Source organism: Myotis daubentonii, chromosome 2 (genome assembly GCF_963259705.1).
Source record: "Myotis daubentonii chromosome 2, mMyoDau2.1, whole genome shotgun sequence".
In the NCBI taxonomy this organism is placed as follows: domain Eukaryota; kingdom Metazoa; phylum Chordata; class Mammalia; order Chiroptera; family Vespertilionidae; genus Myotis; species Myotis daubentonii.
Genome location: NC_081841.1, coordinates 7536100 through 7789621, shown reverse-complemented (window position 1 = coordinate 7789621; position 253522 = coordinate 7536100). Strand labels below are relative to the sequence as shown.

The following is a 253522-nucleotide window of genomic DNA, read 5'->3' as shown; positions in this document are numbered from 1 at the left end:
ACCTACCTCGGTCGCCCTGGTTAGGTGCGCGCAGGAGGCAACCAATTGATGTGTCTCTCTCATTTCGATGTTTCTCTCCGTGTCTCTCGCCCTCCTTCCCACTCTCTCCAAAAAAATCAATGGGAAATATCCCCAGGTGAGGGTTTTTTTAAATCTCATTAGAGAACATAGGACCAGGGACCCCACATTTCCCAAAGAATGTTCCTCCAGATGCTGGACCCAGAAATGCTTGGGAGTGGGGTGTGTCAAAGTAAGTTGTTGTGTTTTTTTAAAAATATATATATTTTTATTGACCTCAGAGAGGAAGGGAGAGAGAGAAACATCAATGATGATAGAGAATCATGGATCGGCTGCCTCCTGCACGCCCCCCACTGGGGATCGAGCTCACAACCCGGGCATGTGCCCTTGACCAGAATTGAACCCGGGACCCTTCAGTCCGCACGCCAACGCTCTATCCACCGAGCCAAACCGGCTTTTTTTTTTTTTAATATATTTTATTGATTTTTTACAGAGAGGAAGGGAGAGAGATAGTTAGAAACATCGATGAGAGAGAAACATCGATCAGCTGCCTCCTGCACATCTCCTACTGGGGATGTGCCCGCAACCCAGGTACATGCCCTTGACCAGAATCGAACCTGGGACCTTTCAGTCCGCAGGCCGATGCTCTATCCACTGAGCCAAACCGGTTTCAGCCAAACCGGCTTTTTAAAATGCTGCATCCACCCTAGCTGGTTGGGCTGGATGGATATAGAGTGTCGGCCTGTGGACTGAAGGGTCCTGGGTTTGATTCTGGTCAAGGACACATGCCTGGGTTGCGGGCTCAATCCCCAGTGGGGGGCATGCAGGAGGCAGCCGATCCATGATTCTCTCTCATCACTGATATTTCTACCTCTCTTTCCCTCTCCCTTCCTCTCTGAAATCAATTTTAAAAAATATGTTTTGTTAAATGCTGCATCGAGACTCCTCCCTCCTTCTTGGGAAACTCGTGGTCACTTCATGAGAAAGTCTATACCCATATCGGCTGGTACGGCAGATACCATCTCTCTCAGCACTGGAAACTGCCGTGGCGCCTGCTGACAGCGAGGTCAGAGGGGGCAGAGCTGGTTCAGGAAAGCGCTGTGAGCTCCCCAACTCCTTCCACACCATCAGAACTAAATGACGTGTGCAAGCGTATTCATTATCCATAAAAATAAAGTTTTCAACCAATAAAGGTCCTGAAAAGCTCTGCGGTAAAGATTGTGGTTTGACTTTATAGATCCTGGTGTGGGCTCCCAAATTTAATTACCCACAGCAGTTTGTGGGTACATTTTGTTTGTTTTTGTTTGGGGGAATCACCTGTTTACAACCAGGGGCAATGCTTTGCAAGCACTTAAGTCTAATGCAAATTCCTCAGCTCTCAGAGGAGGAAGCAGAGGCCCCACAGGGCAAGATTCACACTGTGAGGCCACCGTGGGAGGCTGGGAGGCGGCCTAAGCCTCGCCCCAGCCCCTCTTTCTCCTCTCCCAAGCTCTGTGCTCAGACACACACCAGGCCTCCCTCCCAACACACCCCTGCCTCCCTGTGGCCCGTGTCCTCAGCCTCTTGTACTCCTCCCACCCCAGCCCTACTCATTGTGAATATTTTTAACTTGGCGGGGGAACCGGGTGGGAGCCTTGGAGAATGAGACTGTGGTTAATTATTTTCTCATCAAGAAGCCGAAGCAGGGCCCGGAGAGAAGGCACGGAAACCACGGGGCCTGAGGATAAGTGGACGGAGCAGTGAGGGGACTTGGAGACCTAGCAGGGGGTGGCTAGGTGCCCCTGGGTGCCCAACACTACTGAAGAAGCTGCAGCTCCTGCAGGCACCACACTGACATGTTCACATGCACAGTTACACACACACACACACACACACACACACACAGACACTCCCCCACAGTGGGCATCGAGCCACGCGGGAGGCAGCTGGGAATGTACCCGCTTCCCCACAAAGCAGAGCCTCCTCATCCGCATCCGGTCCCTGGGCACCTGCAGCACCGAGGGTGGAAATGCGCAATTAAGCATCACCTCCATTATTGTCCTCTTGTGGATTCTGCTCCAGCCACGCCAGGAAGCAGGGACTGTGGCAGGGAGACAAGGGGTCTAGACTCCTACCAGAGGCCCTGGGTCCTATCCCAGACTCACTACCAGGAGTGCTGTTCTTGGGAGCCTCAATTTCCTTCTGCAACGTCAAGCGCTGGCTAATCCCAGCCACACCTGGAGAGAGAAATGGCCAGCGGTTCTCAACCTGTGGGTCGTGACCCCATTGGCGGTCAAACGACCCTTTCACAGGGGTCGCCTAAGACCATCCTGCATATCAGATATTTACATGACGATTCATAACAGTGGCAACATGACAGTGATGAAGTAGCAACGAAAATAATTTTATGGTTGGGTCACAACATGAGGAACTGTATTTAAAGGGCCAGAAGGTTGAGAACCACTGGCTGGAAGCAGAGAAAGTGCCCTAGGGACGTACATTTGACCTTCGTTATATCGCTTTGGACAAATGCCTTCCCCTCAATTTCTACATCTGTAAAATGGGCATAATAGTCCCCCTATGCAGGGACTGCCTCTGAGCTGCAGCTCCTCCATCTGTGAAATGGGTACAGGGACCTCAGTCTTCTTCCTACTTCATAGCAAAGCATGTCCCCAGGTCTCAAACCAGTCCACGTCCCACCACCTCTCACCCAGCTGGTTCGAGCCACTGACCACCCACCCACCCACGCACAGGGCTCTGGTTTCAGTCCACTCTGCAGCCAGAGGGATCCCTTTAAAAACAGAACAGTTTTGCCTGGCTGGTGTAGCTCAGTGGTTGAGCGCTGAGCTATGAACCAGGAGGTCATGGTTCCATTCCAGTTCAGGGCACATACCCAGGTTGCTGGCTCCGTCCCCAATGTGGGGTGTGCAGGAGGCAGCCAATTGGTGAATCTCTCATCATTGAGGTTTCTATCTCTCTCCCTCTCTGAAATCAATAAAAATATATCTAAAATTAAAAAAGAACAGTTTTCTCTCCTGCTTAAAACCCTCCAAAAGCTCCCCACCAAATTGGAACAAAATGCAAATGCCAGCTGCCCCAGCCCTCTCCTCCTACTGCCCCCCTCACTCACCGGCCTCATTCTGATCTGAGAACTGATCAGCTTTTCCACCTCAGGGCCTTTGTCCCTCCATTCCTGACGGGCAGGGCTCCTTCTAGCTCTTCAGGTCTCACGTGAAATGTCACCTCCCTTGGTCAGGGGCACCCACACAGGCAGAGCACCCCTGCACGCTCCCAACCCCTCGGTGCCATTTCCTCCGCAGCGCTTGTCTCCAGCAGACACCTCACTTTCTTTACCTCCCCCTCGCTGCTTCCACTCCAAGCACAGAAACGTCCTTGGTCCGCAGGTGTGGGCGGGAATGTTCCGAGAAGAGTGAGGATGAGAAATGGAGGAGGACAAAAGAGGAAGCCAGAGAAGGGACAGAGCAGAAGGCCATGCAGGTCATTGTCAAGGCTCCGGTTTCCCTTTATCAGTCATGATGCTGCGTTATCACGGTCTCCCCCACACCAGCCACACAGCCCACAGAGGCGGGAGCTACTTCTCACTCACTCCTTCAAGGGTGCCCCTTCTCCCTTCCTCCTCGGCAGCCTCTGATCACATTCCAGGAACTGGAGCCTTGATTTTTCTCTCCTGCTGGACTGTAAATGTGGGTGTGTGTGGTAAACCTGGGCTCCCCAACCCAGCCCGCAGACTGATCACACCTCTTCTGGCCATCTCTTCCCCAAGAGCAGGGCCTGGGTCCCACCTATCGAGACGTGGCAGGGCCAGCACAGGACCTGGCACATAGTAGGTGCTCAACAGAAGGCTGGTGAATACACCCAGAACTGGGGAGAATTCCTTCGGATGGGCTGCACGACACTAAAGCCGGACCGCCCAGGGTTCCAAGCCCAGGACAACGTGTGTTTTGTGATCCTGGGCAAATGCCTAAACTTTCCTCACACAGCCTGAGTGCAGGCTAGAGCAGTGATGGCGAACCTTTTGAGCTCGGCGTGTCAGCATTTGGAAAAACCCTATCTTAGCTCTGGTGCCGTGTCACATATAGAAATTTTTTGATGTTTGCAACCATAGTAAAACAAAGACTTCTATTTTTGATATTTATTTTATATATTAAATGCCATTTAACAAAGAAAAATCAACCAAAAAAATGAGTTCACGCGTCACCTCTGACACGCGTGTCATAGGTTCGCCATCACTGGGCTAGAGACTAAATGAGCACATCCATGCCCTGGCTGGTTTGGCTCAATGGATAGAGCATCAGCCCATGGACTGAAGGGTCCCAGGTTCAATTCCAGCCAAGGGCACGTACCTCAGTTGCAGGCTCAATTCCTGGCCTTGGTCAGGGCACATACAGGAGGCAACCAATCAATGTTTCTCCCTGTCTCTCCTCCTCCCTTCCACTCTCTCTAAAAATCAACGGGGAAAATATCCTCCTCAGGTGAGGATTAAACATAAACAAATAAATGAGCACACTCAGCTGAATTCATGTGATGTCTCTCGCCTCCCCACTGCTCAGTGTCCCCCGAGGGCACCTCAGTGCAGGAGGTCCAGTCCCTGGGACCTACTCCATGGGGTTGGGATGGGAGGGGGTGAGCTGGGGAGTCTGTTGCAACCAGTCACAGGAGTCTAGGCTAGAAGGGCCTTTAAAGTTACCATCTTAGCCCTAACCGGTTTGGCTCAGTGGATAGAGCGCCGGCCTGCAGACTGAAAGGTCCCAGGTTCAATTCTGGTCAAGGGCATGTACCTGGTTGCAGGCATATTCCCAGTAGAGGGTGTGCAGGAGGCAGCTGATCGATGTTTCTAACTCTCTATCCCTCTCCCTTTCTCTCTGTAAAAAAAATCAATAAAATATATATTTTTTAAAAATTACCATCTTACATCAGCCACAGAAAGAAGGAAAGTTTGCCATTTGTGACAACATAGGTGGACCTCGAGGGCATTATGTTAAATGAAATAAGTCCCACAGAGAAAGACAAATACTGTGCAACCGCACTTATGTGTGGACTCTTAAGAAAAAGGAAAAAAACAGAACGCAGAAACAGAACAGAGCGGTGGTTGCCAGGGGGGGAGGGGGGGGAAATGGGCAAAAGGGGTCAAAAGGCACCAACTTCTAGTTACAGGATGAATAAGTCTGGGGAATGGAATGGGCAGCAGGGTGACTGTAGTTAACAATACTGTGCTGTATGGATATTTGAAAGTTACTCCGAGAGTAAATCCTGAAAGTTCTCATCACAAGAAAAAAACAGGTGGTGACAGTGTGAGGGGATAGATGTTAACTACACGTATTGCTTCTCATTTCGCCATAGATACCTACATCCATCATTATGCTGTACAACGGAAACAAATACAATGCTATGTTCAATGCAGCTCAATAACACTGTGGGGAAATAAATACGATCATTTATAGAAATCGGAGAAACTGAGGCTCGAGGCTGCAGGGGCCTGAGCGAGCCCCGAGCTCTCCAAGGCAGACACAGGAAGGAATGGCGGGCAGAGGCTGTCCTCCAGGCTGGGGACTCTGCAGGGGCAGGAGAAAGGCAGGGGGAGTGGGGGATGGGGGTGGGGGGTGGAGGGGGGCTGTTTCCACCCTCCCTTTCCCCCATGGCTACCCCAGCAGCCTTGGTATGGGGGAGGGGCTGCGAGTATAAATGGTGACTCACCCTCATCACTTTTGGGATCAGAGAGACCTGTGTGCCTGCCTCTCCTTGGGCCCCCATGGGGCTGGGAGCTGAGCTGAGCCTGGAGGGTCCCTGGCTGGGGGTTCGGGCTGGGCTGGGGGCCGCAGAGAGCTGGGAGAGGACAGAGAAAGGGGCCAGAGTGGAAGCCGGGCTTCTCTGCCCGGCCACCTGGTCACATCACTGGTCCTCTCTGCGCCTCTATTTCCCCCTCTGCACCATGCAGCCATCCGAGGGAGACGCCCATCTCGAGGGAGACGCCCATCTCCTCCTGAGATGAAAGACACCCCGAGGGCCTCCATGGGAGCTCCAGCTGCCACCAGCTCTCCGGGGAGGACACCCCAGCAGAGGAATTCCAGAGAAAGGCCCGAGGAATCAGCCGGCTGAGTCAGGGGGAAGGGCAGGCTGGGGACCTGCCTGCTCTGAGTCACTGGGGCGCCATGGGCTTGTGTGCCTTCCTCTGCTGCCTGCCGAGACCAACTGCGGAACTGTGCAGACCACGGTTCCAGTCCCAGCCCGCCCCTTCAGGGGGACCGTGACCCTGGGCGGGACTGAGAAGTGGACACAATAGGGGTTGTGTGTGGTTAAATGAATGGCTTTATGTAAAGTGCTTGGCACGAAGGTGGTGTTCAGTGACTGCGGACGACAAACTGTTTTGAGGACTCCTCATATATAGGACATGTCATGTACAAATGTTTTCTAGAATTAGCTCCTTCCGTCTTCTTAACAAAAGTTGCTTAAAATGGTAAGAAGAGGGAAGCCTCACCTCTGCCCAGAGACGTCAAAAGCTGGAGCGGAGCCCTAGCTGGTTTGGCTCAGTGGTGAGAGCGTCGCCCTGCGGACTGAAGGGTCTTGGGTTCGATTCTGGTCAAGGGCACGTCCCTCGGTTGCAGTCTCGATCCCTGGCCCCTTCGGGAAGCACCCGGGAGGCAACCCATCAATGTCTCTCTCTCTCACATAACTATTTCTCTCTCTGTCTCTCCCCCTCCCTTCCACTCTCTCTCTCAAAAAAATTAGTGAAAAAATATCCTCGGGGGAAGATTAACAATAAAAACAAACTGAAGCAGAAGAGGAGGCAAGAGAGGGCAGGGCGGGTCCGGGCGGCAGGAACAGCCAGTGCAAAGGCCCAGGGCTGGAAAATCTCATGTCATGTTGCCAAAGGGCCCCTCATTCCTCTCACTTGCTGGAACTTGCACCATTCCCAGCCACCTGCCCTGCTCCCCTGTCCCATGACTCAGACCCGCCCCCACAGCAGAGGGAATGAGGTGAGTGGGCGGGTCCTGCCCTAAGGCAGGTGAATAATCGACCCACTGGCTACCGGAGGGAAGTGCAACCCCATGCTGGGTGCTGGACTCATTCCATCTCACGCACAGCATCCCCAGCGGGCAGGCCTGTTCCCATCCCAGGGGCGAGGGAGACCGCCAGGCCCTGGGCAGAGCTACCCTGTCCCAACCGGGCGCCTGGTGACTTCAACTCGCTCCTGAGAGAATGAGCAGCCTCCAGCAGGCAAGGAGACCCGTGGACTTCTCTGGTTTGTTCCTGGGCTTGGGGAGCTGAAACCTCCGTCCTGGGCCTCCTTTCCCCACATGCAGGGGGCGTGGCCTACATAGCATGAAGCTGCAGCCTGGCACAGGCTCTGGAGCCAGACTGCCTGCATTTAAACCTCTCTCTCTCTCTCTCTCTCTCTCTCTCTCTCTCTCTCTCTCTCTCTTCCCCTTCCACCCCCCCACCCCCGTCTCGGAGCCTCAGTCTTCTTAAAATGGGGAAGATACTTGTACCTATCTTATAGGACTACATATTTTGAGAATGAAATGAGGTCATACACATAAATTGCCCTGCACCTGGTAGGTGTCTTGCACATGGTAGGTGCCCTGCACATGGTAGGTGCCCTGTACCTGGTAGGTGCCCTATACCTGGTAGGTGCCCAGTAGAGTGCTGGCTGTTACAATCCATGAGGGCTCTACTGGGGAGACCTATGACTCTAGAAGAGTCTATCCCTCTCCAGCTTCCCCATCTCCTCTGCCTCCCGCCTAAGTCTCAGCACACATGGACCCCACAGGCACCTTAGCACTAGTCCTGCCCCCTCTCCCGCATGCTTTTCCCTCCCCTTTCCTCGAGACTGGCTTCTCCATCACCGTCAAGTCTTAGAAATACACCCTCCCTAGAGAGGTTGCCCTGTCCTCCAACTATCTTTCTGTCTCCACTTCCTATGTTTGCCCTTTGAAGCTCTCAGGGAAATCTGTCGACTCTGATGTGTTTGTCTACTTCCCTCCCCAGTAGAATGCAAGGCCCCCAAGGGTGAAGGTGGTGCCCACCTCCAGCACTGCTGCACCCCTAGAGCCTAGTCCAGTGCCTGGCACACAGCTGGCACTCCAGAGATCTGGGTAGAACAAATGAATGAGTAATACATATCAGGCTTCCGATGCATCTCACACACTGAGTAAGCTTCCAGAATGCAGAGAGGGCAGGACCCCAGGGTCTGGCCAACGCAGCCGAGTGCTGTGCGTGCACGGCTCATTCTGAGTGCTTTCCACATAGTAATCCCTTTAACCTCACCGCAGATCTGGGAAGGAGCCACTGTTATGTCCCCATTTTATGGATGAGGAAACTGAGGCTCCAAGTTAAGTAACTCGTCCAAGGAATCAGCTGGGAAGTGGGAGGTAGGGGATTTGAACCCAGATTCAGTCTGGTTTGGGAGTCAGCTTGCTTTTTTCTTCTTAACAGATTTTTTATTTTAGAGCAGTTTCAGGTTCAAAGCCAAATTGAGCAGAAGGCACGGAGATTTCCCATATACCTCCTGCCCCCATACATGCACGGCCTTCCCCATAATCACCATTCCCCCACCAATGACTTGCTCTTAAACACTGACCAACATGCAGGCAGGAAGCCTTCCTGGAGGAGGCGGGGCAGAAACTGGGCCTGATAGAGGGGGACAGATTCCTGCCCTACAGACAGGGAGCCTTTTACCGCCTTGGCGAGAGGAGTGGGCCCGGGTGCCGCGGGCATGACCGGAGTGGAGGGGCCGGAGGAAGCCTGGGGAACAGTTGCCAGTGTCCCGTTACCTGCTGGTGCATGCAACCCGCCCCCGGACACGGCATAAGACCACCACCATTTACTCCGCAGCGGGAGAGCTGGTCTCCGCTCCAAAGGCATCAGTCGGCACAGCTCAAAGGGCAACCAGTGGCTGGACAGCAGGGCTCCTCGGGCAGCCGTCTCTGTCTTCCTGGGGTCTCGCTGCGGGGTCTCCACACCGTGGTGGCATCAGGACAGCCAGCTGCCCACGTGGTGGTTTCAAAGACGCGTGTCACAGGAGAGCCCGCGGAGCCAGCGCCCTTTCCGACCTGGCCTTGGAAGTCGGCCGTGTCACCTCTGCCGCACGCTGCTGGTCAAAGCAGTCACAAGCTCACCCAGGTTGGGAGGGAGGGGACGACAGGGCGTATACTGTACCTGTCCTGGAAGCGTGTGTGGAGTGGAAAACACTGTGCCGGGCGTTCCTGGAAAGTGCATGTGGTCACAGTGGGCGACTGGGCCATCGGGGCGTCAGCCAGGGAGCCCGCTCTGCCCGGGCAGGGCGCATTCAGTCTCCAGGCCCTGGGTGGAGGCAACCTATGCCTCAAGCCCTTTCCTCGCCTGGCTGGCTTGGCTCAGGGCTTGAGCAGCAACCTATGAACCAGGAGGTCGCAGTGTGATTCCCCGTCAGGGCATGTACCCAGGTTATGGGTTCCATCCCCAGTGTGGGGTGTGCAGGAGGCAGCCGATCAATTGATGTTTCTGTCTCTCTCTCTCCCTCACTCTTCCTCTCTGAAATCAATAAAAACATATAGTTTTTAAAAACTCTTTCCTAACGCTTTTAAAACATTTTACTCAGGTAAGACACGGGAGGAGGCACGGGTCTTGGGTGGGAGCTCAGTGGATTTTCACTGCGCTCACACCCAGGTGGCCACCACGCGGGTCCAGACGCTGGGCGTCTCCAGGCCCAGCCAGGACCTCCTCCAGGGGCAGCCGCTCTTCTGGCCGCCCCGGCCGTGCGTTGGTCTCACCTGTTTCTGTTCTTCACAAACGGACTCACTCCTCTGTCTCTGGCGTCTTCCGTTCACCACGTAACAGAGCGATTCCTCCCGTGTCTTCGTCGATTGTCCATTCTCATTACTGAACGCGTTCTGCCGTGTGGCTACCTTGTCTGATGGGCGTTTGGGTGGTTCCTGTTTGGGGGCTACGAACAGTCAGGTACACGCCTTCTGATAAACACACAGACACGCCTTCCTGTTGGCGTCACACCCAGGAGTGAGCTCGCCTGGTCACAGGGTCGGCATCCACTCAGCTCCGGGGGGCTGCGTGCTTGTGTCATCGTCCTACACGCCCGCCAGTGTCGGGGGGCACGAGTTCCACGTCCTGGCCACCCCCTTAGGCCAGTGGTCGGCAAACTCATTAGTCAATGGAGCCAAATATCAACAGTACGACGATTGAAATTTCTTTTGAGAGCCAAATGTTTTAAACTTAAACTATATAGGTAGGTACATTGTTATTAACTTAATTAGGGTACTCCTAAGGCTTAGGAAGAGCCACACTCAAGGGGCCAAAGAGCCGCGTGTGGCTCGCGAGCCGCAGTTTGCCGACCATGGCCTTAGGCGGTCAGCTTCATTTTCGCCCACCTATTGGAGGAGAAGTGGAAACCACTGTTTAAAGGAAACCCCACGGGGAGCCACGTTTCTGAGACAGAGCGAGGAGAGATGACACGAAAGCAAACACGTACCCAGCGGGGAGCCCACAGGCGCCTCGCTGTTGGTTTACTCGGTTGTGCTTTATGTTACACGTGTACATCTTTATTGAGTGATTTTTGTATCGATAAGTTAAAAGCGACAACATAAAACAACTTGATAATGACAACCAGCCAACTAAGAGACGACTCGGAATAAATGAACTCAGAAATGGAGAAGCTGTGGGGAAGGATTGAGGTGAGCCTCGAACCCACTTCCACAGAGATTTAAAACCCAGCAAGCGAGCCCTGGCCCGTGTGGCTCACTGGTTATAGCACCGGCCTGCGCACCAAAAGGGGTCATGGGTTTGATGACCAGTCAAGGGCACGTACACCTGGTTGCAGGTTTGATCCTCCGCCCCAACCTGGGCATATGCAGGAGGCAATGAATCGATGTGTCTCTCTCACATCGATGTTTCTCTCTCTCTCTCTCTCTCTCTCTCTCTCTCTCTCTCTCTCTCTCTCTTTCTCTCTCCCACCCCTCCCCGTCCCTCCCTCCCTTTCATTCTCTCTAAAAAAAAATCAGTGGAGCTCTGGCCAGTTTTTCTCAGTGGATAGAGCATCAACCTTCAGACCAAAGGGTCCTGGGTTCGACTCTGGTCAAAGGCACGTACCTCAGTTGCAGTCTCGATCCCTGGCCCTGGTTAGGGCGCATGAAGGAGGCAACTTCTCTCACACTGATGGTTCTCTCTTCCTCTGTCTCTCCCCCTCCCTTCCACTCTCTAAAAATCCATGGGAAAATATCCTCAGTGAGGATTAGCAACAAAAACTAAACAAGCGAAGTCTTTCCAGCGGCGACGCCCTCCCAGACAATGTGCCTCTCGCCAGGATCCCCTGCCTCCCCCCCAGCAGAGAAGATGAGGAAGCGCCTGGTGCGGAGCCAGTCCCTGCGTCACGGGTGTGAAGTGCCCGGGATGCTGTAAAATGATCCGTGTTTGGCCCGGCACCAAGGGGGTGCCTGGTTCCGTGCGGCTGCTCCGCTGTGCCCTGGGCGCCGCAGGAGGCGGGCCAGGCTTGCAGAGGTGCTCCTGCTGGAGCAAACAGCCCAGAAAGCACCGAATCAAGTGAGTGGGGAACAGCCCAATAAACTCATTTTGGATTTTAAAAAAGCGAAACAGCCCGACCGGGGTGGCTCCATGGTTGAGCTTCGACCTATGAACTAGGAGGTCACGGTTTGATTCCCAGTGGGGGGCGTGCAGGAGGCAGCCAATCAATGATTCTCTCCCATCATGGATGTTTCTATCTCCCTCTCCCCTCCTCTGTGAAATCAATAAAAATATTTTTTTAAAAAACTAAACAAGAAGTTAGGGTGAAAACACAGAATTTAAATGTTATAAACTTCAACAAAGTAAAAATCATATAAACAAGAGTAGCTGGAAAGTGGGTCAGGAGGAAGTGGGGGGAGTGGAAAACAGCTGGTTCATCTTCTATATCCAAGAGTCAATTCATGCTGATAAATTGAAACATTTCGTTTTTTAAAAATTACTCCAAATATTTCAAGGAAAAGATAAGATCATCAGACAAGATAAAACCAGCAAGCCCAACTAGATGCTACTTACGAGAGCCATGACTTGATAGAAGACAGAAAGGTTTACAACAAAAGGCGATACCGCACAAACAATAACCAACGAATTCTGCTGTCGCTGCCCCAGTGTCACCGAGGAGACTTTAAGATAAGAAGCCTCCCAGAAATAAAGGGACATTTCAAGCCAGAAGACATCAGCATCTTGTATGTACCCCGCAGCAGGGCCTCAAAATATAAGCAAAACTTAATGGAACTAACAGGACGGACAGACAGACCTGGGTCAGAGACTTTCACACACGTCTCTCAACAAATTTATGTGAAATCAGCAAAGTCTCTAGCGATGGGGTTGATGTACAAAACCAACTGTATCCTATCCACTGGCCACAGATATAAAACAGCATTTTATAGCTGAAACCATTAAGCTCCTAGAAGACGGCATAGGAGAAATATCTAGATGACCTTCGTTTGGTGATGACATTTTAGATGCAACACCAAAGGCACACTCCGTGAAAGAAAGACTTGATGAGCTGGAATTCATTAACATTTAAAATGTCTGCTCTGTAAAAGACACAGTCAAGAGAATGAGAAGACAAGCCACAGTCTGGGAGAAAATGTTCCAACAGACATATCTGATAAAGGACTGGCATCTACAATATACAGAACTTTAGCCCTAGCTGATGCACCAGTGTACAGGGTTCAATCCCTGGTCAGGACACATACAAGACTCAACCAATGAGTGCATGAATGGAACAGCAGGTTGGTGCTTCTCTCTCTCTCTCTCTCTCTCTTTCTCTCTCTCTCTCTCTCTCCCTTCCTCTCTAAAATCAATATTTTTAAATTTAATAAATAAAATATATACAGCTTTAAAACAACAATAAGAAAAATAAAACAACAATAAGAAAATGAACAACCCACCTGAAAAAAGGAGCAAAGATCTGAACACCTCCAAATAAGATGTACAGGTGACAAATAAACATATAAAAGATGCTCAACATCATATATCACTAGAGAATTGCAAATTAAAACAACAGTAAGAGCCCTGGCCGGTGTGGCTCAGTTGGTTGAATGTTGTCCCATGCTCCAAAAAGGCTGCCAATTCGATTCCGGGGCAGGGCACATGCCTGGGTTGCAGGCTCAGGGGCGTGTAGGAGGCAGCCCATCAATGTTTCTCTCTCTCCCTTTCCCTTCCTCTCTCTCTAATATCAATAAAAACAGATGTAAAAAAAAAAAAAAACCAACAATGAGATATTCCTTCTACCTGTTAGAATGGTCACAATCCAAAACACTGACAACACCAAGTGTTGGCAAGGATGCGGAACAACAGATTAGTAGAAATGCAAAATAGTCCAGCCACACTGGGAGACAGTTGGGCAGTTTCTTAAGAAATTAAACATAATCTTACCATCTGATCCAGCAATCACACTACTTGGCATTTACCCAAACGTGCTGAAAACCTCTTCCACACCAAAACCTGCACAGGGATGTTTCCGGCAGCTTTATTTATAACTGCCAAAACATGGGACAACCAAGATGCCCTTGAGCAGATGAGCAGATAAATAAACTGTGGTGCATCCAGACAACAAAATACTAGTCAGCACCAAAAACCAATGAGTTATCGAGCCATGAAAAGACATGGAAGAACCTCAAATATATATGACTAAGTGAAAGGAGCCAATATGAAAAGGCTATTACTGCATGATTCCATCTCCGTGACATTCTGGAAAAGGCAAAACCATGGAGACAGTGGAAAGATCAGCGGTTGCCAGGGCTTGGGGGAGGATGAAGAGGAGCACGGAGGATTTTTAGGGCCGTGAAACTGTTCTGTGTGGTATCACAATGATGGATGCGTGCATTGACACATTTGTCAAAACCCGCAGAATATACCCTCCAAGGGTGGGCCCTAATGTAAACCATGGGCTTTGGGTGATCATGTGTCATCGTAGATTCACTGATTGAAACAATGGGATGTTGATAGTGGGGGAAGCTATGCGTGTTTGGCAGCAGGGATATATGGAAATTCTCTCTATTTTCCACTCAATTTTGCTGTAAACCTAAAACTACACACAAAAATCTTAAATCTATTTTTAGAAATCTATTTATAGGAGCATCAAAAACAGAAACTCCCTACAAATTAATTGAATAAAAGGTGGGCAAGTCCCCCACACTGAAAACTACAAAATATTATTGTGTAGTAGTCACCAGGAAAATAAAAAAAAAAACCTTTATGAGCCTGGCCAGTGTGGCTCAGTGGTTGAACATCGACCTATGAACCAAAAGGTCACGGTTCGATTCCAGGTCAGGGCACATGTCTGGGTTGTGGGTTCAATCCTCAGTGAGGGGCGTGCAGGAGGCAGCCGATCAATGGTTCTCTCTCATCCTTGATGTTTCTCTCTCTCCCTCTCCCTTCCTCTCTGAAATCAATCTATACTAATAAAAGGGTAATATGCTAATTAGACCAGACATCTTCCAGACACTCTTCCAGACAAAGCTACGGTGGCGGGCGCCAAGGCAGAGGTGGTTAGGGGCAATCAGGCCTGCAGGGGAGAGCAGTTAGGGGCGATTAGGCTGGCGGGGGGGCAGTTAGGGGTGATCAGGCCGGCAAGGGGGGGGGCAGTTAGGGGCAATCAGGCCAGCAGGTGGTGGCACTTAGGGGCGATCAGGCTGGCAGACGGGGGCAGTTAGGGGTGATCAGGCTGATGGGGGGCAATTAGGGGGCGATCAGGCTGGTGGGGGAGCAGTTAGGGAGCAATCAGGCCATCAGGCAGAGACGGTTAGGGGCAATCAGGCTGGCAAGGAAGCAGTTAGGGGCATCAGGCCGGCAGGCAGAGGCAGTTAGGGGTGATCAGGCAGGCAAGTGAGTGTTTGGGAGGCAGTGGTCCCAGATTGCAAGAGGGATGTCCCACTAAACTGGCAGTTGGACATCCCCTGAGGGGTTCCGGATTGGAGAGGGTGCAGGCCGGGCTGGGGGACTCCCCCACCCCTATGCATGAATTTCGTGCACCAGGCCTCTAGTACAAATATATTTATTTTAAAATAAAAAAGGATACAGGCTCAATTACCCATCAGGGCACATAACTAGGTTGTGGGTTTGATCCCCAGTCGGTATGCATGTGAGAGGCAACCAATAGATGTTTCTCTCTCACATCGAAGTTTTTCTCTTTCTCCCTCCCTTCCTCTCTCTCTCTCAAATCAATAAAAATAGCTTTGGGTGAGGATTAAGAAAAAAGTTTACCTATAGTGTTACCATATGATCCAGCAATCTCGCCCTCAGATGTAAAATACCCAAGGTAATTAAAAATATATGTCCACACAAAAACCCACATGTAATGTTCATAGCAATAGCTTTATATATAAAAGCCTAAGCCACCATTTGACCATTGGACTGGTAGCTATGATGCGCAATGACCACCAGGGAGCAGACGCTCAACACACTGACATGGAAACATAGAACAGACTGATGAATCTCAGAGAGAGGAGGGGAGGAGAGCCCTAACCAGTTTGGCTCAGTGGATAGAGCATCAGCCTGTGGACTGGAAGGTCCCAGGTTCGATTCCGGTCAAGGGCATGTACCTTGGTTGTGGGCACATCCCCAGTAGGAGGTGTGCAGGAGGCAGCTGATGGATGTTTCTCATCGATGTTTCTAACTCTCTATCCCTCTCCTCTGTAAAAAAAAATCAATAAAATATATTTTAAAAAAGGGGGGAGGGGAAGGGCGGGAAGAGATTAAAAAAAGATCTTATATGCATACTAGAGGCCCAGTGCCCAGGTTCATGCACCAGTGAGGTCCCTTAGCCTGGCCTGTGGGGATTGAGCTGAAACCGGCAGTCTGACATCTCCCAAGGGATCCTAGATTGCGAGAGGGCACAGGCCAGGCCAAGGGACCCCACTAGTTACTCATAGAAGCCCAAAAGTAGAAACAACCCAAATGACCATCAACTGATGCATGAATGAAAAAAGTGTGTGTCATGGAATATTAGTCAGCCATAAAAATGAATGGAGTTCTGATGCATGTTACAACATGGGTGAACCTTGAAAACATTATGCCGAGTGGAAGAAGCCAAACACAAAAAGGCCATATGTTGTATGATTCCACTGATATGAACTATCTAGACTAGGTAAATTCACAGAAACATAAAGGGGACTGGAGAATGCCAGGGGCTGGGGGAAGGGGATAGGGAATGTCTTCTAATGACTATGAGTTTTTGGGGGAGCAACATATATTCTGGAATTAGATACTGGCCATGATTATACAGCTTTATAAAAAACCACTAAATTGTATACCTTAAACAAGTGAATTGTAAATATGTGAGTTATATCTCAATTTAAAAATTTTAATAACATTATTGTGTGAAATTAAATAAGATCTAAATTAACTGAGGGATGTATCATTTTCATGGACTAGAAGACAATATTATAAGCATATCAATTCTCCTCAAATACCTCTACAGATTCAATGCAGTCCCAATCAAAATCCCAGCAGTGTTTTTCCCCTGAAATTAACAAGCTGATTCTAAAATTTATATGGCGACGCAAAGGAAAGGCCATTTATGTAAAAGACAACAATAAAGAACAAAATTGGAGAACTTACTGTACCAGAAACAAGGCGATGGTAAGTACAGGCGTTTAGACAGTGCGGTGTTGGTATAGGAACAAACGGACTAACGGAACAGAACCGAGTCCAGAAACAAGCCCACACCCGACTGTGACCAAGCGACAGAGCCGAGCAGTGTGAGAGGGATGATCTTTTCAGTGAACAGTTTTGGGTCAACCGGATAGGATGTATATTGGTCAACCGGATAGCATATTGTATCTTGACCCCTGTCATAGCTTCCTGTGCTGCTGTACAAAAAAAAAGTCACCACAAACTTGTGGCTTAAAGCAATAGAACTTTGTGCCTTTACAGTTCTGGAGGCCACAAGTCCCAAATCAGGATCACAGGTCAAATCAAGGTGCTGGCAAGGCCAGGCTCCCTCTGTCGGCCGTAGGGGAGAACCGTTGTTTGCCTCTTCCAGCTCCTGGAGCTGCCGGCATCCCTGGATTAATGGCTGTGTCAGTCCAATGGAAAGGCCAGCAACTTCAAATCACTCCACCTCTCTCTGCTCCATCTTCACGTGGGCGAGGGCGTGGGCGCGTGTGTGCGCATAAAATCTCCCTCTGCTTCTCGTCTTATAAGGATACATGTGATTGTATTTAGGGGCCAACAAGGAAATCCAGGCTAACTGCTCCATCTCAATATCCTTAACTTAATCACATCTGCAAACACTTCCCCGCATTAGGTGACAACATTCACAGGCTCCAGGGATTAGGATGTGCCCATCTTTTGGGAGCCTGTTTTCAGTCTACCACAACCCCTACCTCACACCATAAAAAAAATTTTTTCAGACCTAAATGTGAAAGACTAAAACAACAAAGCCTTAGAAGAAAACACAGGAAAACTTCTTTATGATCTTGGAACAGGCAAAGGTTTCTTAAACCGAAAACAAAAGCACTAACCATTTAAAAAAAAGAGAGAGAGAGAGACACTGGCCTATATTAAGTAAACGATGTTAAACAAACAAAACAAAACAAAAAGACAACCCACAAAGTGAGAGAGGATATCTGCAACACATACATACAGCAAAATACTTCTACTGAGAATATAAAAGAACTACAAATCAACCTGAAAAAGGCATCACCTCATTAGACAAATGGGCAAAATACTTGAAGAGAAAACCCCAAATGGCCAATAAACACCTGCAAAATGCCCTGGCTGAGTGCTCAGTTGGTTAGAGCGTCATCCTGATATACTAAGGTTTTGGGTTTGATCTCCAGCCAGAGCTCATACAAGAACCAACCAATGAACGCATAAATAGGTGGAACAACAAATCAATGTTTCTCTCTCTCTCTCTCTTTTCTCTCTAAAATCAATACATTTTTTAAGAAATTAAACATGAAGAAGTGCTCAGCTTCGCTAGTAACCAGGCTAATGAGAACCACACTGCAACATCAGCACTATACACCTGCCAGAATGGCTAACGTGAAGGAGGCAGAGAACACCACCTGTGGCTGAGATGTGGAGGAACCAGAACTTCCTGGCGGGAATGCCAAGCGTTACCATCACTTTGGAAGACCTCCTGGCAGCTTCTGCTGAAACAGAACGTAGGCAGACCTCGGACCCAGCGAGTCTATGTCCAGGTACACACCCCACAGAAATGGGCGTGCGTGCTCGGCAAAAGACACACACCGCACTGGGATGTTTGTAGCCACACGATTTGTGATAAGCAAGATCTGGAAACTTCCCAAATAGCCATTCCGAGTGGGACGGGTAAAATAAAATCTGGTTCCGTCACAGACCGCAGTACCACACAGCCATGCGAATAAATACTGTGCAACTACAGGCAACCGCGCGGATGGATCCCACAGGCGTGACGTTGAATGAAAGGAGAAGAGGCCTGGTTCCACAGAGACAGCAAACCCAGATCAAGTCAGAGAGGTCGGACAGTGGTTCCCTGGCAGGGAGATAGGAGGCCCCAAGCGGGGCTGGTTGTGTTCTGTGTCTTCACCTGCGTGCTGGTTCCATGTGGGGTTCGCTTTGTATACTCTTACATATTTTGTGTGTAAATGTGTTGTATTTCAATAGAACATTGTAACCCCCAAAGTAAATTATATGTAATCGCATGGAGTCAATGCAAGAATGTCATTACGTGACCAAAGCAAGTGCAGAAACGTATAATGCATGCCACCTTCTGTTCTTAAAAAAAATGAGGAGGGGGCAGTAATTATTCCTGTGCGGGTGCGAATACCCGTGTATGTGCTTATGCGCACATCATCTCTAGAAGAGTGTGGGTGAAACTGCCATCAGCTTACTGCCTTTCGGAGGGGACTGGAGGTCTGGGTACACTTCTCACCCAGGGAGTCTATTTTTTATTTTTTAATATCTTTTTTAGTGATTTCAGAGAGGAAGGAAGGGGGAGAGATCGATAGAAACATCAGTGATGAGAGGGTCATTGATCGGCTGCCTCGTGCACGGCCCCCACTGGGGATGGAGCCTGCAACCCGCACATGTGCCCTTGGCTGGAATCCAACCGTGACCTCCTGGCTCACAGGTCTATCGATGCTCAACCCCTGAGCCAGGCCAGCCGGGCAGTATGTTGTTGTTTTTTTAATGATCAAATAGTTCACACATATGAAACCGTTTAGAGAAAAGAAAACCTAAAAAATTAGGGGATGGGGGGAAGGCCAACGTTCGAAGCAAGTAGGTCCACAGCGCACCTCAGCAAAAGGCTGGGTTCTTGGCGTTTCTCTTGGGGTCTGAGGACGGTAAGGCGCCTGGAGGCAGGGGTCTCACGTGCACCCGCCCCCTTACAGCTGGGGAAACGGAGGCCAGAGAAGCCGGGCAGCACGCAGGCGTCTGCAGGTCCCGCCCAACGCCGCGCACGTGTTTGGGTGTTTGGTTTCTGCTGGTGGATAGCGAGGTGCGGCTTTGGAGTCAAATGGGAGTGGAAGGCTGTGTGACTCTTGCATGTCACAGTCTCTCTGAGCGGGGCCTCCTCGTTTGAAAAAATGGGGTGGTGATAACCCCACTTCATGCTGAGGCCGTGGAGTGGCGGGCGGACAGCGGGCAGCGGACGGAGAGCTCTGCGCGTGGCCCGCACCTGCCGTCCGCGGGGCTGCGACCCGGCGGGAACCTCCGTCCGCACTGCGCCAAGACTGACGCACGGTGGCGCTCGTTCTCCGCACGTCCGGCGAGGTCCGGTCTCAGAGGGTTACCCGAGGGAAGCTGGGGAGGGGGCGAGGGAGGGAGCTACTTGTGCACACAAGGACACACACGGGATGGGAGCAGGGTGAGCTCGGGGTGCTGCTCAGGGAGGCCCAGAGGAGGGGAAAGGGCAAATGCTCTCCATCTGGGATCGGCGTTTGGGATGAAGATTTCGGATCTTGCGCTGTGCTGAATGGTGGCCCAGAAGAGAGGTCCACCGGGAACCTGTAAATGGGGCCTTATTTGGAAAAAGAGCCTTTGCACATGTCACTAAGGCAAGGCTCTCAAGGTAAGCCATTCCTGGATTATCCCTGGCGGGCCCTAAACCCAGTGACAAGTGTCCTTATCGCTGACACTGGGAAGGCCAGGGGGAAACAGAGGCAGAGATCGGAGTGATGTAGCCACAGCCAAGGAGCACCTGGGCCGCCAGAAGCCGGCACAGCTTCATGTCCCGCTCTGGCCTCCAGAGCCGTGAGTATGCGTTTCTGTTGTTTCAAACCACGCAGGTGGTGGCGATTTGTTTCAGCCGCCACAGGAAGCGAATACAGGTGTTCGCATTCTCTTCCTGCTGCTTAGCTTGCTGCCCCCACCCACCCCAATGGGCCCCCAACTCCTGACCCCACCACACCGCTGCTTTCCAAACACAGACTCTAAACTTTTGCCTTTGGTGGCCCTTTGCCTGGGCTGCTGTCCCTTCACGGGTTCCCTGGGGAACTCCTATACACTCTTCAAGGCCCTCCTTGAACATCCTCTTCTAAGTATATGAGCAGATCTTGAATCGGTGGGAGCCAGCACCCTTGGATTCCGCCTCAGCACTGTGTCTGCTCGGTCACGGCACCATCACTGTCTGTTCAGCTATGTATCCTCCCACCAGTCCTTGTCTCCTGCTGCCTCAGCTCAGGCCTCCCCACCTCTGACCAGGAACCTCGAGCCACTTCCTCCCTGGTCTCCTTGCCCCGGTCTTGCCCGTCCCCTCCATGGCCATCCCCGCTCTGTATCCTGGTGCTCTGACCTCCACATCACTTCTCTGCTCACAAGCCTTGCAAAGCTCCCAGCTGCCCTGAGGCTGTCCCAGAGGAGTGACAGCGCCGCAGATGCCCCTCCCACCGCTGCCCCCACCCCACCGAGGAGCTGCAACTCTGGGCCTTTGCGTCACAGGCTGACCACCCAGCAGGTGCTGTTCTAAGTGCTTCAGAGGTGTTTACCCTTTAAATTCTGTGAGGAACCCCAGGAGAAAGGCACCGTGACTGTATCCAGTTCACAGGTGGGGAAACTCAGGGTCAGATGGGAGCAGAACGGAAGACTCGAACCCATTCCTCCTGGTGGGGCCTCAGAACTGTGGAACCGCCCCTTGTCCAGGCCGCCACCCACCCCCACATTGGTCACTCTCCCCGTGGATTCTGAATGTTGTAAACACGATTACATGGTGGTCTCCCCACCAGGAAGCTCCTGGAAAACCTCACTTGGCTTCGCTGGGCCCATGGAAACGGGCACAATGTAAGGGGTTCAATAAACTAGGATGAAGGAGGGAACGGTTTCCAGGGCCCTCGGGTCCCCAGGATCTCTCATCCCCGGCAAAGAAAAGAATAAATTATGCAAATTTTCTGAAGCCTTCTCTCTTCTTCCTCGGAGCCCCTCCTCCCAGGTTTCTGGAGTGGCACTGGGCTCCCCAGAAAATGCCCCAGGCTCTCTAGTGGCCCACTTCCTGATTACAGATGAAACTAGGGCTTAAAGCTGGTGAATCACTAGCCGCCCAGCCAGGGCGTGTTCAGGTGTCAGGCGGGAGGGGAGAAGCCAGCTCCCTGCTTCTGCCACCCCCAGCGTCGCCATCCCTGCGAGACCTCCCAGCCTCCGGAGCCTCCCTGACACCAGGAAAGGGCCTGACCGGAGTGCAGGTGAGTTTGAGCAACTGTCCCCTCTCCCTGCCCAGGTCTCCAAGACCCACAGCCTGAACCGTTCCCAAACCCTGGTCTGGGCAACTCACTGATGACACCCAGGGAGGTGCTGCACCCCATTTTAGATTCCGGGAAGCCCGCTCAGGGAGTAGGAAGTACCTGAGGCCACCCGCAGGAAGTAAGTAGGACACAGGAAGTCGAATCCCTCTTTCTGCCTCTCCGGGGGTGGGGGAGGGGGGAGGGGGTGTTACAGGAGGACCAGTCTATATATATATATATATATATATATATATATATATATATATACACACACACACATACACACAGTGGGGCCTTGACTTACGAGTTTAATTAGTTCCAAGACCAAGCTTGTTAAGGAGCTTGTTAACTCAAATTATTCTATCACCTCAATGCAAAAAATCGGCCAAGAGACAGCTGGTATCTCAAAAAACTCGTTAGTCGGGACACTCGTAAGTCAGTGTATGTATGTGTGTGTGTGTGTGTGTGTATGTATATATATATATGTATGTATGTATATATATATAGAGAGAGAGAGATTTCAGAGAGGAAGAGAGAAATAGAAACATCAATAATGAGAGAGAATCATTGATTGGCTGCCTCCTGAACACTCCACACTGGGGATCGAGCCTGCAACCCGGGCATGTGCCCTGACTGGGAATCAAACTGTGACCTCCTGGTTCATAGGCCGGTGCTCAGCCACTGAGCCACACTGGCCAGGCTGGACCAGCCATTTTTTTTATTCAAGGGCCACAGCCTTAGAGGACAAAGGGGTGGTAAGTATGGATTCCCAGCTCCTACCCCAAGCCACCTGGAGGGGCGCGTGGCAGGTGGGGAAATTACAACCCAATGGTCAAGGGTCCAAGTCCAGGTTCAAATGCCAGGTTGATTCCCTTGGCAGGGTTCTTGCGACCTTGGGCAGGTTTCTTAACTTCCACAGGCCTCAGTTTCCCCATCAGTAAGATGGGAGCCACTCTAAGTACCTGCACAGCGTAAGATTGTAAGGATCCTAGGAGTTAACATAGAAAGGGCTTAGAGTAGGCAGTGATTGCTCAATAAAGAGCAGCCTTTTATTTATTTATTTTATATATTTTTATAGATTTCAAAGAGAAAGGGAGAGAGAGAGAAACATCCATGATGTGAAAGAATCATTGATAGCTGCCTCCAGCATGCCCATCCCCCCCCCCCGCCCCCACTGGCATTAAGCCCGAATCCTGGGCATGTGCTCTGACCTGGAATCGAACCATGACCTCCTGGTTCATAGGTCGATGCTCACCCAGTGAGCCACACCGGCTGGGCAAGAACAGCTTTTTAAAGGGTATTTTGAAGGAATGGGTTCCCAAGGAGGAAGCATTTGGAGTGAATCCTCATTGTCATCAGAGAGGAATGTTCCCCACACCTGTCTCTAGAAGGCTGGGGTTTCCTTATAAGCCCCTGAGGGTTGTCCCACCCACACCTGCCAGGACAGAGAGTGGGGTGGGAAGCTGATATTTTTAACGAGAGCCCAAGGGGTCCCTTGGATCAGGCAAGTCTGGGAATCCCCGGGGCTGAGGATCAAGCCTTTTTTTTTTTTTTTTTTAAGACGCTTCTTGTAACACACCTTCCACCCACCTGTCTGCATGTCCTTGGAGGAAAACCAACTTTCCCTTTTCCCCATTAATAACAATCCTTGTTAACTGGAATAAGCACGCATCAGCGCCAGGTGCTTTGCTAAATTCATTTCATCCCCAACAGCCCTCTGAGGCAGATCCTGTCTTTGGCCCCATTTTACTGGTAGAGGCCGGCCAGGGGAGTTAATAACTTGCCCAGGTCACATAGCAGAGCCAGGATGCTTCACCACCACAGCGTGGCCCGTGCAAGCAGCCCAGCGCCCTGGGGACGTCCGTGGGTGCTCCGTCCCGGGCGGGGGGCCTCTGGGGAGCTGGAAAGCCTGCGTTTTGGGAGGCTTCACAGAGCTAGAGGCCAGGGTCCCAGTCCCAGCCTCCAGGCCCTTCCCCTCACCGTGTCCACACACCCACACTAAGTCACTGGTTCCCCTACCCTATTTCCCTCTGTCTCTGGCCCAGGACAAAAGGGGGCACTCCAGAGCCACAGAAAGCCCAGGCTCTGAGGACAAATGACCTCATTCCCCCTCCCCCAACCCCACCCCATCCCTGCACTCCCACAAATCTCCTCTTACTCCTTCACCTGCCCCTTTCTCCAGCCCCTTTCTGTGGAAATGCAGTGCGTTTAAATCAGGCTGTTTCCTGGGACAGACACATCTTTTCACGATTTTAGGCTTCCATGTTGAGAGGGTGTCCTCCTCCAGGAAGCCCTCCTTGACTACCTCCTGTGTTAGCTGATTCCTCACCAGCATTGCCCTCTAGGGGGTGACTGCCTCAAGCACCAGGTACTCTGGGAGCATGGGATATGGAGGGGAGACAGAAGACAGGTGTTGCTCACCTCCTTCTGGGTTAGGTAGGGGAAGAGAGACAGGTCTCTCTCCCTGGCCTCTTCCAGCTGGCCTTGACCCTCAGGCCCTTGGTCAATACCTGTTAGGCAACCACAGGAATGGCCAGCGCTGCCTGGAGGGGGAGGAGGACAGGGCTGTTTGCTTGCACCTTTGGCCAGCCCCACCCCTCCACCTGCCCCTGCCCCTGCTTGGATCTGAGGCTTTGAACAGGAGGGATTCTTTACGGTTTGAGTTAACATCTTGGTCAGAGTGAGGCGTGGAGGCGGAGGAGAAAGGCAGAGCCAAGGCTGCCTGCCGGAGTGAGCTGCAGACCTACCGCCTCTCTCCACCGATGAGAGACCCGGCTGCCAGCGCTGCTCCTGCCAGAGAAGCCTGTGGGCCCAGCTGGGCAGGATGGGGTCTGGCCTCCTCCTTCCCTCCCTAAGCCTCAGCCCCTCCCCCACCAAAGCAGGGCAGGGCGCCCAGACAAGGGGGGGCTGGGCTCTGGAGCCTGGATGCTTCCTGCGGACATTCTGGACATTCGACTCCCACATTCCTGGCCATTCCGAAGACTCCTCAGTCCTCCTCCCTCCCACCCTCCCCGGCAGGGAGAGGGCAGCAGCCTGGGGCTGAGCTGGCTGCTTGGGGCCTGTAGGGATATGGGGGGGCCTCTGTGGGAGGGACTGAGGCCTAGACTGCAGGGGCTGCCAGGAGGCCTGTCCGAGGCACCGCCCCAGGGGTCCTTGTGCTTCTCATAAACAGGAAGTCCCCCCCACCCTGCAGACAGGCCCATGTGTGTGCAGATGCTGGGCTCTGGAGGCCCAGCGGCCCTTGACCTCTCCGGCTGCTTCCTGTTAGCTGGGCCAGAGGAGAGAGAGGGAGACGGGAATAGCCCGAGATGGGAGAGGCCAGAGGGACTGTGAGTGCAGAGGAGAAAAGCGCAAGCGCACAGAGGCCAGGCTTGCCTGGCACACAGTAGGCACTTAATAACGCATCTGCCCTGCGTCTGGGTAAAGAGAGGGGTCCACAGCGGGGAGAGCAGCACAGTTGGGGGAAAGAGAGGCTAGAGGCCAGGGTCCCACCCTGCGGTCCTGAGGCCTGGCACATAGTAGGTGGTCGGTAAATATGCCAGACCTTTGTTTATATAGGTGGGGAGGGAGTGTTCTTGGGAGAGCCGTGCTGTTAGCTGGCCTGGCTGCTCCCTGCGGGTAGACAGCCTCCAAGCCTCAGCATCCCATTGTCCCTGTCTGGCCCCCACCCTGCCCCAGAGCTGGCTGAGCCAGGCCACTGTCTCAAGGCCCTTTATTTTTAAAATCCCTGCGGTGTTCCCACCCCAACCCAAAGGAGCAGTGCCAGCCACAGATCCGCCTTGGGCCTGGGCTCAGGGCCCAGAGGCAAGGGGGGTGGGGCATCCGGCCACCCGGCAGCTGCCGATGCAATTCTGGGAGAGCTACTGGGCCGGCCAGCCTGCCTGCGCAGGGTAAGGCGGCTCTGGGATGCCCCCCACACTGGCCGGAGGCGTTAACCCAGAGGCCCGCTAGGGTCGCAGCCACACTTTGTATGTTGAATCCAGGATCTTATTTTCCTGTAAAGAGAATCGGACAGATGTCGGTGCATAGCACCTCGAGTGTGTAAGGAAGGGCACTGGCTCAACCTGGTGGCGATGACAGAAGGGCCCTGCGGAGGATGCAGGCAGTGCGGGTGCAGGGCGGTTCTGAAAAGAGCCCCCACCTGGCTCCATGCCTTCCTGGCTTTGTGGCCTTGGACCAGTCATGCACCCTCTCTGGGCCTCAGGCTCCTCCCTATAAGAGGGGACAATAATACTGTGGAAGGCGATGGCCCATCTGCAGACACAGCAGTGAACAAGGCAGTCATGGTCCCTCCTGGAGCTTAAAGCCCTTGGCGGACATGGTTCTACCTAAACAAGATCATGGCAGTCGGCGTAGAAGAGAGTGGAGTGGGGCAAAGGGTGGGGAAGGAGAAGTTAATTTAGGTAGGTGGTCCAGGAGGCTTCTAAGAAGGTGACGCTTGAGATGAGGAGGAGGTAGCCTTTCACTCATTGTGGGGAAAGTGTGCTGGGCAGAAGAAGAGCAGTGCAAAGGCCCTGGGGTAGGGGATCGTGGGGTGGCCTGAGCTAATGGGTGTGGAAGGATTTTGTAAACGCTCAAGGACTTTGTGCACCTGGGAGGTGGTACTCTTTTTTTTTTTTAATTATCTTTATTGTTGAAAGTATTACAAATGTCCCCTTGTGGGTTTTTTATTTTCCCCCTCGCCCCCCCATTGACCCCCTCTTCCCCACACCAGCCCCTCCCAAGTCTTCGCCACACTAGTGTCTGTGTCCGTGGGCTGTGCACATGTGCACGTAAGTTCCCCAGTCGAGCTCCCCACCCCTGCCGTCTCCATCAGGCTCTTACTGTCGTTGTCACTGTGTAAGCCTAGGGAGGAGGCAGGGATGTCACGGCCAAGAGCTGCCCCTGCATCCCTTCCCCTTCCCTTACTCCACCTGGAGGAGGCCAGGCCGGCTGGCCGGCCCCTGTGTGTGCGTCCTTGACCTACAAAGGGTGTTCACTCCTGCCCAACTCGTTCTTCTCCTTTGATCCTCCCAAAAGCTATGGGGCAGGGTGGGCCAGGCTTATTATCATCGTATCCGCTTGATGGTCAGGGAAACTGAGGCAGGGAGGCGGATGGACACAAGATGTGCTGGTGTCTTACTGAGATCACCAAGCTCATTAACGGGAAGCTGAGCCGATGCTGAAGTAGCCTAGTTCCCAGGCTAATCCTTCTTCCCTGTGGTGCCCCCCACCTTGACCCCCCAAAAAAGCTTCCCAGCCTCACCCCAGCATCTGTCCCCCACACTGCGCCAGAAGGTGCCAGCCACCCCCAGCTCCAGCCAGAGAAGAATGCGCTGACCCTCCCGTGGGAGCTCTGGCCAGGCGGGCCTTGGCCGAGGAGAGGCGGCTGAGTCAACACCAGGCTGGCAGGGGCTCAAGCGGCCCGCCGGCCCAGGCCCACCGGCCAGGCTCACCGAGCTGGGGTCAGACCCAGAGGGGGCGGCCCGCTCCCCACCCCTCACCATGAGACCCTCCCTCCTGCTTGTCTGGGCACCAGGCAGCCCGGTTAACCCCTGCAGGTCTGACAGGGGAATGAATGGCCTGGTGGAAGTGGTTGGTCAATCACCCTGCGGAAAGATGCTGCCTGGGCCACTCCGCCCCTCTGCGAGGTTTCCTGGCCTGTGAGGTCCACTTACCCACGGAGCGTGGCCGGAGTCACGTCTCCACACATGAAATGGGACAAGCCATTGCGTCCGCCTCTGCGAGCTGGGGCTCAGATTCCCGAGTCCAAAGGCAAGAGCTGTGCCCTGTGGCCAGGGGCCGAGGAGCGCTTGCTGTGAGGTGCCAGTTCGTGAAACAGCTTAGAAGAGTACGAGGAGGAGCCTGAACACCTGACGCCCCCGCTGGGTTTGTGGCGCTCCTTCCCAGGCTGCCCTCGGTCGCAGGCGCGATCTTTCCCGTTTTACAGATGAGGTCCAGGGAGGCTTTGAAACCTGCTTAAGACCCACAGCAGGGACTAGCGGGGACCGGGCCTTCTGACCCCGGGACAGGCAGTTGGAAAGGGGGGACAGCTGGGGCCATCTGTGCAGCCCCGGCAGGTGGAAGGTGGAGCAGTGAGCAGAGCCGATGAGTTGATTTCCGCTCCATTTCAGAGAGATATTCTTGGCTGGCAGGGCTGTCCTCTGGGGTGAGTGTCCCATCACTAAAGAGGTGTAAGAAGCCCTAGCCCATTTGGCTCAGTGGATAGAGCGTCAACCTGTGGACTGAAGGGTCCTGGGTTGGATTCCGATCAAGGGCACATGCCCCGGTTGCGGGCTCAATCCCCAGTGTGGGCATGCAGAAAGCAGCCAATCGATGATTCTCTCTCATCATTGATGTTTCTATCTCTCTCTCTCCCTCTCCCTTCCTCTCTGAGATCAATAAAAATACTTTTAAAAAAAAGAGGTATAAGAAAATAAACTAAAGAGGTGTAAGTAGAGGCAACACCCCTCAGTCAGGGATGCTTCTGAGCCATTCTGGCCCCAGGGGGATGTGAGTGCAAGGTGTGGGGTCCCACCCACATCCTGAGACGGGGATCATGGCCCCTTCATGACCTCCAAGCATTTGCCCTCCAGGCAGCGGCCACTGTGGGCACCACAGGCCTGGGCTGCAGTCCAGGAGGACCACTCCAGCTGTGAGAGGCTGAGGAAGTCACGTTACCTCTCTGGCCTCAGTTTCCTCATCTGCACAATGGTGCGGTGAGGGTTAGACCAACGCAAGTACAGAAGGAGCCCTGAGCCCAAGCTCTGGTCTGGCACTTAGGGAGTGCTGAGTGTTATTTAAGCATCAGCTCCCCTCACTTCTATAACCTTCCTCTTCTCATCAATCCAGGAAGGGGGGGTGGGGGGAGGGCTAGGAGTTGGGTTTAGTGGGGTGGACCCAGGACTCAGCCAGGCGACTGGGAATGGGCCCGGGACTTGGGCAGGAGCTCCGGGGATGGGCCCCGCTCTGTGAGCAGCCGGCAGGAGCTGCAGGCAGGCTATTTCTGTGTTCACCACACGAAGGAGATCATGTTTGTGAAAACCTTCAACCAAAGTGGTCTGGCTTTTGTGAGAAGAAAACAAAGAGATGGCCCCGCGTGCCGGGAATGGGCCCATGGTCAGGGGGGAGAGGAAGGAGCCCCCACCCCACCCAGAGACGACCAAGTGGAGCCCCAGGGGCTGGGTTGCTGGAGGAGGCCACACTGGAGATGGTCAGGGCAAGGCAGGGCTGGCCTCCAGCCCACAGGCCTATCTCTGGAGCCAGGCTGGACGGCAGAGAATAGGCCATTGTTTCTGCTCCTCACACACTTTTCCTGTCCCCCCCTCGCCCCTCCTCTCTCCACCCCGCTCCCCTCACGTTGAGAACAAAGATCTGGAGGACCCTCCCCACCACCCTTCCATCCAGGCTCCTGGACGCCAGGCCCAGCTCCGGAGCACCCGGCCCCATCACCCCTGCGGTGACAGGGTCCCCTGGCCCCGCCCCTTGCGCTATCCCTTCCCACCCCTGTAGCCTCAGGCCTCAGACCCTCAACTCCCCTCCATCTATCCATCTGACTGTCCTGGAGGGTCACCCCGCATCCTTCCTCGGCCCCCGCCCAACTTCTTGTCCTGTTCTCCAGGAGAAAGAGCCTGACGGGTTTGGGGGGCCCTCCCCCACCCCCATTTCCCTGCGGAGCAATGAGGGAACCAGAGCCCAGGCTGCTGGAAGGCCCGCTGAGAAAACTTCCAGGCGGCCAGCCCTCTTCCCAGAGCCTGGAATTCCAGAGGCGATTCAGGCATCAGGCCCGACAGCTGCCTGCCTCGGGGAGCCAGGCTCTCCCTGCGGGCCGGTGGCCACACCCTCCAAAATACCCTTGGGATTAACTCCCATCTTGACCCCACGCCTCCCAAGAACCCGTTCACACCCAGGCAGCACCTCGAGAAACAGCCGGACTGGACAGCCAGGGACTAATCTGCCATCACCTGGCCTCCAGGCCCCAGCCGCCCCGGGCAGGGCCCAGACTCCCAGTGTCTGTCACCACTCTGGCCGACTCGCCAGGGCACACACACCCTTATGCCAGGCACACACACTGGTTGTGCCGGCCTGGCTTTCACAGCTTCTGGTTTGCGAAGCCTCCTTCAGGCAGCCCTCCCGGAAGCCCTGCCATGCTCTGTCCATGCTCTGTCTGAGCCTCAACTGCGAGACTGCTTTGTCCTGTTAGGCTGGGAGCTGGCACACAGTAGGCACTCAACAGATGTGCACCCACACTGAAGGCCACCCTGGGGTGTGGCGGCAGCTGAGGGCTCCCAGCTCCACTGCAGACTCGCTGTGCTACCCTCGCAAGTGCTACCCTCTCTGGGCCTCCATGTCCCCCGAAGCCCTCTGAGGCCCTGAAACTGCCCACCAAGCATTGACTGTAGGGGCTCCGGGGCAGGAGGCAGGAACTAGAAGGGGGAGGGTCCTTCCAGGGGGGTCTCCATCCTGGCTCCCTCAGAGCAAGGTCCTATTCTCAAAGTCAGGGTGCTGGCTGGCCTCTGCTAATGAGGAAACCCCTACCAAGGACCCCAAGGCACCCCAGGGTCTGTGGCCGCTAAGGGCAGCCATCACTGGGGGTAGGACGGTGACCCAGCCTAGCCCATGTCACAAAGGGCGCCCCCACACCCCACCTCCCAGAGCACCATGTTCAAGGCCTCTCTCCCCTCCTCCACAGAAGACACTTCCCAGATCATCTTTTTTTTTTCAAATATATATCTTTATTGATTTCAGAGAGGGAGGGAGAGGGAGAGAGAGAAACATCAATGATGAGAGAGAATCATTGATCGGCCGGCTGCCTTCTGCACACCCAATACTGGAGAATGAACCTGCAACCCCAGCATGTGCCCTGACTGGGAATCGAACCGTGACCTCCTGGTCCATAGGTCGATGCTCAACTGCTAAGCCACACCAGGCGGCCCAGATCATCTTCCTGAAGCCTGCTCTACCTGTGCGCAATCTCACCTCAAGACACAAGGCCCAACTCAAATGCCACCTCCTCCAGGAAGCCTCCCTGGACCTCCTCAGTGTCCCTTGCCTCCCGGCCCCTTCTACCACTGTTTTGGCCCTTCATCTCCACCAATATCCTGGCCTCGTCTTGCAAGTGGGGACTGCATTTCTTACCGCTGCCTCCTCACAAGGTACCCAGCCCAGCCCTGGCCCACAGCACCTACTTAATGTGTGTGAAGTGAACTCAGCTCCTGGGGGAAGGAAAATGATAACAATAGTAATAATAATAGCTACCCTTCCCTGACCGCTAACCACAGGTCAGGCAGTGAACTTCATGGCTCATCACAGACGATGCAAACGAGGCCCAGGCGAGGAAGTGGCTTGTCCAGGGGTCACGTTGCTAATGAGAGGCAAAGCCAGGGTTTGAACTTGGGGTTGTCTGACTGCAAATGCATGTTGGGTCATAGAGGTGGGAGCATGAGGGGTAGCCCCCCTAACCCACTGCCTGTCTCCCCTAGCTGGGGACCTCGACCGCAGCGAAACCCTCGTGGAGAAACCGGCACTGCCCCCTCCCGCTGCAATGCCCAGGCCTGGCTGAGCCTCTGCCAGGAGTCCAGCCCATGCAGCGTGTCCATGGAGGGGTCCCAGGAGGAACGCACCTGCCCTCGTGGTGGGTGCAGTCAGTTTAGGGGACAAGGACCCCCCTTCCTCTGCTGGCCGTGACCATTCATTCCCCAGATGTGCCCGGAGCACAGGCATCACTGTCTCGTTGACGCCTGCACAGGCAACAGGTGCCAATAGAGAATGGACCGGTGCTGGAGAGAGGCTCACTCTGAAGGAGGGCCTCCAGCAGGAGGTGACCTTTCAAAACAGCCTTCACGGATGTTCTGCCCAAGGGTGAGCCACCGATGCAGGTGAGCGAGGTGTCCGCCCGTGAGAAAAGTGAGGGCACGGAGCATGGGTCAGCAGAGGCCAGGTGAGTCCACGGAAGAGCATTACGGGATGGACAGGGAAGTGAGTGGGTGAATGGCGGGGGTCAGGAAGGGGGTTAGGTGGGCAGGTGTGGGCAGTAGCTCGAGGAATGCCGAATGGGGAGAGTGGGTGGGTGGGTGGATCTATAGGTAGGTAAAATGGATGAGGGTGGAAGGATACATGGGTGTGTAGGTGATGGATGGGTGGGAGTGAATGGATGGATGGACAGGGGTGTCAACAGTGGGTCAGCTGAGGGGCGGGTAAGTGAGTAGATGATTGAATGGGTGGGTCATAGGTCAATAGATGGATGGGTAAGGAGGTGGCTAAAGGGATGGGTAGAGGGGTAGGCAGATGAATACGTAGGCATGTGGGCAGGGTAGACGGATGGATTAGCAATTGCATCTGGGGGTGGATGGACACTTATGAAATAGAGGACTGGGCAGAGAAATCAATGGGAAGATGCAGAAACTGACCAAAAGCCCAGCCAGGCTTTGGGGTGGAAAGGGTACATGCTCCCTAGGGCTGGGCTGGGGGCTGGTGGATGTGGCCAAGACAACTCGCTCAGCTCAAGGCCCCCACTCCAAACCTCACTGCAGCCTGGTGGGCAGCCACTGGCATTCCTGGGTCCCCAAGGGGGAAGTTCCTCTCTCTAGCTGTGCCCTGCCCCCTTCATCTCAGCGCCACAGAGGACTCCTTCCCATAAGCCCCAGGCCTCGGCCCACCCAGCCTCAGGGGAGAGTTGAGGGGGCATCTGAGTTCTGTGACTATGGCCCGAGGGGCCTCATTCCTCCTGGACAGGGGAGGGGATGGGGCTCCTGGCTCCAGGCAGCCAGTCCCACCTCAGCTCCCAGTCCCCAGCCGGCAGGCATTTGTTCTGCATTCTGCTCGGTGATTACAGCTCTGCCAGGGTTAACCCCTACGTTCCTGTGCACAGCCCCAGAGGAAGGAGGGCGACCACAGGAAATTGGGGGAGGAGGAAACCATGGAAAATGGGGATTGCCCATCCTACATCCTTCATAGGGATGCCCAGACCCTCCCGTTCTCCCATTTTCCAGAGGGAAAAACTGAGTTGGACCCTTAAATCAAGAGTGTAGCCAGGCCCTCGCCGGTTTGGCTCACTGGATAGAGCATCGGCCTGGGGACTGAAGAGTCCTGGGTTCGATTCCGGTCAAGGGCATGTACCGTGGTTGCGGGCACATCCCCAGTAGGGGGTGTGCAGGAGGCAGCTGATCGATGCTTCTCTCTCATCGATGTTTCTAACTATCCCTCTCCCTTCCTCTCTGTAAAAAATCAATAAAATATATATTTTTTTAAAAAGAGTGTAGCCAGGAACAGGAACACAGCCTGCATGGAGAGATACTCCTATCCGGAAACCAGGGACGAGAGCTCCTCTCAGCCTCAGTTTACCCATCTGTAAAGTGGGGCAAAGGATTCCTGACTCACAGCTTGCCTCACGGTGAGCTAACAGACAAGCATCTGACACATAGTAGAAGGTCCCCTGCCCCGGACCAGAGCTGAAGATGACGGAGTGAGTGTGTGGCAGGTTGTAACCATTTTTGTTAAGACCGCTTTCTCAGCTGTCTCTCTGGGGCTCGCAAGAAGTAGCAAATACCCACAAGTAGCCAATATCTGCACTGGAATTATACCCATTTTACAGACCAGAAACCTGAGGCTCAGAGAGGCTAAGTGCCTTGCCCAGGGTCACACAACGGCTGGGGAGCCAATGGCCAGGATTTGGGTGCTGAGCCTCTGGCATCACAGCACACGCTTCCTTTGCCAGCTGCTCTGAGGACCCTCTGACTAGAGTGACATTAATTTATTGTCTGACCAGATCACCTTTTGAGAGGGAAAGGAAGTGCTATTAATAATCTCGCTGGGACAGTAGGCATCATCTGGAACTGTACTGAGCACACCAGGAAGTATGGACATCCTGCCGAAGCGAGCGGCTTTGGGCAAGTCACTTAATTTCTCTGCAAAAGGGACATGATGGCAGGCGGTACCGTCCCGACGGGCTCCATGAGGATTCACTGTGGTGACGCACAGGAGAGGCTGTTGGGCCAGGTACGCATTGGTGCTCAACAAACGCTGGCATTACTCCTGCTATTACTAGTCCCTGCTTCTGTTGGGGTCCCCAAAGGTGTGGACGGAGTTGGCGAAGAATGAAGGACACGGAGACAGCGTTCAGGTGATCATCATGGCGAGGTTCTCTCTTTATTGTCCTGTTACATCTGTATTTATACCATTTGATCCCATAAGCATGCCTCTATAATCACATCATGGTATGTTTTGGGTAACCTTGTACAGTTCCTTATTTCATTTCCATAGTTTCTTATCTGACCTTTGCCAAAAATCCTGTCTCTATCTAGTTCTGTTGATTTTAATCCTGTCTAGGTTAATGTCTGTGTTCCATTACAATGGCTATTCCAAGGTCGCTGCTCTACTGATAAGCTACAAGGAAGTGACTGAAGGAGATTCTCCTACCCAGTAAAGGTTATGTCCACCCAGCCTCACTGCTTGCCTTCCCTGGGACTGCCCTGTGTCGGTGGGTCTCCAGGGGTATAGGCTTTGGTGCTTTCCCTGGTGGGCAGACCCCGGGGGATGTGGCCCAACAAGTACCAAATTTATTGCCAACAGTCTTAGTCCAAGTTCTTCATAAGCAGTACATGGTATTTCTGTAACACTAGGGGGATTTACTGATTTATTCTCTTCCTTAGTCCTGTTAACCCCTAACCTGGGGAAACAACCTTTCTCGGGGAGGTGGTCCTGGTTAAAACACATAGCGCTACGAGGGGGAGCAAACATACATCATATACGCCAGGTCCCTTGAAACATAAGCTGTGCAGATGTTTCTTCCCTGCAGCGACTGCGTCAAGCAGCAAGGGTGGACCGGCTCCCGGCATGCTTCCGTCACCGTCCGTCCAGTCCATTCTGTGCTCACACAAGAGCTTTCAAACGCACACCTGCCCTAGCCGGTTTGGCTCAGTGGATAGAGCATCAGCCTGCGAACCGAAAGGTCCCGGGTTCGAGTATGGTCAAGGGCACGTACCTCGGTTGCAGGCTTCTCCCCAGCCTGGGCCCTGGTCAGGGTGAGTGCAGGAGGCAAACCCATCGATGTGTTTCTCTCACATCCATATTTCTCTCTGTCTTCCCTTCTCTCTTCCACTCGCTCTAAAAAGCAATGGAAATATATCGGAGGGTGAGGATTTAAAAAAACAAACAAAACAAAAAACCCCGCACACCTGATCACGCTGCCTGCTGGTCCCATCCCTGCCTCGGTGAGTGAGGCTGCACACCTGGCCCAATGTTAACCCCTCAGACCTGGCCCAGTTTCTCTCCCAGCCCTTGACCAGGGGTCCTCAAACTACGGCCCACAGGCCACATGCGGCCCGCCAAAAACATTTATCCGGCCCGCCGGGTGCTTTTGCCGCCGCTGTGTGCATAGGAATTGGTTCATAATGTGTTTTAAACTATAGTCTGGCCCTCCAACGGTCTGAGGGACAGTGAACTGGCCCCCTGTTTAAAAAGTTTGAGGACCCCTGCCCTTGACTGTGCCCACCACCACTGGTCCTCAGTGCAATCCCCCTCCTCCCTCACCCTCCTCTTCGGCACCTCTGAGGCTATCCCGATCCTCCCTGAGACAAAGCCTGACCCCAGGAAAAGAGCACACGGACTGGTGTGTGCAAGTGCTGGCAATCTCTGTGCCTCGGTTTCCCCATTTTCCAGTTGTGCAAATAACCCCCCCCTCCCGGCGGCCAGCGGGGGGGTTCAGGAAGACAATGACAAAGCCCAGCACTCTGCACGCACCCCCTCTCCTCCACCCTCCACCTGTGGGTAAACAGGGCTCCTCGGCCCCAGCCAGGTCGGTGCTCAGACCGCTTCCTCCAGCCACGCCTGCCTCCTTCCTGGGGATCCTTGGCTCCAACCCTTGGCTGCTGCTCTCTCCTGCCAGGTGTGTGGGCACTTCACTGCCCTTCCCTCTGCCCATGTATCCCTTACAGCTCAACTGGGGTATTACCTCCTCTGGTGACCTCAGTGAGCCCTCCCCTCTCCTGAGAGCCTGGTGGGGTCTCTGTGCAAGGACAGTGCCCAGGACTTCCTGCCTGTCCTTGGAGCTCACTGTCCCAGGGGGCAGCAGCGGGGAACAAAAAAACACGAAGCGGGAGCCGGAGCTCTATCTCCCTCCTTGAGGAAGACATGGGGCCCGGTGTGCAGCAGATTCCCTGACCTCAGGGGCGGGGGAGGGTGCGCAGCCCAGCTTTCTGACCCATCCATCTGAGGTGTGATCTCATTTACCTGTTCCGCAAGCCTCCCAGGTGCTGACAGGGCAGAGCCCTTAGTAACATAACAGCTGATGCCTGCTTTAATCAGCCCATTTTACAGGTAGGGAAACAGAGGCTCTGAAAAGGTCAGCCAGGGCCAGGGCAGAATAGGCAGGCACCCCGCTGGGTTTCAGGGCCCATGTCATTGAGACCACCACCCCAGACCACACCACTCTCAGCGGCCTGCCATGGCCTGTCCCCCAGTCGGGCTCAAGTCCGTGCCCTGGCACCTGCGGGGCCTCTATAGGATTGAAAGGAATGGGAGAAAGGGAGTGGCCACCCCAGCTGGCAGAACTCAAGGCGTAAGCTGGTCTCTGGCATTCAAGGCCTCCGAGGTCAGGCATCCCGGTTCCCCCAACGCCCGCAGGAAGTGGCTGCAGAGCCCAGGAGGGAGTCGCCGAGGGCAGAGCGCCCCTGGGTCACGCGCAGAGCGGCAGGGAGGGCTTGGCTGCAGACGCCCCGAGTCGCCCAGCCCGGACAACCCGCACATTCCCCGGCTCCTCCTGCCCGGACGGCCGGCCTGGCGCCCCCGCCACTCCCCCTCCAGCTCTGGCCGCCGCCGGGGCGGCGTGCTGGGTGCCCGGGAGGGGCCCCGAGGGGGCCGGCCCCGCCCGCGGGCGGGAGGAGGGAGCGGGAGGAGGGCGCGCGCCCACACCCCGCCCCCGCCCCGGAGCCAGCCCGAGGAGCCCGCAGCCAGGGCGGCGCAGACCGGCCCAGCGACTCGCCCCAGCTGCGCGCCGGGACGCGCTGCCGCCACCGCCACCGCCTTCGCTGCCACCGCGTCCGCTCCCACCCGCAGCCCCGGGGCGCGGAGAGAAGGTAACCGCGAGCCGGCCCGCAGGTCCCGGGGTGGGCGGGGACGCGGCGGGGGGACCCGGCGCCCCGGAGCCTCTGCACCCTCCTAGGCTCTCCGGGCCGGGGCGGTGAGGGCGCCCGGGTGCCAACAGGAAGGCCCGGAGCGCTGGGCATGGAGCAGCGCGGGGACACTTCAAATTTGGGGTCGTTTTGCCAGGTTCCCGCCTGGAGGAGAGGGGGGCAGAAATTTGGGGGGAACGGCACACGGGGTGGCAGGAGGAGGGGGCGAGCAGAGCGCCGTCTAAGCTCCTTCCTGCCTGGGAAGGGGAGGGCCGGGGAGGGGGCCGTGTGTCGGAATGCCGGGCTCCTGGAGGCCGGCGCGGAGAGCGGGAAATGGGGGGGAGCGCTGGGGAGATGGACGGAGCACCCTGCCCCCTCCCCAGCCGCTGCATTCCAGGCCGAGCAGCGGATGAGGTCATCCCGTCCGGTTCCCCTCCGGCCAAGCAGCCGGCTGTCCCCTGCCCACCCCCGGGAGCGACCCTCCGCGTTCTAACCGCTGCCCCGGGGCATATTTTATGTCTGAAGTCTCTCCCGGACTTCCAATCCCGCGGCCCTCGACATAGTCTATTCCCGTCCCAACCGCGCAAGACGCGCGAATTCCGAAGCCCGCGGTCTAGACGGGGAAACTGTGGCTCAGGGAGGCCCAGGGGCTGACCCGGGGCCACCGCGGCCCGGAGCGCACGGGGTGCACCCGGCCTGTGGGGCTCGGCCCGCAGCCTCCCCTCGCCCAGGGAGGACTGACTTGGCTCTAACTTGGGGTGGGGGGGCTGGAAGCGACTCCCCTACACACACACACACCCCGCTCCCAGCCCGGGTCCCCGCTGAGACTTCAGACAGCTTGCTACTCTTTTCTGGCCTCAGTTTCCACGTCTGTCCACCTTGAAGCGGCTGGCCTTTGAGAAGCCAACTCCCCCCCCCCCCACCCCCACCCACCTACGGAGTTGGCCCCCTATTCCAGGGGCCCTAACCAAGATAGGGTCCCGCTGCCCATCGGTTGGGGTGGTGTCACCCAGCAGGGAGGGGGCTGGTGCACGCGACTGGCCTCCAGGATGCGAGGTAGACGGCGCAGCCTGGGTGACTCCTAGGCGAGCGGAGAGCGGCCGCCCCCGAGCGCGCCTCGGCCACCCCCGCATCCAGACGCGCGCCCGGCCTCCCTTCAACCACATGTGTCTCCGCAGCGGCCCCTATTGGCCGCTCCTAGTACACGGTCCCCGCCTGGGGCCTCAGACCTGGTCTTTGCGGTCTTTACCACCATTGAGTAAACGCCTGCCATGTGCTAGGGCCTGACTCTCCTCTGTGGGTAAATGTAAGGATTCCTGGGCCCCGGAGGCTGCTGGTGACCAGTCTTGCCTGAATGTATAGAGCTGCACCGCCTGCGTCCCTGGCATGCCCTTCCCAGGCTGGGCAGCTGGCCAGGGTCCCCTCCAACTCCCCCTCACACCCCTCCCCTGGCACTTACTGCGGATGTTGGGTGAATCCTGGGACGCTCCCAGCCACTCCTCTTTTCTGCCTGTGGCCCTGGGCAAGCTAATTCCCTTCTGTGTCTTGTTTCTTCATCTGAAATGGATGTTGTGACCATTAGCAGGTAGTATTCCTAGGCTCAGGAAAGCAGGTAGCACTTGTACCAGGACACCCAGAGCCGTGCTTACTCCCGGGCCAGGCGGGGCGCCCCGAGCGCCAGCAATGCCCTGTGGTCAGCGTCGAGTGCTGAACAGCTGCCACCACGAGTCCCTGAAATGAGAGAAGTTGGTATAGGATGTTGGATCTGAACCTAGAGCTACCCTGGCCCAGCGTCTGGGGTTTGATTACTACACCTTCCCCTCTTACAGGCTCCCGCGAGGGGCCGGCCTCAGTGCTGGTCTTGTTTTTCCACGTGGGAAAAGCAGGTCCCCGGTCTCGGTGTCCTGCCCTTGGCCCCACAGCATGGCAGGGGCTCTCTACTGCAGTGGCAGGAGGTGCCCAGAGGCACTTGGGAGGTGGGATCATCACCAGATCGGGGCACAAGCTGGCCTCCCAAGTAAGTCCCAGTGGCCATGGGGGTTTGGCAGGAGCCCCTCTGGCTGAGAGGAGCAGCTCCTTCAAGAAGCCAGGAAGGCCCTAGCCGGATTGGCTCAGTGGATAGAGCGTCGGCCCCCCCGGACTGAAGGGTCCCAGGTTCGATTCTGGCCAAGGGCACATGCCTGGGTTGCAGGCTCAATCCCCAGTAGGGGGCGTGCAGGAGGCAGCTGATCAATGATTCTCTCTCATCATTGATGTTTCTCTCTCTCTCCCTCCCTCTTCCTTCCTCTCTGAAATCAATAAAAATATATTTAAATAGGAAAAAAAGAAGCCAGGAAGCTGGGGGGCTAGGCGAGAAGTGTGTGTGGCCACATAGCAGACACAGTAAGCCCTCCACATGACATTTCAGAATGATCCCCCCACCCCAGTGTCTTCTTCCAGACATTCATCCCTCGTCTGCAGAGCAGGCAAACCTGGCCCATGCCATGTACCTGCCCTGTGACCTGGGCCAAGCCCCTTCCCTCGAACCTCGGCTCTCCCTGTGAGGTGGGCTGACCCTCCAGCCCTCGGGGAATCAGATGACATCACGTAATGGTTGGCCAACGGCAGCGCGCCTCACAACCACAGCAAACATTCCACGCGGACGTCTTGGTGCCAGTGGTGCCAGGGAAAGGGATGATTCAGAACAACCCGCCCCCCCAGGGGAGGAGTTAGGGTTGGGGGAGGATCAGATGGTGGGAAGGAAAGAGAATGCAGTCAGAAAACAAAGCAAGCTTTGTTTTATTGCCGCCTTTGTTTTTATCTTGTTATTTAACCTATTTTGAATTTCAAATAACATTCAAAGGGCAGTATTGAGATTTTTATGCTTGGAGGTGGCAGCAAAGTTATTAAAAAAAAAAAAAAAGTTGAGACTGGGATCTAGGTGTTCTTGTTAAAGACTATTATCAGTGTTTGCCAGCTGGAGTCCCAGGCACCTGGAGGTAAGTGACTTGCCCAAGGTCGCATGGTGAGGCCACGGAAACCCCCACCCACCCTCACTCGGAAGGGAGCAAGGGGTGATCTTTCAGCACGAAGGTTATCCTGTGGCACAAAGATCTCCTGATGAAACCGGTATTGGTTTAGCGCTTGCCACGTGCAGAGACCAAGCTGGGTGCTGGGAAGGAGGAAGGCAGGAAAATCCAGACAGGTGCCCCACCCTCCGCGTGCGCTGCCAATCTGGGGAGAGACAAGACTGGGCTCCGGGAGCCCGTCAAAGGCTCTGTGAGTCAGAGGCTCCGAGTTCAAGTCTCGACTGGCTCTCTCCATGTGACCTTGAGCAAGCTTGGCCTTCTCTGGGCCCCCGGAAGACGGAGGTCGGACCAGACAGAGGCCCGTAGGTGTCCTTCAGCCGCCACTTTCTAAGATACTAGAAGGGATAGGGTCAGACCAAGAGGAGTTCAGAGAAGATTGGGGCTGTGGTGCCATCAGGAGGGGAGGCAGTGGGCAAGGGATAATAGCTTTTGGTGCCAGCTGAGCCTTTTCTAAACTCGTTCCCTGATGACAAGACTCCTTCATCACTGAGACAAACTATGACCAAGTCCTTTCCTGCCGGCCTTCCCAGAGCCTCAGAGGCAGGAGACATCTGGAAAAAGCCACTTCGGACCACAGGATCCTTTTCTCAGGAAGCACCTTGAAGGCGGAGGGTCCTTCGGAACCTCTGCGTGGGCTGTTTACACAGCCATTCACAAAGGCTTTGACGGGCACCCCCTCCCTCCTGGCCACTCGGACTGGCAGACAATTTAACCTACAGAGAAGGGGGGGACTTGCTCAACCTGCCCGCCGGAGGCAGTGTAGCTTGGGGTTCAAGGGATCTGGGTGGAGGGGGTCCTGCTTCACCATTTCCTCCTGTGTAGTCTCAGGCAAGTCATTTCACTTCTTTGCCTTCATTTCTCCCCTCTAATATCGTGCTCCCTGGGGGCTGTTGTGTGACTTAAATTGAGTGATGAACATGTCATGGGCACTTAGTAGGCGCTTCATCAATGGGCCCTGTGTAATGACCACACACAGTGGAGGTGTACAGCCCTGTGAGTTTTTGTGCTCCCAGTCAATACCTGCTCAAAGGCAACCCCAACTCTGATGTCTGCCTCCGTGGCCCAGTTTTGCCTGCTCTTCCGTTTCTGTCCATGGGCTCACACCGTGTGTCCTCCTCTGTGAGGGTCAGCACTTCGTCGGTGCTCCCCGCCCCTGTTGTCGGCGGTCAGCGTGTTCTCTTTGGCGGTTCTTATTTGGCCCCAGAGTCCCCAGGCCTCCCATCACCTCTCTGTCTTTCCCTCAGGTCTCCAGCTGGACGGGAGAGGGGCTGTCCACTAGGCGTGCCTACCCGGTCCTTGGACAGAACATCGACGGCTGATTCCACGGGGCCAGGAGCCAGGCCGCAGGGAGAGACCGGCCATGGGCCCCCCGCAGCCTCAGCATTTGGGAGCAGCACCTTAGGAAAACAGGAGCAGCCTCCGTCCACCCTTGACACCGAGAAGAAGGGACCTGCCACGGACCCACCGCCTATCCCGGGCCCCAGCTGGGCATGGACCAGCACCTGTGACCTGCCAGAGCTGATGCCGGGCCCCCAGGGGGCCAGAGGAGCCCCCACCATGAGCCTGGGCAAGCTCTCACCCGTCGGCTGGGTGTCCAGCTCGCACGGGAAGAGGCGGCTGACTGCAGACATGATCAGCCCCCCGCTCGGGGACTTCCGGCACACCATGCACGTAGGCCGAGGCGGGGACGTCTTTGGCGACACCTCCTTCCTCAGCAACCACGGGGGCAGCTCCGGGGGCACCCACCGTTCGCCCCGCAGCTTCCTGGCCAAGAAGCTGCAGCAGGTGCGCAGGGTGGGGGCCCTGCCCCGGCGGATAGCGTCCCCGCCGTCGGCCTCGCCTGCTCCGCCCGCCGTCTCCCCCATCATCAAGAACGCCATCTCCCTGCCCCAGCTCAACCAGGCCGCCTACGACAGCCTCGACAGCCTCGTGGTGAGCAAGCTCAGCTTCAACAGCAGCCCCGCCGGCGCCGCGGACGGCCACTCCAGTTATGGTGAGCACCTGGGTGATCTGCCCGTTTTTCCGACGCTGAGACCCGGAGGGTTGAACGGTTCAACCAAGCCTCCAAGTGAGCTCTTTTCCCCACAGTCGTGTGGCCTCACCACGGAGGTCAGGCCCAAACCCCAGACCGTGGAGGGGGAGGGGTCAGAGGGTGGGAACCAGCCGTCTCCCCAAAATACACAGACAAATCTGGACAACCACTCACGTGGACAGACGCCAGAGGCCCTTCCTGCTTGGTGGGGCGGGAGAGGCAGATGCTGTCTTGGTGCCACTGGGCAGCTGGCCTGGGAACCAGGGTTCTGGTTCCTGCTGCCACCTCGTGGCCATTCCCTGCCCCGCAGCCTTGCCCCACCGCCAGCGGTTGCCTCCAGTGCTCCCCCTGTGGGTCTCTGCTCAGAACCCCACTGAGGGCTGGAGCCAGGGGCTGGACTTCCCCAGGCCTCCGTGGAGTCTGTGACGTCTAGGCAGTCAGACCCTGGCTGCTGGTTTCATCACTGTGACCAGCCCACCTTCAGCATCAGCCACACGCCAGGAGAGCAGGGGCACGGCCGAGGTCACAGTGGGGGAGATCTGAGCTTCAGGCTGGGTTCTGCCACCTCAGACTGTGGCCCCGGGCAAGCCCTTCCCCTCTGAGCCTCACTTTCTTCATCTGCAAAATGGGAATGAGGATCGTGTCCGTTGTCAGCTTCCAGGGTCACATGAGCGACTCCTGGGTTCCCTGTATTGGAAAGATGGGAGGAACTGAGTCCAGAGCGGGGAGAGACTTGCTAGACAGAGGGCGCATCGCAAGCGGGGTGGCTCCTGGCTCTCCCCTCCCCGGGTGCTGGTCAGGGACCCCAGCCCTGACCCCGCTTCCCATTTCCCTTCTAGGTCTGGACTCTGGGTTCTGCACTATCTCCCGCGTGGCTCGCCCGGAAAAGCCTCGTGACCGAGACCATGACAGTGCCTTCCCCTCCGAACCTGAGCTTCGCCGCTCTGACTCCCTCCAGTCCTTCCGCCTGGACCTCGACCTGGGGCCGTCTCTCCTCAGTGAGCTGCTGGGGGTCATGAGCCTCTCAGAAGGCTCTGCAGCTGAGACTCCAGCCCCAGCCCCTGCCGCAAGCCCCCCAGCCCCTGCCTCAAGCCCCCCAGCCCCTGCCTCAAGCCTCCCAGCCCCTGCCGCAAGCCCTCCACCCCGTGGACGCTGCCCCAATGGGGTAACTGCTGGGTTTGGCCCAGTGGCTGAGGCGCGGGCCAGCCCCGTGGGTGAGTGTCCCCGGGCACCTGCTGACATGGCCCCTGGCAGGCACTGGGGAGCCGGCTGGAGTGGCAGCCGGGGCAGCCGCCACTACACTGAGATGGATGCTCGGCGGGAGCTGGTGAAGGTGCTGCCCCAGGGGCGGGCCTCTTGGGAGAGCCTGGATGAAGAGTGGGGGGCACCCCAGGCAGGCAGCCGGGCCCCTGTGCCCAGCACGGTGCAAGCCAACACCTTCGAGTTCGCCGACGCTGAGGAGGACGATGAGGTCAAGGTGTGAGCAGCTGAGCGTGGGCTCAGGACCCCGCCCAGCCTCCGGCCACTCACTGCCCTGAAGAGCCCAGGTGCAGAGCTCGCCCTCACCTGACACCTGGGTCCTGCTGATGAGGGATGGAGAACCCACACTGCCCCCAAACCCTCCACGCCTCTGCTGGACAGACATGGGAGCGAGGCCAGGCTGGTGCTGGGACCTGGGTGTTCCCGAGGACCCTGCCCGGCTGACCTGCTTCCCCCCACTGCCGCTCTGGACCCCGGGGCCCTGCCTCCGGCCCCGCCCCCACCGGCTGGAGGGCCGGCCTCACAGAGCCGCCTTTGTGTGGGGAAGCTGTCCTTGCTGGTGGGGGGTAGGGAGCATACCACACAGGGCCTCTGTCTCCTCCCAAAGGGGCCGCCTGCCCACTCATCCTGGAGCTTCCCCAACGTGCCCACCCCAAGCACCCCTTGTCCCAGAAGCCTCGAGGTGAAATCAGGTGTGACCCCACCTTCTTGTGCACCCCAGACCTGCCTCCGGGTTCCGATTAAAAAGGCTTTTTGAGACGCTGTTCCTGCGCGACGTTTGGGGACCTGGGAGTACGGTGTCAGCTCCACCTGCTTCCATGCCCTCAGCACTGGGTTCGGGAGCCAAGGACCCTCTAGGGCCCCCAGCGCACTCGGGCCCAGAGGGTAATGAGTAACCAGGCTGGAAGGAATGTTCCTGAGATAAGAGGCCCAGGTGGGAGCCCTTATCTGCAGTTCCGGGAACGGCCCCTGGCCCAGGTGCCTGGATCCGTCCCTGCCTCTAATCCCACGGGGCAGCTTGGCACTTGCCCTGGTGATAACAGGGCAGGCAGGCGGGAGTGGGTGCTCAGAGGTGTTCGGAAGGGTGTGCCAACTCCGGCGGGGCAGTCCTATGCCCTTGTGCCTCAGTTTCCTCCTCTGTATCATGAAAATGCATGGGGAACACTAACCAGTTTCTGCCACAGAAAGACTGGATAAAGGTGGATTCTTTTTTTTTCTTTTTTTTTAATATGGTATTCTCTTTTTTTTCGATTTTTTTTTTTTTTTAGAGAGAGGAAGGGAGAGGGAGAGAAACATCCAATCGGCTGCTTCTTGCACACCTCCTACTGGGGATCGAGCCTGCAACTGGGCATGTGCCCTGAACCAGTGACCGCCTGGTTCATACCACTGAGCCACACCAGCTGGTCAAAGGTGGATTCTTAAATTGGCCTTAGCCTTGGGGGAGGAGAGGGGTCAGAGGGGCAGGGAGTGCAGGCGGGGAGCCAGGACCCAGGGGCTGCTGAGCCCGTGTGACTGGGAAGGAGCTCAGGATGGGAAGTCGGGGCGAGGGTTCTGTCGTTCCCGTGAGCGCCCGCCCACTCAGTCAAGCTTGGAGGAGGAGATGTTGAACCCTCTCAGCACTCAGGGAGCTCAGGTGGCCGCGGCCCAGCCTGTCGGGAAAGGTCAACCGGTGCCTGTCTGGCAGCTTCACCTTGAATCTGTCACTCTCGAAGGTCACGGTGAACTGCAGGGGAGGACAGGTGTCGGGGAGGCAGGAGGCACCCTGGAGATGGGCCAAGGCAGGGCCCGGTGGCTCAAGCACCGTCTAGCCCAGGGCTCCCTACCATCTGGGCTCTCCCTTTGGCATTGTCCTCAGGCCCCTTTCCCCTGTGACCTCACCTTGACCTCTGACCCTGGGCTGAAGCACAAGTGATCTTCCCATTGCTCCTGCCCCCAGGTGTTGCCCTCCAGTGAGTTGCAGACAATGGTGGGTTGAAATGCAGGTCCAGCTTCTCTGTGCCCTGGCCCGGATTAATCACAAAGCTGCGATGGATTGGGGGGCGGGGCGGGGGGGAGACAGGGGGCTGGGGGAGGATTAGGGGCCAGTCCTGGGTAACACAGCTTGCGTTGCAGGAACTTAGTAAACCACAAGCTGGAAGAGTCACCGAAGAAAGTTGTTTATGGAGGTCTGTGCCTTAAAACAAGGGAGGTGCCAACTCGGTCCGACTTGGCAGCGGGTGTCACATTGCACTAGAAGCACAGGACTGCAGTACGGATGGGTAACTGGCAGGGCCGGTGTCAGCCGCTGAGAGTGTCCATCGTGGGGGAGAGAATTGTCCTTGCCACTGAAGACCTATCAAGTTTGACCATAAACAGTTGTCAACCAAGGCGGGGAGCTCCCTGTCCCTAGAAATATGCGATCAGGGTTGTGTGACTCCTGGGGGCAGTCACGACAGAAGCCGGGCTTAGACCTTCGGAGTTCCTGGGCGTGGGAGGTCTCAGGCCAGCGGTATCCCACTTTCCTGCAACCTGGAGGGACCCAAGTAGGGAAAAGGGGTGCGTTTTCTCTCGGCTCCTTTCCCGTGCACCTGCCTGTCCCCTCCCCAAACAAAAGGTGATGGTGGTCAGTTCCAAGAAACGCTGACGTTGTTCTACACACACAGGAGCCTGGTGCTGAGCTGTAACCCTCCAGGTGGATAAACATCTGCTTCTAATGGAGAGGATGCGAACGCAGCCACTTAGCGCCCCCTGGTGGCTGCCTCTGGTTTAACGTGGCGAAAGGCTGGCCTGCCCCTCGGCTGGGTGAAGAGGGTGGGTCCTGGGGTTTAGCTTTCAGTAGCGGCACCTGGCCCACAGGGGCTGGGCAGCGCATCCACCTTCAAGCTGGTTGGGAGATTTCGAGACCGTGTGCGTGAAGCCGCACGCATAGGCAGGGCCTGGCACAGACTCGGCAAACAAGGGCGACCTTCATTCTGGTTACTTACTGTGAGCCAGGCTCAGGGGGTGCAGCTGGGCAATAGGGGTGCTGTGGGATTGTACAGGCCCAGCATCCCTGTCTCCCCTCAACAAAGTCTGAGGCCTGGAGAGAGAATGGGAGGCAAAGCTGGGGTGGGGGGTGGGGGGTCCAGGCCTAGTGCCCGCTTTGTCCCTAACTGGCTGAGTGACCTGAGGCCAGCTGTGCCCCTTCCTGGTCCTCGGTTGCCCCATCCTATATAATGAAAAGGTAATATGCAAATTAACCCTCACGCCCTCACAAGATGGCTGCCCACGACCAGGCCGGCAGGGAGGTTAGTGAGGGACGACCAAACGACTGAACAGCAGGCTGCGTGGGGTGACCAGGCTGGTGGGGGGGGGGGGGGAGCAGTTAGGGGCGACCAGGCAGGCAGGTGAGTGATTAGGAACCAGTGGTCCAGGATTGTGTCCCCCAAGGGGTCCCGGATTGGAGAGGATGCAGGCTGGGCTGAGGGGACCCTACCCCTCTGCACGAATTTTGTGCACTGGGCCTCTAGTCTATAATATATGAGACTTGGCCTAGATGGTCTTTGGAGAGGGAGGAAAGAGAGGGGACAGGTGAGATGACCATGAGAAGAAGAAAGTCAGGAAAGCGTCTGGGCCTGGGGGTCCTCCCTGAGAGGCAGAGAGCATCCCTCCCGCCCTGGACCCTCCATTACACCACACTCTCACCCCACCTGTACTGGCTTGAATGAGTTTCCCAAAAATCAGGTCCAGCTGGACCCTGTGAATGGAGCCTATTTGGAAATTGGGCCTTTGCTGATGTAAGCAGGTTAAGATCAAGTGCGATTGGCTAGGGTGGGCCCTAAATCCAATAGGACTGATGACCTTATAAAAGGAGGGAAATTTGGAGCCAGAAACACAGGCGGAGGAGAAAGCCACGTGAAGACGGAGGCACAGACTGAGAGCTTAGCCACAAGCCAAGGACGCCCCCACCAGAAGCTGGAAGAGATCAGAAAGGGTCCCCCTCTAGAGACCTCAGGGCGAGTGCGGCCCTGCCCACACCTCCACGTCAGACCTCCGGCCTCCAAAACTGTAAAAGAAGACATTCGTTATGGCCGACACGGAAACTGACACACCACCCAGTGCTCAGAAGGGGTGGTCTGCGATCCAAGTCCCCAAACACAGGGTTCTGCAGCTCAGAGAGGGCAGTGACTCCTCCAGGCCACACCGCAAGCTAAGGCACCGCCAGGCTTGAAATCAAAGGATCAGGAACCTCACTGTTCCTCCACTCACGCCCTGCGATGGACAGATTATAACCTTGGACAATTTAATCTCCAAGCCTCCGTTTCTTCGTCTTCATAAAGCTCAATAGGTGTTAGCAGTTATTATTGTTACTGCTATTAATATGACTGATGAGCAGCCCTAGCCAGGTAGCTCAGTTGGTTAGAGCATCACCCTGATATGCCAAGGTTGCTGGTTCGGTCCCCTGTCAGGGCACAAACAAGGAGCAACCAACGAATGCATAAATGGATAAATAAGTGGAACAGCAAATCTTTCTCTCTCTCTCTCTCTCTCTCTCTCTCTCTCTCTCTCTCTCTCCCCCCCAATCAATAAATAAAATTTTAAAAAGAAAATGAAAAAATGTATTACTCGCTCTAACTGGTTTGGCTCAGTGGATAGAGTGTCGGCCTGCTGACTGAAGGGTCCCAGGTTTGATTCCGGTCAAGGGCACATGCCTGGGTTGCAGGCTTGGTCCCCCATAGGAGCAGACAATCAATGATTCTCTCTCATCATTGATGTCTCTATCTCTCTCTCCCTCTCCCTTCTGCTCTGAAATCAATAAAAATATATTTTTAAAAGAAATGTATTACTGGTGAGCAAACTAAGGCTAGAGAGGGGAAGAGACAGGCTGAGCGCGGTGGTGGAGGAAGCAGAGGGCCTGGATGCTGAAGGGCTAGGAGACCATCTGCCCAACTTCCTCACTATACGGACGGACGGACAGACGGACGGACGGACGGGGCAACTGAGGCCTGGAGAGAGACAGTGGCACTTTCCCCTCGCAACCCCCTCCCCATCCCCATTCAGGTGAAGGTGTGGATGGCGGAGAAGCCAGCATCCTCACCGACGTGGCAGCGGCTCCCAAAGGCAAAGGCCACTCGCAGTGCCTGGAGGCCTGGGCTCAGGGTCTCACCTCCCGGTCCAGCTTATCTCCTAGAATATTACACATTAACTCCCCCAGGGCCATAAATGGGGACTTTGGTCCCCTCTTCCCAGGTCCCCAGAACAAGCAGCCAGAAGGCTCCTCACCAGGCCCAGCCCCCCCAGCCCAGAGCATCCTCCAGGCTCCCCCCAGCCCAGGCTCCCCCAGCCCAGGCTCCCCCCAGCCCAGGCTCCCCCCAGCCCAGGCTCCCCCCAGCCCAGGCTCCTGCCTCATCCAGGAGCCCGAGGACGCGGGGACAGAGCGGGACTGGGTGTCAGGAGGCAATCACACACGCTGTGAGCCTGGCAGCCCCCCCAGCGTCCCTGAGCCCTGCGTCCTCGTCCTTACACAGAGCTACAGAGCTACTCTCTTTGTAAAGACGCTCTGTGCTGCTTGTTCTCTATGACGTCAAAATTCACTTTAAAGTCTTTTGTTCTGTTTCCCCCCCTTACCCCATAACTTTTCTGATTGTACATGGAAGTTTTTAAAAATGTTTTTGTTGATTTTGTTAGAGAGAGGAGGGCGGGGGGGAGAGAAACATCAATAGGCTCCCTCCTGCACCCCCCTACTGGGGATCAAGCCCACAAGCCCGGGCATGTGCCCTGACCAGAAATAGAACCTGCAGCCTCCTGGTGCACTCTACCACCAGGGCCACACCGGCCGGGGCTGCACATGTAAGTTTTACAAGCAATGCCCAGTGGCCCTGGCCAGTGTGTCTCAGTGGATAGAGCATCAGCCTGCGGACTGAAGGGTCTCGGGTTCGATTCCGGTTAAGAGCACATGCCCGGGCTGCAAGCTCAATCCCCAGTAGGAGGGCATTCAGGAAGCAGCCAATCAATGATTCTCTCTCATCATTGATGTTTCTATCTCTCTCTCCCTCTCCCTTCCTCTCTGAAATCAATAAAAATATATTTAAAAATAAATAAAATAAAAGCAATACCCAGTGGATGGGAAAAAAAACCCACATACACATCTAGAAGTATCTACAACAAAGTGTTAAAAAGTGGAGAAGGGAGTGAGAGGGCTGAGGCTGGGGTTGCTAGAGCTTTACATGCTTGGCTCTCTACTTCTATTCTTGTTTTTTTTTTTTAACTTCTATTGCTTATCGACATGCTCACCACAGGCAATAAGAGCCATCAATTAAGAGGAAAAACAGCGCTGATCACCCCACCGTCAGGAAAAACCTGCTTACGCTGCTGGCATTGGTGGTTTTCATGGATTGATATCCTGGACGCCCCTGTAGCTGAGCCTCCTTCATTCAGCAAACGTGAACGCCCACAAATCTGTATTTCAGAGCTATATGTTCACGGCACCTTCCAAGACCTAGGTTTATCCAACCCGTTTCCTTCTGCTCAATGCTTACATTAATCCTAAATGTCTGCTATTACATCGGCTGCTGCATTAAATCTATTTGCACAGAAAGGTTGGCTGCATCTGACAACTTATTCAGGGCGGGTTCCCAGAGTAGGGTTTTTCGAGAGCCCTGGTTTGGCGAGCCGGAGCCTTTTCCATTGGAGCTGGCGGGGGGCCCTGGGCGGTGCCGGGAGGCTGGCCCACTCAGGGCCCTCCTGTGCCAGGAGCTGCAGGGTGGCTCGCTGCCCGTGCTTACACAGGACACCACCTGCAGTCCCCTGCCCGCCCCCCCCCCCCGCCCCCACCCCGAGAGGAGAGCGGTTTCCTCGTTTTCTCCACAAGGAAATGAATTCCTTCTCGGCCTTTCTCCCAGGGCCACGGGGAAGCCCAAGCAAGATAAGGAGTGTTCAAATGCTTTCTACACAGAAACTGTCGGATCAACAGAAACTACACCTTGTAAAGCTGGTCTTTTTCTGATTACAAGAGTAATTCTAGCTCCCTGGAGAAGGTTTTGGAAAGCGCACAAGGTGAAAAAACTTAGAAGTTCACTTGTTTTCAAAAAAAAATGTTTAAAGACAAGGGACACATTTCTGAATTGTGTACTTTTCTGTGTGTAAGTTTTACATCAATGAATGGTATTTAGGAAGAAAGAAAGGAAGGAAGAGAGAGAGAGAGAGAGAGAGAGAGAGAGAGAGAGAGAGAGAAAGGGAGGGAGGGAGGAAGGGAGGGAGGAAGGAAATCATCTAGCCCTGGCCAGCATGGCTCAGTGGTTGAGTGTCGACCTATGAGCCAGGAGGTCACAGTTTGATGCCTGGTCAGGGCACATGCCTGGGTTGCGGGCTCGATCCCCAGTAGGGGGTGTGCAGTGGGCAGCCAATCCATGATTCTCTCTCATCATTGATGTTTCTATCTCTCTCTCCCACTCCCTTCCTCTCTGAAATCAATAAAAATACTTTTTTTAAAAAAGAAAGAAAATCGCCCTAACCGGTTTGGCTCAGTGGATAGAGCATCAGCCTGTGGACTGAAAGGTCCCAGGTTCGATTCCGGTCAAGGGCATGTACCTTGGTTGCGGGCACATCCCCAGTAGGGGGTGTGCAGGAAGCAGCTGATGGATGTTTCTTTCCCATCGATGTTTCTAACTCTCTATCCCTCTCCCTTCCTCTCTGTAAAAAATCAATAAAAATATTTTTTTTTAATGAAATCTTTATTGTTCAGATTATTACATTTGTTCCTTTTTTTTCCCCCCCATAACTCCCCTCCTCCCAGTTCGCCCCACCCTCCGCCCTCACTCCCCACCCACTGTCCTCATCCATAGGTGCACGATTTTTGTCCAGTCTCTTCCCACATCTCCCACACCCCTTTCCCCCCCAAGAATAGTCAGTCCATTCCCTTTCTATGTCCCTGATTCTATTATAATCAACAGTTCATTCTGTTCATCAGATTATTTATTCACTTGATTCTTAGATTCACTTGTTGATAGATGCATATTTGTTGTTCATAATTTGTATCTTTACCTTTTTCTTCCTCTTCCTCTTCTTAAAGGATACCTTTCAGCATTTCATATAATCCTGGTTTGGTGGTGATGAACTCCTTTAGCTTTTCCTTATCTGTGAAGCTCTTTATCTGACCTTCAATTCTGAATGATAGCTTTGCTGGATAAAGTAATCTTGGTTGTAGGTTCTTGGTATTCATCACTTTGAATATTTCTTGCCACTCCCTTCTGGCCTGCAAAGTTTCTGTTGAGAAATCAGCTGACAGTTGTATGGGTATTCCCTTGTAGGTAACTGAGTTTCTTTCTCTTGCTGTTTTTAAGATTCTCTCTTTATCTTTTGCTCTTGGCATTTTAATTATGATGTGTCTTGGTGTGGTCCTCTTTGGATTCCTTTTGTTTGGGGTTCTCCGCGCTTCTTGGACCTGTAAGTCCATTTCTTTCACCAGGTGGGGGAAGTTTTCTGTCATTATTTCTTCAAATAGGTTTTCAATATCTTGCTCTCTCTCATCTTCTGGCACCCCTATAATTCTGATGTTGGTACACTTGAAGCTGTCCCAGAGGCTCCTTACACTATCCTCGCATTTTTGGATTCTTTTTTCAATTTGCTTTTCCGGTTGGATGTTTTTTGCTTCCTCGCATTTCAAATCATTGACTTGATTCTTGCGCTCCTCTGGTCTGCTGTCAGGCGTCTGTATAATATTCGTTATTTCAGTCCGTGTGTGCTTAATTTCTAGTTGGTTCCCCAATATAAGATCGAGGGTCTTATTAGTTTTCGTGTAGATCTCATTAAGTTTATCGGCAGCTTCTAAACAGTTCTTGAGAGACCTTAAAAGTGTGGTTCTGAACTCTATTTCTTCCATTGACAATTTTGTCCTGTTTCTTTGTCTCCGCATTTTGTTATGCTTCCTTGGTGCACGCCCTAGTGGTCTTTGTTCGCAGTCTTATAGATAAATCTTGATTGTTGTAGCTAATTCCAGGGAGGGTTTGACCTCCAGGCCAAGTGGCTATGAGAATCAGCTGTGTCAGCAGTGAGAGAACTTCTGTCCTCTAGGGAGGTGCTAATCTAGCCTTTGCCTGAGGCTATCCGGCAAATGCCTCTGTGCAGGGCTTGGGCGGGGCGGGTCGCACAGGATCAACAGGGTGGGCCGGAGAGAGCAGTTATGGCGGCTCTCAGTCCTGTCCCAAGGGGCTCTGCCTCTCTGAGTCCCAGCACCCGCTGCAAAGCTCGGAGAGAAAGCTGCACTCTCTCTGACCGAAGCCAGACAGTCCCGCTTCTCCCGTTTGAGTCTGGGTCCCTAAAGGCTCGCCCGGATCTGGTGCTCAGAGTCTGCGACTCCCTCCCAATTGAAAACAACAACCGCGCCCTCTGCCGCCAGCCCGCTCCGCGCACTCCGCACCTCAGAATTTGACTTCAGCACTGCGCCTCCTCTGAGTGTCCCTATGCGTTTCTCTTTCCTCCTAGTTGTAGGACTTCCACTCAGCCAGCGTTCCTGTGGTTCTGGGTGATGTCCCCTCCGTTTTTTGGTTTCACTTTTGAAGTAGTTGTTCAAAGCAGCAAACTCCTGCGTTAACCTATGCCGCCATCTTGGTTCTCCAATAAAAATATTTTTTTAAAAAAGAAAATCACCTACCCTCACATCTCCAACCCTATTCTCTTAGCAATGCCTACCTCTGAACCATGTACAGCACTTTCTCCAGCCCTCATCACAAGCTCACCACATTCTCAAGGTGGTCTTTATTATGACTCCATTTCTCAGATGGGGAACAGAGGTTCCCAGGACGTATACACTAGTAAGTAGCAGAACTTGCCTTGTCTACCACCCACTGCTCAGATGATTATGACGGCATGTAGCACTGCCCTCACTTAGTGAAAGGGCCTTAAGCCTTTTGGGCAGTGGCAGCCTCTGAGATGCCCCCTGGTGTTCACACCCTTGTATGACTGGCTCCCCCTGAGTGTGGCTGAACTCAATAACTCTATTCTAACTAACAGAATACCAGAATATGGCAAAAGTGATGGGATGACCCTTCTGAGATTAGGTGATGAAAAGACTCTCTCTCTCTCTCTCTCTCTCTCTCTCTCTCTCTCTCTCTCTTTCTCTCTCTCTGGAGGAAGCAAGCCATGTCATGAATAGTGCTATGGAGAGGTTCATGTGCCAAGGAACTGATGTTTCCAGCCAATTGCCAATGAAAACCTGAGGCCTGCCAACAGCCATGTGAGTGAACTTGGCAATGGATCGCCCACACGTAAGCCTTGGGGTGACTGGTGTAGCCAACACCATGATTGCAGTCTTATGGAGACTCTGAGCCAGAAGACACCCAGCTAAGTCCCACCTGGATTGCTAACCCACAGAAACTGTAAGAAACATGTTTCTTATTTTAAGTCCCTATGTTCTGGTTAGTTTGTTACACAGCAGCAAATAACTAATACACTTTGCCAAGCAATTGTTATCGGAAGCTTGGTGGGGGAAATAATATTCATGAAGACCTCTTGACTAGAGAATGTGCAATCTGGGCATGTCCTTAGACATGCTACTATATTGATCTTTTTAAAGAACCAACTATTGGTTTTATTTCCTTCCTTTATGCTCATTAACTTTTTCTCTTAGTGTTTCATTTATTTTATTGCTCTTTTTCTAGTTTCTCAAGCTGAATGTTTTGTTCATTCATTTTTCCTCTTCTCTATTCTCTAATAAATGTATTTAAGGCTATAAATTTTCCTCTGACTACCACCTTGGCCACTTCTGATAGGTTTGTAGATGTTCTAATCAGTATTCCAAACGTTACCCTTGAATCAAGCCAGATGATCAGAAAATTGTTCTCAGAACATAGTAAGTGCTTAATAAATCAATATTAACTAGCAAAAATAATAGTATTAATAGTCTTTGGGGGAAAGTTGGAAAATGAAACATCAATAATACAGGATTAGCTAAGCTAATGATACTACAAAAATATAAATGAACTATTATGCAGCCATCAAAAATCACATTTTGGGGGCCCTAGCCAGGTAGTTCAGTTGGTTGGAGCATCGTCCTGATACACCAAGGTTGTGGGTTCGATCTCTGGTCAGGTCCCATGCACTAGGCAACCAATGAATGGGTAGATAAGTGGAACAACAAATTCGTGTTTCTCTTTCTTTCCCTTCCTCTCTCTCTTTAAAAAAAAAATCAATAAATAATACAATTTTTAGTCACATTTTTTGCCCTCCATGGTCGTGTTGCTTGCTCATGGTACAGTGTTAAGTGAATAAAGCAGCTACAGAAGCAGGACTTCATGCTGGGCCCTCACTGACTGTCCATGAGCCGCCAGGCTGCACTAAGAGGCAATGGTGAGGAGCAGCCATAACAAAGCTGCTGGTGTGAACGCCTCTGGGTGCCAGGAAAGGCATCCCCTAGCTGGCCACACCGGGTCTCCCTCGTGTAACACAGACACGTATGACTTTATTCAAATGCATGGGTGTGAGGGCCGCCATAGCAAAAAAGTATAAAACATAGGCAGGCACGCCTTAAAGAGACCGAGTCCAGCGGGGCAGACAAGCGTGGGCACAGGAATCAACTAGAAAACAATTCCCTGCACCCAGTGGAAGGCTTCAGAAAGCGCCAGGCTCCCAGGGCGGGAGGGAGGCCTCGAGTGGAGGAAATCGGACCGGAATCTTGGCTCCTCCAGGCACCAGCTGGGTGACCTCAGGCCCAGTTAGTTAACCTCTCTGAGTCCGGTCTCCTCCTGCTTCCACTGAGAACAGTGAGTGCGGTGAGGGCTGAGGGAGATAAGGCCTGGCCTTTGGTCACTGGTTAACAGATAGTATTTGTTGTCACTATCAGGACCCCCTGTCCCCAGGTGCTGGCTGGGAGGGAGGCAGTACCCCCACCCAGCACTGCACCCGAGCCCTCAGGCCTGTGGCATGTTCTTCTCACAACCTCCCACGATGGCTCTCTTGTGCCCGAGGTACTTCTGCGTTTGGGGGCCTCCCGACATTCAAAGCTATTTATATATTCTACATACACATACATGCACACACGTATGTAATTGTATTTTACACCTGCATCGAATGAATATGTTATGGTTACATATTAAGACATTTTCTTCAACCTCGAAGTTCAGTTCATTTCCTTCTTCTGATTTTATGAGACCTTAAAACACTTCATTGGCCCCTAAAGTGTCCTGGGTCCCAGGTATTGTGCCCACCCGCTGTGCCTAGTGGGTACGTCAGGCTGTGGTTTCTGGTCTCTGTTGCCCACTGGCCTCCTGCTGTTGGGGGACTTGGTCCTGAGGTCTCTCAGATCCCTGCCTATCTCCTCTCCTGTCCTTTCCTTCCAAAGAACAAACAGATCAACACATCAGTCACATCCGCTTCCCTCTCTGCCCACCCCTCCCTGCAAACCCCGGCTCAGCCCTCCCCAACATCCTCTTTCAGAGACGACAGGGAACAGCGGGGCATGGGAAGCGCTGAGTTTTGCCTGGCCGGTGTGGCTCAGTGGTTGAGCGTCAACCTATGAACCAGGAGGTCAGGGTTCGATTCCCGGTCAGGGCACATGCCCGGGTTGTGGGCTCGATCCCCAGTAGGGGGCGTGCGGGAGGCAGCCAATCAGGGATTCTCTCTCATCATTGATGTTTCTATCTCTCTCTTCCTCTCCCTTCCTCTCTGAAATCAATAAAAATAGATTTGCCGAAGCCGGTTTGGCTCAGTGGATAGAGCGTCAGCCTGCGGACTGGAGGGTCCCGGGTTCGATTCCAGTCAAGGGCATGTACCTGGGTTGCGGGCATATCTCCAGTGGGAGATGTGCAGGAGGCAGCTGATCGATGTTTCTCTCTCATCGATGTTTCTGACTCTCTGTCTCTCTCCCTTCCTCTCTGTAAAAAATCAGTAAAATATATTTTTAAAAAATAATAATAAAATAAAAATAAAAATAGATTTATAAAAAAGAAAGAAAGCACTGAGTTTGGGGCATTAAAATGGTGACTATCAAGTCCTGGCTCTGTTGCCTACAAGCTGAGGAGCCATGGCAAGTCACTTGGAACCTGGGTTTCTTCATCTGTGAAAGGGAGCTAATAATAGTACCTTCCTTGGGAGGGGGTACTTTTTTTTATTTAAAAAGTTAACTTATGTAACCTAGGGGCGCATAATAGATTCTCAACAATAAATAAAATGTGTTATTCTTTGCTTCCTTCTTTGGGGAGAGAATTTCTAAATGGGTAACCTGAGATGTGAAGGCAGGTTCCATGCGGACACCCAGGTGAGTTTGCAATGAGCAGCAGATGGGACCAGCATCCAATGGCCTGAGCTCTGGCCGTGAGCACACTCCTGCCCCTGCCCCTGCCCCTGGAGGACAAGTCTTCTTGGGAAGCCAGCGCCCATCTTCCCAGAGCCCGGGGGGCCTGGGACCAGGTCATGGGGGAGAGAGAAGAAAGACGCTGGTGACAGCCAGATGTTCCAGCGCAAGGGGGCCGGATACTCACACCAGCCAGTTCGGGGCCCTGTCTCCTGGACAGAGCTGGGGCTCGTGATCTGTGATGTCCAGTCTCCGCGCAGGTCAAATCCCTCCTGTCCGCAAAGTCTTTCTTCAGGTGTGTTAGCCTCAGGCCCGGGGGGGGGGGGGGAGGGGGGAGAGGGGGTTCTCTAGGGCAATTCACCTAACCCAGCGTTCTCAACTTGTGGGTCGAGACACCTTTGGGGGTCGAACGACCCTTTCACAGGGGTCGCCTAAGACCATCAGAAAACACATATATAATTACATATTGTTTTTGTGATTCATCACTATGCTTTAAGTATGTTCAATTTGTAACAATGAAATTGGGGGTCACCACAACATGAGGAACTGTATTAAAGGGTCGCGGCATTAGGAAGATTGAGAACCACTGAGTCCTAACCTCTCTGGGCTTCCATTTGCCGCCTGTAAACTGGGAACTGGGACTGGAGCTGTCACACCAGATGGGGCAGATGTGAACCTTAAACGGGGGAATGTGTGGGAGGCTCTGAGCACACTGCCGACCCATGTTCAGTGCTGAATAAATGTTCGCTGTCATTAAGTATTATTGTTAAGCCTGGGTGAATGTTCAGGCCGCCAGAGCGGATGCCCAGCCCTGCTTCTGCAGCTCTGCCCAGATGACCATCTGTCCTGGACGCTTCCACAGAGCCCTTGCTTCCCGCAGCCCAGGGAGCTTCCTTGTTGAACCTGATCTCCAAGTTCAGTGGCCCCACTTTGAACCCTAGCTGCTGGCTGCACGCCCAGCTGGCGTTTCTCCAGTATCAGTAGGTCCCCTGGAGCTCTTGGGTCATCCTCACCTTACCAGGACTGGAGGCAGGCCTTGGGGGAGGAAGGAATTCGGAGGAGTGGGGGCTGGGCCACAGCCGCTTAGCTGTCCCTTCTCCACTCCTGCCCCCACAATCCTTCCACCACCTGAGATCTTTGTAAAATGGAAACGTCAACACCTGCTCTCCTGCTCTAAACCCTCCAGTAGCTTCTTCTCTCCTTAGAATAGAATCCAAGCTCCCCATTGGTCTGACAGGGCCCACCTGATCCTGCCCTGTCCGCCTTGCAGCCTCTTACCCCACCTGCCCCCTAACCAAGCTGCTCTCTGTCCCTTGAATTCACCAAGCTCATTCCAGTTTCAAATCTGTGTCCTTGTTCTCTCCACTGAGAACTCATCCCCAGTTCTTGGCTAGACCTTCTCATGTTGGTTCTAACGCAAAGGTGTGTGGGTAGATGGATGGGTGGATGGATGGATGGATAGATGGATGGGTGGATGGATGGATGGATGGATGGGTGGATGGGTGGATGGGTGGGTGGGTGGGTGGATGGATGGATGGGTGGATGGATGGATGGATGGATGGATGGATGGATGGATGGATGGGTGGGTGGGTGGATGGATGGATGGATGGATGGATGGATGGATGGATGGATGGATGGATGGGTGGATGGATGGATGGATGGGTGGATGGATGGGTGGATGGGTGGATGGATGGATGGATGGGTGGGTGGGTGGATGGATGGGTGGGTGGGTGGATGGATGGATGGATGGATGGGTGGTTGCATTGAGATCAGCAGCAGGGAGCACTCATCATAGAGCCCGGAAGGGTTGGTATTTTCAGAGGCCCTAATCTAAGGACTCAGAGCCCCATCACTTCTTCTCGCCCCCTCCCAATCTCCCCCACCCCCAGCATATTATCTGGGCCCTTTGAACCAGGAGTCTCCTTCTCAGGGTCACACCTGCCTGCACACACACTCAGGCTGGGTGATGTGCAGAAGAGACACCACTGTGCCCTGAGGCGGACATGGTCCTGCCCTTGGGTTGCAATCCAGATGTTTCCACCCCCATAGATTAGCCCAACAACTATGAGCAGGCGATGAAGGTGCGGCAGACTTTGTTGCCCACAGGAAGATTGGGTGGCCCAGGCCTGGGAGGAGGGACCAGGCTCAGGGCTGGGGTCTGCCCTCCCCGAGGAAGGGCACTCCAGGGCCATCACAAAACAGAAAGATCTTGCTTGCCCGGCTGGTGTGGCTCAGTGGTTGAGCGTCGACCTATGAACCCGGAAGAAGGTCACCGTTCAATTCCTGGTCAGGGCACATGCCTGGGTTGGGGGCTCGATCCCCAGTAGGGGGCGTGCAGGAGGCAGCTGATCAATACTTCTCTCTCATCATTGATGTTTCCTTCTTTCTCTCCCTCTCCCTTCCTCTCTGAAGTCAATAAAAATATATTTTTTTAAAAGGGCTTGCTTTATTTGTTTAATTTTTAGAGAGGTGCTTTCTATGGGAAACATTCCTCTTGCCACTTATAAAAAGCAGAACACAGAACATTAGGGTCTCTTCTGGGCTTGGCATACAGAACCTGGCACATGGCAGGTGCTCACGTATTATTATTCTGTCGTTCATGGCTAACAACTGGCATTTGCTGGACGTTTCCCAAGCATTGGGCCCTTGTGAGGCCCTTCCCCCTCTCCCTCCCCGTTCTTCAGCCCCAGTGTCCTCAGCCCAGCCCACAAGAATAAGAGGTTGTGCCATCGGCTCACCAGAGGGTGTCCAGTTCCTGGCAAGCAGCTGACACCTGCTAGGTTTCTCAACCCTCATACCTTGCTGGTGGGATGTCCAAGGATGCGGCCACTATGGAGAGTCATCTGCCAGTTCCCCAGAAAGCTAAACTTAGAATTACGATAGGACCCAGCACTTTCCCTCCTAAAGGGAGTTGAACGGAATTGAAAACAGGGACTCGAACAAATACTTGTACACCAGTGTCCATCACAACGTTACTCACAATGGCACAAGGTGGGAACAGTGTCTGCCAACAGGTGAATCCATAAACAAAACGTGGGATATACACACGATGGAATAGTGTGCAGCCCTAACCAGGCATGAAGCGCTGACGCCTGCCACATCGATGAACCTTGAAAACAGTATGCTCAGTGGAAGAAGGAAGACACAAAAAGCCACCTACTGTATGATCCCACGTTCATGAAATATCTACAACAGAAATATTCATAGAGACAGAAAATAAATTAGAGGTTACCAGGGGCTGGGGGTGAGGCAATGGGGAGCTATTGTCTTATGGGCACAGGCGTTCTGTTTGGGATGATGAAAAACTTTTGGAAATAGATGGTGATGGTTGCACAACAGTGTGAATGTAATTAATGCCACTGAATAGTGCACTTAAAATGGTTAAAACAAAATTTTAGGCCATTTAATTTTGCTACAACTGTGAAAAATTAATAGTGTGATATACATATTCCTAATGACCGTGTATGGATACCATGACAGTGAAGGAGGCTGATAGAAAAAAACTGCTCATTTGAGTATATAGTGTTTAGGAGAGCTCCACTCGTACCCTGGACTGGCAGGAAGATGGACAGGTGGTCCCAGAGCAACTTGAGCCTGAAACATCGTGGAGACAAAAACGACAGAACTGAAGCTGCCCTACTTCGGCCACATCCTGAGCAGGCGGGGTCTTTGGCGAGGGTAATAACGCCGGGGGAAAAACAGGAGGCGGCAGGAACAGAGGGAGACCAGGGATGAGGTGATTGGCTCCATGAGAGAAGCCTCAGGCAGGCGTCCTCGGCGCTGAGCAGGGCTGCTGCGGACTGGGCGTCACTCGTTCATAGGGTGGGCAGGAGTGGGAGCTGACTCAAGGCGCCTCACACACACTTACCAAGAAACAGTGAACTTTACGCTTCAAATGCGTGAATGCTCTGTTGCGTGAATTATATTTCATTAAAGCTATTTTAAAAGTCGGAGGCTCCCTGGAGCTCCTAATGCCAACTGATTTCACTTGTTTTCCAGAAGCCCCCTTCTGGGGTCAGGTGCCAGCCACAGGTGCGGTCACCGAGTTTTCAGGGGGAGAGAGAGAGAGAGAGAGAGAGAGAGAGAGAGAGAGAGAGAGAGAGAGAGAGAGAGAGAGAGAGAGGGAGAGAGAGAGAGAGAGAGAGAGAGAGAGAGAGAGAGAGCCTTTGCTGCCTCCTGCTGGCCACCAAGAGAACAGTCTAAATCAGGAAGAAAAATAGCTTGTCAATTGCTAGGCATCTACCTCAAAAAGTGAAAAATTAAGACGCATGTGACTAAGACACACTTCACAAAAGTCAGAAGGCTTTTGCAGGAACAGCTAGTCTCCCCCGCCGCCACGCCACCAGAGGCAAGCCCCGCCTCTCGCTTCATCCCAAGCATTCTCTGTGCCGCACGGTGAGAGCCTGCCGAGCACACGGCTCCTTCTGCGCCGTGTTTCAGTCTCGGAACCGTGTATCTCGGAGGCTGTTCCGTATCGGCAAAGCGCTCTTGTCTTTCTGAAGCCTGGGTCCCACTGATCTGAGATCCATCGAATGGGGAGTGGAGCTGGACAATCATTTAGTTTGAGTTTGGGGTGTAGTTACTTCTAGGAATAGGTAGGTGGTTCCTAATCTAAAGAATAGTTTCCAGCCTGGCCGGTGTGGCTCAATGGTCGAGCACTGACCTATGAACCAGAAGGTCATGGTTCGATTCCCCATCAGGGCACATGCCCTGGTTGCGGACTCGATCCCCAGTAGGGAGCGTGCAGGAGGCAGCCCATCAATGACTCTCTCCTCATTGATGTTTCTATCTCTCTCCCTCTCCCTTCCTCTCTGACATCAGTAAAAATAGATTTTTTTAAAATAATAAAGAATGAGGTGTCTCGTTAGCGCAGTAGGTAGCGCGTCAGTCTCAAAATAATAAAGAATGGTTTCCAGAAATACTCTTATCACTCGCACCCCCTCTGCTGGTTCACCTGGTGTCCTGACATAAAGGTGCAGGGACAGAGGTCACGTCACTGTGTCGGCACATCATACGCCCCATGTGGTCAGTGGAGGAGAACCAAGGTCCGCACTGCACGGAGCCGGAAGCTAGTCTCAGACACGGAAAACTACAGGTGGAGGATTCAGTTCCCGCTGGCGCCTAGTTACCACGGAACTCCTCGCCACTGGGGAGACGATCAGTAACACAGCACATGCAGTTACCAATGCACCACACAGCAGGTTCTTTTTGTTGGGAATTGTGTGCAAAACAACTGAGCGATGCCTCTGTGTAGGACAGAGACCGGCAGCAGTGCCGCAAAGAGAAAGTATACCTGTGTGTGACGTCAAACGTTTTCTAGGTCAGGACGCGGGGTTGTGTGTCAGCGTACAACACATTCTGTCTTGACAAAATCGGCAGCTCCTGGGGAAACCGCACAGAGAATGTGGCTTTCCCCAATCTGACATTAAAAATTTACGGTGCACATGACATTATCAGTAACAGATTAGGAAGCTGAGAAAAACCTTTCTAAAGTTGAAAGCATTTTAAAAATATAACATACATATATGTGTGTATGTATAATTTTTTTTATTTCAGAGAGAAAGGGACAGGGAGAGGGAAATAGAAACATCAATGATGAGAGAGAATCATTGATCGGCTGCCTCCTGCACACCCCCGACTGGGGATCGAGCTTTCAATCCGGCCTGTGCCCTTGACTGGAATTGAACCTGGGACCCTTCAGTTTACAGGCCCACACTCCATCCACTAAACCAAACTGACTAGGGCATGGAGAACATTTTTTGATTAACCAGACTAGAAGTCTGACTATTTTTTTCTCCTAGAGAAAAGATAATATAATCACTGCTCTATGAAGAGGATGCAGCCCAAATTGTAGGGGGAAATGCATTCTAGTGGCTTGTCAGCTAGATAAGTAAAATTGTCTTATTGTCCTGATGTTACGATTGTGGTACCTGTCAGCTTTTTAAAGTTTGTAATTTACAGGAATTTATTTCCCCACTGTAAATAAAGACGGGACTTCGCCTGTGTGATTAATTCAGGCCCCAGGAAACGTGAGTTTCCCTGCTCGACATGTAAAGCACTGTCTTACGTCGGAAGCCTGCGCACTGAGAAGCTCTGGACTAGATAAGTGATCGCAAAGACTCCTTCCAGCTCCGGAATTCTCAGAACTTCGGGAAACACGCCCTGTCCTCTTCCTCCCAAGGAAGTCCTTTCTTGGCGCTGGCCCGAGTCTTTCCTGCTGGACGCGGAGTCCTTCTCCCTCGGGAAGACCGGAAGACAAAGCACCAGTGTGCGGAGTTCCCGGGGCAGACGTGAGGACAGGAGCCATGCAGGCATAAGCGTCGGGGAAAGGACAGAGAAAGGAGTCGAACCAAAGCCCCAAACCTAGGGAATAGGCTTGAGGGCCCCTCCCAATATAACAATAGTAATTACCATTTGGAGCTTTCTTTAATAAGTCTATTGAGTGCTTACTGTATACCAGTAAAAGCTATAGATATCTTTCCGCACCTGTATACAAGGTGTTCTACATGTTATCCCTAATCCTCCGCCAACTAAGACTCAAGAGGTGAAGTGACTCGCCCACGGTCACCGAGTTCTGCTCTCTCCTGCCATGCACACCTTCCCCTCCAGTGTGCCATACTTCCTGGGTTCCTAAAGATCTGACTTCCCAAACACTGTCCCCTCATCTTAGGGAGCAAATTCCTCTTCCTTCCTCTTTAGTTCCCTGCTCCAGGGCGCCTCCTCTCTCTCACCCCTCCCTCTGCCCCAGCGTGACTGATCTTGCGCTCCTCTGCAGCACTTAGAATACACCTGGACGGGCCCTGGCCAGGTGGTTCAGTCGGTTAGAGTGTGGTCCGTTATGCCAAGGTTGAGGTTCGATCCTCGGTCAGTGCACATTCAAGAATCAACCAATGGCCCTAACTGGTTTGGCTCAGTGGATAGAGGTTGGCCTGCGGACTCAAGGGTCCCAGGTTCGATTCCGGTCAAGGGCATGTACCTTGGTTGTGGGCACATCCCCAGTAGGGGGTGTGCAGGAGGCAGCTGATCGATGTTTCTCTCTCATCGATGTTTCTAACTCTATCCCTCTCCCTTTCTCTCTGTAAAAATCAATAAAATATATTTAAAAAAAAGAATCAACCAATGAATGCATAAATAACTGGAACAACATCTCTCTCTCTCTCTCTCTCTCTCTTTCTCACACACACATCAATAAATAACAAAGAAAAAGAAAAAAGAAGATACATCAGTGAACCAAACAGATGAAATGCCTTATCTTCATGGAGCTTTCATTCTGGTTGGGGAGAGAGACAAAAAACACGAAGATGAAAGATGGAGACGTTCAGCAGAGAAAGTGAGTCCGGATCATGTGTTGCAGACACCCTCCCATTGAGTTCTCACAACCAGGTTTCAGATAAGAAGCTTGAGAAACAGGGAGGGTGAGTGACTTGCCCTGAGCCAGTGGTCGGCAAACTGTGGCTCACGAGCCGCAGTTTGCCGACCACTGCCCTGGACCATTTGATTGAGAAAGCAGTGAAGCCAGCATGTGAAACCAGGTGAAATGAAATCTCCACTGTCTTCAAAAAGTGACTCCTGTCTGTGTAGATGCCCCAAACCAATGCGGTAAATGCGGTTGTTTTATTTCTGTGATAATTCATTTTAGTAATAAAAGAAGAAGAAGCCCTAACTGGTTTGGCTCAGTGGATAGAGTGTCAGCCTGTGAACTGAAGGGTCCCAGGTTCGATTCCAGTCAAGGGCATGTACCTGGGTTGCAGGCACATCCCCAGTAGGGGGTGTGCAGGAGGCAGCTGATCGATGTTTCTCTCTCATCAATGTTTCTAACTCTCCATCCCTCTCCCTTCCTCTCTGTAAAAAAATCAATAAAATATATTAAAAAAATAATAAATAAATAAATAAAAGAAGAAGAAGAAAAAAACGATGCCTGGCTGGTGAGCCCAGTGGTTGAGCATGGACCTATGAACCAGGCGGTCGCCCACGGGTGGATTCCTGATCAGGGCACATGCCGGGATTGCGCAGTAGGGGGCGTGCAGGAGGCAGCCAATCAGTGATTCTCTCCCTCTTCCTTCCTCTCTGAAATTAATAAAAATATACTTTTTTTAAAAAAAGAAACAAACGAAAAGCGCTCTAAGTTCATATGATGTTACAACTTCTATTGAGAAATGCACTAAACTTACATAGCACTTTCCTGTGTAACTTCAATGGCCTGAGGAGAATTGAGAAAACCATCCTAGTCAGCTGAATGGGTGGAGTTTAGGGAAAAAACTGACCCAGCACAACCCCCCCCCCCCCCCGCCCGCACCTTTCCGCGCCACCCCCGCTTCCCGGCCCCCCGGCACCCCTCCTCCCCGCTTCCTGGTCTCCCGAGGTCTCTGCCGTTCTGCAAGGTGACTGGAGGTCGTTCTCACAGCCGCAGCCGAGCAGAACTGGATTGGCCAGATTCCCTCGTCCCCGTGCGCTCTAACCCTCCCGAGCACAGGGTGGCTGGAGAGGGCATCGCGGGCCGGGCCGCTTCCCCGCTGGGCCGCTAGGGGGCGACCAGCTGCAACAGACCCAGGAGAGCCAGGCACCGGATGCCCCCTGGGCGTGACGTCACCGCACGTCCCCGCCTCGGGTGGGAAGAGCAGGTGAGGAGGGTCCTCAGTGGAGGGAGAAAAGGATGGGAAGTCTGTCATTCTGCCGCCCTGATTTCAGACTAGCTCCCTCCAGTGTCTTCCGCTCACTGTTGCCGCAAGGACATCTGTAAAACGAAAGCCTGATTTTGTCACCACCCGTGACACCTCCACATAGCTTACCAAAAAAAAAAAAAAAAAAGCTAAACACAGGACCTGCGCGATCTCGCCCCGGCCTAATTCTAGGCCAACATCCTTTGGAGCCGTATTGCAATAGTTTCAATTCCCTGAACTATCCATACTCTTTCTCCCTGTGTGCCCTGAATATCTTTTTGCACCAGGTTTACCTGGAGAAATCTGTCTTGAAGTTAAATTTATCAGCTTCTCTGTGAACCCTCCCCAGACAAGACTCCCCTCATCCCCCACCCCCAGTTGGGATAGAGGCTCCTCCGGTGTTATCTATACCTCGTGGGCTTCCTCCATCACACTCTAATAAATACCTGGCCTGGCCTTTCCAACGTCCGTCACAGAGCAAAGGAAATGCAGAGTGCAACAAATGATTGCAGAATTAATGCAGGAAATAGTGCTGAGGTCAGGCTCTGCCACTTGTGAGATCGCAGGCAAACTATCTGGCTCATGAGTTTGTTGTGAGAAGTGAATGCATTCATGTGCAAAAAAACGCTTAGAACAATGCCTGGACCACTGCAAGCAATCAACAAACTTGGCTTTCTCCCGATTTTCACAGTAGTCAGGCAGGCAGCCAACGAACGTCATAGCCCCTTTAAGGGACACGCCCACTTTGGCAGTAAGCGGAAGTACACGCTCAGGGCTCCGGCTGTGACTTCAGAGTCCCGGAAGTGACCTCGGAGCCCCTCAGAAACATGGCCGCAGGACGTTGTTTTGGACGCGGTCACGGGCATCTCCGTGACGCAGGACGAGTTAGGGCGTACCGTGAGGTTTCCATGGTGCCGCCCTCAGCCCCCAGTTCCTCCGCTTTCTCTCCCGCCTGAGCGCCGCGCGAACAAGAAGTCAGGCGGCCGGTCCGCCCGTGACGTCACGCCTCTTGGGGGAGGGGCTAGGGAGCAGGTGACGCTCTAGCGGAGCTCGCGCGGATCTCTATGCTCCCGAGCGCTCGTGTGCGCCGCTCCTGCGCGTCGGGGCGGACGTTGCCCCTTTAATCGGCGGAGGGTGGTACCGAGGAGGTCCCGCGAGAGTCGAGGGGGGCGGGGGGCGGTGCCGAGGCTGGGGGCCCGTGGCGGATGGAGGCCGAGATGGAGCCGGAGACTCTGGAGGCGCGAATCAGTGAGTGTCCGGGAGGGGCGCGGGCCGGGCCGGAACCGGAACCGGGGGCCCGAGGCGGGTCCCTTCCCGGCGGGGGCGGGGTACGGGGCGCCCCCTCCTCACGCCCCGCCCCGGTCCCGGGAGGGGCGGTGCCCCGAGTGGGTACCTGCGACCCTGAGATGAAGGAAGACCCACCAACTGGGTGGACTGCCCATCCGATCCCGGGACAGCAACCCTCAGGGAAGAGTGAGCTGCGCCCGACTCTGCGCCCAGCAGCCCCGGGACGGAGAAAGCCGCCTCCGACCCACTCGGGCCCCGACTTCTCCACCGAGTCCTCTCCTGGGGTCCCGGGAAGGAGCAAGCGAGCGCAGGGCTGCACCTCAGGCCCCGGAGGGAAGGACCCTGCTCCCTGTGGGGCCCGAGTCCTCCACTCCCTGGTCCTGCACGTCCTGACTGCCTCCTGTCCTTTCCCTTGAGCTTGCAACTTCTCAGATTTGCTGGTTCCCCCGCCTAGGAAGGGAGGACCCCCTGATCCATCTGATCCCCCAAGCTCTGGCCACACAGTAAGAAACCCCCAAACCCTACAGGCTTGAAAGGGCCCATCTCTAACTCCAGAAGTAATTTCAAGTTTTCTATCACTACCCTCAGCCCAGCCCCTCAGCCTCTGCACCTCCACCCAAGGCTCCTTTCCCAGCCGTTGCCGAACTTCCTCCAAAGGCCCCTGCACCCCTTTCTCCGAATCTTCAGACACTGCTTCCTACTGCCCAGGCTCCTGAGCCCTCCACCGAGCTCCCTGCCCTGCATTGCTGACATCCCTGGCTCTCACAACCCCGCTCCCGGACTCTGCCCCAGAAAGCTGTGGGTTGCTTCTCCCTGGGCTAGTGTTGGACCCATGCCTGTGCCAGGGCCTCGGGGAGGCCTCTGGGTCTACGCTCAGCTCAGCACCTCGGCCTCGGGCACAGCAGGAAGCTTCGAGGGGTGAGCAGGGTTGACCCCCTGAGGTTAGCCCCAGAACCACACCGTCCTCTGCCAGGGGGAGAGGGAGGGAGTGGAAAGGAGGCACTCGGCCGCCATGGAGACTGCTCCAGCACGCCACAAGTGTCCAGGTCGCAGCAGCAACTTGGGGGGATGGGCAGGTCCCTGGCTGACAGATGTGACGCCAAGCTGAAGGACCTGAGGTCTGATGATAGCAAACAGTGTCAGGTTTAGCAACAATGGGAACTTTCTGGGAGACCAAAGAGTGTGGCCTGAGAAACAGAGGGGAATCAGGACTCCTGATTGGGCAGTAGGCTGGGCCCCAATAAATTGGGACCAACATTTTTTTCTCTCTTTCTTTCCCTCTGTGCCCTAGCAAAATTGCAAGCTCTTCCCTGGCTGGTTAGAGGTTAAAAGTAGCCTCCGATGGGTAAACGATGACATTTGTCATCACTGGAGTGACAGGGTAAAGCCACACCTCCCTGGAGGTGTTCTTCCCTGCGTCCTGCCCGGGAAGGTGCCCTCTCCTTCCTCCCAGAGGTAATAGGCCTGGGGCTTGGGGCCAGGGCCAGAGAATTTGGTCCGATCTCCTGGGACCCAGAGGCCCTCACTCTGAGAGGGATGCAGGGGAGAACGCTGATGGCTCATGATTGCGCAGCTTCCTTGCTGGGTTCTGACTCAGGAGCCGTCTCTAGAACCAGCCTCTCTGTCCACACTCAGACTCACATGTCTGACACTGGAAGGGACTTCCTGTTTCAGGATCCCCCCCCCCCCCCCGGCGGGTGTCATTGAATGGGTAATAGCCCAATTCTCTCAGGCTGGTGTTCCCCAGCCTCTGGCCATGTTGGGGGGCTAGGAGGGGGAGTAGATGACCACGCTTATGGGGGGTGTCTCTTCCTGGTACCCTGGGTGGTCAGCAGGACTTCATTTCTCTAAGGGACTGGAGGGCTCCTGGAACAGAGATTTATACCCAGAGAGAAAATGCTTCATTCAGATATCTGCTCAGCTGTACCAGAGAGTAGCCTGCCCCCCCCCCCCCCACCTTCTCTGCCTTCTCCTTGCGGTTTTTCTTTATAGCACCTCACAGCAGCGTACAGTATTCTGTGTGGGGTGTTTATCTGAGTAGTCAGTGTCTCTTGCTGGCCTGTGAACTCCAGGAGGGCAGGAATTGTGTCTTGTTCACTGCTGTGGCCCCAGCACTCAGAGTGTGTATCGAATAAATATGAATTGAATGAATGGCTGCCAGTCACTAGGCTCCCAGGGCTCCGGGCCTCCCACAGCACCCGAGCCCAAGTGGGCAGCTGCCGCGGGCTGGGTCTCCAGCCGCCTCCTGCCCACAGACCCTGCTCTGTCCCACCTCCTGGGCTGGGTTCCCTCCACGGCGCTGGCGCTGGCTCAGGCTCAGAGACAGGCTCTGGGGCAGTAGCGCGGATCTGCCTCTGCCCGCCCCACAGCTCTGTCCTGTGTGAAGCATTTCGTCATCCCAACCCCGTCTGTATTTCCAGCCAGCTTTACAAATGGGGACACGGAGGCCGGGGAGCTCTGTGACCTACTGGGTGGTGGTTTAACCGACGTGGGAGCTAAGGGAGGTGACGGGGAGGCCTTGTTTACCACCCCCTCCTTACCACTCCTGCCTGCCTGCAGCTGAGCCCTCATTCATTCGTTTGCCAGGGGAGATGGGCAGGTACACAAGCAGCTGGATGTGGTGCCGTAGCAGCTTGGGCCTATGGTGAAGGTCAGGGCTGAGGGACACAGAAGAAAGAGCCGAGGCAGCAGTACCAACTTGAGGATGGGTGGGAGCTAGCAAGGACTTCCTGGAGGAGGTGATGCCTCAGCCGTACTCCTTACCAAGGCCCGTCACACTGTGCCCGGTGCTCAGCTATCTACGTCTCTTCTCCCACAGCCTGGGGCTGTTCAGAGGCATGCATACCCAGCCTGTAACTCCCTCCACTCTCTGCTGGCGTTGCCTCTTCCAGGCAGCCTCCCCTGGCCCTGGGCTGAACTGAGTCCCCTCTCCAGTTCCTGCGGCTCCTTTGCCTCCTCTGTCTCCTTGTATTGAGAACCTAGTTCCTTTGGCCCACTTGCCAGCCAGGCGGACTCCTGAGGGAGGAACGAGACGTTTATTTTTCTCCTGCTTCTGGGTCTCCTCTGAGCATAAATTTCGTGAGAATCGTGGGGACACTATTTCCAGGAGCAGAACAGAGGAGTGGTGGGCATGGCATCGTACCGCTGTAGGGGCGGGGCAGTGGGGAGTAGGACAGTCTCTAAAAGCGGGGCCCTTCAGGGAGAAGCCGGAAGGGGAAGCCAGTGGACAGGCTGCCTTCTGTCCATGGACCGGACTGAAACATCAGCCCTCGGGTCTTGAAGTTGTGGCAACTGGCCTTTTTGTGTGCTCAGTCATACACCCTGCCCCCTACTGACCAATCCCCGCGGCTGGGGCAGGGAGTGAGAGGCAGGGATCCCTCTGCTAGCCACACTGGCCCTCTCTCCTCCAGACAGAGCCACGAACCCCCTCAACAAGGAGCTGAACTGGGCCAGCATCAACGGCTTCTGTGAGCAGCTCAACCAGGACTTCGAGGGGTAGGTGGTCTCTCTCCCTCTTTTGCTCACGCTCAGCAGAATCCGCTGTGTCCCTGCTGTGCACACCGCAGACGCGAGCCTCGGGCAGAGACTTTTCCATTCTTAATGCTCTCCCTAATATTTTTTTAATTTAGTGGTTGATTTGGGGGCGGGAGGGCGGGGGGGAGAGAATCAACGATTTGGTGTTCCGCTTATTTATGCATTCATTGGTTGATTCTTATATGTGCTCTGACCAGGAATCGAACTTGGTGTATTGGGATGATGCTCTAACCAACTGAGCTACCCGGCCAGGGCTAATGTGCTCACAAATTAATGACAGTAGTGGGCACTCGGTACTGAGTGCTGCTTAGGAGCCCATCTCTGAGGTGAGCCTTGCTGGACCCATCTTACAGCTGAAGAAACTGAGGCTATGGGGATTCAGCAGTTGCCCCAAGATCTCGCAGAGAGAAAATGGTAGTCCTGAGCTTGTGAAAATGCACATTTTGGGGCTGCCCCAGACTTGGACTAGATGCCGGGCAGGGGTCTTAGGGTAGATATGTTAGTGGCTTCCCAGGTGATGCTGAAGTTTGGGGAGCACAGCTCAATGTGCTCCTCCCCCAGTGCAGCGCTCCACTCGGGGAGGCTATGCAGACAGCATGACGACTGCTTGGGGGCGACTCCCCTCCCCTGTTAGTGGGGCAGGTAATTAAATGCTTCTGAGATTCCATTCCTTCAACTGTAAAGTGGGGCGCGGGTGCCGCCCACCTCAGAGGGCTCTGGTGAAGCTTGGGCAGGAAAGTGCTTGTGCGGCACCGCGCACACCATAAGCACTCAGTGCGTGGTCGCTGTTACTGTCACTGGTGACAGGTCTTTTAGGATCTGGTAGCCGATACCACCGCCTCCGCCATGATTTCCCCTAGACTGTCCTTGAGTTCCCAGGGAGCTATGTCTGCCCATCTCTCCTGGTACATTGTCTTGTTCTGCTCCCAGCCTGGGCCCTTGAAGGCTGTGTCATCTCTCCATACGTGTGTCTATGCTGAGCCAAGGACACGGCAGGTCATAGTTCTTGTAAAGCTGGCCAAGGGGCTGAGCTCATGCCTTTTGAAGGTCCCAGCCTGCACTCCCTGCCTGGCCCTACCCCATCACGCCACAGTCTCCAGCCCTGCCCTTGATCAGAGAGGGAGCTGGGCCTTTGCATCTGCCCTGCAGGAGCCACTGAGGGCTACGGCCTTAGGGAGTGAGGCAGCCCCCCGTCCCCCCCCCCCGGGCGCCTGAGCTGTGTGGCTCTTCTAGCTCTCTCTCTTCCTCTCACCCAGGCCTCCACTTGCCACCCGGCTATTGGCCCACAAGATCCAGTCCCCGCAGGAGTGGGAGGCGATTCAGGCCCTGACGGTGAGGAGAAGGGGAAAGAGGGTGCTGGTCAACTGCCAACCACTTGGATAGCACCAGGGGAGGCCAAGACTGGGGTTTTTGGGGTCCCATCAGACTCTTCAGGGCCCAAGGGCTTGTGCCAAGATGGCCTAGAATGGGGGTCTGGGCCATCCCCTGAGGGTCCCACAGCAACCAGTGGGCTGGCCTCCTGTCCCAGACCCTGCACAGGTAGGTCTCTTGTGGGGAGGAAGCCCCCTCGGGTCATCTGGTCCAGAGGTTCCCCCCGAGCTGTGCCTCAGCTCTCCCGGAGGCTGGTTAAACATACCACCCAGAGCTGCTGGGTCAGAACTACAGTACCTGCATCCAGGAATCTGCAAGCTCCCAGGTGCACTGCCGAGCCAGCCCAGCTCCTCAGTGATCTCCAGACACACGAGTACAAGCAGTGATGCCTGGGCTCAGGCCCGAGGTTTCTTGCCAATAGCACAAGAGTACGGGGTGCTCTGCAGCCTCCAAGCATGGGCCATATAGCAACTGACTATGTACCCACACTGATTTTAGGTGGTAGTAATAAACAGGTTTTCTTTTAATAGTTATGTCTTTATTTTTAACACATTAAGTTTTTTGTTTTGTTTCTCAAATACACACTAGTCCTATGATTTCACAGACATATAGCTTAGAATAAGGCTAAGGTAGATGGTGCCTATTTAAGTTTAAAAAAACAATCAAAGGAATATAGTAAGAAAATAATTTACAAATGGTATGGAGATGGCCAAGCCAGGAGGTGGCGATCAGTCTCAGGGCCTCTTAACCTCCGAACCCTCTTGTCCTCACAAGTCACTTTCTCCCTTACAAACCCTGGACTTCTGGGCTGCCTCCCCCCAGGTGCTGGAAACGTGCATGAAGAGCTGCGGCAAGAGGTTCCACGATGAGGTGGGCAAGTTCCGATTTCTCAACGAGCTCATCAAGGTTGTGTCTCCCAAGGTGGGTGCTCCCAGCCCAAGCTCAGCCCTGTGCCGTCTGATGGGTGACGGACTGCACCTCATCCTTGGGCCTCCTCCTGGGGCTCGCGCTCCTCCTACTGCCTCAGCCCCGCTTAGCAGTCTCACCGGCAGGAGCACAGACCCTCTCTCCTGGTCCCCTCACACCGCGGAGTCGGGGCAGCTGATTCCTAGGCAGAGTGCTTCCGCTGACATAGCGGCTGGCCTGGGAGCTGCTTGGTACTTAGGGGCAGACAGCTGCAGGGAGTGCACACCGCTGCCCTAGCACGAGCTGCTCTGGCTCTGAGATCTCCCTGCAGACCTGGCCATGGCGCCCCACCTGTCCCCACTTCACAAGAGTGGCTTCCTTGAGGCCTAGGATGCTGAGACCCCAAACCTGAGTGATGGAGCCTGCTGGCTCCAGATGGGCCACGCCCCCAGCTTGCCCGAGGAGTCCTCCCATGGGTCATGAACATGTTTGGTGCCCCTACCCCCTTCGCCCTTCCTCACTCAGACCTGCTGTCCTGAGTGGCTAAATGATCCGGCTGGCCCCCCATTCTCCTCCCAGAAGGTGACTCGTGTGAGAGCCAGTTCCCCTAGCCTAGTGTACTTCTGGGGGGCTGCGTGGGGTCCACGGCCGAGCGTGTCCACAGCTGCCCCTGCCCTAGTCAGTCCGGTGGCGGCTCCTTCCTGAGGTCACAGAGTTAAACCTTACATGGGCAGGCCCTGGGCTCTGTGCCTTAGCCATATAAGCTCTGCATCCTCATTGTGGTGCCACTGTTACCATCCACACTTAGCAGTGGGGAAACTGAGGCATGCAGCGTTAGCACAGCTAGCGAGTGACAGCTAGCAGGTGAAGTCTGTCTGTGCCAGGCTGCTTGGGTGGGATGTGAGGGCCTTAGAGCCCAGCTTTCCGAGGGAGTTCGGAGAAGACAGCCAGCCAACGTCAAGGGCTTCCCTTCCCCTTGGTCTTTGAAGTACCTGGGCTCTCGGACATCAGAGAAGGTGAAGAACAAGATCTTAGAGCTGCTCTACAGCTGGACGGTCGGCCTGCCCGAGGAAGTGAAGATTGCCGAGGCCTACCAGATGCTCAAGAAGCAGGGTGAGGCCCCGGAGCCGGGGCTTGGCCGTGCCTCCCACTCCTCCCCTCCTGGGCGCCCGCTACTTTGGAGCTCTGGCAGCGAGGTCATGGGTCTGCCCTTTAACTCCCCCAGAACATAGCCAGTGAAGCCTTTTTGTTGCCCTGCCTGAGGCTAGCTTGGGTGGCGAGAAGGTGGGTTTGGGTCAGGCTTCCCTTCAGAGAGTGGCTCCCACGGAGTGGCCTCAAATTATGGGTGCCCACTCTTCCCCGTGCAGTTCAACGACAGGTCAGGAGCAGGCCTTGGCCCACCAGCTAGAGCCAGCATGCTGGAGAAGGACTCCCTCCCCCATCCTTTCTGTGCTTACCTGGCCACGGCCCCATCACACCCCTGCCCCTGGGCCTGGCCCTTCCGACAGCCTTCCCACCACCCGTCTACTCTAGGGATAGTGAAGTCCGACCCCAAGCTTCCAGATGATGCCATCTTTCCCCATCCTCCTCCTCGGTCCAAGAATGTAATCTTCGAAGATGAGGAGAAATCCAAGGTGAGGCTCCGAGGAGGGGTGACGAGGGCTCTAGGGCCCACTCGGGGGTCAGTGAATTCCACCCCTGCCTGCCCTGCCCTTGAAGCAGAGGCTGGAGATGAGCATCCGCTGTGGTGGGTGACAGGCACCGTTTCTCAAGCACTTCCTGCATGCTGAGTACTCCCCACACGGTGCCCTGCATTTAGTAAACACAAGAGTGTCTGGTGTCCGTGGGGTTGGTTTGAGGGCATTTCATAGGTTGCCCAGGAGTTTGCATGTCTTTATGTCGTTCACCCTTTGAACGTAATTTCATTCGTTGTTTGTAAAAGAAGCATGTGTTCATGGGCAAGAAACGAAACTGCACAGGAGGTAAGATGCACAGTAAAAGCTCCTGCCTACCTCGCCCAGCCCCAGAGGGTAACCACAGCTAAGCTTCTTGTACACCATCCCAGAAAGGCTCGCTAACAGCGGTAATAGGATGCTTTGTGCCATTTGTTGAGAACTTATTTCTGCCGGGAACTGTGGGGAGCACTTATGCACAGTGTCTCAGTTGTCCTGTGGCCACCCCATCAGGTGTCAGTAGATTCTCGCCATTTCATGAGAGCTTAGGTAACATCCCACAGCCAGGAAGTGGGGAGCCAGCACGTGACCCCAGGCCCACTCCCTGCCATCGTGGCCATGCCCTTCTGTCTTCGCAGATGCTGGCCCGCCTGCTGAAGAGCTCCCACCCGGAGGACCTCCGAGCGGCCAACAAACTCATCAAGGAGATGGTGCAAGAGGTGATGGCCGAGCCAGAGCACGGGGAGGAGGGGCATGAAGCTGTTGAGCGGGGCTGCGAGGTGGGGTGCATGTGCAGAGGAGCGATTCTGTAGTGACCCAGCTGAAGGGCTCACAGCAGTGGAGGAGCTGGCTGACTGCGGGACCCAGTGGGCTGAACCAGGACCACTGTAGAGGGAAGAATTCCCAGCAGCCAAGTTCACCTTCCCTGGATCTTTTCCATAAAAATTAGGAATAAATTAAGCTTTACTACATTTAGAGAGAGAGAGAGAGAGAGAGAGAGAATAATGTATGTTTAATTTATAAATAAATACAGATGCTCCTTGACTTACAATGGGGTTACATCCCATAAATCCATTGTAAGTTGAAAATGTTTTAAATCAAAAAAGTGTTTAATACACCTAAGCTACCAAACAGTATAGCTTAGCCTAGCCTACCGTAACCCCTAGAGTGCCGGGGAGTGCGACCGCGCTCCTCCTGCAGTGTCCAGTTCTAAGTCTGCTTTTATTACTGATGATGATATTGCTAAATATGTCAATTCTTGCTGTGAAGATGACGATTTTGTGGAAGATATTGAATATGTAACTTCGTTTACTTGCAATTCATAATTTTTTTCCTAAACTGCTGTAAAATCAGCAAAAATGCCTTGGCAATTTTAGCATAGTTCCTAGGATATTGGTTGGCACTCAAAGGGTTAAATATGCTCACAGCACACATTAGCCTCCAGTTGGGCAAAATCATCTGACACAAAGCCTATTTTTGACTATCATGTAATTTATGCATATCGTTTTCACACCATCATAAAGTAAAAAAGTTGTAAGCTGAACCATTATAAGTTGGGGACCATCTGTATACATGTATCATGGGTGCATGCTGAAACATTTTTTTATTGATAAAGACAAGTTCTCAAAAAAGTTTGCAGTCTGGAGACCCAGAGGGCAGAAGTTCTGGGTTGTCTCTTAAAGTCAGGCTGCTCTGACAGCCAAGAGCAAGTGCAGGGTGGCCCCTCGCAAGGAGAGTGACGTATCCCAAGACGGCACGGCACAAGCCCTCCTTTCATGCCACAAGGAAGGAACATGCGTAGTAAGGAGAGTTGGCCTGGGTAGCAGGGGCACTTCCTGCAGCGCCTTTCAAGGATGAGTGCCCATCCATTTGCCAGGACTAACGACATTGGCAGGGGTCACTGCACTGGTTTCCAGATTGCACTTGATGGCCATTAAGGTCTTTCACTCTCAAGTACCAGAACCTCCTTTCAAGAGACAAACACGAGAAAGGCAAGGCTCATGTAGAACCACAGGTGTAGTAGGTCTGGGCCCTGGTCCTCCAGAATCACCTGGCAAGTGTGTTAGAGACCCAGATTCCTGGGCCATCGCTGGAGACTGGCTGAGGGCCCAGGAAGTTCTTAGGGGGCCATGCAGACACCTGGGTCCAGGGGGCACTGGCAGGAGGAGAGGAAACGAGGAGGGTTGGCTGAGGGCTTCTTGGACCAGAGTCCCCTACTCCGCGCATGAGGGGCTCTTAGCAGTGTCTGCCTTGACACCCAGCCAGCAGGCCCTGGGAACAGTGGTGTGGGCAGTGCTTGGCTCGGGGCTGGGCCTGACCCAGCTCTCAGGGGCGTTTGCCGATGCCTCCCTAGGACCAGAAGCGGATGGAGAAGATCTCGAAGCGGGTGAGTGCCATTGAGGAGGTGAACAACAATGTGAAACTGCTGACGGAGATGGTGATGAGCCACAGCCAGGGCGGTGCTGCAGCCCAGAGCAGTGAGGACCTTATGAAGGTGCGCCTGTCTCCACCCTGTCCCAGTCCACTCAGCCAGCCTGCAGCCCTGACCTGCCCACCCTACTGCCCCCAGGAACTCTACCAGCGCTGTGAGCGGATGCGACCCACACTCTTCCGACTGGCCAGTGACACAGAGGACAATGACGAGGCCTTAGGTGAGCCCCAGGCAGAGCTGGCTCATCCCTTTATCTACTTCCCCCACCTCTCCCAGGGCCTGCTGAGTACCTGCAGTTAGCAGGAGCTACCACCAGGGGGCCCCTTTCTCCAGCATTGACCTTGGGTTTCTCCTAGCTGAGGAAGAAGGAAGCTGGGAGCTGATCTGATATCCTGAGAGACCCTGGGCCAAGCCCCTTCACCGACACCTCATTTACTGCCCACAAGCTACACAGGAGGGAAAATTGCCGCCATCTCACAGCTAGCGCTGGGGCGGGGGTGGGCGGATGGGAGCGGGAGGAGTGACTTGCCCAGATCACACAACAGAGGCAGAACCAGGGTGGAGCAGGGTTCTTTCTCCCTGCAGACACTGGCTCCCTGGTAAGGGCTACAAACTGAGAGCGGATCCCACAGGCTGGGCAGTTCCAGAGCTGAGCCTGTGGCTTCTGCTAGGGCCACGTATCAGGTTCTCATCCCATTCTCTGCTACCACATCAGCAGGGCCTCTTGGGCGGCGGTCTGGGTACCCTCTCAGCGCCTCATTCAGCGGGAGCTCACTTAGCGCCTCCCATGGGCCGGGGACCTGGTCTCCACCAAGAGGCTCACTGTCCAGATCCCTCAAAGCCCTGGCTCCCCAGGAGGTGATGCTGACAAGGGCCTACTGTGTGCCAGACACTGCTCTAGGCCCTCGGGGATGTGGCCGTGATCAAAATGGACACATGCCACCACCTCATGGAGCTTGTAGCCTAATGAGAGGAGACAGACAGTAAGCCCACGTGAGCCGTGGCAGTTTGTCAGGTGGTGCTGAGAGACATGGAGAAAAACAAGTGGGGTTAGAGGAGGCCTCCCCAAGGTGACTGGGTGAAGACCTGAAGGCAGGAAGGGAGGAAGCACGCCGAGATCTGGGGTATCGACAGCAGAGCCGTGTGGAGGCCTGGAGCGGGGCCGTGCACCGAGTGCAGGGGCTGGCACGGGGCAGTGTGGAGGGAGCAGTGGACAAGGGTGACCGAGGGCCTGAGTCTGAGTAGATGAGATGGGATGCCCGCCGCCCCACTCCCTCATGAGGGCTGCTCATCTCCCCACAGAGGCCCCACATTCCTTCACACTGGCCTCTCCCTTTCTGCCCATTCCAGCGGAGATCCTGCAGGCCAACGACAACCTCACCCAGGTGATCAACCTCTACAAGCAGCTGGTGCGGGGCGAGGAGGTCAACGGAGATGCTGCTGCTGGCTCCATCCCTGGTGAGGGGGCGCAGGAGATTGGGAGGGGCCCCCAGGCTGGAGGGGACAGCGTCTAGGGTGGTGCACTGGTCCCAGAGCCGCTAGCAGTGACCACCAGGGTGACCCTGGCCCATTAAGATGGGGAAGGCCCCCAGGCAAAGAGTCAGTGCACGCCTGCAGCTGTGGGAGTGGAAGTCTGGATGTGGGACGAAGCGGGAGGGAGCCGGGGGGTTGGCGAGGACAGGCAGGAGGAGGAAGACCTTTTGACAACTCGGGCACCTCTGTGCAGGGCTGGATGACACCCCAAGGCTTAGTCTCATCGTCAGAAGTGGTAGGAGGGTCTGACACACAAACAGGCTGATTCAGTAAGGGTAAAACGCCAGCTCTGGGACCCACAGAAGCGGGGGGGGGGTGGGGGGGGCGGGAGGCACTATGCAGAAGCAGTAGTTTAAGCAGGGCCTTAAGGTTGGGAGGCAGTTCACCAAGTAGAAGCAAATCTGTTCCAGACAGAAGGAATAGCATGTGCTGAGGAAAAGGCTCGGTGGGCAGATTTAGGGGCAGGGGCCGTGTGGCCAAGGAGGGAAAGGCAGGGGAGTCATGAGGGGGGGGGACGACAGCTGCCACTCAACCCCCATGGACTCTGAGAACCTGAGCGTCCTCCCCAGGACTTGCCTGACTCTCCTTTCCCACCCAGGGAGCACCTCGGCCCTGTTGGACCTCTCAGGCCTGGATCTCCCTCCTTCAGGCACCACCTACCCAGCCGTGCCCACCTGCCCTGTCACCCAGGGCAGCCCCGAGCAGCCCAGCGCCTCCGTTTCCCTGCTTGATGATGAGCTCATGTCTCTGGGTGAGGATGGGCCGGGCCCGGAGGGGGCGGGCTCAGCTGCAGGCTGGGCTGGTGCCCGTGCACGAGCTGCTTGCAGAGCCTGGTCAGGTCAGCGTGTGAGTCCTCCCCTGAGTGCTGTGGAGCTCCCCAGCCAGGAAAGGGAATGGGGACTTGGGGTGAGGAGTGAGACGAGGGGGACAGTGGGCCAGGTTCAGTTCCCCTCTCTGGGCATGTCAGCGTACCCTTCCTGGGAGGGTCTGCCCACAGGGTCGCTTACACACCCACCTGCCCCTCCTCATTCAGAGCCAGAGGCCCTGCCCTGTCTCACAGAGCGGGTGGGCGGCAGTGATGAGAAAGCCAGGGCGGCAGCCACTGACGGGCCCCGCTTGTGGGTGGCCGAACCCCCAGTGAGTGGCTGTGGCAAAGCCACCTCTGGAGAAGCGAGGTGTGCTGTGCACTTCCTGTCCCCGCGTCGCTTCAGCAGAGGCCTGAGCCTCCAGCTTCCTCTGGTTTCATCTCGAAGGCAAAGGAAATGTAGGAACAGGAACCAGCAGTGCCAGGGCGGCCCCCGCCCAGCTCTGGGACCACAAAGGGGGCTTTTCCTAAACGGTTCTGCAGCAGGAAGGGTGAGGGGGGCAGGCTGGGCAGTGGGGACTTCCTGTGTGTCAGACGGCGTGCATCGCATTTATTACAACAGTCCTCCGAGGTGGGTGCTGCTGTGTGGGCACAGGGCGGTTGTCACCAGCGAGGGGTCACACAGCGAAGTGGCAGAGCTGTACTCAAACTCCAGCCAGTAGACCGTGCTCTGGCCAAGTCTAGACTCGGCCACTTTCCAGCTCTGGCCTTGGACAGATTACTTAGCCCCTCTGAGCGCCTGTTTTCTCATCCCTAAAAGAGGGATGAGAACCACATTCCTGCCTTGTACGCTGGGTTAAGCACTAAGTGAGACCCAGGGCCGAAGTGCCTGACACATCAGGGGGTGTAGGAAACGTTACCAGTTACCACCGTGGTGTCAGAGGTGTGGCCTGCGGAAGGGAGCCGATACCCACAGCTTCCTGCGCTTGCCTTTGCCTGTCACCGGCCGGCCTCACTTGTTCAGGATTTGCTAGAAACAGGATAACTTGTCTTCTGTCGGTGAAGTCTGGGTGAACCTGGCCAGAGTGGGCTCCAGGGCAGGCAGAGGTCAGACTGGTTGGGGACCTGCTGCCTTCTACCGATCAGCAGCCTTCACAGCGCCCACAGCTCTCTGGCACCAGCGACCCAGCCTTGTTGGCATGTGCCAAGGCGGATGGGGTCTTCACAGTCTGCCCCAGCCCACCTGCATTGTGCCCATGGGGCCACTACTGCCCAGCCAGCACCTTGCCCCGGCTGCTCCGACTCTGGGCTAGGCCCAGGGCCCCGGCCCTGTTCGCTGTCCCACAGCGCCCTTCGGACACTCAGAGGGCATCCCTCCAGTCGGTCGGCAGGGTGCTGCCCCCTGGCCATCTGGACCTTGAGGTCAGGAACCCCACTTGGTGTCTCCCACCTCCTGTACTGCTCCCCTCCACCAGCAGCAGCTGCCAGCTGGTGGTGCAGATGGAAGTCCTGACCTCTGTAGTTGGCTGGGCTCCTGAGCAGCAGCAGAGGAAGCATGTGTGGCCGGGAATGGGCTGTCGGGATGTTAGCTTCTTCTGCTCTGTGGCTGGCTCTCTGTGAGAGTGCTGACGTGGGCTTTTCCCCTTTGAGCTGAGCCTCTCGGAGGAAGGAGTGCAGGGGGGAGGGTAGGAGCCAGGGACCCCAACCTATCACACCGGAGCCCCATGTCTCTCGCCTCTGCTCAGGGATCCAACTCCTTTATCTCCCTCTTGCTTCCCCGCAGGCCTGAGTGACCCCACACCACCTTCAGGCGCAAGCTTGGAGGGTGCTGGATGGAACAGCTTCCAGGTAGGAGGGCCCGGAACTAGCCTGACCCATCCTGGCAGCAGAGCACCTGGGTCAGGCAGCCAGGAGAGCAATGAGAGGAGATGAGCGGGAGGGACGGCCCAGGGCCTGAGGCCTCCATCCCCGGGTGGAGAAAGGCAGGCGGTCCTCTTACCTCCGGTTCCCCTCCCTGCCAGTCTCAGCCTTGGGCCTCCCTTGGGTTGAGGTGAGGGCTCCTTATTCCTGTTCTCTTGAGGGTGATTTTGAGGTCCCTGGAATGTGAAGGTTTCTAGAGTAGAACCCAGACCAGGCCTGCCAGGCCTGACCCACTGTTGACCCTGCAGTGAGGGGTCAGGCCTGGCAGGAAGGTGTCCCCATCCCTGCTGCTTCTTCCCCAGATGTCACCTGCAGGGAGGGGAAGGGGCCTCCTTTTCAGCACCACCTCACCCACCTGCGTCCTTTGTATGCCCAACAGTCATCTAATGGCGCTGAACCCCCCGCCCCCGCTCCAGCACCCAGCACGGACAGTTGGCACCCCGTTCAGACATCCCTGCCAGCGAGCAGTGGTCTGGATGACCTGGACCTCCTGGGGAAGACCCTGCTACAGCAGTCACTGCCCCCGGAGTCCCAACAAGTGCGGTGGTGAGGGCACACCCTGGCTGGCATGGGGGGAGCCCTCTCTGTCCCACAACCAGACCATGCAGGGAGAGGCCCAGTGCCAGCGCGTTCCTGTGAGCAGTGGCTGCAGAGCACCGCCTTGTGCCAAGCACTGCACTGGGTGTAAGGGTGGTGCTGGGCCCGTCCCAGGGCATGGAGCTTATAAGAGAAAGGGGACCTGTGCCCCACTCAGGCGTCCCAGCGCCTGAGAAAGATGGAGGGTCAACAGTGAGAAGGACACAGCCCCAGGGGTTGGGGGAAGGAGAGAGAGCTGCCCATTTTAAGGTGAGGAAACTGAGGCCAGAGAGACAGGGAAGTGTCAGGGACGGTCAGGAAGCCCACCTTCCCTGGGCCCCTGGTCTCTTGGTCACCGAAGAGTCACCTCTCAATGCACCGCCCTCCAATAAGGGAGAAGCAGCAGCCCGCCCCCCGGCTCACACTCCGGGACCTGCAGAATAAAAGCAGCGGCAGCTCACCCAGCGCCAGTGCCGCCAGCCTCCACAGCACGTCCCCTGAGCCCCTGGGGCCTCTGCAGCAGCCCACACAGACTGAGCTCTCGCTGGCCAACATCACTGTGCCCCTGGAGTCCATCAAACCCAGTGAGTAGGGCGGGGCACTGCGGGTGCAGGCTGGGCCAGGTCAGCTCACGGCCCAGCAGCACCACCCACCGCGTCGCCCCTCCAGGAGCTCTTTCTGGGGTCAGGTGGGAAAGGGGGCCTTTCTTCCCAGTCCTTTCTGCCCTGCCTGGCTCAGCGAGGAGCTCTGGGCAGGACCCTGCGCAGCCGTCTCCTCATCCATCCCAGAGTGGCCCAGAATAGCCATATAAACTCCAGGCTCACCCAGGCAGCAGACTTCCGATGGCTGGCCCCCGGGACAAGGTTTGGGGTCTCCCCAAGATCACAAAACCAAACTGAGATAAAGATCCAGGTCTGGGTCTGGGCTTCTCCCGCCCGGGAGCAATAGGGGGCCCCCAGCAGCACAGGCCCTGCACAGACAGATAAAGACGCCCAGCCTCCTCAGCCTCATCCATCCGTGACCAAGGGCATCACACTTCCTGTGTCCCGGGAGGTCGGTAGTGATGCCCCATCTTACCAGTAGGGAGGCCCTGAGCAGCGGAGTGACTAGACCAGGGTCACACAGTGAGACAGGACCCCACTTCACCCCAGCATGCCAGCCAGCAGCCGTGCACGGACTGGCAGAGCCCTGCATGGGGCTCCGTTCCCGGCTGGGTGTCTTGCCTCCGCCATGCCACTGCACGTTCACCTGCCTTCCTGGGCATCAGTCTGTACCCCTGGCTGCACTGCTGCCCAGGGTCGAGGCGAGGACCTAAGTTTGTGGGTTCATTCCCAGCTGAGCAGGAAGAACTGATGTGAGCCGGGTGTGGGGAGCTGGTCGGATGTGCTTGGGCTCGGGCCCAGCACCACCCGTTGCCCTCTGCCCCTCTCCCCTGCAGGCAGCATCTTGCCGGTGACCGTGTACGACCAGCATGGCTTCCGGGTCCTCTTCCACTTCGCCCGAGACCCGCTGCCTGGGCGCTCCGACGTGCTGGTGGTGGTGGTTTCCATGCTGAGCACCGCCCCCCAGCCCATCCGCAACATCGTGTTCCAGTCAGCTGTCCCCAAGGTGACACTGTCATACCTCCCTCCTCTCAAGGCCACGTGACTCCAGGCTAGACGGGGGCCAGCTGGGAGTGGGGACTCGGGTAAAAAGGAACCAAAGGAGAGAGCCCCAGGACCCCCCGAAGAGGAGCTGGCGGGCAGGCTGGGCTTGGCTCCTCGGGATGGAGAGGAGAAGCCAGGGCTAGCTGGGCCCGTCCTGCCCTCCTGTCACAGGTCATGAAAGTGAAGCTGCAGCCACCCTCAGGCACAGAGCTGCCGGCGTTCAACCCCATCGTCCACCCCTCAGCCATCACCCAGGTCCTGCTCCTCGCCAACCCCCAGAAGGTGAGGGCCCAGCTGGGATGGGGCACTGCTGTGGGGTGGGGGCAGCCCCCTCTCCACCTCTGACCCTCTGCCTTCACCGTCTCTGCCCCAGGAGAAGGTTCGCCTCCGCTACAAGCTCCTCTTCACCATGGGCGACCAGACCTACAACGAGATGGGGGATGTGGACCAGTTCCCCCCGCCCGAGACCTGGGGGAGCCTCTAGAACAGAGAGGGGAGGGGAGAGGAGGAGGGGGCAACGGGACTGGCCACTGGCTAGCCTGGGCAGGAGGCTGTGGTGGCCGAGGACACCCTTTGTCCCCATGGCCATATCCCCTGTGCCTGGTGCTTCATCCCTCACCCCTGTGCCCCCATCCTTCCGTAACCCCTCCCCTGCTGAGCCAAACCCAGCAGGAGGCTGGGCCTGGGTTTGCACTGCTGGGGACTTCACCACAGGTGGGAGCCTGCCGCACGGGAGGGCTGTGGCCCTGGAAGGACTTGGGGTCCTTGGGTGAAGCATGGCTGCCGGGACCTCAGGCCCAGCCCGACCCCAGCCTGGGGTGGGGTCATCCCCGCCCGTCTCTTATGCCTTATGGGAAGGCCCAGCCATAACTGGGAGCCACGCTGGAGCCAGGAACCAGCTCAGGCCTCCTCCATAGGAACTGGGTAACTGTGGGAGTGAGGCCTGCACCCCCAGCTGTTTGCACTCTCTGGTGTGTGGTTTGACTCAGCTTTTATTTCTGAGTGGCCCTGTGGTCACCATCTCAGGGGGCCCAGTTGGGGGAGCCCCACCTGTCTCCTCCTCCTCCTGGGGGTCTCCCTCTACAGGCCTGGCCCCTTTGCTCTCAGGCCTCCTGAGGAGCTGTGGGGGCCGTGCAACTGCTGGCCCAAGGGTAATGCCAGAGGCAGGTGGCCCCACTGGGGGCCCCAGGACTCTGGCCCAGGGAGGGCCTGCACTGGTTCTCAGAGTCCCCTTCATTCCTGGGCCTCTGCTGGGCCTCCTGTGGGTGTCTCGCCTCTGTCCATCTGTTTATGGGCAGGAGTGGTCAGTGTGTGAGTGAGAGCAGGAGTATTTATGGAAATAAAATGTCCTTTTTCCTGGACCAGCTCTCGTAGCCCTTCTGAGGTGAAGGGAAACGGAGACAGGAGGGGTCCCAGGGCTACCCTGCAGGCCTCTCGGCCTCTGCGTTTGGCGCTCAGACCATGGTTCCTCTCCCCACCATCCCTGAGCCCTGCACAGGAAGTGGCCCTGCTTACGGGCCTGTGGCCAGTGCTGAGTCACCAGAGAGGGCTCAGGGCTGTGGCCGGCGGGCGCAGAGCCGTCCCAGCTGGAAAGGAGCAGCCCTCGCTCTGCTTGCTCCAGGCCTGCCAGGAGCCCTGGCTGCTCACAACTTCCTCCTGCTGCACTCAGCTCTCACAACACAACTGTGCTGCAGCCCCGCCCCGGAGGTCCGGCCTCGGCCTTGCTTCTCCGTTTCCCCAGATGCTGCTCCCAGGAAGCAAAGCGCCAGTTGCAGCTTGTTTCTGGAGAGGCCCAGGGACCCTGCACTGGGCCCCCTGCCACTCCCAGCTGCAGCGCACTTCCCCTGCTGTTATCAGTTTCTCTTAACTGGGAGGCTGGGGTCCAGGCCCCGGGAGTGGCTTAGAGGCTGCGGCTGAGAGAGCCAGCGGTGCTGAGCTGAGCTGAGCGGGAGGGGTTAGTACCTCCACGCTGCTCTGCAGGAGAGAGTTCCTGTTCAGTAGTCTGGGGAAGGCTGCCCGCCATTTCTGCTCCTAGCAGACGATGGGAAGCCCTGCTTTAAGCAAGCAGTTTCACTTTGTCTAACCTAGTGTTCCCCAGTCTGAACTTGGCCACGAGCCCCTTCCTTAGATACTATTGAGATGTGCTGGAGGACAGCCAGCCCGCTGGTTTTCAGAGCCCTGCACATCCGACTCCCCAGCTTCTGTGCAGCAACGGAGGGACGCTTGGGCAGGGGGGCGCTCCTGTGGCAGGGACACTGAAGGGCAGAGGGGCAGTCCTCACCTGCCATGCTGCCGAGGGGACAAAAGTGGCACTTCCACTCCTCACCTGCTGGAGCCTTCCAGCATCCCCTGGACATGCCCTCCCAGCTGCCCCCCCCCGCCCCCCTCCTCCTCCCGCCCCCCACCCGGGCAGAGCTCCTGACTTGTGATGTCTCCAAGACAGTCTAGTTGGAAGGTCCTTCCTTCTAAATGAAACAACCCCATTTCCTGCAAGGCCCCGGGGTCCCAGAGGCACCGTCTGGAGCTGAGTCTCCTGCTGGCCCAGGAAGGCTGCGGGCTGCGGGGATGTGTGTGACTGCAGCTGGCGTCGGGGGCTGCTTCCGGTGGGTTCCCTGGCTCGCTGTGTGACTTTGAGCAAGGCCCCTGCTTCTCTGGTCTTTAGGTTCCTTGCTTTAAAATAGTGGTGGGGAACGTCCGGCCTGCGGGCCATATAAGGCCCAAGAAATCGTTTGGTCTGGCCCTGCCAAGGCGTTAGGGGTGAGTTAATTAAGTGTTTGACCAAATATAGCAGGCTCATTTTTAAGTTGATAATTGTGTATGGCCGAGAAAGATGTTATAAATATCCAAATGGCCCCTGGCAGAAAAAACAGGTTCCCCACCCCTGCTTTAAAAGGAAGTGAGAGGGACCCTGTGAGCTGTAAGGACCCTGAAGAGTCTGGGCAAAGCAGACTGCATGCACAAGCAGCCCAACCAATTAGGGCTGGGCTCAGCGGACTGAAGGTTGTGGGTCCGATTCTTGTCAAGGGCATGTACCTCGGTTGCAGGCTCAATCACTGGCCCCAGTTGGGGCACCTGCAAGAGGCATCCAACTGATGTGTCTCTTACATCGCTGTTTCTGTGTCTCCCCCTCCTTCCACTCTAAAAATCAATGGAAAGATATCCTCGATTAACCAAAAAACCCGAATCCCAGACTGTCAGCTTGGGATGACCCAGATGTTATAGGGACAGGGAGATCCCTTCAGTCGTTCAGACCTCCCACCTTCCCTCGTTTGTAGTCTATTCATCCAAATGTCTGTCCGTCCTGCAAGTGCCTCTTGAGTAGCCCCTGTGCCAGGCACTGCCCTGTCCTCAGCTCACAGCCTGGCATGGAACCTGGGAGCCAGGAGCTCAGCATGCCATGCTGAGAGCCGGGAGGGGACGTGAGTTGCCCAGCAAGGCCCGAGTCTGTGAGGGGTTCTGGGGGAGGGGGGTCTGGTCGGAGGAGGGGGACCCTTGGCTTCTGCTCCCTGGAGCAGTCATTCCCCAAGTTCCGTGTGTCAATTCAGACAGAGGCGGGGAGCCCAGCGCAGGAGACCCAGAGCCTTTGGAGTCCGTGGGCTGGAATGGGGGGCACAGGAAGGGAGTGGGCTCTGCCTCTTGAAGGGTGACCCCAGCGCCACCCCAGGAGCAGTGGGGCTTCCCAGACCTGAAGCCACACTTCCACTTCTATTTGTGGGGCTGGAGGCAGCAGCTCGTGTGTTTTTTTTTAGCAACCGCAGCACACTGTGCTCATCCGCTCACGGCAGCCAAGAGAAACAGGCTGCTGCTCGCCCGGGGAACCTGCCCCCAGCCGCTGCGGGCCTCCTGGCCGGGGCACAGGCACACCAGGCAGGTGACGGGCCAGCCCGAGGCCTGGCGCCAAACTAGACCTGCTGCATGCAGCCTCTCCCTCAGTCCTCACAGCTGCCCTGTGAAATGGGAAACAGGCTCGGAATGAATAAAGGCCACACGCTGTCATGTACTTTATTTAGCACATCCTCCAGGGACACTGGTGTCCCCATTTAGGGCCCACACCATGGCCACCTGCCTTCTGAGCCTGCACACCTCTGTCGGCTGCCGTCCTCTGCGGCTGGGGTTAAGGTGCAGGCTCTAGGGCCATCAAGTTGTGCTGGAGGCCTTGTGCCCCAACCCCACCCCAGTGTTTCCTGGGAAGTCCTTTCAGCTGGAGCAGGAGGCAAGGAAGTTTCTGGAGCCCCAGCAATCATACCACATGCCTCACTGCTCTGGGTGGAAGCCTCCACTCAGAGGGCAGCACTGATCTGGCCAAACAAACAATATGTCAAAGTGTCTAAAACGAGAGATTCTTGCTCAGTCCTGCGGCCCCACAGATGACCCCTGCTACCACCACTGCACTGCCCCAGCCACTCGCCATCCTGCCCACATCCTGCTCTAGCTTCACAGCAGACACTTCCCAGGCTGTCACATTTTCTCAGCCTGTACTGAGCCTCTGGACTCAAAGCAGCCACAGGGATTCAGGTGGGGGCAGGGGCCAGCATTTCTGGGTCTCCAGGTGGTCCCTCTAACACAGCAGGAGAGCACATGGGGGCTTTGGCGATCTGGTGTCTGGTCTGCTTTCTAACTTGGTCTCTACCACTTAACCAGCTAGGAACCTTGGAACAAGAACCTCAGTCTGCTCACCTGTAAAATGGGGGCAGTACCACCCTCACTGGAGGATGGGCTAAGTACAGTGGGGCCTTGACTTACGAGTGTCCCGACTAACGAGTTTTTTGAGATACCAGCTGTCTCTCGGCCGATTTTTTGCATTGAGTTGATAGAGTAATTTGAGTTAACGAGCTCGGTCTTGCAACAAATTAAACTCGTAAGTCAAGGCCCCACTGTACATGACAATAAGTGCCATTGTCCCAAAGCAGCAGGACACGTTTAGGGGGCAACTGAGGCAGGAATGGGGGTACAGGGTCTTGGCATTCCTGGCTCTGCAGGCTGAATGAGAAACAGGGCCAGGCACCCGTCCTAAGCACTTTACATATTAACTCTTTCACTCCTCAGCAGGTAGCTGCTGTTGTAAGTCCCACTTTACCAAGGGCATTGAGGCTCAGAGAGGTAAGCCACCTCACCCAAGGTCACCCAGCTAGTGAGAGGCCGAGCCCAGCCGGCTGGCTCCATGCACACCCTTAAGTTCAGTTCTTGCTGTCTGTTGCGCTGGAAATAAGTGTCCATGGATGCAGAATCTTCATCTGTGATTCGAGTCAGCTGTGTTTTCTGAGCACATTGCGGAGGCTTCAGCGTGAGCCAGACAGGACTCGGGTTCCTGGAGAGGAGACCCAGCAAGGTCAACACACCTTTGCAGCCCTCGCTGGTTTGGCTCAGTGGATAGAGCATTGGCCCGAGGACTGCAGGGTCCAGGGTTTGATTCCGGTCAAGGGCACATGCTGTAGTTGCAAGCTGATCCCTGGCCTTGGTCAGGGCACGTGCGAGAGGCAACCAATCTGTGTCTCTCTCACATCGATGTTTCTCTGCCTCTCCCCCTCCCTTCCACTCTCTCTAAAAATCAGTGGCAAATATCCTTAGGTGAGGATTAACAGCAACAAAAACCCTTGCAGGGCAATGTGAAAGGTCCTGTGATTGGAATAGGGGTTGGCTGGCAACCTCAGGTCCCCTTCTGTACCTGCAGTTCTAAAGCTACAACTTCAACACCCACTGATGGAAACTTCTGAGTCCAAAGATCTCTGGTTACAACATCCTTTGAAGGAACAGCCTGTGATCCTTCAACTTTTGGGGCTTCCAACCTTTTGTGATGCAACATCCAAGTGTGCTTGAACTTAAATATACCCTAAAATGTACCCCTCGCCTAGCCAAAAGGCACGGCACCCCACCCAGGCTGCACAGAGAAGAGCCAAGTGCCGTTCCTGTGGAGACTGGATGGGAGGGAAGCCTGGTGCTCACGTGGCCTGATTATACACGGCTCGGGGTGTTTCCCAGCAGCTGCTGCTACAGTCCCCATGGACTGGCTCCCCAGGCTGGAGCTGGGGCTCAGGCCTGGGCAAGTCTAGGAGGGACAGCAGCAGAAGCCAGGCCTTCTCCTCAGGGACCCCAGTGTGGTCCCGGCTGCAGATGGGGCTGAAACAGGGTGGGGACACCAGGTAGCCTGCAGATCTCCCAGATGGCAGGACGGTGGTAACCTGGTGTCAAGCTGTTGGCTCGGGAGTGTTCCGTTTCCCAGTTCTGCACACAGTAGGTTGTGCCGCTGCAGAGAGAGGGAAAACAGCCACCACCAAGTTCTGGGTTCTGGCCAGTGAGGAAGGTGGAGAGGACAGGACTAGAACCCAGACATTGCAACCCAGCCCCACATTTTAAGAAGCCAGGTCTACACTGGACTCGCGTCTCCCTTCGTGAAGGCATTCTCCAAGCCCTGCTCCCTTTCCAGAATCCCCTCCAGGGGCTTCCAGTTGGGGCAAGGCAGGTGACATCTCCTCATCCTGGCCTGAGCCTTGGATCCAGGGGCCTCCAGCTTCTCCCACTCAGATGGGAGCCTCTGGTTCAAGCAGCAACAGCTGAGGGTTTCCTTCTCCGTGTCCCACCCCCCCCCCCCCAGGCTTGCCTGGCTGTCCCTCTGAGGAGTGGAGAGGCAGCCAGAGTCCAGCAAGTGCCCACTGGGAGCCAGGCCCCGTGCTGGGCACTGAGATGCCTGAGGCTGAGGTCCTGCCCTGGAGAAGTGCCCAGTCTGCCTACTCACACAAGTAGGTGCTCAAGTAATCCTCAAACTGAACTGAAACTCCAGCAGATCAAAGTGCAAGGTTCTCCCCTATGCCTATCCCCCCCCCTCCCCCCAGCTCCTGATGTCTAGGTGGGCCCACTGTTTCCCAAAGGCTCTCATCTTGTGTTAACTAGCAGGTAGCTATGGGGCACCTACTGTGTGCCCAACTGTTTCGTGTGCAGAACCAGATATACTAGTAACTGCTACTGTGTTTGGAGGGGCAGAGCAGCACCCATATCACTGCCCGTACCAGAGAGGAGGGCAGATGGAGGAAAACTGTTGGTGGCAAGCACTCTGGGAGTGTTGGCTGTGGCTGGAGGGGCACACATCCCCTTTAAAGGGGTGAGGGGAGCAGGAGCATGGATGCTGGAGGAGCGGGCTGAGGTATCTTGTGTTGTCAGACTGGGCCAGGACAGCTGGCTCATCAGGCCACCAGAGACATCAAGGCCAGAGTTCCAGGGACTTATCCAAGGGCACGCAGCAGCCGGAGGACGCCAGCCGATTGCCCAGCAGGGAAGCATCTCTGGCGGTCTGATGGGGGAAGGAGCAGTCAGGGCCACAGACCCTGGGGGAGGGGAGGGGACTGAGTCCTGGCTGGTGGGAGGTCCTGGGGGGGGGGGGGGGGGGGGAGTCCAGGGCAGCATCCTTGGGCAGGTCCAGCCACACCAGAGGTCAGAGAGGCCTCGTCTCCTAAGCATGGAACCCTTTTTCCCTTTGAGTGGGGTGCAAAGGTTATTCATACCCGGGGCGGGCGGGCCGGTGGGTGGGGCAGGAACCTGGGGCGGGCGCGGTGGCAGGAGCCGGCTTACCTGCTTCCCGCCACGGGACTGGGTGAGGCGGCCGAGGCGGAGCCGCGCACACACCTGTGGACGGGGCGCACGGCCGACCGACACTCTCCGGGACGGCCAGGGGCCGCGGGGAGCCCGGCGGACGGGGCGAGCGAGAACCCAAACTTGCAGAGAGGAGTGACCTGGGGGCCGAGGGCGGAGCCGCGAGCGGGGAGGCGGGCGCGAGCGGAGCGGGAGCGCGCTGGCCCAGGAAGCGCAGAGCGCCGCCCACCCCGCCCGGCGAGAGCGCTGCGGGCACAGGCAGCTGGGCCGGGGGCTGCCGGCCCTCGACCCCCGCGGTGACCCCGCCGCCGCCAGCCCGCCCCCAAGATGATGAAGCGGCAGCTGCATCGCATGCGGCAGCTGGCCCACACGGGCAGTCTGGGACGGTGAGTGTGCGCCCTGTCCCCTCCTGCCCCGCGCTCACCCCCGCTGGACCCGAGGGAAGGGGGAGGAGCGGGGGAGGCAGCTGGACCTGTGCTGACCAGAGCCCTGCCACCCCCTCCCCTCTGAACGTCACCCCACCTCCCAGCTAGAGCAAGAGGGAAAGGCGCTGGCTTTTGAGGGAAGGGGCACCCCCCATTAGAGAGGGGTGCAGGGAGGATCGGAGATGCTGAGTCTCTCCTCTGCCTCCATGGGCCTCAGAGTGAACGCGCCTCCCTGGTCTCACTTGTCCCCTCTGAGCAATGGGGACAGCCGTCTCTGGCTGTCTGGTGGGGGAGGGGCGGTCAGGGCCCCAGACCTTGGGGGAGGGGAGGAGACGGCCCTGGCTGGTGGGAAGAGCCTGTTCCTGTCCCGCCATGTGCCCCACTCCCCCAGCGGGAGGCCCGCTTCTCTGTCCTGCTTCTGCTTTCCCAGCCTCAGGTGGAAACGGCGCCCGGCCGCCCTGTTCCCACCCCAGCCCCCGAGCTGGTGGAGTGGTGGCCGGAAGTTTGGGGAGCTCCCCTGGCCTGTCTTCTCTCCTCTTCCCCCCCGCATTGGGTGTTTCCCATCTCTGGGCCCAGGGGAGGGGACGGGGTGCCCAGAGACCTGGTTCTAGTCTCACACAACCCGGATGCCTGTGTGGGCCTGGGCAGCCAGGCCACCTTGTGCTGGGCCTGTGTCCCCATGTGTCCCGGGCAGGGGCCCAGGGCCTGCCCACTACTACAGTCCAGAGTCCTGTGTGACTGACAGCCCAAGAGCCCGAGCCCACACACTTCCCGTTCTTGGGGCCAGCCCAGGCCTCCTCTCCTCAGGTCAGCAGAAGAGAGAGGCTGGGCTCTGGGTGGCTCCCCCAGTCTCCCCTTTGGTTTCATCCGCCCTCTCTCGGGACTCAGCCCTGGGCGGAGGAGGAAAAGCCATGTATCCTATTGCTATCCCCATGGAATGTGCTCTGACTGGGATAAGGCAGGCGGGCCACCCAGGGCGGGCCCCAACTGGGAGGGGTGCTGGAAGCACCTGGGGTTCAGGTGCTCTGTTGGGGGGGCAGGGGGGTCCTAATCTGGGCCAGCTCAGCAGAAGCTCTCCCCCCACCCCCACCCTCCATCAGCACCCCGGAGACGGAGACTGCCGAGTTCCTGGGTGAGGACCTCCAGCAGGTACATGCCTGGGCCAGCTGCGGGTGGCAAGGCAGGTCCATGCAGGCTGTCACCAGAGGGCCGGGCAGGGACGCCAGTTGGGGGCCTCGGTTGAGTCATTCCCCAGGCTGTGGGCCGTAGGGTCCCCAGGAGGAGGGAAGAGGAAAGGGGATCCTGCTCTGGGAAAGAACAGGGCAGTGGGGAGGGGGGCAATAACCGCCCAGGATCCATAACCCCGTGCCCCTCCCAGGTGGAGCAGCGGCTGGAGCCAGCCAAGCGAGCAGCCCACAATGTCCACAAGCGACTGCAGGCCTGTCTGCAGGGCCAGAGCGGGTCGGATATGGACAAGCGGGTGGTGAGTGGGGGTCCCAGGGAGGAGGGGCCTAGCTAAGACACCTCTGTCCAATGGGGGAGTGATGTCGGGCTGGGGTCTCCCTGCCGGTCTGAGCCTCTGGCCCCAAGGGGGTGAAGACTGCTCTTTCCCAAGGCCCCTGGGACCCCCACTCATGAGGCCCTCCGTCTGCCCCATCCCTTCTTGACCCCTCCCCCCTCTGCACCAATCCCCTGAGCCAGAGCCAGATTTCTGGCTGCACCTGAACTCCTTGTCCAATCAGCCCTTAGAATGGAGCAGGCCCTCTCAACTGGGGCAATCTGTGAGGGCTTCTTGAAGGAAGTGGCATTTGAGCTGGATTTTGAGCGATACTCAGTGGTATTCGTCAGCAGCAGCATTTATGGACTGGTCACTGTTAGTGTGTTGCTAAGATGTGTCAGTGCAATGCCTTGCTCAATGCTGACAATGGAAGGAGGAGGCTGCTAATTAAAGCTCTGGTGCAGATGAGGAAATGGAGACTTACAGGGGTAAAGAGGCTCACGCAAGGCCACCCAAGCCAGTAAGTGGCCAAACTAAGATTTGAACCCTGACCCTCGTGACCAAAGCTGGTGCTGCCTGTAACTCCAGGTGGGAATGGCTCAGGCATGTTTTGGAATCAGTCAACAATGAGTGTAGCCAGAGCTCTGGGGAAAGGGGAGCCATAGGAGTGTGGAGGGTTTGCGTGTCACGGTGGCCGTAGCAGCCACCTGTGCCCGGGGCGGGGGAGAGCCACTTGGAGGCCTGTTTCCAGCTCCTCCACGCTCCCTCCAACTGTGTGACCTTGGCAGGCCCGTGGCCTCTGTTCTTAGTTTTCTAGTCCGTAATGGAATTTGGTCCCTCCCTCCACCCCTTCAAGTGGCTTCTGGGAATGGGATAGGAGCTCTTTCCATGGCCCCAAGGAGAGGTCACCCCACCATGCCTTGTCATCACCCTGCTTCCACTCTCACCTGTGACTGTGGCCCTCCTGGGTTCCCTCCTCCCACCTCCAAGCCCAGTGCCTCGGTGGGGTTCTGCCCCCCAGGGACACTCTGAGAGGGTGAAGGGAGGCCCAGTGGGCGGCACAGACACTCATGCTCACAGCCGCCCTGCCCCTCCCTGCAGAAGAAGCTTCCCCTCATGGCTCTGTCCACCACGATGGCCGAGAGCTTCAAGGAGCTGGACCCTGACTCCAGCATGGGGTGAGCACGGACTGTCCTCATCTCTCACCTGGAGAGGCCAGGGAGGGGTCTGGGCTGGGAGGGGGTCCGGGGCAGGGAGGGCAGCCACAGTGGAAGGATGACTAGGTAGGGGGAGTGTCTGGGCTGAGGACAGAGTCCAGGTCAGGGAGGGCAGCCGGGCCTGGGAGGGTGTTGGGCTGAAGGATGAAGGAGAGATCGAAGGGGCAGGAGGCGATGGGGAGGAAGGAAGCCCCACGTAGTCTTTCTAGATTGGGGAGAGGGGCTGTGGGAGCCTGGACCCACTGGGCGCTGTGTCCACAGGAAGGCCTTGGAGATGAGCTGTGCCATTCAGAACCAGCTGGCTCGCATCCTGGCCGAGTTTGAGATGACCTTGGAGAGGGATGTCCTGCAGCCACTCAGCAGGCTGAGTGAGGTGACCCCTACCCCTGCCCGCAGCTTCCCCAGCCTCCAGCTCCCACCTCCCCAGCCCACTCATCCCCCCCCCCCATGCCTGCCCTAGGAGGAGCTGCCAGCCATCCTCAAGCACAAGAAAAGCCTGCAGAAGCTGGTGTCCGACTGGAATACCCTCAAGAGCAGGTGGGAGCCACGTCTGGGCGGGGCCCATGCCTAGGTCGGCCCAGAGAGGTGGCCACAGGGCTGGAGGCCCTTCCCATAATAGAGGACAACGCAGGGCCCCTGGGTGCGGAGTGTGTACTGGTGTGCACGCCTGGTCCTAGGAACACATATGTGAGGGCACATGTAAGGGTGTCTCTGTGCATGTGTGTGTGCACGTGCTTATGCCAGCTGCAGTGACCCCAAAGCCCGAGATAGTCATAAACAATCCCAGGGGATCCCCGGATGGCAGGAGGGCCCAACCTTCTACTCCGGAGTCGGATGGTTGTGACCACCAAGCCTACCACCAGGTGGCGCCCCCGAGCACTCATGGCCCAGGCCCAGTGGAGCTCTGGGATTTGCACCTATAAATCCCAAAATCCTGTGGTCACGCACATGAAAGGGACACTTGACCCTGGACATGCGATGGGGACAGTGACCACTCCACCTTGGGATCATCCCCAGGCTCAGCCAGGCAGCTAAGAACTCAGGCAGCGGTCAGGGCCTGGGTGGAGGCCCAGGCAGTTACGGCCACACCACCACGGCCAACAAGGTGGAGACGCTGAAGGAGGAGGAGGAGGAGCTGAAGAGGAAGGTGGAGCAGTGCAAGGTGAGGGGGCACTTGCGGTTCCCTGGATGGGTGGGGGTGGCGGGTGGGCACTGTCCTCATTTCATAGATGAGGAAAGAGCGGGGGCTCACCCAGGTCTTGGTGTATTTGCTGAGTGAGTGAGTGAATGGTGCCTGGCACAGGCACTGTGCTGAGGGTATGGGGACTCAGGTGAGGACTGGACGCTGCAAAACCCTCAGGAGTTCAAAGAGTTTCCCGTGGGCTGTCCCCAATGCAAACCTTGGCAGAGAGCGGAGAGCGGAGAGCTGGCTGGGACCCTCCGCGCACAGCTGGAGCAAATTACTAGCCCCCCGAGCCTCACCGCACCCCTGGGCCCCAGCCTCACTGACAGAAGCCCTCTCCCCTCTGTCTCCAAGGACGAGTACTTGGCTGACCTGTACCACTTTGCCACCAAGGAGGACTCCTATGCCAACTACTTCATAAACGTGAGTCCAGACTGGGCTCCAGCCACCCAGAGCCAGAGGCCACCGAGGCCCCCTGGGAGCCAGTGGGAGGGAAGGGGCTACTCTGGTGGAGGTAGGCTCCGCTTCCCTCACTCCCCGCTGTTCCCACAGCTCATGGAGATTCAGGCCGATTACCATCGCAAGTCTCTGAGCTCGCTGGACACAGCCCTGGCCGAGCTGAAGGAGAACCACAGCCAAGCAGGTGAGGACTAGACAGCCCCGACCCCACACCCCTGACCCCCACGGGCTCAGGCATGTTAAGAAGCTTGCACTCTATCCCTGAAAGGCAGTAGGGAGCCACAGATGGTTCTTAGCAGGGGAGGGCGCGATTAGATTTGTGGTGGAGAGATTGCTGCATGGAGGGTGGAGGGTGGGGTGGGGTGGGGTGGGGTGGGGTGGGGTGGGGTGGTGCAGGACTGGAGCCAGGAGACCTGTTAAGAGGCAGAAGGGAAGTGATGGCGCCTGGACTGGTTGGAAGCAGTGGAAGTGGGCAGATTCGAGAGATGTGTGGGATGGTTTCAGGGTGGGTGGCTGGGTGGGAGGTGGCACCGTTAGCCGAAGCAGCAGTCACTTAAGGATGTCTGGGGGTGCTCCTGGCTGCCTGTGAGTGGAAGGACCCTGGGCCGCTGATCCGTCTTGTCCCTGCAGAGCCCTCCCCTTCGATGACGGCCGCCCCCTTCTCCGGGGTGTATGGGGTGTCACTGGGAGCTCACCTGCAAGAGCTGGGCCGCGACATCGCCCTGCCCATCGAGGCCTGCGTCCTGATGCTGCTCTCTGAGGGCGTGAAGGAAGAGGTGGGACCCACTGGGGCAGGTGGGGTGGAGCAACGGGGCCACATCCTGTCCCAAACCTCCCCCCGCTGCTGCTGTGCCCGTCATCTGCCCTTAGAGCAGGTCCTGGGAGAAGGCATGGCCTCCTGTTGCTGACGTGGTACCACCCGCTTGGTGATGCCCATGTGGTCCAGGCTGTAAGCCTTTTGCACCAGGAACTAATGATCCCAGTAACCCTTGGAAGGAGGCCTCAGTGGCTCCATTTTACAAGGGGAGGCGGCGATCAAGAGGTAGACGTGCCCAGCAGCACATGAGCAGGTGGCAGTGAAGTCATGGCTGCACCTGCCCACATCCGTCCTTTGCACCTCAGTGCTGCTAGTCCATCAGCTCTTTTCCCGAGGACAGACCCGTAGGAGGTGGAACTACTCAAAGGCAGGCTTCCACACATCCTGTGGGGCCTCCTTTCTCCCTTCCTACCCTAACCAGACGCCTGTCTCCCCACGACTTGCCCCAGCCCCTCCCAGCCTCCCCCTTGCTCAGAATCCAAGGACCCTGATGTCCACTCTGCCTGCCAGACCAGTGGGGACACAGGGCCGGGGAGGGCCAGCCACCTTCCCCAAGCCATGAGTGACGCTGGGCCTTCCAGCCAGGGTGTCCTGTCCCACCCACCCCTCCGTGACCCTACGTGGTCCCTCCCATGCCCCAGGGCCTCTTCCGTCTCGCCGCTGGGGCCTCGGTGCTGAAGCGCCTCAAGCAGACGATGGCCTCGGACCCCCGCAACCTGCAGGAGTTCTGCTCTGACCCCCACGCCGTAGCAGGTACCTGCTCCAAGGGTGGGCCCCTTCCCCACATCCCTTCACCACAGCTGCCTGAAATGATCCCTTGATAGTTTGCTTTAAGGCCTGATAATCTGCCCAGAAAACATAGGGGTCCTGAAAGCGGGGTTTGTGGTGAACCCCCTGAAGTGTATGTACGCTTTTCTGAGAACTAGATCACCTGCCTTCATCATTTTCTCTAAACGGCCCAAGAAGTGATAGACCTACACATGTTAGTATGAACAAGGACCAGGGCCCCTCACAGATGGAGAGAGCTGGGTACTGGGGTGAAGGTGGAGCCCTGGCCTGCCTCTGAGCTCACACCACCACTTCAGGTGCCCTCAAGTCCTATCTGCGGGAGCTGCCCGAGCCTCTGATGACCTTTGACCTCTATGACGACTGGATGAAGGCAGCCAGGTGAGGTGGGGGGTTGTGGGGAGAGGAGGTTGTAGAGGTGCCACCCTGGGCTGTCTCACCTGGGTTGTTCCCCTCCCCAGCCTGAAGGAGCCCAGAGCCCGGCTGGAGGCCCTCCAGGAGGTGTGCAGCCGCCTGCCCCAGGAGAACTTCAGTAACCTCAGGTGAGCCCAAGCCCACCCCGGTCCTCAAAGCCAGGCCCTGCGGGACTCTGGGGCCTGGGTTTGAGTCCTACCTCCTTGTTCTAAGCCAGCGGTTCTCAACCTGTGGGTCGCGACCCCTTTGGCGGTCCAACGACCCTTTCCCAGGGGTCGCCTAAGACCATCCTGCATATCAGATATTTACATGACGATTCATCACAGTAGCAACATTACAGTGATGAAGTAGCAACGAAAACAATTTTATGGTTGGGTCACAACATGAGGAACTGTATTTAAAGGGCCAGAAGGTTGAGAACCACTGTATTTCTGAAAACACAGCTTAAATGTACTAGTCATATTTTTATTCTTCTATTATTTTTTGTCTTAAATATGGAACACTTCACGAATGTGCGTGTCATCCTTGCGCGGGGGCCATGCTAACCTCTGTGCTGTTCCAGTTTTAGCATATGTGCTGGGGAAGCAAGCGCGGTGCTAGTCAGATTTTTTAAGATTATATATATGTTTTTAATTGATTTCAGAGAGGGAGAGGGAGAGAGGGACAGAGACATCAATGACGAGAATCACTGATCAGCTGCCTCCTCCACGCCCCCTACTGGGGATTGAGCTCCCAACTTGGGCCTGTGCCCTGGCCAGGAATCAAACCGCTGGGGTCTCAAGCAGACTCTGGCCTCGGACCCCCGCAGCCCTCCTGACCCGTCGGTTGACACCCAGTCACTGAGCAGCACCAGCCGGGCTGTACTAACCATCTTTTTAATACTAGACACTGAACTAAACACATACCTTGAAGCCACACCACCTGGCTTCAAATCCACCTCTGTGGCTGTGTGGCCCTGAGCAGACAAATTGGCCTCTCGGTGCCTGGGCTAGAGAATGCATAGCAACCCCATAGATGCTCACCTTAGCTCAGCGCCTGACACGTAGGTGGCGCGCAGTAGGTCAGCTAATTTAACTATCAGAAATTTCTAACCGGCCTGTGTGCTGCCCAGGCCACACTTTGGCAGCCCCAGGCTGGGAAAGGCTCCGTCTCGGGGACGTTGATGGGTGTTGGCAGCCCCTGCCCCGCCCGGGCCCCAGCCCATCTCCTGTCCCCCCAGGTACCTGATGAAGTTCCTGGCACGTCTGGCCGAGGATCAGGAGGTGAACAAGATGACTCCCAGCAACATCGCCATCGTCCTGGGGCCCAACCTGCTGTGGCCCCCAGAGAGAGAAGGGTGAGCGGCCGTGGTAGAGGCGAGGTGGCAGCCCCCACCCCACGACCTGCTGCTGGCCTTTCTCCTGGGCCTCGGCTTCCTCCTCCTTGGAATGGGTTGAGCAGCTCCTATTCTCAAGGCTCCACGAAGAGCAGCCCACAGGGCCTTGGAGATAGCATTCTGGGTAACGGCAGCAATGGTGTGCTGGCGAGGCTGGGAGCCTGAGGTTTGGCTCTAGCCCGCCTCCACCTTCCCGAGACGGGCCTTAGTAAGACCCTCTCTCGACCTCCATTTCCTCATCTGTAAATTAGAAATTACACAAAGCCCGAGGACTCTGGCTGTGGGAATTCAGTGGGTAATGAGTGGAGGAATGCTGTATGGACTGTAAAGTGCTCTTGTATGTGAGAGGTCATGACTATCACCTGGCCAGACGCGTTGAAGTTGATGTCTGCAGACCGGAGCAGGCCTCAGCTTTCAGGGTCTCCGCCAGCCCCCGCCTCCACCTGCGCAGCCAGTGCCAGGGCCGTGGAGGGCAAAGGGTGCCGTTCATTTGCTGGATGCAGCTCCTTGGTCGAGGCTGCCTCGATCCAAGAAGTGGGGAAAGCCGCCGGGACCGACTGGCGATGCCCGTCGTGTGTGAAGGACGGGAGTTCGGTGTGTGAGCGACATGTTTGCGTCCACAGTGTCTGTGAGCTTTTGGGAACAGGGACCGGATGTGACGGATTGGTCCTGTGCTCCCAGCGGCCAGCACGGGCCAGACAGAGTGGGGGCCACTGAGACTTTGCTAAGTGGTGACTCACTTTCACCCCCTTTTGTCCCAGGGACCAGGCCCAGCTGGATGCAGCCTCAGTGTCGTCCATCCAGGTGGTGGGCGTGGTGGAAGCTCTGATACAAAACGCCGACACCCTCTTCCCTGGAGGTGAAGCCCCTGGCTGTGTGCCTGTGCCCCTCCGTGCCCTCTGTGCCCAGCTCGGTGCCCTCCAGGCCAGCTTCTGTCCTGGCAACCCCATGCACTCCCCACGAGGCCTGGGGGAAGTTGCTTCTCCACGCTGAGCCTCAGTTTCTCATCTGTAAAATGGGGGTGATCCCGCCTGCTTCCTGGTGCTATGAGGCTCCTGTGGGAGTAGGAAGGCGAATCGTGGTCCAGACAATTTCTGGGAATAGGGAAAGCGGCCCCGGCACTGGCTGCATGGGGGGGGGGCCAGCGAGCGGGGGCTGGAGGAGACCCTGAAAGCTAAGGCCTGCTCCTTCTGTCTGCAGACATCAACTTCAACGTGTCCGGCCTGTTCCCAGCCCCCACCCCCCAGGACAAGGTCAGCGATAGGCCCGCCTCTGAGGAGCTTCCAGCCATTGCCGTGCCGGCCCCGGCCCCGGCCCCGGCTCCTACCCTGGCCCCAGTGCCTCCCAAGGAAAGGTAAGGACTCACAGGTATGAACGGCCCCTGTCCCAAGGCACCAACACGACTTCCAGCAGCGTTTTAGGAAATGCCATTGTTGTATTTTTATCCCAAATACCTGGTTTCCCGGTTTGGAGTGGGTGGGGGGAGGCTCTGCGATAATATTCCTCTCGGCCTCTGACACGTTTCCTCGTTCGTTGTATGGCTATTTACTGAGCACCTACTATGTGCCAGGCACTGTTTCAGGCCACGAGGATGTAGGGACTAGAGAGCTGGTCACTGTGGAATGTGCAAGCACCTTCCCGCCTTCCCTCTGATCCCTGAAATCTGAAAGGCCCGTGTGCCACACTGCCTCCCTGCCAAGCAGGGATCGTGCGGCTGTCGGACTGCTGGGCCCAAACCGTGAGTTTCCTCCCACGCGTGAGCAAGACAGACAAAGCTGCCCTTAGAGCTTGTGCTCCAGGGGCAGAGAGAGAATCAGCAAGTGTACCCGGAAAGGTCAACAAGGTCAGGCAGGGCTGCGTGCTGCACCCAGAACAGCAGGAGAGGGGACCTGGGGGGGGGAGGGGTTGCTGCAGCCCCGGGCTCAGGAGAGGCCTCCTGAGGGGGAGCCGACTGAGCAGAGACCTGGAGGCAGGCAGGAGACCTCCCTCTGTTCTCGTCCACTCTCTGGCTTCCAGTGGCCAGAACATCCGAAAGATCAAAAAGAGGCCCAGCTGGCGTGGCTCAGCCATTGAGCCTAACGATGAACCAGGAGGTCACGATGTGATTCCCCATCAGGGCACATGCCCAGGTCGCAGGCTCAATCCCCAGTGTGGGGCGTGCAGGAGGCAGCCGGTCAATGACTCTCATCATTGATGTTTGATCTCTCCCTCTCCCTCTTCCTTCCTCTTTGAAATCAACAAAAATGTATATTTTTTAAAAAGTACCACAAGGAGGCTGAGAGCCGAAGTGGAGGGGAGGCCCTGCTTCCTCCCGCGCTCCTGGCCCCATAGGGGACCACGGACACTGCGCTGAGTCGCACAGCAGCCAGGGGCTCTGGATGCAAACCCTGCCCGACGCCAGAGGCGTCGGGGGCAGGGGCAGCCTGGGGACGGGCCCCAGACCCAGCCACGGGTGGACCCACACTCGGCCCGCGGGCTGGGAGTCTTCCTGAGATTCCAGGAGAAGCTGGGAAATGGCCAAGCCTGCGCCTGACCCTCCTCTTCCCTCACAGGACAGAGTCCGAGGTTCCCCCCAGACCGGCCTCCCCCAAGGTCAGCAGGAGCCCCCCGGAGGCAGCAGCCCCAGCGGAGGACATGGCTCGGAGGAGTGAGTTGGCCGTGGGAGGAGCAGGGTCAGAGGGTGGCCAGGGGTGGGCAGTCCAGACCGTCCCCTGTTTTCAGGCATCGAGGGGAGGCCAGGAGGCCAGGGGGCTCAGAGCCAGTCTGTTGCCTAGCACACCGGGTTCAGAATCCAGCTCGGTGACCTTGAGCAAATGACTCCAGCTCCCTGCGCCTCCGTGGACAATAACTGTCCCTACCTTGTAGGGCTGTTTGGAGAATTAAATTCTGCTGCCTGGTTCATGCAGTAAACACCCCATAAAGGTCAGCCATCGTGAGCATGGGGGCAGCGGGGTCCTGCAGAAGCCCAGAGTCACAGGGTGAAGAGGGAGAACAGTTTAGGCGCAGTGAGAGGGAGTGCGGGTGTGGGAGGAGACCTGGGCCTCCTTCTGAGCCCTCTGGGACACGCACCTGTTGAGTTGGCTGAAAGCCCGACAGGTGAGGTTCAGGTGCAGAGTCGGGTGAGGCCCTGCCCAGCCCAGGAGGTTCTAGAGTTTTCCACGGGGGTACAGTGTAGAGCCGGGAGTAGGTGGAGCAGCTGCAGAGCCTCTAGACCAGCAGGAGCGGCGGGTCACACAGGAACCTCCCTGCAGGAGGCGGGCGTCTAGCCACCTTTCCTGGAGGCGGGGCAATGAGACATTTCCTCACTGGAGCACAAGCCAAAGGACTGTCAGCATCACCTGAGCTGGCCCTCACGTCAGCCTAGGACAGTGGTCGGCAAACTGCGGCTCGCGAGCCACATGCGGCCCTTTGGCCCCTTGAGTGTGGCTCTTCCTAAGCCTTAGGAGTCCCCTAATTAAGTTAATAACAATGTACCTACGTATATAGTTTAAGTTTAAAAAATGTGGCTCTCAAAAGAAATTTCAATCGTACTGTTGATATTTGGCTCTGTTGACTAATGAGTTTGCCGACCACTGGCCTAGGGGGTTGAAGAATCATCCCATCTTCCGGATGAGACAACTGAGGCCCCAAGGGCAAGTGATTTGTGCAAACCCCTCAGTGGGTGGAGGCAGAGCTAGGACCAGAGTCCAGACCTCCTGGCTGCCGTGGGACGTCAGACCCGCGCAGTGGGGTCTGTGCGCTGGGGCGGGTCCTTCTGGTGGCTTCTGAGAGGAAGTGAGCAAGACCCAAGTGTCCGGGGACAGGCAGCATTTCCTTCTGCGACAGGATGGTGCGGAACACCTGCTCTGTGCCCGGCACTGTGCCCGGCAGCCACGCATCCGATGGCCGCACTTAGTGTACGTTCTAGTGGGAGAGGAGAGCAATAGTCAAGTAAATAAAAAACAGGCAAGATCATTTAAGAGTAAAAAGCTCTGTGAAGAAAATAGAACTGGGAAATGGGACGGGTCGGGGGCAGTTCTCTAGCTGAAGGAGTGAAGGGACTCGTAGAGAGGCTTGTGATGAGGAGCCGCATGCAGTGTTCCCGCAGAAGGAGCAGCAGACGCCAAGGCCCTGAGGTGGGATTGAGCTGGGGGGCTTTGCCACAGGCCATACGGACACCTCACTGCCCCTTTCCTTCCTCCACAGCCAAACGCCCAGCACCAGCCCGGCCCACGATGCCACCGCCCCAGGTCTCCAGCACCCGCTCCTCCCCTCCAGCCCCATCCCTGTCCCCTGCCTCTGGCAGTCCTGTGATCCCCCGGGCTCTGCCTCGCCGTCTGGTTGGCAGCAGCCTCCGGGCCCCCACAGTGCCACCCCCACTGCCCCCCATGCCCCCCCAGCCTGTCCGGCGCCAGAGCCGGCGTTCACCAGCCTCCCCTAGCCAGACCTCCCCAGGTCCAGCCTCCCCCAGCCCGGTCTCTCTGAGCATGCCTGCCCAGGTGGACCTGGGGGAGGCCACAGAGGATGCGGGGGGCCCTGAGGCTGTAGACGGCACCCCCACTCCCACAGCTGTGCCCCCTCAGCCTCGGCCCAGGAGTCTTGCCTCAGAGACCGACTGAACGGGTGGCTCCTCCCCAAGAGCCCTCAGTGTCCCCTCCCTTCCAACCTGTCCTCCCAGGACACAGCCCTCACCCCTCCCGAGAGGTGGGGGCCTCCAGCCTTTGCCTACAAGTGCCTCGGTGCCCGCTGGGTCGGCCCCCACGGCAAGGAGGGCTCAGGACAGCCCTCCACTTCCAGTCCTTTTCCTCTTGGATCCACCTTGGGCTTGGGCTCAGCCCACCCCCCACTCTCTGGCAAGGTCCCAGGGGAGCCACCAGGAGGAAGGAGAGCTTGCCTGCTCCTACTAGGACTTTGATTTTTTTCTCTTGACAACATATTTTTTTGTAAGGCAGGTAAATAAATTATTTTGGACAAAACTGGAGCAGCTGCCCAAAAGATAGCTTTATTTTCTGTACTCGAAATAAAGAAGCCACTTTCATAAAGGGGAAATTTAGCTATTCTTTGCCTCCTTTCCTTCTTCCTGTCTGAAAGGATAATGGCTGGAGCTTTTCAGCACTTACTCTGGGCTGCACACTGCTTTTCTGTGCATGGTTTCCATTTAACCCTCTCCCTGGACAGTAAATCCCATGACCTCTTACAGGTGAAGAGACAGGCTGAGAACATGACCTGCCGAGGTCACACGCTGCGTGAGGCATGGACCTGGGATTAGGACCCAGGTCTGACTGATTCCAGAGCCTGGACCTGCCCCTCCCATCCCCGGCAGTGGACTTAATTTCTCAGTGTTCTGGTTTCCTCGTCTGGGAGACCGGTGACGGCTTCCACCTCAGAAGTGTTGTCTTGGTGACTAAATGAGACACGCCTGCAAAGGCCTGAGCACCGCCCTCCCACTTGATGCCGGGGCCCCCGGATCTGCGGTGCTCCCAGGGAAGGTGGAGAGGTTCCCCCAGGAGCAGGGATGGATCTGTCTGCAAACCTTCCCAGAGGCTGCCCTGCCAGACCTGGGCGAGGTCCCTGACACAGCCCCAGCTCCTGGGAACAGACAGGCAGAACTGATGACTAGAATCAAGTGCCATGACACTGGAAGCCCACACTGGCCTAATTAGGCACAAGCCATTAACCGGACTGGTGTGTGTCTGGAGGGTGGAGGTCACGGAAAGCTTCCTAGAGGAAGTGATATATCCAAGGGGAGTCTTTCCAGGGCTGACCAGGTGGGAAAGTCAGGGAAGAACATTCCAAGCCATGGAGACACCTGTGCACCTGTGACAAAGGCCAGGACACTGGGGAACAGGAAATATCGTCTTAGGTTATAGGATGTGACTCTTCCCAGGTCTTTGGAGCACCCGTTGCTCCTGGAGGGGAAACGGGTCTTCAGAGCCTTCTCAGACATCCCTCCCCAAGGGGGGCTGGGTCACCCCATCACTGCCCTGGGCCTGGCCACTGCTGCTCTGGCTCCTTCCCCTCCATGGAGTGCTTGGTGACAGCCTGCCTCTAGCCCAGAGCCTCTTCACCCTTCACAGTAGAATCCTTGATAATTAAAACAAAAACCAAAAATGCCAGGCTACCCCCCAAACAATTAAAGCAGACTCTCTGGGCTCCTACCACGTATTGGTATTTTTAAAAAGCATTTGTCAAAAGTCATCAAACTTTACACATAAGAACTATACATCTTACTGTAGGTAAATTATATCTAAAAATAATAAGTGCTCCCGGCGACTCTACAGTATAGCCAGCCTAGAGAATCACTGGTGTAGGCCAAGGGCCCCAGCGCTCAAGAAGACACCAGGCGTCTCTCTCCCCATCCTACCCACCCGCTCAGACCTGGCGCATCCCCAGTTCAGAGGGCAAGGAGATTTGACCAAAGATATCATCTGCTTTAGCATCTGTTTTCCTCTTAGCAACCCGCTCTCCTAAGCTTCTGATTGGCTGAGGGGCGCAGGGCTTATTCGCGCCACATTTTCTACTTCTAACTCGTTATTGGCCAAGAGGAGCGTCAGTCTCCCACCCCTTGGTGCCCTTCTCTCCAAGCTCTGTCTGCTCGCGGCCTCGCTCCTTAACTTTCGCCTCTATTGGCCGCGGGCCAGGCCGTAACCCCACCCCCTGGCCCATCCTGCGCGCCTATTGGCAGGTGCGAGGGGCTAGCGGGATGCGGGCGAGCGCACCGTGCCCGCGGAGAGGAAGCGGCGCGGCGCGGGCGTGCGGGCAGCCAGCTGGCTGCATGGCGCGCTGCGAGCAGCTGTGCGGCCCGGCCCTGCGCGACGTGCTGGGCCGGGCGCAGGGGGTCCTGTTCGACTGCGACGGGGTGCTCTGGAACGGCGAGCGCGTTGTGCCGGGCGCCCCGGAGCTGGTGGAGCGGCTGGCGCGGGCCGGCAAGGCGGCGCTGTTCGTGAGCAACAACAGCCGGCGCGCGCGGCCGGAGCTGGCCCTCCGCTTCGCGCGCCTCGGCTTTGGGGGGCTGCACGCCGAGCAGCTCTTCAGCTCCGCGCTGTGCGCTGCGCGCTTGCTGTGCCAGCGCCTGGACGCGCCTGGCTCAGTGTTCGTGCTGGGTGGCGAGGGGCTGCGCTCCGAGCTGCGCGCTGCGGGGCTGCGCTTGGCCGGGGACCCCGCCGAAGACCCAGGCGCGGCCCCGCGCGTACGTGCCGTGCTCGTGGGCTACGACGAGCACTTTTCCTTCGCCAAGCTGCGCGAGGCGTGCGCGCACCTGCGCGACCCCGACTGTCTGCTCGTGGCCACCGATCGCGACCCGTGGCACCCGCTCAGCGACGGCAGCCGGACTCCTGGTGAGCGAGAGGGTGGGTGGACGACCTGGGCTTTCACCTCCCTGCCTGCAGGTGAGGGTCGGGGAGGGGACGTCTCCAGGTGACAGGCAGGGGACTGGAGGATTGCTAGCGCAGCTACAAGCCAGAAAGAGCCCAGGGTGCTTTCGTGTCAAGGTCTGGTCCTTCTTGCAGCTGCCACACGGTGAGGGGCAGCAGTGGTGTCCTCGTTTGACAGATACGGAGTCCACGTACCCCTACTCCCAGCCCTATCCTTCCTGAACCAGCCCCAAGGAATCCTATCATTTTGTCTCACCCGCGATTGGGGTGAGGTCAGAGATTTGAGGACAAAACCTGGAAGGATCGTCTTGCTGTGGGAGAGTTGGGACACCATATCCAGGGGCAGGTGTGCAGGAGCACAGGAGGTGGTTGGAGTTTGACCTGAGTCCAGCTCCAGTCCAGGGCTCTGTAATCTTTTCGGTTACATAACCGCAGGTCGTCTCTCCTGGCTGTGAAATGGGAATGCTAACCATGCCAGTTTCACCGGAGTGAAGATTGATCTGTGCGCATAGGTGCTCAGATGTTGGAAGTTGTATCCAGAGCTGTCATGCCACAGCATCTCCGTATCTGTTCTTATTTACTTTCCAAATTATTCTGGAGACGGGGGTTATTGTCCCATTTCTCAGTTAAAGGAACTGAGGCTCAGAGACCGGGAGTGAGCTGCCCAGGAGTTCAGGGAACTAGAACTTGGATCTTGTGGCCACCCAGCACCCACCCCCTCCATCCAAGGCGCTCTTCACTGCTGTCATCTGGGTGTTCAGACCGGCAGAGGAGGCCGGAGCAGGCGAGGGGTCCTGCATCTTGGAAGGTTCCAGTTAGGTAAGAGCGGATGGTAGCGGAGGCTAACTGATAGTAGTGAGTATGTGGACAAGTCAGTACCCCAGTCAGTCAGTAGGCTGAGGGCAGGGACAGCTCTCCCATCACCTCCTCCTTGCTGGTGACTGACCCTGGCAGTTGTTGGTACCAAATCCTGGCGGGGCAAGGGTGGTACTCATGGAGGGTGTGTGTAAGATGGGGTGGCAGGGAGGGCCTGGAGCTTAGGGGTCTGGGAAGGCTTCCTAGAGGAGACATCTTGCAGAACAGGGCGGCGCTAGGGGAGGAAACATGGACTAGGGCCTGGGCCGTGGCAGAACCAGTTCCAAGCTGGGGATCTGTAGTTCTAGACCTCCCTGTCTTTGTTGCACACCTACTTGCTGCATGGCCACGTCAGCCTCAGTTTTCCCATAAATCCAAGGTGAGCCGCCCCCTGCCCCGCCCCAATAGCTCCCACCAGCCCTAGGCCATGCTATGAAAAGTGAACCTCTCCCCGGAGGCCTGAAAGCTCAGGTTAAGGCTGTGGGTTAAGAGGCCCCCAGGACTCAGGAAAGGTGGCGTGGAAGAGACCAGGCCCTCCTGTGCCTGCCACTTCCGTCTCAACACCCACTTGGCCGTGCCTTGCTGGTCATTCTCACAGCCTAGAGGGGGAGGCAGAGGCTTAACAAAGACGAGAAATACAGCGCTGCGGTCACGTTTGCACACTGAGTGATGCAGCTTTGAGACAGTCGTATGTAAATATTAATGAAGGCCTCTGTTATGCATAAAATCTGAAATAATGCCCATCTCTCACCTCCATTCTTCCTCCCCCTGCAGGTCTCCTTGTAACCATGTGGCAGCCACTCCAGCTGCCAAATAGAAATGCCTGCTGTTTTAGGAATACGTCACCACCAAAACATGTGACAGTCTTGGATTATAGGATGTTGAGAGAAGAGGATCATGGTGGTCTGAGGACAGAATTACGTTCATAGACTCCCCAGCTAGGAAGCCCGCTCCCCCAGGGTAGGGCTCTTCGTTGTGTCCACGGCTCCGTCCCAGTGCCTAGCACAGTGCCTGGTGTGTAGTTGGGCTCAGTAAGTATTAGCTGAGTGGATGAAATGGGAGCTGGGGGCCAAGGGTGATCAGCTCTGTCCTGGTAGGAAAGGAAGAAGCCGGCCGCTGAGAACTTTCTTGAGCCGAGAGAAATAGTTTGGGGTGACCCAGCTGAGCCGTTCCCATCCTAGAAGGAATCTCTCACCCAGGGGGCAAATGGCTTTTCTTCCCTACCCACTTCTTATGAAAACAAGTAGGCGAGTTCTAAGTCAGATGTCAGGGAGCACCTCCCAGTGTGCCCAGTCCTGTGACACAGGGGAAGTTCCTCCTCGTCTGGGGCCACTTGATCCTTCTGAGCCTTTGGCTTCACTGTGAGAAGGGAGGTAGGAGGCCAGAGCCTTGGGGTCAGACCAACTGATAATGTGTAGTAAATTGGGGCACCCTGATTTTTTTTTTTTTTTCTTTTCAGAGAGGAAGGGAGAGGGAGGGAGAGAGAGAAACATCAAAGATGAGAGAGAATCATTGATCGGCTGCCTCCTGGGGATTGAGCCTGACCAGAATCGAACCTGGGACCCTTCAGTCCACAGGCCAATGCTCTATCCACTGAGCCAATTCGGCTAGGGCTGCAGCACCCTGATTTATACCACTTGCCAGTGTCCATGGGGTGAATACTCCCACCATGGCAGATTTTCAAGCTACCAATGTGAAGTCACTGAACATGGAATTGGGAAGATGTGTGCACACCATTACATCGTATTTCCATTGGTACAGCTATAAGTCATGTTAGGAGCACAGATAATGGTAAAATCATTAGGAGGTGATGAGTTTTGAGAATTGCCTTTGTTTCAAACATATTCATTTTATTGTAACTTTATATAAGTGGACTTTAGACAATGGCTTTGTTTAACCGCCAGCTGACAGAATTCCTGAAAATGAAACATTCGGGACTCCCAAATGTGTAGACGCTGGGCCAACACATGCGTACCCACCTGAATGCAATTTATCTGCCACTTGTTAAGCTGTGCAACCCTGGACCAGTTACCTAACATCACTGAACATCAGCTTTCTCATCTGTAAAATGGGCTTCCGTGAGCACCAGCCCAGCCCCAGCACTTTAAAATGCGCTTAGTAAATTGTAATTACTGTCGTCGTCATCCTCATTTGTTCAGGGACATCAGTGTGAAGGCAGAACATTCTGGCACAAAGATGTGCCTGTGGGACGGGCACAGTGGACGCATTGTGCGGGGCAGATGGCCAGGAGCGGGGCTGTCCTTTTCTAAACAGTCCCCCTGTTGTTAAACACTTGGGCGTGGCCCACAGTTTGGGGTATTCTAGTTACTGTGGCCACAGACATCGTCAGGCATGTAGCTTTTTGTCTCCAGCCTGAATTCTCTTCTTGTGACCGCTGTCCCGGCGGAGGCTGACTGGGTCAGAGGTGCGAGCGGTTCTGTGCCCTGCTGTGTTCCAAAAGGGCTGCGCCAGTTTCCCATGCCAGGAGCGCACATTCCTGTCGCCATAACCACAACGCTGTCTGGGAAGTGCTGTTCCATTTCCAGAGCACTTGCCCCGTGAGCCTGCGTTAGCGCCTCTTTGAAGGTAGGCCTTCCTTGGGTCTTCCTTTTCCGGCAGGTCCAAGGGAGCTCTGAGAGGCGCACGGCTTGCCCGAAGGCACACAGCTGCCAGGGTAAAACGGTGAGCCTCTGTTTACGTGCAGTGGCTCGTTCGCTCCTTAAAATACCCCCAGGAGATTAGTGCCATATTAGGGAAGGGGGAAACTGAGGCACAGGTGAGACAGCCTGCCTGAGAAAGGTGGAGATGAGTCTGAATTCTGGTTGCAGAGCCTGGCCTCTTCACCACTGCACTAAGATTGGAAGCAGGCCTTTTGACTCCAGTGCCTAATTTTTTTCAAAAATTCATTTTAGAAAGAGAGAAACGTCCATTTGTCCCACTAATGTGTGCCTTCATTGGTTGATTCTTGTACATGCCCTGACCAGAAATCGAACCTGCAACCTTAGCGGATCGGGACAACACTCTAACCAACTGAGCACCTCACCAGGGCTCCAGTGCCCAATTGTACCCCCATGCCAAGCGGCCTCCCTGCCGATTCCGGTTTCAGGGCCTGGATTCCTTCCCAGGAGCCTCCCCACACTGACCGAGTCCGTCTCCTTGCAGGCACTGGGAGCCTGGCTGCTGCAGTGGAGACCGCCTCGGGACGCCAGGCCCTGGTGGTGGGCAAGCCCAGCCCCTACATGTTCGAGTGCATCACGGAGCACTTCAGCCTGGACCCTGCCCGCATGCTCATGGTGGGCGACCGCCTGGAGACCGACATCCTCTTCGGCCACCGCTGTGGCATGACCACCGTGCTCACGCTCACGGGCGTCTCTCGCCTGGAGGACGCCCAGGCTTACCTGGCGGCCAGCAAGCATGACCTGGTGCCCCATTACTATGTGGAGAGCATCGCAGACTTAATGGATGGGCTGGAGGACTGAGCCCACCTGACCTGTAACCGCAGCCCCACCCCTGCCCCACCCTGATCCCATAGATGGAGGTGACGGGCCAGGAGCTGCATTAATTGCCACTGGCTCTCCGGCCCCAGTTTCCACACCCTGGTAGGGCTGGGACCCAGGGAAGGTTTTAGGACCCTTGTACCCCCAGGGGTGGCTGAGCACACTTGGCTGCTGCCCTTGCCGCACTGGTTTGCCCTGGCATGACCCAGCCAAGGTGGCCTTATTTCCTGTGACTTCCCCTTGTTGAAATCTGGGCCCTGATGGCCACTGAAGATTTCCCCCAACCCTGAGCTCTTAACTTCCTCACCTCTCCCTGGGGCCTCCAGAGCTCTACCTGCTCCCCATGTCCTGGCCTTGGGTTCCTGTTGACCAATCAGAGGTCTAGGGAACCACAAACCGTATTGTCCCAAGCCCTGAATGGACCAATCAGAAGGCTAAGTCATAGTGATTCGTTGATGTTGGGTTCTGAGTAGACCAGTTGGGAGCCCAGGTAACAATGACCCTTTGATGTTCTGGAGCCTGACTGGACCAATCAGAAGGCTAAATGATAACGGCCCTCTCACGTCCTAGACCCTGGGTAGACCAGTAGTGCAGGTAATAATGACCCATTGGTCTTTTAGGTCCTGGATAGAGCAGACGTCAGAGACGGTGGTCTCTTGACCATCTTGGTCTGACTGGATGAGGCAGGGGTCCAGGTTTCTGTCGATATAAGGTCCACATACTAAAGACACCCCCCCGCCATCAAGACTGCTAACCAGGGGCCACTCAGTGGCTCTGCGGGCTTCTGTAGCCCAGAGCCCGCCCTCCCCTGATCACGGTCCAGTGTTAATGGTGGCCACAACTCGAGTGGGGACGCCTGTGTCCCTCCCTGTGCCGTCAGTGTTTGCTGTGCCACTTCTCCCCTGTGCCCGCCTGTTATTTATTTATTATCATGTGCTGGTGGGGGTGGGGGCTGGGCCTTCCCTGCCATCTCCACCCCTGATGTGACTAGTCCTCCCGGACTTAATAAAGTGCGAGTGGGAGTGTCTCTGTGTGTTCATGTCTGTCCGAGGTGGGCCGGGAGGCAGAGCCCCTGGCTGAGCCCCATCTCCCCAAAACGCCCCCACGGCCTTCCCCGGGCGAAGGGGGCCGTCCCAGCTCCAGCGTGTTCTCTGCCTAGTGCCTAAGCTGTGGGGCTCAGCCCTCGCTGTGTCCTTACGTAGGAATTTGTTTCAGTCCCTCAGAAACCCAGCAAGCTTGTATCACGCGTCCCCTCTTAGGAAGGTCTTGGGGGTGAAGGTTGGAAATGCGATGCTAACTTTCACAAGAGCGCACATCTAGAAAGGAGATCAGCTGAGGCAGCGTTTGAATTTGTGGCTGACTCCAGAAGGCTGCAGCCCCCTCTTGGTAGAGACTGAGGGTCCCCACCCTCTGGGTGCTAGGGTGAGATACTGGGGCACCCCCCTTCGGGCATCGGGGTGCTGCTGTGCCTGTGCCCTGCTACCCTGAGCCCCTCCAGGCCTCCCAGCGCCTCCTGCAGAGTGGCTGCCCAGCTCTGAGCTGGCCACAGAGCAGCCCGAAATGGCCTACAGATGCCCAGCTGGGAGGTGCCGTGTCTGTTCAAGGCCAGGCCATCACCGACAAAGTCAGCAGATGGCACTTGCGGAGACTTGAGGCTGTGACAGAAACTCGGCTCACCCGGCTAAGGCGTGAGGGGGTCTATGGCCGCCCCCATGAGACGATCCAGCACGCTCCCGTGTCTGCCTCGGCTGTGCTGCCTCCCAGACAGTGGTACCTCTCCCCACCAACATCCCAGGGCAGACTTGGGTCCCTTGCCCGGCTCAGCCTGTGCCCAAGGGGATGGCGCACAGATGCTGACCAGCCTGAGTCATGTGGCCCCCGGAGGAGGGCAGTACTGGCCTCCCTCCGGACCTAGAGCCACCCCCCACCTTCCTTGCTGACGGAATCCTGGTTTCCCTCGGAGCACTTGGCATGTGAGTCAGATGGGGGGGGCATCCCCGTCCCAGGTAGTGCATCTCTGTTGTTGAAAGCCTAAGTCTAAGCCAGTCATGGTTACTTGGTTTCCCCTAGCCAGGGAGTGGGTAGCCATGGACCTGGGATGCACTTCTTGTTTGTTCTGTTTGTCGTTTTTTTGGGTTTTTTTATTTTGTTTTGTTTTTTGTGGTGTACTTCTGACCAATAAAACATGAGGGGAGATTCTAGAAATGTTTGCCTCACTTTTGAAGAAGGACACGGAGCAGGGACCCACTCTTCTGGCTTTGGGTATAGAAGCTGCTGCAGCCATCCTGTGATCATGAGGTGTGACCCAACACATTTCTCTACTGTGTGACTGTGGAGCAAAAAGATGGAAAGAACGTGCTAGGGTTGTTCAACCTTCAATTTTTAAAAAGTTTCAAATCAACAGAAAAAAAGCGCAAGAATGGCACAAAGCCATTCCCCCCCACGTGACTACTTTCTTGGTGACCAGATGCCTTAGAGCAGGGGTGGGGAACGTCCAGTCCACGGGCTGAATAAGGCCCTGCCAAGGCATTGGGGGCGAGTTAATGAAATGTTTAACCAAATACAGCAGGCTGATTTTTAAGTTGATAACTTTGTATGGCCCACAAATACTGTTATAAATATCCCAATGGCCCCTAGCAGAAAAAAGGTTCCCCACCCCTGTCCTAGAGGTCCTTTCTGTTGTCCCTGAGTAATTTTTCCCTTTGGGGGTGACTTTGAGGCTAGTGGCCCAAACTCAGATTCTGAAATCAAGATTCCACCCACCACTCAATTTCATTTTAGCTGTTACCAATAACCATAACCAAGGGACTATATATTTTGTGTGTTCCTATTTCCTTTTTTAAAAAAAATATATTTTATTACACCAATCAGAAAGAATATATGCACCCCTATGTTCATAGCAGCACAATTCACCATAGCTAAGATCTGGAAACAGCCTAAGTTTCCATCAGTAGATGAATGGATTAGAAAACTGTGGTACATCTACACGATGGAATACTATGCTGCTCTAAAAAGGAAGGAACTCTTACCATTTGCAACAGCATGGATGGAACTAGAGAGCATTATGCTAAGTGAAATAAGCCAGTCAATGAAGGAAAAATACCACATGATCTCACCCATTCGTGGATAATAGAGACTGCGGTGACCTGCACCTTGGAGAGGGTCCGACGGGTAGAGGTGGCGTGGGATGAAATACAAGAGACCATGAGACAGGGTTGGGAGGACTGGCACAAGGCACCAGCAAGCTGTTCATAGGGAAGTAACAGATTGTTACAGGCTGGGCAAGACTGGGCAAGCTTTGTCTAGATTCATCTATACTTGACAGTTACTATGACAATCAGGTTACAGTTACTATGACAATCAGGTTATGCTAGCTTAACTACACTTTTAGCCACAGAGGTCATGCCTCGGTCAAGCCTTGTCTAGTTCCACTTTGCTGCAAACTCTAATAAAGCCTTAAACCTTTCCTGAGCTTTGACCTTAAAACCTTCCAGGATCGACGTAGGGTAGAGTCCAGGGCTTTGCCATGTCCTCTGGTCCCCAACAAGAGACCATTATAAACTTTTGAACAATAATAGATACAGAGGCAGAGCTGCCTCAAACAGATTGTCAAACTGCAGCGGGAAGGCCGGGGAGGGTTGGGGGGCAGGAGGTAGGGGGTAAGAGATCAACCAAAGGACTTGTATGCATGCATATAAGCATAACCAATGGACATAGGACACTGGGGGATAGGGGAGGCTAGGGGACTGTATAGGGCGGGGGATGGGGGGGGATGGACACATATGTAATACCCTTTGTAATACTTTAAGCAATAAAAAATAAATAAAAGAAAAAATAAATAAATATATTTTATTGAATTTTTTACAGAGAGGAAGGGAGGGGGAGAGAGAGAGAGAGAAACATCAATGATTAGAGAGAATCATTGATCAGCTGCCTCCTGCACACCTCCTACTGGGGATGTGCCCACTACCAAGGTACATGCCCTTGACCGGAATCGAACCTAGGACCTTTCAGTCCGCAGGCCTACCTACGCTCTATCTACTGAGCCAAACCAGTTAGGGCTCTGTTTCCTTATGCATCCAGTAAACCGGCTCCCCAAGAGTTCGAGTCATCTCTAAATTCCACTGATAATGTTCACAGTAGCTGGCACACAGCTACTGGCCCACACCGTGGTGACTGAGGACGTGGCACCCAGGAGTCAAGGGTTCCTCATGCCCGCCCGCCCTTCCGTTCCCTTCCCAAACCATGTTTCCATGAGCCAGGGCCGTTCTAGCAAATCCCACTTCTCTGGCGCCAACTGAAAGGGAAAACGGTGCCCTCTATCCACAGAATGCTTCTGACACCACATGTGTGGGTTTTCGACATCAAGCAATTCTCCAGTTTTCTTTGGACACCAACGGGGTGTCCTACAGCTTAATTCTGACACAGCCCAGAGTGTGTGCAGAACCCACGGGCTAAGGGGTCCGTCCCACCAGACTTGCCCACTTCCGATGCCAGTCCCAGGTCCCAGGTTGTCACCTGTCCTTCTGACCAACCGGCTATACATCGGGCGTTCCCCTGATCCCTTTCTCAGGCTGGATATGTTGCCATAATGGTTTGGAGAACTCAGGGCAACCCTCGTGTGTGCCGGTTTATTATGGGATGAAGGGTGTGATGAAGGTCACAGATGAACAGCTAGGTGAAGAGAGACGCAGGGCGAGGCCCAGCAGCTGCCACCCTCGAGCATGTGGTGTGCCCACCAATCCAGAAGCTCGCCACACCCTGCACTTGGGGGAGTTTCATCGAGTAGTCGAGATTGATTGCTAATTCAAGCTCCAGCCCATCTCCCCTCCCTGGAGGGTAGGGATGAGGGCGGAGCGGGGGCGGGGGTGGCTGAGAGGCCCAAGCTTCTAATTATGGCTTGGTATTTCTGGTGACCAGCCCTGAAGCCATCCAGGAGCCCACGCAGAGTCACCTCATTAGAACAAAAGATCTTCCTGCCCTGGCAGGTGTGGCTCTGTTAAAGCCTCATGGGTTCGATTCCAGGTCAGGGCACATACCCATGGGAGGCAACCCAGGAGGTAGCTCTCTCTCCCCCTTTCCCTTCCTCCCTCTCTAAAATAAAAACAAACCAAAAAAAGATATTCCTATCGCCCAGGAAATCCCAAGGGATTTAGGGGCTCCGTGTCAGGAATTGGGGTCATAGACCACATATGAAGACAAAAGATGCTTTTAGCATCTCTATTGCTTAGGAAATTACAAGGGTTTTAGGAACTCTGCCACTAACAGGGGTCAGAGACCAATTATACATTTATTATCTCACATTCTCCAACTTTTAATTTAGGAACATTTCAAACCAACAGGAAAGGAGTAAGAACAGCAAATGAACATCCATATGCCCTTCGCCTGGATTCCCCGTTGTTGACATTTGCCCAATTTGCCGAGTCGTTCTTTACACTTACCTTTCTAACGGATTCATTTGAGAGTACACTGCAGATGTCAAAAGACAGTTCACCCCAAGTCTTTCAGCTCGTCTCTCCTAAGAGCAAGGACTGTCTACACAGCCGCAACCCACGGCCAGACAAGAACCCAGACCTTTGATGATTTCACTGAGCCCCTGAATAAATTTGCCATGGAAACCTCCTAGCTCCAAACTTCTTGTTACGTGAGCGTTTCCTTTCACTTCAAAGCAATTTCTGACGTTTTGCAGCCAAAAACTCTCCTGATACACAGGCCCAGGCACATCGCAGAAAACATTAAAAATCACCCACATCCCATATTGTATAAATATGGAATGTTGTTGTTTTTTCTATACGTTTTTCAATGTATTTTAATAGTTTTATTTCCGACATTATTTGGCTATGGGGATCTAATTTAGGAGTGGCCAACCTCTAGGAAGACTTGGGGCCCACTTTTGAAGTGAGAAAATTCAACCTACAAAATTGTTTTAAAATATAACACAATTTTTTATAACGATCCCCCTTTACGTTTGAACGCAGTAAACATTTATTAATTCCAGCTTTGCCGTTTTAGGATTTGGGAGCCAATCGTGTGTTTTTTTCTTTTCTTTCTTCAGGTCTCAAATATTTTCTAAGCTCTTAAAAAGCCCTTAGCTCCCTGTAAGTCTATAATTAGGACAAAAGAAAATGTTAAAAAAAAACACTGAACAAGACTGGTGCCTGAGCCCTGGGGGGCTGATGAATCCTGCCAGACCTCTAGGAAAAGAGGGACTGTTCACTGAAGACGAGTCAGGGCCTGTGGTCAGAGGGGGGTTGGGGGGGAGGGGGACAGACAGCAGGTGGGAAGGCACAAGTGACAGTCCTCTGCTGTGTTCGGGAGCGGCTGGGTGGGAGGGACCGCACAAGCAAAGGCAAGAAAGGCGAGGACGAGCAAGGTAAGCTGGGGGTTGGGAGGCAGGCTCCTGCACCAACCAGTAGGAAAAGTGCCTGAAGTCGGGGGGCAGGGGGGTCAGGCATTCTCCACCCCCACACTAGTCCTTTCTACCCTTCATGGAACAGGATCCAAAAAAGATCCTTGTTTGAGGTTCAGATATGCCAGGCCCACAGTGTTCTCTCCTTGGCTCAGCAGATAGAGGCTCAGTCAGCCCTAGCTTCCTGTGTGACCTGGTCAAGTGGCCACCGTGGCCGGTGGTTGCTATGTCCCTCCCTGCTCTGACTCCCAGGGCTCCTGGCTCTGACCACCACACCTTCCCCACCTGCCACCCAGGGGGGCAGCGGGTGTGGATGTGTTTCAGTGGGCCCAGCAGCCCCCTCCGCCACTGCCAGCTGGAGGAGGCACAGTCTTCGCAGGGGCAGGGCAGGCTGGGAGGGCCGCACCGCGCTGGATCCCCTGTCCGAGCAAGCCGAGCCCATCTCATGCAGCAGCCAAGGTGCAGCCTGTAGGACAGGCCCGGAGGATGGAGGACTTCAGAGAGCGCACTGCCTCCATTGCCGAATGGTGAGCGGGGAGAGAGCGTTGGGGGAGGGGCCTTGGCCTGGGGAGGAGCAGAGAACTAATGTTGAGTCCCTCACACATGATCCTGTCATCCTCCAACCAGCCGGCGCCTGGGGACAGTCCCACTTTCCAGGCCTGGAAGCGGGTTCAGAGAGGTCAAGGACTTGGCTACAGTCACAGCCAGGCAGCCCCAAGCCTTTCTTTCTTTTTTGATTTCACAGAGGAAGAGAGAGGGAGAGAGATAGAAACATCAATGATAAGAGAATCATTGATAGGCTGCCTCCTGCACGCCTCCCACTGGGGATTCGAGCCCGCAACCCCAAGCATGTGCCCTTGACCGGAATCGAACCAGGGACCCTTCAGTCCGCAGGCCGACACTCTATCCACTGAGCCAAACCGGCCAGGGCAGCACTTGCCTTTCTTCTCCTGTTTCTAACATCAGCTTCATTTCAGGGCCCAGAGCCGCTTCCCTGTGCAGTTCAGCCCGGAATGCAGACAAGAAGAGGTGAGGAGAAGATGAAATGAGATAATGTATGAAAGCGAGGCGCCAGGCACAGGGCCTGGCAGATAAGTGGGCGCCACCACACAATCCACCCTGTCCCTGTTCCTCCCCCCAGGAAAACCACAGGCCCTGTTACAGGGAACACTGGAATCTGAAGACTCTCTCCCCGGCCCTGATGGGGAGAAAGTGGGGGTGAAGGGGCCCCCCAGAGGTGTTGACCCCAGGAAGGTAAACAGCCTGGGAAAAGAAGCTAAGACCTTCTGCGACTATGAAAAACACCCTCTATTTAGACCAGAACTCCACCTTGTACTAACCTTGTACAGAGCAGGGTTTCACCTCCCCAACGTACAGATGGGGAGACTGAGGCAAGCAGGGAGAAGGGACTTACCAGGATGCCTCGGGGAGGGCATGGCAGGGCTACGCCCAACACCCAAGTCTCCAAACTCCCAAAGGGGCCTTTCCGGGGCCTATTGTCCGTGCCACACCATCTCTCCCTACCAGCCCGCGGCCGCCCAGATGCTGAAGAGGAGTAAGCAGCCCCTTGTCTGACAGCAAACAGTCCTGGTGTGGGCCGTCTTCCAGGGGGAGGAATGGAGCAGCAGCTCTGGGCCCTGAGAGCCTACTGGGCTGGACCAGCCGGCCTGGCCCACCCGGTGGCAGCTGGGCAAGGACTGGGCCTCCTCCTGAAACGCCCGGACTCTTGATCAGGCAGAGAGGGTGCCTGTGGCCCCTGGAGGAGAAGCACAGAGGAAAGGCAGTGGAGCTGGGCCCCACCCACCCCTCCCCCCCTCCCCCCTCCCCCCTCCCCCCCTCCCGAGGTTGAGGTTTGGGAGAGGCCCTGGAGGGAAAAGTGCAGCTGCTGTGGTTATTTCCGAGGCCGCAGGCTGGGTCTGGGAGGAGGGGGAAGGGGCTCAGCGGGTGTGGCCCAGCCTCCTCTCTGGGCCTGCCTGGCAATCCCACGTCCTCCCGGTCCTCCCGGTCCTCCCGGTCCTCCCTGCCAGGGTGGGCTGTAGTCACTGGAGGAAGGTGGCCCGTGGGGTGTGGGACAGTGGAGGCTGGCTGGGGAGGTAATGCAGAGCAGGGTGGATTTGCTGGCCTGACCTCCAGGTGGGAGTTGCTCCTGGTCCACATCTTTCCTTTCTGGTGCTGCCAATTTCAGAAGGACAGTGATTGGAGAAGAAAGTCCCGTTGGCAACTGCCCTAGTAGCTTCCCGCCTTGCCCAGTGCTCCCCACACCCCTCTCTCCACCTGGTTCCTGAGTGTGATGTGAGCACCCCTCCAACTCACCCCCAACTCTGTTGCGACAGTGATCCTCCCTGAAGCCCAAATCTGGCCTCAATACTCACCTTCCCTATAACCTTCTGTGGCTCCCCAGCACCCTCAGATAAAATCATGTGCAAGCCTCTCAGTGAGGCCTTTCCTCATCCAGGTACTGTTGGCCTCCCAGCCTCATGCTCCATGTTTCCTCAGCACACCCTAAACTCCAGCCGTGGCCACATGCTCACTGTTCCCCAAGTCTGTGCTTTCTCATTTCGGAGCCTCTGCCCAGGCTGGGACGCCAGCCCTCCTCCTCCATGCCTCCTTCAAGGCCACCTTCACATTCTGGACAGCCTCCATGCCACCAAGGTGCTTACTGGTGACTTGTCTTAGAGCTGACATCATGCTATTCCTTCACTGGGCTCATGGCCAGATTCTGCCCTAACAGTGGGCCGCCTGGGAGCAGGGACTGGCAGGGTTCCATTCTTTCAATCCTCTCAGACCAGCTCAGGGCCAGGCATATAGTAGGTATTCAGTAAAATATCTGCTAACCAGGTGGGAAAGATAGGGCTGTGCCTGGCCTTGGATGGAGAGATGTGAGGAGGGTGGGCGGGGTGCACAGAGCAGGGACCCTAACCTCTCATGGCTTGGATCAGCAGCCGCCTCCCCCCATCACCCCTCCCAGCTCACCCCCCCCCCTCCACCTGACCATCTCAGACAGGCCAGAGGCTGTCAAGCAGGGGCTCTTGGAGGATCCCCTGCAGGCGCCTCAGGAGGGCTGAGGCCTGAGCCCTGAACCCTGGCAGCTGCTCAGACTTGGCATCTGGCCCAGCCTTTCTTTATCATTAGTGACAAGCACGCGCAGCTGCAGCCACAATCCCTGCTTCCGGGGGAGGCCCGGGTAGGGCAGGGCCTTGTGGTTAATGGGTCCTGGGCCCTCTGCATAGGCCTACAGAAGGGGTCACAGCCTGGCCGTGCCAGGGTGCAGCCTCAGGGACCCCAGGTCTAATTCCCCGAAGGACCTTGCATCCCCCCCTCCCCCCCGCGGTCTTCCCTGGGTACCCCTAGCTCAGCCTGCTGGCCCCGGGCCCCTTCCCGCCAACTCCTGGGCCCAGCTCATCCTCAAACTATTTTCCATTGGCTTCCCCCAATCCCTGCCACCGCACAATTTTTTCGTGGGGGCTGGGGAGGGATGAGGGAGAATGAGAGGTGGAGCCTGGACCCTGGGGGCGTGGCTACGAAGGCATGGAGGGGGGGTCACCATTCTGATTGGTCAGCTCTGCTCCAGAACTGGTTGCAAAAGTCCATGGACTCCGCCTCCAGTGGCCCCTATCCCTGTCCTGACTTGCAATTGGCTGAGCTTCCAGGGGGCGGGACTCACCGGGGTCTGGTCCCGTTAAAAGGGTGGGAGCGGCTCAGGGCCCATCTCTCGGGTGGAGTCTTCAGACAGCTGGTGCTGCAGTCCCCAGGACCATCCTTCTGTCCTCAGTCATGGCTTGTGTGAGTGCGGGGACCCCGCCCCCAGGCTCGGGGTGGCGTAGGGGCAGACAGCTGGGAGGGTGCGGGCAGTCAGGGTCCTAGTCCCCACGGTGTGGCCATGAGCAAGTACCTTCTTTTCTGGGCCCTTAGTGGCCCCATCTGTAAGATGGGGGTGGGCACCAGGGTCCCCCAAGACTTTCTCGGGCTTAAGAATGTTCTGGATTCCTCTAGGGTCTGACAGCACAGTTATTTCTGCCAAGGTCCCACATTCTGCAGCTCTCTGAGAAGTAGGAGTAGGAAGGGTGTGGCCAGCTTGAGGGGGGGAGGCACTTTGATGGCACCCAGGCCACTGTCCCTTCCCCCTCCTCCACCCCAAAAAGCCACCCCGCTGCAGCTGTTCCAGTCACCCGGCCAGGCCAGTCACCCTCTGCTCTAGAGAGTCTGAAAAGGCGCCAGGACCGGAGATGGCTGCCCGGGAAAGGGGCCTCCCCGGTTAGTGGGTGGAAGGGGTTCTGTGCAGGCTGGTCAGGTGGGGGCCGGGGGAGAGAAGGAGGCCGGAATCTTCCCCAGGCCCGGAGGGAAACCGCTCAAGTTTCTGGCAGGAGGAACCACTCGCTGGCAGTTAAGCTGTGCGTTCAATCTTGTTAACCCCCAGCCAGCCAGACTGCCAACTCGGACCAAGGCTCGCTCCCTCCCAAGGGAGCCTGGCCTGCTCCGTGGGGCCTCCTCTCCACCTCCCTCCTCTGCAGAGGGGCTGGGGGGGGGGGGGGTCTGCAGCCCCAGGCCCTTCCTCTCCAGCAGAGGGGCAGACCCCTCCGTCCACCTTCCTTTGCACCAACTCCCTCACTTACACAGAGTCTGATTCTCGCCATCCGTTCCATGAGGCACCAGAGCACCCCAAATCCAAAATCTCCACGCTGAACCGCAGAACCTTCTAGACCTTGGATTCTAGAACCTCAGTCCTGTTGCAGATAGGAAACTGACCCGGTTGGGAGCAGGGAATTGCCCAGGGCCACACAGAGAAAGAAAGGCTAGAACTTCCACCTGATTTCCCAGTTGACGGGGTCAGAGGATCCAGGTGGACACGACCCCACCCCCAGGGACGCTGCATCCTCTAACGGTCTGGGTGGGGTCTTGCCTGCAGAATCTGGTCGCCAGCAACCTGAATCTCAAACCTGGGGAGTGCCTCCGAGTGCGGGGCGAGATAGCCCCCGACGCCAAGAGGTGAGGGGGCGAAGGCGGGAGTGGCCGGGTGTGGCCGGAGGCGGTGGCCGGGTCTGGGAGCCTGGGAGCCGGAGGGTCCAGCCCGAGGTCAGGTAGGGGCGTGGCCAGCCAGGCTCCACTCTGGCCTCTTCTCTGGTGGCCACAGGCCAAAGCTGGGTTTTCTGGATGAGTCACTTCTTCCGCGGGATCTGGATGCCTCCACCAGTGCCGCCCCCTCCCCTCCCCTCCCCTCCCCTCCCGACTGGAGCCTCTTAAACGAAACCAGCTGCGGCTCCATCGCCCACCTCGGCCTGCCCCCTCCTCTAGGCTCTGGGCGGGACCTGAGGCTGCAGGGCGGGGAGAGGGAAATGAGACGGTGTCCCGCCCAATGCTCTCCCTCAGCGGTCCCTCTCTCCTGCGATCTTCACTGGCAGCCGCGCGCTCAACCTTTCGTTCCTTCAGTCCTTCCTTCACTCATCATCCAGCCCGCTGGTCTGTTTTCTCAGCCGCCATGTGACCGACATGGACTAGTCAACCAACTGCATTGAGCCTCAGTTTGTTAATCAGTAACCAAAACAAGGGGTCGGTGGTTGTGTGGAGGATGTGAGATGCCGGATCTCTCTCGGTGCGGAGATGATCAGCTGACACCATCAGAGCCGCGTGCATTACTCATTTCATTCCTACCAAACCTCAGGGGCCAGGGTTGCTATTTCCTCCACTTAGCAATGGGTTGTGATTTGTTCATTCGCCCCAGAGCTATTGAGTACCTTCTGCATGTCATGCATCCTGCTGGGCACCACAGATACAAAGACACACAAGGCAGAGGGGACACTTGCACCCCCAGAGGTCATCTGGAGGGAGTCTCCGACCGCGGCCGAAGGGCTGGGTCACAAACCACAGTCTGCAAGTGTCTCGGCTGCCAGCACAGCAAGACCCCTAGAGTTCCCTCTTGTGTGGCCCCATTGTGCGGATGAGGAACCTGAGGCCCAGAGAGTGGCAGGGACCTGTCCCAGGTCACACATCAAGGAGGCGGTTTCTCACCTCCGGGCTGAATGCATTCTCCCAGCTCTCCAGGCATTGCATGCCAGAGAATGGTTGGTCTGAGGGGGCTGCCGCTGGCCTACAGTTGGCCTCGGAGGCCTCAATCCCTCCCACCTGTTACCCGCTAGCTTCGCGCTGAACCTGGGCAAAGATGACAACAATATGTGCCTGCACTTCAACCCTCGCTTCAATATACATGGAGACATCAACACCATTGTGTGTAACAGCAAGGATGGCGGGGCCTGGGGGGCTGAGCAGCGGGAGACTGCCTTCCCCTTCCAGCCCGGAAGTGTTGCAGAGGTGGGCTCGGGACTGGGGCTGGGTGGGCTCGGGGACTGGGGCCGGGGGGGGGGGGGGGGGGGGGGCTGGGTGGGCTGGGGCAGAGCTGGGTTTAGTGGCTAGAGACCTAGGCCCCACCTTGCCCTTCCTGCCTACCCCCTTCTCTCCCTCTCTCACCCGCTGTGTCATCCCCCTCCCCCAACCTCAGCGGACTCACCAGTGAGGTAGAGGACTCACCAGTGAGGTAGAGCGGTCAGGGCCACAGGAGAAAAGGGCTCTGGGAGGGCCCGTGGCCTGCGGGCCATGGCTGTGGCTGCACGGAGGCTCCCGCTGGGGACACTGCTCACTGCCCTTTTCCTCTCCCAAGGTGTGCATCTCCTTCGACCAGGCCGACCTGACCATCCAGCTGCCAGATGGATACTCGTTCAAGTTCCCCAACCGCCTCAACCTGGAGGCCATCAATTACCTGACAGCTGAAGGTGACTTCAAGATCAAGTGTGTGGCCTTTGATTGAAGCCAGCCAACCCATAGCACCCAATAAAGGCAGCTGCCTCTTCCCCCTGAACCAGCCTCATGTGTGTGTGTGTGTGTGTGTAAGTGTAAGAGGGCGTGTTCCACTAGCACCCCCAGGCTCTGCCCCTTTCTGCTATCCACTGCCTTGATGCACACCTGCTAAGTGCCAGTGACATCATCTTCCCCTGAGTCCCCGGGTGGAGAAGAGAGCTCAGTACACAGTAGGGGACTTGGTGACACACAGCTTCCAACTCTAGTAGGCCCCAGCACACAGTAGGTGCTCAAAAGATGAATAAGTGAAACCAGGGGGAAGAGGCCAGGACGGACTGACTCATGCCTTGGTATCTGGGGCAGCACGGAGAAGGGTAACTGGGGCCCTCATTTGTTCTCACGAGCTAGAAAGAGCTGGTGTGTTCAGACGGTGGTGAGGGCTGCAGCTGTGTGGCCTTGTGTGCATGAACTGACGGAGCCTTGGTTATTCACATGCGGGGGGACTAGGGGCACATAACCAGTTGTGAGGATGAAGAGAAATGTGTGAAAGAGGAAGATGAGTGCAAGGCCCATGGTAAACAGTAGTGGTTTCTCGCCCCCACTGCCCTCAAGCCTCTGAGTGGCAACGTGATGCCCTGGTCTGTGCCACACCCAGCTGAGTGGGGAATGGGAGCTTGGCGAATCTCACTTCCCACAACAGCCAGCAGCAGCTGGGGGGCCCTGGGGAGGTCTTGTCTGTCGCCAGCCTTCATTTTCTCACCCATAAAAGGGGGGTTATTACTCACACCTGGGCCCTTTCGGGCAGGAGTCCCACCTCGGCGGGTCCCCTAGGAAGCACATTTCTATAAGAGGGCCTGGAAGGAAGGAGCGCACAGGCTGCGGCTCCTAAGAGCCACACCCAATCTCCAGGCTCTCCTGAGTCACCCAAGTGGCCACCCAGAAACAGCTTTGGAAATCTGGCTGTGGGAGGGCGCCCTCTGCTGGACGTTGGAGAAAGTGTCCCCTCAACTGCCTTTCTCTGGTTCTGAGAGTTCACTCACATTGATTCTCCCTAAGCTGGCTGGACACCCACAATGCACCAGAACTGGGTCTACATGGAGCCAGAGGAAAGCCCTGGGACAGATCAGCAGAGAGACCACTACACATGGAGGAAGGAAACTGGGCTGGAATCTGACTTGTGTTCAAACCCCAGCTCCATCACCGTTTGCCCTCAGAGCAGTTACTGAACGTCTCTGAACCTGTTTCCTCATCTATCAAATTGCGTTCATACTGGTATCTACCCTATGGGGTTGTTGCAAGGATTTGCTGAGATAATGTAGAGAATGTACAGTGCGTGGCACATAGGAAGGGCTCTGTAAATGTTGGTTTCCTTCACCTCTTTTTAATTTTTTATTTTTTATTTTTAATATATTTTATTGATTTTTTACAGAGAGGAAGGGAGAGAGAGAGTTAGAAACATCGATGAGAGAGAAACATCGATCAGCTGCCTCCTGCACGTCCCCCACTGGGGATGTGCCCACAACCCAGGTACATGCCCTTGACCGGAATCGAACCTGGGACCTTTCAGTCTGCAGGCTGACGCTCTATCCACCGAGCCAAACCGGTTTCGGCCACCTCTTTTTTAAAAAAATATTTTTTTTTTATGGATTTCAGAGAGGAAGGGAGAGGGAGAGAGATAGAAACATCAGTGATGAGAGAGAATCATTGATCAGTTGCCTCCTGCATGCCCCACACTGGGGATTGAGCCGCAACGTGGGCATGTGCCCTGACTGGGGGGAATTGAACCGTGACCTCCTGGCTCATAGGTCGACGCTCAACCACTGAAGCAGGCGGGCTGGGCTCTTCCCTTCTCTGTGTGCCTGGCATTCAACCGGCACTCAGAGTGCTTACTTGCTCTCTGGGATCCGTTCACTTATCCAAGGAGCGGGATGGGTCCTAAGAGTCTTTTATGCCTCTGGTATCCCCACTCTCAGCTGTTCTGGGGTCAGCACCGCTGGGAAGCACTCCACACCAGAGGAGCCAACCCCGAACTCCTGCAGTCTGTAGGACCACCCAGCACAGATGCATTGAGAATGTAGTGCTACCCTAAGAATAAAGGGGCCTTTCAAGGTGAGAGGCAAACAAGCATTTATTTGAGACCAGCAAGGATAGTTATTAAGGAATCATTAATTCAGGCAAAAGCCCAAACAATATTCTGATTAGGAGACAGAGGCAAGTGGTATTTATGAGACTGGGAAGGGGGACAATTACATCAGTCAATAGAAGGAAGGCATTTCTATTGGTGCAGATAACAACATAGTGATGTGAATGCTAAACAATGTTTTAAGTTTTCAGTCTAGTAGTCATCACTCCATGAGTCACGGTAACTGCTTTCTTATTATCTCTGCAAACAGCTCTTAGGGAAACAAGGTTGCTGAGGCCTGTCCAGGGTTACTTCGCCCTGTTTTTTACTTTTCAAAGATTTGAGGCATAAGGCAGCTCCCTCTGGGATGGCAGCTCTGGCTCCATTTTAAAGTGGCTCCATTTATATGATTGTTTACAGGGAGGTTCAGGCATGTAATCCCAGTTACGAAAACTCCCCTTCAGGTGTTGTTTTAGTGAATGCCTTAACATCCGCGCCTGCATTTCCAGTAGAGGATTAGTTATGACACCCCTACTCCATACTTGGGAAACTGAGGCATAGAGAGGGGAGACAGTTTGTGTGGCAAACATGTGGCATGATTAGATACGTATGTTACATAACTCATTTAGTCCTCACAATCATGTTCTCAAAGTTTGGTCCGAGGATCAGCAACATCAGCTGGTGAAGTGTTAGAAATGCAAATTCTGGGGGTCACTCCTGACCTGCTGAATCAGAAACTCTGGAGTGGGGCCAAGGGATCTGGGTTTCAGCATGCCCCGCCCCCTCCCCCAGGAGATTCTGGCGCACACCACAGTTGGAAAACCACTGCCTTACAATAACACTACAAAGTTCGCTATAATTATCCCCATTTTACAAACGGCAATTCAGGCACAGCAAAGGCAAGTGGTCCAGCACCCAGTTGTAATTGGGATACCAGGTTTCTAATCCAGGTAGTTTACTTCCAGAAACGTGATCTTGGAGAGCACCCCCAAGTGAACATCAGAATCAAAAGTAGGATCAGGCCCAGCTGGTGTGGCTCAGTGGTTGAGCATTCACTCATGAACCAGGAGGTCCGCAGGTTTGATTCTCCGTCAGAGTACCTGTCTGGGTTGCAGGCTCTATCCCCAGTAGGGGGTGTGCAAGAGGCAGCCCATCAATGATTCACTCTCATCATTGATGTTTCTCTCTCCCTCTCCCGTCCTTTCTGAAATCAATAAGAAATACTTAAAAAATAAAAATAAAAACACTTAGCCCTAGCCGGTTTGGCTCAGTGGATAGAGCGTCGGCCTGCGGACTGAAGGGTCCCAGGTTCGATTCCGGTCAAGGGCATGTACCTTGGTTGCGGGCACATCCCCAGTGGGGGGTGTGTAGGAGGCAGCTGATCGATGTTTCTCTCTCATTGATGTTTCTAGCTCTCTATCCCTCTCCCTTCCTCTCTGTAAAAAATCAATAAAATATATTTTTTAAAAAATAAAATAAAAACACTTAAAAGAAAAAAAAAAGTAGGATCAGAAATCTTTGGTTGATATAACGCCATCTAATAACTCCATATTGAGCACCTGCTCTGTGTCGGGTACCGTGCTTGTCTAGAAGGAATAGGGCTGGGAGTCGCTGGGCGGATTTTTGCTCGTTACACCCAGAAGGGAGGGGTGGGGAGACTGGCTGGGGCGGTCCCTTTAAGAGACCAGCTCTAGTGGATGGAACCTCGGAGCGTCGTTGCCAGGCGCGCCCGGAAGGCTGAGGACGCTACACCGGAAGTGTCTTAGGGGAGCGGGAGCCGCACCGCCCAGGCCTCACAGTTATGGGCCGCAACAAGAAGAAGAAGCGAGACGGCGACAACCGGCGGCCGCGGCTCGTTCTCAGCTTCGACGAGGAGAAGCGGCGGTGAGTGCTAAGCTGGGCCGCATCCCCTCCGGCTGCCGAGCAAAGCCTACGCCATCCCCGCGCCGCGCACGCTCACGCTCGGGCCCTTCCGGCCCCGCCCTCGCGGCGTGCTCCGCGGCTCCCCCGGGACGCTCTCGGGCCGAATGGAAGCGGCCGCTCTCGGCCCCCGGCCTGAGCAATGGAACCGCTCGCCCCGCCCTCCCTTCGCTCTTCTCCGCGCCCCAAACCTCCCAGCTTCTTAGAGCCGGGAGTTCGGGTTTCGGAGCAATGGCTGCGACCTCCCTAGCCCAGCCGGCCGCCCCGCATGCAGTGCCCTCAGATGTTGAAGATAAACGATAAATGAATGACACGCGTGGCTTAAGCTCATTTATTCGCTCACCAGACATGTACTCACGCCTACACGTGTGTGCCACCTTAGCATAGGGTAGTGGGTCATGGAAAAACCTAGTGTGGGGGCCCGGAATGGATGGGAATGGTGCCGTCGGTACTCCAGAGCCGGGAATGGGCTGAGCTCAGATAGATGGAGGGAGGGAAGCGCTGGGGCATCCACAGGCCCTGCACGGATGGAGGGGTCCGGCGGGCAAATGCCCTGGGGAGATGCGGTGTTGGTCCCGCAGAAAGTGCAGAGGTCCGAGTCAGGGTGGCCTGAAAGTCCTGCTGGAAGTGGCTCAATTCACCGGGGAATGGAATTGGGCAGCATAGGCGGGCCCGCCTGTTTGGGTTCAAAGGCCCGCAGCCCACGCCCATCACTGCCTCTGTTTCTTGAAGCTGGAAGCCCTGGAGGGTAGTGAGTAGAAAGAGGCACCATCTCCCTCTTTTCATACCTTCCCCTCTGTGACCTTGGGAAGTAACCCAGCCTCTCTGTGCCCCAGTGACCCCGTCTGTAAGACAGGGATTGGTACCCACGGCACAGGTAGTTGTGAGGATCACAGGCATGTTTTGGGAATGGGAATGGTGCCTGGCACACTGTGGGTGCAAATTATTTTTTTTATTTTTTTAAATATATATTTTATTGATTTTGTACAGAGAGGAAGGGAGAGGGATAGAGAGTTAGAAACATCGATGAGAGAGAAACATCGATCAGCTGCGTCCTGCACACCCCCTACTGGGGATGTGCCCACAACCAAGGTACATGCCCTTGACCGGAATCAAACCCGGGACCCTTCAGTCCGAAGGCCTATGCTCTCTCCACCGAGCCAAACCAGTTAGGACTGAGGGTGCACTTTAGCTGTTTTGGAGCGAGCCTTTATTCCTTGTATGTCCTGACGCTCCCCTGCCTCTTTCCGGTAGGGAGTACCTGACAGGCTTCCACAAGCGGAAGGTGGAGCGGAAAAAGGCAGCCATAGAGGAGATCAAGCAGCGGCTCAAGAAGGAGCAGAAGAAGCTCCGGGAGGAGGTGCAGAGGGGAGGGCGGGAGAGTCTCGCCCCAGGGGACCTGCAGCCTCGGATGCCTGAACGGGGCATCTGCGGGGGTGAGGGGAGGCGTGAGCAGGCCTGGGAAGCATTTGTACAGGTAGAGACACCGTGGGCCCAGGTCTGGGGAAGGTTTAGGATGGGATCTTCTAGTCTTTCACTCACTCACTCTGGAGGTGAGCAGTGCCCCTGCCTGAGGTGGGGTTGGACAGCCATCATACTCACTGTGTTCCCCTCCCTTTTGGTTTCAGCGCCACCAAGAATACCTGAAAATGCTGGCAGAGAGAGAGGAGGCACTGGGTAAGTCCCATCCTTGGCCTGACCTGGAGAATAGCCAACAGGCCTGGGTTTGTTAATCCCTTGGTGGGTGGGAGGATAGGGGTGCCGGGGGCTGCACGGAAGCTGACTTCCTTAACTCTGAGGGTCTTGGTGATGACCCCGGGGACAGGAGTGGTCCTTGGGTACCTCTGAATGTGAGTGGCTCAGAGACACGGAGGAGACCCTACCTCTTGGTAAACCGATTCTGAGCAGTCAGCCCAGGTTCTGAGACCTGGAGGGACTGGGGGTAGAGGGAAAGGGGCAGCAGCTCCTGGTGTCACACTGGGCTTGTCCTTGGTGGGAACCATGTGGTCTGAGGCTTTCCTGGAGCACAAAAGGAGGAATTGGATAACTTTTTTTTTTTTTTTTTAAATATATTTTATTGATTTTTTACAGAGAGGAAGGGAGAGAGATAGAGAGTTAGAAACATCGATGAGAGAGAAACATCGATCAGCCGCCTCCTGCACATCTCCTACTGGGGATGTGCCCGCAACCCAGGTACATGCCCTTGACCGGAATCGAACCCGGGACCCTTCAGTCCGCAGGCCAACGCTCTATCCACTGAGCCAAACCGGTTTTGGCGGAATTGGATAACTTATAGCATTTGTTGACAGGCCAGGCGCCGGAGCCAGTGACCTCCCAGCTACTCTCCTACAGAGTAGAAGGAGCATTGCACTCCAGGACTGGGAGGGGCTGGGGCCTGGTTACTTATGCCCTAGTGTTGAGGCTCAGTTCTGTGCTCACCCTGAACAGAGGAGGCGGACGAACTGGACCGGCTGGTGACGGCAAAGACAGAGTCAGTGCAGTATGACCACCCCAACCACACAGTCACCGTGACCACCATCAGTGACCTGGACCTCTCAGGGGCCCGGCTGCTCGGACTGCCCCCGTCTGATGTGAGTGTCACTCCCAGCCCTGGTCCATGTCATGGAGATTCCAGTGCAAAGGGTTCTTTCCCTCTGGGCCCGGCAGAACCCTGGAGTCTGGGGTTCACAGGCGAACTCCACCACTGAGCGGCTTGGGGAGCTTGGCTTCTCTTTGCTTTGCCTCTTCCTTTCATCAGTACATTGAGGCTCGCTAATGGTAGCACCTGCCTTGTGGGATTTCTGTGAGGTTAAAAGTGGAGAACCCATTAGAAGCACTTAAGATAGCTGTTTACTGTGGTCACTCCATTGCATGGTAAGCAGCAATAATAACACGGCACATCTGAGTGCACTGACAGTGAGTTTTCAACCTGTGAGTTATTAGCAGGTTTCTAAGAGCACTAAAAAAAAATAAAGGGGGGGCCCGAACCGGTTTGGCTCAGTGGATAGAGCATCGGCCTGTGGACTGAAAGGTCCCAGGTTCGATTCCGGTCAAGGGCATGTACCTGGGTTGCGGGCACTTCCCCAGTAGGGGGTGTGCAGGAGGCAGCTGATCGATGTTTCTCTCTCATCGATGTTTCTAACTCTCTATTCCTCTCCTTTCCTCTCTGTACAAAATCAATAAAATATATTTTTAAAAAAAGAAAGGAAGGAAGAAGTAGCCCTGGCCAGTGTAGTTCAGTTGGTTGGAGCGTTGTCCCATACACCAGAAGGTTGCCGATTTGATTCCAGGTCAAGGCACATACCTAGGCTGCAGGTTTGTTCCCAGTCGGGCAACCAGTTGATGTTTCTCACATCGATGTCTCTCTCTTTCTCTACCATCCTCTCTCTCTAAAATCAATAAACACATCCTCGGGTAAGAATTTAAAAAAAAAAAAGAATAGAATTATCATTGAATATCGGAAAGCATCTCAGTAAGTTAGTTTCAGTTAGAGTCTGTCTGTCTGGGTTGTGTAGGAATTTGTGTACATGTGTCTAGTAGGTCCTCAGGTGACGTCGGAGATCCGTCCCTGCAACACGACAAAACGTGATTTTCGTGGTAAGTTGGAACCCACCTACATAAGCACCTACGTCACTCACATGGAGCACATACACAGCAATAATGAAGTGAAACAGTCAAAAAATTTCAAAGAAAGAAAACAATTCCTGACCTTGTGGTAAATAAATAATAAAAAACATAAAGCACATACGTCAAAATGACGGAACTTTTTTTTTTAATAAATAAATGGGAGATGGCGACGTAACTACAAAACAACGTACGTCGAGTCCGACGTAACCCGAGGACTGTCTGTACAGTCACAGGTAAACCACATTTCCTATCAGGCTACAGTGTGCTTAAGTCCTGGAGCCACTGCCTTGCCACGTCTTATTATCCACCTTCTATTTTGTGCTCCATCTCCTGAAAGGTCTGATGCAAAGACAAGTTTTGTCTCCGTTTTAGAGTTCTTCCATCTGTGAGTGTTGCGTGCCCACTGGAAACTGAGGCAGCAGAGGACTCTGAAATACAGCTCTCCCTTGTGTAATTCCTGCTCCAGGGCATACAGAACCGTCCCTGAGCCCCAGCCCAGGCCTGGGAGGTGGCGAATCGCGCCCCCACTTGATAGAGCCACGATTGCCTGGCCTCCCAGTCCACTGCTCTCTGTGACGATCTTTGTCCTGTGCTTCTTTAGCAAGGGGCCGGGCCTGGGTCTGAGGAGGAGGTGTCGTCCATGGAGAAGCCGACCAAAGCCTTACCCAGGAAGTCCAGAGAGCCCCTGCTGTCCCAGCGGTGAGCCCGGCCTGTCCTCCTCTGAGCCTGCTCTGCGTGGCTGCCCGGGTGATCTGGCCTGCAGCGCCACCGCCCGCTGGCTCGGGGAGTGCTGTGGGTGGGGCAGGGATGGGGCCTCATGTGGTCCTCAGCTTCTCATTGTCCCCCATCCCCACTCCAAGATTGGCCGGCCCTGGAAGCCCTTTGTACCTGGGGTAAAGACCTTTCTCTCTCTGAGCTAAGGAGCTGGCCGCCCTCTGGGTCAGAGCAGGCTGCTTTTGGAATGGACTTGGTACTCCCGCTATCGTGGGCTTGTCCTGACTTCCCCTTCATGAGCTGGGCTGTCAGTCAACCCCCACACCACCTTCCTCTTAGGCCCTGTTCCCCAAGGTAAACACCACCTTCCTCTTACGCCCTGTTCCCCGAGCCTCACTGCCTGCCACCTCCCGCAGGATCTCCTCTCTCACGGCGTCACTGCATGCACACAACCGCAAAAAGGCCAAGAAGAAACATCCTCGACGAGCCCAGGACTCCACCAAGAAGCCCCCGAGTGCCACCCGTACCAGCAAGACCCAGCGCCGCCGGCTGACCGGCAAAGCCCGGCACAGCGGAGAGTGAGCCCGAGAACCAGGCCAGGCCCCAGCCTGGGCTGCAAGGATCTGTCCCACCTCTGCTTGGCTGTCCCCGTAACCCAGCCTGCACTGACACCCAGAAGAAGCGGGCAGCTGAGAACTGGCCTCCCTCAGGAGGAACCTTCTGAGCCACATTTGGAGCATCTTCCTAAATGTATACCCCACTGGGCCTTCTCAGATTTTTGAAACTGAGTGCACTGTGGTTTGTCCTTGGCCCCAGTGCCATGCACCAAGGGTAGGCTGCTGGGGTGGTGGGCATGGTCAGAGATTGGGTCCACCCTCACCCTCCAGCGCTTTTCCCTGTGGGTGTGAAGAGGCAGCGTCAGGTCTAGGCCCCCTGACCAGGGGTGCAGACCAGCGTAACCACTGCTGGAATCCAGAGTCCACCTGCTGCTCTGGAAAGCGGGCAGCTGGGGGGTGAGCAGTGCCAGGCTTGCCCTTTACTAGCTGAGACTTGCAGTCTGTCCCTTCTCCTTGGTCTTCGTCTCCTCAGCTGAAATTGAAATGGTGGGAGCAGATGACTCTTGGAGCATCCCCCACCCCCAAACAGGCAGCTTCTCAGGCTCCAGGAGTGAATAACCTTTTTAAAGAAAATGCATCTTGTCTGAAAGTGTGGCCCTTTGCGAGCAGACCCCTTGGGAGTCCAGCTGGTGTTCTACAAGGCTTCACACTCCTTCCAGGCCTTCAGACTTGGCCTCCGAGCTGATGAAAGCCGCCCTTGTTCCTGCTTGTTAGCGACCCCCTCACATGCTCTGCTGTTCCCCTGACCAAGCAGGTAGAGGAAGCCAGAGCACTGTCTGGAGCATCGTTGACTCCCCCCTAACCACTTACTGGTGATTCTGAGCTGGGGCACAGGGGTTTTGTGTTGCAAACACTAGGACTGAAAGGGGAGTGAGATGTGCTCTCATCCCCAGTGAAGTTCATGACTAGTGAGAGATGGTCACGGTGACAGGAGAGCTGTGATGGGAGCACAGCTGCAGGGTCTGTGGTCTTGGGATATAGGAGACGCCTGGAGGAGAGGGAGTTGAAGTCTGTGGGGCAGGCCTTCCCGCTACTCCTCCCAGGGAAGGCATTCCAGGAGCAGCTGCACCTCACCATTGGGCAGGCTCAGGAACAGTGGCTCTGTTAGGCTGCACCTGGGGGTGGGCAGGTGCTTTCCCATGTCGCCATCAACACCTCTCTGGTGATATCTGATGCAGTTCTGAAGGCCACACCTGGGCATGGGAACGCGCAGTTCAGGGCTTCTGGCCAGGAGGCCTCGTGACCGGCTTCTCGGCTCCTTCCACCCGCTCCTCTTGTTGCCTCTGGTTGTCCCCTCCTGTGCTTGGGTCAGGTGACTCAGTCCACGTGGTTGCCTCCGTCCAGGGCAGAGCCTGCTACCAGGCTCAGGGCTGTTCTGGTGCTCAACCCAAGATAGCGGAATGTGACCCCAGCCCTCACAGGCCCCGTGAGCAGGAACAGCTAGGCCTGGGGCATCAGGGGACGGCAGAGTGTGGATTTGAATATGGGCCCTGCCACTTGACCACTGTCTGAGCTCCTCACCCTGCTAACCTCCCTGGGTCTGTTCCCATGTGTTGGATGATAGGAGACACCTACCTCCTAGTGCTGCCCTAAGGCTAAAATGAGACCTGTGTGTGGACCAGTCCTCAGCACTGTGTTCTCCGATGCGCCTTCAGTGCATGTGCAGTTGCTGCTGACTGCTGAGGCATCTGACCTGGGTCTCTTCCCATCCCCAGTGACATGGGGTCATGTATAACTTGTACCTACAACGGGTGAAGTTGGTTAGTATTATCGCTCTTATGCGTGCCCCTGGTTCCTCCAGCAGACCCAGGACATTGAGGCCGTGGCTGTGCTGGTCCTAGTGTCAGCTGTGGTGCAGTCAACCCTCTGGAGAACTGGTCTCCCAGGAGCGCCTCTCGCCATGCCTACCTTTGGTTCTTTACTCCTGCTGCCCCCCATCTCCTGGGCCCTGTGGGTTGAGGCCTCTAGCAGCTTTGTCAAGTCATGAGTCTCTAAAGCGGTCAGTAAAAGCAAGCCTGGCCGCTTTGGATCACTACTGTGCAAGGTGACCACAGGCTGGAGCCAGCCCTGATGACCCTTCTAGAGACTCATGCCTTCCTGTCCCTGCTCCATTGGGCCACACTCCCCTGCATCTATGTTGCCTGCCAAGAACATGTGATTCTCCACCAGGCCTGTGGGCAAAGAGAGCTGGGATGAGCATTTCCACTTGGCTGAGAGGAAGCTGAGGCTCAGTGGGGTATAGCGGGAACAGAACCTATCCAGCTTCCTCAGATCTCTGAGGAGGGGTGTCCCAGCCACAGGAAATGGCATGAGCAAAAGTGGAGATAAGCAGAATTCAGAGAATACAAAGGGGGATGTGAGGCTGGGACTAAATGGTGATGCTTCCTTGGCTGCCACCACTACACCCTTAGCCCTGAGCCATTCCACAGAGGGGGGCAACCAGGCAGCTCCAGAGCTGGGAAGAGAGCTCAGCACAACCCACCAACCTGCCCCTGACTCTCCTCTCTCCCTTCTTTCCACTCCAACCTCTGCATCTGTCCTCTCAGCTGAAAACTCTCTTCCCAGGTCCTGCATGCTCACTGCCCCATCTTCTCCAGGTCTTCGCTCAAATGTCACCTTTCTCAGTGCGGCCTTCCCTGACCATGCCAGCCACGTCCACCCCCTCCCTGCTTCATTTTTCTCCTTTGTGCTCATCACCGGCCAGCACACTCCACATATTGCTTATCTATCTAGTTTGTGGTCTGTTTGTCTCCACTGAAGTATAAGCATTACGAAAGCAGGAGATTTGATCTTTTGCTCACTGATATATCCTCAGTACACACAACTGACAAAGGTAGGGGCTTCATAAGTATTTAATGAATTTGTCAGGAGGGCCACTGTGAGTTGGCTTCAAGTTTTACTGATGGGTGGGAGCTAGAGGGCTGGCATCATATCCGAGCTTCAAACTCAAACTGAGTGCCTACCCCACCGTAGGCTCAGAGAGGTCAAGGAACTTTCTCACAATCACACAGCCAGGGAGTGCCAGAGCCAGACATTGAACACAAGTCTCACTATTCCCTGTTTTGCTTACGGTAATTGGGACCAAGCAGAAAGCCCATTATTCTTGTTATGAAGCTGTATCTTCGCCTGTTCCATCCTGGGCCACAATGACCTGTTCAGAGGCTGTCTCTCCCACTGGGCAGTGGGCTCCTCGTCTCAGAATGAGCCACATTTTGTTCATGGTACCATCTCCCCAGTACCCAGCTCAGCATGCTAGGCCCGTACATATGGATGTCTGGATTGTGAGGATGCTCTGTGGACCACGGTAGAGGCAGACATCCAGGGCTTTAGTCATGCCTCTGCCACTGTGTGACACTGCAAAGTTAGTTAATTTCTCTGATCTTCAGTTGCTATGAAATGAAGATCTTTGTACTTAATCCTTCACATTGTTATGTCTTCATAACTGTGGAGATTTGGACCAGTAGCTGCCACATGGTGCAGAATAAAACTTAGCCTTTTAAATGTTTTTATTAATTTTAGAGAGAGAGAGGAAGGGGGGGAGAAAGAGAGAGAGAGAGAGAGAGAGAGAGAGAGAGAAACATCGATTGGTTGCTTCCTGCAAGCACTCACACCCTACCTGGGATCAAACTCACAACCTGGACATGTATGCTGACTGGGAAGTGAACGGGCGACCTTTCAGACCAACTGAGCCACACTGGCTAGAGCAAAATGTTAGACTTTTTATTTTGTTAAATGTGTTTTATTGATTTCAGAGAGGAAGAGAGAGAGAGATAGCAACATCAATGATGAGAGGATCATTGATAGCTGGGGTGATCGAGCCCACAACCCGGGACGGGAATCAAACCCAGGACCCTTCAGTCCCCAGGCTGACGCTTTATCACTGAGCCAAACCAGGCGGGGTGAAAATGTTAGACTTTTTAAAAGGTGAGAGCTGTGCATGTGAGTGAACGTCGCAGTAGTGGAAATGTGCAAATAGAGGTTGAAAACCCTTGGGTATTTAATTTTATCCTCACAGGTAATATTGCTAGCCCCATTTTATAAATTAGAAAACTGAGGCACAGAGAAGTTAAGACTCTAGCCCAAGGTCTAGGCAGAAACCAGGTTAGCGGACTGTAAGGGCAACGAACCAAAGGGGAAGATCAGAAGGAGCCATGGAGGATGCAGACCTGGTTGCTCAGGCTTAACGTGCAGTGGGTCCCGCGCTCAGAGGCATCTGGCACCGCCCGCCTCCGCCCCGCCCCTTGTCCTCGGATTGTCCAATCGCACAGTCTTCATGTAAATAAAGAACCTAGAGAGAGCCTATGAGAGGGCGGCAGAGGCGTGGTCTTCATCCTCCTCCCGGGCAATGTTCTGATTCATTGTTAAAATAAAGAGGCTGTGACCTCCGTGCCCAACCCTGGCACCCCCTTGTGCGTGGAAACTCGAGCCGAGGTTAGTTCTGCGCATTGGAAAGGGTGGAGGGGAGGAGGGTAAGCGGGAAAAGGTAGCGGAGTGAGGATATGGGGAGGGACTGGGGGACTGGCTGCATGGAGAGGTCTAGGGGTCCATTCTCCGGGTGGGGCATCCGTGTCCTCTGCAGGTTTTTCATTGTTATATCCGCATCTAAACTGCATTTCAGAGAAGGATTCTGCCGATTGGTTGCGGGTGGGGGAGGAGGAAGCGGGAGCAGTGAGGGGGACATGGAGTAGAGTCCTCCACATCCGCTCCCAGGGATGAGCAGCGGTCTCCATCCCAGGAGATACTCCTTTATGTGGTCAAACTGGGAAAGAACTGCCAGGCTGGGCGGGACCAAGTCCCTCCTGGTCTACCACTGGGAGCTGGGAGCAGCGATGCTGGGAGGAGAGCCCAGAGAGGATCAGAGACCCCACCCTCCTCCATAGACCTGCCCTGCTGCCTCCCAGGTCTGATGATGGAGAAGCCAAGAACCTTCGCCCTGGCTGCCCCAGCAGAGGACATGAAATTCCCCAGCTCTCGGGTGAGATTGGCAAGGAAGGCCTGATTCCCTGGGACACTGGAGGAAATTCTCCAGGTGAGGAAAGTACCGGGCAGTGACTTGGGGTGCCATAGGGGCAGGTGTGTTTGGGAATATGGATTCCTCTCGCCCCACCCCCTCCTGGGGCTCTGTGTGGGTTAGGAGGGCATCTTCAAGTCACTCTTCTGTTGGGGCTCCCTCCCCCCCCCCCCAAGGGCATGACAATGGAGCTCCCAGGGGCACAGAAGGGACAGCCACAGGCACAAGTCAGAACACCAGGGTTCCTCTTTGGCCAGGCTCTGCCACAAACTTGCTGTGTGACTTTAGGTTGTTACTTTTGTTCATGACTTTGTCCTCAACTCTGAAAAGACCTGGCTGGCCTTCTGCCTCCCAGTATTCCCCCAAAGGACCTGTGTGGGTTGGCAGGGTGATCCAGTGCCCTTCACTTCCACCTCCTTGTGTGTGTGTTTGGGGGAGGGTGGGGAGGTACACAGACCTGGGTTTGAATCCAGTTCAGCCACTGGGGCCTTGCAAGTTATGGAACCTCTGTGAGCCTTCCTTGCTTCATCTGAAACTGACATGAATTTTGTCCACAATGCAGGATAATTGTAAGGCACGGGCACTCCAACTTTGGGGTGCATGAGTGCCCTAGGAGACTTGTTTAAAATGCACACCCCTAGGCCTCACCTCCAGAGAGATTCTGAGTAGGCGGATCTGGGGGAGACCTGGGAATATGCATTTTATAAACAGCTCCACTGGGTCTAGCAGGGTCCTCGGAACACACTCAGAGCAACACTGCAGTAACGACTAGGAAGCACGTGTCAGGTGCTTGGCAGAGTGCCTGGCGCTTAGTAGGTGCTTAATGGGTGTTTGTTGAGTGAATACATGAACAGATGGATACATGGATGAATAACCTTATTTCCTTGGTCTTTGTCCAGGGGCAAGCTGGGCTGGGGTCCAGGTACACTACTGGCCAGTCACCTGGTCCTCGCCTCCCTGCTCCATTCTTCCCGGGCCCCACCAGTGGATTGCAGCAGCTGCCCTGGCCTGACTCACCCAGTATGGAGGGGGAGGCTGGGAATGCCTCCTGCGCACACTGTGAGGCCAGTGTGCTTGCCCAGAGCTGCTGTCAAAACTGCTTCCACCCTGAGGAGGCCTACAGAGCAAGGCACCAGGTGGGCTGGCGCTCCTGAGTGGTCGGGTGGTTTGGGATGGGGGCGTCCGTGACGGGCTGGGGCCTGACTGGGACACTCACTTGCAGTTGAACCCAGACACTGGCTTTCCTCCTGGGCAGAGCCTCAGTTTTTCCATCTGTTCAATGAAGTAGTGGGACCGTGTGAATGTTTCCCGAATGCCAGGCATTCTCCCAATTTTATGGGTTTGTGTTTTGGTTTTTTGCCATTACCTCATGTAATCTATTACATACCTTATTCTTTAAATCAACTCCCTTTTTCGACTTCCACTAAAGCAGAACTTTACACCACCACCACAAATAGAAAACTAGGACCATATCCTTTACATAAAAGGTTAAAAAGAAGGAAAGAGAAAGATAAAAAACAGAAGTGTCTTTAAATTCTAACTAGAGAATTTGTTGGCTAAAGGTTCTGAACCTGAGTCCTGCTGTCTGTTAAAAAGGGAGGTTGGGGGGGGCGGGGAAGGGGGGAGGTTGGCAGGTGCTAGAGAGATGTTCAAGATACCCCAGCAGCCACTGCAAAGGTTCTCCTTGAAGGTGTTGAAGGAGTGAAGCATTTTCTCACTTTGGGAACCATCTGGTCTTGGGTCAAGTCCCCGCACACATAAACCCAGAGCTCCCGGTACACACGCTATGAGAAGCGTGGGACCCTGAACCTCCATGGGCCCGTCAGCCTTGGTGCATCGTGGCCCTGTCATTCCCACAGGGTCCTGAGGCTCCTCTTAAGCCTGGCAGCCAGCACCATGCAGGGGGTTAGGCTCCGAAGTGGCCAATATCAGTGAGGCATTGTTCAGCTCTGGAGCCACACGGCCAGCGTTCCAGTGCCAGGTTTCCCCGCCGTGTGACCGTGGGTCATTTACCCTCTGGCTTCACTGTCCTAAAGAGAAAAGGCAGCAAGGCTCCTCACTCAGGGCCTCTGGCGCTGCTTAGCCGCAGTCACAGGTGGCTAATTCAATACGCCTTAGTTTCCCCTCCCTCCTTCCTGATCAGGCAAACCAACCCGGGAGATTCCTTTTTGCCCGTCCTGATACCTGTGGTAACAGCTCCCCTCCCCCCAAGTTCAGGGAACAGCGGCCGGAAAGCTCAGTGAGTCCATCTCCCATGCAAATCACCTTCTCCTAATGGGTGGGGAGATGGCAAGTCAGGAACAGGAGAAGAAATTTTCATTCAGACAGGTTTGGGTTCTAGGGCTAGTCCCCCACTTCCCGGCTAAGACGGGCCAGTTCACATGTTCACACATATTGAATAGGTGCTTCACGTGTGCCAGGCATGATGCTAGATGCTGGGGAAACTGATAAGTAACACAGACACAGTCCCTGGTTCATGGGGCTTGCAAACTAGCAGGAGACATGGAAACTAACTAATGGTGCCAAGGATTACGGTTGTGGTAAAGGTAGTAAGGAATAGCAAGTGGCATGAGGATCAATGATTGGTTTCTCCAAGGAAATGACCTTTCAGCTGCTTGGTAAAGGCTATGTGGGGACATTGGCCAGTGAAGGTAGGGGAAGAGGAGAGGAAGGGAACAGTAGGTGCAAAGGCCCTGAGGCAGAAAGGAGGAGGCACATTGGAGGATGGGGAGAGGCCACCAAGAGGGAGAGGCACAGGAACTCCAGGACAGTGTTGGAGAATGAGGTGGGGGCTGGTCTCTCTGGGCTTCCTGGGGCCTTGTAGACATGCTGACTTCCAACTTCTTCCTGAGAGGCATGGGAGCCACTGAAGATTTTAAATGGGAGTGATGTGATCAGATTTGCATTTTCCAAAGTCACTTTGACTGCAGGACAGAGAATGGAGTGCAGGGAGTGAGAGTAAATCAAGGTGACCAGTGAGGAAACGGTGTTACTCCTGCCAAAGATGATGGAGACTTTGAGATGGAGAGAAATGGACACATTTCAGAACTAATTGAACAGGGGAATCTAAAGGATTTGGTACCTGAGGCAGGTGGAGGGGTGAAATATGGCTGACTTCTAAGTTATTTCCTGAGGCAGGTACTTGGGATAGGAAATCCATTGGGAGTGGTTGGGGGCGGTGAGTGAGAGGTGCCTGTGGGCCACACTGTAGATGAGGGAAGTTACTGAGTTATGGAGCTGAGGAGCCAGACCTCAGTGGGAGATAAAGGCTCTCGAATCATCAGGATCTGACACTGATGAAAAGTCTTGCTCATGGATAGGTGGTTTCAAACCTGTAGAGTCACAAAATCTGTGTTTGAGAAGCATCCCCCAGCCTGGACGGGGCTGTGTGGGGCCCAGCTGGAGCCTTAGTTAACCTGGGCTCCAACTCTTCCCTGGGGGCCTGGAAAGATATCTCTTGCGGGTGGAAATAATTCTGACATCGTTACCTTGGAATATGCAGGAATGGCCCAGGCCCCTCCCCGAAGCTTGTTCTGGCTCCCCTGGGATCCCAGCTCTGGATCTGCCTCTACTCTGTTCTCAGCTGAGTCCCACAGGCCGGGGGAGGGCTTATCCCTGGAAATCACAGGGGCTGGAGCAGGCCACGGCCAGGTTCTGGAGGGAGGGAGGGAGCCTCGCTGGGAGGGTCGCGCTGTGTGCCAGGCACTGCACATCCCTTTTTAAAGTATTCCTATGTGTGTTTAACATTCTATCGATTCAACACTAATAAAATTCTCTTTCATCTTTATACGTTACCTATTATATTTAAGATGTACAAACTAGACAATGTTCTAAGCCCCTTACAAATATTAACTCCTTTCATTCTCACAGCACCCCTAGGAGGTGGGTCCTCTTATCATCCCGGTTTTATAGATGAGAAAACCAGGCTCAGAGAGGGGAAGCCACAGGCTGAGGTCACCTAGCTGGGAAGTGGAGGTGCCAGGATTGGGCTTGATGTCTGTCTGAGGCCAGAGCCTGTGCTGACCCGCCAGACAGGAAATCAGAGCCAGGGACTGGCTGCTGGGCTGCTCAAGTGGGCGATGGGTATGATGGGGGCTGGGGGTGAGAGCAGGAAGGAAGTGCCATGCCTGGCTGGGGTCTTATTGGGCTCAGCTGGGCTGGGACCCCTTGGCAATGCCCAGCAAGCTGCTCCCGCCTCATTCATGCTGCGAGGTCCCTGGGGTGGCCCAGGCGCCAGGCCGGGCTGTGGATCTGACACCTCCCGCTACGAGCTCTGATCAGAATCTGGCTCCAGGGCAGGGGGCGAAACTGAACCCAGACGGGCTCCTCTGGCTTGGATGGCATGGCAGACACCCTAGCCCCACTCCTTGGCCTTGCCCAGGACCTGCCAGGGGCCACCTTCTTGGAACCCAGAGAGTCTGTGCCCACCCCGGGGTTGTGTCCAAGCTGTGGCCTCAGCCCTGAGCTCTGGGCTCCAGGGTCCCCAGGGAGCCCAGGCCCAGGCCCCCGCCCTGCCAGCTCTCAGGTGAGCTGTGGGGATCAGGTTCCTGTGGTTTCATGTCCTGCATTGTTCTTGGCTGGGCCCCGGCTTATGAAACAGTAATGAGGGGCCCCTGCTCCCGCAGCCGGCCCCTCTAAGGTTTCTGCTGCCTCGGCCGCCGCCGCCACGGCCCAGAGTCGGGGCCTGGGAGGGCCGCAGCGTGGGGGCCTGAGCCGGAGCCCCCCGGGGACGAGGGTGCTGACAGCCGCCAGCCGCCACCGCCGGAGCCCGCCGTCCAGGTAACCCGAGAGGAGGCGGGGTGCAGGGTGCTGTGGCCGCTGTCTCCCACCACCAGGGGAGGGCCCTGCCACCCCAGGAGGTGGGGAGGAATGGGGGGGCCTTCCCGGAGGTGAGCAGCCGTTCCCCCTGGGTGAGCCCAGCACCAGCCTTCACAGGTGTGGCCTCAGTGAGGGCGGAGGGAGAGAGAAGCCAGCAGTCAGCTCAGGGCCTCGCCTCCACCCTGGGGCCCCCTGCCCTCCTGTGGGCAAATCTCTCCGATGAGGCCTTCTTTCCCCATCTCCTCCCTCAGACAGCCTCTTCCTCCCTCCCTCTGCAGGCTGGTTTAACCCTTCTTCCCCACCCGCCTTCCTCCTCCTTTCCAGCTACAGAAAGCTCTTTGGTCCCTTCTGTGCACGTCATGTCCCCAGGCACACACACCTACATATGTGCCAACACATATAAAGGAACTTGCATGCACTTATGCAAACATGCACTAGTGTACCCCCCGGCCTTGCATACACATGCATGCACATGTGCACAACTGCACACACACAGGCCTTTACACGCCCACATACCTGTACACACGTGTGCATGCACACACTGTACCTCGGTCTGCCCTCAGCCTGGATCCCCAGGGGCGCTTCCAGCCTGATGGACAGCTCTCCTGAGAAGTCTGAGATCCTAGGAGGAGATGCCTGGAGACTTCCACACCGCCTGGTGGGGGGAGGGGCCGCGCAGGGGGAGGGGAGCCCCCACGTGGGCCATGAGGTGCCTCCTCTCTGCAACTCTGTCCCAGGAGCCCGGGAGCCCTCCAGGTGCGGAGGCACCCTACTGCGACCTGCCCCGCCGCCCGCCTGCATCTGAGGACCTGCACAGAGCCTCAACCTCTGGGTGCCAGTCTGTGGTGGGCCTCGGCCTTGGGCCAGAGTCCGAGAGGTGGGTAGAGCTCCAGGGCCTGGGGAGGGGCTCCCTGGGGTAGCCCTCACTTACCCCACCCCACACCCCTTCACAATGGCAGCGTCTGTCTATGGTGGCTGCTAGCGTGGGTCACATGGTCAGTCCATACAGCTGGGCACACAGGCATGTTCCTGGGGCCCTAGCTCAGCTTTATTCCAGGATGCAGAGCACCCACGCACCCACCCTGCTCTGGGCATGGCTCACAGCCTGCTTACATTTCCTTGTTCTCTTTGCACAGCTTTAAAAAATTAAACAGGTTTACCACCCACCTGTCTGACTGTGCATGGCTCCAGGCTCTGGGATTCCCTCCACCCCCATCCTGAGCTGCACTGAAGTCCCTTCGGGGCCGAGGGGCTTTGGGAGGGCAAGGCTGAGGGTCTAGACGCCTGGGGTCCTGTTTCTGCTTCATCCCTGTTGGGCTGTGGGACCTTGAACAAGTTATTCCCTCGCTCTGTGCCTCAGTTTCCCCATTTGAAAAATAAGAAGAATTGAACCAAACCAGCATTGCTTTGGGAACATGTGTTCCTCACAGGTAGACATTTCTTAAAAAACCAAAACCTCTGCCATCAAATAGTTTCAGAAAGCCTGAGATCCACAGAGTTGGATGTCTTTCTTGCAGGACTTGTCAAAGCCTGTAGTTTGCAGACATGCACTGTGCTTCTGAAGGGGGGAGGTAGACGTGTGTAGTATGTCCCAAAGTTATTTGACTGCAGGCCTCTTTCTTGGGGGTCAGCACCCCTTCCCATCTTGTAGGCCAATCCGTGGGCCACTCCTTGGGGATACTGCCAGCTCTAAGCCTGCTAAGGCCCGTGGCCACCCTCGCTGGCTTCCCCTAGGCAGGGCTTTCTCTGCAGCGCCCTCCCTTGGCATCCAGACTGGTGCCCCTACCACTGCCCCTGGAGCTCTGCTGCCTCCCAGAGCCCCCCGTTAGCGCAGCACAGATATGTCTGGGCTTCCTGAGCTTGGGTCCCCACTGCTGCTTGTGACAGAGGGTCGAGGCTGGCGCCACAGCCCTGGTTCACAGTGCAGCGCTGCCCTTTTCTAGTTCTGTGATCTTGGCCAGTCCTGGGCCTCTCTGAGCCTCAGTTTCTTCATCTGTAAAATGGGAATCATTACACTCATTTCAAAGAGAGGCTGTTGTAGCTAAGCCAGGCAGACATAGAGAGCCCTGGTGTCAGCTCCCTCTTCCCCTGTAACGTGAGGTGTGTGTGTACCTGGATGGGGGTGTTACTTCTTAATTCCCATAACTTTTGGGGACAAAGTCATGTGTCTGTCTCCTCTCTCAGGAGGCCGGCGACAGGGCTCCCTGCAGAGGGCCCGTCAGCCACCCCCAGGAGCAGGAGCTGGGACTCCGAGGCAGTGCCCTATCTGGAGGGCCCAGCCTCCTCCCTGTGCAGCTTCGACGAGGGCCCCGACTCTGGCACCAGCTCCAGCCCTGACTGTGACGCCCCTGATGATACCAGCAACTCGTCCTCTGTGGTGAGCTGGGGGCGGGAGGCTGAGGGCACGAACAGATCACCCCTCTGTGCCAGCCCCAAACTCCCAGAGGAGGGCTGGGCCTCACACCAGGGACCTGTGCCAAGGGCCCCTGGAGGCCTAGTGCGTCAGGCTGCCCCGACCACCCCACCTGGGAGAGGTAGGGGCCGGTGCAGGAGGGCCGGGCTCTGCCTATGAAATAATGGAGGAAGGAGTTTTGGTTGATGGGCGCTCCATGTGAATCACCAATGGGCTCAGGTTGCCAAAAACTCTCAGGTCACAGGTCACAGAGGGCCAGGAGGTTGGGTGTTTTGTCCAGAGCAAGGATGGGGTTGGTCCTGGCCCTGCCTTGGTTACACACCACTGCACCCTATGACCAGCACTGGCAGAGGACAGAGGGAAGGGAGTAGGCTGGGGGTGGGGTGGGTGCTGGGCAGAGCTGGGCCATTTCCCTGAGAGAAGAAGGGAATCAGGAACTTCCTGGGCATTCACCCCTCAGAGGGCCGCCCCGGGTAGAAGAGGCAGACTGTCTGTGAGACCTCCAGGAGGACGTGACAGGGAAGTGATGAGGCGGCCAGCATGGGCTCAGGAAGGCTCACCACCTGCTTTATGGCCCTGTTTGGGGGCAAGAAAACTGAGACTCAGAGAAGGGAAGCAATGTAGTGGAAGCCGTACATCTGGGAAATGGCAGGGCGAGGCTTTGAAACGACTTCTCTCCGGATCATGGGGTTGTCTCTGGGGCGGGGACTGCTATGCCAAGGCCCTCCTGCCACATGGTGTCCCCTGGGTTCAAGTCCCCTCCCACGTAAACCATTTCCCAGCTGTGTGATTCGGGCAAGTTCTTGGCTCCACAGGCTGCCTCCCTCAGGAGTTGATTCCAGATGAGTTGAGTTGACACCTAAGAGCCCAGCATAGTGGTGGGTATACAGTAGGTGCCCTTTCAATGCCAGGTCCTTTCCTTCCTTCTACCCATCTCATGCTGGGGGTCTCTCTTCTTAACCTCCAAGCACGCTTTCTCCTCTCCTTCCCTGGCAGGACTGGGACGTTGTCAAAAGGCAGGAGGAGGCCCCCGGCGGGGACGAGATCACCGAGATGATCCCTCGGAAGCTGCAGGGGGGGTCAAGAGCTGACAGCACCCAAAGGGCTCCGTCCGTCCTCACCCGGTCCCCTGTGGGAGGAGACACTGCGAGCCAACGGAAGGAGGGTGAGTCCTTCTGCCGGACCAGGTTGGTTCCTGTGACTGGATGGAGTGATTGCCAGGGGCCATCTTGGTCCCTGGGCACGTCTCACTTTGCTGGCTCAAGTCCTAATAATAGTAACAGTCTCATCTAATGATGGAGCAGGCATGCGTCCATGCAACCTGCTTTATACACATCTCCCGCAATTGGTGGGCTAGGATCTTCAGGTTGCAAGCGACAAAGTAGCTGAGTAAAAAGTCGAGGGGGAGCCTGACCAGCATGGCTCAGTGATTGAGTGTTGACCTACGAATCAGGAGGTCATATTTCAAGTTTCCGGTTTTGGGCTCAATCCCCAGTGTGGGGCATGCAGGAGGCAGCCGATCAATGATTCTGTCTCATCATTGATGTTTCTATCTCTCTCCCTCTTCCTTTCTCTCTGAAATCAATTAAAAAATAGATTTTTAAAAAAAAAAGTCTAGGGGGAGATGACTTCAGGCATAGCTGGATCCAGGTGCAAACAGTATCAGAAATCCGGCCTCTGCTCCGCTTTCTTCTGTGGTGGCTTCATTCTCAGCCAGACCCTCCCCCATAGTGACATGATGAGCAGCAGCAGTGCCAGGCTGTATCCTACTTGCTTATCAACTTCCACAAACAGAAGGTACAATCTTCCCAACAGATGTAGCTAAAGTCCTAGGAAGGCTTCTCCAGGGGACCCAGCTTGGGTCATGTGCACAGTCAGGGGATCAGGGGTAGGGTCAGCCCCCTGCACAAACCTATGGCTTGAGAGTGGGGAAGAGGGGATGGCCCAAAGGAAGTCAGGGTGGTGTTCCCAAGGGAAGGGGCAAGGCTGCTGGTCAGGCCAAGCCCAGAGTGTCACGTGAGGCTGGCTCCCACAGCTCGGGCCCTCCCATCACTGCTGCACTGTGTTGCTCCTGATCTGCATTTCCAGCATCGTCAGGGTTCGGGGATATGGGCCTGAGCATCCAGGTCCTACCCTGGTGGGCAGGCCTGGCTTCCTATGGCTCCTGCAGCATCCAATCATCAAACATGCCAGTGCTAACTATGCACAAACCTGGTACCAGACAGTGGGTGTTCAGGAGGAATTACCCGGTCCCTGCCCAGACAGCTTGTCCCCCCGTACAGCAGCCCAGGACGGAGGAGGAGCAGAAGCGCGTGCCCTGCTGTGAGCAAAGGGCTGTGTGGGAAGTGGGGGCAGAGGACAAAGAGCTTCCTTCCAGCCAGCGAGGGATCACAGAGGAGTGGCTCCTGGACGTGGTGCTCTGGCGGAGGAAACAGCCTGGCCACGGCTGGGAGGTGTGAATGGGGAGCTCTGGAAGGTGCAGCTAGAGCACAGTTGCTCAGACCACCCTGGGCCAAGGAGTTTGGACTCACTTCTCTAAGGAGTAGGGAGCCATGGGAGGATTTGGAGGAGAGGAGTGATATGTTTGGACCTGTGCCTAAAGAAATTCACCAGGGCGAAGTGTGAAGGATGGAGTGGAGCAGGATGAGGCTGAGAAACCAGTAAAGGAACTGTTGCAGCCACTGTAGTGATAACTGATTCAGGCAGGAATCACCGGCTGATGCTAAATTTCTGGGTGAAAGATATTCACCCAGGATATTCACACGATCTCAAAGTATCACCCCTCAGATTACACATCGATTACAGAGGGAAAAGGCACCCTTAGGGTGGGAACATCTGGCAGATCTTCCTTAACCAAGTGGCCGCTCAGCATCCCAGCGGGGGCAAAGTGGCGTCAGGTGCCCCCATGTGATGCACGGGGGGTGGGGGGGCGGTCACAGCATCCTTTCCAAGTCTTCTGGCTGAAAATGCACCGCCTGCATCTGGTCCCACCAAAATATCAGACAAACCCAAATTGAGGGACTGTTTGCAAAATAACTGGCAGGACTCTTCAAAAAAAATTTTTTTTAATGATTGATTTGAGAGAGAGAGAGAGAGAGAGAGAGAGAGAGAGAGAGAGAGAGAAACATCATCGGTTGCCTCCCATATGCTCCCCGACCAAGAGTAGAGCTCGAAACCTTTTGGTCCATGGGACGACACTTCAACCAGCTGAGCCACCCGGCCAGGGCTGACAGGACTGTATGAAAGACGAAAAAGGCCTGGGCAACTATTCTCGAATAAAAGAGGCTACAGAGGCAGAGAAGCAAATGCCATGTGGGATCCTGGAGTGGAGCAAGGATGGGAAAAGTTATAACTCTGGAAGACATTATTGTGACAGCCAGGGAATTTGAATATGAAGTGTATGTTAGATAACGGTTTCGGACCCACGCTGTATCTCCTGAGTGCGGTGACGGGAGGAAATGGTCCTCGTTCATAGGAGATGCATTAGGAGAGCATAGCGGGTGAAGTGTCATGAGGTCTTCAACTCTCACATGTTCAACAAGATAGATGATAGGAAGACAGAGAGACAGACACAGGTAGATGACAGGTAGGTAGGTAGGCAGATGTGAGGATAAAGCAGATGAGACAAACTGTTAACAGCTGGTCACTCTGGGTGAAGAATTGCTCTCTGGGTGATGGACGCACCATTCCTGTAACCCCTCTGTAGCCCCTTGCAATTGTCCAGGGGAGAGATGGAGAAAACTGAATTAGGGCGGTGGCTGTGGGTGAGGAGCGGATAGAGAAGGAGAGAGGTTTAGGAGGTGGACTTGATGGGACTGGGGACAGGAGAACACACGGTCCCAGCTGCTGGTCTGGGTGTCTGTGTGGGCGGCAATGCCTTTCACTGACCGTGGAGAACTGGGGAGGAGGTGCAAGCAGTGTGGGCCGAGGTGGATCCAGAGCCTGGGAAGAGGTGTAGATTCAGGGAAGAGGTGTAGATTCAGGGAAGAGGTGTAGATTCAGGGAAGAGGTGTAGATTCAGGGAGGAGGTGTAGATTCAGGGAAGAGGTGTAGATTCAGGGAAGAGGTGTAGATTCAGGGAGGAGGTGTAGATTCAGGGAGGAGGTGTAGATTCAGGGAGGAGGTGTAGATTCAGGGAGGAGGTGTAGATTCGGGGAAGAGGTGTAGAGCCAGTTGCTCAGTGATGGGTCAGGACCATTCTCTGGCTACTCCTCTGCTGATGCCTCTTCCTCCGCTTGACCTTCAAATATGGATGCCCCAAAGCCTGGTCCTGGGCTCCCTTCTCTCCTCTCTCTGACAACTTGACAACACCTGGCTGTCCACGCTATCTGGGAAAATCGTCATCTCCTGGGTTCACACCTCTGGCCTTGATCTCTCCCCTGACCTCTATCTAGTTCATTGTACAACTGACCTCTTCACTGGGTGTAGGATAGCACCTCACACTCAACACAGCTTCTTCATTTCACTCATTCGATAAGTATTTATCAAGCACCTACTGTGTGCCAGGCCCTGTCTTAGTGCTAGAGAGCCAGAGGGGAGAAGACAGATAAGACCCAGTCCCTGGAGCTGGCCCTCCAGTGGAGAGAAGCTGACAGAAAACAAACAGGAAGCCAGAGCAGAGAGCGGCAACTGCTTTTGGGAGAATTAAGACAGGGAATGGTGAGAGTGACTGGCCAGGTGGACAGGGAGGGCCTAGGGCAGTGATGGCGAACCTATGACACACATGTCAGAGGTGACACGCGAACTCATTTTTTTGGTTGATTTTTCTTTGTTAAATGGCATTTAAATATATAAAATAAATATCAAAAATATGTCTTTGTTTTACTATGGTTGCAAATATCAAAAAATTTCTATATGTGACACGGCACCAGAGTTAAGTTAGGGTTTTTCAAAATGCTGACACGCCGAGCTCAAAAGGTTCGCCATCACTGGCCTAGGGGGAGCGGGGAGTGGCATTGTGGCTGATCTGAGTTCACAAGCAGAAGGAACAAGCAGTACAGAGGCCCTAAGGAGTGGACGGGTGCTGGGTTCGAGAAGCAGAGGAAAATGGGTGGAGAGGAGGCCACCAGCCACCTAACTCTCCCTCCAAACCTGTTTCTCCTGCAGTCTGTTCTGTGTCACCACCCGCCCAGCAGCTGGGCCCCAAATCCTGATTCCTTTCTTCCTTCACCCTTTCGACCACCAGCAGCTCTGCTCAGTGCTGCCTTCGAAACACACCTCCAATCTGTCCCCGTATTGCTGCCTCTACCATAACCCCCTGGCCAAGCCACCATGGCTGCCGCTGGCCAGCATGATTGCCAGAGGCCCTCAACCTCTCCCGCCCCTGCTGGCCCCTTCAGGCCATTCCCCCCACAGCAGCTGGAGCCATCTTTTAAAACATTAATCAGATCTTGTCACCTCACCACCCCATCCCACTGCCCTGTCCCCTCAGGCCCTGGGGAGACTGTGGTGAGAATAACACATGGAGAGCCAGCGCCTCCCTGGTGTGAATGGGTGACAGGCACCTGCTTTCTTGCTCAAACACATGAGCAGTGGGTGGGGGAGCCTCCTCTCTGACCTGCTGATCAAAGGCAGTCACCTCCTCTGTCCACCTGGTGGCAGGGGCCCAAATTGCAGGCCGGGTGCCAAGGCCCAGGAGGAATTAGCCAAATCCAAGATGCTAGAAACTCCTTGACATCCCTCTTGGGGCATCCCTCAGTTTGCAAAGCACATGCTCCCTCACCGTGCATTGCCTCTTCTCTCTTAGACCCGGGTGGTGGGAGCCGAAGCGCCGGGCAGCACTGGGCGAAGCTCCGGGGAGAAAGTGGGCACTTCTTGGAGCGGCACCGGGCTTCCGCTGCGACACCACAGAGCGGACCTCGAAGTACCACCCCCCAGGCTTCCTCTCTCCATCGCTCTGCCCAAAGGGACGCTGCCCAGACGGCTTCCGTACAACTTGATGCCCCCCGAGCTTCCTCTCCCTCCCAAGCAGCCCCACGGGACAGCCCCAGGACCTCGTCCACCCAACGGGACACCCCCAGGCCTTCTTCCACGCAGCAGAGCGCCCCCAGAACGGCCTCTCCCTCAAGAATCACCCAACGGGATAGTTCCAGAACCTCGTCCACCCAACGGAGCAATCCTCGAGTTTCCTCTTCCCCGAGAGCCGCCCAACAGGACAACTCCAGAACCTCTTCTACCCAACAGGACAACCCTCAGACTTCTTTTTCTGCATGTACTTCTCAACAGGAAAACTCTAGAACTTCCTGTGCCCAGAGGGACAACCCCAGAGGCTCCTCGCCCAACCGGACCACCCAGAGGGAAAACTCCAGAACTTCCTGTGCCCAAAAGGACAACCCCAGAGGCCCCTCGCCCAACCGGACCACCCAGCGAGAAAACTCCAGAACATCCTGTGCCCAAAAGGACAACCCCAGAGGCCCCTCGCCCAACCGGACCACCCAGAGGGAAAACTCCAGAACATCCTGTGCCCAGAGGGACAACCCCAGAGGCCCCTCTCCCAACCGGACCACCCAGAGGGAAAACTCCAGAACTTCCTGTGCCCAGAGGGACAACCCCAGAGGCCCCTCTCCCAACCGGACCACCCAGAGGGAAAACTCCAGAACTTCCTGTGCCCAGAGGGACAACCCCAGAGGCCCCTCTCCCAACCGGACCACCCAGAGGGAAAACTCCAGAACTTCCTGTGCCCAGAGGGACAACCCCAGAGGCCCCTCGCCCAACCGGACCACCCAGAGGGAAAACTCCAGAACTTCCTGTGCCCAGAGGGACAACCCCAGAGGCCCCTCTCCCAACCGGACCACCCAGCGGGAAAACTCCAGAACATCCTGTGCCCAGAGGGACAACCCCAGAGGCCCCTCTCCCAACCGGACCACCCAGAGGGAAAACTCCAGAACTTCCTGTGCCCAGAGGGACAACCCCAGAACCTCTTCTACCCAACGGAACAACCCGCAGTCCTCTTCCTTCCGGCGGGACCACCCCGGGAGCTCCTCCCCTCAGTGCTGCACCCCAAAGAACAATCCTGGGCCATCATCTCCCCATCGCTCCACCCAGCGGAATAACCCCAGGAATCCTTCTCCCCATCGTACTAACAAAGACATCCCCTGGGCCTCCTTTCCCCTCCGGCCCACCCAGAGCGATGGTCCCCGGACCTCCTCCCCATCCCGCTCCAAGCAAAGCGAGGTTCCCTGGGCCTCTATTGCCCTTCGGCCAACCCAAGCTGACAGGCCTCAGACCTCATCTCCCACCAAACCAGCTCAGCGTGACTCCCCCCAGTCCTCCTCGGGCGCTCCCCAGCACAACTCACCAGCCCGGGCCTCTTCTTCCTCGCACAACCCTGGCCCCCACAGTGCCCCCCGGACTTCCACGCCTCTGTACCTCACCCGAGGGGCATCCCAGACCTCTTTCGAGTCCTCCCAGCCTCCCTGGGCCGTGTGCATTGGACACCGGGATGCCCCCCGAGCCTCTTCGCCTCCTCGCTATTTGCAATATGACCCGTTTCCCTTCTTCCCAGACCCCCACGCCTCTGAGAGTGAATCCACTCACCACGAGCCGCCCTATATCCCCCCGGCCGTGTGCATCGGACACCGCGATGCCCCCCGGGCCTCCTCACCCCCTCGCCACACCCAGTTCGACCCCTTCCCCTTCCTCCCGGACACATCAGATGCTGAGAACCAGTCGCCCCAGCATGACCCTCCCCAGTTCCCCCCGCCTGTGTGTATCGGATACCGAGATGCACCCCGGGCCTCCTCCCCTCCGCGCCAGGCCCCTGAGCCCTCCCTCCTGTTCCAGGATTTCCCCAGGGCCAGCACCGAGAGCCTTGTCCCCTCCACAGACTCCCTGCACGAGCCCACCCACATCCCCACCCCTGTGTGCATTGGGCACCGAGATGCACCCTACTTCACGTCCCCCCCACGCCAGGCCCCCGAGCCCTCCCTCTTCTTTCAGGACCCCCCTGGGACTAGTATGGAGAGCCTGGCCCCCTCCACGGACTCTCTGCATGGCTCCCCAATGCTGCCCCCCCAAGTGTGCATCGGGCACCGGGATGCACCTCGAGCCTCCTCCCCACCCCGCCACCCACCCAGTGACCTAGCCCTCCTGGCACCCTCACCTCCTCCAGGCAGCTCAGGGGGCTCCCGGGGCTCAGCACCCCCTGGGGAGACCAGGCACAACTTGGAGAGGGAGGAGTACACCGTGCTGGCTGACCTGCCCCCGCCCAGGAGGCTGGCACAGAGGGAGCCAGGGCCCCAGGGCAGCAACGGGGGCCGAACCCGCAGCCCTGGCCGCGCAGAGGTGGAGCGCCTCTTCGGGCAAGAGCGCAGGTGAGCCCAGGGTGGGGTCAGCCAGGTGGGTTGGGGAGGAGCCTCGGCAGCAGGACAGGTGGAAGGTTCAAGGCTTAGGTTGCCAGATGGAAAGGGTTGTCTCCTGCCCTGCCACTTACTGGCCGTGTGACCTTGGGCCAGTCACTTCATCTCTTTCCCTAAGTTAGGAGGGTTTTTTTGACGATGAAATGATATTGTGCATAGCCTGGTGGTTAAGAGCAAAGACCAGGGTCAGGCAGGCTGGGTTCAATCCCGGGTCAAAGCCCCATCTTTGTGACCTGGTAAAGCTACTGCCTGAGCCTCAATGTCCTCATCTGTAAAATTCGTATGGTATACATTCATTGAAATGAGGTTAAGCTCTCAAACCCTTAATGTGATCCATAGTCACAGGTTTATTTTTTCCCCTCCTTATGTGAGGGAAGAAAGTGCCCATGATTTTTTTTTCTGCCTTAACAAAGAAGACTCATGGCTACCCATGCCTCTTGGAAAAGAGATGTCAGTTTAAACTATATAGCCAGAGCCATTATTGTAATGAAGAGAACTCAGAATCACAGACCTTTTAGAGGTTAAAGGTTACTTTCCTGGGATGTGGTGACAAGCCCTAAGTCCAGGCACCCTGGAGTGCTGGTCCTGGGGCCACTCACACAGCCCGGGAGGGGAAGCATTACCCCTGCTCGCTGAGATTTCTCTCTCCAGCAGTCCCAGCCTCAGGAGTTTTCAGGACCAGGGTTGGAATTCCATTAGTCAGGGTTGAAAGAACAGCAAACAAGTAGGTCTGGAAGTCTCAACGCTTTCAGTGTATAATGAATTATAGCGTATTTACCAAGACCATCACCACAACCCAAACTTAGAACATTTCCGTCACCCTAAAGAGGGGTGATGTTTTACATCCAGAACTCCTCTCTCTGTCGTCCCTGAGGCAACATTTTATCTTAGGTTAGAATCTGTGCGAGAAATCTTATCTTTCATTCTTCAAATTTCCGTTTCTTTCTTGTTTTTGTTTTTGTTTTGTTAATCCTCACGTGAGGATATTTTCCCCCATTGATTTTTAGAGATAGTGGAAGGGAGGGGGAGAGACAGAAAGAGAAAAAAAGGGCCGTGAGAGAGACCATTGATTGATTGTTTGCCTCCTGGGGATTGAGCCTGACCCTTCAGTCCTAAGGCTCAGATTTCCTTTTTACAGTAACTTCAATCCATTTACTATCCAGCTGACAACCTTTAAGGTCTCCAGCATTAATATAATTATTTCTTTGGCCTTTTAAAAATTAAACAGGCACTAATTTTTAAAGCAGTTTTAGGTTCACAGCAAAGCTGAGTGGAAAGTACAGAGAATTCCCATACGTCCCACTTCCCCCACACGCCTGGACTCAGCTCACCATCAACAGCCTGACCAGAGAGTACATTTGCTACAAGCCATGAGCCGATCCGGACACGTCATTAGCATCCAAAGTCCATAGTTTACGTTGGGTTCACTCCTGGTGCTGTACATGCCAGGGTTGGACAAAGATACAACGACACGGGTCCACTATTACGGCGTCATACGGAATAGTGTCGCTGCCCTAAAACCCTTCGTCTTTGCCTTTTTATGACGGCTGGTTTTAGTCAGACGTCAGCTTGTGTACTTTAACTTTTATCTGATAGCTCAGTAGGAACACTAAGGTCTTTAAACCTAAGTTGAATTTTCTTTCTTTTTTTCCTACGGGGGTAACTTTTAGAGAGATAAAGGTTTATAATAAAAGTCCAGAATATGTTTATACTTTTATTAATCATTTAATTGTTTTTACACATATACTTTTATTCATTTTATTTTATTCTTTGAAATAGATTATTTACCTGTTTTAGCTTTATTGGAGTATAATTGATATATAAAAATTGCATATGCTTAAGTATATATTTTGGAGAAATAGATGATGTACCTTTTAACCAAGGTTTTATAACTCTACTGAGTAATTACATTTTCTCCTGTTGTATGGCATTTTTTCCAAGTAGAAAACCATTCTTAATCTGAAAATGAAGTTTTAAAACCTACTTGAGTATCTGGAAGACTGAAATTTATGAGTGGGTGACTGTAGACAGTACGTTTATTATTTTCTCCTATTTCATTTAACATGTATTTATTGAGCATCTACTCTGTCCAAGCATTGTACTAACTAAGCCTGGAAATTTTTCCTTAACGGCTCTCACATTAAAGCATTAGGAATTTTGGCTTGATATCTTCATTTTCTTTTCCCCTGGATGCCTTTGGAATCTCTTATCTTAGAATCACATAAGCACTTCCTAGTCTCTTAAATTCAAAACAGCCTTCATGGAATTTGCTAGACTTGACAGCTTTGTCCTTTAAACTTTGTGGAGGTGGAAGAGCCCATACGAGCTTCCAAAGGAAATGCGTTTCCTTTCTCAGCCCTGCGCAGCCACAAAAGCCTCAGGAGCAGGTGGCCCGAGGGCCCAGTTGCTGCCCTGAGTCCTCACTCCTCTCTCAATTCCACATGGAGGGGGCTTCTCGGGAGGAACTGAGCAGGCAGGAGTTTACACGGAAAACGCACTCACTTGGAGAGAACACACAGGTGCCTCGCTGCCCCGCACGGAGTACTCTCCGTCGCTGTCACAGTGTCCTCCCCACCGGGTCACGTTTGGGGCTTTTGCTTCACAGAGGCTCCTGCACCCTGGTTCTGGAGGAAAAGCCCTCCAGGGCCTCAGCTCTCACAGAGCAAGGAACCTCTCTCGCTTCAAATTAGGTTAAAAATGGAACCTGATCAGGTAGCCCGCAAACTTAGAAACACTTAGTCCAGTGGGAAGCTTGGGTTCCCTGTGAGTCAACTGCTAAAAGCTCCAGTTACTTTATGGATTTGATTTTAGTGACACTGGCAAAAGCCGTCAGACAACAACAGACCCCAAGCCCATGGTTTGTTTTCTCTCCGAAGCCTCTGGCGGGTTCCAGCATGGCTCCCACGCTGGGGGCAGGCTCCAAGCACAGTCCCTTCCCACACCAACCGGAGGCTCCTCTTGCTTTCCTCTTTGCGGGCTCTGTCCAGGCTCAGCACCAGGCCGTCTGTTCCAGGCCACTCCCAGGTCAGCTCGGCCACCGGAGATAGAGCTCCACTTGTCCATGTAGACCAGCGGTTCTCAACCTGTGGGTCGCGACCCCTTTGGGGGTCGAACGACCCTTTCACAGGGGTCGCCTAAGACCATCGGAAAACACATATATAATTACATCTTGTTTTTGTGATGAATCACTATGCTTTAATTATGTTCAATTTGTAACAATGAAATTGGGGGTCACCACAACATGAGGAACTGTATTAAAGGGTCGCGGCATTAGGAAGGTTGAGAACCACTGATGTAGATGGAGCCAGACTCAAACCCTGTTGGACTAGATACCCAGAGGAGCGGCCCGGTCTTTTGTTTTGACCCCTTACATGTGGGAGGGGAGAGACGGGCCCAGAATCTGTTTGGTATGCCTACGTGCAACAGAGATGTCATGTTAAATATTAATAGGCATGGCTACCAATGACTAAGACAGCTAAGTGGAACGAGGGACTTTTACCAGCTTAGAACTTATCGGTGACAGATGTGGCAACAATGCCTGAAGGCTAGGTGTCTTGGAAACGACCTTTTATGCTGGCCGTCCTGGAGTTGTGTAGGAAGAGGGAGCATTTCTTGTTTCTGGTCTTGCTAAGAGGTCTGTTACCAACAGCTGGGATGGCCCGGAGTTTGGGAAGGCCAAGTGCAGGAATCTTGTTAGTACTGAGGAGGAAAAGGGTGGGCCTGGGAAGCCAAACACTCACCATGTAGACTGACAGATGGCAGAAAGAATGGAATATGAGGGCGTGAGCATTCTGCAGCTCTCGTCCCCACCTCACAGGGGTTGCGTGAGATGCGATGAGATGAGATAATACAAGTGCTTGGCACCTGGAACACAAGAAGTGCTCAATAAATGTCTGCCGTTACCATCATGTGTACACAGTGCCTGGTGACCAGTAGGTGCTCAATAAACCTTACTTCCCACAAAGACCAGTCTAACCTTTGTTTGGGGTTGAGAGATGGGCTATTGGCTGGGTGGCAGTCAGAAACAGGAGGTACAGTGGGGCCTTGATTACGAGTTTAATTCGTTCCGAGACCGAGCTCGTTAACTCAAATTACTCTATCAACTCAATGTAAAAAATCGGCCGAGAGACAGCTGGTATCTCAAAAAACTCGTTAGTCGGGACACTCGTAAGTCAAGGCCCCACTGTACTGAGAGACAGGAGGCAGGCAAGGCCAAGGCTGAGCCCGCACCTTTGCTCATCCCTTTTCCCATTTCATCTCCACCACAGCCCCATGAGGCAGGTAGAGCAGTGTCACCCATTTTTCAGAAGGGGATACTGAGGCCCTGAGAGGCTCATCCCTCCCTCAGGGCTCTTCAGCTGTGGGTCTCCTCTATCTCCTCCCGTTGGGGGTGGGAGTAGAGGCGGTGGGTGCTGGGAGTGGGACAGCCCCAAGGGCCCTCAGAGGGGCGGCTGCGTTTGCTCATAGGAAGTCCGAGGCACCAGGGACCTTCCAGGCCCGGGACGAGGGGCGGTCGCAGCGGCCCAGCCAAGGTCAGAGCCAGCTTCTCCGGAGACAGTCCAGCCCTGCCCTCAGCAGGGAGGTGAGCACTGCCAGCCTGCCCTGGGCCCCTGCACCCCAAGGGGCAAGCCACTGCTTTTCCCCTCCCCCAGGTGCCAGGCGGGGTCCTGGGAAGGGAGGTCCTTTATGAAAGTGTCAGCGTCCCCATCACGGGTGTCCAGCTTCCCCCTCTCCCAGAGCCAGCAGTCCTTTGAAGGCGGCCCTTCCTTGTTTCCTTCCTTCATTAAGTAGCTGCTAGCTTGAGTTTTCAGGGAAAGCCTTGGACTCAATAGTCCGCCTCTAAGGGCCATCCCTTCCAGGCCGGGAATTTATATTTTTATATATTTTTTAAAAATATATATATATTTTAAATTAATTTCAGAGAGGAAGGGAGAGGGAGAGAGAGAGAGAAACATCAATGATGAGAGAGAATCATTGATTGGCTGCCTCCTGCACGCCCCGCACTGGGGATAAAGCCCACAACCCAGGAACTGGACCGTGACCTCCTGGTTCATAGGTCGATGCTCAACCACTGAACCACGCCGGCCGAGCGGGATTTATATATATATATTTTTTTCTAGTTTAAGGATTTTAAATCTTTATTATTATTATTTTTTTAATTAAATCTTTATTGTTCAGATTATTACATTTGTTCCTCTTTTTTCCCCTCCATAACTCCCCTCCTCCCAGTTCCCGCCCCACCCTCCGCCCTCACTCCCCACCCACTGTCCTCATCCATAGGTGCACGGTTTTTGTCCAGTCTCTTCCCGCACCCCCCACACCCCTTTCCCCCCACCCCCAAGAATGGTCAGTCCATTCCCTTTCTATGTCCCTGATTCTATTATGATCACCAGTTCATTCTGTTCATCAGATTATTTATTCACTTGATTCTTAGATTCACTTGTTGATAGATGCATATTTGTTGTTCATAATTTGTATCTTTACCTTTTTCTTCCTCTTCCTCTTCTTAAAGGGGGATTTATATTTTTAAAGAAACTCTTAGAGGGCAAGGCCTGAGCTAGTGGAAGGGAGTGTTGGTGTGGAAATTCGTGCACCTGATAGCCCAGGTTGGAATCAATATCGTGGGGGAGGGGGAAGCGGGGACAGTGAGCAGCTCTCTGCAGATCTCTTTCTGGAACTGCGGAAAGTGGGTGAGAGGGAAGGGCAGGCACCCCCGCCCCAGGGAGGGAGCGCAGAGACTGTAGGTCCTTTTTGACCTGCTTTAATCCCAGCTGCTGTGAGGACGTGGCCTGCCTCTCCCTGTGGCCTGGCCAAGAGCCCAGTGTCCTGAGCTCCTCCACAGAGGCCGCCTGGTCAGGGTCCTGGAGCCTCACCCACCCCTCACCTGTCCTCAGGTAACCACGCCCCTTGCGAAGCAGGCAGAACCAGCCCGGAGGAGCCCTGCAGAGGCCCCTCCTCCCAGGAGACCTGGGGGGGACCTGCGGCTCCAGGGGTCCTCGCCGCCCCCAAGGACATCAGCCAGGACTTCTGAGAGGGAACGGCGAACAGAGAAACCTCCGGAGAGAGGCCGGGCGGGCCCAAGACAGCCTCCGGGTGGGTGGCAGAGCCAGGAGGAGCTGCCTGGGGCCCCGGGTCCGCACAGACACTTGGAGAGAGGCTGGAGCAGCCAGGAGGAGGGCCCAGGCCTGGGGGGCTGGCAAGGACTTGGGGAGCCCAGCGGGGGCGCTACCAGAGCCCTGGAGGGAACATGGAGGGGCCCTCTCAGGGAGTCTGAGGAGAGCTGGGGGCAGTCAGAGACCTGGGAGAAGCTCCCCAGTAATGAGGTGCAGAAGCCCCCTGACAGGCCAGCTCAAAGGGGCCGGGGCGCCCTGCAGGAGCTGTTCGGTCCTCCCCAGCCTATGAGCCTTCCGGAGAACACCCGGGAGGGCCCAGCAGAGTTCTCGAATTCCTGGAGGCCTGAGACAGACACTGCTATGGGCCGGGGAACTGAGGGAGCATGCCCACACCTGCATGGCCCTGAGAGGCGCCTCGAGCTTGACTGGAGGGACCTGCTGAGCCTTCTTGGGATGCCCAGAGAGGGGGCCTGGGCCCGCCCAGAGGAGCCAACGCTTGCTTCCCGTCTTCCAAGGCTGGACTGGGAAGGCCTCCTGGAACTCCTGCAGACCCAGCTGCCCCGAAAGGACCCAGCTGGACACTGGGGTGGCCCAGTCACAGCTCCAGGGCCAGAGCTGGGTTCCCCGGGCACAAAGGATGCCCTTGAACGAGAGCGACAAAGCCAGCCTGCCGGCCGGGCAGAGGCCACCCTAGTCAATGGACACAGCCCCGAGCAGGGGCCCCAGAGCTTGGCCCAGCTGCCCAGCCCTGCCTGCACCTCCACCCAGTGGCCAAAGACCAAAGTGACTAGTGGACCAGAAACCTCAATGACGGCTGGTCTGGAGACGAGCCAGCTGGGGAGTAGGTGCCCTGCAGAAGGCCCCAGCTCAGCAGACTGGGAGGTAAGTCCGTCTCAAAGCTCGGCCCCCATCCTCCCTCCTGACCAGAACCTTTCCCGGTCACCAAAATGGCCATCGGTGATAATGGCCAACCCTCCAGCGAGCATTTACTATGTGCTACATCCTGGTGTGAATGACGTATGGGTATTTTCCTCATTTAATTTCCATGGCAACCTCATGAGAAAGCCACTGATAATTTACAAATAAGGAAACTGAGAGAGAGAGGTCAAGCCACTTCCCCCAAATCACACAGCTAGTAAGGGCTGGGGCAGGGGTGAACCCCGGGTCTGCTCAGTGCAGATCACCTGAGGCCTCAGGCAAGATGCTCTGTCCAGGGCCTCCTCCCCTCCCGGCCCCACAACACCTGGTTTGTGTTGCCCTGGTGGCTCTTAGCTGACTTTGGCCGGCATTGTAGCCAGTGTGGTCATGGCCCCGCCCCTTGCTGTATTCCAGGTTCCTCTCAGTCCAAAACAACCTCACTTACCTCGCTCTGGTCCTTACAGCTCCTTTCGGGCACAGTGAAGAGGTTGCATCTGCTCACTGAGTGAGTCGGCTGCTGAGACAGGTTGCTTAAATGAGGACCCATGTGCAAAGTAGGCTCAATGCCTGGCACATAGTAGGTGCTCACCAAGTCCCTTCCCTGCCTTCTTGGCCCAGGGCAGATTCAAAGAGTCAGTGGTTCTCTGGTGCTGCCTGGAGCCTTTATCTGGAGGTGATGGGCTGGGTGGGTCCTGGAGGCCAGAGCCCTGCAGCCTGCCTCCGCTCCCCGGAACACAGCGCGTGGTTTGGGACCCCTAGCCCCTCTTGGCCCCAGTCTTCCCTATAAAATAGGACCAACTCCTTCCCTGACCGGTACCACTGGGATGATGCGAGGCTCCTGTTTGTTCATCTGACCCTCAGTGAGCAAGGATGATGGCAGGGTTTGTGGTGTGCCGGGCCCTGGCCTGGGCGCTTTACACGCTCTGCCATGTACAAGGTTCAGACCCGTTAGGCATTTGCCAGGGGTCACACCTGCATAAGTCCAAGCTTTTAACCACCATGTTGTGAGGCCTCAGAGTCCACGGCAGGACTAGGGAGTCCCTCTCCCGTGTTTCTGGCTTTTATCCATTTGTCCTCTAATGAATTCAATGCACAGTCACCAGAGAGGCAGGCATAAGCCAGTGTGGTTCTGTCAGGCTTCCTGGGGAGGCAGGTGGACTACTTGTAGCTCAGGGAGGGCGCCATGCTGTGTCCCAGTGAGTGCTGGGATGCCAGATCAAAGGGAAGAGGGAGAGCAGGGAGATTGTTCAGCTAGAGTTATTCCATAGTGAGGCTCAGGGGTCCTGGGGAGGTTAGGAGATGGTGACTTAGGAGGGGCAAGAACACCACGTGCTTAAGGGCATTTCTACACACACACACACACACACACACACACACACACACACACACACACACACGGGCATTTCCACAGATGACAACAGGCATTTACTAGGTCCTACTGGGGCTCCAGCTGCTCACCTCTGTGAAAATCCTTGGCACGGCATTCAAGGCCTCCTGGCCTCCTTTCACCCAGATTTGCCCTCTGGCTGTGCTGAGCTGGCTGCAGAGCCCTGTGAGCACGTCTCCCTGCCTTTGTGCATGCTATTCCCATTGCCCAGGATGCTCTTTCTCTCCCTCTTCACTAAACGCCATTCACTGTGCAAGTCAGATCAGGTGCCCTGTTCTGAGACACTTCCCCAGGTTGGTGATGTCTTCCTCTGGTAGTTCTACCTTCATCTGGTCATACTCAGTTGTCATTTCCCCATAAGAAGCATGAGCTCTGGGGGGCAGGAGGTGTGCCTTCCTTCTCTCTGTATCCCTGGCCCCTGGCCCAGGGCCTGACACAGTGGAAGAGGTCAGCTCAGTGGATGGTAGACCGTGAATACATGGATGCTTAAGGGCAATGCAAGCCCTGGCTGGTGTTGCTAAGTGGTTAGAGCATTTGCCCACATACCGAAAGGTTGTGGGTTTGATTCCTGGTCAAGGGCATGTACCTGGTTGCAGGTTTGATCCCGGGCCCTGGCTGGGGCACGTGTGGGAGCCAACCAATTGATGTGTCTCTCCCATATTGATGTTTTTCTCTCTCCCTCCCTCTCTCTCTTCCACTCTCTCTAAAAATCAATGGAAAAAATATCCTTGGATGAAATTAACAAAAAAAGAAAAAAGAGAAAAAAGATGGAATATGGGAGGGGAGTGGGTAGATGACAAATGATTGAAAATGGATATGTGAATGGACGATGGATAGGGCATATAGCTGGACAAGTAATAAATAGATGCTGGATGGATGATAGATGGGTAGATAAATATATAGATAGGTGGGTGATGAATGGAATAGATAATAGATGTTGGATGGATGGATGTTGCTTAGATGATGGATGGGGTGATGAATGGATGGATGAATGTTGGGTAGAATATGGATGGATAGATGGATGGATAGATAGATGGATGTTGCATGGATGGGTAAATGTGGAATATGGATGATGGATGGTAAATGAATGTTAGAAGGGTAGGTAGATGGACTGAGGAAGCATACATGGATGTAGGATGGATGGATAGATGATGAATAGAGGATGGATGTATAAATGGGAAAATGGATGTTGGATAGTGAGTAGGTGAGTAATGTAGGATGTATGTTGGATGGGTACATGGATCTATGGATGTTGGATCTAGATGGATGTTGGATGATGAATGGATAGATAAGAAGGTGGATAGACAAGTGGAAACGGGAATAACTTGGACTAAGCTGTGTTCTTTCTTATCTCCAGTTCCAATCAAAGGAGTCTAAGGAGTCAGAACCGAGAGGAGACTCACTGACTGGCCAGAAGCAGGCAGACTCGGTAGTTGGGTCTTGGGTGTGGACACATGGGGAGGGGAGTGGAAGGGATGGGAAATCAGATTGGAGATGGGCTGAGGTCCTCAGCTGACCTCTGGGTTCATCCAGACCCAGGTGGGCTCTGTAATGGGGTCATCCGTGTGCATGCGGGGCCGTGGGAAAGGCTCTGGTGGAGCTGGGTGGCAGAGCCACCTTCTGGCTTGGGGATTTGGGTGAGGACTTGAGCCCAGGGCTCTGCTCTTAACTTGCTAGCATGCCCTGGAAAGGTAACTAAAACGCCTCCCCTGGGTAAATAGCAGTTTGGCTCCAATGGTCTCTGAAGGCAAGGTCCTTCTGGCTCTGGAGGGCTGCCAGGCTGGGAGGAAGGGTAGAGCTCCCAGGAGCTGGAGCAAGAGAAGCCTTGAAGGGGCTGAGGAAACGCCACACTCCGCCAGGTCTGGAGCATCTCCAGGATCCTGGGGCAGGACAGATGTGTGCAGGGGTGGGGCCCACTGGGGCTGCTCTGAGGCCTGGCTGCAGCTGTAGTGCATTGCTTTGTCCCGCCCCTCCCCCTGACCTGCCAAACAGACTGTTCTCCTCACCCTCAGCCTCCAGAGAGGTGAGGTCAGAGCTCAGGGCCTGGGGCAGCAGGAGGGAGGCGGGGAGGAGACAGGCTGTTTGGGGTTGTGCTTTCCTTACCCTGCTGTTCTGCTGTCCCACATGCCGCCTGATTGGGGTGTCTGTCTGGCAGCCTGGAGCCCCGACTCTGGCCCTGCTGCTTGTCAGAGCTGGGGGGATTCTGCTCAACCGCTCCCTGTGCAGATGAGAAAACACAGGGCAGGGGTGTTGTCCCAGGTCATACAGTTGGTGGCTGAACTCAGACTAGAACTAGGGCTCGGAACCCCCGCCCAGCGCTCTGTCTGCTCCCCCCAAGCCGCCTCCTGGCCCTGCCCGATTCCCTGCTTGGCCTTGCACAGCAGCAGCAATGTCCCATGTGCTTGGTGGGCCAGTCTTCCTGACAGGTGGCTGTAGGAGTCTGTGAAATGGGAGGGGACAGGGGACTGGTCACTAAAGGCACTTCCAGCTCTCACAGGGGCTCCTGCAACTTTGCGCTTCCCCTTTTTGGGTTATTTCTTCATACTTCCTGGGGCCAGGGTTTCATGAACAAAGAGGAAATAGTAATACAGGGGTCCCTCTAGTCTCCACAAAATGGGCCCATCCCAGCAACACAGAAAGCCTCTCAATCACCCTCAGGCAGCCAGGACTACACAGAATTGATAGCAGCCTCATTCATTCATTCATTCCTTCATTCACTCATTCATTCACATTCACTTAGTGAGCACCTTCTGCAGGCTGGGTGTGGGCGGGGTGACTAGTGCACCAGCATGGCGCACGGTCTAGCGGCCAGCACTGTGATGGGACGTGGTGGCGGTGGGGCAGTCCTTCCCCAAAGCCCTCCTGCACCTGTGCTTTGAGGCTTCATGCTCTGCCTCCTGTTAATCTCCGGACCCGGAGGGTCGGGACATCTGGGCTCTGTCTTCCTTCCACCTGCTCTGGGACTTGGGGCAAATGCTTTTGCTTCGCTGGGCCTGTTCCTCCAAAGGGGGCTCACCTGGGGGTCCTACGAGGATGAGAGGACAGGTGGCTGTAGGAGCCTGTGATCCGTTCCTTTCACAAAGGTGGGGAGAGTAGGCAGATAGGGGACTTGGGGCTAGAGGGGCCTTGTGTGACCCCTTGGCCCCAGGTGGCTGTGCCATGGGGAAGAGGGTCCAGTGTTCCCACATCTTTAGATATTTCAAGAGAAGTTAGAAATATGTCATTATATGTTAACTCTCTTGATTATTTAACACTGGATCCTGCCGGCCACATGGGGTTCGACGTTAGGAGCCCAGTCAGGCGAACACCATGTAGCATGAAAGGTGTACCGAGCTCCGTTCTCCCAGCTCTGGGAGAGGAGAACAGGGGGAACCCTGGGCCTCTAGGCGGGCACGGCAGGATGGGCAGGGGAGGCTGTAGTCAGGGACTTTCCCATCTCCCCAAAGGGACCTGGGGCCAACACTGGACCCTGTTTGACAGGCAGACAAGAGGCCAGCGGAGGGCAAGGCTGGGAGCCCACTCAAGGGCCGACTGGTGACCTCATGGCGGATGCCCGGGGACCGGCCCACGCTGTTCAATCCGTTCCTGCTATCCCTGGGGGTCCTCAGGTGGCAAAGGGTAGGCTGGCTCCAGTGGGGTGGGAGGGGTGAGGGCGGGGAGCGGGGGAGGAGAGGGAGGAGGTGGGTGTTAGTCAAAGAGGAGAGAGTGGAGGCCAAGAGGGCAGGATTTGGGGGCCCACATGAGAAAGGAGGGAAAAGCAGAGTCCTGAGCCCCCATGGCCTCTGCGAGTGAGTGGGTTGCCCACTCCAGGGTGAGGGGTGACTGAATGAGCTTCAGAGCTGAAAGCTCCCAGTCTGCAACCGGCCAGGGAGAGCCAGGTTGGGGGGAGGGAGAGGGGGAGGAGGGCCCTGTGAGGGGCTCTGGGATTGCAAAGTGTGTCTCAGTCCTGGGCCGGGGCCAGTTTCACAAACATCTGGCATTACGTAACCCATCCCCTGCCCAGAGAGGGCTGTAAACACTCAGGCCTCTGGTTCGGGGTTTCCTCAAGGGCAGGGAGGGGAGGCAGCTGTGACCTGCTCCCTCCTGCCCCTTCACAGCCAGAGAGAAGGGGGCTGGCTCACGGGGCCTCTTCTCTCAGTGGCAGGCGGACTGTCACCCTCTTGCTGGCTCTGGGCCCAGCACTGGGGTGGGCGTGTTAAAGACATACACCCATTTTACAAACCAAGAAACTAAGTCTCAGGGAGGTGAGTTGACTTGCCTGAGGTCAAAAAGCTGGGGTTTAGAGGAGCCAGCTTCTTGGTGATTTTCCTCATTCCTAGATGAGAGAATGGCTGCAGCTGAACTCACTGAGCCTCGGTTGCCACATCTGTCTAAGGGGGGCAGGGAATCTATGGAGACACTCAGGGCTGCAGGGAGGGTCCTGGGAGATCAGGATGCACAGAGGTGTGAGGGGGGTGGGGGGCAGGCGTGGCTAAATACCAACTTCCCCATCCACTTCATAATTTCCTCTCTGCTGACTTTTGGGCTTTAGTAAGAGGGTATTGAGAAGAACATGGTTACCTGGGCAGGGTGGTTCTTTCAAGCCATGGACAGGAATTACCAGTGTCTAGACAGTGGTTCTCAACCTGTGGGTCGCGACCCCTTTGGCGGTAGAACGAAGGTCGCCTAAGACCATCCTGCATATCAGATATTTACATTACGGTTCATAACAGTAGCAACATTACAGTTATGAAGTAGCAACGAAAATAATTTTATGGTTGGGTAACAACATGAGGAACTGTATTTAAAGGGACAGAAGGTTGAGAACCTCTGGTCTAGAGGAAGATGGGCTTATCCATGGCCTCATTTCTAGTGTGGAGGAGAGAATCCCAGTGGGAAATACTGAGAAAGAGCTTCAGCTCCCTGAGCCTCCATTTCTTTGTGAAATGGGGACGGTAATTATGATAATAATTCTTGATCCCCAAACTAAGATGGCAGAATAATTGAAATGGCAATTATTCCAAGCCCCCTGCCCTTCTACCGAAGGATAGCTAACTAGGGATAAATGGGGTGTTCTGGGTACTTAACAGTTAATCCTTATAGCATCCCCATGAGAACACAGCATTATCCCATTTAACAGAGGGTGAAGTTGAGGCACAGAGAGGTTAAGTACCTTGCTTAGGTAACACAGTGTTTGAATCACAATGCCACACAAGCTACTACATGCATTTAGCAACAAATTCCACCAAAGGTCCCTCCTCTACTTCAGGACTCAGATGAACTCCTGCCTTCAAAAGGGCTCCTAAAAACAGCCAAGTGCTCTGGGAACGTGAGCCACGGGTGTACACCCACACCCACGAACCCCAAACCAGGTTCTTAAGTCAGAAAGACCCATTTACAGGAGGGGGCATTTAGGGGGCACACGCTAGGAGTGCACCTCTTCTTGAGCAAGTCGGCTCACCTCTCTGCGCCTCTATTTTCTCATTAGTAAAATGGGGACAAGGGCACCGTCTGTCAAGCCTGTAGTGAGGATTAAAGTGGATTTCATTGGTGACAAGCGGGGCTCGGGGGTGGGACGCTGAGTTGTTAGTGTTGGGGGCTTGGCCCACGCGCCCAGCAAACCCGGGGGCCGGTGGGGAGCGGCTGGGGCGGGGAGCGGTAGCCGAGGCGACGTGGGCCACGCCCCGCACTGCCGGGCGGTAGCCCGCGAAGTCACCTGCTGGCTGGACGGCTCCTTCCGCCCCGCGCGCCCGCGGCCGAGCGCCGCCCGCCCTCCCTTCTCCCCGCCCTCCCTTCTCCCCGCCCCTATCCGTCCCGGCCGCCCCGCCCCCAGCGCCCGTCCCGTCGCGCAGGCCCCGCCCCCGGGCCCGTCCCACGCTCCCATTGGTTGGCCTGCGGCCCAGCCGCTGTTTGTCCCGGCTTCCCCGCCGCCCATTGGCGCGCCCGGGTCCTCCCAGGAAGTTTGAAAAAAAAAAAAGTTTTATGGGCGGATGGACGGGGCCGGAGCCGCGCGGGCGAAGGGAAGGGCCGGAGGAGCGGCTCCGGGCGGCCGAGAGGGGCGGCGGCAGCGGGATTCCCGCGCCGCGGAGCCCGGCCTGCGCGCCCCGTACACCTTCCTGCCTCCTGCCCCTGCCGCCCCCGGGCGCCGCCATGACGGTGAGTGCCCCCCAGCGCCCCTCCGCGCCCAGGCGGCTGAGCGACCGCCCGAGCCAGCCGCTCCTCCCGGGCAGCCTCGTCCTCCCTCCCGGTGTCCGGAGGAGTCTCCGCCGGAGGCCGGGCGACCCCAGCGCAGGGCCGAGCGACCTGCCTCACCTTTCCAGGCCGGGAGCCCGGGCGAACCCGAGGATCTGGGAACGTCCCAGCACGGGCACCCGCCTCCTCACTTGCGGGACCGGCCCCCGACCGACTCGGGTGGTCCTTGACCACCGCCGTCCGGCTCCCTTAGTGGAAACCCTACCGGATCCCCCCAAACTGCGGGGTCCGTAGGGGCTCCCCGGGCGCCGGGCCAGGGCTGGGGTCTCGCCCGGGGCTGGAGAGAGGGTCCCCCCGGCTCGGATGGGTCTCGTTGGCCTGGGCTGGGGAAGAGTGCCCACCGGTGGGGGCCGGCGGAGGCTGGGTGGGTGCGAAGGGGTCCCACCCTGCCGGAGCCCATCCGGGGATCGAAGCGGCCGAGACCGCGTTCTCCCGGGCTGGCCCCTTCGCAGCGGGGCTTGGGCGGGACCGTGCCGCGAGTGGGGTGGGGGACGCGATGGCTGGGATTTGTCTTCTCTCGGGGTGAGCCCTACCCTAGTTCCATCAATGCCTGTGCCTTCATAGTAGGCCTCGCAGCTGAGTTCACCATTATCCCCATTTCACAGTCCGACAAACTGAGGCGCGGGGGAGCGGCCTTGGCGAGTTGCCCGAGGTCACCCTGAGTGTCAGGGAAGCAGCAGCCCCTTTCCAGGCCCGCCTGCTCGCCTGCTCGGTGGTGGTCTGGAAGGGCAGGGCAGGGCCGGGCAGAGCTGCTTTTGGTTTCCGACTAGTGTCTCAGGGAGGCTCTGACAGCTGGTGAGGAGAGGGTGTTAGACAGGATGTGTATGTGCATGTGCCTGTCCCTTTTCCACAGCCAGCGAAGTGGGCTGGGCTGCTGGGGAGAGGGGCCCCTGCCCCCCGTGAGTGCGATGACCTGGCCACTGCCTGGACTTCCTCAGCCTCCACACATCCTGCCACCTCCCTGCTGGCCCTTCCTGTCGCAGCAGCCTCCCCTGCCCTGTCAGAGAGCAAAGAGGGATGTGGGGGAGGAGCTGAGTCAGTGTCCTGCCCGGCCCCCCAGGCCAGGGGCGGGTAGTCACTTTGCCCACTGGTTGCCTGCCAGGCCCTGCACTGGCTGCTTTCACGTTACCAGAATTGACCCTCTGAGGTGGATGGCAAGTGCCCGTCCAGCAGGTGAGGACGTGGGGGTGTAGAGAGGTGAGGGCCCAGCTGAGGGCTATCCTGGTTTTCTCTCGGGAGATAAGAAATGTCCACAGTTGCCTCTCCTGGAGGAGCACATGCTCAGCAGGGCCAGGCTGCTGGGAGCCGCATGGGGGCCGCCGGAGGAGGGACAGCCTGCCCTGTGCTGGGAGCAGCCTTCCTGTGGTTGTAGGACGGTGTCAGGTGGAGATGGACGGGGGAGGGAACCTGTGGACAAAGGCTGGTGGTCACCTTTGGGGGCTGGAAACATGGAAGAGGGTTCTGGAAGGAGAGGGGCCCATAGGCCGGGAAAAGTAGCGTAGGCTTTTGGTCAAGCTTCCCGGGGGACCAGGAAAGGCTCTGAAGCAGGGAGGAGGAGGAGGAGGAGGAGGAGGAGGAGGAGCACCTCGGACAGTGGCGGCTGGTTTCATCCCAGCTGCCTGCGGACCTGAGCCTGCTCCAGGCTGGTGTCCAGTGAATGGGTAAAGGCTGAGGCTGGAAGCCGGGCCTGGGGTCAGGGTTTGCTCCACCTCCTGCCTTCGCGTGCGCAGCCTTGCCCTGGAGCCTCATTCCCCAGCCACTGCCTGGCATCAAATTATATACCTGTCCACTTGTTTATTGTCTGTCTCCTGACTTCCACCAAGACAGGGGCCACAGCTTTCATTCACAGCTGACTTCCTGGTCCAGAACAGTGCCTGATAGTTAAAAAAAGAAAAGGGAAGATTCCACAAACATTCCCCGGGTCCTGGGGGTGTGAATGCGCATGTCCCTGCCTGTGAGTCTGGTCTGTGAGGGACAAGTAAATGTCTTCAAGATAATCATGGGCAACAGAGGCTGTGGGAGGGCCGCGGGCGTGTGTGTGTGTGTGTGTGTGTGTGTGTGTGAGACAGGGCCTCGGAGGGGGAGGTTAAAGCATGAGGAGGGGTTTGCTTGGTGTTCAAGCAGAGGACACAGGCATGTGGAGGGCCTGAGTCCTGGTGTGTCGGGGATCAGTGAGGATGTGTGGAGACATAAACATGGGGCCCCCAACGCAGGGGGAAGGCTGGGCTGGAAGGGCGGGGCTGACCTCTTGTGCCACCCTAAGGCAGCTGGGTTTTGTTTTTATTATTTGTTTATTTTTTCCATTTTTATTTTTCAATTACAGTTGACATACATTATTATATTAGCTTCAGGTGTACTGGACTTTGTTCTGAAGCCCCCTGAAGCCATCCCTGGAGGCTCTGAGCAGACTTGTAACACTGGGCCCTTTTGAGTGAGTCCCTCTGCCAGAGTGCACCTAGGGCAGTGATGGCGAAGCTTTTGAGCTCGGCGTGTCAGCATTTTGGAAAACCCTAACTTAACTCTGGTGCCGTGTCACATAGAGACATTTTTTGATATTTGCAGCCATAGTAAAACAAAGATTTATATTTTTGATATTTATTTTATATATTTAAATGCCATTTAACAAAGAAAAATCAACCACAAAAATGAGTTCGCGTGTCACCTCTGACACGCGTGTCATAGGTTCGCCATCACTGCCCTAGAGGGAGGAGGCCATGTCGAAGGTCCTCAGGCCCAGGAGGGCGGGAACAGTGCAGACCTGTGGCCAAAGGGAGGGGGGTGGGCTGGGCTGGGAGAGCCTGCTGCCACTCCTTAGGGAGAGGGAGAACGTGAGCTTCCTGCAGGTGGAGGGGAGGTGGCCGGGCTGAATACCGTGTGTGAAGGTGCCGTGGGAGAGATTTAGGTGATCAGACCTGTTGACCCTGGGTGGGGGGTGGGAGTTCCCAACTGACCGTAGGACCTCCCCTGCCAGCAGTTTGAAGCCTCACATTGGTGGCCTCCTCTCTCCATGCCTGAGGGAGTGTGCGCTGTGTTAGTACCGGCTTCCGGAGGGTCACTGGGCTTCACATTCAGTCCTCATAAAACTTGAGGGAGGTCAGGACTCCCCCTGTCATTTGCCACGTTAGGCAGCTGGACTCAGAGAGGGCATGTGACTTAGGAACGTCACTGTGACCCTACTTCCCAGGCAGCCCTTGGGGTCCCAGCCTGTCATTCCTGCTAGGGACCCTTCCTCAGCTTCTGGAAGTTGAGGCTGATCTGCTGTGGGCCATCCCTAACTCCTCAGGGCCGGGGTTTGGGGGGGGGGGGGGGGACTGTCTCCAAAGCATAGAAATTTTTTTAAAAAATATATTTTTATTGATTTCAGAGAGGAAGGGAGAGGGAAAGAGAAATAGAAACATCAATGATGAGAGTGAATCATCGATTGGCTGCCTCCTGCATGTCCCCCACTGGGGATCAAACCCACAATCTGGGCATGTGCCCTGACCAGGAATTGAACTGGTGACCTCTTGGTTCCTGGGTCGACGCTCAACCGCTGAGCTATACCCGGCTGGGCCAAAGCACAGAAATTTAGATGCGGTACAGGAGGGTGGGTATTATTCAGCAGGTTTTCCCTGGGGCCACGGGAGGTCCAGACTGAATGCAGGTGAACCCAAGCGACCCGGTGGTCTTGAGCGGGGCTACCACTTCGTTCGGCCTTGGTTTGGGACGCCTGCACCTTTGGGGAAGAGGGTGGGAGAAATGGAGAGCAGATAGGGTGAACACCACCCAGAGTTTTCAGGTCTGAGCAGAGCCTGTGTCCCTTCCCTCTGACAGGTATGCAGGGAGGGGCTGCAGCGCAGGGGTGGGGCTGCCAGCCTGCTGAGATGGGGCCCTGGTCCCACCGCCATGGCTGTGGGTGTCTCTGAATGTCCAGGCTGCTGCCCCAACTCCTCTCAGGCCACTTCTTCCAGCCGAGGAAGAGGAGAAGGGGCTCCCTAGGAGGAAGGCAGGTCAGGGGAGGTGGCCAGGTCAGGTGGCTCTGGTTTCCAGGTTTCCAGCTGCCATCCTCACCGCCCACCCCACTGAGCCATGCCACCCGCTCCCTTCACGCAACCAGACACCTTGGCCTGGTGAGGCTTCGATGCAGGCGCTGATAGGTGGGCTCAGAGCCATGGCAACAGGTGGACGCCTCTTCCCTGCCCGCCAGCCTGGCCCGCCCTGCTCTGCCAGTGGCAGGAGCTGAGACTGCAGAGGGACCGCGACTTAGACGAGAGAGGTCTCCCCAACAGGCAGAGGGTCTGGTATTGGGCACCCACCAGATGGACCTGACCAGAGAAAACGCCAGAATGAGCAGCTTCGTTGTCTAGGCCTAGGTGGGGACTCATAGCTCACAGGCCCCTGTGGAGCATGCTGCAGCTGGGAGCCCCCAGACCCCGGGGCCGCATCCCCCTGGGCAGCACCCGGCAGGTAGGCCTTGCCAGGACCGGCCCATTCAGAGATCTAGAGGGAACCAGAGGGTCTCTGACCCCAGCCTGTGCTTGGTTCCATCTTTCAGGGTCTCCCGGAGATGAGGGCAGGCAGGGCTGGTTGGGCCACAGGAGAGTCAGTGGGTTGGGGGTGGGTGGCAGCAATAAGGCATTTTCCTGGTGGGCCGCCTGGGCCTTGTCAGAGAGAGGAACTGGACAGCTCGCTCGCCCTGCTGGTCCGGCTTGTTCTCTGCAGGCAGCATTCTCTTGCCCCCCCCTCCTCCCACTCTTGGGTGAGGAAGTAGGCTGGTGGGAGGGAAGCTTGAACATCTTTGGTGGATGTCCCAGTTGCCTGGTCCACCCTCTTGGCAATCAGAGATTACTGGATGTTAGGCCAAGACTGCATTAGTGGCTGGGGAGTCTGCCTCGATTTGGGGTGTTACCTGGGCCCTCAGCCCTCTCTCCTGGCTTCTCAGGCCCTTAGTCTTACAGGATTCAAGGCCAAGAGGGTACAGCACCCCCTCCTCCCCAGCCCCATTGGATTCTCCACTGGGCCTGACTCATCTGCCTCCTCATCTCCCCATAGCCCGATCTGCTCAACTTCAAGAAGGGATGGATGTCGATCTTGGACGAGCCTGGAGAGGTAGGAGGGCTGAAGTGGAGAGGAGGGGGGTGGCTGGGGGCAGCCCAGGCGGCGGAGCTGCTTCCCTCGCCTGTCCAGCCTTCTAGAGACCATGGCTTCCAGGTGGAGGGGGGCCAGGGTGGGGGCCAGAAGTGGGAACTCTGAGGCAGGTGTTTCTTGTCCAGCCTTGGACTGTGGGGTGGGAGGGTGGAGGCTTCCCGGAGCAGTCTAGTGTGTAAGAGTCACCATGGAGGGGGGCCTCCTAGCCTCAGGCTCTGTACCCCATCCCCTCCTCTCACCAAGAACCTCTTGGTCCTGCCACCTCTTGATGACCTCCTGGGTATCCGAGGGTCTGGGGTGGAAGGGCTCAGAGATCATCGGGCCTGAGACGCACAGATTTGTAACAACTCAATCGTGTTAACAGCCTCTCCTCCCCCACCCTGCAGATGATGCTCAGAGCACATCTGAAGTCTCACCAACCTGGGGCCCCATTGGTCAAATCACAGCTTTCCCTGGCCTCGGTGGCCACATCTGTGAGATGGGCATAGTGGATGATGATGATTCCTTCCAGGGTTGATAGGCACAGATGTCAAGCAGGTAAAGGGTCTCACATAGCCCCCAGTATCTGCTAGGGCCTCAGTAATCACCCTTCCCTTTCTCTAATGTGTCTGTCCTTAGACCCAGAAGGGACAGTGGCCTCTTATGGGTTCTGCCCTTTCGGCTGCCATGCTGGAGCTGGAGCTGGCTTTCTGCCCACCCACCTTGGGAGGGAACGTCTCCCCGCCCCTGCCCTGCATGCGCTCGTGGCTTTGGTCTGTGTGCAGCCCGCATGCCGGGAGGGCTGGGAGCCAAGGGAATTGCATTGTGTTTCCTACCCACATGCTTTATCCCCTCCAACCCACAGCCTTCCGTACCCGCTGCCTGCTCGCCGGTCCTCTGGTGGCTGCCCTCCAGCCTCACACAAGGCCTGGCACCTTGCCAGTGACCCGTCCTGGCCTCCCACCCAGGGTCTCTGGAGGGCAGAGATTATGGGCCCCACCCAGCACTGGCCGTTACTCATTCTCTTTCCCGAGGTTTTGGAATGTCCGAGCTGGAAGGGCCCTGGGAGTTCAGCCAGCACAGCCCCTTGGTGCACAGACAGGAGACAGGCCCACAAGGGCTTCGATCTCTTCCAGGCCTAGCAGTACCGTGGGCAGACACAGGCCTGGAACTCGGGCACTGGAGGCCCACAGAGCTCCATCTAGCTCCCATCTTAGACGGTCATAGACTGGGCCAAGGACATCATTTGGCACGGAACCCCTGCCCCACTTTACAGAGGGACAGTTGAGGTCTTGAGCTGCAATTCAGGCCACTCCGTAAGAGCAGGTAGTTCTAAGGGGGCCAGCCGTTTAGAGCAATCCCCAACAATGTAGTGCCCACCCTGGGCCAGGTGCCCTGAGAGACACACAAGGGAGGGTTAGGGACTTCTAACCTTACAAGAGGCTTAGGCATTTCTTATTAGCCCTACTTTATAAATCTGAAGACTGAAGCTCAGAGAGGTCAGGATACTTAACTAAAGACACACAGCTAGGAAGGGATAAAATAGTTGTCTCTTGAATACTAAGGAGAGGTAGTGTTGAAAGAAGTAGAAAATGTCATTCTGGCACATCCTTGAAAATGTACCATCTTCTTAAGGAAAAAAAAGAACCCTAAGTACTTGAAATAGCAAGCAGTGTGGATGGGGCTTGGCGATGTGTGGGAATCCAAGGAGATGTGGGGACTGCACTGACCCTGGCAGTGGGTGGACCTGACCTAGCATTCCAGCAAATGGCCAGAAGCCAGAGGAGGGCCAAGGTTGGCCCCTTCAATATCAGGCTGTACTGGTGCCCCCACCCCTTTCCTTTCTGATGTGTTCTGCTAACCTGACCCCAGCTGGAGCAGAGAGAAAGGCGCTGCAGAAAGGTGCCCAAATCCTAAATGTTCAGATAATGCATCTCACAAGGCGAACACACATGTAACCAGCACCCAGATCAAGAAACAGAATACGACCAGATGCCTCCCCCTGGGCCACCTTCCAGTCCTGCCCTCTGGGAGTCCTGTCCCTGGCGACTGAGGAGATCCAGAGGGGCATATGCAAAGTAACTGGGGAAGTTCTGGTCCCTGGCTTGCTAGGCAGATGACCTTACACAGGTCACAACCCCTCCCTGGTCTACCCTGGGGGGATTTGCTTGTAGGCGCCTCAGCGATCTTGGTGGAAAGGATCAGGATGGGTATGGAAGTGTTCACAAAGCAGAGAAGGGCTCCCAAAAGGAAGGGGGGGGCGGTTCCGGATGAGAGGTCGACCCATTTCATCGATGCTGCCCCTGCAGCTCAGAGAGGAACGGGAGGGCCAGGCATCAAATGTGGATTTTCTGATTGCCCTGTCCTCTGCCCCTACCTCTCAGCGGGCTGGATGAGGGTGCTAGGCCCCTACTTGAGCAGAATGGTTGACCTGGCAGCACCTAGGGTGCCAGCAAAGTGACACACGCATGCTCTTTCATTCCATACTGGCCCCTTACCACCGCCTCTCCTTCACAGTGGAAGAAGCATTGGTTTGTGCTGACTGATTCCAGCCTCAAGTACTACAGGGACTCCACCGCCGAGGAGGTGAGACACCAGCTGCTGGGGGCCCCTGGAAGGGGCTTGGGGGTGTGTGTGGGGGTCACTGGAGTATATGCACCATTGTCTTCCTGCTGTAGGCAGATGAGCTGGATGGTGAGATTGACCTGCGTTCCTGCACTGACGTCACCGAGTATGCAGTACAGCGCAACTACGGCTTCCAGATTCACGTGAGACTGTGCATCTGGGGGGTGGCATGACTGGAGAGCCCCCAGAGGAGATGTTGGTGTGGAGCATGCCTGGCTCTTGTCACTCATTTACCCAGAGACCCTGTCCTCAGAGCCAGTCAGAAGCTCTCCTGCCAACACAGCATATCTGGGGAGACCCCAGATATCGTTGGCCGGGTAATTCAAATATTGGGGAGACCTTGGAGCCACTGGGACTCTTCCAAGACGAGGCTAGTGAAGGGGAGGTATTGCACCCTCTGCTCAACTCCAGGCTCAAGACTTTAGACTCTCTCTTGGGAGAGAAGGCCACCCTCCCTGGGGTCCATAGTGGGGTGGGAGCAGTGGTGCTGGCCACATGGCAACCTACCTGTGGGGTGGACTTGCAGACCAAAGATGCTGTCTATACCTTGTCGGCCATGACCTCGGGCATCCGGAGGAACTGGATTGAGGCTCTGAGGAAGACTGTGCGTCCCATCTCAGCCCCAGATGTCACCAAGTACGTGCTGGGTTGGACCAGGGCTTTGGGGAGGCACTTCCCCTGTATCCCTGAGTGCTGTGCTGGCACTCACCTGGGAGCCTCTGGCTGTACCTTCTGGGCCTCAGTTTCTCTATCAACAAAATGAGGAAAGGGCAGTGAGCATCTTGGCAGTCCTCCAGAAATACAGTGAGGATTTGGAGTGTGACTGCTGTCCCTCTACATCCCCCACATCATGAAAAGGAGAGGCCTTAGCTCTTTGGAGGAGATGCCAGTGCATAAAAAGCCCCCCTAGTGGCTGATGGTCTGTGCTGTGTGGGCTGTGTCTCATCCTGTGTTAGGAGAGGGGATGGCTAGGCAGTCTGGGAGAGCAACTCACTCCCAATGGAGGCCACCGTGGGTAGAGTAGAGGGAGGGCTCAGTTACCTGGTGGTAGCGCTCCCACACAGTATAAACCCCAGACACCTATGGGGGGCTAGGACTTGTGACTGCCGGGCAGCAGGAATGGAAACATGACATTGAGGGGTGTCAAGCGTGAGTCCCCCTGTCTGGCCATAGCCTGGCTGTTCAACCTCAGTCCAGTCACCTTGTCTGAGTTTCAGACACTTCATTAGTCAGACTGTCAGGAGAATATGCATAGAAGCCCTTTGTGAACTGGAGCACAGTGCAGCTGGATTATTACTTAGTATATAGGCTTGGCTGCTGTAACAAAGGAGCTCCAAGCACAGTGACTGTAAGCAGGAGAGGTTTATTTCTTTCTCCAGAGCAGTCCAGTGGTGTGTCGTCCAGACCAGCTCTGTGGCCCTCAACTCATAGCTTTGCCTTTGACTCAGGAAACTGCTAACATTCTCCTGGAGTGCCAAACAGGAGCCAGGCCAGGGCACACCCAGTCCTTTAAAGGGTGTCACCTCTCACTTCCACTGGGCAGAATGTAGGTACATGGCCCTACGTAGCAGCAAGGGATGCTGGGAAGTGTAGTTTTGGGATGGGTGACCATATACCCTGTTATTGTTATAGAAGAAGAGTACTGCCAAAGTTGTTACATCTCCACACTTTGTGCCTATGCACCCAGAGGTCACTGTTCACCTGTTTGGCAGTAACCATGGGCATCTCCCTTATTCCACTGTGAGTCTTGTGAACCCAGGATCTTATATCAAACCATACTTTTAATAATAACGCTTTGATCACTATTCTTAATGGGCTTCCTGGTTGATTTACACACATTCGCCCACCTAGTCCCCATGTTCATCCTGTGAGAAGCATTGTCCCATATTACAGATGAGTGACTGAGCTCAGAGGGAAGCCAGATACTCTGGTCCCTCTGCTGGTCAGTGGTAGAGTTGGGATGGCTCCCAGGTGTGTTAATGGTGAAGCTCTAGCTCTGACCTCTGGGTTCGGCTGCCTCCTCTGCTGGGTTCATCCCCAGGCTCTGGCACATGGGGACGTTCCAGAAGTGCTTGTTTGGGGACTGAGTGGACAAGATCCTGCCTGATGTGGCTCTGCTGGCACCCTAGGCTCTCGGACTGCAATAAGGAGAACACAGTGCACAGCTACAGCACCCAGAAGGGCTCCCTGAAGGTGGGGGAGCAGCGTGCGGGCTCCGAGGTCATCAGTCGGGGCAGCCCTCGGAAGGCAGATGGACAGCGGCCATCCCTGGACTACGTGGAGCTCTCCCCACTGTCTCAGGGCTCCGCACAGCGGGCCCGCACCCCAGCTCGCACTCTTGACCGCCAAGCCAAGGAGGAGGAGTTGGAACGGGACCTGGCCCATCGCTCTGAGGAGCGACGCAAATGGTTTGAGGCCGTGGACAGCAGGGCCACAGAGACACCTGCTGGCGAGGGGCCACGCCGGGGCCTGGGTGCCCCCCTGACCGAGGACCAGCAGAGTCGGCTCAGCGAGGAGATCGAGAAGAAGTGGCAGGAGCTGGAGAAACTGCCCCTGCGGGAGAACAAGCGGGTGCCTCTCACCGCTCTGCTCAACCAAAGCCGCGGGGAGCGCCGGGGGCCCCCTAGTGACAGCCATGAGGCACTGGAGAAGGAGGTAGACATCATGGCTGGCCTCTGGGAACCCCCTTACCCCACCAACACCCCTCATATCCCTATAGTCATGCTGCAGCATTTATCATGCATACCTACAGTGGTGGGGAGCTCACTCCTGGTCCACTGTCGGACACCTCAGACTCCTTTGTGAACTGGAATCTTCTTCTCTAGACCTTGGGGTTTTTATTGTTTTTAAGAAGCATTTTTATTGATTTTTAGAGAGGGAAGGAGAGAGAGAGAGAGAGAGAGAAACATGGATGTGAAAGCAGAATATCAATCAACTGCCTTCTGCACACCTCTCACTGGGGATCAAGCCTGCAACCTGGCTTGTGCCCTGGCCAGTAATCAAGCCGGGAACCTCTCGGTACACAGGACAATGTCCAACCAAATGAGCCATACTGGCCAGGGCTGTTTTTTGATATTTTTGCTTCTTAGTTCTGTCCTCAGCAATCACACGGAGGGAATAGAGAAGAAAAAGGAGAGACCATTTACTGAGCATCTTGCCCTTGGCCCTCTTTACATACAGAGGCTCATATATGTTCACAGCAGTCTCATGGTCCCATAGGGTAGATCTCATCACAGTTTTACTGATGGGAAGCTGAGGCTTAAAGACATTTCCCCTGCCACCTACATAATGTAAATGTCTGTGGCCACAGTGTTCTGTTCCCAACCCTGTCTAGTCTTCTCTGGGCCAAGGCTCTTCTGGCTCATTGGCCCTGCCATCCAGGACACAGCTGGCTGTCCCCCTGGCCTGCGCATCCTGGCCACGTCTCCTCCCATCCACAGCTCCGCACTGCCTCGCGCCAGCCCTCTGCTTTCAGGCCCCCGCTGACCTCATCTCCCTTCACAGGTCCTGTCTCTTCGTGCCCAGCTGGAGGCATGGCGTCTTCAGGGGGAGGCTCCTCAGGGTGCACCCAGGTCCCAGGAGGATGGTCACATCCCCCCAGGCTACATCTCACAGGTGAGGCTGAAGAGCTGCTTTGTGGGGGACGGGGGCAAGTATCTGGTTGCCATGTTTTCAGAAAAGAGCTAATATTTTGGAAGCCCTTCCTGTGTACCAGAACCATGGGAGGCATTTGCCATGCACTGTCTCAATTTCTCCAGCGGGTGGACATGAGCATTGTGCCGGTTTACAGACAAGGCCACTGAGCTGTGAGAGGTTATGTGACTTGCCCAAGGTCAGCTGGCCTGCAGCTGTCAGAGGGGTTTAAGCTCAGGTCCGGCTGATAGCCCTCAGATGACACTCTGCACTTGGACCACTTTCTTCACACCACCCTGGGGACATGGGGAGCCAATGGGGAGTGGGCGCTCCAATGGTCAGGCCCCTGGGAGGTGCTCCCTAAACAGGGAAATCCTGCCCATGCCTGCTAGGCTGAGGCCCTCATAAGATGGTCTTTGGGACTTGGGAGCCCCCAATGGCCCCTAGGGGAACGTGAGGCTGATTCTGTTCCTCTGGGGACATTTGGCCATGTCTGGGGATAACTAGCTCTCCAGAAAAAATACACCTATGTGTACACACTTGCACACTTATATATGGTATCTCCTATATAATAAAAGGCTAATATGCAAATCGACCAAACAGTGAAACGACTGGTCACCATGACGCGCACTGACCACCAGGGGGCAGACGCTCAACGCAGGAGCTGCTCCCTGGTGGTCAGTGCACTCCCACAGGGGGAGCGCCACTCAGCCAGCAGCTGGGCTCACAGTTGGCGAGCGCAGAAGTGGTGACGGGAGCCGCTCTGCACAGGCTCAGCACTAAGGACCCCTTGGGGGATGTTTGACTGCTGGCTTAGGCCGCTCCCCAGAGGCCGGGCTCAGGGACCCCTCCCCACTCCCACCCAGGGCATGAATATTGTGCACCGGGCCTCTAGTATATATAGATATAGATATACACATAGACATAGATATAGATATATTACTGATACAAAGGACGTTTAGTATATAACTTACAAATAAAAAATACATAATACTTTTTATTGTAACTTCTATATAGCTAATTGATTTTTCTCATAATTCTTCCATTGGTTTTTCCGAATGCTTGTATCCAGAGGTAACTGACAAATGAGTGTCATTCTAACATGAATGTTGGTTGACATTTTTATTTATGTGGATGAGTAAGACGAGAAACATATTGAAACTTTTCTTGATCAATGTCATGAGCAATCTTTTGGTTGAATTGGATAATAGTTCTCTATTGAGAATATTTTCTTAAGAGTATTCCCTCAGGTTTTTGTTCTACTTATAATGTAGTGGTCATAGGTATGGCACACTTTTAAATTTAATCTGCATTACTAGCATTTTCTCATCACTTGCTTAGGTCTAGACCAGGGGTGGGGAAACTATTTGACTCGAGGGCCACAATGGGTTCTTAAACTGGACCGGAGGGCCGGAACAAAAGCATGGATGGAGTGTTTGTGTGAACTAATATAAATTCAAAGTAAACATCATTACATAAAAGGGTACGGTCTTTTTTTTTTTTTTAGTTTTATTCATTTCAAACGGGCCGGATACGGCCCGTGGGCCGTAGTTTGCCCATGGCTGGTCTAGACTATCAAAAAATAAACCGAGTCCTGATTTGTAACGTTTACCAATGTCCATGGTGTAAATACTCCCACTGTGGCTGAGGACCTGCACACGGAGTTGGGAAGACATGTGCACACCCATTATAGAGCATTTCCACCACACAGACACAGAAGAGAGGTAACCTCGGGGGCATAGACAACAATAAAATGCAGTGAAATCGTTACGAAGAGATGTTTGGCGTATCAGCTTTGTTTTTAATGTAATTAACTATAAGCTTACATAATTTTTAATAATGGCCTGCTTAACTGTGTCACAAAATTCCTAAAAGTTTGATAATCGGCTGCCTCTAATCAGCACATCATTGCCTGAAGCAGCAAAGAATGCTGGGAACCCAGGCTCTGGGCAGAGGGACCTTCCAGAAGTTCAGGCGGGAGGTTGCTGTGCGGGCTCTTGGGAAGCCTTCCTGGGGGTGGGGGCATGGGCTGTGGTGGAAGGCTGGTGGGTGCCTATCCTGGAGACCTCCGCTGCCAAGCCAGGAGTTTGGATCTTGTCCCACACACTGAGGAGGTTTGGGGTGATGCCGGGAAGGTGGTGTTGGAGTGGAAGGGTCTTGGGAGGGGCCAAGGCCATGGCAGGAGCTAGGATGATGACAGGGTGAGCGGGATGTAGGAGGGTATAGAGGGGGGAGAGTTTAGGACTGGGTGACTGGGCCCAAGGAAGGCAGAGGGGAGCCCCCAAGGGGCCCTAAGGCTGGGGTTGCTGTCAAGGCCTGGGGGCCCATCTGGGGCCTGGGGAGTTGGGGCTTGACATGAAGGGCTAGCTTGGGGGTCACCTGATATGTGGAAGGAGGAGAGGGTAGGGACCAGTGTTGTCAAAGGCTCCCTTGAGGCAAGAGGTAAGGGTGGGTGGGGCCGGGTGGGGCCCAACACCTCAGAGACCCCCCACAAGCTGCCCTCTGGAGCTGTGGTCTCCCAGGGACTGCTTTTCTGGATGGGTCCATCCACATCCACGGGGAATCAGAGCAGCTCCACCTTTGTCTATTTTACTATTAGAACCTGAATTAGATTTCCTTTGCAAAAAGGGTTCTGTTGCTAAAATTAAATTTGAAAAGCACTTCTCTGACGTGTCAGCATACAGATAGGGAAACTGAGACCCAGAGAGGAGGCTAGAACTTTGACCTGGAGTCAGACTAGTGTTGCAGTCCAGGCCTCCTGGGCTGTCACACTTTGTCTTGTGAGTTTGGGATGGTAGGTGAGCAGGCAGAACTGAGGGGCGCTGAGAAGGGAATAAAGGGGAAACGGGGGGCAGAAGACGGGAGTGGAGGAGTGGCTCAGGACGCGGAGGGCACCAGTGAAGAGGAGCTGAGCCACCTGTGTCCCCCAGGCACTGGAGGAAGCGGCTGGAGATTCAGTGGACCCTGGAGAGGTGACAGCTGGGGAGGGATCCCCCAACCTGGTATCTCAGGCCGAGTGGGTGCCCCTCTTTTAGCTGGTGGGGCGGCTTGCCACCACAGGACAGCAGCTGGGGGGTCTGGGACTTCACAGGCTGTAGTGCCTCTAGCAAAGGGGACCCTTCCATCCTCGTGCAGTGGGGATCATGGGCATTTCTTTGTCCACTTTGATCCACGTCAGAGGTGGCAGCTGACACCTTGGGCCCACAGGAAGGTAGGTCGGAGAGCAGCACCTGACCTGTAGGAGCCCCTCATCATGGGCTGGTTCCACCTCCTGACCCCCTATCAGCTTCTGGCTCTGCCTGCCTGATCTGGCCCTTTAAGAACAGATCCCCACCCCCTATTTTTCTGATCTCTGCAGGTGGGTGGTCTCTAGGTGGGTGCTAGCTTACCTTAGGGCAGGGGTGGGCAACCTTTTTGTGAGTGCGTGCCAAAACCAGCAAAATCTCTGACTCAAAATTCTTCTGCATGCCAACCCTAATTTTTTGAGAACATGTTACATTTAACTTGATATCTCTTAAGGTGTACATATGTGAAGAACCTTGAAGAAATAATAAAATTCATTCAAGCGACAAAAACACAGTATATGACAGTGATGGCAAACCTTTTGAGCTCAGCGTGTCAGCATTTTGAAAAACCCTAACTTAACTCTGGTGCCGTGTCACATATAGAAATTTTTTGATATTTGCAACCATAGTAAAACAAAGACTTATATTTTTGATATTTATTTTATATATTTAAATGCCATTTAACAAAGAAAAATCAACCAAAAAAATGAGTTTGCGTGTCACCTCTGACACGGATGTCATAGGTTCGCCATCACTGGTATATGATGATGAAAAATACATTTACTTTTTAATGTATACATGTACACTGACAGTCCAACAGAAAACTTTATGGCTCCGTTTGATGTTATCAGTGGGACTTTTGCTGCTGCATCACTGATGACAGAGATTTTACATCAGGTTTATATTTCGTGACCTTCAGAGATATGCACGAGCTACTACTTTCATCCATCAGGCTACTCCTATTACGAGACTTCACAAAATTCATCACTGAGAACAAAGATTCACAAGCGTATGTGGATGAAACCAAAACACTGGTCGGATCTAGGAAGGCAGGGAGAGTTAAGGCAGAGGCATAGAAATTGCTCTTCCCCTCTCTCGTCAATCCATGTCTATGGTCTTTAAGATAACTTGTTATGAAAAATTATTTATCTAAGATGCACCTACACTGAATTTATCTGAAAAATAAAAAAGTCGATATTAAGAAAAAAATTGTAAATGGAAGATTATAAGAGAGGGTTTCACGTGCCAGCAAAAGTTACTGGCGTGCCATGCTTGGCATGCGTGCCAGGGGTTGCCCACCCCTGCCTTAGGGACACTCAGGAGTTGGTCTTATGAGGCCTGTTTTACAGATAAGGAGACTGAGGCTCAGAGAGGGAAGAGGCTTAAGGTCATTCCACAGTACAGCCAGGATTAGGACTCCAAAGCAGGTTCTGTTGTCCTAACTAGAGGGATCTACAGAGGGCATGCGCAGAGTCCCAGGGAGACAGGTACCCTTGCTCACTGCCTGAACACCTTTCCCCCAAAGTGGCCTCCAAGGTGTGGCTGTGGCTGCTGGAGAGGTGGGGTCGCCCCCACCACTGTGAGATGCCCTGTACCATGAAGGAGAATACAGTTCTTTTGTGTGATTTTTAGAGAGAGGAAGGGAGAGGGAGAGATAGAAACATCGATCAGCTGCCTCCTGCATGCCCCCTACCGGAGATCAAGTCCGTAACTCTGGCATGTTCCCTGAGGGGGAATCGAACCCTTGGCCTCTTGGTGCATGGGACAGTGATCAATCCACTGAGCCACACCAGCCAGGTGAGAATGCCACCTCTTACCTGGCCTCTGGGCCTTGGTTCTTCCCTAGCTCTTCACCTTCCCTTTTCAATTATCTTAATTTTCTTATTCTCACCCAGGGCTATGGTTTTTTAAATTGACTTTACAGGGAGAGAGAGACAGAAAAACATGGATGTGAAAGAGAAACCGACCGATCAGTTGTCTGCTGTACACGCCCTGACCTGGAATTGAACCTGCAACCTTTTTGATGTACAGAACGATGCTCCAACTGGCTCAGCCACCCAGCCAGGGCCTTAAATATTTTTTTTAATTATATAAGAAATAGGTTTACATTTTCATAAATAATTCAAATTAAAAGGTTAGAAATAAACACATGAACTCCCCCTGCCTGCTTCCCCGCGCCCCGCAGGGGTCGCCTCGAGTGCCATCAGAGCACATCTGTGTTGTTTCCTGTATCACCTCACAGTTTGGAGGGTGGAAGTCGAGCATGGGTCTCGCCAGGCTAAATCCAGGCACCCGCAGAACTGCGCCTCCTGTGAGCTCTGGGTGCGCTCGGCTTCTCGCCTTTTCCAGCATCTGGTGGCTGCCCTCCTTCCGTGGCTCGCGGCTATTCCTTCCTCTTTAAAGAGAGCAAGGAGTCAAGTCCTCACTTCACGTCACTCTACCTCCTTCCGCAGCCACTCCTCCACCACCACCCCCTCACCTTCCCCCAGCCCTGCTCTCCTGCCTGTTCTGCATCTACGGACCCCGATCCTCGTGGCTTCCTGGCCAGTCCGTAATCTAGGAGAGAGAGTCTCCTTGTTTAAGGGCATCTAGCAAGCTCAGGTCCCCTCCGCCGCAGTATAAGGTGATACTCACAGGTTCCGGAGCGGGACGCGGACATCTTTGGGGGCCAGTCCTCTGCCTTCTAGCGTCCTTACTTACCTTTCCTGTGATTTTCCATACATGTATCCGGATGGCCGGCTCCATGGGCTTTGTTTCCGTGAGTGGGATCACCCATGTACATTGCCAGAAACCAGCTTTTATCGCCTGACTTTCCACACTCCTTCCCCCGGCTGTCCATGTGCGCGGCTCTGCCTTTTACCAGCTGCCTGGGTCCTTTGTAAGGCTCGATCTCATGACTTATTTAAGGGTCGTTTGTTTAGATTGTTCCCAGTTCTTGTCTGTTGCCAGTCTTTGTACACGTGTGACTTTCTCTGGGGTCATTCTTGCAAGTGGACCCGCTAGGTCGTTGGTTCTCAACCTCCTGGCCCTTTAAATACAGTTCCTCATGTTGTGACCCGACCACAACATTATTTTTGTTGCTACTTCATAACTGTAATATTGCTACTGTTATGAACCGTAATGTAAATATCTGATATGCAGGATGGTCTTAGGCGACCCCTGGGAAAGGGTCGTCCGACCGCCAAAGGGGTCGCGACCCACAGGTTGAGAACCGCTGCACTAGGTGAAGGGATAGGGTCATTAAAAATGCATCGGTGCTATCAAACTGCCCTCCGCGAACCCCATCACAGCGACTCTCCCAGCAGTGGGTATTACCAGGCTTTTAAATACTGGCCAGTCTGTCCTAGCTGGTTTGGCTCAGTGAATAGTGTCAGCCTGCAGACTGAAGGGTCCCAGGTTTGATTCTGGTCAAGTGCACATGCCCGGGTTGTGAGCTTGATCCCCAGTATGGGGCATGCAGGAGGCAGCTGATCAATGATTTTTCTCTCATCGTTGATGCTTCTATCTCTCCCTCTCCCTTCCTCTCTGAAATAATATAAAAAAATATATTTAAAAAAAAATACTGGCCAGTCTGATCCACAAGGCCCTGTTCTGTGATGTCATCAATTTCAGCTCCTTTCCCCAGCATCTGCCACACGTCAGGCCCTGTCCTGGGCCCCGTGTCCTCGGGGGACTTATATATGGCGGAAACAAGGCCTTTGGCGGCAGCGGAGAGCTTGTCCAGAGACAGAGCTAGGAGGGTATTTAAGCTGCAGGTGAAGTGAGTTACCCAGGGAAAGAAAGATGTAAAAGAATGTTTCAGGCAGTGGAAAGAGCATGAGCTAAAGCTTGGGTGTGAACACACTGAATTGTTTTTTATAACTAGGGGGTTTTTTTTGTTTGTTTGTTTGTTTTTTAATATATTTTATTGATTTTTTACAGAGAGGAAGGGAGAGAGATAGAGAGTTAGAAACATCGATGAGAGAGAAACATCGATCGGCTGCCTCCTGCACATATCCTACTGGGGATGTGCCCACAACCCAGGTACATGCCCTTGACCGGAATCGAACCTGGGACCTTTCAGTCCGCAAGCCGACGCTCTATCCACTGAGCCAAACCGGTTTCGGCCTAGGGGGGTTTCTTGGTGGGGTAAGGGCCAGGGATGAGGCTGCAGGGGTCAGACATGGAACAGGGATTTGACCCTGCAGGATGGGGGCCTGAGAAGGGTTTGAAACAGAAGAATGACAGGATGAGGTGTGTAGCTGGAGGAGAGGGGCGGTGGCGGGTACAGGCTGGTGGTGCTGGGGTCCAGGGGAAGCCTGGACCAGGGTAGGCCTGCCTACCTCAGGCTGGAGAAGGACCGCTCCCAGGCAAGGGGAGCAGCCCGTGACCCCTGGCCCTGCCTGCAGGAGGCCTGGGAGCGCAGCCTGGCCGAGATGGAGTCCTCCCACCAGCAGGTGATGGAAGAGCTGCAGCGGCACCACGAGCGGGAGCTGCAGAGGCTGCAGCAGGAGAAGGAGTGGCTCCTGGCCGAGGAGACAGCCGCCACGGCCTCAGGTGAGGACCCCGGGAAGGAGTGGCACAGCGGGCTCGGCCTCGCAAACCTCTAAGCTGAGGCTCCTCCTCGCTGGATTTGGGAGGCTCTTACATAAGAAGCTGGGGTCCCTGGTGCTAGACTTAGGGTTAAGGGATCAAGAGGAGTTGGAAGCCCCCAGAATTGGCCTGTGAACCTACTTAAAAAGAGGAAAGTGAGGCAATGAAAAGACCCGCCCTCCCCCCATTGGCTGTGAGTGCTCCCTCGGGGCCTGTAGCCACCGGAAGGTTCAGTGTGATCCTGGGGGAGAGACTGCTTAGCCACAGACCCAGTTTTCACAGCGGGGCCACCTTACTGGGCACACAGGCCGGACCCCGGGAGAGCAGGGAGGGGTGTGAGCAGTCCTAGGCCTTGCAGTGCCCAAGAGAGTGACCCATTTCACAGATGAGGACACTGGCTCAGAGGTTAGTGATCTGTCCAAATGGCACAGCTTATCGGTGGCAGACCTGGAGTTGGAGCTCAGAGCACACTGACTGCAAAGCCATGCTCTGAACCGACCCTCTGCTCTGTGTGCCTGGCACAGCGCATGCACCTCCGGAGCGTTTTAGAATAATGGAAATGATGAAAGAGATCACATGATCTAGAACTTACACCTGCTAAGTGCTTGACACACTCAAGCCCATGGCCCCACATCGCAAACCCTGGGGCCATGTGTTCTGCTTTTAGGAAGATAACCGGCTGCATATATGAGGTGTCTCAGCAGGATCTGGGCTTCACCCTGAAATCTAGCACCAAGTTATTTGCAGTGACATTTCTCAGGGTCACCCTTAAGCGGGACCTCAAATAGCCTCATGTCCATTTAGGCCGGGGATTGTCACCAAAAGAGTTATGAAAAACTTCCAGTGTTCAGAGCTTTTGGATTTTGGAATTACGGATAAGATATGGTTGAGGATTGTTTAATCCTCACAGCAACCCTGTGTAAGTGTGAAAAGAGACTCAGTCCTTGGGAGCTTGCAGTCTGAAAAATCAACCAGAAGCTAATGTCTGTGCTGTGCATTGTTCGAAATGCTCCTCACACGTCTCCCAGGGACTCATGAGAGAAGGTGCGCTGTTAACCCCACTTTCCAGATGAGGACCTGAGGCCCAGAGGGGTGAAGTCCCCTGAGCAAAGTCTCCTCGATTTGTATCGACTGTTGAGCCTGTACTCTTGACCACTAAGCTGGGCCGCACAGATGGGTCTTGTTAAAGGACCCTCCAGGCTGTGCAGGGACAGTGGACTGTGGGCTCTACCCAGCCATCGCTAACAGAAGGTACCGGTGCTCAGACGCTGGGTGTCTCCCCAGCAGGGTCCATCAGGCAGGGATTGTGACCCTCTCTTGCCAGACAGGCTCAGGGAGGTCAAGCAACTTAACCAGAGCCACTCAGTTCACGACACAGCCTGGTCCCGGGCTCTTTGCATGCCACTGCCTGCTCCTGTCTCCACAGCACGTGTGGCGTCTCAGAGGAGGGGAGGTTGGTGCTGCTGACCCCTCCCCACCCTCCCCCTCGCTTCTGCTCTGTTTCTAGCCATCGAAGCCATGAAGAAGGCCTACCAGGAGGAGCTGAGCCGGGAGCTGAGCAAGACACGGAGCCTCCCGCAGGGCCCGGACGGCCTCCGGAAGCAGCACCAGTGAGATGGCGCTGGGGTCCTGGGGTCTGTGGGCTGGGCCTCCTTCTGAGCCGGGGGGGGGGGGGACCAGCTGCATACCCTGGCGGTCATGAGTCAGGGACCTGTGCTGACGCCCCTGGGCAAAGGATCCGTCAGTTTGCCCCCAACTGAGACCCCCACTGTCATTGTGGCACCTGCACAGAAGCAGCAGGGCCTTAGTCAGGCCTCCATGCCATCCACGTAGACAATTCTTCAGGCCACCGTTCTTCTGGCCCCTTCTTGTCAGGCTGGTCTCGGCCTCCAACTCCTGTCCCCTCGTTAGTGTCCCCCAGAGCTGGGCTGCAGTGTCAGCCTCGGCCAGTCCCTGTCCTGCCACCGAGCACAGTTCTGGAGGCTGCAGAGGCTGTAGCGATGGGCTCCTCCCACCCGCCCCTCACAGAGGAGGCATCTGTAGCCGCGGGAGCCTGTCACCGTTCAAAGCCCCACAGTTGGGCTCAAAGCAACACTAGGGTGGGAATCAGGAGCTGCGTTGCGTTTGCCATGACCCGACGCAACTTGGCAGAGGGCACGCGAGCCCACATCCATCACTGTTCCCCCGCTCCGCCCCGGGCAGGTCAGACATGGAGGCGCTGAAGCGGGAGCTGCAGGTGCTGTCGGAGCAGTACTCACAGAAGTGCCTGGAGATCGGCACCCTGACGCAGCAGGCCGAGGAGCGCGAGCACACGCTGCGCTGCTGCCAGCAGGAGGGCCAGGAGCTGCTGCGCCACAACCAGGTGGGCCTGGCCCCAGTGGGTGGGGACGGGCGCCCAGCAGCCCTGCGCTGACCATGCCCCCCTCCCCACGCCCCCAGGAGCTGCATGCCCGCCTGTCTGAGGAGATTGACCGGCTGCGCGGCTTCATTGCCTCACAGGGCACTGGCAGCGGCTGTGGGCGCAATGAGCGCAGCTCCTGTGAGCTGGAGGTAAGTGCCCACCGGCACGCCTGGCTGGTCCTCGGGGCCTAGGCCTGGGAGGGCACCTGAGGGGCTGGGCCCATTAAGGAGACGCCAGCACAGCTGGGAAGGACCCGCTGGGTGCGCTGCACTCCTGCAGCCAGAGTCCAGCCCTCCCACCCATCTGCTGTGTGGTCAGGACCAGTGCCTCGCCTTTCTAAGTCCCAGTAGCTCATCTGTAAAATGGGGCTCGCACACCTTTCTTACTGGGAGAAGTTGCAGTGAGAAAATGTGGGCATGATCCCAGGATCACCCTGGTACTTTATTTCACAAACATTTATATACGGTTTACTCTGTGCCTGGGACTTCTGTAAGCCAAGGTTCTTAAGTCACCGAGTCTCCCTCACAGTCCTATGGGGCACATGCTGTTACTGTCCCCGTCTTACAGGTAAGAAAACAGACACAAGACGGCCAAGTACCTTGCCCAAGAGCACACGGATAGTTGGTATGGGAGCTGGGATTTCAACCCAGCCGTCTGGTTCCAGAGCCTAAGCTTTTAAGTCTCCCCAGTCTGGCTGAAACCGGCTCCTCCTTAGCTAAGTCAGGACAGCAACACCTGCCCCTCGGGGTTTGGGGAGGGTTAATGATGTCGTCCGCAGAGAGTCCCAGCTTCTCTGGGTCAGAGTAGGGCCATACTATGGCTCCCTTTTTCTTCGCCTCAAGTTGAGGGCCTGGTGCTACGGTGCGGGTGGGTGAGAGAGGACTTCCTGGGGGAGTGTGCCCCTGGGTGTCGTGGGTCTCAGTGCAGGCTGGGAGCTGCATTCTAGGGGCCTGAGGCAAGGAGAAGGCCGGCTGCGGTGTGCCCTGGGCTGGGCAGCTCTGGCCTCTGGCCCTGCGTTAGCGTGCACCTGTGACCCCAGGTGCTGCTGCGAGTGAAGGAGAACGAACTTCAGTACCTGAAGAAGGAGGTGCAGTGCCTCCGGGACGAGCTCCAGATGATGCAGAAGGTAGGTCCTGGCTGAAGCAGGGTGTCGGCGGGTGGGGGACCTCGGGATCCAGGTGGATGCCCCATTCTGAGCCCCTGCTCTGTGCCAGGCCCTCCTCGTGCCTCTCCCCTGAGGTGTCATCCTCATTTACAAAGAAACTGAGGCTAAGAAAGGCTGACTTGCTCAAGGCCACGCTTGCTCTTTTTTATTCAGCAAATATTTACTGAGCACCTGCTCTGTGCCAGGCATGGTGCTAGGTGCTGAGGAGACATCTGTGAACCAAAAGGCCAACATCCCTGCCTGTGCAGAGCCTGCATTTCAGGGAACAAGCCATGTTGCCAGCGGGGGGTGAGGGTGGCGGTGCCGGGGGGGCTGGGATTCAGGACCGGGTCTGTGAGTGTGTGGCTTGCCTGGTGCCATGTCCCTGTGTGTTTGACATCCTCTGTGTGTCCGTGGCTCTGGGAGTGTGTGAGTCAGACTCATGGAACGGGCCCAAGTGTTGGGCCACGCTGACCTGGTTCTCCTCCCAGCCACCGGCTGCAGTGTGGTCTTGGGCAAAAGCTTCACCTGCCTGAGCCTCCGCTCTCACGTTGAGCAGGTTGCAGATGGTGCTGAAACCGGTGGTGCTGGGAGGGGCTTGTCCAGGGCTGGGCCACCAAGGGGCCTCCTGGCGGGAGAGGCCCGGCTGCTGGTGCTGGCCAGTGGGGAGCACGTGGGCATGTGCTGAGCGGGCAGGGCCAGGGAGGGAGGGCTCTGTGCCCTTATCGCCCCTGCCCGCCCCCAGGACAAGCGCTTCACCTCAGGAAAGTACCAGGACGTGTACGTGGAGCTGAACCACATCAAGACGCGGTCGGAGCGGGAGATCGAGCAGCTAAAGGAGCACCTGCGCCTCGCCATGGCCGCCCTGCAGGAGAAGGAGGCGCCGCGCAACAGCGTGGCCGAGTAGAGGTGAGCCGGCCTGGGGGCGCACTCAGCGCTGTGCCACCTGCCAGGGCACGTCCTTTCCCTGGCCTCTGCTTCCCTTTCTGTAAATGGGGACAGTGGCGCTTCTTAACCACAGCCTGGTCAGTCCACGCCTCGGCGTGGGTGGCAAATGCGGTGCCGGCCCGCCTCAGACCTGGCAGCAGGCACACGGCACTAATAGTCTTCCTTCCACCGAGCTCCGCACCCAGACATCCCGGCGGGGGGCAGCTCCCTCTTGCTGACAAGTCCTGTGGACGTCTGAGCACTCAGGAGAGGCCGCCCTGTGGCCGCTGTGTGGGGAGAAGCCTGGAGGAGCAGATCTGGCCCAGCCTTTGGGGCCCAGAGGTGTTGGGAGGACCTGCTGGCCACCCTTGCGTAGCCTAAGCTACGCTGGGGCCCAGGACCAAGGCTGGGGCTTCCCCAGGCCTCACCAGCCCCTCTGGTCTTCCAGGTCCTGTGGTTCGGCCCAGCTGCAGACTCCCAGCCCAAGGGGACCAGTTGCCCTCCTTCCCTGCTGGATGGAAGTCAGAAGCCAAGCTTTCTCCCCACCCTCTGTGGGCTACACGTGCACTCACAACTATCACACACAGGCACACACACACACTGCACAGGCACACACACCACACAGGTACACTTACACTGCACAGGCACACACACACACCTCACAGGCATACACACCGCACAGGTACACTTACACTGCACAGGCACACACACACACCTCACAGGCACACACACCGCACAGGCACACACACACTGCATAGGCACACACACATGGGCATACACATAGGCACTGCATAGACACACACACAGGCACCACAGGCATGCACACACAGGCACACACACAGACACACAGGCACCACAAGGCATGCACACACAGGCACACACACTCAGGTGCACACATGTACACCACACACATGCACAGGCGCACGCACACACACTCTGCGTATCTGAGCGTGCCCCTCGCACTGGGTCTTCTTACTTTGCACCTTCTTCAGGATTTTATATGTGAAGAGATTTTTATATATAGACTTTTTCCTTTTTTTTTTTTTTTCCCCAAAACACGTACTTTTTAAAAAGCAATACCTGGTGGCTGTGTGCCTCCAGCACTGGCTCCCCTGTCTCCAGCCTCCCGCTTGGGCTCCTGGGGCCGTGGCCCTGCCCCGGGGTCTGGCAGCGGCCCTGGCAGAATTGATTCTGGTGGGAGAGGCAAGGAGCCAGCCACCCTCCTCCCACCCTACCTCCCGCTAATTACTTCCTGCCCTGGAGGGTCCTGCACCCTGGGACTCTGAACAGAGGGACGGAGGGAGCCCGCCTCTGTCTCCATGGCCCCACCTCCCCCTCGGGGTGCTGGGCGTGGAACCGGTGGAGCTGCTCTGAAGGCGTTTTCCTCCTGCTCCATCGCCTTAACTTAATAAAGTGTTCCTGCAGCTCTGGTGTCCTGGATGGCTGGGGCAGGGCGGTGATGGAGGTGGGGTTTCCCCCCCTCTGCCCCCAGCACTGCACCCTTCCTGCAGGTGGCCCGTGGGCTTCTGAGGGCGGAGCTGAGGATCTAGCTCCTCCAGGCGATGCTCTGCAGCTCTGCGTGGGTTACAGACCAGCACCAGCACCCCCACCAGGGAGCTGGTTAGAAACACCAAGTCCAGGTCCCACCGACCTACGGACTCAGTGTGTGCACTACATTACAGTCCCAGTGGTTCATGCACCTCTGAGACACCCTGGGGTGGGCGCTGGGCCCAGCTGGACCTGAGGCTGCCCCTGACTCACCTGGCAAGTCACATTCCCTCTCTGAGCCTCCATCATATGGGCGCCTTTTAGTCCCAGTCCCTGAGGCTGTGCCCAAAGGTCATGCTCAGCCCTGGACAGGGTTGGGTGGGGGCAGTGGATGTGGGAGGCCTCGTCACGGCTGACTGGATGTGCTGATCTTGGTCACATGTGGGTTGGAACAGGCCCCCCTGAGCTGCCCCAGGCCAGGCCAGCTGTCCAATTAGCAGGGCTGTGGCTAAGATGATGAAGACATAAGGACAACTTGAGCCAGCTTCACCCTCACGGCTGTTCCCATCAATCCTCGGGCACCTCGGACCAGGCACAGGTGCATAGAGATGAACAAGAACTGGCCTGGCCCCACTGCAGCCACATCAAGTTGGGTCCTAGCAGGCTGTGGGGACCTGGTGTTCAGGAGAGACCCGCAGGGAGCATCCTGACAGGGTTGGGGAAGTGGGCCTGTTCCCTTGCCAGCAATGGGTTAGGATTGGGCACGGGATGCCGTTCCAGCCACTGAGGTGCAGGAAGTATTGGTTGGAGGTGGAGGGCCAGAGGGGTCGTCTGGGAGGTCTTTCTTGATCTTAAAAAGGGTCCCAAAGCCGTGTCTGGTGTGGCTCGGTTGGAGCGTCATCTGTGCACTGAAGGATCTCAGGTTCGATTCCCCGTCAGGACTCATGCCCAGGTTATGCATTTGACCCCTGGTCAGGGCACGAACAGGAGGCAACCAATCAATGTTTCTCTTCTCCCTTCTTCTTTCTCTAAAATCAATAAAAACGCATATCCTACTTTAGCCAGTTTGCTCAGTGGATAGAGCATCCCAGGTTCAGTTCCACTCAAGGGCACGGACCTTGGTTGCAGGCTCCTCCCCGGCCCCGGCCCTGGTCAGGGTGCGTGCAGGAGGCAACCAATCGGTGTGTTTCTCTCACGTGGATGTTTGTGTCTTTCCCTCTCCCACTCTACCTAAAAGATCAATGGAAAAATATCCTGGGGTGAAGATTACCAAATAATAAAAATTAAAAAACGAAACTAGCCGAAACCGGTTTGGCTCAGTGGATAGAGCATCGGCCTGCGGACTGAAAGGTCCCAGGTTCGATTCCGGTCAAGGGCATGTACCTGGGTTGTGGGCACATCCCCAGTAGGAGATGTGCAGGAGGCAGCTGATAGATGTTTCTCTCTCATCGATGTTTCTTTTTTTTTTTTTTTTTAATATATTTTATTGATTTTTTTACAGAGAGAAAGGGAGAGAGAGAGTTAGAAACATCGATGAGAGAGAAACATCGATCAGCTGCCTCCTGCACATCCCTACTGGGGATGTGCCCGCAGTCCAGGTACATGCCCTTGACCGGAATCGAACCTGGGACCTTTCAGTCCGCAAGCCGACGCTCTATCCACTGAGCCAAACCGGTTTCGGCTCATCGATGTTTCTAACTATCTCCCTTCCTCTCTGTAAAAAATCAATAAAATATATTTAAAAAAAATGAAACTAAACATCCTCGGGTAAAGATTTAAAAACGGGGTTGGGGGTTCATAAGGAGGGAGACTTCCCTCCTGGCCTTTGGACAGTGTTGGGGGAAGTCCTGACATTGCCACCATCTTGCCTCATCAACGGTCAATAGTGGCTGAGCAGAAAGAATCAGGATCCCTGAGCCATCGGTCCCCCTGCCTCTGAACTTCCTGTCTCATGAGATAAGGCGCATCCCAGAGCCACTCAGAGATGGAGTGTCTGCACGGCAGCTCAGTATCCAGAGAGTTGAGTCCAGATCCCCACCCACCCTCCCTGTGCTTTTACCTCCCACTAGCCCTGGACACCCCTCAATTCCATCCTCGGCCCCCATGACTCCCTCAGCCAACTGGGTTTCCCAGCGTGCACCTGGGCTGAGGCACCACCCTCAGGGCCACCTGGGCAAGCTAAAGTCAGGCCAACATGAGATGTCACTCTCCACCTCCGAGAATAGCTCAAACTAAGAGGCCTGACAATCTCAAGTGTCTGCGAGGATGTGGGACCTGGGTTCTCGCGAGTCGCTGGTGGCAGTGCCCTTTGTGCCACCACTGTGGGCAAGAGTTTGGCAGATTCTTAGAAACACACATCTCCCCGATGACCTAGATTTCCACTCGTGCATATACACCCAGAGCAATGTGCGCAGGGCCACAGAAGGACTAGGACAATAATATTCATAGCAGCCCATCTGAGCACAATATGTATGTCCATCAACAGAATGAATAAATAAATGTTATATTCATACATTAGACATGCTATATGGCAATGGGAAAAGAATTCCTGCTACGCACAACATCACGATGAATCTTCAGACACAATGCTGAGAGAGAAGCCAGCCACAAAGGGCGCCGGCTGTCCAATCCCACGTGTGTGACGGTCAAGGACAGGAAAACTCTCACTATGGTGATGGTCACGGGCCTCTGGGCTGGGTGGGGGGCTCATACTGACTAGCGGTGGGCACAAAGGACTTCCCGAGTGAGAAATATTCCGTCCGTGATCGGGTGGTGGTCACACGGGTGTGTACGCATCAAAAACGTACCGCGCTGTGCGTTTGTGCAGCTGCCTGTGAAGCATGTCTCGAAAAAAAGCTGGGTTCCAGCAGGTGCCCAGGTGAGCCACCTGGGGAAAGCCCCAGTCACCTGTCACACAGGGAATTTGGCCAAAACCACATGGCGTGGCTGCCTGGCATGTCCTACGGAAAGAGCGTAGGCTGGGACAGCAGACAAACCCGCCTGAGTTCAGACCCAGCCGCCGCCTCGGGCTGCGTGCACCTCGCCGAGTTACAGCCCTCTCTGGGCTTGTTTCCCATCTGGTTTTTGCTTTGTTTGTAATCCTCACCCAAGGACATGCTTAGAGAGAGGAAGTGGGTGGGGGCGGGGAGAGAGGGAGAAACATCAATGTGCGAATGAAACATTAATTGGTTACTGACCGGGGATGGAACCCGAAACCCAGGCATGTGCCCTAATTGGGGATGGAACTGGCAGCCCTTCAGTGCACAGATGACACTCCAACCCACTGAGCTACTCTGGCCAGGTTATGGCCCATCTGTGAAATGGGGACCATAATGTTTACCACCGAGGGCGTGTAGGTATTAAATCACCAGCCCTGTCAACTACCTGTCGCTGTGTAGCCAACGACCACAGCCTTAACGCTCGGATCAACTGTCTTCTATCACGCACGGCCCCGTGGCTGCGCTCAAACCGGCAGTTTTCTGGGCGTCTGTTTTGCAGAGGCTTGCACGGTGGCTGGGCTGGAGCCATCTGAAGGCTCAGCTGGGTTGAATGTCCAAAGTGGCTTCTTCACTCAGCTGGGATGACATGACAGGGACCCTGGACTCGCCCCCAGTGGCCTCTGCACGAGGCTGGCTTGGCTTCCTCCCTGCACGGCAGGCCCCGGGGAGTCTGCAGTGACTTCTTCCTTGGTGGTTGACCTCCCAGAGGAAGAGAGTTTCAAGAGACCCCGCTGGGATTACAAGCTTCTGATGACTTGGCGTGGAAGTGCTGTGGCGTCGCTTTCATCACATTAGTCCAGACCGGGGCACAGGGAGGGGACAGATGGGTCACAGACCAGACTCAAGGGAGGGGATACCAGCAGGGCGTGATGTGGGGGTGGTTCTCTGGGAGCCATCATTCTTCTCTGGCTCCCTCTCCTCCTCAGGCCACGAGGCTGGGGAGCCCTGTGGGGTTTGGGCTTTGTCACTTCCTTGTCACCACTGAGTCAGATTTCACTCCACCTCCCTTTACTCAGGTCCAGAGCTCCAGTCTCCCCAGCCCCACCCCATCCAGGGGCTCCACAACCACCCACCCCTCTCAGCCCCAGGGACCTGCAGTGCCCCTGGGTGGGTAGGGGACAATGTCACCCCATAGCGGCTCACCCTCAGAAAGCACTAACGATGCAGATCCCACCCTCCTCTTCCTCCCAAATGCCCCTGTTTATACCCCTGCCCCTGCTCTAACCCTGGACACCCCTCCCTCACTGGGGGCGGTGGGGAGGGCAGGATGAAGAAGGAGTAGGAGCTCAGGGCTGGGGTCAGACAGCTCTTCATCTGTATCCTTGCACTAGCTCTGCAAATTAGGGCAAGTTATATAGCTTCTCCGTGCCTCGGTTTCCTCTTCTGTAAAATGGGGTAGTAGTGCATAACTTGCAGAAGTGTGATGAACATAAAAAATGACCTAATAGCCTGGCCAGCATAGCTCAGTGGTTGAGTGTCGACCTATGAACCAGGAGGTCACTGTTCGATTCCCGGTCAGGGCACATGCCCGGGTTGCGGGCTCAATCACCTGTGTGGTGCAGGAGGCGGCCGATCAGTGATTCTCTCTCATCATTGATGTTTCTATCTCTCTGTCCCTCACCCTTCCTCTCTGAAATCAATAAAAATATATTAGAAAAAAAAAAAAGAGCTAATAGTCCTGGCTACTGTGGCTCAGTTGGTTGGAGCATTGTCCCATACACCAAAAGGTGGGGGTTCAATTTCCGGTCAGGGCACATACCCAGGTTTTGGGTTTAATCCCCTGTTGGGGCCCGTGAAAGAGATAACAGATGGATGTTTCTCTTACATCGATGTTTCTCTCTCTCTCTCTCTCTCTCTCTCTTTCCAATAAATTTTTTAAAAATGAGCTCACCCTAGTTGGTTTGGCTCAGTGGATAGATCGTCGGCCCTCAGACTAAAGGTCACGAGTTCGAGTTTGATCAAGGGCATGTACCTCGGTTGCAGGCTCAATCCCCAGCCCTGGTGGGGGGGGGGAGGGTGCGTGCAGGAAACAACCAATCGATGTGTCTCTCTCACATCAATGTTTCTCTCTCTGTGTCTCTCCCTCTCCTTTCCACTCTCTCTAAAAAAATCAATGGAAAAATATCCTTGAGTGAGAATTAACAAAACAAAACAGAAGAGCTAATAGGTGTAAAATGCTGAGAAGAGTGCCTGGGACCTAGTAAGTGATATATAAATATTACTATTATGGTTGTGGTGGCGGTTATGGGGCAGTAACGACAATTAAATGAGATTATGGAAGTAAAATGCCTGGCACCGGCCGGGGTACAGCAGCTAGGATTTGATCATTCCTCAGGGGTTAGCTGGATGCCCCTGCCCCCCACCATCCTTAGGAGAGCTGGTTAAACTTGGTCCAAACCCCAGTGCCATGGTCTGGGAGAATCCAGACCCCTTCCTTCCCCTTTGGCAGGTTCCCACCCACCTGTCACTTATCCTGAGACTTCTTTTCGCTTGGGGGGGCGGGCGGGGCAGTATTTCCAGGTACAAAGCCAGACCCTTCAGTGGTTCTACAATAAATGCTCTCAAAAAGCGTGTCCTGTGAGGGCTCCCAACATCTCCCCCCTTGCACCATCTCGCCCCCTTGCTGGTGGTGGGACGAGTCCAGCCTGGCCACTGGGTACGGCCCAACTGCTCCTCCCCACCACGCCCTGGCCAGCTACCCTTTCCTGCTCTCGGATGCAGCTGCTTATCTGGTCCCCTTGGCCGTGGCCTCATTCAGCCTCTCCCCTGGTGCCCACGACTGTGACCTGGATCAGCCTCCCTCCCCCCTCCCTCCCCCGGTCCCCAGCCTTGGGTTTTCCCTTCCTGTCCAGTCTGCACGTCACCAGTGTGAACTTGCTAAAACCGAGAGCTGGTCCTGGGCCGCTTGGCTCAGTGGATAGAGCGTTGACCTGCGGACTGAAGGGTCCCAGGTTTGATTCTGGTCAAGGGCACATGCCAGGTTGCAGGCTCGAGCTCCAGTGGGGGGCATGCAGGAGGCAGCCAATCAATGATTCTCTCTCATCATTGATGTTTCTGTCTCTCCCTTTCTGAAATCAATAAAAGTATATTAAAATAAAATAAAACTGAGAGCTGGCCGTTATTTCCCTTCGTGAAGCCCTGCCTACCCCCTCCTGCCCTTAGTCACGGCGAATAAACCCCTCAGCCTGCCCCAGCCCCTTCTCCCTGCCCCTTCACGTTCCCTGGGCTCCGGCTTCCACAGGAAGCCACCTGAGCTCCCGAGGGCACCCAGCCATGAACTCACCTCCCTCACTGCTCTCCTCCATGCACCTGCCCACTCCCTGCCCCTCGCCTGATGGTGTCAGGACTCAGCTCAGGCATCATCTGCCACCTCCAGGCAGCCCTCCCAGGCCCCCCAGATGGGGCTAGATGACTGTTCTGACTTCCACAGCCCCTCCACTTGACATGTTTTTCCCACATAGTTCTCTGCACCCCCTCCCCCCAGACTTTGAGCCCACTGAGGCCAGGCCAGTTCTGATTCACTTGTTTCCCCAGAGCCCAGCACAGAGCACAGGGAGTCTCAGTGGGACAGGTGTTTGTTGATTGACTAACTGACCTAGTAACAGGAAGTAAATGACTACCCAGCCACAGCTTCAGCCCCACCCGTGCGCCAAATGGCAAAGGGCTGGGTTTCCCCATAAACCGGTTGGGAAGCCCAGCAGCCAGCCTGAGCGGCTGGGAGCTAAAGGTAGTTTCCAGTACATGAAAGGGCCAGGCTGTGACTGTGAGTCACCCCTGTCATCCCCGCGTCCCAGCTGGACTTTACAAGGGCCCTGCGGGGCTCTCAGGCCCGGGAGGGAGGAGCTTACGCTGATGGAGCTTCTGCCGTGAGCAAACTTTACAGACACCATCCCTGCTAATGCTCACAGTCACCCTTTGAAGTACACATCGCTGTGTCCGTTTACAGAGGAGGAAACTGAGGCTCAGCGAGGGGACAGGACCCACCCAGGTCAGTCACTTAGTGACTCACATCTCGGCACATCTGGCTCCGGAGCCCAAATCGCTTTCCGCAGGCCGCCTGCCCTAACAGTAAAAACAGCCGCCCGCAATAAGCATTCACCCCATTGCCTCCTTTAACCCCAGAACAGGCCAGCGAGGGAGGGAACGAACCACCTTGTAGGTGAGGGGGTCGGTACTCAGAGCAGCGCCGTCGCCGGGTCCCCAGCTGGAGCCCAGGGCCCGGGTCTCACGGCGCAGGCGGCTTCCTGAGCTCACCCGGCTCCTCGCCGTGGAGACTGCCTGGAGGCCACCAGCGAGGGTCCCCACTCGTGCTGTCGGTGTGGGGAGAACTCAGGGTGGATCTTTGCAGGACAAATCAGATGAGCCATCACCACACTCCTGACTCAGTTTCCCTACTAAATTAGAATAAAAACTTCCTCTTAAGGGAGCCAGGAAGGCTGGTGGCCCCGAGCTAGGGCAGGAGGGTTGTGCCAGGGGTGCCCGCATCATTGGCTGCGCCCCTTCACCATCCTTTAGTTCCAGACTCCCCCATGCATCATGGAGGTGCCAACCACACCGTCTTCCCCAAGCGCCTCAGTGTTGCTCCCTGCCCAGCCCTCACCCCACTCCCTCACTCCTAGCCGACCCCCCAGCTCCGGCCACCCTAGATCCAGTCGGCCACACTCTCCAAGCTCCCTTGCAGCTCCCTGAGGCCATGGCTCAACGAGGCCAGTGGTCAACGCTGTGACTCCATCTCCCCAGTGAGTGCAGGTGAGGAGCCTGCAGCCCCAAGATTGTCACCTGGGCCTGAGCCGTGGTTTGGCCGCCCACTGGCCCTGTGACCTCAGCTAAGCTATCTCCAGGTGACCCCTGGTGGACACGCTTGGCCAGCAGTGTGGCCTCACTGCGTGGAGCAGGAGGAGCCGAGAGCTCTGCTGAGACCTGCACATGGATTGGCAGCTGTGACCCTGTGGCTCCAGCAGATCCTCACGCTCCTGCTTCCTTAGCAGACGGACTTGCAGGTGTCTCCAGCCCCACACCCAGGTGCCCGTATGACCCAGGGCCCAACCTCATGCACTCTCTCACCTCTTCACTCATTCACTCACTGAGCCATTCAGCCAACGAAAGTCTATGTCTAGCCCAGCCTGTGTGGTTCAGTGGTTGAGCGTCTACCCATGCACCAAGGAGTCGCTGGTCCGATTCCCAGTCAGGGCACATGCCCAGGCTGTGGGCTCCACCTCCATAAACATATTTAAAATGAAGAAATTCTATGACTATACAATAGCAGACACACATGAAGCATCGGGAGTAGGGAGTGTTTAAGTAAATTCAGCACCACCGTGCCAGGCACTCATGACAAGCAGTGAGGACATTATCTCTATGCTCATGCGGAGAGATCGCCAAGGTGTACAGTGGAGTAAACAAAGCAAGGTGCAGAAACAGGTGTGCGACGAGGCTCTATTGGTGCAAAAGTAGGAAATCTGGCAGGTACAGATGGGCATGTGTGTGTATATGCGTCGAACCTCTCTGGAAGGGTTTGCACACACATGCACGTACACACACACACACACAGTGGGAAGGGGGCCCTGGCCGTGCAAGAACCTGCAACAGCCCTAGCTGGTTTGGCTCAGTGGATAGAGCCTCGCACTGAAGGGTCACAGGTTCATTTCCTATCAAGGGCACAAGCCCAGGTTTCGGGTTCAATCCCCACTAGGGGGCGTGCAGGAGGTTGTTTCTATCTCTCTCTCCCTCTCCCTTCCCTGAAATCAATAAAAATATATTTTTAAAAAAGAAAAGAAAAGAACCTGGAACAGCAGTTGCCTCCAACAGGGGATGGGGAGGCTCGGGGACAGCGTGGAGGACCCTTATGTTGACATTACACTCGTTCCCGCATTCTGAATGCTTTCCCAGGTGCGTGTGGTCTCTATTCCAAAACTCTGAAATAGCCCCAAAAGGAACATGGTACGGAGACAACAGAGCTGGAGCTTGGGGTTCACTTCCCGGTTCTGCCGCCCTCGGGCTCCAGTCAGTTACCCTCTGAGGCGCGTCCTCCTCCCCTGAGATTAACAAGTGGGATCAAAGCGAGGTCAGGAGGGCCGCCGCTCCCGCACGCACACGCCTCCACGGCAGCCGCGCCCACAGTGGCAGCTGCTAGCATCCCTGTTAATGTCCTGGTCAGGCCTGTTCCAGGCCCCCAGTGACACAGATGTGAAGGGACACGCCTCTACCCCCCCCCCCCCCCCCCCCGCCTCCAGGACAACAACAACCAGGGAAGACTGACGCCGCCAGCCAGGGCAGGCTGCCAGCGAGGTGACCACAGCGCTGAGCCTTCAAAGGTAAGTAGGGGAGTCAGGAGGGGAGGGGAGGGAAGGAAGGGCGCTCCAGGCAGGAGGGCCAGGCTGGACACATAAACAGAGTTGTAGACACACTCGACGAGGAACACCTGTGTGCACACCTGCCCCACCTTCGCCAGCTCACCTACTCACATAGGCAGCCCACGGGCTTGTACCCGCCCTAGGTTCTCCCAGGCCAGGCCGGGTTGAGCACGCAGGGCCAGGCGCTTGGGGGTTAGGAGTGCGGGCTGGGATAGACTGCTGGCTCCTCTGTGACCCCAGGCAAGCCATTAACCTCTCTGTGCTTCAGTTCCCTGAGGATAACAGTGCGGAGCTCATAGGGAGGCGGTGAAAATTACATGAGGCAGTTTCTTTTTTAAAAACTTATTTTTATTGATTTCAGAGAGGAAGGGAGAGGGAGAGAGAAATAGAAACATCCATGATGAGAGAGAATCATTGATTGGCTGCTTCCTACACACCCCCTACTGGGAACCAAGCCCACAACCCCGGCATGTGCCCTGACCGGGAATCGAATCGAACCGTGACCTCCTGGTTCAAAGGTCGATGCTCAACCACTTGGCTACACGGGCCGGGCCGTGAGGCAGTTTCTGTGCAGGACTGAGAAGGCTGTGTCATCGTTTTCATTGTTATGCTAGAGCCCCGGGTCAGAGGCCAGCTGCTCTGGGTGGAGAGAAGGCCCCAGGCTCACAGTGTGTGTTCTGAGCCTGGGGGCCCCTGGGCGGCCAGCTGCCACTGTGTCCCTGTGCCCCCTGTGCCCAGCACGGTGGGCGCCTGATGTCACGCAGGAGGCCTGGTTCCTGGCAAGAGTTGACTGACAGTGTGAACAAGTGGCTGCCTGTTGTATGAAGTTGAAAACACTAGTAGAGTTGTCTTGGGATTGTCTATCTCACGTTCATCTCCCCTCTGGACTTGGAGTTGCATGAACTTAGGGCTCATATCTGTTCCGGCACCAGATTCTGGCAGAGTGATCATTAGTGAGAGAATTAGGAGATATTTGGCTGTAAGTAGCAATAGCAATAGCTTACATCAATGTGTTTATTTATCGTATCCAGAAAAGTTTGGAGGGGGGATCCCAGGCTGAGCTAGAGTGTCTGGGACCCAGACTCCTGATATCTTTCTGCCTAGTTCCTAGACTCCAGCACCCACAGCCTCCATTCATAAATGGACCTCATGGTCCAAGGTGGCTGCTCTAGTTCCAGGAACACATCTTCATCCCAGCCAGCAGGGAGGAGCAGTGAAGTGAGGGAAAGGCACAGAGCCTATGCCAGCTCTTTATTAAGGAAGCTCTGGCCCGCGTGGCCAGTTTTGCTCAGTGGATAGAGCGTTGGCCTGTGACTGAAGGGTCCTGGGTTCGATTCCAGCCAAGGGCACATGCCCAGATTGAAGGCTTGATCCTCAGTAGGGGGCGTGCAGGAGGAAGCTGATCAATGATTCTGATCACTGATGTTTCTATCTCCCTCTCCCTTTCTCTCTGAAATCAATATATATATATATATATATATATATATATATATATATATATATATATATATATATAAAAGAATCATTGATAGGCTTAAACTGAATTCACTTGTTGACTGTCCTGTGGGACTTTTGTAATCCTATATATACACATAACTATGCATACTTATATAGTTTTTTTAATGTAAAATGTATATACTTTTCATGGAATCACACTACACACAGGCTACTTGAAAACCTCAAAATACTAAAAACGATCTTGTTGAAAAATAACTTTTCCACCGCTTCACATATCAACATCTCTAGTATTTGTGCTGCTTTCATAAGACCAAGAGGTACTCCACTGGGCCTCTCTGACCGTTTCACATAAAAGTTTTCTCCAATTTTTCTAGGATTAAAAATAATGCTGCAGCGAACATCCTTGTACACAAATATTTGTGTGAATTTCTGGTTGTTTGCTTAGGCCTGCTCCTCCCAGTGGGCCTCTTCTATGTTTTACAACTTCTGGTCTCTCAAACAGGCCAGGAAGAAGAGATTCCCACCTTTTAAAAAATTAAGCAAAGCCATATGGAACTCCCAGCCAAAGCTGTGGATCAGCGGGAGAAAACCCACTGTTCCCACACTGAATTGACATAACTCGTAGCCAGAAGGAAAGACGCTTCACACACTTGTGAGTCTCTGCTGCCTTATTGTGGGCAAACACATCATTTCTGTCCCGGAGTCTGAGATACCAACCGTGATGACAGCAGCTAATAGTTAAACTGCACTGATTACGTGTCAGACTCGCATGTATGCATCATGTACATATCACATACACATATATCTATGCATGTATGTGCACATTTAGTCTTCATGAAAACGCTATCAGGTAGGTGCCATTATTACCCCCAGTGTATGGGGAACGGGGGGGAATTGAGGCGCCGAAGGGTCAGCTGCCAAGCGTGTCATGCCCGTGAGTGTAGGGCTGGGATTGGAACCCGGACCCCATGGATCTGTGGAGCGTGGACCTGGCCACTATGCTAGACTTCGTGGGCTTCCAGTGGGCTGATGAGGTCCAGCCAAACCCTGAGTGTATAGGAGAGGGTTCATGTGCCCGGAGAGGGTCAGCAAACAACTGTAGGGCACACAGCAGACGTAGGTGCTCCTCACACCTACATTACCTTCTAAGGTGTGTTTAAAGGGACCTACACCTTTCTGGAGCAGCCGCGGTGACTCAGAGTTTATGCCCGCTCCTCTCTGGGAGGCGCTCTGGGCTCCCGGCCAGCACGCACGGGTGTTTTGAACACCTGCAGGGAGTGATGGCCGCTGCGTTCGGGCCCAGGTGGGCATGGCCCTTGCCGGGTAGCAGCCAGGCCTGGTGTGCAGGCCTCCTCGCCATCCGGGCATCCCAGCCTCCGCTCCCGGGCCGTTTGGCTTCTGGGGCTGGTCAGGGCACCAGCGAGGGCCTCTGAGAGTGTGGTGCACGCAGGAGAAAGCACTGTAGGACTTGCCTCAGCACTTTGCGGCTGTAAGAGATGGTGATTCTGATATTTTACATTTTACGATTCTAACCTAAGTGAGAATTCTCAGCTTGCCTTTGATGATTTTGAATTCTTTGAGTCTAGAAAGCTTTGTCCTTTCTTCCCAAAAGCTGGGCCACCGAAGGCCATTGCTCCCGGCAGCCAGGACATGGGCTGCCTGGGGGCCTCGGTGTCGGTCAGGCCTCTCGGAGGGAAGGGGCCCCAACCTCTGTCCTTTGCCCTCTTTTCCTGGAGCCTCTGGTCTTGTTTTTTGTTGTGTGTTGGTCTCAGGGTGTCCTAGTCCTCGCGCCGGGGACCCTCCCTTATCTCCTCCTCCAGGCGGGCTGTTGCTCGCGTGAGGGGCCCCAAGGTCAAGCTCAGCTGACCGCTCCAACAGCAGAGTGCGTGTCCCGAGGTTAGGAAATCAGCTTGCGCCAACGTTGGGTGTTATCGCTTTTTGAAAAAAGAAACACAAACACCCCCTCCATGTGCCCTGGGCGTCAGGGCCTCGAATTAGAATGGGGTGCCCCGGGGCCTCTCCTGGGAGTGCCCCATCTCCGGGACTCCTGACCTTCTTGGTTGGAGCTGCCGTCCAACTGCTGCCCACGGCTGGAAAAGACAAACTCTGAGTGTTCGGGATGATGGATGGGCACGGCTAGTGAGAAAACGGTCCCAGAGTACGGCCAGCAGGGACGTGGGTAGAACCAGCACCGGGACTCAGTCTCACCGGCACCGCCCTGGTGTGGGTGCCACGTCTGGGACCAGGGGAGGGTCTGGCCCCTAGACAGGCCTGTAAGGGGTCTCCAGGCTGGAGGCGCTGCGGGGGGGCTCTAAGGACGGGGCCGGAGCCAGCGCTGAGAATGGCCTTGAATACCTTTCCTCCAACGTACCCTGAACATTTAAAATCTACCGGCGAGCTGCGAGGATATAGGACAAGAAGCACCCACGCATCCTGCGCCCAGGCTCACCGATGGCTGTCATTCGGCCACCTCTGCTCTCTCTCTGGTGCTACTGTCATCTGTGTCCACACATACACAGACCTGTCAGCTCTGTCTCTGACTAAACACGTACATTTTGCCGAATGTTGTGCTGCAGACATCCGGACACTCTGCATCCTCCAGCGTCACCTCGTAAAAGGACTTCCAGCCACATGACCAATGGGCACCCACGGGAAATGGAACATTGGCACATTACCTAATTTACAATCCACATTCCAATGCCCTCAATTGTTTCAATGCTGTCTTTTTAAAAGGTCCAGCCCTAGATGGTTTGGCTCAGTGGATAGAGCGTTGGCCTGTGGACTGAAGGGTCCCGGGTTTGATTCCAGTCAAGGGCACATGCCCGGGTTGATCCCCAGTAGGGAGTGTGCAGAAGGCAGCCGATCAATGATTCTCTCATCATTGCTGTTTCTATTTCTCTCTCCCTCTCCTTTCCTGTCTTAAAAACATATTTTTTAAAAAGATATTTACCATTCATCATATTTATTCTGAAGGTATTTTTGTATTTTATTTTTTGCCTTTCATCATATGTATGTTTTTGACATTATAAAGGTTCTTTCTGTATTACAAAAGAAAGAACCCTGGCTGGGTGGCTCAGTTTGTTGGAGTGTCGTCCTGTATACCGAAAGGTTGCGGGTTCAATCCCCTGTCCAGGGGCAGATAGGAGGCAAACAATTGATATTTTTCTCTCTCTTTCCCTTCCTCTCTCTCTAAAAAATTTTTTAAAAATTAAAACTGATGTATAAATTAAAACTAGTATATAATTAAATTATACTAGTATATAAAATTAAAACACTTTTAGGCAGTGAGCTTCAACCTTTTCCCTCTCATGGCACACATAAACTAATAAGTATAATTCTGAGACACACTGAAAAATATTTTTTACTTTTTGCTGATCTGACAAAATAATAGGTATAACTTTCCTTCATTCATACCGGACGGCTATTGTTGTGTTGGCTGTTGTCATGTTTTTATTGGACAATCCAAGGGGAAAGAGGTCAGTGCTCCTGGCTAGTTAGCTATGGTGTGTTTTAAAAAGTCTTGCAGCACCCGGTTGGAAATTGCTGCTTTTAGGGTATAAAATAAAAAATAAAGGCCTGCCGTGACCCAAGTCCACGTCTCACAGAAAACGGTGAGTGATGATGTGGTGTGGACACACGCACGGCCCATTTGCCCAGCTTGGAGAACGGGCAGCTCCCAGTGCCCTGTGCTTGTGTATTTAACCAGCCTCTCATGCGCGCTCATGAACTCACTGGTACGAAGCCCAGCATCTCCCTCTTGAGGTCTCTTCCAGAATAGTCTGAGAATCCCAGGGGCTCCCTCCAGCAAAGGCCAGTCCCACTTCCACAAGGGCCAGGCCTCCTGCCAGAGGCCTCAGGGGTACAGCCCTCTCCTTCACACCAGGAGCTGGGTCCTTGCTCCCTGAGGTGGGAATGATGCCAGAATGGGTGGGTCCAGCAAAACTTCCAGCCCAAGCCACACATGGCGTCTGCCCCCGCCCCCCCACCCCCCACAGTGCCCAGCCTCTGGCTCTGAGCGTGGGTCACCCGCCCGCACCTAGCACCGTGCCGGGCACACAGTAACTACTCTGGAAACGTGAACTGTTATTATATACCCTGTAGGGAGCTCTTGGATTTCTCTATTTTATAAAATGAGATCCTCCACACATATCTTTCGTAGGTTGCTTTTCTCAGCATCCCTTATACATTTGGAGATTAAACTATCGCTAAGGGTCAAAACCTTCCGTCTTTGTCTCCGTGATGTGTTCTGTTGCTTTAAATCTTAGGAATGAGCTAAAGTTGAGTTGAGTTAAACTAGTTAAAGTTTAACTGTGAAGCTGTCGCCTGCGTGTTCATTCCTTTGTCCCGGGAGTGTTTGTCCATGGTTTGATTCTCAGCCCATGAAGGGTTTCAGGGGGATCAGCTTCCTAGCAGGAGGCGGAGGACCAGGAGAGCCTGCGGTGAGGGCAGGGGAGGAGAAGGCCACCGGCAAGGGTCCCGGAGCCAGACTCCCTGGCCCTCACCACCTCGGGGTCCCACCCCTTCCTTGCTTCTGCTCCAGGAACTTGGGGAGTCTTTCTGGTTCCTCCCTAAACCCCCAACAATGAAGCCTTCAGCAAGTCCTGTGGACCCGTTCCCCTAAATATTCCTCAACCTGCCCCTTCTTCCCACCTCCACTGCCCTCTCCATAGTTCAGTATCTGAGTAGCTGCGATGGCCTCCCCACCCCCCCCCCCCCCCCCGCCCCCTTCCCTAATCCCTGGTCCACAGGGCAGCCTGTGAAAAGCACAGGCAGGACCTGGTAAAGCGGAAGCCACGCCTTCTGCAGCTCCTCCCTGTTTGCACCAGGACCCGTCCAGCTGAAAACTCACAGCAACACTGGAGAGCAAGAAACTGGAAACACCCAAGTATCCAACCAACACGGCAGTGTATGAGCTTCCCACGGCTGCTGTAACACATCGTCCCGAACGTGGTGGCTTCCAACACAGGTTCATTACCTTACGGTGCCGGAGGCCCGGAGTCCAAAATGGGTCTCAGGGGCTAGAATCCAGGTGCTGGAAGGGGTGTGCCTGTTCGGAGGCTCTGGGGCAAGATCTGTTCCTTGCCTTTTCCCATTTCCAGAGGCAGCCTGCATTCCTTCTCTCTTAAAAGCCAGAGATGGTGGGTCAGGTCTCTCATGCTGCCATCTCTCTGGGTCTGATTCTTCCCCCCGCGTTCCTGATCTAAGGACTTTTGTGATTACGTTGAGCCACCTGGATAATCCGGGAGAGTCTCCTAGCTCCAGCTCAGCAACCTGGATCCCATCTGTTACCGTAATTCCTCCTGTCATGTAACATAACAGATTCACAGGCTCCAGGAATTAGGGCATGGACAGCTAGGGGAGCCATCCTATCACAGGTAGAATGGAGACAAACTGTGGCCTCTTCCTACCGTGGGACCACATTCTGGGATAGATTCACTGTGAAGTTGCTCTCACTGAAGTTTTAGGGTCCCTCCTTGCCCAAACCCCTTGCAAGGCCCTGAGAGGGACCCCCAAGTGCCTGGTAAAGCTCTGTGAGGGACCCTAGTCACAAGGATCAGACAGTTAATTAGTAAAAATAATATATTTCTGGATTTCATGATGCTTGTGATATTTACCAGTTTTTTAAAAAATCTACAACTTGTGAGTTCTCTTCTCCTTCTAAATATAAATTTAGTCTTTGCCTAATATTCTATTAAATTTTATATATTTTTAAAAGGACCCCCCCCAAATTATAGAAACTTTAGGCCCTAAAAAACCAGTATGTGCTCTGACCATAGCAGTGAAAACAAAAGAGCCGCAGCTGCTTGCACCAATGCGATGACTCTCAAAAACATGACAGTGAGTAAAAGAAGGTCACAGAACAAAACACCCACAGGATGATGCCATTTGTATGTGGTCCAACACCAGGCAACATGAAGTTGTATAGTGTATGGGAAGAAGTCCATATATGGGAAAACTATAAAGAACAACAGGAGAACTGTTTACATAATCGGAGGATAGAGGTCACAGAGATTTGATCAGGGAGAGATACAAAGCAGGCATCTCAGGGACTGGTGATGTTTATTATGTTAACTTGGGTGATGGGAACACAGTTGTTTCCCTGTTAGTTTTAGAATCACAAATACGTTGCATAATCTCTAGCATGAATGATATTGGTTATAATTGAAATTTTTATCTTAAAATAACTGGATTAGCCCGGCCAGTGTGGCTCAATGGTTGAGCATCGACCTAAGAACCAGGAGGTCACAGGTTCGATTCCTAGTCAGGGCACATGCCCGGGTTGCGGGCTCAATCCCCAGTAAGGGGGAATGCAGGAGGCAACCGATCCATGGTTCTCTCTCATCATGGATGTTTCTATCTCTCCCTCTCCCTTCCTCTCTGAAATCAATAAAAAAAAAATAAAAAAAAAATAACTGGATTAATTTTTTAAAAGAAACTTAAAATTTTGAGCTTAAAATTCCGCAGTGGCTCTCAGTGCACGTAGAACAAAATTCACACCCCTGGCTGCGGCTCACTCAGTGGGTGCCCTTCTCTGCTGGCATCTCACACACACTCCCTTTCACTGTCCCCATCGAGCCACACAGCCTACCTGGCACCTGATCCAGATAGGCCTGCCTGTCACCCCCTCTCACAGCCTCTCCCCCCCCCCCCGCCCCCGTTGCTTTCCTCCTTGAAATGGAGACAATCACAATTTGCCATGACATCCTGGAGGCCCAGTGCCTGGTCTGTCCCGTTGCCCACCTGCGCCTCCTCCGCCTCAGGAGGGCTTGGACTTCCATGTTTGAGTTGAGGCTCACATTCCGTGAGGGGGACGAGGCAGGTGGGAGAAAGAGGTGGACAGGAGAACAACGGCTCCAGAGGGAAATGGGGTAAGACCTAGAGATGGAGGGACGGGGGGTGGGAGAGGAGAGGCCGGCAGAGTATACCCCTGGCTACTCAGGAGTGATGGCCGCTATGCCCTGGAGGGCTGGGTCCCCTCCTCTCAACAAGGTTCTGTGGTTACTCTTTGTCTGGAGGCTGTCCTCACTCCTACCTGGGCAGGTGTAACTCAGACTCTTTAAGTGAAAAAGTGATGTGCTGGGGTCCAACCCCAGCAGGTTCAGGGGTCCCCAAAGGTGTAGACTTGAGTCAGCAAAGAAGGAATGACATGGAGACAGCACAGCGTTCAGTTGATCAGCAGCCTAGCCAGGATCTCCAGCCAAGTTCTGGTCTGGATCTCCAGCCAAGTTCTGTTCAAGATCTCCAGCGAAGTTCTGGTGTTTATTGTCTTGTTATATCTGTATTTATACCAGTTGATTTTAATCCTGTCAATTTCTATTGCAAAGGTTAGAGCGTTTCTTATCTCCATTCCAGGGAGTAAAGATTATGTAGCTTAAGCGTGATTGTTTGTAGTTAAAGTGATTAACTACCCACCTGGCACTTAGTTAAGGGGTTTTATCCCCTCCCTAACTTCAGGGAAAAATCCCTACCTGGGGAAACAACCTTTCTCTGAGAGGTGACCTTCGTTAAAACACATAGCACTAAGGGGAGCAAACATATTAAGAACAGTATGCTATATACGCCAGGTCCCTTGAAACATATGCTGTGCGGATGTTTCTTTCCTGCAGCGACTGTGTCAAGCAGCAAGGATGGACCGGCTTCCGGCAGTGATGGACAGCCCTGGCCACGTTTTCTCAGTGGCTAGAGCACTGGCCCTCAGACCTAAGGGTCCCGGCTTTGATTCCTGGTCAACGTCATGTACCTCGGTTGCAGATTTGATCCCCAGCCCCAGTCAGGGCACATGCAGGAGGCAACCAGTCAATGTGTCTCTCTCACATGGATGCTTCTCGCCCTCCGCCTCCTCCTCCTTCTCTCTCTCTCTCTCTCTCTCTCTCTCTCTCTCTCTCTCTCTCTCGGCCAATGGAGGAAACATCCTCGGGTGAGGACTGAAAAGAAAAAGTGATGGGCATTTAGGGACATGAGGAATCTAACAGAGTCGAGCCAAAGGGTTTCTACAATCTCCCCTCCTTCCTACCAGTCACACGGCTGCAAGGTGACTGAAAAGTGCCCACCCTCCTCCAGCTCTCTGCCCAACCAGGGGTTTCTCAGAACAGGAACAGCCCTGGCTGCGAGCTGAGCCCCACTCCGGTGTGGGAGGATGCGGCTCACATCCCCAGCCCCTGCCCACTTCTGCATGTGGATAGCTGCATGTGGGCAGTAGAATAATGGCTCCCAGAGATGTTTGTGTGCTGGTCCCTGGAACCTGTGAATATGTTATGTCACACGAGAAGGGAGAATGAAGGTTGTTAATTGATTGACCTTGAGGTGGGAGACTATCCTGGATTACCCAAGTAGACCCTGGAATCTCAAAGGTCCTTAAGTGAGCGAAGAAGAAGGTGGGAGAGTCAGAACCAGAGAGATGGCAGCATGAAAAGCAATCAGTTGTGGATAGCTTTTGCGATGGAAAGGGTCCGCAAGCCAGGGAATGCAGGCTGCTGCTGGACGTTGGAAAAGGCAACATATGGATCCTCCCCTTGAGCTTCTGGAAGAAACACACACCTGCCGACTCTGATTTTAGCCCGAGGAGACCCATTTTGGAGTCCTGACCTCTGGGACCGTAAGATAACACACACGTGTTGTTTTAAGCGACCAAGTTTGGGGTAATTGTTACAGCAGCAGCAGGAGACGATGCACCGGGTAATTTATTCCTTCCCTCTCCTCAGGGTCAAAGGCAGAGCCCCAAGGACGGCCAGCCATAACTCTCTGACCTCACCTGGGCGCTGGGAGGCCAAATTTTCTCTATTCTTAACAGAAGCCCGAATACAGTCATGCGCCGTATAACACGGCAGTCATCACAGGACCACACATCTGACAGCCACCCCACCCTAGGAATGTGCGCAGTGTTACACAAATGCGTACCATCGTGTTCCACGGCCCACAGTATTCAGTCCAGTGACATGTTGCACAGGCTTATACCCTAGGAGCTGCAGGGGAACGGAAGCTGTCACCCCAACTCCTGTCTCCTTGGCATAAGGATTCTTTTAGGTTGGTTCGTTTTAGGAGGTCCTATCCCGGTGTCTGACACACGCCAAGTGAATTCCTTAAGGTTCCAAAGCCCAGAATACGTGCCCTCTTACAGGATCTCAGGAGACACAGTGGTGCACTGGGAAAGTCACCAGCCTGAGAGTCCGCCAGCAGTCACCCTCCTCCGCATCCTCCCGCACGATGCCCCGCCTGGGACACGTCCTTCAGCCATTCCGCACCTCCTGCCTGAAGAATGAATGAAGATGCGATGGATCAAGGCTCCATGCACGTGGCGCACGCACAGGCGCACATCAGTGAAAACATGACTCCCGGATTCCTAATGCGATCTCCCCTCTTCATGCAGGATTTCATTTCACCCTCACCCGTGCCCCACGGCGAGCCGGAGCCCCCTTTTTAACGGATGGAAAAAACAGCAGGGAGGCGGGGGCGTCCCTCCGCGCGACCGCGACCGGTCGGCCGCCCGACCTTCTCCCCGCGCCCTGGGCGCCCAGGCTCTCCGGGCGCCCAGGCTCTCCGGACCCCGGGCTGGGGGCGCGGTGCGGGGCTCGGCGCCCGCCGGAGACTACATTTCCCAGGAGGAGTTGCCCGCATCGCTGCGGCGCCGGGATGTTCACGGGCTCGCGTTCCAGGGGGAGGAGGGAGTTCCGCCGTCTGCCGGGAGCAGCCTTCCCGGGGCGGGTGGGGCCGTGCGGAGGCCAAGTGCGGCCCAGCTGATCTGGAGGCGGCCTTTCCTCACCTGGCCCCCCTCGGCCTCGGCCTCTGCGCCCAACTCTGGGGGGACCCCTCCTCTCAAACCTCCCCAGCTGGGGAGGTGGGCTGCCCGCCGGTGGAAAGCTCCAGCGACCCTCCCTCCATGTCTGGCTCCAGTTCCGGGGGAGAACGTACCGGTCGCTGGGGTGGGCAGGGATGGGGACGGGGCAGTCGCAACCTCAAACCCGGTCCGGGTCGCCGGGAGCTGAACCTAACAGTGCGCCCCCCACCACCCGAGGGAGTCCCGCGGCCGGTGGAAAAACAGGGGCGATGGGGGGCGATCGCGTTGCCTGCCTCCCCAGGCTGGGGGCGCAGAGGCTTGAGAAGCGGGTGGCGAGCACTTTGCAAATGGCAATGCGCCGCGTAAATACAACTCTTCCGTCCTGATGGCATTGGCGTCCCCCAGTGCTGGTTCTCAGAGGTGCACGGACCGGGGGGGTGCAGGATGCTCCTGGAATGCCTCCCACCTGGGGGTGTCTTTATTTGGATACCGATGGCCCCATCCAGATCTTGGGGACCAGGAGAACTGTCTTTGGAAACAGCCCAAACAAACCCACCAGAACGCTGTGTTTTCAAATCAGGGAACTTCGGGGTCACTGGCATCAGCCTTCTTCGCTCACCTGGCCCTTGGTCGTGTCCCTCCCCACCTGTGCCCCCAAGAAAAGCGCGGGCCGGGCAATGGACATCCCTCGGGGTGGGGGAACCCACGCACTTCCCGGCCTCAGTCCTGGACCAGCCTCCCCTCCCCCGCATCCCTGCTGAGACCCTGTCCCGCGTCCGACCCTCCAACCTCCCCTCCCCACAGCCGAGTGGGCACCAGCTCCGCGCAGCGCGGCCGCCGGTTCACCGCGTTGACCAGCTGGAGGCCCACCCTACACCCCCCACCCCCCAATCCCGGGAATTGTTTCGGGTGCAGCGAGCTAGGCCTCTGCTTCGGGAATGAACGCGGGTCTGGAGCGGGAGGTGGCGCAGGGTCGGGCCTCCAGCCGCTCACACCAGGGCCCCTGCCAGGCAGGACCTGCGTGCGAGGGGGATGCCTGTCGCCGACCAGGGGTCCTGCCCCAGGGGTGCTGGGGTCCCTTCTGCTGGCCTCTGCGCCCCTGGATCCCCTCGGGGCCCCCCCAGCCCCTCCAGAGCCGGTGGCACCCCGTGCTGGCCTCGTCGATCCCTGCCAAGGACGGAGCGATGTGCACATGGTAACAAAGACCGCGCATCCTCCCAGCAAAATGGCGGTGGTCCCGGCCCCGGCTCCCCGAACGGCCGCTCACTTTCCGAGGAGGAGTCGGTGCCGGGGACCGCCCCCCCCCCCGACCCCTTCCCCGGGCCCCGCTTTCCCGCGCCCCGAAGCGCGCAGCGCCTTCCCTCCAGCCGCCCCCAGGGCCGCCTCTGTTGGAGCCTGTGGGCAGCTCCTGGGCCGCGGTCCTCCCGCCCGAGACCCCCCGCCTTGGAGGGTGCTTGGGAGGGGACTGCACCCCCAGGCTGGGCCCCAGGGGCAGGGGGCAGCGGGCTCTGCCTCTGACACCCCAAAACTAGGCAGAGGGAGGCATACAAATGAATTCCCGGCTCAGCTGCATGGGGAGTGTGGGGGCCTTTGCGGGGCGGAGGCGACTGGGGAGACCCCTCCCCCCTGTTTCGGGGGGCCCTGGGAGCCCTGGGGGTTCGGCCCCAGGAGAGAACCCCCACCGCAGAGGGCAGGGGGCCCGCTGGGGGAGAGCCGACGGAGGAGGGGGAAGGGACAGAGTTTGAAAGTGCCCTTCCAACTCTTGCAGAGAAAGTTTGCTTAGGGGCCCAATGGACAGAGAGGGGGTAGAGGTGCGGGGGGCCAGGTCGCGGGGTGACCCCCGAGAGGTGACCGGACCCCGGGGGAGCGACCCCTCCCCCCTGTCCCGGCTCGGCCCGGCTGGGAGTCGCCCGGCTCGGGGCCGCGTGTGTTAGTTGGGGCCGCTTTCCGGCCCCTCCGCCGGGCTGGGGGACCCCGCAGCGGGCCGGGAGCGGGGTCCCCAGGAACCCCAGGGTGGGAGCTTTGCTACGGGGGGTTTCCCGCCTCGGGGCTCCCCGGCTCCGCAGAGCCAGCCCCCCGCAAAGGGGAAATGTGCCGGCGCACCAGCGGTCCTCGGCGCCGTTTGGGGCGCCTGGCGGGCTCGGGGGGCGGCGGCCAGGCCGGCGGGCCGCCTGGCGGGGGAGCCCAGGGAGCCGGGCAGCGACCCCGGGCGGCGGCGGGGAGCGGGAAGGCCCGGGGCGGGGGGAAAGGTCGGATTTGCTCGGCGGAAGAAACACAGATGGCGGCGGCGCAGCGCCATTCCGGGCCCGGAGCAGGCAGCCAGCAGCCCTGTCCTCACCGCGGTCCGCCCGCCGCCGCTAAATACCCGGATGCGCCGCCCGAGCGCCAGACGCGGAGCTGGGAAAAGAGAGGCAGCGGAGGCGGCGGCGGAGGAGGAGGCAGAGCCAGGACCGCAGCCGCCGCGCGCAGAGACAAGCCGACCGGCTGGCGGGGCTGAGCCACGCAGCACCGGCGCCGCGAGCTCTGCCTCCACCCGAGCCCGGTCCCCGCGCACCGGGACTGCGAAGGCCGATCTCGAGGCTTTGCTCGGCCTCCGACGGGGGCCGGCCCTTTTGAAGGCGCCTTCTTCAGCAGCAGGACCGGGCAGCCCACCCCACCATGACCGAGAACTCCACGTCGGCCCCTGCGGCCAAGCCCAAGCGGGCCAAGGCGTCCAAGAAGTCCACGGACCACCCCAAGTACTCGGACATGATCGTGGCCGCCATCCAGGCGGAGAAGAACCGCGCGGGCTCCTCGCGCCAGTCCATCCAGAAGTATATCAAGAGCCACTACAAGGTGGGCGAGAACGCCGACTCGCAGATCAAGTTGTCCATCAAGCGCCTGGTGACCACCGGGGTCCTCAAGCAGACCAAAGGGGTGGGCGCCTCGGGGTCCTTCCGGCTGGCCAAGAGCGACGAGCCCAAGCGGTCGGTGGCCTTCAAGAAGACCAAGAAGGAAGTCAAGAAGGTGGCCGCGCCGAAGAAGGCGGCCAAGCCCAAGAAGGCAGCCGCCAAAGCCCCCAGCAAGAAGCCCAAAGCCACCCCGGTCAAAAAGGCCAAGAAGAAGGCGGCTGCCACGCCCAAGAAAACCAAAAAGCCCAAGACTGTCAAAGCCAAGCCGGTCAAGGCATCCAAGCCCAAGAAGGCCAAGCCGGTGAAGCCCAAAGCCAAGTCCAGTGCCAAGAGGGCCGGCAAGAAGAAGTGACCGGGGAGCCTTTCTCGTGGACACTCCTGTCTCCTGTTTCCTGTAAATACTTTTCCTCTCTCCTCCTCCTCACCTGCGGCCCCTGGCCCCTTTCTATTCTGATGCGAGACAGAATTTGGATTCCTCAGAAATTAGGGACTAGTTCATTCTTCCTTAACCAGTCGTGCAAGGACAGCAAAAAAAAAAACAAAAAACTCATCTCCGTAATGATGAGAATGTACTTCTATTTTGTTCTGTTAATTTGTTGTTATTAATCTGCTTAGGGGTTGGGGTGGGTTCGTGTGTTTTGTTCAGGCGGGTGGTTTCTTCGCCGTGAACGTGAACGGAGGATGAGGGGGAGTGGGGGAGGCCGCTTGTTTGGGCTAGTTGAGAGGGAGCCCCGGGGTTGCAAGATTTGTAGGAATATCTTTGAGACAAGTGGGTTTTCTTTAAGTTGAGCGGCCCCTGTGAGTTTCAGGACCTTGTTGGGGAGGCGAGGGGTGGCAGCAGAATTAGGGAGGTGGAATAAGCCCTCTGGGGACTCCACCTCCCAGTGGGGAGCAGAGGGGGTCCAAGTCCAGTTTCCTGCTCACTTCTGAGTCTGTCCCTGTGGCTCCCATTGTCCTAGGGAAGGAGGGGGGTGACAGCTGGTCTGAGAAGCTGTGGCTTCTCAGCTGGAAACTAGCCATGGGGGGGGGGGGGGTCTTTTGTGGCTTGGAAAGGCTCCCGTTGAGGGAGTGGAAACTTTGGGGGAAGGGTGGGGAGTCAGTCAGCCAAGTGCCTCAGTGTGCCCTGTTGAAACTTGGGTTTTTCCACACAATTGGATTGTATTCCCCGGTGTTTTGGTTCCTCCTGTACAAGAGGTGGCTTTGGTGGTCTGGTGAGTCCCCAGCCCTGCCAGCGCCACCTACACACACGTCCCGACCTCTTCATTTCTGCGTCTTTTCTAAGTAGTGGTGGGTGGGGCGGGCGGGGAGTGGACAGTAAGACATACTGCAGTCGACTTTTGAATTGCTAAGTAGTTTCAGAGCTGGTCTGTGTCTGCGTGTAAAGTGTACATACCTGCTTAGAGCTAGCACTTAGTTTCACACCCGGGAGCTGGGAGAAAAAACCTGTACAGTCCTTCCCATGAAATAGGAAAACGCGCAGTTCGCGTCCTAACCCCGCCCCCCCCCTTTTGTAAAAAGTACCCCACAGGTGTTATTTGTGCCGGGAAGAATTTGCTGTCTTTGTAATTTTGAAACTTTAAAATAAAAATCTGAAAAAGGACAAAACCTGGGCGGTGTTTTTCCTCACTTCTAACACTGGAGAAGGCGGAGCAATTGGGCGGGGGAGTCGCCGGGGAAACCTCTGGGGGCCTTTGCACCTGAGAAAGGAGGGAGGGTCCCATGAGCTCCCAGAAATGGGAACCTTAGGGCTTGGGGGACCGAGCGTGGCGCGGGCTGCTCCTGCCTTTGGGTCCAGAGCAACCCCTCCCGGCGGTGGGTGTATGGGATGGGGCTGGTGGGCCGGGCCCGCCGCGTGGCCTCCCTTCCCCTCCCGCCGACCGCTCGCGTCTCAATTTACAGATGAAGCCACCCCGTCCTCTGTGCATCCCGCCCGGCTCCGCCCACCTGCCCCTGGGCCCGCCTTCCTGCCCCTCCGAGGGAGCCCTTCCCGCTCCGATTGGCTAGCAGGGTTCCGGCCCCCGGCCACGTCACGCGGCCTCGGGGCGCTGGGCTCCCAACCGGCACGGGCGTTCGCGCGGGGTAGGCGAGGTGAGTGCGATGTGGGCTGTCTCCGCGCTCCGCGCCGCGCCCTCCCGGGCCCCCGGCCGCTGCGCGCACTCCGCGCTGGCCCAGCTGCGTGGCATCCTGGAGGAGGAGCTGGAAGGGATCCGCGGGGCTGGCACCTGGAAGAGCGAGCGGGTCATCACGTCGCGTCAGGGGCCGCACATCCGCGTCGACGGCGTCTCCGGAGGTAACTCCCCCTCCCGGGAGTCGTTGCACTCGGGCGGCTGGTGAGAGGGCCTTCCGAGGCTTGCGCTGAATGGAGGTCCTGCGCTCGTAGCCACTGGCCCCTGTTCCAGCCATCAGACCTACTTTACTCATGTTAAATCTGGTTAAACCCGTTTCCACGAAGGGAGGTGATTTGCCCTTGAGCACTTGTTTGATTAAGAGGGCAGAGTGGGCCAGACCCAGCCTGGGAGAATGTGAGAAAAAAGAGACATGCCCAGCTGGGTCCCCAGCTGCTTCAAGGACGGGTGATGGGAAGGCGAAGCGAGAAACCCGGCATTTCTGGAGCTGCTGCTTTGTGCAGGCCTCTCAGAGCTGCACGTGGACTTCTGTAACTCTCCGCTTTACAAATGAAAGGCTCAGAAGTGAGCTGCCCCAAAGCCCCCAGCGAGCGGCAGGCAGAGCTGGGCTTTCGTCCAGGTCCTCTGGTAGTGGAGCTGGAAGGTCAGCTAATGGGCCAGAGAGGCCAACTTCCTGGCCAGTCTCAGCGAGCAAGGGGCGCATGCTGCTGCAGGAGTCACACCAGGAATTGGACCACCCGGTCTCCCTCTGTCCGTGCCAGTCCCAAGTGGGTACTGGTTATAAAGGCTGCCCTCTGCTCAGGAAGTAGGCATGGAATCCTTGATGCTCTTGCACTCATTTGTAAAATGGCGGTACCAGGAAATCCCTACCCCCCCCCCCGCCCCCCACAGGAAGCTTGGAGCAGGTCAAAAGATGGGAAATGAGGAGACCCCAGGTGCTCATCCCTTTTTGCCTTCCCCAGGCTGAGTGAACCTTCCTCAAGCCGCTTTTTCCTCCTCGGGTATAATTCAAGGTCCAGGTCTCAGAGGCACCCCTTGTTGCCCTGTGATTCTATATCAGGCAGCAAAGTCAACTGTGAAGTTTGAGAACCACAGTGAGCATCTGACCAAACCCTGTTCATTTACCCATGAGGTAACCAAGGCTCAGATGAGGGGTTGCTGGTGTCCTCAGGGAGGGGGGGGAGCCTGTGAGTTCCTCCTTGGGGTGGGGGTGGGGGGGTGATTCAGAGCCAGAGTTTAAATTTCTCATCTTTCAAGATGCCACTCAGACCCTTTCCTGACCTCTCCTCTCCTGTAGCTGGTGGATTCAGTGCCTCCTAGGGGCCCCCAGACCCCCATCCTGGCCTCTGCCCCAGAATGGATCGTACTGTGTGGTGGTTGCCTCCTCAAGGGGAATCCTGATTCATTTACTGCCTGGGTCCCCAGGGCCTAGCACGGACACCTTTCCAGGCCTTTCCTTAGGGCCTTGAGCTGCTGTCTGTTTTCTGTCCCCCACTTCAGAAATCCTTAACTTCTGTGCCAACAACTACCTGGGCCTGAGCAGCCACCCCGAGGTGATCCAGGCAGGTTTGAAGAACCTGGAGGAGTTTGGAGCTGGCCTTAGTTCTGTCCGCTTCATCTGTGGGACCCAGGTATACAGTGGCTGATGTGGGAAGGGGGCGGGTAGAGTGGGGCCTTGTCCCCAGCTGTCTGCTTCCCACAGTCAGCAGGGCTGGTTTAGCCAGCTCAGCTCATCCTATCCCAGGGCTGTGGGCCACTCTCGGCCCCAGAACCATCCACTAGAAAGACTAGGTTCAGGCTTCTGTTTTGCTGTGAAGGTTTGGGCAAGAAACCACATCTCCCAGCATCTATTTTCCCACCTGCAGAACAGAGTCCACCGGTCCTACAGAAAGGAAGAATAGAAGGCAGGGATTGAGGTAGAGGGCTCTGGAGCAATTCTGCCTATGCCCAGTTCCCAGCACCACCTTTTTATTATTATTATTTTTTTAATCCTCACCTGAGGTTATGTTTACTGATTTTAGAGAGAGAGGAAGGGAGGTAGAAAGAGACATGGATGTGAGAAAGAAACATCGTTCGTTGCCTCCCATACACACCCCAACAGGGGATTGAACCCACAACCTTAGGTACATGCCCTGACCAGGAATCGAACGCGAAACTTTTTCGTGTATGGGACAACATTCCAACTAATTGAACCACCCGGCGAGGGCCCAGTACCACCTTTTATTGACTCAGTTACTCTGGGCAAGTGACTTAACCTCTCTGTGTCTCAATCCTTTTATTGGTAAAATGGGGATAATAGTGCTTAATAGAGTCTACAAATTACAGAGTTAATACATTTAAAAATGCTTAGAACAGTGCTTGACACACAGCAGTGCTCAATGAATGTTCGTTATTTTGTAATATTTCAAAATAAACTTACATAGACATGAAACTTACTGTGCTTACTATGTGTCAGGTACTGTTTTAAGAACATTAACTCATTAATGCTTGGAACTATCCTCAGTGGTAAGTGTTGTTTTCGCCCCTGTTAAAGAGGACTCTGAGGCCCAGAGAAGAGAAGTGACTTGCTTAAGGCTTTCACGGTAGGATTTTAACCCAGGTGACCTGGCTCAAGAGTCCATGCTCCCGACTACTTGTAATTATGACCTATCCTCTCAGAAAGTTGAGGATGAAATGAATGATGGAACTCCTAAGGGCACTTTCCAACAAAATCCTGGACAGCTCTCACATCTAAGAATTCAAGGTCCAAATGAACTTAGAGTTACTTATGTAATCCTCTTCTTTGCCATAAAGCAACCAAGAAAGACACTCAGTTAGATATTAGCAAGACACATCTTCCTTTGCCATCAGTACCCATAATTTCACTGTCAACCCTCATTACAAAAAGAAGAGCCGACCAGGAAGGGACACCCAGCAAGTCCCTAATTCCTCCGTGAGAACCATCTGCCAGATTCCTGTTGGCTCTGAGGAACCCTTGTGGTAAAGAGAGAAGGGAAAGGCCCGGGCTGGAGGCCTTCTAGGCTGGGTGTGTTTATGGTCTTCTAAGCCTCTGTCCCCAGGACTTGTGCCATGTGACCCTGGAGGCATTAACACCCGTCTCACTCGCTTTCTTCAGAGCATCCACAAGAATCTAGAAGCAAAGATAGCCCGCTTCCACCAGCGCGAGGATGCCATTCTTTTCCCCAGCTGTTTTGATGCCAATGCTGGCCTCTTTGAGGTGTGTAGGGGCCATGGGTGGGAGTTGGCGAGGGCTGCTAGGCTGTAGAAGGAGAGGGCAGTCTGGAGAACCTGGCAGGATGCCAGTACTATGGCTAGAGGTTCCAGTGATCATTTCTTAGGGAGGTCAGATTAGGCTGTAGGTACTCCAGAAAGAATCCTGAGGCTTGCAAGGAGGCTGTCTCTCAGGGTATTTGGGGATAACCTACATCAGCTGGATGGCTGAGGGTGGCAGGGGCCAGGCACTCACCAGAGAGAGGCAGAGGACTCCTTGCCTCCCTGCCCAAAGAAATGCCCTTGTTGGCAGTGAAATTTGGACTCGGGAATCATAGGAGAGGGAGGACACCAAGGTGGTTGGGTGATGGTTCTGCTCCAACTGCCTTCTTCCAGGCCCTGCTGACCCAGGAGGACGCAGTCCTGTCAGATGAGCTGAACCATGCCTCCATCATCGATGGCATTCGTCTTTGCAAGGCCCACAAGTTCCGCTACCGCCACCTGGACATGGCCGATCTAGAGGCCAAGCTGAAGGAGGCTCAGGTGGGGCAAGGCCCAGGGGTTCTGGGGCCCAGGCCTGGGCTTATCTTCAAGGCCAACTCCACACTCAAAGACAGCCTGCAAAGTGTGAAACAGCCCAAATTTGCACCCAAGTCCCTCAGACCCAGAGCTTTTTTCCATTGCATCATGTCACCTTGGGTACCTTAGGTGTCGCAGGCTCTTAGGCATAGTGGTGGGATGGACTTATGGGAAGAACTGGCCCCACCCCACGCTGCCCTCTGAAGGGGGCACGGAGAGCATGCTCACTCAGGGCTAAGTGTGCTCCCGACTGCCCTGGAGGGGATGGGTAAGGCTCAGAGAGGCAGAGATGAGGGACATGCTCCAGTCCCACCATAGGAGGCTTGTGTGCCTGCCTCTGTGCTGGGCACTGGGCAGAGTGAGCTCCTGGAGCCCCGAGTAGCTCAGAAGGTGGGTGGTTTGGGTCAGCTCGTGACACCAGCCGCCACCTGTCCTTGCCTTCCCCTGCAGAAGCACCGACTACGCCTGGTGGCCACTGACGGGGCCTTCTCCATGGACGGCGACATTGCACCCCTGAAGGAGATCTGCCAACTCGCATCTCGATATGGTGCCCTGGTCTTTGTGGACGAGTGCCATGCCACTGGCTTCCTGGGGGCCACAGGACGGTGGGCACATGTGGCACCTAAGGCCTTGGGTTGGGCTTCTCAGGGTGGGTGGGAAACCAGGCGGCCAGCAGTGGCAGTGGCAGTGGCAGCTTTCCTTGCAGGGGCACGGACGAGCTGCTGGGCGTGCAGGACCAGGTCACCATCATCAACTCCACACTGGGGAAGGCGCTGGGCGGAGCATCAGGTGCCAACAGGGTTGTGCCCCTGGGGTCCCCTTATCCACATGCAGGGCCCTAGAGGAGTCTCAAGGGAGGTTGGGAGGGGACACTTGGCACTGCGGACAGGAGGGCAGCATGGACTATACTCTCGGGAGGGGCTTAGTGTAGGCTCTGGCTCCTGGGCCCTGACTACTCCCACCTCTGCCCTTGTTTCTCAGGGGGCTACACGACGGGGCCTGGGCCCCTGGTGTCCCTGCTCCGGCAGCGTGCCCGGCCCTACCTCTTCTCCAATAGCCTGCCGCCTGCTATCGTTGGCTGTGCCTCCAAGGCCTTGGACATGCTCATGGAAGACAACTCCATTGTCCAGTCTATAACAGCCAAGACCCAGCGGTGCAGTGCCTGGCAGGGGTGGAAAAGGCGGGGGGAGGGGGGCCGCTGAGCCTGCCTGTGTGCTTGCCCAGCCCCCGCCGACAGGTGCTACCTCTGCTCACACTACATCCCCCGCCCGTTTACTGGGACGCAGCTTGGTCTCTTCCTTCCATTTCCTCCCATTTCTCTGCAAATGACCCTGTGTCTGCCCATCTTATGTAATTCTTTCAACCTCTCTTTTCGGTCTATTTCTTCCTCTGCCTGGCTCCCCGTTGGACTTTCTGACTGCACCTCTGTCTTGTTGGTCTCTGCAGACTCAGGCCCAGATCTGGGATCCTGTGCCCATCAGGAGTGGGTGTGAGTGATCCCCAGTCCCCCAGTGGACCTGTCACACCCTGCTTGTGCCCACAGGTTTCGCAGTCAGATGCAGGCTGCTGGCTTCACCATCTCAGGAGTCAATCACCCCATCTGCCCGGTGATGCTGGGTGATGCCCGGCTGGCCTCTTCCATGGCGGACGACATGCTAAAGAGAGGTAAGGAGACCAGGACGAAAGGACTGGCTGTGGGTCCTGAGAGAAAAGAGGGAGGAGTGAACCCCTAGACTGTGACATTCCCCCTTGTCCCCACCCTCCTACCCTCTTGGACCAGCTGTCCAAATGTGGAAACCCGGCCACAGGGCAATCCATGCTGAAGAGACCATGGACTGCCCCCTTGCCCTCTGTGATCCTGAGGAACCAGGAGCTGTATGTCATGCCCAAAGCCTGCCTGGCTCTGATGAGTCCCAGGTTGGCTCTCTCTACCTTCTCAGGCATCTTTGTCATCGGGTTCAGCTACCCAGTGGTCCCCAAGGGCAAGGCCCGGATCCGGGTACAGATCTCAGCAGTGCACAGTGAGGAGGACATTGACCGCTGCGTGGAGGCCTTTGTGGAGGTGGGGCGGCTGCACGGGGCGTTGCCCTGAGCCCGCCCTCCACAGCGACGAAGGGGGGCCTCTGATCATCCGCCCAGGCCAGAGGCCCTGAGCCCTGTCGGAGCCCTAGGGCCAGGCTGGGGCAAGGCTTGTGCTTGTGGCCATGAGTATGAAACAACCGTGGAAATTGGTTGTGATGTGTTGGTCTGCTTTATTCTCTCTGAGCAGGTTGGTCTGCTCTGTGATGGGTTGAAGAAGCGGGCAGGAGCTGGGGCTTGCGGGCAGGCTCCTGAAAGTAGCCCTCAGAGCTGAACACCTCCCCCAGATTAAGATGAGAGCCAGGCGGCTGGGCTAACAGAGCAGGGTCCACCATCTGGCTCCGCTGGACCCCGTGCTGCTGTAGAGGGAGCCGAGCATCAGCCCTGCAGGGCCTTTCCCACGCCCCCCGCCCCCCCGCCCCCTGCAGCCTCCAGAGTCTAGCCTTGGGCACCCCTTGTGCTTCTCCCCATCCAAAGGACGACTCACAGCTGCCCAGATAAGAAGGCTGGACACCCAAACCCATGTTTAGACGAGAGGCTGAGGATTCAAGCCCCAAAGGAAAGAATGTGGGTCACTACTGGAGAGGCCCTGCTGCCTGGCACCCTGTGTTCTAGCCACTCTAGGCCCCATCCTCTGTGTGTGCCTCATCCCCCCACCCCCTGTTCCCGCACGACTGGATTTATGTTAACGTAGAGCCTTCCAGCTCCCTCGTCTCAAGGCCTAATGGCTTGATGGTCAGCCGCCAGGGGGCGCAGCGAGCTCAGGCTCCGGCCGCTACGGCCCCGCCCCTGCAGACTCCAGGCCTTGGACTCTGGGCTGCCGCCAGGAGGCCCATTGGCTTCTGTGAAGGCCCCATCCACCTTTGTCCTCCACAACGCCTCGCAGCGTCCCTATTGGAGATGGTACCCCCCCTTCCCACAGTCCTTTCCCCTAGCCCTTCTCCATTGCCCTCCCCACTCAGCCTTATGGGCACCTGGTGCGGGCGGGGGATGGCTCCGGTCTCAGTGATTAGCCTTGGGAAGCTCTTGCGTAGTTGGCTGGGGTAGAGCAGGGAGGCCGAAAAGGCCCTTATTAACAGGGAACTAGGACAAGGTCTGTGATGCCCTGCACCCCCAGCCCTCCCCTTTCCTTGGGAATCTTGGGGTGGACTATCTGGTTGAGTTCCAGCCCAACCCTGCAGGATCTTAACACTGGGATTCTGGAAGTCCTAACCTGTGGTCTGGAACAGCTTGAGACTGGGGTCAAGGAGCCCAGGGCGCTGGGGGTGCAGCCAGGGAAAGGGGCTGCTGTGACCACAGCAGCAGCAAGAACCCTTGAATGCTGCCACCACCAGGGGAAGGCACCTGGTGCCACATGCACTGCTACAGCAGCGAGGTGCATAGCCTGTAGCTTGATGTGTAAGGTTTTTGCCAGCAGGCACAATACAAACCTGGCAGCCACGGTCATTGTCACATCACAGTGGGTGTGCCCTACCCAGCGAAGCCAGAGCACCTGGCCCAGGTCCGCTAGCTGTTGGCTGGCTTTCCCCAATGGACAATATGAGCAGTTGTAGGGTCGTGCCATCCTGGGCCTGGCCACTAGCGCACCATGCAGCTGACCAGTATGTGGTAGCCTGGCCCACTGCCATCCATGAGGAGCAGCAGCAGCTCTGGTCGCATGCCTGGGCTTGGGCGGTACTGGACACTCGCAAGAGGCTTGAGGGCCCGTCATGGGTCAGCTGCACTTCTTACTGCAGGGCCGGGGGCTCAGAGGACCGCTCCCAGGGCACACAATCCACATCCTCTGCACTGCGCACAGGGTTCAAGCTGCGGCTGCCAGGAAAAGGAGGTGGAGCAAAGGGAGGGGGGGGTGCTAGGGGCATGAGGACATGCCCTTCCCGCCTGCCCCAAGGCCAGGCCTTCTGTGGTCCTCTCCATCCTTCCCTCTGCGTCTACTATCAAAGCTGCTCAGCCTCACAGCTGCTGGGAGTTCCCCTAGTTTGCCAGAACCCAGCCAAGGGTAAGGAGTGGCCTTGCGGGCTGGGGGCCCCCACGGGGTGGTAGGACAGTGTCAGGGATCTCAGGGGCTTCCCAGGTGCAGGCATGCCAGCCACATTAGTGAGTCTGGGCTTCTGGGAGTCGATGGGTGCATTACTTTCAATTCATAAAGGGTGGTTGTGATTCTAAAACCCCAGCACACGGAGTCTAGAATCCTACAAGTCTGCCTTTCAGTGATCACAAGATCCTTCGGTTCTAATTCACTCAGTCTGCTAGCTCTGAATTCAGATTTGGAGAGTTCAGGTCTGAGTCCCAATACCTTCAGTTCAGGGGGTCTCTGCTTCCAAAAACCGAGGATGCCCTGCGCCTGGGTGAGCCATCCGGCTTTGGAGCAGCGCTTCTGAGCACTCGCAGAAACACCAGGGGCCCGCAAGGAGCCGCTTCCGAGGAATCCCCCGCTCCTCTGGCCTTGATGCAAGGCTTGGCTTTGTCAGCATCCCCTCATACTATTTCCACTCTCCCAGACTTCCCCCCTCCCGGCTTCTAGAAAGACTCCTCATGTGGTCCCTACCACCTCTCCTCTCCCTTTTAACTCCTTGCAGTCTGCACCTCGCCCTCTAAGTGCCGGCCTCTATCCCTTTTGGCCACGTGGTCCACTCTAAGAGGTCATGCCAGAACCCCTTGACTGAATCAGCCATCCACCAAGACCTTTTAACCTGTTTAGCTGTTGAGTGTAAAGAGGCTTCTAGCGGGTCACTTGTTAAATCACTCCCAATCTGCATCCTTTTCACTGCAGCCATAATAAGCTAATTACAAAATAAATTGGCAGGTTATAGCCCTGCTCTAGAACTTCTTACTAGTTCCCACATTGCCCTCTGGCTAAAGCAAGACTCTCCAGTCTCCAGCCAGACTGAACCCCTTAGGGGTTCTGGACCAAGCTTAGGGAAGCTGATAGGTCTCAAGGTTCTCAGGGTCTGGGGGAGGAGTCCCACCCGAAGAATGCAGAAAAGGGGCTCATTCTGGTTTCCCAGCCTAGGACACCCCATTCAAGGCTAGGAATCCTTTCTGAACTTGGGTTGGAGCAGGGAGAGGGGAGGAGGGGGAGTGGAATCCTCGGGCAGGGCCACAGGAGGTGGGAATGCCAAGGATGGGCTGGGCCCTGGGCACAGAGGGGTTAACTACAAAGCGAATCGGAGAGCAAGATCAATGGGTTACTCACTGCAGAAAGGGAGCAACGCAAAGGCAGAGAGGAGCCTCGCAGAAGAGCATGCCACCTGGGGGAAATCCGGGACTGAGGAGGAGGCGGCCACTGGGCACTCTGGAGGGACTGCCCAAGTCGGGCTCAGCAGAGGAGCGGCCTTAAAGGAGAAGAGGGAGAAGTGAGAGGCAGATCTCTATCTGCAGGGAGGCACCAAGGGGCAGCCAGGAGCCAGGAGGCAGCCTCAGCCTGACTGGTTCACCCAGGATCAAGCGGGGGCCTAGTGCCCAGGATCCAGGTGGGTGTAGCACTGGGAGGGTCTTTTGCATGCTGGGGCGGGGGGGGGGGGGGAGTAGGGAGACATCTATTTTCTTACCTCTCCCTGCCTGTCTCCCTTGCCCTTAATTTGTCCCACCAACCTAGAGGTCCCAGGGGGAATCCACAGGTAGTAGTTGATGTGGGGTGGGGCAGGGGTGAGGGTGGACACAGCTTGCACCAACGCAGGTGCACATACACGCACACAGGTTTTCACAGCAGCACCTGTTACAGTGCTCTCATAGCACTCCAGCCTGGGAGTCAGTACCAGGATGGCAGCGGCCCCACATCTGCCATTCCGAGCAGCTCTTCAGCTTCCCGTGTGCCCTCTCTGAGCCTTGACTTCCTCATGTGCAAAGGGCGGGGGGAGGGGGCTATATGTGGTGTTCCCAGCTGTGCTGTAGCTCTTACCAAACTGGACTCTCCAATGACAGGGATGCCACCCAGGTTTTGCTGGCCTTGACCCATGTCCAAGAGTCTTCCCTGAGCTTCAGGTGCCCCATTGAGAAGAAAGTATACCTGCTCCTGAGGCTGGAGTGCTCCTCTCCTCCCCCTCCCTGTCCTCCCCATCTCTGCCTGCGTCTTTACCTGCATCACTGGTTGGAGGTGTCCATCACTTCACCTTCACACTCAGCACTATGGGGGTGTCCTCTAGGGAGCTGAGAAACCCACCTCAGACACCAATGTAACTGTGCCAGGAGCTTGCACAGTAGGTCTCTGTCCCCCCACACCTCCCCTCCCCTCCAGGAGCTTCTAGCCGGGAGATCTAGCCAGACCCAGGCTGAGGAACTAGACCCTGGGTCAAGTGACCAGGGCTGCAGCCCCTGCCTGAGAAGTCCAGCTTCTCTTCCCCAGGTGATCATCTGCTGGAGAGATGGCTGATGCCCAGAACAGTTCGCTAGACAGCCCAGGGAGTGTGGGGGCTGTGGCCGTGCCTGTGGTCTTTGCCCTCATCTTCCTGCTGGGCACGGTGGGCAATGGGCTGGTGCTGGCGGTGCTGCTGCAGCCCGGCCCCAGTGCGTGGCAGGAGCCAGGCAGCACTACGGATCTGTTCATTCTCAACCTGGCAGTGGCCGACCTCTGCTTCATCCTGTGCTGCGTGCCTTTCCAGGCCACCATCTACACGCTGGACGCCTGGCTCTTCGGGGCCCTTGTCTGTAAGGCTGTGCACCTGCTCATCTACCTCACCATGTACGCCAGCAGCTTCACGCTGGCCGCCGTCTCCGTGGACAGGTGTGCCTGGAACCTGGCCGGGGCCGGGCGGGGGAGGGAAGACCTGAACAGATGCTCATTGGCCTTAGGAGAGAGAACGGGGGACCCAAAAGGGACATGGAGAGAGGAAAGGAACAGCTCTCTGGCCACCACCGTTCAGTCTCTGGGCACCTGCAGGGCGGGCTTGAGGGGACCATCCTGCCCTCCCCGACTCCTTGATGAGCTTCCCCCAAAGATCTCTGTCTCCAGTGTCCTCACCAGGTCTGGCACATGACAGGTGCTGTGTGAGTGAAATGAAGGGGGAAGGAATACACGAAGGGACTCAGATATTTATTACCACCCATGCCTGGCCCGGGTGCGGTCATCCATAGCTGTTTGCAAGGCTTGAAACTTGGGGTCAAATCCAGGCTCGCTCTCTTGCCGATGAGCTTGGCCAAGTCACTGTTCTCTGTACCTCCAGGCACTTCTCTAAGCGCTTTGCCCGTGAACCCCCTTAATCACTACCACCCGGGAGGCAGGTCGAGTGGTAACCCCACTGCTCCACCAACCCCAGGTCCCCTCGCAGCGTTTCGGGGTGGGGGTGGGGGGTGAAGGGCGCGGATGCGGGCCGCCCCCCGCCCGCCGCGCTGACCGGGCGCCCACCCGCAGGTACCTGGCCGTGCGGCACCCGCTGCGCTCACGGGCCCTGCGCACCCCGCGCCACGCGCGCGCCGCCGTGGGCCTGGTGTGGCTGCTGGCGGCGCTCTTCTCGGCGCCCTACCTCAGCTACTACGGCACCGTGCGCTACGGCGCGCTGGAGCTCTGCGTGCCCGCCTGGGAGGACGCGCGCCGCCGCGCCCTCGACGTGGCCACCTTCGCCGCCGGCTACCTGCTGCCGGTGGCCGTGGTGAGCCTGGCCTACGCGCGCACGCTGCGCTTCCTGTGGGCGGCCGTGGGGCCCGCGGGCGCGGCGGCGGAGGCGAGGCGCAGGGCCACGGGCCGCGCGGGGCGCGCCATGCTGGCGGTGGCGGCGCTGTACGCGCTCTGCTGGGGCCCGCACCACGCGCTCATCCTTTGCTTCTGGTACGGCCGCTTCGCCTTCAGCCCGGCCACCTACGCCTGCCGCCTGGCCTCGCACTGCCTCGCCTACGCCAACTCCTGCCTCAACCCGCTGGTCTACGCGCTCGCCTCCCGCCACTTCCGCGCGCGCCTCCGCCGCCTGTGGCCCTGCGGCCGCCGCCGCCGCCTGCTGTCCCGGGGGTCCCGCCGCGCCCTCCGTCGCATCCGGCCGGCGTCTTCGGGCCCTGTCGGCTGCCCCGGGGACGCCCGGCCGCGGCCTCGGGGGAGACTGCCGGCAGGCGGTGGCTGGGGCGGAGAGCCCGGGGAGGAGGCTGCCCGAGGCGGGGAGGCTGGACCAGCCCTGACTCCCGCAGGACCGAAATAAACCTTTTCCGCCTCCATTCTGCTCGGTGTCCTCTGTCTGTCTCCCCCTTCCCCCAGGGCCAGAGCTGCGAGGGGAGGGGTCCCAGCCCAGTGGACACCCCTGGGTGGTGAAAATGGATGGGTACAGCTTAGAGCACCCCCTAGACAGGCAGCCCCCAGACTGTCTGCAGGAGAGCAGGCCCTCCCCCATCCCTCCAACTCCATCAGCTGCTTCTAAACCCTGCTCCCTCCACAGCCCTTCTCCCTTTCAAGTCCAGTTCTGGGTTAATACTGGCAGCTAATGTGGCAAATACTGATTAAGCGCTTACTATGTATCTTATGCGGAGTTACATTCTTCAACCTAAATATCAGAACACCTTTGTGGGGTCGCTATAATTTGTTCCGTTTTACAGATGAAGAAATCAAGCATCAGAGCGACCTAGTGATTTGCTTAAGGTCACATAGCTAGTGTTTGGCAGAGGTTGGATGCAACCCCACTGCAGTCCAATTTCTCAATAGAACCTCCCCTCCTCCACCTCCAAGGCCTCTGCTCTCGGTTTCCATGGTTTCCAAGGTGTGTTTATTTTGTTCTTTCTGATTCTGGATCAGCCCTCTTCCCCATCCCACAGCTCCCCACACCCTCCTCTTATGCCTCGGAAACCTCCAGGCTCCCAGTCCCCTTCCTCAGGAGAGTGCTGCTCAGATAGCAGGCCTGATGGGCTTCATGTCCTAGGCCCATAGTCTGACCCAAACCCCTCGCATCCTGCCTTAGACATTTGGCGCTCCTGGCGCAGGAGACACAGCTGCACTCGGGTCCCAGCTGGCCTCCCTGCAGCCCTGGCTGCCCCGTGGACCCCTCCTTCCCTTTCCCAGCACAGTCTGTGGCGGTGGAAACCTCCGAATTAACCAATAAATCAGTTTCAGTGGTTGCAGAGCCAACCACTTCCCTCCCTCCCTCACCGCTTGCCAATAAGCTTGATCAGCTCCAGCTGGGGCTTGAGACCTTTCGGCCTCTGTGTCTCCCCAGCACACCTTCTGGCTGCTGGGCACTCTGGGAGGGCCCCTCCCTGAATAGGCAGCTGTTGAGTCCTGGTCACTGCCTGCCACCTGCCACCTGCCACAGGCCCAGGGGTCAGAGTGGCAGTCACCCTTCACGGGGAGGCAAAGACCCAGCTGGGGGAGCAGCTGCTGCAATGGCCCGGCACTGGGCCTGACACCTGGTCCCGTGCTCTTCCTCCCACGTCTCTGCCGAGGTTTCCACAGCCTCAGGCCACAGCAGTGGGAGTGGGTCCTGCAGGGCAGCACCAGTATGGCCTGTGTCTCCCTGTGGCCTCCACGGGCTCATCGGGCCTTGTGCCAACCCGAGCGGTCGAGGAACATTACCTCCATCCTCAGAAACAAACGCCGAGGCTCGAGAAGGTGAGGTAGCTTGACCAGAGCCAAGTAGCAAATTTGGGGCCGCAGGGATGGCTCTCACAGCAGCCAGGCCGCAGCGGGAAACATGTGCTCGCATCTGACAGTTCGCTGCTCGGCGATGGTGAGTGCCTGCAAAGGAAAGAAGGGAGGAACCCTCCGAGCTGGGCTGCTGATCCACACCCACCTCTCAGGCACGGACAGATGACCGACTGGGAACGGCTCCATCTAGGATGGGCAGGCGACAAGCTCTCCCAGCTGGAGAGCCACAGGGTCAGAGTCTGAACCTGCATAAAACCCCAGGCCCCAGGGAGGGGTTGCTCAGTGGAAACCCTCCACAGTGGCCTGGTCTCTCCTCAACTCTCAGGCAGCCAGGCCTCTGGCTGGACTTTGAGGCCTCCTACATTTAAAAAAAATTTTTTAATTGATATTTAGAGAGAGGAAGGCAGGGAAAGAGAGAGAGAGAGAGAAACATTGAGTGGGAGAGAAACATGCCCCCACCGGGATGGAACCTGTAACCTGGGTATGTGCCCTGACTAGGAATCAAACTTGCCACCTTTGGGTGTATGAGACAACGCTCCAACTAACTGAGCCACCGGCCAGGGCAAGGCCTCCTGCTTCCGAAGTAGGTCTCTTTGGCCCCTGGAGCCAAATAACGAAGCCAGAGGCCCTGATTCACGGAGGGCAGCGCAGCCTGGCCCAGTGCGGGCACACACAGATATGTGATACATGAGGTCAGGGATGCCAGGGAAAGAAAGACATGGCCTGTCCCTCCTTCCTTTATCCCCCAAACACGTGAGGGCCTGCCCTAAGCTAGGCCTTTTGGGGAAGACAGGGATGGCATGAGTCTGACCTGGTCTCTCCCTTCCAGGCGCCAAAAACCCAAAGAAGGAAGGGCAGCACCGTGGAGGGGCTGTGAGAGCACAGACAGTCCGGACAGGCACAGGGGCCATCCCGCCTTCCCGGGCAGTCCAAGCAGGAGTCCCAGGGACGGTGGCAGTTAACGTGTGGAGGGCTGGCACGGCCATGGCATACTCATGCCAGCTCAGCCTGGTTCAGTGACCCTGAGTGGGGGCGATGAAAGGCTTAGAAAAGACAGACAAGAGAATGAAAGCTGGGTCTCGGTGGGACGCTGCTCCTCTGATGGACAGAGCCCATGCCCACAAGCCGTGTCTTTATTTTTTTATTTTTTAAAATATATTTTATTACAGAGAGGAAGAGACGAGGGATAGAGAGTTAGAAACATCCGTGAGAGAGAAACATCGATCAGCTGCCTCCTGCACACCCCCTACTGGGGATGTGCCCGCAACCAAGGTACATGCCCTTGACCAGAATCGAACCTGGGACACTTCAGTCTGCAGGCCGCCGCTCTATCCACTGAGCCAAACTGGTTAGGGCTTGTGTCTTTATTTTATAGCAGATGCCACGAGGCAAAGTAAGGGCGTGATCAAGCTGTTTACAACATTCTTGTGGGTTTCCATCCTACTCAACTACACGCACCTGAACTCTATCACTCAGGCGCGTGGGGCCATGTGTTCAGACCACAGGTTCACGCTTACAGCTACAGCTGTTGGCTATAATTGTGCTGGGAGGGCTCTGCCCTCCAAGCTGGGACTTGGACGTGGCAATGAGAGGACTGTGCCCTCTCCTCAGTCCAAGGCTTGAACCTGTCCAAAACACTGTAGCGGCATCCCACATTAATATGCACTTTTCTGGAAAAAGGTGGGGAGGGCCTGCAAGGTGGAGCGACAGCCTGTGCCAGGCAGGGTGCAGGTAGGAGCAATAAGCGGGCTCATGCCACTGAAGCCAGGCGGGTGGGGTCCAGGGAGGCCGGGTGGGGTGGCAGTGAGATCAGGAGGGCCTCCCAGGCCAGCTGGCGCACAGGAACTTCCTCCAGGCAGGTGGTGTCACCATTGCAGGTTTCAGGAGGGGCGGGACCCCATCACACATGTGGTCAGAGAGTCCCAGGGTCACAGTGTAGGGGCTGGCTGTCCAGAGGCTGCCCTGTGAGCCCTTAGCCAGGAAAGCTGCGGCCAAGGGCCTGGCCGGGGCTGGGAAATGAGCTTTGCTATGGCTTTGGCAGGACGATTGATGGCCTGCTGCTGGGCTCGGCCCCGGCCCCAGAGGCGCCCGCGTCTGCGTCAGAGGCTAATGAAATGCTTGGAAGAGCAGATGGCCTTGAGACAGCAGGTGCTTGAATAACGTCATTTCATTCAACGTCGTTGCGTTATAACATTGAGGAGATGCCATGGGAACTTGACGCCAGTTTATATCAATTAGCCTGTAATAAAACTGGTTTTGTTAGATGTCATTCTGCTTAAAGTCACGGAACCTATGGACGATGTTAAGTGAGAAGTTACTGAACTTTGGTTAGGAGAGCGCTGTGAGTCCTGCAGGGCCCGAGGCAGGCAGCAGGGGCTGGAGGAGAAGCTGGGTGAGCCCTGGCTGCTGCCCCAGGGCTCCAGGCCGTGCAAGGTCTCAGCCTGGGCCTGGGGCAGCCTGGGGGCCTGCAAGGAACCCCTGTTAGTTGGAGCGAGATTTAAACTCTGCATCCCTTTCACCCTCCTACTTGTGCAAACCTCTTAGGGATGGGCCTGTAACATCCATGTATGAGTGCTTACAGTGTTCTCAACCTCCTGGCCCTTTACATACAGTTCCTCATGTGACCCAACCATAACATTATTTTTGTTGCTACTTCATAACTGTCATGTTGCTACTGTTATGAATCGTCATGTAAATATCTGATATGCAGGATGGTCTTAGGCGACCCCTGTGAAAGGGTCGTTCGACCGCCAAAGGGGTCGCGACCCACAGGTTGAGAACCGCTGGCTTAGGAGGACAGGGTTCTTTGCAGTAAAGAAAGACGGAAGCACGGGGGACTGTGGGAGTCCAGAGGAGGGCCCTGGCCAGCATGGAGAGGCAGAGAAGACTTCCCGGAGCAGCTGATGTCCAGCCAAGTCCTGAGAGGGAGTTCATTATGGAGGACGGGGAAGAGGGAGAGGGAAGAACATGAGCATGGCTGCCGAGTCAGGGGGAGAGGGAAGAACATGAGCATGGCTGCTGAGTCAGGCACTGCATGGCCTGCTCAGGGCCTGGAACGGGGCACGCGGGAGCCCAGTCAGAGGTCGGGGCAGTCACAAAGGGCCCTGCAAATTCTTCTCTGAAACGAGACTGTACTTTGTCTTGAGAACAATGGTGAGCCACTGAAAGGTGTTGTTGGTTTTTTTTACTCTTTTCTTAATCCTCACCAAAGGATATGTTTTTTACAATTGATTTTTAGAGAGAGAGGAAGAGAGAAACATCAATCAGTTGCCTCTCCTATGTGCCCCAACTGGGGATTGAACTCCCAACCTAAGTATGTGCCCTGACTGGAATTGAACTCAGCATTTTGTTGTGTGGGACGACGCTTCAACCAACTGAGCCACCCGGCCAGGGCGAGCCCCTGAAAGGTTTTTACTAAGAGAATGACCAGATCGGATTTACTCTGTAGGGAACTCTGGCTGCCAGGCAGGCTTTCCTGGGGAGGAAGTGCAGGGAGGGCAGTTAGGAGGCTGGAGTGAGAACCCAGAGATGATGATATCTAAGACGTTGGCAGTGGGTGGGGAGACATGGGGAGACGGGACAGCCCCTTAGGAGGTACAGTTGTCGGGACTCGGTGATTGAACATGTGGAGGGAGGAGAGAGGCGTCCCAGAGGACACCCAGACCTCTGCCTTGGGCTGTTGGGAGTGACAGCGGGGATGATGAGGGTCAGGTTTGAGGGGGAAGGTGTTGAGCTCGGTGGGAACTTGTTGAGTGAGGGGCCTGTGGGGCGTGGTGATGGGTGTCCACAGGGCACTGGTGCTGGACACCCTGCTACCTTTCAGGCCTTGTGCTTGGCCTAGAACATGTCTCATCTGCTTTAGAGTTTAAAGACGAAAACACTGGGATTATGTAACTCACCTAAGATCACAGAGCTAGCCAGAAACAGCTGGGGTCTTCAGTTCAGGTCTGTCCGATTTCAGCTCCATGGTCTTCAGGGAAGAGGCAGGAAGGAGTTGGTTGAGGAGGAGGGAGGAACTTGGATGTGCAGAGAAGGTGAGCCCCCCCGCCCCGCCCCCATATAGCAACCGTGTCGGGGCTAAAATTCAGCCGGGGGAGGCTGGGTGAGATGAGGGCCCTGGCACAGCCGTGTTAATCAGCCCTCTCCCTGCCTGACGCTGGCAGGCACAGCATCATCTGTCAGCTTTGAGGTGTGGACCTGGGGACGTCAATACCAATTAAGTTCCCAAGGTTTCCTATTAATGAACATCAGTTTCTCAGCCCTGAGGCAGGACTCGTGTGCAAGCTGCCAGCTGGATCCAAGATGGCCTGAGGCCAGAGGGCCAGGCTGTGCAGGCTGGGTTGTGTCTCGGGTGAGGACAAGCCTGATTTATTGAGGGACCTGCTTGGCGCCATGTTGTTTCAGTGGCCCAGGCTCAGTGGAGGTGTGAGACGGAAGCAGGAGGAAGGGGTGAGCGGCACAGTGCCAGCTTCGAGTACCTGGGGTGCTCTGGATGGCAGGGGGTACTAGGCATTTGGTGGACCTGCCAGGTCAACTCAGAGAGGTGGTATAGAGGAGGGGTCAAGGCGGACTTGGAGCCACACTGTCGGGTTGGAATCCTGGCTCCTGCACCTCCTGGCCCTGACCTCACCGAGCCTCAGTGGCCTGCAGCACTCAGCTCTCTGCCTGAGCAGGGCCCCATTGGAGGCACGCTGCCAGCCATAAGTGAGGTTGAAGGGCTCCCCCAGGCGGATCCTGGTCTCCAGCTGAGGAGGCCTGGCTCATCCACCTCTGACCCCCTGGATGTGTTGACTGGCAAGTCCGTCCGCAGCACCTGGCATCCTCCCGGCTTCCAGAGTGGAGAGTCACCGGGCTGGCACGGGCCAGTCATAGAGATGAGAGAACGCTCTGGTCCCTGGTCTGGGCAGGATTCTTTTGCTTCCCTGAGCCCGTTTCCTCATCTGTAGAGTGAACTGCCCCCTCCACAGCAGGCACTGAGGCCTGGGTGTCAGCTGGTGAGCCGATATCAGGTGTTTGGGCTGCAATGCCCTTTGGGTCCCACAGCTGGTGGGGAGCAGGGTCTTTGTTGGGGTGACCCAGGCATCGGTCCAGCCTCCTTGCCTCCTCACCCTGGCGTGGGCTCAGCATCTGAAGCAGTCTGGGGAGCAGGCAGCCCTGGGGGGGACAGGGACTTTCTCCCAGAGGTGCTTTTTCCAGAGCTCCTGGTGCCTGCTGGGTGAGGACACATCTGACCTCCGGTTGGAGTGACATCCCCCGAGGGCTCCCGGACTGTGAGCCAGCGCAGTCTGGGCTGAGGGACATGCCCCCGCCCCGCCCCCGTGCACGAATTTTGTGCACTGGGCCTCTAGTTTCTAATATGAACAAATGTGAGGTATAAAGCAAAGGACCCTCTCAGAAGGTGAAATCAACAACGATGGATTTCTTCTTGCTGCTCCCCCCCCCACCCCTCCCCACCTCCCCCACAGACTCAGTAACTCCTGGAACAGCTGGTAACAGAACTAACTCCTGTGTGGGCGACCTCTGTGGAGTTCTCCCTCCTGCCCCCGCCAGCCCAGCCAGCTCAGGGCCCTCTGTGTTTTCTGACTCACTTCAATGTCGGGGGCTGACACGAACTGCCTAGCTCTTATAGATTTGGGGGTGCAGGATAAATCCTGGCTGGAAACTGGGCAAGGCAGATTGTCTGGCTGCCTCCCTGTCTGGCCTATAAGCCACCTTCACCTGTCAAGCCCTTTGTTCACTGTCTGCATGGCCAGGGAGGGAGTTGCCAATGATCCCTTCGCTTGCCCCAGCGGCCTGTTCTCATGGTTACTTGGCGACTGGGCCAGGGGTGGATGAGTGGGGCACCCCTGGGATGGAGGATGTCAATTTCCAGGTGGGGGTGCTTTGGTTCAGCCAAGGACGTGGGAGTTAGCCAGGGGTTCTCCACGTCAGGCGGCCCTGGAAACACACAGTCACCTCAGGGCGGCCTCAGTCTCGGCATGGCCGCCCCCCAGCTCTGCCAGTACCAAGCAGCTGCCCTCGGGGATAACGGGCCCAGAAGGGCCAGACAGTCCCCAGGAGGTCCTTGGCAGGCCCCTCACCTATCTGCTCCCCAAGCCCCTAACCTTGCCCTAGCCAGTTGCTCAGTGGTTAGGACGTTGGCCTGAGGACTTAAGTTCTGTGGGTTTGATTCAGATCAAGGGCACGTACTTCGGTTGCAGGCTTGACCGCTAGCCCTGGTTGGAGTGCGTGCAGGAGGCAACCGATCCATGTGTCTCGCATGTCAATGTTTCTCTTTTTCTGTCTCTCGCCCTCCCTTCTGCTCTCTCTAAAAAAATTCTTGGGTGAGGATTAACAGCAGAGTTCCTAACCTCTTATTTTATTTTATTTTTTAAATATATTTTATTGATTTTTTACAGAGTGGGAGAGGGATAGAGAGTTAGAAACATCAATAAGAGAGAAACATCGATCAGCTGCCTCCTGCACACTCCCTACTGGGGATGTGCCCGCAACCAAGGTACATGCCCTTGACTGGAATGGAACCCGGGACCCTTCAGTCTGCAGGCTGATGCTCTATCCACTGAGCCAAACTGGCCAGGGCTCCTAACCTCTTCTGAGTGTGGGTCGTGCTGATAATGAAAGCTATGGCCTCTCTTATCAGAAACACACGTGTGCACTCCACACAACATCTTGCATCGCGTCAGGGAGTTCGCACCTTCCGAAGGGCCCATTAATTGAACCCCTTGGGCCGGAGGTTGAGAAATCTCACTCAGCTCTCTCCAGGGTGACCGGGCCCTGGGGGTGTGGTGGGGCCAGGCCCAGAAAAGCAGGTCCCAAGAGAAGTCGCCCCTCTCAAGTCCTCCCTCCTGCCCCTGCTCCACTGCCGGGAACTCTCCCTGCCCAGCCCCACTGCGGAGGCCATGGCCAGAGGAGGCCGTGTCCAGGCACAGGCCCCGCAGTCCCTGCGGGAAGGGAAGCTCACCCCAGGCCCTTGCGCCTGAGTGGGAGGGAGCTGATAACATGGACAGAAAGGAAGGGGAAAAGCTGCCCCATCCTGCACCCCTCCTCCTCGCTCGCCTCACTCCCCAGCGGCTCCCCTCACTGACCAGCTCCCCTCACTGACCGGCTCCCCTCACTGACCGCTCCCCTCACTGACCCGCAGCACAGGCAGCCCCTCACTGCGTCCTCTGCCTGCCCCGCCCTGCCCTTGAGGTCACAACACGTTCCCCTCCTCAATCCGCCCGCCTGGTGGAGCTTCGGCTTCCCCCACAGGGGCCCGGAGGCAGCCGGGGCTGGTGTCTCCTACCTACAGAGACCCTTTCTCTTCAGAGTCTGGGAGCGGCTGGGTTCCAGGAGTTTAATTCAGATCTGAGCAAGCTGGGATTTGGGGAGCAAGCTCCCCTCCTCTGAAAAGTAGCCAGAATCCCAATTTGGCGGGAGGGAAAGTGGGGCAGAACTGGAGTGGACACGACTGATGACCCAGAACAAGTCTGCCCTCACGCTGTCATCAGACGGCTCCTGGGAGGGCTGGCCAGGCAGTGCCTTCCCTTGGTCCACGACAAAGGGCATGTGCTCCTGCGGCAGGGAGTGTGGCGGGGGGTGGGGTGGGTGTACCTCCTTCCCAGGGAGTTTTGAGCCTTTCCCAGTATATCAGTTTCCTGCAACAAATGACCACAGACTTAGTGGCTTAAAACAACACACATTTATTCTTACAGTTCGGTGGTCAGAATTCTAAAACAGTCTGACTGGGCGAGTCAAGGTGTCGGCAGGGCTGGTTCCTTCCGAGGGGAATCCATTTCCTTGCCTTTTCTAGCTCTGGAGGCCGCCGGCATCCCTTGGCTTGTGACCCCTTCCTGGCATGAACAGCTTCTTGCTCCATCACCGTACCCCTACTTGCTCTCTGACCTGCTTCCTCTCATACGATCCCTGGGATCACAGCAGGCCCACCTGGACCATCAGGGTAACCGCCTTGTCTGAGGACCCTAACGTATGACATCTGCCAAGTCTTTTTGCTGTAAGAGGCACAGGTTCCTGGGATGAGAACACGGACACCTTGGGGGCCGCTATTCAGCCCCCTACAGCTAGGCTCAGGCCCTCCTGGTGCTTCATGACCAGGAGAAAAAAGGTTGGGCTTCTCTGCTCTGGTTTAGCAGGGCCCTTCCTAACCTTGTATTTCTAGGGTCTAGGCTTTCCCAACCCTCTCCTTCCACTCAGAGAAGCTCACGCAATGTGTCCTTGGAAGTCAGGTGCCAAGTGTGAATCTAATGCTGGTGAGAGGTGCAGGGCCATCCAAGAAGCTCTGTAGGCCCGAGGGCACCTGCCTGAAGCCACACCCTGCTGGCTGCAGCAAGCCCATGACTGGGAGGAAGAGACAGGGGCGGGTCTGGGGCCTGCCGAGGGTGCCAGGAAGACCACGGGGTGGGTGAGCCCTGCTAGGCCCGCGCCGGTCGGCCAGAGCTGAGCTGTGGCTGCAGTGCCGCGGGGGTCAGAGGAAGAAGCTGGGGCTGTGGTCCTGGCTCGGAGATGACGGAGACCATGGCTGGGAGAGGCTCTGGGTTGGTGAGAGCATCTCTGGCCCATAGCATCTGGGGTGAGGACGATGGCCTTGCAGACAAGTGCAGCTCCCAAGTCCCAGGCGCCAGGCTTTTCTTTGTGACGAGAGCAGGTGGGCAGGGTGGGCAGGGGCAGGGTGGGAGGCAGGGAGCCCCTCTTGCTACCTCTTCTCCATGCTCTGCATCTGCAAGCTGAGGGAGGTGAAGCTGGCCAGGAGGTCGGTCACCTCATCCACCTGCGGGACAGAAGGGCGGCTCTGTCACGGGATTCCAAGACCAGCCTCAGTGCCAGGACCCAGGCCCCCTTCCCAACACCACAGGCCAGGGCAGGCATTGTCTCTCCTCCCAAGGCAGGTGGTGGCTTCACTGTGACTGTGGACAGCTGCCCAAGGGTCAGTCCTCGACAGCAGGTGGCCTCAGACCCAGAGAGAAGGGCCACCAGCAGCTTCAAAGGAAGTGGGCAGAGGCTTGAGGTCCCAGCGGCTGCAGCCCACAGCCACGGCCTCTTCTGCGATGAGGGTCTGGCTGCTCAGGACGGACGGCCCCTGTGGCTCCTGCCAGACCCGGGCCTGGCCCTGCGGCCACGGCTCACCTGCTCTCTGGTGCTGGTCATCTGGAGGCGGGTGCACAGGTCATCCAGCCGCTCCCGCTGCTCGTGCCGCCCCAGGCGCTCCAGGTACTCCCTCAGCATCTGGATGATCTGAAACGAGAGGGCGGGCTGGGCTGTGGGGTCCCAGCTCGGAGGCACAGAGAGGCCTGACGCTGCAGCCAAGAGGCCCAGTGGAGCAGGTACCAACCGCGGTCAGAGTGAAATGACCCGGGAGCCGTGACGCTGGAGGCGGGGCGTCTGTGGTGAGGACAGCACCTGTCCGCTGCTGGCTGGGTGCCATGGCGCAGCATGAGAGGGGCACTCACCTGCTTCACCTCCAGCCGCACGGCTTCCAGGCACTGGGAGTGGCCTTCCTGCAGGATGCTCAGCTTCGACTTGGCCAGGTGCAGGGGCGTGCGGCCAGCTCGGTCCAGGGCATCTACCCGGGCCCCTGTGGGAGCAGGCAGAGGTGAGCACACTGGGGGAGAGGGTGCGAGAGGAGGGAGAAGGGGAAGGCGCCACATACCTCCTCGTAGCAGCGTGGTGATGACAGGGACGTGGTTGGTGCAGGCCGCTGAGGAAGAACAGGGGCTTGAGTGCAGGACCACCAGGGCCTGGCCCTGTGTGCCTGCTGGAGGGAGCAGGACTGTCTCCGAGTTGCCTGTGCCAGGTCATGCCTCCTGGAAGGCATCTCCAAAGCAGCAACTCGGTGGGACACGGCAATCAAGTCCGGCTCCCTCCCTGTGCCATGAGGACAGAGGCTTGGAGCTGGTACTGGCCCGTTAGCCGTGGAGTGAATCAGCCACAGGGCAGGAACCAGCTGCAGGTCTCACCGCGCTGAGCAGAGGTGCCTAAATCAGCTAAGCCCAGGGCACAGCCAGCTAGTGACTGACAGGGCAGTCCATGCGCAGACACTGGGAGCTACGGCTCTTCCTAGATGCTAGATCCCGCCAGGAGCCTGCAGGATGCCAGGCTCTTCATCAAAGGAGCCTGTCTGAGCCACAGAGAAGGATGTCTTGGCAGCTCTTCAGGCACTTACCCAGGTGCAGTGGCGTGTTCCCCAGCCCATCTCGCTGGTTGGGATCGGCCCCATGGTCCAGGAGCAGCTGCACTGGAAATCGGAAAACCCAAGAGGAGCTGTCAGAGGCTCCTATGGACTGGACCCTAACCCCCAGCCCTAGCCTAGCTGCAGAGGCTCAAAGTGTGGATACGGAAACCAAACATGGTCCCTTATGTTGTTTCATTCATTCTCTCACTCACAGAGTTCATGTGCAGGACGCTGAGGGCCAGGAACTAAGCATTCCGGGAGGGCCTCCTGCCCTATGCAGTGTTACAGGACTAAGATTTTTTTTTTGGGGGGGGGGGATTTTTTCTTTATTGAATTTATTGGGGTGACATTGGTTAATAGAATTATATAGGCTTCATGAGTACAATTCTCTAATGCATCATCTGTAGATGGTATTGTGTGTTCACCACCACAAGGCAATCTTCCATCATCATTTATCACCCCTTTACCCTCCCCCCCAACCCCTTTCCCCCTTGTAATCACCATACTTCTGTCTATGTGTGGCTTCTTTATATCCTTAGTTGTAGGACTTCTGTTCATCTAGATTCTGGGTGGTTCTGAACGATGGTTGTTCTGTAGTTTACCTGTATTTTTTATGTGGTTGTGTGCGGATATGAGACCGCATTTACCTACGTTGTCATCTTGACCGGAAGCCATGCTTTCAATTTTTATTTCCCTAGTGATTAATGATGTTCAATATATTTTTTATGTTTTTTGATGATTTATTTATCCTTTGTGATGTGCCTGCTCAAATCTTAATCCAGGTGGTGATTACACCAGTGTAGACATATAGGAAGTTTGGATTATACGTTACACCACACCCCAAAGAGACTCCTCAATAAAAGGGCTGTCCTGCTGCAGGTCTTGGCACTGAGTAGGTGTGGCCTGACGTCGTGAAGGACCGGCCCCAACCTCGGAGGCAATCCTAGTCTTTCCCCAGGTGAACCCCTTCCCCAGTCTCAGTGCCAGATCCACGGCTCAGGGAGAGGAGCGGGCACCACCCCGGCTGTGCGGACAGGTCTTCCCCAGCTCCTCCGGAGAGATGCTATTTCCGCTCACTCCTCCCCCTCTAGGACTCACCAATCTGGTCATTGCCATTGCAGGAGGCGAAGTGGAGAGCCGTGCGGCCCTTGTCATCCGCTGCACAGGGATCCGCACCATCTTCCAGCAGCTGCTGCACTGGGACCACCAAGACAAAGGGAGGTTGGGGGGGGGGTGTGACCGTGTTAGCTAAGCTGCAGTCTCAGGGGATGGAGGGATGCTCAGGGCCCTTCCAGGCAAGGCACTGATCATACACGGGAGAGCCTGTCCCTCCTGGGTGCGTGCCCACGGGGACTACCATCAAGGACTTGTTTCCCTGAGGGCACAACAGATGGCCAGACTCTGGTGCTCACACTACTTGTCTAGGGAGAGGACATCGTAGACGGAATTCCAGAGCCACAGAAATGCCCAGTCCCAGGCCACTACCTGAATTTACAGGCACACCTACTCCAGCTGGCCATGCTGCCCCAGCTGTTGTTTGAGGCTTGCTTTGCTCCCAGGAGGCAGCCCTTTAGAGCGGACAGAGCAGAGGTTCTGGAGCCACAGACTAAATCCCAGGCTAAGCGAAGCTAAAGAGAAAGGAAGACACTGCCGATAGCACGGGCAGTGAAAGAGCTGGGCTGGGAGCGAGAAGACCCAGATTTGGGCTCTAATTCACCACCAAATGGGAGTGATCTCTGCCCTGCCACACTCCAGAGCTGCTGTGATGAGAATAATGGATGTGACATTCCTTCTTCGAAAAGCATGGAGCCATTTTAAAATGTGAGGCATTAGCTATTACATGTCCAACTAAAATGTAGAAATTGCTGCCAGACGTGATTTTAGGGCAAGCAACATTTTCGTCTGCCTCAGCAAACCTCTCAAGGACTTGAGTCCTTCCAGACAAAGCCCAGATAGCCCCTCCTCCATGAATCCTCCTGTCTCCTCAAGCTGAGTTAGCCGTCCCTGTCCTGCTGCTCAGCGCCCTGTCCATCCTGCTGCTCTAATATTAACCTGCTGTTCAGAGCAATCGCTACTGTACACCGAGCCCCAGCCTGGTGTCAGGTGTCTGACTGCTAAGCCCCTCTCCCGTCCATTTGACAGACGAGGAGGCTCCGGCACAGAGGACGCAGGTGCAGGCCACGCTGGGATGTAAACCCAGGCTTCTCTGGCTCCAGAACTCACTCCTCCCCAGCTGAATACCTAACTTTGGTTTTTTGGGGAGTTTTATCTTAGAAATGGTATTGCTTTAATATTCTTCTGCTCCAACTATGCTGTAGGGGTTTTGTTTTATCTTAATACCTTAACATTACTTACCTGTTCAATGAATGTTGCTGGCTGAGTGAATAAACGAATGAAGGAAAAGGTTGGGAGAGTGGAGGAGAAATAAGAGCTTCAGGCTATTTTAGTGTTCATCAGTGCAATCACCAAAAGACAGCCAGTATCACAGAGACAGAAAGCTAAAGTATCCAGTCTATTTTGTGATTTGTGCAGTTAAGTCTTCGGAAAGCATTTTAGCAACATCTATCAGTAGCCATCAAAACAGGCATACTCTTTGATGTAATAATCCCATACCTGGGAAATTAGAAATGAAATACCAACGTGCAAATATATGATGAAATCACACTTTTTTTGCCCTCCTTCCTTTTGTTAATCCTCAACCAAGGATTTTTTTAAAAATACATTTTTATTGATTTCAGAGAGGAAAGGAGAGGGAGAGAGATTGAAACAATAATGAGAGAGAATCATTGATCGGCTGCCTCCTGCATGCCCCCTACTGGGGACTGAGCCTGCAACCAGGGCATGTGCCCTGACCAGGAATGGAACCATGACCTCCTGGTTCTTAGGTCCACACTCAACCACTGAGCTATGCCTGGCCAGACCAAGGATATTTTTCCACTGATTTTTAGAAAGAGTGAATGGGATGGGGAGAGAGAAACATCGATATGAGAGCGACACATTGATCGGTTCCTCCTGCACGTGCCCCAACATGGGCTGGGGATCGAGCTTGCAACCGAGGTACATGCCCTTGACCCGAATTGAATGCGGGACCCTTCAGTCTGCAGGCTGACACTCTATCCCTGAGACAAACTGGTTAAGGTGTTTTTGCCCCTTTAAAGGCATCGGGTGCATCCATTAAATATTGTGATTATGACGGGAATGGAATTATAAAATGTTTTTTGCTCTTTATAAGCTTTAGAAATATCACTTAGTCATACATTCATTTTATAAATAGGAATAAATGATGCTTCCATTTTGAAAAACAAATGGTTACAAAGACTATGAAAAATGTTTATGATATACAAAAATTGTGCGGGCTACGAAACTGTGTATACAGCACAGTGTGCAAGCCCATGAAGAAAATTCCTCTGTGTAGGAAGAACCGGAAGGATAGTCACCAAAACATGAATAGAGATTAGTTCCTCTCCTAACATTATGGATGTTTTGCTTGTATAGTTCTCTAATTTCCAAAACATTTTAAGTGCATATATTATTTCCATATTTAAAATATTTTAAATGATTATGAACTCACAGAAAAGCACTTATGATTTAATAATAGCAAGGGATAAATTTTGTGCCCACTGTAATTGCTAAACTATACAAAAAAACCCACAATAATAAATATGCAGAGAAAGAAAGAAAAATGCTAATCCCACAGCCAGTTTCGCCATCAGAGTCCTGCTAGAGCCTGGTAAACCTGAGAGCCATTTAGCTGTGAAGATGGGTGTGTCAGGGGCTCTGAATGGACAATTGCATCCTTTCTGTCACAATAATAAAACCACCACACCAACACCTGATTCAAGGTGAACCAGCCTTGGTGCGCTCTCCCTCCCAGGAGCACACCCTACCCAGGCGCGTTTCCTTCACCCTTCTCTCTCCTGAGCTCCAAGGGCCCCTTCTGTTGTCTCTGTAACTCGTTTCCTGAGCCCATTTCTTCTACCGCTCACTTTTTCTACCTTTGTGACTTTCTAAATAAGCTTTCTCTTATAGTTTGAAAAAAAGAGATGAACTAGACTTTCTGTGGGAGGGAAGCATAATTAAAATATTGTCTGGTCACACACTAGAGATATTAAAAAGAGAACTCTTGTCATTTTTTCTTGAAAAGCTATCCAGGTTATTGCCCAAATATTCCAAAATATTCAAGTTTGTGGAAAAGAGACCAAAGTGAAGAGCGGTGAAAAGCGCCCCGGTTTCCAGGCCTGCTCACTATGCCGTGCCAGGGACAAGGGCACCATGTCCAGGCCACAGTGCAGCACCGCAGCTCCCGAGGTCAACGACCTCCTCTCCACGCCTGCTGGACACGGGCTTTCCTGCCCTTGGCCCTTGATCTATGCTCACATTTCATCTGTTGGCCACAGAATCGCACCACCAAATCAGAACAATGTCCACACCAGGCAGGCAAGGATCCGCTCCCAAATATGCCACGCCCCAGTCCCCGGAATGGATGGATATGTTACTTTACACACCAAAAAGGGACTTTGCAGAGGTGATTAAGGTTAGGGACCTTGAGCTAGGAACATTATCCTGGATTATTCAGGCCCAATTTTATCCTGAGTCCTTGAAATCAGAGAACCTTTCCCTGCTGTGAGATCCATAGAGACGGCAGGGCGAGGACTCCGCCCGCTACTGCTGAATCCTGAAGCTGGAAAAGGCAGGGAAACAGACTCTCACCCAGAGCCCCCCCAGGAGGAAACACAGCCCTGCAGACACCCTGCTTTCAGCCCGTGAGACCTGTGTTGGACCCTGACCCACGGAACTGTATGGTAACACATTTGTGTTGATTTATACACCACTATATTTGCGGTAATTTGTTACAGCAGCCGTAGGAACGAAGGGACCACTTTCCCCTGAGTCACAGAAAGAATTAAGTCAGCGGATAAAATTAACTTTTTCCTCTAACTTGCCCTTGAACCTTTGATATTACTACTGCCCTATCAGCTGGTGAACCTAGAGAGCAATGACAAGACAATCAGAGTGGTGTCCTGCTAGGAGCCCCTCCCATGCCTTCCAGATGTTCTGCCAAAAATCAAGTTTGAGAACCACTGACCCAACTACCACAAAGCTTCAGCGCACAGTGGAAGGTGGTTGCTCTGTGCAGATGGTGGCTCTCCTGGCAGCTAAAACAGACTGTTTGTTCCCCAAAGTTCCTAACCTGCTGGGTGTCAGGGATACAAAAGCAGATGTGTCCCCACCATCAAGGAGCCCACAGGGGGGTAAAACACTAAGACATCAGGAAGTTCATGGTGACGGGGAAGCAAGGGAAGAGTGAGCACCTACGCAGACACATCTTCTGCCAAATGACTGCAGCTTTACAGTAACTACAGTGAGCAGGCTCCACAGGGTGAGCTGTCAGACTGAATGGAGTCAAGCACCGTCTCCCCAGGTGTTGGTCACCTGGGTTTTTCCTCCCTAACGAGCCCACAGAGCTGGATACGCTTTGCACACTCACCCGTTTCCACATCATTGGCATTGGCCGAGTCCCTCAGCCTCTTCAGAGCTGTGAAGAGAGTAAGAGAGTATCAGTTAATATATATATTTATACATATATAAAACAGCAGCCGCCACAATGAAGCAGAAAGTGCACAGCTTCCTAGTTACCCCACCACTCAGCTACAGGAGCACCCAAAGAGAAAGAGAGGTGCCAGGATACAAGAGACACCACCCCGGGAACAAGGAGAAACCTGGAATGCGGCACAACTAGTGCAGAAGCCACATTCTGTAGCACCTGCAGCAGCTGGGTGCCTTGGGCAGGTTAGCTAACCCAGCTCAGGTCTATCGCTGGCAAAACAGGGCTGAGCTCCGTCCTGACCGCCATGAGTTGTTGCAAAGACGAAACGAGATGTTTACATGGCAGCTCTCTGTGAACAGGTTACACAGGTGATCGTGTATTCTCCTTTAAAATAGGCCATTCCCAAAGGCCTTACCTACACGTGGTCGTTTCTCCTACAATGACACTACCTCTATACTAGAGGCTAATTGAAAGCAATGCCTTTGTCGTCAGAAAAATGGTCACAGAGGGGAGGCACATCAGAGCAGAAGTCTGAGGCTGGCCGACTGGGGTGGACACGTTCCTCGCGATGGGACTCAGAGGAGGGCGCTTTCTCTGAGCCGGTTTCCTCCATAGAATGGGCTCCGGATCCGGATCTCAGTGAGTTATTACCGTGAGGGTCAGAAATGCTCAGGGTCTGGCACACACAAGAGCAGAGTCACACCTACACATGCACTACCTTCCTCGGCGCTCCCCAAGATCTCTGTGAAGCAAGCACTGTCCTCATTTTGCAGATGAGGGTCTATAGTTTGCTTAAAGCAGAACGAAGTGGAGGAGTCCATCGGGGTCTGTGCATTAAAACCAGCGGGTAGGACTCGGCGACAGGCGCTGGCCTCCCCTTTCCCGCCCCAGAAGTCCAAGCATTCGCGGCGCCCCAGGTTGTTATCTACTGGTAACCCCTGGAGTCGCGGAAGCTTCTAGTCAGGAATTAGCCAGTGTGGAAAGCCTGGGCGACTGGTTCTGGGCAGGAAGGCTTTTCCCCTTTCCATTCATGGTCCACAGCAGTTATACGTAATAATTATTCCTGCTGGAAGGAGACCCAGGGGTGGCACTCGGGGCTCTTAGGTCGGGGCGATGGGGGGGGGGGGGGGGCAGACTGACAGGCAGGGGTGAGGTCGGGGCCGGCTCCCGCGCGCCGCTCACCGTGCACCTCCTTGCCCAGGGGCCCGAGGCGGCGGTGGGGCCTGGCGGCGCGCCGCAGCCGGCCGGCGGGGATCTTACGGAGCAGCTCGTCGCGGGGCTCCGAGTCCTGCTGCCACAGGACGTGGAGGTAGCGCAGCGGAGACTGGGCCCCGCCCGCCGCCCGGCCCGGGAGGCCCGCGCCGCCGCCCAGCGCAGCCCCGAAGTCCGCGAAGGAGAAGAGGCCCTCGGGGCCCGTCAGCGGCTCCGGCGCCACCGCGCACTCGCCGTCCGAGCTGGAGCGGCCCGAGCGCGGCTCCTCGTCCGCGCCCCCGGCGGCGGCTGCCATGGCAACAGCTCCGCGCGGGCCTGGCTGCCGGAGCCTCGTTCCGGACCGACCAACCGACCCACTTCCCGGGTCCCGAAGCCTCGCTGTCAGCGGGCGAGCGGATGGGCCCGACCTGCAACCACGGCAACCGAGCGGTACGGGCTCGTCGCGAGCTGAGCGCTCCGAACCAATGAAAACCCTTCCAGCCTAAGCCCCTCCCTCCAGCCGGGCAATAGCATGGGCTTCCGGCAGTGTGACTGACGGACATAACAGCCAATCATTGTTTGGCAGTGCCCAAGTTCTAGCCCTACGTCGCTACACGGGAGCCAATAAAATATATTTGAAACACTATTTTTTTCCATTTCCTCCTTCGCAGCACGGGAAAGGTAATGGGCAGATGCTTTAACCAATCACATTAAGATGATCTGCAGCCAGTCGCGAAGGGAAGTCAAGAAGCCAAACTTTAGGGAGAGGTAAATATGTATATCTTTTAAATCAATGAACATGAAAATAAATAAATAAATAAATAAATAAATAAATAAATAAATAAATAAATAAATAAATAAATAAATAAATAAATAAATAAAAGAACTTCCCACAATAGCACAGTGTAAGTAGGAAAACGAAGATATGTTAAAATGATGGCCTATCACCACGAACCAAGGAGTGATAGTTTCTAAATGCGATAGATTCCTTTATTCTGGATTCTCTCGGTAACCCCAGCGGTGATCACGGATTTACAAATAATTTTAATTCAACTTAGTTACACCGGAGCGACGCTTCAGTCCGAGAACCAGTCACTGAGCCAGGTAACTGTGTTAGGTTCTGCACGCAGGGTCAGACTCCATTCCCGCTGACATACAGCCCTATGGGAGAAGTCAGAGCTGGAAATAGAAAAATATTCCGCAAACAGGTGATGAGTTTGGCAACAGTGCAACTGGGTGCACTGTTTTGAAAGAATTTTCACAACCCTACACCAGAGGAAAGAGTGAAGATAGGGGGTATATAAAATGGAGTCACTTTAACCAAGCTGCTAAAATTATTAACATTATGAAGGTTGAGGCGTGAGGAAAGACTATTCTTGTTCTAACTAGCCCGGTAACTTACTCTTTTAACTTTTCAGTCCTGTGTCAACTCCTGGACATCCATCTGGACATGCATCAGGCCTCCATATAACCCTCTGATTACCCCGTTCCCTAGGACTCATGTATCTAGACTTTCTGACATCTGACTAATAACTCTCTTGGACCAGTCACAGGGCTAAGAATGCAGGGCTGCTAATTATCAAGAATGTACTTTTTACTATAAGAACTTTTCTTTCTTCTCTGGAACACTTCTGGGGTTTTGCCTAGCTCTGTTTCCAGTTTGTATATTCTAGATGCTTGAATAAATCTTTATCTTCATTTCTAGCCAAAGCCTCCAGACTCTTTTCAAGTCTGTTCAACATACCCACAATCCTTTCTGTAAAGTGGACAAAGAGGACCATCCCTATTTTATAGGTGAGGAGCTGAAACCAGAGAGAAAAGGGAATTGTTCATCAACGTCCAGCTTTCTTGGGACTAGGGCTGTGTCCAGGCAAATGGTGCTCTCAGAACACCATTGTGAGGTTTAACACTGAACTATATAAACGAAAATGTTATTTGAACTCCTCTGGCCCATAACTGATAAGGTCCTGTGCCAACTCCACTTGTAGCTAGAAGTAAACAAAGGAAAGAAATAAACATTGAACATGTCCCACTTACCAAGTGCTTTATATATATTATACCATTTAGTTCTCCCTCCCAAGGGCATTAGAAGGTAGATATTATTATACCCATTTGCAAATCAGTAAATTGAGGTCCTCAGATGTATGAATTGTCCAAGGTACAAGGCTAGAATGTTGAAGAACTGGGATTTGAATCTTGAAAAGTCCTCTCCATCATACTACTTTTTTTTTAAAAAAATGAAGAACCTGCTGGAAACTTGCTTAAACCAAAGACATCTGGGTATTTAAGCCTCATGCTTGCTGAATGTACCCTGAAATAACTATTATTTATCCCTCCTTTTTTCCCATGTAATAGCCTCCACAGTAGTGTTCATCCCTTCCGTCTCTCCTTGTAGAACCATGGTGCACAAGCTGCCTAAAGCACCATTCTCTTCATGTCTCTAGGATCTGCCTGCCCGTTGAGTTTAGGTAGCATCCAAACCCTTTGTCCTAGCAGTCAAGACCATTGTCTTCCTCCTACACCATGAGGGTCTGGTCTTCAGGAAACCAGATCTACTAATATGTTTGCATTGTCACAATCTTTTAATTTGAGCAGGACCCCTAAACATCTAGAGGTGGTTGCTACTGCTAATTTTCAAATCAACTTTGTTAAAGTATAAATTACACGGCCCAATCATCTATGTGTTTCAAGAACTACCTGTTATTTTGAATCAGAAGAATAGAATGTGGGTTGGATGTGGACTCAGTTAGCCGCAGCCTCGGGGTTTTAGACTGGAATTTGGCTCTATGAAGTTGTATTCCCCCATAACTCCTGGCTCAGCAACTGGCACCAGCACATTGTAACTATTTTACTGAATGAATGAATGAATGAATGAATGAGTAAAGATAGTCCAGCCCAGTGGTTAAGGCCATCAACTTTGGAGCTGTAAATATGTGGGACTATGGCTTTGAGCAAGTCATTTTACTTGCTAAGCCTCAGTTTCCTCATCTGTAAAATGGAGGTAATAGTGGTACCTAAATCATGTGATTATCACAGGACTGAATGGTATGATGTGAGTAAAGCACCCAGTATTGAGCTTGGCACAAATTTAGTGCTCAACACAGGGATACCTATTGGTGTTATTATAAATAAGGGTAGGATGCATGCAAATTCTACACAACAGTGGGCATATCACACTGGCTTGAACTTGACCTAAGGCTAAAGCTTTCATACACAAGTCATTTATATTTGGTCAATCGGCAAATAAAACCTGAAGCACTAGATGAGAGACAAAGAAACTACCTCTGTTTGCCTTGTGGGGCAAGCTTCTGCCTGGAAACCCAGGGACTTGGGGTTTTAAGTCCTGTCCAGCCCAAACTTACCTCAGGATTTGGGATTGTTTCCTTTCTTTGGGCCTTAATCTTCCCATAAGAAGGTTTTGTTCTAGGTCAGATAATGACACTGGGTCAGGCCAGATTCATCAGGTGGGCTGTCTTTTCATTTCCATCATCCTGTTGGCCTTTACAGTATTTTAGAGCAATTTGAACTGGTTGCCAACATATAAAAATTGAGAGCTTTCACATAAAATTTTCTATTTCCAGATTCTCTTAAAAATGGGAAAGTATGGCAATATAGGACCAGCTCTCCCACAGGGCAACAGTTGGCTGGAGCTGCACAGCAACTTTCCCCTTCAGATGGGGAATGGTGTTCTGGTTTGCCACAGTCCCCACTGCTCTGTTACCTCCACATTGAGGCCTAAAGGCAGTTGCCCCTTATTGTCATACCTGTGCTATTGTTTTTCCCATGTAGAGTTAAAAGGAAATTAATATATTTCTTGTCTTTATGAAACATGGAATAATGAAAATGTGTGGGGAAAAATTACCTAGTATCTGAAAATATGATGTGGTGACTAAGTGACTTGTTAGTACGCTGGAGAATTTATTTTATTTTTATTTTTTTAAAGTTTGAGAACTTTTTAAAAAAATATATTTGATTTTTTTACAGAAGAAAGGGAGAGGGATAGAGAGTTTGAAACATCGATGAGAGAGAAACATTGATCAGCCGCCTATTGCACACCCCCCACCACCCCGGGAGTGTGCCCACAATCAAGGTACATGCCCTTGACTGGAACCGAACCTGGGACCCTTCAGTCTGCAGGCCAATGCTCTATCCACTGAGCCAAACCGGCTAGGGCGAATTTCTTTTTAAAAAATATATTATTTATTTCAGAGAGGAAGGGAGAGAGATAGAAACATTGATGAGAAACATCAATTGGCTCTCTCCTGCACACTCTCTACTGAGGATCAAGTTCGCAATCCAGGCATGTGCCCTGATGGGAATCAAACCAGCGACTTCCTGGTTTATGGGTCAATGCTTAACCACTGGGGAACACCAGCCAGGTGAGGCTGATGATTTTTGACAAATGTATACATTCATGTAACAACCACCCCAATCAAGAACATGACAACTATATTTTTAACAATTTGAGAACTGTGATTTTAGGCTACAGAGAGAGGGCCCTGTGTTTTCAGAAAAGTAATTGAATATTTATTTATGGGCAAGAGCAATATTCTTCCACGTCAATGGTGAAAGAAAGGATACAATCTCCCTGGCCAGGTTACTCGGTTGGTTGAAGTGTTGTCTTGTGCACCCTAAGGTTGAGGGTTCGATTCCCAGTCGGGAGCATGTTTCTCTCCTGCCCCCTTCCTTTCTCTCTCAAATCAGTAAGCATATCCTTGGGTGAGGATCAAAAAAAGAAAAGAAATAAGGGATACAACTAACATGGTCAGGAAAAAGCTTGCTACTTCACTGTTTTTCTCCCATCGAGTGGACTCCTATACCAGAAGATCCCTAAGGATGCTTCTAGTTCTGATTTATAAAGACTGAGCTACTGCTCTCCCAGGGCCCACACATTATTGCAGTAAAGGAGGGTGGAGAGGGGCTTGTGAGATAGATCATGCTCAGGATAGTGAAACAAATAGGACAGTAAGTGAACTACAAACACAAGGTTCTTGGGAAGTG

The 253522-nt window shown here is 55.4% G+C and overlaps 11 protein-coding genes, 1 long non-coding RNA gene and 1 other non-coding gene across 28 annotated transcripts; 10 read left to right on the top strand and 3 right to left on the bottom strand.

The window, feature by feature from the left end:
* The first annotated feature begins 36394 nt into the window (after positions 1-36394).
* Positions 36395-43888, top strand: CDC42EP1 (CDC42 effector protein 1). The gene is made up of 3 exons (XM_059681606.1): positions 36395-36733; positions 41082-41830; positions 42709-43888. Exons 2-3 carry the CDS (start codon positions 41359-41361, stop codon positions 43350-43352), a joined length of 1116 nt encoding a protein of 371 aa, XP_059537589.1. The 5' UTR covers positions 36395-36733; positions 41082-41358; the 3' UTR covers positions 43353-43888.
* A 476-nt stretch (positions 43889-44364) lies between these two features.
* LGALS2 (galectin 2) lies at positions 44365-65901 on the bottom strand. The gene is given in 5 exon segments (XM_059680873.1): positions 44365-44741; positions 44743-44852; positions 45008-45096; positions 45099-45151; positions 65780-65901. Coding segments are annotated over 5 exon segments (408 nt in total). The 3' UTR covers positions 44365-44707.
* GGA1 (golgi associated, gamma adaptin ear containing, ARF binding protein 1) lies at positions 65858-84078 on the top strand. Of its 3 annotated transcripts, XM_059681604.1 has the most exons (17): positions 65861-66283; positions 69733-69817; positions 71113-71188; positions 72050-72148; positions 73123-73246; positions 73667-73767; positions 74445-74525; positions 76160-76300; positions 76376-76457; positions 77588-77695; positions 78369-78521; positions 80359-80423; positions 80875-81041; positions 81465-81655; positions 82510-82679; positions 82889-82999; positions 83091-84078. In XM_059681604.1, exons 1-17 carry the CDS (start codon positions 66241-66243, stop codon positions 83199-83201), a joined length of 1908 nt encoding a protein of 635 aa, XP_059537587.1. In that variant the 5' UTR covers positions 65861-66240; the 3' UTR covers positions 83202-84078. The 3 variants fall into 3 exon arrangements, with proteins under 3 accessions (XP_059537586.1, XP_059537587.1, XP_059537588.1); XM_059681603.1 differs by having other exon boundaries at positions 65858-66283; positions 76160-76457; XM_059681605.1 differs by lacking the exon at positions 65861-66283 and adding an exon at positions 67107-67240 and having other exon boundaries at positions 76160-76457.
* Positions 84079-90287: 6209 nt separating this feature from the next.
* Positions 90288-111206, top strand: SH3BP1 (SH3 domain binding protein 1). Of its 7 annotated transcripts, none has more exons than XM_059681615.1 (18): positions 90288-90687; positions 91827-91875; positions 92105-92209; positions 93326-93402; positions 93703-93814; positions 93902-93978; positions 94459-94603; positions 94979-95047; positions 95177-95267; positions 95714-95859; positions 96542-96653; positions 96986-97067; positions 97148-97228; positions 98320-98436; positions 99237-99334; positions 99676-99829; positions 101028-101122; positions 109845-111206. In XM_059681615.1, exons 1-18 carry the CDS (start codon positions 90629-90631, stop codon positions 110159-110161), a joined length of 1986 nt encoding a protein of 661 aa, XP_059537598.1. In that variant the 5' UTR covers positions 90288-90628; the 3' UTR covers positions 110162-111206. The 7 variants fall into 7 exon arrangements, with proteins under 7 accessions (XP_059537598.1, XP_059537599.1, XP_059537603.1 ...); XM_059681614.1 differs by lacking the exon at positions 109845-111206 and adding an exon at positions 102661-103435 and having other exon boundaries at positions 90289-90687; XM_059681619.1 differs by lacking the exons at positions 90288-90687; positions 109845-111206 and adding exons at positions 91514-91533; positions 102661-103435.
* Positions 97589-97692, bottom strand: LOC132228930 (U6 spliceosomal RNA). Its single transcript, XR_009451532.1, has one exon. It is a non-coding gene; the product is annotated as a U6 spliceosomal RNA (small nuclear RNA).
* Positions 111207-120228: 9022 nt separating the features above from the next.
* Positions 120229-123438, top strand: LGALS1 (galectin 1). The gene is made up of 4 exons (XM_059681602.1): positions 120229-120371; positions 121495-121574; positions 122723-122894; positions 123241-123438. The coding sequence occupies exons 1-4, from the start codon at positions 120363-120365 to the stop codon at positions 123385-123387; spliced, it is 408 nt and encodes a 135-aa protein (XP_059537585.1). The 5' UTR covers positions 120229-120362; the 3' UTR covers positions 123388-123438.
* A 3786-nt stretch (positions 123439-127224) lies between these two features.
* Positions 127225-136771, top strand: NOL12 (nucleolar protein 12). Its single transcript, XM_059681601.1, has 6 exons — positions 127225-127383; positions 128674-128779; positions 129048-129096; positions 129868-130010; positions 131648-131745; positions 132177-136771. The coding sequence occupies exons 1-6, from the start codon at positions 127301-127303 to the stop codon at positions 132340-132342; spliced, it is 645 nt and encodes a 214-aa protein (XP_059537584.1). The 5' UTR covers positions 127225-127300; the 3' UTR covers positions 132343-136771.
* A 1585-nt stretch (positions 136772-138356) lies between these two features.
* On the top strand, positions 138357-192522 carry TRIOBP (TRIO and F-actin binding protein). Of its 5 annotated transcripts, XM_059681600.1 has the most exons (22): positions 138357-138524; positions 142944-143083; positions 144391-144583; positions 145616-145784; positions 150366-152931; positions 157444-157558; positions 158871-159971; positions 162752-162823; positions 164875-165012; positions 172657-172713; positions 175249-175317; positions 175410-175499; positions 175883-175992; positions 177486-178011; positions 178861-178971; positions 186443-186590; positions 188134-188236; positions 188829-188988; positions 189066-189176; positions 190067-190153; positions 190917-191080; positions 191547-192522. In XM_059681600.1, the coding sequence occupies exons 1-21, from the start codon at positions 138411-138413 to the stop codon at positions 191076-191078; spliced, it is 6342 nt and encodes a 2113-aa protein (XP_059537583.1). In that variant the 5' UTR covers positions 138357-138410; the 3' UTR covers positions 191079-191080; positions 191547-192522. The 5 variants fall into 5 exon arrangements, 2 of the variants coding, with proteins under 2 accessions (XP_059537583.1, XP_059537582.1); XR_009451102.1 differs by lacking the exons at positions 138357-138524; positions 142944-143083; positions 144391-144583; ... (4 more) ...; positions 162752-162823; positions 164875-165012 and adding an exon at positions 167324-167529 and having other exon boundaries at positions 191547-191723; positions 191821-192522; XR_009451101.1 differs by lacking the exons at positions 138357-138524; positions 142944-143083; positions 144391-144583; ... (4 more) ...; positions 162752-162823; positions 164875-165012 and adding an exon at positions 167324-167529 and having other exon boundaries at positions 191547-191723; positions 191800-192522.
* Positions 192523-215536: 23014 nt separating this feature from the next.
* LOC132226993 (histone H1.0) lies at positions 215537-217667 on the top strand. Its single transcript, XM_059681598.1, has one exon. It carries the CDS (start codon positions 215830-215832, stop codon positions 216412-216414), a length of 585 nt encoding a protein of 194 aa, XP_059537581.1. The 5' UTR covers positions 215537-215829; the 3' UTR covers positions 216415-217667.
* Positions 217668-218084: 417 nt separating this feature from the next.
* GCAT (glycine C-acetyltransferase) lies at positions 218085-224210 on the top strand. Its single transcript, XM_059681596.1, has 9 exons — positions 218085-218352; positions 219689-219819; positions 221304-221405; positions 221795-221941; positions 222428-222582; positions 222684-222766; positions 222959-223130; positions 223521-223642; positions 223918-224210. The coding sequence occupies exons 1-9, from the start codon at positions 218160-218162 to the stop codon at positions 224067-224069; spliced, it is 1257 nt and encodes a 418-aa protein (XP_059537579.1). The 5' UTR covers positions 218085-218159; the 3' UTR covers positions 224070-224210.
* Positions 224211-226928: 2718 nt separating this feature from the next.
* GALR3 (galanin receptor 3) lies at positions 226929-230187 on the top strand. The gene is made up of 3 exons (XM_059681597.1): positions 226929-227529; positions 228402-228779; positions 229407-230187. The coding sequence occupies exons 2-3, from the start codon at positions 228421-228423 to the stop codon at positions 230179-230181; spliced, it is 1134 nt and encodes a 377-aa protein (XP_059537580.1). The 5' UTR covers positions 226929-227529; positions 228402-228420; the 3' UTR covers positions 230182-230187.
* Positions 230188-239278: 9091 nt separating this feature from the next.
* On the bottom strand, positions 239279-248973 carry ANKRD54 (ankyrin repeat domain 54). 4 transcript variants are annotated; one of them, XM_059681595.1, is made up of 8 exons: positions 248513-248973; positions 247271-247318; positions 242881-242979; positions 241774-241845; positions 241261-241414; positions 241061-241185; positions 240738-240845; positions 239279-240381 (listed from the first exon to the last, which is right to left on the bottom strand). In XM_059681595.1, the coding sequence occupies exons 1-7, from the start codon at positions 248835-248837 to the stop codon at positions 240778-240780; spliced, it is 891 nt and encodes a 296-aa protein (XP_059537578.1). In that variant the 5' UTR covers positions 248838-248973; the 3' UTR covers positions 239279-240381; positions 240738-240777. The 4 variants fall into 4 exon arrangements, with proteins under 4 accessions (XP_059537578.1, XP_059537575.1, XP_059537576.1 ...); XM_059681592.1 differs by having other exon boundaries at positions 241261-241365; XM_059681593.1 differs by having other exon boundaries at positions 241261-241362.
* A 59-nt stretch (positions 248974-249032) lies between these two features.
* LOC132226990 (uncharacterized) lies at positions 249033-250557 on the top strand. Its single transcript, XR_009451099.1, has 2 exons — positions 249033-249289; positions 249940-250557. It is a non-coding gene; the product is annotated as an uncharacterized LOC132226990 (long non-coding RNA).
* The last annotated feature ends 2965 nt before the right edge of the window (positions 250558-253522 follow it).

Coding starts and splice junctions, on each gene's coding strand:
- SH3BP1 (XM_059681614.1), top strand. CDS start 90,629: ATGATGAAGCGGCAGCTGCATCGCATGCGGCAGCTGGCCCACACGGGC. Junction 92,210..93,325: donor CGGATATGGACAAGCGGGTG/GTGAGTGGGGGT, acceptor CCCTCCCTGCAG/AAGAAGCTTCCCCTCATGGC. Junction 93,979..94,458: donor TGGAATACCCTCAAGAGCAG/GTGGGAGCCACG, acceptor GATCATCCCCAG/GCTCAGCCAGGCAGCTAAGA.
- ANKRD54 (XM_059681592.1), bottom strand. CDS start 248,837: ATGGCAGCCGCCGCCGGGGGCGCGGACGAGGAGCCGCGCTCGGGCCGC. Junction 247,319..248,512: donor CCTGGGCAAGGAGGTGCACG/GTGAGCGGCGCG, acceptor CTCTCTTCACAG/CTCTGAAGAGGCTGAGGGAC. Junction 240,382..240,737: donor TGACCAGCACCAGAGAGCAG/GTGAGCCGTGGC, acceptor TCTGTCCCGCAG/GTGGATGAGGTGACCGACCT.
- GCAT (XM_059681596.1), top strand. CDS start 218,160: ATGTGGGCTGTCTCCGCGCTCCGCGCCGCGCCCTCCCGGGCCCCCGGC. Junction 219,820..221,303: donor GCTTCATCTGTGGGACCCAG/GTATACAGTGGC, acceptor CGCTTTCTTCAG/AGCATCCACAAGAATCTAGA. Junction 221,406..221,794: donor CCAATGCTGGCCTCTTTGAG/GTGTGTAGGGGC, acceptor GCCTTCTTCCAG/GCCCTGCTGACCCAGGAGGA.
- GGA1 (XM_059681603.1), top strand. CDS start 66,241: ATGGAGGCCGAGATGGAGCCGGAGACTCTGGAGGCGCGAATCA. Junction 80,424..80,874: donor CTGGATGGAACAGCTTCCAG/GTAGGAGGGCCC, acceptor TATGCCCAACAG/TCATCTAATGGCGCTGAACC. Junction 81,656..82,509: donor CCTGGAGTCCATCAAACCCA/GTGAGTAGGGCG, acceptor TCTCCCCTGCAG/GCAGCATCTTGCCGGTGACC.
- LOC132226993 (XM_059681598.1), top strand. CDS start 215,830: ATGACCGAGAACTCCACGTCGGCCCCTGCGGCCAAGCCCAAGCGGGCC.
- CDC42EP1 (XM_059681606.1), top strand. CDS start 41,359: ATGCCGGGCCCCCAGGGGGCCAGAGGAGCCCCCACCATGAGCCTGGGC. Junction 41,831..42,708: donor GGACGGCCACTCCAGTTATG/GTGAGCACCTGG, acceptor TTTCCCTTCTAG/GTCTGGACTCTGGGTTCTGC.
- NOL12 (XM_059681601.1), top strand. CDS start 127,301: ATGGGCCGCAACAAGAAGAAGAAGCGAGACGGCGACAACCGGCGGCCG. Junction 127,384..128,673: donor TTCGACGAGGAGAAGCGGCG/GTGAGTGCTAAG, acceptor TCTTTCCGGTAG/GGAGTACCTGACAGGCTTCC. Junction 131,746..132,176: donor GAGCCCCTGCTGTCCCAGCG/GTGAGCCCGGCC, acceptor CACCTCCCGCAG/GATCTCCTCTCTCACGGCGT.
- LGALS1 (XM_059681602.1), top strand. Junction 121,575..122,722: donor ATAGCCCCCGACGCCAAGAG/GTGAGGGGGCGA, acceptor GTTACCCGCTAG/CTTCGCGCTGAACCTGGGCA. Junction 122,895..123,240: donor AGCCCGGAAGTGTTGCAGAG/GTGGGCTCGGGA, acceptor TCCTCTCCCAAG/GTGTGCATCTCCTTCGACCA.
- GALR3 (XM_059681597.1), top strand. CDS start 228,421: ATGGCTGATGCCCAGAACAGTTCGCTAGACAGCCCAGGGAGTGTGGGG. Junction 228,780..229,406: donor GCCGCCGTCTCCGTGGACAG/GTGTGCCTGGAA, acceptor GCCCACCCGCAG/GTACCTGGCCGTGCGGCACC.
- TRIOBP (XM_059681600.1), top strand. CDS start 138,411: ATGGAGGGGGAGGCTGGGAATGCCTCCTGCGCACACTGTGAGGCCAGT. Junction 159,972..162,751: donor CCAGCTCAGCAGACTGGGAG/GTAAGTCCGTCT, acceptor TCTTATCTCCAG/TTCCAATCAAAGGAGTCTAA. Junction 175,993..177,485: donor TCAGCCCCAGATGTCACCAA/GTACGTGCTGGG, acceptor CTGGCACCCTAG/GCTCTCGGACTGCAATAAGG.